General features: G+C 39.2%; 1 protein-coding gene across 1 annotated transcript; it reads right to left on the reverse strand.

Moving 5' to 3' along the window:
- Positions 1-67,103: 67,103 nt before the first annotated feature.
- Positions 67,104-72,997, reverse strand: irx4a (iroquois homeobox 4a). Its single transcript, XM_062064281.1, is given in 6 exon segments — positions 67,104-68,306; positions 68,309-68,505; positions 69,544-69,854; positions 71,037-71,143; positions 72,122-72,370; positions 72,720-72,997. Coding segments are annotated over 6 exon segments (1,401 nt in total). The 5' UTR covers positions 72,765-72,997; the 3' UTR covers positions 67,104-67,814.
- Positions 72,998-288,358: the final 215,361 nt, after the last annotated feature.

The raw sequence follows: 288,358 nt of genomic DNA on the forward strand, positions 1-288,358 counted from the left end.
CAACTGTATTTTGTAATTTGTGATTGCAGCTGTTCACATTCACTCACAATCACGCACGCACATATGTCCACACGGAAGTAATACAAATAAGGCTTTCCAAAACAAAAGCAGCACCGTTGTATTGCACACTCGACATAGATACTTTTATAAATGTATTTTGTAATTTATGATTGGCTTCACGCGGACCGGACAGGGACGCACAAAGGGCCGCAGAATGCCCAGGTCTGTCTTAAAGGATGCTAGAGGGTGACTGTGTAAATGTTTTTCCAATTACTCAAAATAATGTTCTTTGATGACGACGGATGTTTTTTTTTAATGCATTCAAACTCGTAAATAAACGTCTGCTTACAGCGGAGCCAATGGGAGGTACTCTAGTCTGCTTAAAAAACCCATTTAAAAAACATCCAGACATGTTGGCACACTTTGACAGCCAATTTAAACCCGGGAATGACAAGAATGAAACGAAAAGACGCTTGGTACCACCCTCCTTTTCTTCACAAGGATTGGGGGTCTTTTTTACATCTAAAATGGGAATATAAGAATATTCTAGCAGTTGGCATCCTAATGATAGCAGACATTGTACAGTAGGAGATGTGTTATTATGTTTGTGGGCTCTAATGAAGTCTGCAGTAAGTAACAATCAGTGAAGCAGTGAACAAAAAAAAAGAACGTCGTAATGCGTTTTTTTAATTACTGCGCCGCATATGCTTAAAATGATCAAAATATGTAAATATTGAATGTTATTATAAATGTGCCTGTTACTACATTGGATATATACTTACAGCATGTATATAAAACCTTAATGGAGGTGTGTGGATGTTTTTTGGGGGGCTTTTATAGGCAGAATAGAGCGACACTCATAAGCTCCATTGCAAGCGGACTTTTGATCGCATTTATTTAATATTCGGATTCAGGAGGAACAGTGTGGTTTTCGTCCTGGTCGTGGAACTGTGGACCAGCTCTATACTCTCGGCAGGATCCTTGAGGGTGCATGGGAGTTTGCCCAACCAGTCTACATGTGCTTTGTGGACTTGGAGAAGGCATTCGACCGTGTCCCTCTGGAGGTCCTGTGGGGAGTGCTCAGAGAGTATGGGGTATCGGACTGTCTGATTGTGGCGGTCCGCTCCCTGTACGATCAGTGTCAGAGCTTGGTCCGCATGGCCGGCAGTAAGTCGGACACGTTTCCAGTGAGGGTTGGACTCCGCCAAGGCTGCCCTTTGTCACCGATTCTGTTCATAACTTTTATGGACAGAATTTCTAGGCGCAGTCAAGGCGTTGAGGGGATCCGGTTTGGTGGCTGCAGGATTAGGTCTCTGCTTTTTGCGGATGATGTGGTCCTGATGCCTTCATCCGGCCAGGATCTTCAGCTCTCGCTGGATCGGTTCGCAGCCGAGTGTGAAGCGACTGGGATGAAAATCAGCACCTCCAAGTCCGAGTCCATGGTTCTCGCCCGGAAAAGGGTGGAGTGCCATCTCCGGGTTGGGGAGGAGACTCTGCCCCAAGTGGAGGAGTTCAAGTACCTAGGAGTCTTGTTCACGAGTGGGGGAAGAGTGGATCGGTGCGGCGTCTTCAGTAATGCGGACGCTGTATCGATCCGTTGTGGTGAAGAAGGAGCTGAGCCGGAAGGCAAAGCTCTCAATTTACCGGTCGATCTACGTTCTCATCCTCACCTATGGTCATGAGCTTTGGGTTATGACCGAAAGGACAAGATAACGGGTACAGGCGGCCGAAATGAGTTTCCTCCGCCGGGTGGCGGGGCTCTCCCTTAGAGATAGGGTGAGAAGCTCTGCCATCCGGGGGGAGCTCAAAGTAAAGCCGCTGCTCCTCCACATCGAGAGGAGCCAGATGAGGTGGTTCGGGCGTCTGGTCAGGATGCCACCCGAACGCCTCCTTCGGGAGGTGTTTAGGGCACGTCCAACCGGTAGGAGGCCACGGGGAAGACCCAGGACACATTGGGAAGACTATGTCTCCCGGCTGGCCTGGGAACGCCTCGGGATCCCCCGGGAGGAGCTGGACGAAGTGGCTGGGGAGAGGAAAGTCTGGGCTTCCCTGCTTAGGCTGCTGCCCCCGCGACCCGACCTCGGATAAGCGGAAAAAGATGGATGGATGGATATTTAATATTTAAAATGCATACAAACAAGAACAACATGTGTATTCTTGTCTTATATAATGATTATGAATGATAGGCAAAATCCCGAAGTGCAGTTCCCCTTTGGTGTAAAAGTACAGTGGTACCTCGACTTCTGCAGCACAACAACTTTGAGTGTTATGAGCCTCCCCACTGTTAATTGACGTAGCCATTGTCAGAGTGAACCCCATAAGATCCGCCCAAAACATCTAGTCTTACTTGTTAGCAATACAGATCGATATAATTTTCTTTTCCAACTGTGGGGACAAAGATAGTGAGTCTGGAGGACAATCCTGAAAAGAATGATATTGATTGAATTAAAGAAAGAAATCCTCAAAAACGTGTCGGACCGTGTGGACTACTTGGCCAAGCAGTTGGAGCGTATCACTGCTAGTCTGCACCATAATGAAGCAGGAGAAGTCATAACGGCAGTGACGATTAAAAAAAAAGAAAAATTTAAACAGCGGACCATAAAATATGGAGAAGCTGCTGATGTGCTGCTGTGTTTGACGGAGAAGCAGCTGGAAGGAGATAGAAGTCCACACTCCAAGGTAAATGCTGTACATTATTATTACATTACTTCATAAATCTACTGAAGTTGTTTGTATATTATTGTATTGTTTTCGACACAATATTTTTTATCTAAAAGTTTTTAGTTTTTTTTAAATATGCATGTTACATTTAAAAATGGTGGTGTTTTGGGGAAGCCAAATACGGATTAAATGGATTTCAATTCATTTTAATGGGCGACGTTGAGATACAAGTGTTTTGAGTTGCTCATTGATCCAATTAAAACAGTAAATTGAGGTACTAATGTGATGACTGGTCCTTGTTTGTTATCACTATTGTTAAGCTTAAACCTAATTGCAATAAATGTATTAAAAGCGAGTGAAAATATAGTTGATGTGAAATACATACTAGTTACGAAATTAGTTACGAAAATGAGTGTGAGTTATCCCCTCCTTTCCATTCAAATTCTGCCAGAGGTTTGCAATCCAGAGTGACCTCCTTTCTTTGGAAAATTGCCCTGTCTGCTCTCCCTATTTATTTTTTAAATTTTTTTTTACAACTAAGGACAGACAGTAAGCACAAAATTAGCACCTATGACCCATTGTCCAATTAGTCCACATGACTTTGCTGCGACTATGTGGTCTTGGCAATGTAGCCCGAATATACTGTTTTGTTTTAAATAAAGGTGATGAAAAAACAACTTTACTTACCCATTGGTTGTGTTTTTTGTGTGTTTGGGATCCCCATAAATCCCGAAAATGTTGAAATCAAACAACGGAGTCATGGCGGAGATATTCATAAAATATTCTTACCTTCTTCCAAACTTGCTCTAAATTTTAAACATATAATTAGGTTTTGATTGACACTGTATGAGAGGAAGACTGACAATCAGGGCCGGCCCGTGGCATAGGCCGTATAGGCAAATGCTAAGGGCGCCGTCCATCAGGGGGCGCCACACCAGTGCCACAAATGTTGGAGAAAAAAAAAAAAAAAAAGTTGGTACTATTATTTCTAGATACAAAAAATAATCCCACGTTAATTAAAATGCAAAGTAAAGTCTATTTAATAGAAATATTATTTGTTACAACATTACGCCCCCCCCCCCCCCATCCCCCCGCACGGTGCGCCCCCTCCCTTCCCGTATCATGATCTCTTACCACATCAAAAAATCAACACAAGATGTCAAAACGGCCAAAACTGTCAGGTGCCCAGGGAAGAAAAAAGAGATAAGAAGAGGAGGAGAAACGAGAAAAAGACAGAGGTAGCAGGTAGGTAACGTTAGCCTACATGAAATTATTTGTCTGTTACAGAATGTGATAGTAACCTGGCTTTAGCATTAAGCTAATGTTACATGATTCGGCAATTGCTAATCAATAAATAGCTAGTTCTGTTTTAACGTCGGGTTAATATTGTGGAGGGGGCTAAATTGTTATGGAAAATAATAATGTAACATTAGGTAATTACAGTACTCCCACCTTACATTCCTCAGGGACATTTGTATTAGATCTTTTAAGCAGGTGTTTTTGTTTACATTGTTATTGCCTTGTGGTTAGCTAATGTTTGCCCTGCAGGTAATAGTCACTTCTCCACCCCTTTATATATTAGGTATAGTTGTAAGCCTAATTGCTAAAGTGCACATCATTAATGTTAATTAAGCAATATCACATGAGAGGGAATGCTGTTTTTTAATTTGAGCACTGCTGTGATTCGGTTAAAGATAATCATAACATTCTCATATAATATGTTAATTTGCTTTCTTTAAGTAAAAAAAAAGGTAAAAGACAAAGCTATTCGGTTTCTTGTGAGTATATACACTTCACTGCCTGGGGCGCCAGATTGGTTAGGGCCAGGCCTGCTGACAATGGTATAACTTTAAATCAACATGTGCAAGCATGAGTTGTCCATTTTAATGATAAAACACTATCAACAAACGTTTCCCAAAGTACTGCACATTATAAAACAATTCAAACCATTTTAAAATAACAATTTGGTAACAGTAGAAGAGAAAGTCAAACACAAATACAAATAGACGAAATATAAATTCAAAGACTAAATGAAATCAAATTACTACAGTTGTAATGATTGATGGTAAAATTAGCTTGACATCTCATATAAAACATATATAACATAAGATGGCAAGAAATGCATCAATAATGAATAAAACAAAATATATACTGAACCAAAAATTCACTTCATATTATTTACTGCTCGCTAGGCAATCAATCAATCAAAGTTGACTTATATAGCGCTTAATCACAAATGTCTTTAAGGCATACTTGCCAACCTTGATACCTCCAAATTCTGGAGATTTGGGAGGGGGGGCGGGGCCAGGAAAATAATATGTGACAGTATTCGAGACAAGACTTAATGAACGCATGAATAATGATCTCAGCGTTGGTGGTGGACAAAATGGGACACATTTTAGCGAAATTACAGAGATGAAAGAAGGCTGTTTTAGTAACACTCTTAATGTGTGACTCAAATGAGATAGTTGGGTCGAAGATAATACCCAGATTCTTTACCGAGTCGCTTTGTGTAATTGTTTTCTTGTCAAATGTTAAGGTGGTTTCATTAAATAAGTGTCGGTGTCTAGCAGGACCGATATTCATCATTTCCGTTTTCTTAGCGTTAAGATGCAAAAAGTTGCTGAAGATCCAGTGTTTAATTTCATTTAGACACGCCTCCTGGTGACTACAATCCAGCGTGTTGGTCAGCTTTAGGGGCATGTAGAGTTGGGTGTCAGCATAACAGTGAAAGCTAACACCGTATTTGCGTATGATGTCACCTAGCGGCAGCATGTAGATGCTGAAGAGTGCGGGGCCAAGGATCTAACACTGTGGAACTCTGCACGTTACCTTAACATACTCCGAGGTCACATTGTTATGGGAGACGCACTGCATCCTGTCAGTAAGATAGGGGTTAAACCAAGAAAAGGCTAAGTCTGACATACCAAGATGTGTTTTGATAATGTCACCATATCAGAGTTATTGTGCAGAAGTATGGGGGAATAACTACAAAAGTGCACTTCAGTCACTAGCCGCGTTACAAAAAAGACCAATAATACATAATGTTGGATATAGAGAACACTAAAACTCTTTATTTATTAAATCAATAATATTGAAATTCAATGATATGGTGCATTTGCCAACAGTTACAATTATATAACTGACAAGCCAAGAATGTACAACAATTCTTCTCAACAAAAGAAGAGAATTTAACCTTGGAGTAAAAAGTAATTTAAAACATTTGTATGCACGTACAACACTCAACACCTTTAGTATATCTGTATGTGGAATTAAATTATGGAATGGATTAAGTAAAGAAATCAAACAGTGTAATCATGTGATCCAATTTAAAAAACTGATTAACTACAAGTGTTTACAAAGTACAAATAATAATAACCATGATAAACATTCTGAAGTTATTGATAATCTTATTTATCTCGCCATATGAACTACAACTCATTTCACTAATTATTTTTGTATTTATTTTTTAATATTATTAAATTAGCTAATTTAATTATATTAAATTAGGCCTGCTTCTTCCTCATCCTTGTTGAAAAGAAAAACTGAAAATTGTGATGTATCATGTTATAATTGTATGCATGTTCGAAATAAACTCAAACCATAAACCATAAAGTATAGATAAAATAATAGTGTTCCTATTTTGAGTGTATATAAATGAAGGTGTGTGTTGTTGAGCCCGACCTGGACATAATCTGGACTGGACCTGGTTTTAAGAACCCTTTAAAAAATCTAATTTCATTGACAACCTGGTCCAGTGAAGGTAATGTCCTTTTATTTAAAAAAAATAAAATAATTATTAAACAAAAAAATGAACTAAAATAAAATAAAAAACAGTTACAAAGAAACTTGTAATTAATGAAAATGAGTAAAATTAACTGTTAAAGGTTAGTACTATTAGTGGACCAGCAGCACGCACAATCCTGTGTGCTTCACAAACTGTATCCCTTGCAGACTGCATTGATATATATTGTAGGAACAAGAATATTAATAACAGAAGGAAACAACCCTTTTGTGTGAATGAGTGTAAATGGGGGAGGAGGGAGCGGGGGAAAGGTCTTTTTTGGGTTAGTGTACTAATTGTAAGTGTATTTTGTGTTGTTTATGTTGATTTGATAAAAAATAAAAATAAACTATAAATAACATAAATAAAAACACTACAATAAGTAAAAACAAATCAATAAAAAATCAATAAAATAACACAAAATGTAACAAAATAATAATGACATTAAAAACTTAAATGCTTTGTCCGCTATGACAAATGTATTGATACACCAAAAAAAAAAAAAATGAACATTTTCCAATACAATTATTTGTTCAATAATTTATTTTATAAATGCAAAATGACTAATTTAAAACATACATTTGCAAACCTTGGTAAGACAAATCCAACCTTGGATTGAACACAGTACAACTGCTTTAGTAGACCAGCACTAACTCAGCGATAGTGAGTGTTGATGGAAATGAGTTAACGTATTCTCATTGGTGACAGAGCAGGAAGGGGCTAGGAATATTTTTTGCAGTACTACTAACACAAAATGCTCCCCGCCCCCAATATTTGTTGCAGTATTCTGTTGTGGCAAGTATACTTTTTTACCCCCTGTCAAATCATGTTTCTTCCCCACAGCAGCAGTAATCATGCACAATTTATCCAGTTATACTGGAGATTCTGGAAATAATCATTCAATCCAGTGTGTCCACATTGAAGGATTTATCCCTCACAAGTCACACGGTTCCGCAGTACATGTGTCTACTCTCGCACGCTGACTGTTTCTCCTTATCGCAGGCTTTCTCACAAATAAGAGGACAACAAGCAGGAACATCTGCTGGACAGACACAAACAAGCCCGCGCACGCCTTCACCCGGGCGCCCCTGCTGCTGCATCTCTCCACCACAAACACGAGTCCGGCTGTTATCGCTGTCCGCCATGCTCGCTAAGTAAAGTTTAAGCTGATTCTGTGACAACTCAAAGCAAGCCACCCCAGCATTTCCTTACAGCAAGGCCTCCTAATCTGTCAGCCTGCGCGGTGTAGAGATGGAAACTGGTCTGCATCCTAATTCGACCGAGGAGTGAGACTTGAAACAGCACAATTAAAAAGATACAGTTGTGTTTACATACTGGCCTGTGTAAGTGCTGAATAAGAGACATAAACAGCTTAGCTGCAGCCAGTGTAAGTGGCCTGCTCCGCCTGCGGAATACCAGAAGTGTTACTGTTGCTTTGTAGCGCTGCCCACAATAAACCTTGTGTTCTTTGAAAAGCCGGCATTAAACAGCAACAACTGGCATTGGAGAAGTGAAATGATTTGATTTTGTCTAATCTGGCTGCGGGGGAAATAATCCCCTCCCTGTGTGCACTGTGATCGCATGTGTTCATGCAAGTTTGCGTGTATTTGTGGGATTCTGCATCAGGCAATTGTTTGCATCTGAGACAGAGGTTTTTTGGAAGCGTAATTCTACTCTTTTGGTCCTTTCTGTAAAATTGTTGATATGGCCATTTCCGCTGAGGTTCCCATAGGTGTTGCACACAATAACAGGAGACTGATTCGCAGTTGCAAATCCATCACAGTTTTGCACACGTCCTCGTGGACCCATCGAAGCTCCATTGTAAACGGCATTGGTTTTATCAGGAGCGCAGATGTAAATCCTCATATTCTCTGTGATATCTCTCTCGGCATCCTGTTGTCTCCATCTCTGATCGCCTATCTTCTGGGAAGTGTTGCAATGAGCCAGAAACAACGGACACATTAGCAATCCTTCTTGTATTGATACGAACACAAAGCTACAATGGACCCGTGTTAGGCCAATTGTTTCCCTGAGCGACTGTTGGGGAAGGCTTTGCAAAAAATAAACAATTTAAAAAAAACTTTGTTTCACATCATAGCATTGTAGTTTCTCTTTGATAGCAGGCTTGAAGTGAACTAATCCACACATGCTTTCACGTGTTACAACCCTCAATCATCAAAAGACAAGACTGTTGTTCATCCAGAACGCTTTGTTACTTGTCCATGCCAATATTCTTTTATTTTTTTATTTGTTGTTTTAATGAAAGCGCTCCTGTATGGTTGCAATAGAATGATGGGGAATCAGGTGATCCCACATTAGGGTCATTAACTGTATCTGGGCAATGATTGCAGGGCACTCTCACCCAGGGAGAGGTGACAATAAATAGCGGCTTACTATAATCTGTAGTGACACACACCATGGATGGCTAAAATGCTTATAAATATGTTGGGGTTTAGATTTCAATATGAGCAAATTCCATGGATTAAAGGATAACTGTGTGCATCTTTTTGACATGATGCACATTTTCATAACGAGTAACTACAACGCCATTGTAACATTTGTGGGTTTGTTTGTGTAATTGCATCTTTCTTTTAAACGGGTCATATATAGTTGTTTTTTTTTGCATATATTTTGTTTTACAGACCATATTCAAGCCGCTTTATGGCTGTATCTTCAGAATGCGCCGTTTTGTGGGCGGTCTTATTTACGTACAGAAGCCCTCCTCCAGGCAAAGCCTTCTACTATCCAAGTGAGAGGCATGATTTATGATCTAGAACAGGGGTGGGCAATTAATTTTTACCAGGGGCCGCATGAGCAACCCGAGCACTGCTGGAGCGCCACACCGACAATATTTCAATTATATATACTGTATATATCTTAAGATAAATAATAATAATAATAATATTTTCATTTAACATAACTTATCTTTATACAAAAGCAGATGGCTTTTGATGGTTTTATTTTTATCACTTTCTTACACAACACTTCCTGATGTATAATACAATGCAAAAATTTCAATTTCTGTCACTTTATCCTGCATCCTCTTTGTTGTGAACGTAGCACGCCTGCAAGGTGATTGGCGAAGAAGGAGGAAACGTTGCTGTTGCGGAAATGAGGAGTGAGGATAGACGTGCGTGTGGAAAGAACGAGAGAAGTTGAGCTGTGTTAATATAGGTTGCTCAATAAAAGTTTAAAAAGAGCATCAGACTTGGTGTGCACTTCTTCTGGACGCTACAATTGGTGTCAGAAGTGGGATGAAATGCCTCCCAGTCCGCCTTGCCATCAAACCTGGGAGTCTTCATTGAGGGCGGAATTCCCCCATGCCAAGCAGCGTGCGCTGCACCTGTAGGCGCTGCCTCTCTTCCTCCCTCTCTCTCTCTCTTTGCGACGAGCTCCTCACGTCCGGGATTCACACAGACATCTGCAGTCGCTGCCGGCACCTTAAGTCCCCACTCAATGTCCTTTCCCTCCCGTTCCATTTTGACAAAGTCGCCAGGAAACATCGTGGCACGTACCTCCGGATGACGTAGCAGGCTGAGCACATAAGCAGCGCAATATGCTCACACAAGCAGCGGCAGTATGCGCAAAGTTTTACTTCTGACACCAATTGTAGCGTCCAGAAGAAGTGCACACCAAGTCTGACGCTCTTTTTAAACTTTTATCGAGCAACCTATACTAACACAGGTCAACTTATCTCGATCCTTCCACACGCACGTCCATCCTCACTCCTCATTTCCGCAACTCAAGAACACAACATCAACTTCAGCAGGTCGTTACACTATATTCTTTAAACACAGCAACCTGTGTACCACAAATTAAGCACACGGCTTTACCTTTAATTTATGTAAAGAAATACTTGGCAGTCCATGTCTTGTTGAAAACACGCCTTTCGTCATCAACTTTTCTCTTTTTAGCGTCTCGGGGATAACCGGGCATCACTTGTCGCTGTGCACCTTCACTCACAGGTTACACCCGGACATACGCCCATAAATAACACTTTTCAAAATAAAAGCAGCACAGTTGTATTGCATGCACGACATAGATGTTTTTTTTAATTTATTTTGTAATTTGTGATTGCCGCTGTTCACATTCACTCACAATCGCGCACGAGCATACGTCCACACGGAAGTAATACAAATAACGCTTTTCAAAACAATAGCAGCACCGTTGTATTGCACACTCGAGATAGATACTTTTTTAAATTTATTTTGTAATTTATGATTGGCCTCACGCGGGCCGGACAGGGACGTACAAAGGGCCGGATGTGGCCCGCGGGCCGCAAAATGCCCAGGTCTGATCTAGAATAAAGTTTGACAAGCAAGGAAACGAGAAAGCAGCTTATCAGTCGATCATCTCAACATTTGCACACAAGCTTGTGATCATGGTGCCACTATAAATAGTTTCTCTACGTTAGTGCTTATTATCACAATATCACTAATACTTGGATACAATTCAAGTCACAAAATGTAAATGGAGAATTGTTGGCGATTTTTTGGATGGTTATTTATTGGGTTTTATGCGCGGATGAGAGAACCTCACATTGGCTTTGCTGTAAGCGGACTTTTATTCACATTTATTTACGAGTTAGAATGCATAAAAAAACAAACAAAAAAAAACACATTGGTCATCATGTCTTTCATAATGATTGTGAATTATCAAAAAAAGGGCAGTTCCCCTTTAATGTGCAATAACAATAAAGACCTATTCTATTCTATTGAGTCTACTGACAGATATAAGTTAGAACTATATTCTATTTTTTTTCTGAAATGGCAACCACAAAGGATTTTAGCATGCATGTACATGTACAAGCCAGTCTGCCGCACAACAAGATGATAGAGAAAAATAAGCAACTTATAGACTCCAACTTTGGACTACAACTGGATACCTTTTCAGGTAAACCTCTACCATATATGGAGATACTGTATCTGCTGACGTAACTAATCGTGATGTAACGATATCAACATCTCAAGGTACAATATCACTGTAGACCACGGTATGATATTGTTGTGGTATATGTCCAAAAAAAAAGAGGGCTTAAAAAGATTATAGTGTGTAAAATGGAGTGGCTGGAATGTTTAGGATAAACACACCAACTGTAAATGAACACAAACATAATGCTAAAATGTTCTAATCATATTTATTACCACAAACATGTATTTTTCAGTGCAAAGAATTGTGCGGATAACATCGCCTGTGCCTCTAAACTTTTACCTGTTTCCTGTAGAGTGGACATTTTTTCTAACTGTAATAACTGGCACACTTTATTACCTTTGCCACAGAGGTTATGTTTTCGCCATGCTTTGTTTGCTAGCATCATAACTCAAACAGTTGAAAAGAAACGATTCCTCTGATCAATTGTACTATATATATGAATACATATACATATATAGGGCTGTCAAAGTTAAAGTGATAATAATGCGTTAATTATGAATTCCAATAACAGCACACATTTTTTTAACGGCCGATTATCGCAAACACTTTCTTTTTGACACTGCGGCCATGCCGTAGCAGGGGGAACTTGGCTGCAGTTCACTTGCTACTGATGAACAACAAGCGAAAAGAAATGAACAAAAGAGAGTCTACCTTATGAAAATATCAAGTTCAAAGCCATGTTAAGTTGTTGTTCCGACAAGAAAGGACTATTTTTCGCCGTGAGAAAAGGTGACATCCCTGGGGCTTTTTTCTGGCTGGCTGAAATATTGTGTAAATTATTTTATAGCATGTTCTGGTCATGTCCTCAATTACAGAATGATTAGCAGGCTCAAAATTAAATTTCTATTATTTAATAGAGAAGTTTAAAACATTTTAATGCAGCAATATGAAGACCATTTACTTGTACAACATATAATGTACAGAATATCAGAAGCTTTTATTCAGGTAGAAATATCACAGGTTACTGGTGGGGTACCTCCCCCAACCCCTTTTCGGGGTGTTTAGGGTGTCTAGGGTACACTTATTAATGATGAAAACAATTATACCTATCTGCGATTAATCACAATTAATTTTCAGTTAACTATGAACAATGCGATTAATTGTGATTAAATATTTTAATCGTTTGACAGCCCTAATATATACTTGTGTATATATTTATATATACATATCTCAACTGAACAAATATGTAAACACAACATTTTTGTTTTTGCCCCCATTTTTCACGAGTTGGACTCAAATATCTAAAACTTGTACTATTTCCACAAAACACCTATTCCTCTCAAATATTGGTGACAAATCTGTCTGAATCTGTGTCAGTGAGCATTTCTTCTTTGCCAAGATAGTCCATCCCGCCTAACAGGTGTGGCATACCAAGATGCTGATGAAACAGCATGATTATTGCACAGGTGTGCTTTAGGCTGCCCTTGATAAAAGGCCACACTGAAATGTGCAGTTTTGCTTTATTGAGGGTATGGGGGGGTCAGATAAGCAGCCAGTATATGGTGTGACCACCATTTGCTTCATGCAGTGCAACACATCTCATTCACATTGAGTTGATCAGGTTGTTGGTCGTGGTCTGTGGAATGTTGCTCCACTCCTCTTCAATGGCTGCGCAAAGTTGCTGATTATTAATTGACAGGAACTGGAACAAGCTGTTGTACACACCAATCCACAGCATCCCAAACATGCTCAATGAGTGACATGTCTGGTGAGTATGCTGGTCAAGCAAGAACTGGTGTGTTTTCAGCTTCCACGAGTTGTGTACAGATATCTGCAACATGGGGCTGTGTATTGTCATGGTGCAACATGAGGTGATGGTCTCGGGCAAATTGCACAACAATGGGCTCCAGGATCTCGTCACGGTATCTCTGTGCATTTAAAATGCAATCAATAAAATGCATTTGTGTTTGTTGTCCATAACATGCACCTGCCCATACCATAACCTCACCCCCACCATGGGTCACTTGATTCACAATGTTGACATCAGCAAACCGCTTTGCCACACACGTTGTCTGCCATCTGCCCTGAACAGTGACAACCGGGATCAATCCGTGAAGAGAACACCTCTTCAACAGGCCAGACGCCATCGAATGTTGGCATTTCCTCACTCAAGTCAGTTACGACAACAAACTGCTTTCAGGTCGAGACCCTGATGAGGATGACGAGCATGCAGATGTACTTTCCTGAGACAATTTCTCTCAGAAATTATTCGGTTATGCAAACCAATTGTTGCAGCAGCTGTCCGAGTGGCTGCTGGATGTGGAGGTCCTGGGCTGGTGTGCTTATACAGGGTCTGCAGTTGTGAGGCCACTTTGATGTTCAGCCAAATTCTCTGAAACGTCTTTGGAGATGGCTTATGGTAGAGAAATGAACATTCAATTCACGGGCAACAGCTCTGGTAGACATTCCTGCAGTCAGCATGCCAACTGCACGCTACCTCAAAATTTGCAACGTCTGTGTCATTGTGCCGTTTGATAAAACTGCACATTTCAGAATGGCCTTCTATTGTGGGCAGCCTAAGGCGTTCGAAGCTAGCATATATATATGTGTGTATATATATATATATATATATATATATATATATATATATATATATATATATATATATATATATATATATATATATATATATATATATATATATATATATATATATATATATGTATATATATATATATATATATATATATATATATATATATATATATATATATATATATATATATATATATATATATATATGTATATATGTATGTATATATATATATACACACACATATATATATATATATATATATATATATATATATATATATATATATATATATATATATATATATATACACACACATATATATATATATATATATATATATATATGTGTGTGTATATATATATATATATATATATATATATATATATATATATATATATATATATATATATATATATATATATATATATATATATATATATATATATATATATATATATATATATATATATATGTGTACATTGACTCCTTTACTTTGTCATTTGATAAGAAGCTTGCATATTGAAAAAGTGTGGGCACCCCTGCTGTATAGAGTCTGAGTTTTTAAAAACGCTCTCTAAAATGTGTTGCTTTTATTTTGCTATTAATTCTAAATAACAACATAGTAAATTACTATCAAGCATTAATATATATTTTTAAATTTTGAGACTTTTAAAAACATCAAAATACATATTTGATGTGGATGGCATACAATTCTGAATAATGTTGTATTATATGTTGGTTGGTTAGGAGCAAATATGGGGCACTGTGGTGCCTCTAATGAAACTATGCACTATTAATTTAAATAACTGCACAATAATCATAAAGGCAGCCACATTCATGATGGGCTATTATTGCTTAAATCTACCATTTAATTTAAACTGCACTGAATAAGATTGCACACAATTATTGTTTACGTTACAACGACAATAAATAGTCAGATGCTAATTCATAATACGACAATTATATTGTGAATGCCCATTTAATTTACTAAGTTCACTTGTGTGTTAAAAGATCCCCAATAATTAAACAGATTGACAATAAAACACAGCGACAAAACAATGTGAAAGAGATGTACCTAAAAATGCAATGAGTCCTTCTATTTCTGATTAAGTAAACTTGTGGCGGCAGAATACAGACATACTGTAAACATCCAGCAGAAGGGATTGTACTCCTCTTAGAGTCAGTTCACTAGACAAACATTTGCATCAAACTAATATGAAGTCAAATAAGCAATCCAGATCAATTGTGACATTGTTGTACATAAATAAAAGCACAAGATGTTCCTGTCATGCGTGCATTGTCTCTCCCCCTACATTTTGACACACCACAGGTGGGGAGAAGTGTGTGTGACTTATTTACTTGTCCAGCCTCTCTCTGTGTGCACACTGTTGTCTACAAGATGTTAGCACTCAAAGGGGAAAATAACTGCAAATATAAACATGGCAAGGTACATTTTAAACTCTACAGAACCTCCATTCTCTGACAGTTTGACAGTCACTTGAGGGTGAAACAGATACCAAAATCACTATCCAACCGGTGCGGCCTCACATGTTTTCATTCCTGGCCTGATTCCAATAAATCCAAACAAACACGCACACAAACACACACATTCATGTGTACATTGCAGTCCGAGGAGGCTAAGAGACTATCTTTGGTCAGGAAGCTGTACGGTCAAGCAGAAATATTTGAAGGTTTCCCTTGCAGCAAATTGTGAGAGTTGGTAGTGACAGACAGATGGTCAGACTCTCTCCTTCACTCCCATGAAGATGATTGACGGATGAAGACTGTCACAATGCCATAGTAAATGTTGTATTGAAGTGTTCTACTTTACTTTGTCATGGTGCATTCACAGGGAAATGTCTGCTATCAACCATTAACAAACTTGCAAGAACAAATACAAACCAACACCATATTGTTGTATTCAATAGAGGGTATATTGTACCCAATTAAAGTAACTTTTGAGAATAATATGTACAGTATGTTTAATGCTTTGCCCAACATTTGTGCAATTATTCTCTAGTACCCTTTACAAACCATAGAGGTCACTGTTGCTTTACATACTGCAGTAAGTAGCCCGTTTCAGTGTCATCCTATCTTGAGCCACTTCCTCCCACGCACAGATAAAACACATGCTTTTTTTTACATTCTTATTAAATGCACCACACAATATTTTCATTGTTGTTTTCCTCCTTTAAACTATCGCTCAAGTTTAATTTGTCATTCTGGCATTGCAGTGACCAAAACAGTTTGAGCTGCCCTTGTGATTTATATATACATATATATATATATATATATATATATATATATATATATATATATATATATATATATATATATATATATATATATATATATATATATATATATATATATATATATATACATACATACATGCATACATACATACATATATATATATATATATGTATACATGTATTTTTTTTGCAAACAGCTTTAAGATTGTAGCAGTTAAGCGTTTGAATTTTAACAGCAGCATGAGAGTTTGATGTTGAAAAAAAAGTGTAACCTCAAACTAACCCCAAACACTTTGTAAAGCACTTTAAGTTTGAATTTTAAGTTTGTAAAGCACTTTAAGTTTGAATTTTAACAGCAGCATGAGAGTTTGATGTTGAAAAAAAAGTGTAACCTCAAACTAACCCCAAACACTTTGTAAAGCACTTTAAGTTCCCGCTACATGGCTCAGTGTGCTAAAATGGGCATAGGTCAAGCCTGAAGCCAACTTTATATGATACCACATGATACCACACAACATTAGTTTGAAAAAAATATTAAAGGTCTAAGGAATTAATGCACTTAAAGATGTGTCCAAATGCCTCGATTCTATTTGCATTTTAATAAAGTAGTAAACTTTATTTTGTTGAGAGTTTCCATACTGCTCCAAATTTGGTGACGTGTAAAAATGTCACTCGCAGATTTGTCTATTCTTCATTGTTTCTCTTTACAATAAGTGACAGCAATTGAATGGAACAATTTAATCAGATTTGTAAGACAATTTCTACAAGCAGGGGCATAGTACCACATTCTGGGCGTCGATAAATAATATTACTGAAGGGCCCCCCATCCAACCATAAACCCAACATCACCGGCCCATGCACACACACTGGGTTTGTTTACATGCACTGCAAAACTATTTATTGACTTAATTTGGTTGAAACCAGCTTTTAAACCACCATGTAAAAACTTTATTTAGGCTTTTGACTTTTAATGATGGGATTAACATCTCTCGAACATATCTAAATAAACCCCCTAAATTAGTGGTTCTCAAACTTGTTTCCACCAAGTACCACCTAAGAAAACACTTGGCTCTCCGAGTGCCACGATAATGACCAACAGTAGCATCGTAGTCCTTAGTATTCATTAAAAACAAGGCAGAGGTATCATTTAACAGATACATTTAATATTTTTGGGTAATGTAACATTAAACTCAATGCAAACACATCATCAACGATAATACTACATATACAGTACAGATTTACATACTTCTTTGGCGTACCACTAGTGGTACACGTACCACAGTTTGCCCTAGATAATTTTTTCAAAAAAGTGCTACCAAATTCAATATGAAGTGGCAAGAATATGAATTTAAGTGATCATATAACCTGTCATTATTCAAAAAATAAGTTTCACATCGGGGTTGCATGGTTTTACTGTGGTCGTTTCCCCAAGATAGAGAAGGACGTCCCGAAGCAGCGTGCAGGTAAGAAGGTGATTTATTCCAATAAGCATGACAACGAGTACAGGAACTCAGACACTAGTCAAGTGTGGAGCCAAAAAAACAAAATAATCACCAGAGCCGAACAGCGAGGAAGTCTTACACTAGGAAATACAAAAGCGTGGTGAAAACAGAAACCAACTAAATGTTGCGAAGATCAAGCAAGACTGCCAGGCAGAGTGTGGCGCGAGGCAGGAATAAATAGCTCTCTAATTAGTGACCAGGAGCAGGCGAGTGTCCACTAATCAGAGACAGGTGACAAAAATCAGCACCCATCATCTTCATCATCATCATTTCTTTTTATTCCTTTCATGAAAATGCATCTATACAAGCCATATACAGTTCACACTTTCATTGTTTTTTGTTTCTTATACATTTCCATGATCAGAAAGGAGCAGATTGAAGAATAATATTCTTATATTTATCTGTCCCCTTTTTTAACACACATTATTTTAGATTACTTTATCACTGTTCCCTCCACCAACACCCAAACTCCGACATACATTTTAATTTTTGTTTAAGCATTTTCACAATGACAATGACCCATGGCAACTAAGAACACAAACAAGGGTGCTGAAAGAGAACTAACCAACAACTAAGGAAATACTAAACAAAACAAAACATGACCCAGGCAACGGATCGTGACAATAAGTTCTCCTTGACTTCAAAGTATATACAATAAAGATTGGCTGATTCATGTAGGATTATCGACAGTGGACAATACCAATCATAATAAAACGTCATTATTGTTATGATTATATTACTATTTGTGCATGGCCTGGCGGTTATGCCTCCTTCTGTCTCAATTTTTCTAACTCTAATCGAGGGTTCTTGAATGCACCATGACACTTACAGTATGTGCTATGAGATGCAAAAGTCAGACTTCTATATAGCTTTCTCCTATGCTGCCACGGATAGATGTATTATATCTTTACATTTCGTCCGTCACCTCATCATTGTTCCAAAATTAGTTTGAATGCCTAAAAGGTGAGTTTTGATGACATTCAGACGTGTTTCAGTGAGGTGTTCGAAGCTAGCTTTGCCGCTATTCAAATGGAATGAACCATTTTGACATATTTGATAGGAGGGACTTAGACATTCTTAATTTGATTCAAGCAACCCTATTATTGAACTGTGATGTCACTTTTTATAGCATACATGTCTAAATGACAGAAAAAAATCTTTCAAATCTTGTGCTTGGGCCCTCGGTACAATATCCCCACTTTGACGCCATCGTGTACAAGAATGTCACCAAGGAGTTGTAAATTAATTTAGATTTAGGTTGGATGTACTTGCATTTTTTTCACTTCTATCACTGAGAAATACATGCAGAACAGTGATATGTTGTACATTGGTTTTTCTTTAACGTGTGTCACACAAATTAAAGTGGTGCAGTCCTTGCACGTTATAAACCTGATCGCTATTTAAGTCATTGTGGAATGTTTTAGGATTTGTTTAGTGGGAGATAGTTACTTTAACCCCCACAGCATCTTCCCAAAACACTAATCCACCTAAAAGTATCATACCTAACTTGATATGGAATTTTTGTCCCAGATACAGCTTTAGCTGAAGGCAAATATTTTTCTGGGGGCTCACAATTATTTCTGTCTCACCGATGACAGCTCCTGTCTAAAAAGTCAGAACAGTCTGTAAGAACATGTCAGTGTGTTCTGTTTTAGTTTGATTATAATATCTACACAACTTAGAAGGCAGTGTTTTTTTCCTGCTATACAACTTTTGTTGCATAGCTTTTGTTTACATCCAAAAAAGAGAAGAAAAAAAACAAGCCTGTGGGATCTGGGTTCCTACTTACATCCTAATAGCCTGCTTGCATCCAGTTGTACGTACAAATCCAAATTCTGTTTGTGTGTTCTATAACCTGACATGCTGTGTAAAAGTATACAAAGTGTGCACGTGTCCATGTGACATGCTAAGCAAGTTCAACACACCTCTACGCACACCGACAACCATGCACACATTTAACACTTGGACTGCGGATGCCAAATGTTCAAGGTCTGTTGGCCTGTTCTGGGGGTCTGGGCCCACGCCCACACATCACACACACTGTAGAACTCACAAGAGACTTTGCAGCTTGGCCTTTGGCCCATCAGCATTCCATTTTCTTTGTGCCCCTCTCCCCCTGAAGTCTAATTTCCATCAGCTGACAAACACAACATCCTCTCTATCCACTGAATCTTAACATAGAAATAAATCGCCTTGGAACCACAGATTGGTTAATTATCAGTTTAACTTAGTGTCATGATAACAGAGTTTACTTCCTGCCTCCAAACACACGGCCATACAAACTGAACGATGACAGAATCAAGTGAGACTGACAGAATGCCACAGCATCTTATGTTCTGAATCTATTTAATCCAACATAACGTCAAAGGTTTATGAAAGACTGTAATTGGTCTTTGCACTAAATGGCAGACTCCTTACTTACCTTGTTAAAAGTCCTTAAAGGTAAATTGTCATGTCAAGACCTTTGATGCCTTTCACCAAGAAGACGACTTTGGAGTGTAATTATCAAAGTAACACTTTGTGATATGTGACAAGGCGGAGATCAAGCGAGCTGCAAGTGAAGGAAGAGCGAGACAGCCTTCATCATAATTAGATGACTTTTTTTTAAAACTTTCATGTGACGGATTAAAGTTTTTCTCGTGGATCTGTGGTTTTTAATTTGATGTACCAGACAGACCTTATACCATATTAGACTTCAGACACATCTCCGCACCTGTCAAACATGCTGATATAATTAAATGTCAGATGAAAATGTAATAACGGCAAATATTCTCCAACACAAATAAATTAAATACAAGTGTGTGGGGAAACAAACATTTAGATTTGAATCAAAATTGTAATATTTCATTTATATTTTACTATAATGCAAACAATTTTGCATGGGCTGCCAATATACTTCCATTGAAATTTGAAGACAATTACCGGTATCTACCCAGGTGTTCAGACTTGGTCACACCACATTGTCAGAAATAGCATTACAATAGGGGTCAATATCTGTCCCTGAAAGTACAGTCAAAACTCCTGTACACCTTAGAGTGTTTTTGTAGGTCTTGCCCCCTTTAACTGCATATTCAGTAAGTGCTCTATTGCGGGGTTATTCAACTGGCTGCCCGGGAAGGATGCTGTCTACCAAGTTCAGTTCAAAACTTGAGAGACTAACATTTTTGCAGCAAATTCCTAAAAGCACAAGAACACTGTCATAGTAAAGAGAAGTGAAGTGAATTATATTCATATAGCGCTATTTCTCTAGTGACTCAAAGCGCTTTTACGTGGTGAAACCCATTATCTTCATCTTTAAGATACATTTAAACCATTGCTTTCGGTCTCCCCTATGGATGTCGAGTGGGCCTGACATAATCCATAGTCCAGTCCACAGTGGATCCAACACATCAGTGAGAGTCTAGTCCATAGTGGGGCCAGCAGGAAACCGTCCCGAGCGGAGACGGGTCAGCAGCGCAGAGATGTCCCCAACCGATGCACAGGCTAGTGGTCCACCCTGGGTCCCGACTCTGGACAGCCAGCACTTCATCCATATATATGAATATATATATATATATATATATATATATATATATATATATATATATATATATATATATATATATATATATATATATATATATATATATATATATATATATATATATATATATATATATATACATATATAAACACACATACAGTATATATATATATATATATATATCTACAGTATATATAAATATATATATATATATATATATATATATATATATATATATATATATATATATATATATATATATATATATACAGTATATATATGTATATGTATATCTACAGTATATATATATATATATATATATATATATATATATATATATATATATATATATATATATATATATATATATATATATATATATCTACAGTATATATATATATATATATATATATATATATATACATATATATATATATATATATATATATATATATATATATATATATATATATATATATATATATATATATACATATATATATATATATATATATATATATATATATACATATATATATATATATATATGTATATATATATATATATATATATATATATATATATATATATATATATATATATATATATATATATATATATATATATATATATATATATACAGTATATAAGTTAAGTTAAAGTACTAATGATTGTTACACACACACTAGGTGTGGTGAAATTTGTCCTCTGCATTCGACCCATCCCCTTGTTCACCCCCTGCGAGGTGAGGGGAGCAGTGGGCAGCAGGGGTGCCGCGCCCGGGAATCATTTTTGGTGATTTAACCCCCAATTCCAACCCTTGATGCTGAGTGCCAAGCAGGGAGGTAATGGGTCCCATTTTTATAGTCTTTGGTATGACTCGGCTGGGGTTTGAACTCACAACCTACCGATCTCAGGGCGGACACTCCAACCACAAGGCCACTATATATATGTATATCTATAATATATATATATATATATATATATATATATATATATATATATATATATATATATATATATATATATATATATATATATATATATATATATATATATATATATATATATATATATATATATATATATATATTTATATACAGAATTTATATATATATATATATATATATATTTATACAGAATTTATATGTATATATATGCATATATGTATATATATACAGTGTATATATATATATTAGGGGTGTGGGAAAACATCGATTTGAATTTGAATCGCGATTCTCACGTTGTGCGATTCAGAATCGATTCTCATTTTTTAAAAATATTTTTTTTTTTTTAATTAGGGACCGCAATGTCCCTTTGGGACAGAGGACCCTATTATATTTTATGCATTTTATTCTTTCTTTCTTCATTATTATACCGCCGCGTCTTTCAGCTGTTATTTGACCCCCTTAACATGCTTCAAAACTCACCATATTTGACACACACATCAGGACTGGCAAAAATTGCAATATAATAAACAAACCAAACCCCAAAACTCTAAATTGCGCTCTAGCACCCCCTAGGAAAAAACACAGACAAAACTGCTTGTAACTTCCGGTAGGAATGTTGTAGAGACATGAAACAAAAACCTCTATGTAGGTCTGACTTAGACCTACATTTCATACACTGACATCCTTCAGCAAAAATCAACAGGAAGTTGGCAATTCCCCCTTCAAAACAACAATTTAGTAAAAACAGTCACTTTTGCCTCTTTGATCTGTAATTTGACCCCCTTAACATGCTTCAAAACTCACCAAACTGGACACACACATCAGGACTGGCAAACATTGTGATCTAATAAAAAACCCAACCCCAAAACTCAAAATTGCGCTCTAACGCCCCCTAGGAAGAAAACACAGACAAAACTGCTCCTAGGAAGAAAACACAGACACAACTGCCTGTAACTTCCAGTAGGAATGTCGTAGAGACATGAAACAAAAACCTCTATGTAGGTCTCAGTTAGACCTACATTTCGTATTTGACTACCCCCAGCTAAAATCAACAGAAAGTTTGCAATTCCCCTTTCAAAACAAAAGTTTTGTAAAAACCGGTCACCTTTTTTCAAAAAATATCTCCTCTGAGCGCGTTTGTCGTGTCGGCTTCAAACTACCACAGAAGAGAGATTAAACCATTCTGATTAAAAGTTGACGAAATAGTTTTTATTACTGCTCCGGTTTTGATTTTATGAGCCTTCAAAGAACCGCTGCGCTGATGCTGCTGGCGTCTCAAGTTGGCCGCTTAAAAGCAGGAATCACCAGCGTGACCACACAATGCAGAGAAGGTAGGTACTGTACGGGTAAAGATATGTTGACTGGGTGAAAGAAGGAGCCACCAGTTTGACTCCAGGATACAGAGAAGGTAGGTAATGTGCAGGTACATATATGTTGCCTGGGTGATGGCAGGAAGCACCAGCGTGACCCGAGGATGCTGAGCAAGTAGGTAATGTGCGGGTGAAGATATGTTGAATGTGTAAAGGCAGGAAGCACCAGCGTGACCCCACTATGCAGAGAAGGTAGGTAATGTGCAGGTGAAAATAGGTTGCATGGGTACAGGCAGGAAGCACCAGTGTGACCTTACTATGCAGAGAAGGTAGGTAATGTGCAGGTAAAGATATGTTGTATGGGTGAAGGAAAGAAGCACCAGTGTGTCCCCAGGATGCAGGGAAGGTAGGTAATGTGCAGGTCAAGATATGTTGAATGTGTAAAGGCAGGAAAAACCATCTTGACTCCTGGATACAGAGAAGGTAGATAATGTGCAGGTAAATATATGTTGAATGGGTAAAGGCAGAAAGCACCAGCGTGACCCCACTGTGCAGAGAAGGTAGGTAATGTGCGGGTAAAGCTATGTTGTATGGGTGAAAGAAAGAAGCACCAATGTGACCCCAGTATGCAGGGAAGGTAGGTAATGTTCAGGTAAATATATGTTGAATGGGTAAAGGCGGGAAGCACCAGCAAAAGTCGATCCCGTCCATCGCTGCTTGCAGCTTTAATATGAATTATTTTTTTCCTTTTTTTATTTTTTAATTTTTTAATTGTTTTATTTTTTTAAAATTAATCAATCCAACAAAACAATACACAGCAATACCATAACAATGCAATCCAATTCCAAAATCAAACCCGACCCAGCAACACGCAGAACTGCATAAAACAGAGCAATTGAGCGGAGACACATACACGACACATAACAAACCAAAAGTAGTGAAACAAAAATGAATATTATCAACAACAGTATCAATATTAGTTACAATTTCAACAAAACAGTGATTAAAAATCCCTCATTGACATTATCATTAAACATTTATAAAAGAACAATAGTGTCACAACGCACTGTGTCCAATATTTTCACAAATAAGTCATATTTTTGGTTCATTTAATAGTTGAAACAAATGTACATTATTGCAATCAGTTGATAAAACATTGTCCTTTACAATTATAAAAGCTTTTTACAAAAATCTACTACTCTGCTTGCATGTCAGCAGACTGGGGTAGATCCTGCTGAAATCCTATGTATTGAATGAATAGAGAATTGTTTTGAATCGGGAAAAAATCGTTTTTGAATCGAGAATCGTGTTGAATTGAAAAAAAATCAATTTTGAATCAAATCGTGACCCCAAGAATCGATATTGAATCGAATCGTGGGACACCCAAAGATTCACAGCCCTAATATATATATATATATATATATATATATATATATATATATATATATATATATATATATATATATATATATATATATATATATATATATATATATATATATATGTATATATATATATATATATATATATATATATATATATACATATATATATATATATATATATATATATATATATATATATATATATATATATATATATATATATATATATATATATATGTATGTGTGGGGAAAAAATCACAAGACTATTTCATCTCTACAGGCCTGTTTCATGAGGGGTTTTCCTCAATCCTCAGGAGATTTTAATGGAAGCATTCACATACCATGGTTTGTATAGGGCACAGAGCGGGTGGGTACAGGCAGGCGTGGGGGCGTGGTGATTGACTCATGTGTTACCTAGGAGGTGTTTCCTTCTGTGACGGCATGCTGATACAATTTCGCTGCGCTTGTTGAGGGATGACAAGTCTGGACGGTATATGATAAACAGTTTCTCTTTTAAGCATAGGTTGCATCTTTTGTTACCACTGTTGTAAGGTGTGCTGGATGCAAGAATTTGCCATGTTATAGAGTATTCAACATTATTGTCTTTGAGATTCCAAATGTGTTTACTGAGTTCTGTAGTGTTCCGGAGTCTTTTGCATCTGAAAGAAGCCTTGTGATTGTTCCATCTGGTTTTGAATTCTCCCTCAGTTAATCCTACGTATATATATATATATATATATATATATATATATATATATATATATATATATATATATATATATATATATATATATATATATATATATATATATATATATATATATATATGTATATCTACAGTATATATATATGTATATCTACAGTATACACATATATATGTATATCTATATATATATATATATATATATATATATATATATATATATATATATATATATATATATATATATATATGTATATATATATATGTATATATATATATATATATATATATATATATATATATATATATATATATATATATATATATATATATATACATATATATATATATATATATATATATATATATATATATATATATATATATATATATATATATATATATATATATATATATTGTAGCCGAGATAGGCTCCAGCGCCCCCCGCGACCCCGAAGGGAATAAGCGGTAGAAAATGGATGGATGATAAATAAATAAATGATAAATGGGTTATACTTGTATAGCGCTTTTCTACCTTCAAGGTACTCAAAGCGCTTTGACAGTATTTCCACATTCACCCATTCACACACACATTCACACACTGATGGCGGGAGCTGCCATGCAAGGCGCTAACCAGCAGCCATCAGGAGCAAGGGTGAAGTGTCTTGCCCAAGGACACAACGGATGTGACTAGGATGGTAGAAGGTGGGGATTGAACCCCAGTAACCAGCAACCCTCCGATTACGAAGTTGGTAGGGTTTGCATGTATTTTGTTTTACAGACCATCTTTAATCCTGTTTTTTTGCTGTCTCGTTAGTAAGTGCCGTTTTGTGGCCGGTCATACAAACCCCGTTTCCATATGAGTTGGGAAATTGTGTTAGATGTAAAAGTAAACGGAATACAATGATTTGCAAATCCTTTTCAACCCATATTCAATTGAATGCACTACAAAGACAAGATATTTGATGTTCAAACTCATAAACTTTCATTTTTTTTTGCAAATAATAATAAACTTAGAATTTCATGCCTGCAAGACGTGCCAAAGTAGTTGGGAAAGGGCATGTTCACCACTGTGTTACCTTTCCTTTTAACAACACTCAGTAAACATTTGGGAACTGAGGAGACACATTTTTTAAGCTTCTCAGGTGGAATTCTTTCCCATTCTTGCTTGATGTACAGCTTAAGTTGTTCAACAGTCCGGGGGTCTCCGTTGTGGTATTTTAGGCTTCATAATGCGCCACACATTTTCAATGGGAGACAGGTCTGGACTACAGGCAGGCCAGTCTAGTACCCGCACTCTTTTACTATGAAGCCACGTTGATGTAACACGTAGCTTGGCATTGTCTTGCTGAAATAAGCAGGGGCGTCCATGGTAACGTTGCTTGGATGGCAACATATGTTGCTCCAAAACCTGTATGTACCTTTCAGCATTAATGGCGTCTTCACAGATGTGTAAGTTACCCATGTCTTGGGCACTAATATACCCCCATACCATCACAGATGCTGGCGTTTGAACTTTGCGCCTATAACAATCCGGATGGTTCTTTTCCTCTTTGGTCCTGAGGACACGACATCCACAGTTTCCAAAAACAATTTGAAATGTGGACTTGTCAGACCACATAACACTTTTCCACTTTGTAACAGTCCATCTAAGATGAGCTCAGGACCAGCGAAGCTGACTGCGTTTCTGGGTGTTGTTGATAAACGGTTTTCGCCTTTCATAGGAAAGTTTTAACTTGCACTTACAGATGTAGCGACCAACTGTAGTTACTGACAGTGGGTTTCTGAAGTGTTCCTGAGTCCATGTGGTGATATCCTTTACACACTGATGTCGCTTGTTGATGCAGTACAGCCTGAGGGATCAAAGGTCACAGGCTTAGCTGCTTACGTGCAGTGATTTCTCCAGATTCTCTGAACCCTTTGATGATATTACGGACCGTAGATGGTGAAATCCCTAAATTCCTTGCAATAGCTGGTTGAGAAAGGTTTTTCTTAAACTGTTCAACAATTTGCTCACGCATTTGTTGACAAAGTGGTGACCCTCGTTCCATCCTTGTTTGTGAATGACTGAGCATTTCATGGAATCTACCCAATATACCCAATCATGGCACCCACCTGTTCCCAATTTGCCTGTTCACTTGTGGGATGTTCCTAATAAGTATTTGATGAGCATTCCTCAACTTTATCAGTATTTATTGCCACCTTTCCCAACTTCTTTGTCACGTGTTGCTGCATGGCATCAAATTCTAAAATTAATGATTATTTGGAAAAACAAATTATTTATAAGTTTGGACATCAAATATGTTGTCTTTGTAGCATATTCAACGGAATATGGGTTGAAAATTATTTGCAAATCATTATATTCCGTTTATATTTACATCCAACACAATTTCATAACTCATATGGAAACGGGGTTTGTATTTGCGTGCCAGAACCCTCCTCCAGGCCAAGTCACCTTCAACTGCTTCTCCACCTCGTCAGCCATGTTGTAGTTTTTAGTGCTTCCATATCGAGTCTACTGACAGACATAACTTAGAACTATATGCTACTTTGTATTGTAAATAGCAACAGCGGAGACTTTTAACATGCATTTGCATGTACGAGACTACAATTGAATAAAAATGGCGGTGTCGCTCAAAGCTCTATATTTTCTATATTTTTTTAAAGAAGGCAATATTGTTTTATAAAAATATATCCGCCACGCTTCCATGCTTTAATTGTACATTTTGGGGACTTTTGGGGATCCAAAATACACAAAAACAGGTACCAACAGGTAAGAAATTGGTTTTGCATAACAGGATCAGTTCAATTGTAAACCATGCTAACAACAACAACAAGAACGGGTGGGTAATACTGGTGCTAACTTCACTGTGAAAAACTTAAAAACTTTTTAAAGGACTTCATCTTCAACTACATCCTCACCAATAACACATTTCCACAATACACACATAGCATCAGACTCAACGCAGCACTTGGTTTACAAGACTGAAATCAAATATCAGCTCTCAGCAGCTGTCTGGGTAAAGTGGGGATAAACTCTGTTGTTTCAATATCCACTTCATCTTGAGCAATATGGAATGGCAATGCAGGACATGCAATAATAACAACACGGAACGCTATCAACACAAATAATTATCGTAGTTGCGACTGTCAAGTTGACCACGTTTTTGCAAAAGACACACGCTGATGGTTTCAGCACATAGAAGGCCATTTCCTACTTAGACAAATTACCCAGAAGGTGACAAACTATTTCCACGTAGTGGCCGTGTTTTAGTGGCAGGATGACGACAATAGCAATGAAGCTTGTATATATATAAGAAATACTTGACTTTCAGTGAATTCTAGATGATGACTAAAGATAATGGCTTTCACTCTCCTAAAGCATGTGTTCAAAATAGGTTACAGAGAAGCGACACACAATTGGCAGTAAAGCTGTTTTTATAACAGGCTACTGTACATATATATATATATTTGTTTTATTATATATATATAAATAAAAGAAATACTTGAATTTCAGTGTTCATTTATTTACACATATACACACACATAACACTCATCTACTCGTTGTTGTACTTGAAAGTGCAATGCTTTGCAGCCAGAACACACAGTTATTCTACTAACTGTACTGTGCTTGCTGCTTACAAAAAAACAAAAACAACACTTACCTTTCACTATTTGAGTAGCCTTTGTTCTGCCATTTGCGTACTGGCGAGCGATCTCTGAATCCGGGAACATATCCTTCACGGATTTGTTGTAGACATCCGCAAATGAGAACGGGATGTTGCTTCCAGCTATCAGCATAGCCATCTTTGTCTCCGCATATGTTACACCATCGGGTCTACATTTAGCGAGGTGGCCCATAATACTGGGCTGGGGCCGGTGCTGCGCTGCCGACACCTTGTGCTTCGCTGACCGTTCATGAGTGAGTATATCCGTTCGGCCACCGTGTTCAATGGAGAAGTCTGTTCTACAAAATTTACAGGCAGCATACCCCTTCCCCCTCGAACTGTCCTGGATAAACTGAAATTCTTGTTTCCATTCGTTTTGGAACTTACAACCGTATTTCTACATCTTACTCGTCGTCGGCGTCACCATGGCTGTATCTTCCTCGTTCTTCTGCTTCGTCTCCTTGTTGTGTGCGCAGTTGTGCACTCTCTAAAAGCCGTAGATGTTATAACGTGATTGGGCCGGCACGCTGTTTATATCGTGGAAAAGCGGACGTGAAATCAGGCTGTCGTCACAAAGGCACGCCCCCTCCAGATCCGGCTGGAAATCGGGACCAATTCGGGAGAATATTTGTCCCGGGAGGTTTTCGGGAGAGGCGCTGAAATTCGGGAGTCTACCGGAAAATTCGGGAGGGTTAGCAAGTATGTCTCTTTTAGTCTGCAGTAGAACACAATCAAAGCTATTACATTGGGTGAAACAAGTGTAAATGTTCTATTTCATGTCTAGTGGGCTCTAAAATATGTAGTTTGTAAACAATGTTTTCACTATGAAATACAATATATGAAAATATATGAAAATAATCCTACTTTGCGGGAATTAGTTTATTATGTATGCCTGGTTCCAATTAACGGCACTAAATGAAGTGCGACTGTAATTTGCCCAACAGTAGCCACGTGTACATGGCCAACATTTGTTTAATCTGATCATCATTCAGATTAGAATGTCACTGTGTACATGGACCCTGAAAAAAAAAATCTGATTGACATGCATTTTCATGCATCACACCTTAAATCGGAATACTTAACTTTGACATGCACAGTACCTAACATAAAAGGAAAGGTGTGTTATTATTTGTGCTATGGCACCCTCTTTTGGACGAGTTTGCTCACTGCAGGTTCTGACTAAGCAGTGACTTCCACTCTAAACAAATAATGCTTTGTGCATTTCTGCTTGTTCAACGTTATCATGTTATTTATTTATCATGATTTCCTTCTGTTCACTTCTTTTGTTTTACCTCTCTTTTTGAAATGGAGCTGTTCTGTGCTTTTTTATGTTGTGATTATTTACGGGTTGCGACACATCTTTTTGTTACGACATCCTGTGTATGTGTTTGAGGCTAGCATTTAGCACTTGAATTAACTGTAAAGTCCTGAATAAAACATCTCGTTAAGACGACAACTGGATCCCTTCTTTTATTGTTAAATCGACACATGACACTCCAGGCCATACTTTTGTTTTTGCTAGTCTCATTTTAAAGGAACAAACTCAAAAGTATTTAACGCTACTTCTGTAAATGTTGAAAAGGAGGAGACAGCAGCAAGACAGTTGCTTCATTCCGAGACTATTACATTTAGTACCCGCTCCACCACTAAAGTATAGCTGACATCAAAAACATGCGCAGTAAGGATAATTCTAACCCGAATTTCGGAAGATGTGTTTTCATGTGCTAAAATTCGAATTACTTTCGGCATAAACCACTCATCTCGATCGGAATTAAATGTTGATCCGAACGTGTGATCGAGTCAGAATATTCCAAATGGCGTGTTTACAAGAAACATTTTTATCCCGGTTAGGCTTTTAATCCGAACAAATGTTTTGATGACAGACCTACATTTAAAGGAATTTTCTTCACAAACCCAATTGTCCATTAAAGCTGAGAAGTTATTTAGTTTAAAAACAAAGAGAATATTCTTGAATAGAAAGTGATTATCCCTATCTCAACCGAACAGAGTTTTTCATTTACTGAAGAGAAAATTGAGGTCAGAAACATCAAAAAAGTGAAAACCTGAACCGTTGACTTTAAATAATTTTACACCTTTGAAAAACAACATCACTTCATCCAAAAACATGAATGTCTGATAACTTTTACACTTGAATTAAAGTTGTGTTATTTGATTACATTTCCTTTGTAGTGGTGTACTTTTGGAACTTACTGGTTCTGTTTTTGTATTTGGATGTGTAGCTTTTTGGCGACATGGTCAACACTGGTCAACAACAACTGATAAACAGCCATTATTCAAACAATTGAGCCAATTAATGTAACTGCTGTAATATTAGCTAAATGTTGTGGTGACAAGATATGAAAGAGGTTTCTGCATGTTCTACCACAGAGCGAAGTCTTGTTGAACTGCTGCCATACTGAGGAAAAGGCAGAATGAGTGAACTCAGAGATGCCAGCCAAATCTGTTTTGTACATAAGCATGCCAATCCTGTTTAGAGGACGAGTAAATATGAGAGAAGGTAGTTCAAACATAGATTGCACACAGTGTGCAATAGTTCATTTGATGGGAAAAGGAGAGAAGATACAGTAGCTATATTATATTGGAGTGATACCCCGATTTACAAAGTTATCCTTGTATACATTTTTGGATTCACGAACCATAGACCAAATGAACATATGCTTTGTGGTACACGTCTTGTCTCAGTGTACGAACGTTTTATCCATCCATTTTGTTCTTGGCAGCACATCCATTGTTGGCGGACAGGTATATCTCCTTTGCTCATTCAATCAGCACAGCAGTGCTGTCATTAGCTGCAGTGCTATTCATAAATAAAGTTAGTATGGTATGGTATATGTGCTATTTTGTGTGTAATAGATTTGTTTAGCCTTTTTATAGCATTTTGATCAATATGAGTCCATAGAATGCAATGGCAACACGGTGGAACAGGGGTTAGTCAAGTGCCTCACAATACGAAGGTCCTGGGTTCCACCCTGGGCTTGGGATCTTTTTGTGTGGAGTTTGCATGTTCTCCCCGTGACTGCGTGGGTTCCCTCCGAGTACTCCGTCTTTCTCCCACCTCCAAAGACATGCACCTGGGAATAGGTTGATTGGCAACACTAAATTGACCCTAGTGTGTGAATGTGAGTGTGAATGTTGTCTGTCTGTCTGTGTTGGCCCTGCGATGAGGTGGCGACTTGTCCAGGGTGTACCCCGCCTACCTCCCTTGTGCAGCTAGGATAGGCTCCAGCACCCCCCGCGACCCCGTAAGGGACAAGCGGTAGAAAATGGATGAATGGAAAGCAATGGACAAGCAATATGTGGCTTGACACATTTAGGAAGTATCCACAGTGTGACACTGGCTCATCCCTTCCTCCCCTCCTTTCAGCTGCATGCCAGGAAGAGGTAAAGTGGGTTCTATTTTTTATTCCTAGTCTATCAAGCGACCTGGCTGTTAAAGATATGGAGTTTTGCGATTTCAAACTAGCTGCACCACAGGGCTAAAGACAGTGTAGATACTTGTCGGCCGGCTGCAATTTCATCTATAGTTGTTGTTGTTTTGACTTTGTTATTGAATAGAACGTTTACCCATCACCCCCGTGTTACGTTTTTTGATATTCATTATTGTATGATGCTTTAAATTGTGTTCAAAGTGAGCAAACTTTACTAAACAATGGACTTTTGTCGATGCTGGAACCCATTATTCATGTTTACATTGTTACTTTTGGAGACATTTGCTTCATTATACAAACATTTCTATTTGTAAGCCTTGTCTAAGAACCGATGGAGCTCATACAACAATGTTCCGGTGTAGTTACGTTGTAATAGTGATTATACAGCATATTTGGCAGATAACACCAATGATGACAGACATTTTAAATCCCAGGTATCATTGAGTAATACATTCTTTCAATTTTATAGTTATCTTTTTTTTTTTTTTACTGTTTTCATTGTAAATCCTCTGTTCTGTTCTCAATCAATGTTTATTTTATGTTTATTTAATTCTAAGGAAAACAGTCGTTCAATGTCAGGATTTATTTAGAATTAAATACAACAAAAACATTTGTGGAGACATTCTTTAACAATGCAGGAGAAATGCCAGGCCGTGGAGAACACAATAGATTACACACTCTGAGGGAGACATGCCAGGGGACAAACACTTTCGACTTTTTTTTTCCTTATCCAAGTCATATTTATTTTATTAGGTGTATTCTCCAAAGGCTTCATGGTGGCAGGATAGCCATGCGTTCAGACACTCCCTCACATACACACATATGCACAAACGTGACAGGACCCCAGATCTCCACTGGTGCATGTAGTGATTCTGTTTTTTGTCTCTTGTGGAGTTTTCATTTTTTCCCCCTTTCAACCACAGAGGAGTGCAAACACCAGCAGCCAGACATAATTAGTATTGGAGAAGGCACAAAGAATGGTTCCTAATTACCACAAACATCTTGGTGGTTTGGTGCAGACTTTTGTGTGTGTAATTCGAAAGGGGGTAAAGATCAATAGCATTCAATGAAAACTAATTGTGAAGGGCGCATGCGGGCAGCTGTGAGGCATCTATTAGGAGAGGCAACGGCAAAACACGAGGATGATTCTTCAGTCAGTTAGAAAAGCCCTCTGAGCGAAAAAATTGTGTGAAACTGTGCGTGAAAAATGGCTGGATAAAATACCCATAATTCTTTTATTATTTAGTAACTTTCAAGCAACATGGAGTGATGGGAAGCAGATGGGAAATGAGGGTAAGAGAAGAGCATTGTCCCATGGAATGAGTGCAGTTGCCAAACTACTTTACTAACAAGATGCAGTAGATACATTAGAAGGAGAAGGATCACGAAACATTGAGGTATTGATAAAGTAAATGGCAGATCTCTAAACCTTCAAAAACTGAGTAGGCCTATAGTTTTTTCATTACATGTTTCTCTATACTATCTGCCAGATTCAAACTATACAGACTATTATGTTATGTACGGGGGGAGTAGACTGTACAGACAACAGGGGACATAGTTTGGCTCTATGAGTTATTATATATATACAGGGGCGTCACTAGATTTTAAGAACAGGGGGGGCTTAGCCCCCAGGAGATGCACAGGATGCGAGCGAACGTAGCGCACGAGCACAAAACTTCACAAACGGCTAACAAAGACTTAGAAATTAATAATTGTTATTATTATTATTATTTCAGTCGGTTTATTTTCAATCTGTGTTCAGTACAACAACAAACATGGTTTTGCACAGTGACATTTTGTTTACAGCATCAACAAGAAACAATTACTTGCATGATCCTTCAAGATACACTGAAACACAATGAAAGTCATGGCATTAGCCTCTATGTTATTAATTCACAACATAGAGGCTAATGCCACCACTTTAGCTCACAATACAATAATTGTTTGTTCCCAAATATTTTGAAGTTGCACATATTACATTTTGGGCACATATGTGACTAAAATGGTTGTAAATTCAAGCCCTGGAAATATTACTTAATTACTTGAATTAAAGTAATATCTGGATCGGGATAATTTGGCTTATATATGATATATTTATATATATATATTATGGCAAGCCGTTAAGGAAATTAAATATATATGGAAGTCTGAATAGAAATGAGAAACGTTTATATATACTGTAAATAAGAAAGACTTAGAGTCCATCTGCTGATCTGAAAAAGAGCCAAAGCTGTTAAAGAGCTGAGGGACCATCTTCAAAGTGCAATGCTGAAACAAATAATGCAAACAATAAAATGTAACTTCCAGGGCTTGAGATTAATGTAGTCCCGTCGTCCCGGGGACGGTAAAAAAAATGCACGGGACAAAATTAAATGCTCCCCGGGACGATGGCTTTTAACCATTTGTTTTCCTTTTCTTTTTATGTATTTATTCATTTTACATTTTATATTAAATGTCTTGGTTTTTCCACCCTCTGAAAATCCTATGAAATGTTTAACAAGCCATCCTATAATAATACAACAGCTATTAATGTAACAATACAATAAAACAACTATATTTAATGATGTTTTTTTCATTCTTTTAACAATAGGCTAATGTATATAACTTTATATAGATTCTACCAGAAACACAAAACTTAAAAAATAAATTATTTACAATTGCAGACACAAGGTTCTTGTTCTGCAGTGCTGTGTGCTAATGTGCTTCGTACACCTGCAGGACCACAAGCAAGGTCGCAGAGAAAATGCGGACTGGATTTAGAGTGATGTGGGCATTTTGTATATGAACAAGTACAAGGACTGCAAGCAAGGTCGCAAAAAAAATGCGAACAGGATTTTGAATGATGTGGGCATTTTCTATATGAACAAGTGGAATGGATTGGATACCGACGCACTAAAGGGGCTCTCTACCTTACGCTATGAAGTGAGGGGAAACTGAGTGAATAATGACATGATATGATTATTTATTTAAACTCATATTCGGGCCACTTTATAATGAATATGTCGGCATGTATTTGTAAAAAAAAAATATATATATACTGTATATATATATATATATATATATATATATATATATATATATATATATATATATATATATATATATATATATATATATATATATATATATATTTGTTTAACACCAAATTATTTAAGGGGGCTTAAGAACATTTTAGGGGGGCTTGAGCCCCCCTAAAATAGGCCTAACAGCGCCAATGTATATATATACTATATATATATATATATAATAACAAACAATACTAATATAAACTACAGAATGTGGTGTGACAAAAAATCCAAGAGTGTGCATGGTGTGTGAAGTGTGGGAATTAATTGTTGAGTGTTACCGTAATGTTGAGCGAGAGGCAAGTACAAAAGAGGCAGGACAGGCTCATAGATCTGTGAGAAGCATGAGTCAGGGGCTATAGACAGGTGTCGAAGGTCCTTATCCAAACGGGTGGGCGAGATCCAGGAGGCATTCAGGGAAGCAGAAGGGACGCGGGGGAAGACGAGACGCACAATTCGTCACGAGGAATGAAGGCATACTGCAGGAAGGACGACAAGGAAGACACGAGACCAATAAAACACGACAGTGGAGAGCACACAGAGAGCAAAGAGCAAGATTGCATAGAGCACGATGATCGCTTACGGTACTCCAACAGATGATTACGTTCTGGCGCTGGATAGCAGGTTGAGCAGGCTTATGAAGGCAGGACCTCTCATTACTGCGAGTTGCGTTAAGTGCTGATAGAAAGCAGCTGCTCGCTGCCGCCGGAGTGACATGTGCAGGAGATGAGTGGCCGTGGGCATGTTCCGAGGTGCGCTCCGCGGGGCTCATTTAAGAATGCGCATTGGCATGCGCTCGGGCCGCGACAATTTCTGAGGAAAATAATTAATCACCTGGCTCATTTTCAGTTATAATATCTCCCATTTATGAAGAATCCTTTTATGAAGTCCTGAATCCAGATGGTGATCCGGATCACCCCCAAAATGTAATAACTTGTCTCTTAGCCCATTTCTGACATTTCCTGAAAGTTTAATCAAAATCTGCCCTTAACTTTTTGAGCTACATTGCTAACTAACAAATAGACAGTGGAGACATAACCTCCTAGCGGAAGTAATACATGTCATATGTTAATATGTTATATATCTGTATTTATAGATGTTATTAGGCTGCTTTATTTCACTTGCTCAAAATCAAAATGTTTTTAAACCAAAGATTACAAGTTTACCGGCGAGCATATGTTACCAATAGTATTTATTTACCTTCTTCTTTTTTATTAGGTTTTGATTCAATGTATTTATTTTTTATGAAAATGATGATTATTATCATTATGATTGTTTTCTTCCTTTCAGTGAACAGATTGCATAACAACAATTATGTATTCCTCAATTACGAATCAAAAATGTCATCCATTCGGAATATGATGACTGAAGATAATGGTTTTCACTCTCCTAAAGCATGTGTTTATACACAAAATAGGTTACAGAGAAGTGACACACAATTGGCAGTAAAGCTGTTGTCATAACAGGCTACTGTTCATTCAATGTTGGCTAGTAATTAGTTGAAAACAAACATAACGAAGGCATGTCTGTGTTTTTTTCTGTGCATTGTTGTTTACGTGTTCTGAACATGAAGAGGGCGGGATATTATGCTTTCGGCATTTAAAAGTTAGCACCCTCTATGCAGCTGTGTAACCATTGCAAACAGCTCCCTTCTATCATTAAAAAGATTATCATCTAATTATTTTATACATCACATTATTATAGTTTTATTTTTGCTCTTGGGACATATCAAAGATAAACACTGATTTTGATTAAATGCTATTTGCAACTATTAAAGAGCTACTTTGTTTCTTCTTCCTTAGTCATATCAATGGAATGTTGCGTGACCCAAAAGTAGACAGAATAAGTCAAAATATGAATACAAAAAGCAGGCAAACGCTGACCTATAAATCCTGCAAAGTGCTATGCATTTGCTGAAGTGATTATTCCTATGCAGACTGAATAAACAGGATAATGATGGAGGAAAGTTCAAACACTCCAACAACCAGAACACTGACTGCAGATATCTGCCAAGCTCAAAGGGGTGCATATTTACACTGGGGTTATAAACAATGCAAGTACATTAAAAGACATGGATGCCTTAAAAAAAAACAAAAAAAACATTTTTTGCATTAGCTGACAATGTTATTTCTGTATTTCTGGTTATTTTTTCCTGGATTTCCTACAGTGCTGTTGTTTTATCACTCACAATCCTAAGCACACTTGCACAGGGGCACTGATACAAACCCAATCACAGAGAGGCCACCGACCAACAATCAAAGCCAATACACACATCCCTACGCTCAAATGTCAGCTGGCTGTGATCATTGGCAGTGACCTTGGTTTAATCTCTATCTAATTATATACACAGCCAGGTTTACTGTTTCGTTGTGGAGACCTGAGAAAATACGACCTGCTAATCTTATTTGCACACATCGCATAACCTGTTGGTTAACCTATCAAGTAAATATAGGTGAATGACAGCACATTGCTCTAAAATCATAGATATGTATCCCTTCCTACTACTTAAGTACTTTGTTTTTAGCCTGTTATACATTTGCAGCGAGTCAGATAATGGACACAAAAGTAATTTGAGGCAGGTTTATGCAAAAACCATCATCAAGGACTCCATCCCTCCATTTTCTACCGCTTGTCCCTTTCAGGGTCGCGGGGGGTGCTGGAGCCTATCTCAGCTGCATTTGGGCGGTAGGCGGGGTACGCCCTTGACCAGTGTTTTTGAACCTTTTTTGAGGCAAAGCACATTTTTTTCATTAAGAAATACGGAGGCACACCACCAGCAGAAAACTTTAAAAAATTAAACTCCACCAGGTCATCTTGCCTTATTTTGAGTTTGTTTGTGTTTTCCTGTGTGCAGTGCTTTAGTTCTTGTCTTGCGCTGTTATTTTGGTGGCCCTTCTTGTTTTGTTGGTGTTTTACTGTAGCAGTTTCATGTCTTCCTGTGAGCGCTATTCCCCGCACCTGCTTTGTGTTAGCAAGCAAGACTATTTAAGATGTTGCTATTCTTCTTTGTGTGGACATTGTTGGTTGTCATGTCATGTACGAATGTACTTTGTGGACGCCGTAAGTTTTTGCTGACGTCCAGCATTTTGTTTCTGTTTACTTTGTAGCCAGTTCAGTTTTTATTTTTGTTTTGCATACCCATTGCCTTTTCCTTTCCTTTTCCCTTTTGTTCATTTTTGGTTTAAGCATTAGATACCTTTTTACCTTCACATTGCCTCCCACTGTGGTCTGCATATTGGGATCACAACAAATCATCCTCGTCTCACCCGACACATTTCGACTTTTACAAAGCAATTAACTATCTGCTGCTACCTACTGACATGGAGTATTACGTGGTTACCCTACTGAGTTTTACAAAGCACAGACACTAAGCAACGGCACATTATTTGCAGATTATAATTATTGATTTGCAACAAATATTTTTTGGACCAATTAGGTGAAGTTGCATAATTTCCCACGGCATACCAGACAATATCTCACGGCACACTAGTGTGCCACGGCACAGTGGTTGAAAAACACTGCCCTAGACAAGTCGCCACCTCATCGCAGGGCCATCAAGGACTCATATTTCCCAACTGTACCTTAATAGTAGTACTAACCCAAAATGTTATGCTTGTAGCTTTTTGTTTATAAATGTACCTGCCATTGTTTTGGAGCCGTGGAGCTCAAACTCCTATGCATGACACTCATAGAAATTCAAAATTAGCAATATTTATATACAGTAAGTACACTGTATTGCTACTGTATTTCCTCATATAGTGGTAAGGTGTGTTTATTTACTCAGAGCAGGAGACATTTACTTGAATAGAAGAATATCAAAACATTAGCTCTGTGAATAAAATGCATTGCACGATGCAGTATGTTGAAATAAATGAGAACTTAAACAATATGAAAAGTAACTATTAGAGTATATCCAAAATGATGGAATAATGCAGATAAACTTTCAGAACAGAGGCGCCTCAAGTTATTTGTCTTCACATAAGCAATGGACAAGTTAAATCCCTGCCTAACGTGCACATTTTTGGAATGTGGGAGGAAGAAAGTCAATGAATGCACAAAAAGAACATGCAAACTCTACACAGAAATGCCCAAGCTGAGACCCTCGATCCTCTATAGTAAACCACAAGGCAACCGTCCTGTTTTACCCAATATTTTTAATCCATTAGGGAAACTGTTTACATGTTGTATTGTCTGGATTTCAAATGGGCTCTACAGTTAACATTTGAATGTCTGTGTGTGAACACTGATATCAATGAACTGAAATACATACAGGTATACATTTTTATTTTTATTTTAATCCCGAAGGGGAACTGTCATGTCTGTGTTCATGTTTTTGTTTGGCCATGTGCTGTTTTGTTTTTTGGACACTTCCTTAGTTCCTTGTTTCACTTCCTGGTTTTGTTTGTCACCATAGCAACCATTAGTTTCACCTGTTCCACGTTTGGACTCACACACACCTGTCTCACGTTTTCACAGTCATGTCACGCACCTGTTCACAGTTAGTCACGCACCTGTTTTCACTTATCATGTCACTATATAGGCTTTTCTGTTTCTGTTGTTCGTCCTGGCGACATCACCCATTCATGCCATGTCCACAGTTCCTTGTCACGTTAGTTCTTGTTTCATCTCTTGTCACGTAAGTTTTTGTTTGTTTAATGTTCATAGTTCTCCGCCATTGTGCGCGCCTTTTGTTTTCCTAGTCAAGTTTTTTACCTCCGCTGTGAGCGCCTTTTGTTTGTACCCTTTTGTTTGTACTTTGTAGTTTATAGTTATAATTAAACTATGTCTTTACCTGCACGCCACGTCCGTTCCAATTCTTTTGCACCACGGGAGAGCAAACCACGCCACAGACCTAGTTTTGACAGATGTCGCCAGCATAAGAGCTCTCCCGCAAAAAATTTGGACCATTTTGACGAGGCAACGTGGGAGGTCCTCCGCGCGATGGAGGAAGAGACACTCCGCCATTCCCCCATGGAGCGCAGGGATCTCATGTGGGGTCCGACCGGCAAACTGGTGCCGATCAGCTCCCTTTGGCCCGGGGACGTTGGCACGTCATCCCTGTCCCGGAAGCGGCGCTCCAGACCGAGGATGTCAGGGAAGGTGAGCGGACAGCACGCTGCGCTCCTGCAGGCTCCTCCCCCTTCGGGCGGAAATGGAAATCAGCCAGCCTGGCAGCTCAAGGAGCACTCCACAGACCTGGAGATTGTTTTCCCAAATTCTTTACCGGTTCAATCCAAGCCACCCAAATTCCATGCCCCGCCCCCCAGGACTCATGCCACGCCCAAGTCAGAATTTTTTTTTTCACCCACAAAAGCCCAGGTGGGGGGGAAAGAAAGACATTTTGGACAATTTAGAGGGGAGGATTCTGCCCTCCTCCTGAACCCCCTCCGCCCACCCCAAAAGACGGTTCCAGACCGCGGGGAGCGCGTCTGGTATCCGCTCCTTGAGGGGGGGGCTAGGGCTGGGAATTGTTCAGGTGGGGTGGCTCAGCATCGTCACGCCAAGCCACAGCCTCCAGCACGACCACCACCACCTGTCTTTCGACCTGCCAAGCCACAGCCACCAGCACGACCCCCACCACCAGTCTTTCGTCACGCCAAGCCACAGCCTCCAGCACGACCACAACCACCTGTCTTTCGACCTGCCAAGCCACAGCCACCAGCACGACCCCCACCACCAGTCTTTCGTCACGCCAAGCCACAGCCTCCAGCACGACCCCCACCACCTGTCTTTCGACCTGCCAAGCCACAGCCACCAGCACGGCCGCCACCACCAGTTTTTCGACCATGCCAAGATCCACCTGCTCCACGCCCAGCTCCACGCCAAGCGCCACCAGTACCTGCTCCACGCCAAGCGCCACCAGTACCTGCTCCACGCCAAGCGCCGCCAGTACCTGCTCCACGCCAAGCGCCGCCAGTACCTGCTCCACGCCAAGCGCCGCCAGTACCTGCTCCACGCCAAGCGCCGCCAGTACCTGCTCCACGCCAAGCGCCGCCAGTGGCTGCCCCACGACGCCAAGCGCCGCCAGTGGCTGCCCCACGACGCCAAGCGCCGCCCGTGGCTGCCCCACGCCGCCAAGCGCCGCCCGTGGCTGCCCCACGCCAAGACCAAAGCCAAGACCAAGAACCGCCAAGTGACCAAGAACCGCCAAGTGACCAAGAACCGCCAAGTGACCAAGACCAAGACCCGCCAAGTGACCAAGACCAAGAACCGCCAAGTGACCAAGACCCACCAAGTGACCAAGACCAAGAACCGCCAAGTGACCAAGACCCGCCAAGTGACCAAGACCAAGACCCGCCAAGTGACCAAGACCAAGACCCGCCAAGTGACCAAGACCAAGACCAAGTCCAAGCACCGCCACGCCAAGTCCAAGACCAAGACCAACCACACCAAGACCAACCACGCCAAGTCCAAGACCAACCATGTCAACACCAAGACCAAGTCCAAGACCAACCATGCCAAGACCAAGACCCAGACCCTCGCCAAGACCAAGACCCTCGCCAAAACCAAGACCCTCGCCAAGACCAAGACCCTCGCCAAGACCAAGACCCTCGCCAAGACCAAGACCCACGCCAAGACCAAGACCCACGCCAAGACCAAGACCCGCCGCGCCAAGCTTCGCCGCCTGACGCGCCACGCCAAGCTTCGCCGCCTGACGCGCCACGCCAAACTTCGCCGCCTGCCATGATGACGACGCGCCTGCCTCCTCGGCTGCCACGAAGGTGGCCACAGCCTGGTCGTCCGCCACGCCAAGTGCGCCCACCTCATCGGCCATGGATATGGCCATTCCCGGGTCGCCCACCTCGTCAGGTACAGCGGCGATCTACGCGTCGCCGCCACCTGATCCTGCCCCGGTGGATTCGGGGACACCTGGTCTGGCGACCCACCGCCATGTCCCCCTCCCCCCCTCCCATGACTCTTGATCCTGTTTTTTGTTTTTGGACATCTGGGATCTGTCCGTAAGGGGGGGGTTCTGTCATGTCTGTGTTCATGTTTTTGTTTGGCCATGTGCTGTTTTGTTTTTTGGACACTTCCTTAGTTCCTTGTTTCACTTCCTGGTTTTGTTTGTCACCATAGCAACCATTAGTTTCACCTGTTCCACGTTTGGACTCACACACACCTGTCTCACGTTTTCACAGTCATGTCACGCACCTGTTCACAGTTAGTCACGCACCTGTTTTCACTTATCATGTCACTATATAGGCTTTTCTGTTTCTGTTGTTCGTCCTGGCGACATCACCCATTCATGCCATGTCCACAGTTCCTTGTCACGTTAGTTCTTGTTTCATCTCTTGTCACGTAAGTTTTTGTTTGTTTAATGTTCATAGTTCTCCGCCATTGTGCGCGCCTTTGTTTTCCTAGTCAAGTTTTTTACCTCCTCTGTGAGCGCCTTTTGTTTGAGTTTATAGTAATAATTAAACTATGTCTTTACCTGCACGCCACGTCCGTTCCAATTCTTTTGCACCACGGGAGAGCAAACCACGCCACAGACCTAGTTTTGACAGGAACATATTAGACGTTATTTGAGGAAGTCATGATTTGACTTAAGTGGTTGAGGCATTTGGTAATTAAATAAAATACGGCATTCATTAGAGGGATAACCTCTCGTTGAGGAAATATGGTAGCTGCTATTAGGTGCTTGTGAGAATATGTTAGGTGTGCAAGCTATTGCATTTAGTGTATCCTTTATCGTGATGCAATTTCGGCAATAAATATATCTATAGTGTAACTTATTTTTTCCTTTCATAGTTTTATGGAGGTCAATTTTCAGTTGAGCTTCTGTGTGTGTGTGTGTATGTGTGTGCGAAACAAGGACGTCCTTGTTTCCACATGAACGATAGCGATAGAATATATTCCCTCTCGATAGGAGGTGTGATACAGGGTGTCTCTCTCTCTCTCTCTGTCCCTCTCTCTCTCTCACACACACGCACGCACACAAACACACACTCTTTTTATGTAAATAATGTATGTTTCTTAAAGGGTTTCACCCCGCCAGCGATAGCCGTCTTCAATTAGAATGTGTTGCACTTAGCATGTTTCTCCTTTATTCGCATATGCCCTTCGTCTTGTTTGCCTTGCTCTCCACTTTGTGTTGTTTGTGTCTCGTTCAGTGGACATTCCAATTTAAGTGTGGATGTAGATGTAGACAGATTTTGATGCAAAACTTTTGAAATCCCTGGTACAAACGAGATATTCTCAATGTCCTAAAGGGGCTGTTTGCAACTTGCACACAGTTACATTTTTCAAAGCAACATATATAATAAGTACACCATTGTCTCGGGCAACCTAGTATGGACAGAAAAGGAGTGGCAAGAACATTCTTGTTGAGACAGGAAGGCGTGGTGACAGCGGAAGGAAAAGCCTGCAGCATGACCCACGATACAGAGGCAGTAGGCGATGTGCAGGTTAACAATATATTTTAAAGACGAAAAAGCAGGTTGTGCCAGCCAGGACACAGTGGACCACAGGTGAGTAAAAAAAAAAAAAAAATCTTGTTAAAGCACATATGCAAAAAGCATGACAGAAAACACGGGCATACGCCAACTATCACAAAGGAGAGTTTAGAATACAAAACAGAACAAGTAAATATAAAAAATGATAGGCAACCAGGGACAGGTGTGTCTCTTGACAGGTAAGGGGCCAGCACTCAGACCAGGGTAAAGCGGAAAACACAACCAAAATCACAGGAATCAGGACTATAAAATAAGAGCACTGGCCAAGAACTGAATAGCAAAACCGAGGCTAACACACAAAAAATCCCAATCTGTCATGTGGAACAGGACAATATTCTTCCATTTTTGTAATATTACACAATAGTGGCAATTTACTAATCAGTATTATGTATCGTGTCTAGCTTGGGATGTGTTGTCATTAACAGAGCAATTTTTCCGTGAAATTTTGCTCAATCAAATTCCTATTAAATAAGTGATGTTTTATTATCCATACAACCATGTAGAAGGGTTAGGGTTCGTAGTAGTACTTAGTAGTTTGGGCTGTACATGCATGGATTTCACTACTGTGTAGCAACCAGCAAAGAGCAAGAATAACAAGAACTCGAGCAATTGTACTGACCCCTGATGCCGTGTCTTCTAGAAATTAAAACAATTATCAAAGTCGGTTAAAACTTTTATAATAAATCATATTATTCTGTTTTAAAGCCTACTGGAGCACTTGGTCCACCATAAATCCATACATTTTCTACTGCTTATCTTGTTATCCCAGCCACTGGGAGCCGGAGTCGAGCAGGAGTCTGGGGCGGCGTGGCTCGGTTGGTAGAGAGGTCATACCAGTAGCTTGAGGGTTCCAGGTTGGATCTCCACTTCCGCCATCCTAGTCACTGCTGTTGTGTCCTTCGGCAAGATACGTTGCCCACATGCTCCCAGTGCCACCCACACTGGTTTAAATGTAACTTAGATGATGGGTTTCACTAGGTAAAGCGCTTTGAGTCACTCGAGAAAAGCGCTATATTAATATAATTCACTTCATCCAGTCTAATTTTATGGGGAATACTAACTATGCATTGGATTGGTGTTCTGATGAGAACACTGTAAATATGTGTAATGAAGAATACGGAACAAATGGACGGTTAACCGTCAATACATCGTTTTTTAAAATGTTTTAACCCTTGAGCCGTGCATCCTTTTTGAAGCAATCCCTCACATAAGTAGAATCTTTACAGTAAAATAGATTACTGTATAATACGGTGCTCACAGACAGCATACTCTGGGTGGAACGTAATCCGCACAGAATGTCCACTGTCATTAGAGATTCCAAAGACACACATATAATTATTTAGCACGCATAATGTGATTTATCAAGGCTGAAACTTCTCCATTTTGCATCTGTATTTTGCACGTCTGAACAATATGTGCAAACTGATGGTAACATACATTGCTGTAAGAAAGCAGCGGAACCTGCTGCAAAGACATACGATGGGCAGAGAATCCTCCGTCCTTTGGGTGTGTGTCAACTGTCAACAAGAAAAATATCAGACATCTATTCAGCAATATCATTTTTTTTTTATTGCTACCTGATGACATAAGGGGCTGATTAAAACGAAAGCAGTTGATGTGTTTGGGTTTCTATTTGTGTTTTTTTTTTATGATGTTCGTTAGATAAATTATTAACATATCTCCTACATAAAAAAAAACAAAAAACTTCTTGCAACATGTATTTCTTTCACCTGTAAAATTCCAGGGCACACTCGCAGTTAGTGCCAGCATCTTCCATTCGCGCACCTTAAGCACCATAAAAAAGTGGGTTCCATTGCAGACGCACAACAGGACTGCTTCAAAATGCCCCCAAAAAGTGGTACAAAATGGTCTACTGCATGTTTCAAAACATAGCAAAACACCACTTGTAGAAGTATAATAACATGAATGTTCAATAGATGAGTGTGTCCATGGAGAAATACGCATAGTTGCAAAAACCTAATTTAAATAGGGCTGTCTGCACCAGTTATCAATTGCACACGCAGTAGATCACATGCAACACGCTCACTAATAGTACATGCAATTTCATAGTTTGCACATGCTGTTTAGCATTGGGTTTTTGGCTCTTAGTAGATTAAGCCCTAAATGTACAATGTATTAGGTGGTGTCAAAAATAAACATATAGTGTTATCTACTTAGACATGTGTTAGATATCTGCATCCACACTTAGTCACAAGACACATACGTGTACAAACAATTACACCTTCATTATGTGGGAACTGAACCCTGCTTGCCTGCGTGGAATCAGTGGACTGAACCGCTTAGTTTGACTGGTTGGTTTCCCATTGTGTCATGTTTTAATTAAAAAAAACAAAAAACACACACATTTAAACGCTCTATTCTCTTCGTGGTGGATTTGGTGGCATTAGTAGCTGCACCTTTGAGAGGCTCTCTCTAACCTAGATCACATGATATGTATACAGTGGTAATTTATATTTTCCATGCAGTCAGCTTCAAACTTCTTTGTTACTTTACATTTTACTTCTGCCTGTTTCTCCCGATCTGAGTGACCTTGTCAAGACTTTTTATATTTCTACTCACAATAAGTGGAGGCCTTGGTCGAGTCTACACTACCCCCAAACATATATAATGACACATATGCCAAGCATTTCTCATCCATCACATTATCTTCCAGAGATGAGGTATTAGCGCTCTTTGTCCCGTCAGCCAATTACCTGCTGCCTTCTGCTTGAATCACCTGCATTTGCAAATGTGACCTTTACTTAGAGGGCTGATTGCATATTTTCCAGAGTGCATGAGAGAACGCACCTTTTTAAAGTCAGTGTGTGTGCTTCTCGGAGAGAATGTGATCTCCAAAACGTGAGGAGCTTTGAGAATAGGACATCATTTCAGGGAGCCTGGTACTGCTTATGTAGTTAAATTGGTTTACAAAGTATTTGTGTGTGTTTGGTATTTTTTTTAATTGTGTGTGCATGTGGGCAACTAGTTGTGTGTGTGTGTGTGTGTGTGTGTGTGTGTGTGTGCATGTGTGTGTGACTGGGCCAGTGAACATGCCCTGTGACCCCGCCCCCCAGCCTCCTCAGGTGATGGGCTGTCGTGAATGTTAATGTTCTGTGATGGCTGTGGAGCAAATAAGTGTTTCTGACACTGTACAGGCTCCCATTACAGAAGCAGACCAAATGGGCTCGCTAGTGCCTTAATGAGGAGGCAGGTCAGTCAGCCGCAGCCACTGTACCAGTCACACACTCTGCTCAAGAACGGACCAACCTGAACACCTTCAACCACGTATGGGAGGGGGTATTAAAGCAAAGTAGTGCTGTAGATGTTTTCAAACCTTACTTTGACTTTACTGAATTCTTGGATACTGGATTCACACACTCCATGCAAAAGATATAGACTGAATTTAACATCTCAATGCAGCTGTAAAAGTTTGGGCAAACAAAGCACATAATTTTTTTTAATGACCTACAAATGCATCTTTAAATTTAAAATTTACATTTTATTCAAAGTATGTTTTTTAACTGAATTTGAAAATAATACATTTTTGTAAACTGTACGTTTGGTGTCAAATGTCTAAAAAAGGCTAAATATTCTTGACCATCATGTAGGTCAGTGAAATCATATGCAATTGTAGCAGCTCTGGTTTGTGTATCGTTCTTCCTAACCCACGTCGCCCCATTGAGAGGTAAGTGTGCTAGCCAGTAGGCCAAAACCTCAAGCTGCTAAACCAGTGGCTAGCAGTCTTTGAAGTTGTCAGAGAGTGAGGTTTACCAACGTACACCGGCTGGCCCCCTGCTTGTGTGGCACTAACTGAGAATTGAACATCAGCCCCTTTAGGTGCAGAGTACTTTCTGCTTCACCTTATGACTTTAATCTGCAGTTTATTGTCGTCAGCAAAAATATCCATGTCACACACCTACATTGAAGACATTATAGAAGATGTAGAACGTCAAAGGGCCCGATCTACTAAATGATTGCATGAATTAAAACATGTGCACATTTGATAGCCCATGCAAAGATTGTGTACGAAGCTCGTGCAACAAGGATTGGGTCTCTTAAAAGAGCAACATAGAGAGTGCAATCTATTTAGTGTATCTGTGTTCATGTGTATGCAGAACATGTTCTGATTACAAAGCTGGGAAAAGGATATACGAATATAATCATTTAGCGTTTGCAATGTTATTTGTCAAGACAGAAACCGTTCTGTGGCCACTGTTTCGCATATACATTTAGCACATCTAGAAAAGTGTGTGCAAACTGGCACAAATATGCACAAAGGGATGGAAGAAAAGAGACAATCAGGCTGCAAAGACAAACACTGGAGAGACAAACCCCCATCTATGTTTGTGTCAACATATTTGGACAGAAATTTTAAAAAAAAACAGACAAAGTCTACGCAGCAATATTATTTCAGAGCTGCTGAATTACTTAAGGGGCTGATTAAAATGAATTCAAGTGATTCAATTTGGTGTCTGCTTGCGTTTTCATTACTGGTGTTTTTTTTGTATCATATAGATAGAAGATATATTGTAAATACACTGAATAAAAATAAAAATACAACACTTTTGTATTTGCTCTCATTTTTCATTAGTTCAACTCAAAGATCTAACACTTTTACTATAAACACAAAATACCTATTCCTCTAAAATATTGTTCACAGATCTGTCTAAATGTGTGTCAGTGAGCATTTCTTTGCCACGATAATCCATCCCACCTCACAGTTGTGGCATATCAAGATGCTGATGAAACAGCATGATTATTGTACAGGTGTGCCTTTGGCTGCCCATGATAAAAGGCCACTCTGAAATGTGCAGTTTTGCATTGTTGAGGGTAATGGGGGGAGTGGGGGATGGGGGGTTAGGGGGCAGAAAAGCAGTCAGTACATGGCATGACCACCACTTGCCTGACACAGTGCAACACATCACCTTCGCATTGAGTTGCTCAGGTTGTTGGTCGTGGCCTGTGAAATGTTGGTCAACCCTTCTTCAATAACTGTGCAAAGTTGGTGATTATTGACAGGAACTGGAACACACTGTCGTATATGCAGATCCACAGCATCCCAAACATGCTCAATGGGTGAGAACTGGGATGTTTTCAGCTTCCAGGAATTGTGTACAGATCCTTGCAACATGGGGCCGTGCATTGTCATGCTGCAACATGAGGTGATGGTCTCGGGTGAATGGCCCAACAATGGGCCTCAGAATCTCATTATGGTACCTCTGTGGATTCAAAATGCAATCAATAAAATGTATTTGCGTTTGTTGTCCATAACATGCACCTGCCCATACCATAAACCCACCGCCACCATGGCCACTCCATTTACAGCGTTGACATCAGCAAACCGCTCTCCCACACGACACCACACACGTTGTCTGCCGTCTTCACTAAACAGTGAAAACCGGGATTCATCCATCGTGCCAGATGCCATTGAACGTGGGCAAGGGCCCGCTCAAGTTGGTTACAACGACAAACTGCAGTCAGGTCGAGACCCCAATGAGAACGACGAGCATGCAGATGAGCTTCCCTGAGACGGTTTCTCACAGTTTGTCCAGATACCCTTTGGTTATGCAAACCAATTGTTGCAGCAGCTGTCCGGGTGGCTGGTCTCAGATGATCATGAAGCTGCATCTGCTGGATGTGGAGGTCCTCGGCTGGTGTGGTAACACGTGGTCTGCGGTTGTGAGACCAGTTGGATGTACTGCCAAATACTCTGAGACACCTTTAGAGAAGGATTATGGTAGATAAATTAACATTCAATTCACGGGCAACAGCTATGGTGGACATTCCTGCAGTCAGCATGCCGACTGCATGCTCCCTCAAAACATGCAACACCAGTGCCGGCCCAAGCCTCCATGGGGCCCTAAGCAAAATTTGATTTTGGGGCCCTCTATTTCTGCCAATAATATTGATTGTTGATCATTCACACACCTACTATAAACTCATTGCGGCTCTGGCAGTGTTGTTTACATTATCCTATTGTCAGCCTGGCTTGTCTTTACAAATGACATGTCATTTATAAAGATATGGGGGTGGCCCAGTTAAGAACATAAATAATACCAATGAGGATGAGGATGTGGACTGGCTCTGGGCTGATTCTGTGCCTCCAAAGTATTTTAACAATGCTCCTGGGGAAGTTTCACATAACTTATGAGTTGATGTAAAAAATAATGTTTATTTTACTCACATAAATTACCGTGCTCTGCTGCAAATAATTTGTGCAAACAACATATCTCACTAGTAACCTGATGCTAAAAACATATTGCTAGCACCGCGCTAGCTAGCTAACGTCACCTAGCTAAAGCTAATTACAGCTACAAATCTCTTTGATAAACTTTTTATTACCAAGTCATGCAAACATACCTTTATCATGGCATTTTTTCTCCTCTTCCACTTTCTTCTGCTTCCTTTTTTCTGCACCTGAAGGATATGTCCTTTTTTGTGACATTGTTTTGCCTCTATCTGCGCCTTTGATGCCCAGTGCGCACTGGCATTGCACGGCAGGCGGCAAACGTCACAGGTGCAGCAGAGGCAGTTTTACATTTAAAGAGAGGCAGGAAGAATCACTAGGCCTAGATCAGCAGCAGCACTCTGTTGACCTAAAATTGTGTTTTTGTACAATAATATATCTTTGATCATTAAGAAATCATGCAAAAAATAAAAAAACATAATTGTTTGTTAATTGCTTTTGGGGGCCCCCTGGTGGCGGCGGGGCCCTAAGCAAGGGCTTCGTACGCTTATGCCTTGGGCCGGCTCTGTGCAACACCTGTGGCATTGTGCTGTGTGATAAAACTGCACATTTCAGCATGGCCTCACCTGTAAGGTGGGATGGATTATCTTGGCAAAGGAGAAATTCTCACTAATACAGATTAAGACAGATTTGTGAACAATATTTGAGAGGAATAGCTATTTTGTGTAAATAGTAAAAGTTTTATATCTTTGAGTTCAACTCATGTGTTACCATTAGTGACTTAACAGCACTCATTTGTTGTACAATTGTCTATATTTTTCACTATTACTAAGCTTATACAAATCATTTACTGGCCCGGAAAAGATAATGTTTTTTATGCAGGCATTCACCCGGTCTCGTCCACAAATACACACAGGGAGCATGTGCACACACATAAAAACAGTTCGAGAGAAGCAATAAACAATTTGCAGTCATGTTGTTGTTATGATAGTATAACACAAAATATACATTCAATGACAGGTAACACTGTCTATCCAAATCTTTATCATTGGTTAACAACAACCAAACCTAATGTGCGTGCATTCATTACGTTTGTACACACATAGCTACGTCATTACGTCCCAGAAGCCGTAAGAGGTCGGGATATACTGTGTAAAATACATTGGACAGTTAGCGCCCTTTAAGCATCTGTATAAATATTGCAACCAGCCCTTTTAAGAAACTTAAAATTATTGGAACTGTACAGAAAATATTTTTATAAACAGATCTGTGGACAAATATTCCCATGTGTTTTGCATTAATTTATTGTTATATTTTTTATGTATCTATGATAACCTACCCTGACAGCATATAGTAAGAGTCACATTATGTAACTGTACTTTTATCAATAATGTATTGTTGTGGCAGCACAATGCCACAGTGGTTAGTGCTTGTGCCTCACAGCAAGAGGGTCTCAAGGCCTTTCTGTGTGGGGTTTGCCTGTTCTCTCCGGGAACCCCAGCTTCCTCCTACTTCCAAAGACATGCACTTGGGGATAGGCTGATTGGCAACCCTAAAATTGGCCCTTATGTCTGAATGTGAGTGTGAATGTTGTCTGTCTATCTGTGTTGGCCCTGCGATGAACTGGCGACATGTCCAGGGTGTACCCGGCTTACAGATCAAGTGCAGCTGGGATGGTCTCCAGCCCCCACACGAACCCAAAAGCAACAAGCGGTAACAAATGGACGGATGGACGGATGCATTGTTGTGTTTATGTATACTATATACCGGTACTTGTATTGACACTTGACATACAACTGCTGTTTGAAACAGTTTAAAACTATTTATCTGGATTGGAAAAAAATACCTTCATAATAACAAAAACCAGAACTAATGAAATTGGCACATTGTGTAAATTGTAAATACAAACAGAATACAATGATTTGCAAATCCTTTTCAACCTATAATCAATTGAACAGACTGCAAAGACACAATACTTAACCCTCCAACTGGTAAACATTGTTATTTTTTTGCAAATATTAGTTCATTTGGAATTTGATGCCTGCAACATGTTTCACAAAAACTGGCACAAGTGGCAAAAAAGACTGAGAAACTTGAGGAATGCTCATCAAACACTTATTTGGAACATTCCACATGTGAACAGGCTAATTTGGAAGAGGTAGTATAAAAGCAGATTCCATGAAATGCTCAGTCATTCAAAAACAAGGATGGGGGAAGGGTCACCACTTTGTGAACAAATGCGTGAGCAAATCGTCGAACAGTTTAAGAACAACATTTCTCAACGAGCTATTTCAAGGAATTTAGGGATTTCACCATCTACGGTCTATAATAATTAAAAGGTTCAGAAAATCTGGTGAAATCACTGCACGTAAGCGGCAAAGACGAAAACCAACATTGAATGCCCATGACCTTCGATCCCTCAGGCAGTAGTGCATCAAAAACCGACATAAGTGTGTAAATGATATCACCACATGGGCTCAGGAACACTTCAGAAAACCACTGTCAGTAACTACAATTTGTCGCTACATCTGTAAGTGCAAGTTAAAACTCTACTATGCACAGCAAAAGTCATTTATCAACAAACGCTGCCGGCTTTGCTGCTCATATAAGATGGACTGATGCAAAGTGGAAAAGTGTTCTGTGGTCTGACAAGTCCACATTTCAAATTGTTTTTAGAAACTTTGGACGTCGTGTTCTCCGGACCAAAGAGGAAAATAACCATCCGGACTGTTATAGGCGCAAGGTTCAAAAGCCAGCATATGTGATGGTATGGGGGTGTATTAGTGCCCAAGGCATGACACTTATACATCTGTGAAGGCGCCATTAATGCTGAAAGGTACATACTGGTTTTTGGGAAACATATGTTGCCATCCAAACAACGTTATCATGGACGCCCGTGCTTATTTTATCAAGACAATGCCAAGCCACGCGTTACAACAGTGTGGCTTCATAGTAAAAGAGTGTGGATACTAGACTGGCCTGCCTGTAGTCCAGACCTGTCTCCCATTGAAAATGTGTGGCGCAATATGAAGCCTAAAATACGACAACGGAGACCCCGGATTGTTGAACAACTTAAGCTGTACATCAAGCAAGAATGGTAAAGAATTCCACCTGAACAACTTCAAAATTTGGTCTCCTCAGTTCCCAAACGTTTACTGAGCGTTGTTAAAAGGAAAGGCGATGTAACACAGTGGTAAATTTCCCCTGGGCCAACTTTTTTGCAATGTGTTGCTGCCATTAAATTCTAAGTTAATGATTATTTTCCAAAAAAATAGAGTTTCTTAGTTTGAACATTAAATATCCTGTTTTTGCTGTCTATTCAATTGAATATAAGTTGAAAAGGATTTGCAAATCGATTGTATTCTGTTTTTATTTATGGTTTGTACAATTTCCCTGGTTTTGGGTTTTTTAGTTCATGCCATTTGTGTTCATTTAATTTAGTTGGGTATATTTTGGTATTCTGTGTGAAATTATGTCAAATACTGAACATTTCTTGGTGAACAACTAATCAAGACCCCTTGCCAATAGGAAGTCCCAGTGAGCCTGGCAGCCTGTGGACACAGTTACCTAAACCACCACCAGTCCAGTGCAGGTACAAGCCTGTGAACAAAGACGGTGTCTCTCTCTCTCTCCCTCTGGATTATCAAGAACATGTACAGTTTAGCTGTGTCGACCATTTATTCCTAAAACAGGTGGAAATCACATCGCTTGGCTGACTCATCACAATCTGAACACCTTGAAGGGAAAATTAAACCCTCTGTTTTTTTTTAACTCTGCACTGAGCGTATAAAGTTGATAGTAAGTGAAGCCAAGAAGCAGACATTAAGCTTGATTGAGATGCATGGCAGGCGGTGAATCACCTAACTGTGAGCACATCCTCACACTTGGCCGAGCTGTCTCTCAAAATGCCCAAAGTAGTCTACAGCGGACCTGTTGGAGTTACTGAGTCGTCACACTACATGTTGTAGCCCAGGAGCGATGGGCCCACAAAGGTGTCTCGCTGCCTCTCTCTGCGGGACTTGTTAGAGAAACTATTTTGGAACCTCGATCTGGCTGCTATACTGAGCAACTTCAGCTGCAGAGTTGCTTTAATGTATTTCTGCTTCTGAAGCTTGCTGAAGACAACTATTGATTTTAAAGATACCATAGTTTTAATACAATACGTACATACAAAAAGCATAGTTACCCAGATTTGTGTTATTTATTTAAAAAGAGCAAACTTTTGTTCATGTCTAAATATAAACAAGAAGTCAAAATTGATAATGACTGGAATAAGCGGTAGAAAATGGATGGATGGATGGATGTTTCTCATTTGAGCTACAGAGTATTACGACTTAGCAGAGATGCAGAGACAGGAGGCAAATTCATATTGAGCAGCAAAAGCTGGTACATCAAGAATATGCACACACTTGTGCCGAAGCAATGAAAAACGATTATTGATCAGAGGCAGGTGAGGTGTCCAAAAAAGAGCAGGAAGAAGAAGCTTTTAATGTCCCAGCCCAATTAACACTCAAACATAATAATCTGATTTATGTGTTAAAGAGGTTCATTTAGCCTACTAATGTGTATTTATAAATAGTTGATTTATATAGGCTAGTAAGGTAAAGTTTTGTACCTGACAAGTTTCGGCTATCTTGCTTCTGCAGCCTTCCTCAGAGGTGTCACGTGATGTTAGTGTGACGTCATCTGTGACGTGTTATATGCCACCGCTCCCGAAGGATGTAGACTGTCCCTCTGGAGGCGCTATGTGGACGACATCCTGGAGAAAATTAAGACCGGCCACACACAAAGACTCACAGACCACTTAAACACCATAGATGAGACGGGAAACATAAAGTTTACTCATGAAGAGGAAGAGCACAGATCCATCGCGTTCCTGGACATGAAAATCAAGCACACTGAGGATGGAAGCATCAAGATAACAATATACAGAAAACCCACACACACAGATCAATATTTACTATGGACATCAGAGCACCCCACAGCACACAAATTGTCAGTAGTCCGCACCCTATATGATCGCACCAAGGTGATCACAGACAACCATGACAGAGAAAAGGAGGAGGACCATATAAAACAGGCGCTCAAAGCCTGCAACTACCCAAACTGGGCCATAAACAAAGGCAAACGAGAGGTCCAAAGGAACAACAAGGAGGAAAAAAAGAAGAAAGGTTCTAGGCCTGAGAACCTGGGCATGGTCACCCTCCCATACGTCAGGGGTGTCACAGAACGCATACAGCGAGCGATGAGGAAACACCACATCAGCACACCAGTGAAGCCGCACATCAAGCTTCGCCAAATCCTAGTACACCCTAAGGATGAGATCCCCCCTGAGAAAAAGTGTGATGTGATATATGAGATCCCTTGCCTAACATGCAATAAAACATACATAGGAGAGACAGGTCGACAGTTCAGCACACGAAAAAAGGAACACCAGAAAGAATGTGAAAAGGAAACATCTGGAACGCTCACCCGTGCAACGAGAATGAAAGCAACGCAGGAAAATCTGAAATCAGCCATTTCAGACCACTGCAAGAGGGAAAACCATCTAATGAACTGGGAGGCAGCCAAGGTAATTAGAATGGAAAGCAACAAATTCCATCGGTGGATCAAAGAGGCGGTTGAAATCAGGAAGCGGGCCCCAAAGACTGTCAACAGGGACGAGGGAGCCTACCAACTATCCCACACCTGGGACACAGTCCTGCAGGGCCGCCCCCGGCCGTTTGGTGGACATCCGGACGACAGGGGGCGCCCCGCCCTACCCCCGACGCACACCAGGGGACACCGCCATCCCACCACCTCAGGTGGGATGGAACAATCCATATAACACGTCACAGATGACGTCACACTAACATCACGTGACACCTCTGAGGAAGGCTGCAGAAGCAAGATAGCCGAAACTTGTCAGGTACAAAACTTTACCTTACTAGCCTATATAAATCAACTATTTATAAATCTGATTTATGGTCAACAATACAATACTAAATCACCTGATACATAACAAGATTCAGTATAATAATATAAGGTACATACAGTATATATAGAATTACATCTACATATAATCACAATAATTAAATTACCTTTGAGAGCTTTTTACTGATTCCACCTATATTAAATGAGGTTTTTTTTGTTTCCCCTTGCATTGCAACTTTGTAGGAGGCCAGCAAAGTTGTTTAGTTTACTGATGCAGCGCTTACAAAATGGCCTATCTGTTGGAAATACTCATAGGGTTTTCAATGAAAAAAAAGCCAGTGGCTTATTGATAAAAGTGCATTGTTAGGTCTACACATTTCGTATTATTATTATTATTATTTTAGTTTCATGTTGTCCGCTTTTTAGGCATAAAACACATTGGTCTTTTGTCATTTTCTACTGTAGTTATGGTGACTCTAAAGGCTATACTGTATATGAATTTCTCCTCTTTTTTTCTTTGTATTACTCTCACAAACTTCTTCATTTGTTCATTTGTTCCTGTACACTTACTACCTCTACTGAGTAGAACAGATAACTTGTTGATTGGATTGAGCACTACTATCACTATAGCTGCAGGCTTGCGTATTGTTCTAACATGAATACCAGATTTTGGAAAAAAATAGTCAAAATCTCCCATGCTGTTTGTGAAGCCCCTGACAGTTCAGTGCTACCCCCGAGGTGGTACAGACCCACTATTTGAGAAACACTGCATTAATGTATCACATTACGCACGGCAGCTTTGCTTGGACGTCTGTGTCGAGCTTGCATGTTAGTGTTTGTATGTCAAATTCAGTTCAGTTTGCTTAAAAAAACCATGCTGAACGCACAATCACAACATTTATGAGTCAAATAACTTCAACACAATATATTCAGTCAGCAATACATAAAATATAGTGTATAGTGTATTTACTGTTTTTTTTAACTTACAAATGCATTTTAAAACCCCCTCTAAATATTTTTAAACAAATAGTCATGTCAGGGGAAACCTAAGGATCTAATTTGTTTGTTTTTGGACCTTCTGAACACAATATAAAAAAAGGCTGGAAAGGTCAGCTCTAAGTCTCTTATGCCTTTTGTTCTTTAAACAGTATTTCATTGACCTGTATTGAATGATCAACACAAGAATGTTGGTAAAACACAGTCTCTTTTGACCTTTAGCAATTACTCCTCTGTGTTTTTTTTTGTTTTTCGTTTTTTTTTGTTCAGCACCAGCGCTGGAACTGGGGGAATCAATATAAGTCTGCAATAATGTAAATACTGATATCAAGATTAAAGCAATACCTTCCGTTGCTTTTGAGCTTTTCATTCTCAAAACCATCCAGATTTATTTTGTTGACGTGTGATAATGAATTCCTTGTCTTGCTCTACCCTTTCCGTGTGAGATTGCTCCGGACTGTCGAACTCGTTAGGAGTGCGTCGGCAGGCAGTGGAAACTGACACATAGGACCCCCAGGCCAAATTGGGGCCCAAAACAAAATTGTATTTGGAGCCCCCCCATTAAAGTTAAAGTGAAAGTACCAATGATTGTCACACGCACACTAGGTGTGGTGAAATTAACCTCTGCATTTGACCCATCCCCTTGTTCACCCCCTGGTAGGTGAGGGGAGCAGTGAACAGCAGAGGTGGCCACGCCCGGGAATCATTCTGGTGATTTAACCCCCAATTCCAACCCCTGATGCGGAGTGCCAAGCATTTTTATAGTCTTTGGTATGACTCGGCCGGCGTTTGAACCCACGACCTACCAATCTCAGGGCAAACACTCTAACCACTAGTCCACTGAGCAGGTGGCCTTACATCACCATTTTTTTTCATTTATGTGAAACGATATTTATACTTTTTTCAATTAAACTGGAATTTAATTTGATGCATGCTCTGTACTAAAACTAACTGGTTAAAAATGTGTATTTTTGGTGCAAAACAACAATTTTGCCATCATTAAAACATAAATCTTCCCATCTGACTTGTGACCGGTATTCAAACAAAGAATCACTGCCTTTTACGACAAGCACTAACGCCATGCACTAAAGGAGCCGATGGGACCATGTGGAGAAATTTGCCATTGTATTCCTGTCAGTGACGGAGCAGGAAGCGCCTAGGAAAAAGTTTGCGATTAATTTTTTTATGAAATGCCCTGTCATTCATTAATTGACATTTTACGTGTGCCTATTCACACAAACGCAGGGTCTGCGCACAGCGCGTGATTTGTCTATAGGGAGGGGCGCCCTGTATGCTGACACATTGACGAGAATGGAAATATGGCAGAGAAAAGCAGTGTCCAGTGGAAATCTGGAGTAATCCATTTGGGATAGCTTGATATTCAAACAAATATTTTCCCTATATTTCCTAGAAGGTTACAATATATGTTCCACATTTGTTGTTGTTTTACCTTCCACACTGTTGCCTGATTGACATTCACCAAGCAAACCACCTCCACACAAGGCTTAATAATGGACTACAAAGCATTCAAGCATAACATAACGTGAGTTTTTGCACCGAACAAATACTTCTTGCACACCAGCACTTAACAAAGACGTCATGATGTTATCAAACCATATCGTTTTGCAATCACACAGAGCATTCAAATTTGGGAACAAAGATGAAGTAAAAGATAACAGGTAAAATACAATACTATCTGATGACTATTGTGAAAGTGTTTTGAGAATAGAGTACAAGTCACACTGCTGCCTCTCAACAGATCATAATTCTTGACGACAAATGTTATCAGGAAAACATAAGACATGTAAACATTGTGGGCTTTCTTACAACAATGATGGACATTTTAGCTGATATATTACAAAATGATGCCATGAGTTAGGTCAAAATGTTTTTCGCCCTAAAAATAGCCAGACTGGGAACAACTCTGAGGTGGGCTTTAGAGAATCTCTGTTATCTGCCGGTGAGCTTTACCGAGTTTAAGTTGTCAGACAGAGATGAAGTGTGTTCTGATGCCCCGTGATCACACCCTCTTGACCTTTAAGAGGGTAAGTAAAAAAACAGTCCCACAGACTAAAACTGCTGACGAAGTCTAATTTTAGACGTATGATCAGCTGTCATTGTTGAAGGTATTTTATACTGTGTTAATCTCCTCAGGTAGCACATGCATGTTCAAATATATGAGCATACAGTCATGATATTCAGCAAGTAAACACGCACAAAAATATGTAGCTATTTGTGTGTTAAGTATCATTTTATGTGTTATATAGTTAAACCTTCTACTGGATACAAGTGTTGGCAGATGTACAACAATTTCCAAATAGTTTACAGTAACAAAATTCAAGATCCTTGTATGTATAGTAATTTGACCCCTTTAATACATAGCTGTTAATAAACATAAACAGGATACACAGCAGATGATGCTGACCTACGTCTATGTGGTTATGTACAAAAATCTCCCTCAAAATACTAGATTGTTAAGATTCTAGTAAAATAATGTGTCATTTCGTATCTAGCAACACTTTTTTGGATTACATTTCCTGTGCAAAAAGCAAGTAGGAATTATTGTTAGCCATGTGCTAAATAAAACCAAGGTGTAAGCGAGTCATATGCTATGTCTCAAATAAAATACTATACACTATAACAAGTATGTGTTCAGAGTGCAGACATATTGACACTATAGTGCTTTCACAAATCAATTAATGTTGTTACGCACATACCCGGAAGTGGCGATAACAATATCCATCCATCCATCCATTTACTACCGCTTATTCCTTTCGGGCGGGGGCGCTTGAGCCTATCTCAGCTCAGCATTTTTTCCGTACTTCTCGATATTTTATTGATCTTAATTAGAGGTGTCCTGACCTGATATTATCAGCAAAAAGACATGTATCCTATGATATCAGCTTGCATTGAAAATCTCAGATTTAAGCTCTGATATAAGCAGTGCTGCAGCGCATTTACTTGTGCAAATTTGGACAGCCAGTTAACATATAAATATCCTCCAATAAGCACACAAGTTTGGTCTTTCCTTGTATTTTAGTCAAGTCATTTATAAAAGAGAAACATGATAGGCTGTAGGTTACTCGGCGTTAGCAGCTACACAACAGCTAAGCATACAACAGCACACACGTACGACATATGTAATAGTCCTTAATACTATACATAATATTTGTCCTTAAACCCAAACTTTTTGACTCGGGGGCCGCATTGGGTTAAAACAATTTGTGGGGGGGCCGGGCTGTATATATATATCTATCTATATATATATATATAAATATATATATATATATAGATAGATATATATATATTAGATATATATAGCGCACTTTCCGCGCGTGCGATGATGTCACGTTATCGATGAGAAAATGCATTTTTAGACAATATAATTTGCCTGTGCGGCTAGGACACACCGTGAGTAGCAAGCGATACAAAGTGGATAAGAAAAGACAGAACTTTTTATTTTTATTTATTTTATTTTTTTATACTTGGGACTTCCCGCGGGCCTGATTTTGGACGCTGGCGGGCCGTAGTTTGGGGACCCCTGCCTTAAATTAACAATATTACAGTCTAAAACACAACATTTGTCAATATAAACAAGTATCAAATCATTTTAGTTGCATATTACTTACAAACACAAAGTTTCCAAAGCAGAAGCATATTAGAAAGTATCTAGTAAAAATCGTGTCTGGATTATTCAATTTACTGCATCGATACTCATGTGCCTAACTTAATCAATTATTATTACCAATCAGTGTCGCCAAAACACAAATTACCAGTCCACTTTAAATTTTAAGACGGCATAAATACTCCCAATACTCAAAGCTCCAATATTGGCATTGTATCGGAAGTGAAAAAGTTGTATCGGGACAACAATGTTTAGTTTTTTTTAAACCTTTTCAAATTTGCATTTTTTTCTAATAATATCCACACAACTAACATCGTTGCACACAAGTTGCAACTCAGACGTCAATATTTTAACAATAAAATAATTATTTTATTGTATTCATTTAGTAATAATATAAAAGCTTTAGAGTCTGCTTGAACCTGTTGGCATGTATACCATCACTTGTTGCATGGTGGCGTTCATTAATGGTTCAGTCATCTGGACTTTGAAGAAGCAGTTAAGATAGTGAAGAGCAAAGCCCCTTCGGCTAAAACCTCTTGACCTGTGGAATGACTGCAGGGAGGTGATGGCACATCCTCGACACGTTCTTTTGGCAGACAGACACCTGCATACACAGACACACAGTAAGCTGTAGAGGAGGACTATGCTCTCAAAACCATCAAGTGACGGGGGTAAGTTTTAAGTCTGCACCTCACCTACCCTGGTGTCTGCTGACTGATGACAAGGACATTCCACTATTTACATTTATTAAACACCCAAATGCAAATTTAAATTAAAACGCAACTTAGTTGAGCACTTGCTTATACCAGTGGTGCACAGGCCTAATTTGGTTAATTTGCAAATACATAATAATATATATATATATATATACTCCCCTATATCAAATAATAAAAGTGTAAAAAGAAACAAACAATGTATAAATATGACTCCACCACCGATTGCCTAAATAGTCACGATTAATTTCTATTCACCAAGTGTTTTAGTTTAATCTTACCACAAACAAAGTGGTCTGCTTCTCTGGTTTGGCCTTCTTTTCCAGACTTAACTCTGCAGTGTGTTATGGCAATACTATGATAATTTGCAACGGGCGGTCATAGCATGAACTCACGTAATCTGACATTTAGATGTCATTTAATCTAAAAACAAATATGGGAGTTTGACATTATAAATCTGCAGGCTGTTTTGTTTATTGTGATTTAGGAATCTGTATATTGTTTCTTAATTGCCATAAAATGCCATTCCACTGATTCTTACAAAGGGTCATAAAGGCCACATAGCAGTATTGTTTATATGCTCCTTTGCTCAGTCATGCTTCATCTTCCAAACCATTTATTGCTATTCTAATCTTAATAATATTTGTCAGCAAATAGATTAAACATTCAATTAAACCTCATGAGCCTTTTAAATGAATCATGTGAGGTGTGTGTGTGTGTGTGTGTGTGTGTGTGTGTGTGTGTGTGTGTGTGTGTGTGTGTGTGTGTGTGTGTGTGTGTGTGTGTGTGTGTGTGTGTGTGTGTGTGTGTGTGTGTGGGTGGGTGGGTGGGTGGGTGGGTGTGTGTGTGTGAAAGAGAGAGAGCCTGTATGTTGATATGTAATGGTGTGTAAATATATTTATGGTTAAGGGTCACAGTGGCATTAACCTGACCCAAACTGTGTCCCTCATGGGAAGCTTCAGGCCACTGATTGTTCTGTGTTGCAGTCAGCTTTTGTGGACCCACCCCAAGTGTTTGCTGGCGCTTGTTTTTAAAAGGATACCGTGGGAAACCAAATGGGTAGATTCAATACTTCTAATATACACTGCATGGCCATAAATATCAACTATGTAAATATGTAAGAGCGTGCCATTGCCTGAAGGTTCATAATACAGTTGACAACAAATTGTTTAACCCTAACCGACACATTAAATAACCCCTTATTTGTTAACCGTAGACATATGCTTCAGAAGGGTCAAATTATCGGCATACATCAAGTATGAGAAACCATCTAAGGCAAAGAGGGGCCCGCAACCCAAATTTGCAGTGGTTTCGTTTGGCCCGTCAAAGAGTGGCTTTCCAAATATAATACATACCTGAATTTAAGAGCTTATTTAGTTATGTGACAGAACTTTTAAATAAACAAACTTGGATCTCAAATCAATGCCTCCCATTGAAATTAATTGGAATGCATTAAATTGATGCTTGCTCTCCCCAAAAAACAGCACCATTTTATCATGTAACACACTTAGATAAGAAATATTGTATAAAAACTAGGACTGTCAAGTGATTCTTTTTTTTTTTTACATCCAACTAAAGCCCATTTCCTTGCATTGACAGTGAGGTTAAAGGTTATTTTTGATCACTTAATTGCATGTTGTTGTCACCCCATGGTCCATGATTACTTCAAAACTGATATGGTTAACAACATGAGCAAAAAGAAAGATAAACATGATAATATACATACACTAGAGCCTGTGTTTCCTGATTTTCTGAAGAATATCTTTAATACTTTTATTTATTTTTATTTTTTTCATTACAAACCCCTGAGTGTTCCCACCCTTGTAAAGCTGCTGGAAATGTGAACGTATCTTATTATTATTGATTTATAGTCTTTCAGCATTTTATCAAGCACAATTCCACTCAACTCAAGGTAAAATTCAGACAATTAATCATCAGTAGAAGAGGACGCAAAACAGAAAACGAGCAGTATATTATCTTTTTCTGTGCACTTTGAGCGCCGGTATCCGCAGCAGAGCTAGTGTCCCCTTCATTTTTACAACAATGGAAAACAGTCTTTCTGTGGCAGCATCGGAGAAAGTTATACATGTAAACCAGGGGTGCCCACACTTTTTCAGCAGGCGTGCTACTTATCAAATTACCAAGTTGATGTGATCTACCTCATACACACACACACACACACACACACACACACACACACACACACACACACACACACACACACACACACACACACACACACACACACACACACACACACACACACACACACACACACACACACACACACACACATGTTGGTGTATTACCTTATTCTGATGACTTGCATTGCTTGTAATCAGACAGGATTCACAGTAGTTGCTGATAAAGTCCATAACTTCGAATTTACAATGTGGAGGGGAGAAAAGTCCTGATCTCTTTCCAACACTACATGAAAGTGGTTGTTTTTAGCTTTTTATTTGTCCAACTTCCATACTCATTTTTTATACCATTTATAAGACACATGCTGCTATAGTTTCAATGCGATCATTTGAGACTTTTATTTTGTTAGCACAGACAGGATGGAGCAGCACTTTTATTTGGAAAGACAGGAACTGTGTGGTTGGTCTTTACACTTTTGACAGCCGGTACAGAATTAGTAGGAAAAAACAGCGCTCGCCAAGTACTCTCATTAGTAAAGCATGAGCACAAACATATTAAACAGTGGACTTTCTAACAATTGGGAAGGTTTGTGTCATGTTTGAAACCATATTAAAAATAAATAAATAAATAAATCCCCAATCTTTTTCCATTTTTATACATTTTTGAAAAAGCTCCAGGTAGCCACTAAGGTCGCGCTGAAGGGCTCTAGAGCTGCGGGTTGTCGACCCCTGTCTTAAGCGTTCCGTAGTCTACATTGCACACAGTCGGTGGCTAGTATTTGCCGTTACAGCATTTATACAGTTGTAATTGTATTATAATTAACTATGAATTACAACTGAAGTTACAGCACTTACTTTATTGTAAGTAACTGTAGAATCACAGTTCTGCAGTTATAGCAAATTGCTGTAAATGTGTTTTACTGTAATTTGTTACGGTTTGTACAGAGGAAGAAGACTGCACAGACAACAGTGACGTCATTAAACTCGGTATTTATTAATATACAATAATATGAAGTATGAACCAACCCAAATAGGTGTATGGTGTGCGATTATGTGTGGGAATTCAATGTTGAGTGTTACCAGTAGTGTTGAGCGAGAGGCGGAAGTCCAAAGAGGGGCAAGGCTGGCTCGGGGGTCCGTGAGCAGGCAGGAAGTCAGGGGCAAAGGAGAGGCGTCAAAATCTGTGTCCAGGCGGGAGGTCGAGATCCCAAAGGTGCAGCCAGAGAACCCGAGGGGAACACAGGGAGACGAGACACACAGCTCGTAACACAGGAACGGAGGTAGACTGCTGGAAGACGACAAGGGGGACACAAGACCAATCAACTAGGAGGGGGAGAAACACAGAAAGAGAGTATGCATAAACCGAGTAGAATTTTGGCTTACTGTACAGGAACAGGTAGCTATGTTCTGGCCCAGGATGCCGGTTCACACTGGCTTAAGAAGGCAAGTCTTCTCATCAACGACAGGTGCGTTGATTGCAGATGATTGAATGCAGCCGCTTGCTGCAGCCGGAGTGGAGCGCGCCTGGCCCAGCGCAGCGAATGCGCACTGGTGTGCGCCCGGGCCGTGACATACTTTACTGTAAATGCTACTGCCAGTAATTTTCTGTAAATTTACAACGAGCCTTATTACGGCGTGGATGCTTAAAAATGCTGAAATTCTAGAAAACAAGCCTAAAATAACTCCTGTGTTTAAAAGGGAGAGTTTCACCAGACATAATTTTTAGGTGCAGAACAGTGCCAATGTTGTCAGCAATAGAGGGGGACCTTTAAAGCTTGGTATTAATGTCTTTACTGCACATTTGCAAGCTTTTAACAAGTACAAATATTCTCTTAAATGTCCCATCAGTCAGCCATATATGCCAAAGGCCTACATCTTATTCAAGTTTTAAACCCCTAATTGGTAACGTTCAAAAGGCATTTAAGAGTGCCCTTTCTTCTACACTTTTCTCAATTCCCTTTTAATGTGTTGTGTCAAAGTCTATTACCTCACTTGGACGTTTTTGTCCCTTAAAAGAGAGAGAGGGGGGAGAGAGAGAGAGAGAGGAGAGAGAGAGAGAGGGGAGAGAGAGAGAGAGGTAGTGGGGTGCCGTTTGCCGGGGTAAAAAAAAAGCCATCAGCTGAGGTTTGCCAGGTCGATAAAGCTTTTAGATTTGGAGATGTTTCTGGGGAGCCCATTTCCTGCGGCTAAGAGTTGTTAATGGAGCTTAAGGAATTATCCTATGACTCTCTGTTTCACTTTATTTGGACGCCCCTCGCCTCCGCTGCTGAATATGCTGCTGTCAAAGCCGCTTAATGAAAAGTAACGCGTCGCTGATTACAGTTTTATATGGTCTCTATGTAAAAAAAAAAAAAAAAAAAAAAGCACCCTGTTCATTTACCACCGCGCTCCCTGCGTGTGTTCATATTTGACACAGCTGAATGATTTACGTCCACACTCCCTCTTTTCTCTCCTACTCGCGTATCTATCTCACTAATATAAAAAATACCTTCACGCTAAATTAATTAAACATCACGACAGGGATGTCTTATCAGGTCTCTATAATAATCCATTAAGCACCAATTAACCCTACATGTATCTGTCAGATTATGTCATAAATCAACTCTCAAAATGATGTTTTGTTTTGTTTCTAATTAAAGGCAAATAAAAACAATAATGCTGACTCTAATATAAAGTAAATCCCCTTTGACCACCACATTTTTTTTTAGCAGAGAAGGGGGCTCAGTCGTTTTTTTCCCATTAAAATTCCTCTCTGCAGGCCCTCCTCCCTCCTCTGGCTTCTCCTGCAGGACAGAGTCCCGTGGGAGCTCCACTTTCGCCATTACTGTCAAGTACCCTTGACTCTTTTTCCCCCCTTTTTGCCCTTTTATCTGCAACAACTAATTCCACTTCCTTTGCCCTTTTCACTTCTCGACGACGTGAGTGGCTACCTTTCACTTTTTCCAGGGGAGATTTTTTTTTTCTGCTGTGGATGTTGTCTCAGCGAGGGAAAAGTGTCAAAATGATGCTTTCCTCCAGCTAATGAATGCATGGTGAATAAGTGAGCAGTTTGACAGCTGCATCATGGACCAGGTTGAGTTGTTTGGGTAAAAAGGGGCAATCGATGAGGGTGGCTGTGAAATATGTCCAGCAACATCCCAATTACAGCCTGTGTAGATAGCATGGATGCATATCTGACATGACGGGCTGTCCTGTGTGCTTTAAACTGATACACAAGAAATAAATGCTTCATTTAATGCATTATTTTTATTTATAATAATAGCAATATTTTCTTAAAAATCGAAAAGGATGCGAATACTAGTGCAACTCAATAAATTCGAATTTCAGGAGTTTAATTCATACTTATATCAGGCTGAGGAAAATGTTTAAGGTATTACATTTTATAAATTCACAGTAAATTACTGACAGATAATTGACGTTAAATGATTTAAGAAATAAGGTGATTTGTTGGAAAGTTACAGTACATTTAAATACAATATTATGCTCTGAAAATACTGTTCAATGATATCAAATCAGTTAATTTTTACAGTTTAGGATATTGAATACAGTGTTCCAAATCAACAATATTTCTTTTAAATGTTTTTTTTTTATATTTAAGTTTCTATTGAACTACTAAAATAAAATATTTTTTTCCACGAAACCATTTATTGAGATGCACTGTCAAAATCATATCAGTTTCCAGCACCTTGGACAGCAACGCTGAAGGAACGCCACCATTTCTCCCCCCAAAAATGCATTTAGTTTTATTTTCAGTGAACAATGTTGAAGCTGTGCTTCTGTGATACCCATTTTCTTTTTTTCTTCTTCTTTTTTTTCATAGTGATTTCCAAATTATTTTAGGTATTTATGCATGCTAATACGAAATAAAGTCAAATAAATAAATACTCTAAACCTCGGGGATTTGTTTCCCCAATATGTAAACATATTGTTATTATACAATTGTGTGCGTGCGTTGATAACAAAAAAAGCATGTGAACGAAATGTCAGTTCAATTATGTTACAGGATGTAACAAACAACAAGATGAATCCGTCCTTTCAAAATAAAGCGTCCAACTTGGTGTTGTTACGAGCAGAAGAGTTTGTTCATATTTTTGGGGAAAGTCATTGCACTGTCTTTGGACCCCTCCTGGTTCTGCTGGAGCCCCCCAGGGCTGCTCTTCTCTGCATCCAGGAGGGGTCCTTTGGGGGTGTTGCTGCTCCAGGAGACGGTGGTGTGGGTCAGTGCCTGGCTCAAAGTGCTGTGCCTAAACAAAGGGTCGTGGAAGACCCCGTCCACCCAGTTCCTCAGTGTGGTGACGGGCGAGTCCTGCCTGTGGTCCAAACCGGCGGCCGGCGAGGTAGCAGCGGGTGGCGGGCTGAGTGAGGAGGGGGGCGGGGGTTGGCACCGCAACATACATGACGGATACTCAGTCTGGACCAAGGACGTCGCAGTCTGCGCCAAAGACCAGATCCGGGGTTTCCCGTCTAATATGTGATGCTGCGGCTGTTGGCTGTAACACGACTTGGGCTCCTCCTGGTTCGTTTTGAGGCAACTTTTGCTCAAGTCCTTCTCCCCGCAGCGAGGGAAACGGGACCGGAGATTTTCATAGACACGTCCTTGATGAGGTGCTCCGCGGGGCAGTCGCCGGTGGTCGTCATGTGAGGGTTCATGTGGTATCTGTGCTTTAATTCACACTCCGAACTCTCGGACTCCAGGGTGTCGAAATCTTCCAGGTCGCTCAGCTGGAGATCTTTACTGGATCGACCTCGACTGTCTGCAAGGGGGGTGGAAAAATCAGAGCATATCATTTCCACTCAAACTTAATCCACTTTGTTTTATGAAGCACACGTGCAGTGAGTGCATAATCAATATTAACGAACGCCAACTAATCTTTAACATTATGGCTGCAGAAATCAGGGACGTGCACAGACATTTGGGGGGGGGGGGGGGGGGGGGGGGGCAGGTGCTAGGGCCTGGAAAAAAAAATGGGCACCAATGGGGAAAATCAGTTCTAAAATTAATAACATGATAAAAATCACAGCCAAAACATTTTCAATGAATATTATAACCAATACATCAAATCAAATTGATTAAAAAAATATAATTTTGTGAGCACTGTTGAGTAGTTTGGCCGAGAATTCTCACAACTCAAATACAAAACATTACAATGACCTATAGTCATTTGTTTACTTGAATTCATGAAAACAATTTGGGCCCCAGCAGAAAGGAGCACTTTTCCTATGCAGGGCAAAACGGGCAGCGACTCGAGCACCATTGGGTTAGCTGTTTGTGCATGGGCTTGGATGTGCATATTATGTGGAAGTGAAACAAAATATCAACATATTTTTATTGCATAGCAAATGTTTTGAGAAAATACTACATATTTATTAATCCACTTATTCATACATGTTAATAGTCAACACAAAACTGCATGAATACATGTGAGCAACAATTCTGCATGTGGAAAGGTTCTTATTTGTGTGTTCTGATAAAGCATACAAATTGTATTATTTTAATGCATAAATAATTGTTTTAATACTATATTGCATTCTAAATTAGTTGTGTCAAAATTAAATCAAATAAAAACACACTTATACATGTTAATTTTAGTTTTTGTAGGATTCATTATGATACATTTGCAAAAAATAGCTAAATAAAAGGCAACATTCCAAAAAGAAAACGTCATTGTTAAAACTAAACACTTGATCAGACATGGCATACATCTTTGTGAAACAAAACCAGAACCATTCGATAGGTTTTGCTAAACTGTTTCGAATAAAAGCCAAACCACTCCTATTGCGGAGACACTGACCATTTTCATTACTTTCGCTTTTTATCTGCTCCTCTTGAGAGCCGTCATCGTCATCGTCGTATCGCTTCTCCTCTGAACCCTTATTCCTGGGCGGCCATGTCATCTTGTTCTCCTTCTTCAACCTCCTCCTGGCGTTGGCGAACCAAGTGGACACCTGTGTTAGAGTCATCTTGGTGATGATGGCCAGCATGATCTTCTCGCCTTTGGTGGGGTAAGGGTTCTTCCTGTGCTCCTGTAGCCAGGCCTTCAGGGTGCTGGTTGTCTCACGTGTGGCGTTCTTCCGCCTTGGTCCTCCATCCATGGAACCATATCTGCTCGTGAGAAGAACACATAATGAGATCATTTCATAATGAAATGCATACACATGCATAACCAAGGTGTGATTTGGCTATTTACAACTTTAGACAATTATATAAATGCACCCAGTACTTTTGTCAGTGGTGACAGGCGATATTAAATGTTTTATATGGTTGCGGTTCGTTGAACTAATCTAAGGGGAAGACATAAACATCTGTTCTTGAACTATATTCCACTTCCTTGATTTCCCAGCACGTTATGATTGCCTATAAACAGAGCAGTTACGGCTTGCACTTTGGTGTCCTCAAAACCATCCTACAACCCTGAGTGCGGTAATGACAATGGCAAATACTGAACATTTTTCATTCATAACTTTATAGAATGTGAAATAATCCAATTTATAAAGGAGCAGTGTACAGTCTAGACAATTTCAAAGTGCACTCCCACATACGATCCCTCCATTTAAAATGCACAGTGTATGTAGTCGGTCAGCAGAGAGCTGTAAAAGTCCTCTCTTGGGAGGCTTTTATATGAGGCCTTATTGCTCTGCATAGCTTAGTGCAGGTCAAGCACTGCTCAGGGAATCAAAAGAAGCGAGCTGCACCTCTTCTCTCATCCCATTTGGTTCTCCATCAAATAAAATAGACTGTAAAATTGCTCTGTGAAGTGTAATGGTAAAAAGACAGACAGATAAAGGGAAAGTGCTGTAGGCCTCCTTGTTCTTTTGCAGTACTACATGAGCCGCAGAAACCTTGCCCCAGAACAAGAACTTTTAAGTGAGTTTCAAATATACACACATTATATGCGATAATCAATTTTAGTTTTTTATGTTTTCATTTGTAAAACATACAATAACACCAGGCATCTTTCACCAATTGGAAACCTCTTGAGAAAGTATGCACAAGGAAAAGCAAAAAAGTGGCACTTTTTCTTTTTAAATATTACACTTAAGCATCTTTTGAAATCTAAAGTAAAGGGCTACGTTTTTTGTTTTTTTTTTACAAAATGCCTCGTGTACATACTACCACACTTGGTTCAAGTACATGTTTTTTATTTCTAAAGTTTTCAAACAGGGTGACATTTTGCTACAGAATAACATAACTTTTGTAATTACACACATTTTATATCAAATACTTAATTGCACTATCATGCTTTTTTTTACGATTTCAGGGAACAAAAACAAACAATGTTGTTACCTGTCATATTGATACTGTCCCAAGGTTGGATCATAGGGATAGTAGGCTGCCGCTTGGGTTATTCCTGCATGTGCAGAGGCGGTGGCATCTTTTGTGTCAAATGTCCCCTGAAAATGAACAAAATTAGTTGGTTAAAAATGTTGAGACTTTGTTAATGAAAATTGGTGCACACTAAGTACTGTTAACATTTGCATAGGGTCACAACTGGAGCTGATGGAACCATGTGATGGAGGATTGTAAAATATCAACACAATAGTACAGTATATTTAGTACATGCAGAATGTCTTAAACAGAGTTGGATGTAAAAGAGGAGGACACCTGGAGGTTTTCTGACAATACACGCGGTGTAAAAAAAACCACATGAATTATATGTGTACCATCTGAATAGCAAAAGTAACTAAAGTGCAGTATATTTCACACCTGTTATAGAAGCAATACATTACAATATTTCACATGTCTTTACTGTGTATATAATTGAACAGTGTTTATGTTGTGTACAAGGTGTATTGATAATATGTTGTGTAAAGGAAATGTCATATTTTTAGGAAGCTCATTTTGTATTTGACATTGGTTAGGCACAATAAGTGTTCAACTTCAGCCAAAACCCTTTCGGTCTGCAACATTGTCAATTTATGAAAGTACAACTGTTTGTTTATTATGTTGACCACTGACTGAATACATAATAAACTAAACTGAACTATAATTCATTCAGATGCCACATACTGTATGTCTGTCACTGATTTACCCCTCATATTTTTTCCATTTTAAATATTATTCAAATATAGGATATATCAATCTGTTTCTTCCTACTCCTTTTCGGATAGTGAGAAACTAACAAATATGTGATGTACTACATTGTAACTGTATGCGTGTTTGAAATAAACTATAACCATAACCAATATCCTTATTGATGCATGAAAGTAAGCAAAGCATTTCACACAAATTCACATTCTGCTTGCATGAATACATTGAATGGATGAATTTGCCAACTTATGGGAAGTGATAAGGACGTGCAGCATGCAGCAGCCTTGTTAAGCAGCATGCTCCATCCATCAATGCCAAAAAAAAAGAGCAAGACTTCTCACCAGTGAGTAAAAAGCAGAGGCGTCTGTTCCATAAGTAACGTAGTTGCCGTATCCTTGAGCGCCGGTGTAGGGGCTCCCGTACACCCCCAGAGCGGCCGAGCTGAGCTCATGCCTGGCGGTGGCCAGCAACCGGCTCTCGTACACCGGGCAGTAGACGGGCGTCTGGCCGGACGCGGCCACTCCGGAGTCGGCGATGGATCTGCCAGTGGACTCGCAGCAAGTGGTCAGAGAGTTGCTTGTCATTAGGAACTGCAGGGAGAGAAAAGTTCAACACTCGATTTGACAAAAACAAGTGTTACATTTTATGCACATGCAAACTTAATAATAAACTGATACATGCATTATAGGCTGCGTCTGATGGCTCGGAGCCAAAACACTCACAAACATCACATGTGCACAACGGGTTGTCATGTGATCAGTGTCCTTTATATTCAATGCACAAGACATTTCTTAGTATAATTACTACTCCTGTGTTGTACCTTTGCAGGTGCAAAAAGAGAGTAAAAGAAACACGTGCAAAAAAAAAAGTGCGTGCAAAAACAAGTCAAATCGATAAGATCAAGCATTTGAAAGTCTACACGGGCATGCATGGACTTACTTGTGGAGCAGACGAATATGGATATCCTAATTGTGGATATGACATTGTAGAGAGGTCCCCCTATATCCAGAAATGAAGCCAGACTGAGGGTCTCCACTGTGACGCCGCTGCTGCTGCCTGCCTGCTGCTGCTTGACTGTACCAATTGATTGGGAAGCGCAGCTCCTTGGATGCTTATAGGGCGAAGCACAGAAGCATGTTTAATTTGTCTAAAATTCCCCGCCACTTCAAAAACAATAAAAAATAAAAAATACAAATTGTACTCGGGAAATGTATATAAACATGCAACGCGACTTATAAAAAACACATATCTGACGGATACATACAAAAAAGGCTCATAATTTTTTTTTTTGTCGGTTACATATTTTTGCTTTGTAAAAAAAAGTAGTATCAAAAGAAGTCGGCAGCAGATGCGGGTTGTTTTAAAAGGCTGTGGCTCTGACGTCACGCACTGCTCAGTGTAAAAAAAAAAAAAATGATCAGACTGTAACTTTAATGTGTTTTTTTTTCCCCAAGGGGTGACAACAATTGATACGTAAGTGCATTGTTTTACAGGGGAAGTTACTCAGGAAGTTGATTAATTGAAAAAACCTCAGTCCAATAATTGCGTATGAATATGCAAATATATGTAAAGTGGCACCTTGGTTTTCATTAGCAGTCCATTCCAAAAAGGTTCAAGTGTACAAAAACCAAGTCAATGAGAAAAAAAATGCAAACCCAATTAATCTGTTTCAGACACTTACACAAATGAACACAATGCACATTTTTAGAGAATCATTTTTAACAGAACACAATGTGGAATATTTATATATACATGTATGACAAATAAAATGGATAAATGAACATTAAACATCATCTTACCTTTATTGGCAAAGACAGCGACAAGGGGAGGGGAGAGCCAAGACACATCCTTCATACTTTGTGACGACTTCTCTCTTGAAATAAATAATGTTTGTCAGGCTCTTCATCAAAGTGATGTCACTCACAACTTTATTTGGCCCCATTGTAGGCTATTGTGCAGCCTGACTAAAGTAAAAAAAAAAGCTGTTATACAGCTTTCAATAGCAATCAGTTGCAAAAGGTCAGACAAAGACAGAATTGTACGAAAGCCATATATATATATATATATATATATATATATATATATATATATATATATATATATATATATATATATATATGTATTTTTTTTTCCATAAGAAATAAAGAAAATCCAATTCATCTGTTCCAGATACCTCACATATATTAACACATAACACATTTGATGGTTAATAATCATATTTTTACAAGCTTAAAAACATGCACACATGAAAAAGTATGGCCCGGGTGTCATTTACGGCCCGCAATACATTTTTTAACAGCCCACAGCACGTTGTAAAAATACTAATACCAAAACATTTTAAAAAGATAAAAGTGGAATGAAAGATCAAACAGGTGAATCAAAAGGAGAACAGGTTGAAATGTTGATGCTATTAAGATCACAACGCTGGCGTGCAGGCATGTAAAGATAAAAAAAATGACACATTGTACTGGATATGAAAGTAAAAAATATGAAGATGGTCAGCTACCCTTTAATTTTCCAACCCGCAGCCACTAGTGCAAAAACTTTGGACACCCCAAGGATGAATGAACATAAAACATGGAATCTTTATTGGCAAAGACAGCGATTAGTGGCGAGGGAGAAGACGACGGGAAAGTCACATGGACGCATACATTGAATAATATTTTTCACGCTGTATCAGAGAGTGCTGGCACTCACAATTTTACTTGGCCCCATGGTAGGCCTTTTTTACAGCTGCATACTAAAAAAAAGCTAAATCTATCTATATCGATCTGTCTATACATGTAGAGTATATATTAATTTATAAATGTGTGTGTTTTGGCAATCTCCAAACTGGTTAGCACCCAAAAAAGTCAGGCTTTCTGACCCATGCAGTTTATACTCAGTGCTTGCTTATGAGTCCCCAGTTGAGACATGTGAAAGGCCCTGAGGGTCACTCCTCAAATTAATGATGATGTACTCCCCCCTCCTCCACTCCTCCTCTCGCTTCTCCTCATCCACCACCACCTCTTCTTCTCTCCTTTCCCTGCAGTGCACTCCAGCTGGATCTCTGCCTACCGGTGACAGCTCGATTGAGGGTGATTGATGACTATCTAGGGGACCGGGGCCAACATAATAATATGATACCGGCACCTTGCAATAATTGCTCGCTTTCATTTACAGATGAAAGAGGTTAAAAAAGGGCTTGAGACGGAGGAGGCCGGTGTTTGACTTGAGTAACTACTGTTTTTCTTTATTTTTAGGATCCCTTTGACAGAAAGGTTTGAAGTGTGAGAGTGTATGAAACGTCTGGCACTCATTTATTTGGACAAATTGAATTATAGGGGGTTAGTACCTCAGAGCAAATGGTCGCATTAAGGCTGTGAACAGCGAGGGCGGGAGGGTCAAATGGGATCAGGCGGTGCTTTTTAATTTACATTAAGCCACCTTGCCCTTATAACAACCACAAACTGCTCAACCATGGACACACACACATTTGCTTTCTTTGCAAGCTTCCATTGTCAACACGTTGCTTTTTGGTAAATTGTGAGAGCGCACACACTATAGCATGATATCCCAATGTGATGGATACATACAGAATTAATCAGCAGACAGGAAATATGGCAGACAAACTTTACAGCATGCGGTCTACCCTTGGATTATCCATCGCCTTAGCCAGTGTTATCGGGCGCCTGTGATGAAATATTTAGGCGCACGAGTATATGCTCTTAGACAGAAAATGAAGGCGACAGCAGGAGTTCAAGCTTGTTTAGCGTTTAAAGATTAAAAGAGTTGCTTTTATTTTTTTCTTTGACAGATGTGGGGAAGGAGGGATGTTTGGACAGAGTGCAGGCATAATGAGATTCCATTAGAGAGGGGCAAACGTGATTGCATTTCTTTTTTTAATTCATATTGAGCCTTTAGAGAAGACTAAAGTAAACAATCCATATGCAACACATAAATAATTACTTTTTTTTTTTTAACATTTTTTACTTCAGCAAGTAATTTTTTAATAATTGGCATGGTATGGTAAGGAGGCAGATAACACGTCACAGGGTTTAGTCACCAGTTGAGGCCACTGCACATATACCTTGAAATAAAGGGTCAAGACCTACTTACACATACATAAATCCTCTTAGTCCTTGTCACGACTTGGTCCTTGGCGTGGATTGCTTTTCCGTGGTGCAAAGCAACTTAACTGGACATGACGTGCAGGTGAGGACATGTTTTAATATTTAAACTCAAAAGGCTCAAAAGGGTATAAACAAAAGGCGCTCACCGCGGAGGTAAAAAACTTGACTAGGAAAACAAAAGGCGCGCACAATGGCGGAGAACTATGAACATTAAACAAAAACTTACGTGACAAGGAACTGTGAACATGGCATGAAGAAGCGTGATCATAAAGGGTGCAGAGCATAAATGTGGAGCATGAATGTGATGTTGCCAGGATGAACAACAGAAACAGAAAAGCTTATATAGTGACATGATCAGTGAAAACAGGTGTGTGACTCTAACCGTGAACAGGTGCGTGACATGACAATGTGAACCAGGTGAAACTAATGGTTGCTAGGGTGACAAATAAAAGTGCACAAAAAGTCCAAAACCAAATCCGAACATGACTAAAACAAAATGTAATCACAGACATGACAGTCCTTGCACATGTTCCATCAATAGTTGGCTATAAGTCAACATTGCCAGTCATTTGTTCTGTTGCATCTTTCTAGAACAGTGGTTCTTAACCCCACTGGTTTCATATGCGCATTCAGCGAATCCTTCTTTAGTGAAACATAAAATGTTTTTTTTTTAAAATTCAAGACAAAGTTGTATGTTTTTTTACTGGTGCACAAAATGAACCGTGCATGAACATCATCTTGTTCAAAGAACAAAACCAACACAGTGCATGAACTCACAACAAATTACACACCTGTAAACCAGTGTGACTTCTGCTGTTGCCTTCTAGAGACCAGTTCAGATATGCGTGGCTTCACCTTGGCAAGTGCCACTCTCAAGTCATTTTCACAGCAAAGTCTGTTCCTTTTCTTCGTTTTCCACCCAGCTATACAATACTAGTACACAGCTCATGAAAAACCAATATGTTTTGTTATTGTCATTGTTGGTGCCAAAACACTTGTATTAGAAAATAATCTCATGGAAATGACTGCTGTCATTTGATTACAATAATAAATCATTTCACTTGTTATTTAGTCAGGTTTGGGACAGGTCTGCTGCTGGTGTGGCCCATACTTGCCAACCCTCCCGAATTTTCCGGGAGACTCCCGAAATTCAGCGCCTCTCCCGAAAACCTCCCGGGACAAATATTCTCCCGAAAATCTCCCGATTTTCAGCCGTAGCTAAAAGCCACGCCCCCTCCAGCTCCATGCAGACCTGAGTGAGGACAGCCTGTTTTCACGTCCGCTTTCCCACGACATAAACAGCGTGCCTGCCCAATCATGTTATAACATCTACGGCTTTTAGAGAGTGCACAACTGCGCACACAACAAGGAGACGAAGCAGAAGAACAAGGAAGATACAGCCATGGCGACTCCGACGACGAGTAATATGAAGAAATACTCTTGTAAGTTCCAAAACGAATGGAAAGAAGAATTTCAGTTTATCCAAGACAGTTCAAAGGGGAAGGGGTATGCTGCCTGTAAATTTTGTAGAACATACTTTTCCATTGAACATGGTGGCCGAACGGATATACTCACTCATGAACGGTCAGCGAAGCACAAAGCGGCGGCAGCGCAGCACCGGTCCCAGCCCAGTATTATGGGCCATCTCGCTAAATGGAGACCCGATGGTGTAACATATGCCGAGACAAAGATGGCTATGCTGATAGCTGGAAGCAACATCCCATTCGCATTTGCGGATGTCTACAACAAATCCGTGAAGGATATGTTCCCGGATTCAGAGATCGCTCGCCGGTACGCCAATGGCAGAACAAAGGCTACTCAAATAGTGAAAGGTAAGTGTTGTTTATTTTTTTAGGAAGCAACAAACACAGTACGGTTAGTAGAACAACTGTGTTTTCATTACTGTGTATTTGATCAATTCTTTCAAGTACAACAATGAGTAGATGAGTGTTATGTGTGTGTATATGTGTAAATACATGAACACTGAAATTCAAGTATTTATTTTATTTATATATATACTGTATATATATATAATATAAAAAAAAAAAAATGTATATATATATATATATATATATATATATATATATATATATATATATATATATATATATATATATATATATATATATATATATAGCTGGAATTCACTGAAAGTCAAGTATTTCTTATATATATATATATATATATATATATATATACAGTATATATATATATGAAATTCTTGACTTGGTGAATTCTAGCTGTAATTATACTCCCCTCTTAACCATGCCCCCAACCACGACCCCGTCCCACCCCCGACCACGCCCCCCACTCCCCGAAATCGGAGGACTCAAGGTTGGCAAGTTTGTTGTGGCCACAGTGCATGTGCACGTCTGATGTTGCTCACATGTGCTCCACTGAATGCTCAATGAGTTTTTGAGTTTGCTCATGCACATGGAAAATTAGAGGGAACATTGTTTGGGGGTATCCATAATACGCCGATAGGGAAAAGTTTTTAATTACACGATGAGTTGGGTGTGTCTTGACCCCCGTGGCAGAGGCTCCGCCGAACCCCTGAGGCCGACTCACCGAACCCCTAGGGTTCGATCGAACCCAGGTTAAGAACCACTGGTCTAGAAACTGTGCAGCAGACCAATATCGTTGTTACTTCTTGCTGTCTGCTGATTTGACCATGAGCTCAAAACGTTGTTTCGCACAGTTCCCCAATATTTTAGTATGTCTAATCATCCATCCTGTGTACATATTGCTATAATATCCGCTATTGTGATTAGATTTTTTTTTCTACATGAAAACACTTCCTTGCGGACTACATGCAGTGTGGTGATCTGGTCAGAATTTTGGATATATTTTGTTTTACAGACCATCTTCAAGCCACTTTCTGAATGTACTGTTTTGTCATGTTGTAGTTTTTAACACTTCCATATTGAGTCTACTGACCAATATAAGTTAGAACTATGCGCTATTTTTTATTAGTAATGGCAACAGCGGAGAATTTTAGCTTTCATGTGCATGTACAAATCAGTCTGCCCCGCAACAAGAGGATATAGAAATGACTACAACTTTGGATTACAACTGAATAAAAATTGCGGACTCGTGCGACAGTCTTCGGGTACACCTCTACCATGTGTACATATCCACTAACGTAACTAAGGCAAAATACGTCACTAAAGTCTCATATTCCAAACGGCTCAATTGGAGCAAGTTTGGAAGAGGACCTTATTGTTTAATAAACATCTCCACCGTGCCTCTATGGTTTGATTTAAAATTTTCGGGACTTATTGGATCCCAGAAACACAAAAACAGGTACCACCAACAGGTAAGAAAATATGGTTTTGCTTACTAGGTTGCCTTTAAATCAAACACAAACCATGAGGTTGTCATCATAAAACCTTTATACAAAAGCATGTTTTGTAACCTTTCAAAATTTTTTACAACCTTACAAGAGTGACACCTGGAAAAAAGTTAACCACTGTATATTCACTTTAATAAGGAAGAAGTGCAGAAGTGTAAAAAGAAGTTGACCACACGTGTATTGTACAGTGATAAAATAATAATAACTAAAAGTACCCATGGTGAAAGCAGCATACATCTATTGAACATTGTGGATATGTTAAGAATGCTGTCAGTGGAAGAGTCTGCTTCACCTTTCATTAGCACCATAATACATCAACTGTAATTTAGATGGGAACAAATGCTCTATTCACTCAGTGTGCAACAATGCGAGCTCTAAGTTGTTGACATGTTATCTATTTTGTTACACATTCAAGTTCAATTTCTTCAATTTGACACAACCCCTCCTCCCCAGTACTGTAACCTGAATAATAACCAGCCTTGCACTTTCAAGTAAACCTGCTAATTTGCATCTCTTTTACAACTAAACTCATATTAAAGAAAGTTTCCCAGCTACGCTGTAATCACAAAGCTGTCACTTTCATGATAATCTGGCGTTGATTAATGAGTCACCACGAGCAGGAGGAGAGCGCATGATTGCGTCTATGTGCGCGTACACATAGGCCTGTACCGGAGGATGGGGGGGTGTAAGTGAGTGAGAAGTGAGAGAGATTCAAGAGTGAGGTAAAACTTTCCAAATTGTATTCAGCACTTTTTAAGGTTCTTTGAGGACAACCCCACTATAGTACTGTACATACGGTATTAGAGCAGAAAAGCATGTTAATCAGAATCAGAATCAGCTTTATTGGAAAAGTATGTTTAACACACAAGGAATTTGACTTGGAAGACTGTGCTCTCTTGTTCAATGTAAAAAATAAATGTGAATAATTATCGAAAAATATAAATAAGTACTTAAATAACTAATATGTGTAAGGTTGATGAATAATATTGCAGTGGCGAATAGAGCAAAGCGAAAAGATGATGACATGAACATGAGTTCGTACATTCACAGTGACAGATTAGCTCCATAGTTGTTTCACAGCATTCATCAGATTGGTAGCCTGAGGGAAGAAACTGTTCTTATGGCGGGTTGTTTTGGCGTACTGTGATTTGTAATACTTGGACAATGCACTTCATCTCACGTTACAACAATGTAGTTTCAACTTTAATGCCATGTGGATGAACGATACAATGTACACGTGTAACCAGGGCTATTTTAACACAGAGGTATGTATTCCTAAACTCCTTCCCCCGAGCGACATGGACCAATGGAACAAACATAATACAACATTCCAACACTGCAGTTCACAAACACATATTGCAGGTTAAAGATAAAATCCATTGCAAAAATGATCAATTTAAGGCCCATTTGGGCAATCCAAATTCCCACAGAAGTTGCAGAGTACAACTCTTGTATGTCTCTACAAAATACAAGTTTATTTATAGAGCACAATTTGTACACAAGGCAAAAAAAAAAAAAAAGATTAACAGATGCACAAAAACACAAGAGAGGGTAACAATCTACTAAACATCTATACAAATTTTATTGTCATAAAAATAATCATGAATTGAGTAAAATAGGTTACATATTTACCAGATTCATTATAAACTTTGCTGACACAGAAGAATCAAAAGATGGTGCACGGTATGCAATGTGATGGTTGATTTTCAGTTTACCTTAAGCTTTAAAATTGTAATTGGCACCTTACTGTACTAGTCCAAATACTGTACCACAAACATGAAACCAAGAAAGCAAGTTAAAGGGGTCATATTACATTTTTTTGTTTGTACATTCCAAACACTTCCTCATGGTCTACATAACATGTAATGGTGGTGCTTTGGTCAAAATTGTGCGTAGATTTTGTTTTCAGACCATCTTTATACTTTCTGACTCTCTTCAGATGCGTAGTTTTATGGGTGGTCTTACTTACATGACGAAGCTTTCTGCAGGCCAAGTCCCCTTCAACTGAGCCTTCTCCTCGTCAATCATGTTGGTTTATAGTTTTTAGCGCTTCCGTGTCGAGTCTACTAACATGTATACGTTTTTATCAGAAATGGCAACAGCCAGGCATGCATGTGCATGTATGAGCCAGCCACCCCACAACAAGAGTATAGAGAAAAATAATGAATTTATGTATTACAAATGAATGAAAACGTTGGACTTGCGCAAAGCTCTTCCAGTAAACCTCTACCATATACAAAACCCCAAACCAGTGAAGTTGGCATGTTGTGTAATTCATAAATAAAAACAGAACACAATGATTTGCAAATCCTTTTCAACTTATATTCGAATTGAATAGATTGCAAAGACAAGAGATTTAATGTTCGAACAGAGAAACAAATTTGTTTGGCAAATAATCATTAACTTAGAATTTAATGTCAGCAACACATTGCAAAAAAGTTGGCACAGAGGCATTTTTACCACTGTGTTACATGGCCTTTCCTTTTAACAACACTCAGTAAACGTTTGGGAACTGAGGAGACCAAATTTTGAAGCTTTTCGGGTAGATTTATTTCCCATTCTTGCTTGATGTACAGCTTAAGTTGTTCAACAGTCTGGGGTCTCCGCTGTGGTATTTTAGGCTTCATATTGCGCCACACATTGGAGACAGGTCTGGACTACTGGCAGGCCAGTTTAGTACTCACACTCTTTTACTATGAAGCCACACTGTTGTAACACGTGACTTGGCATTGTCTTGCTGAAATAAGCAGGGGCGTCCATGATAACGTTGTTTGGATGGCAACATATGCGGTTTCAAAACCTGTATGTACCTTTCAGCATTAATGGTGCCTTCACAGATGTGTAAGTTACCCATGCCTTGTGCACTAATACACCCCTATACCATCACAGATGCTGGCTTTTGAACGTTGTGCCTATAACAATCTGGATTGTTCTTTTCTTCTTTGTTCCGGAGGACACGACGTCCACAGTTTCCAAAAACAATTTGAAATGTGGACTCGTCAGACCACAGAACACTTTTCCACTTTGCATCAGTCCATCTTAGATGAGTTCGGGCCCAGCGAAGCCGGCGGCGTTTCTGGGTGTTGTTGATAAATGGCTTTTGCTTTGCATAGTCAAATTTTAACTTGCACTTACAGATGTAGCGACAAACTGTAGTTACTGACAGTGGTTTTCTGAAGTGTTCCTGAGCCCATGTGGTGATGTCCTTTACACACTGATGTCGCTTTTTGATGCAGTACTACCTGAGGGATCAAAGGTCCGTATTATCATCGCTTACGTGCAGTGATTTCTCCCGATTCTCTTAACCTTTTAATGATATTACGGACCGCAGATGGTGAAATCTCTAACTTCCTTGCAATAGCTCGTTGAGAATTGTTGTTCTTAAACTGTTTGACGATGTGCTCACGCATTTGTTCACAAAGTGGTGACCCTCGCCCCAACCTTGTTTGTGAATGACTGAGAATTTCAGGGAAGCTGCTTTTATACCCAATTATGGCACCCACCTGTTCCCAATTAGCCTGTTCACCTGTGGGATGTTCCAACTAAGTGTTTGATGAGCATTCCTCAATTTTTTCTCAGTCTTTTTTGTCACTTGTGCCAGCTTCTTTGAAACATGTTGCAGGCATCAAATTCCAAATGAGCTAATATTTGCAAAAAATAAGAACATTTTCCAGTTCGAACGTTAAGTATCTTGTCTTTGCAGTGTATTCAATTGAATATAGGTTGGAAAGGATTTGCAAATCATTGTATTCCGTTTTTATTTACGATTTACACAACGTGCTTACTTCACTGGTTTTGGGTTTTGTATTAACCATATATATAAACTCAAATTCCAAACGGCTCGTTTGGAGCAAGTTTGGAAGAAGGCAAGATTGTTTTATTAATATCTCTGCCATGCCTCCAAATACCTAAAAACAGGTACTAACAGCTAAGAAAAGTTAGTTTTACATAATAGGAACCTTTTAATAATAACAATGGCAATGTTGTAATTGAAGGTGATAAAATATAAGAATAATCAAAGGAACAATTGTTAAAATAATTAGTAACATATTTTGTACGGAAATAATTGACTGCATTGAACATGTGATTTACTAAAATATGGAAAATAATTGGAAATAGACAATATAAACATATGATCTTTTGTCTTGACATCAGCCTATATAATAAAAGTAAAAGTTTTATCAATTAACAAGAATTCTCTAGATTCTGGTTGGTTTTGTGGTAACGCTGAAGGCCATTTGGTCTCAGTTTTGTTCTATTGTATTTCATTTTAATGCTCCAGCGCACTAATGTCTTATGGTCCACTCTTCTAGGTGCTGTTTTAGCATCGACAATATGGAAAACCAAGCTGGCCTCAATAGATATGGACAGCTGCACAAACTGACTCAGTCTGTGACAAGAAGCCCCATGCTGCTCCGAGGCTTTCCAATAGTGACCATGTTCTTCCTTGCGCAGCAATAGAAATACGGTGCCAACATTACCTTACTCACACTCACTGAAACACACACACGCACACACGCACACACACTTAGCTTATCCTGCAAAACATTAGGCTATCTACTGTCCTGTCTACTCATGGAGTCCAAATGGAATATTGATCTCCGACAATCCTCTCAATGTATTTCTTATTTCTTCCCTTGAACAACACAATGATTTTTTCCCATTTCTCTTAGTTGGGCCCTAAAGCCCTAATGGTTTTTGCATGAGCAGAATAGGGTTCCAACATCCTCCAGGCAGTCTCTATAGAATGGTGACTCTTTTTTTTCTTTTTGCTGAAGATCTCTGAAATGCTTCTATAGGCTGATCAATATTTTCAGTTGGTAAATTGTGTAAACTAGTCAACATTTTATTAGTTTTTCTCGCTGAGGTGGCTTTATAAGCAGTGTCCTTTTAATGTGTTCTCTATGAGCTCATCTTGGGTAATTTGTTAACAATTGAGACAATCCAGTTGTGTATGTTTGTTTGATGGTGCTGAACAAACCCAATTGTTTACCAGTTCTCTTGTAACTCACGTATACTAGTAACTCATTCCTATGGATCTCTCTGCCGCTTTTGACCATAACATTCTCCAGCATCGGCTTCACACCACAGTTGGACTATCTTTAACCATCCTCAGTCGTATCTCACTGGCAGAGCTGGGTACATAACTCTGGAAGAGGCAAAGTCATCCCCCCACACGGCCTTTTGTGGGGTCCCTCACGGGTCTGTTTTTGGACCACTCCTTTTCATAATCTACATGCTCTGTTTTGATTCTTCATGACTACTTTATCGTTGTATGTTATTTCCCATGTGTGTTGTGTTAGTTTCACTGTGAGCGGTTTTTCCACCCAGTTTCTGTTAAGTCTGAGACGGGGGAAGGAGACGGCACAACAGCGGAAGTACAAACTCAATGTATTTATTGAGTGATTTATGAGTATGTAGGGTGTGTATGCTACTATGTGTTGAATGTAAACTATGTGTTGGAATTAACATATGAAGATATCGTAACGAGTGTTGTCATGCGTGTTGAATGGTGGCGTCCAAATCCAGGGGGGAGAGGCAAGGAAGTCCGGGGTCCAAGCGGGTTCGTGGTGCAAGAGAGGGCTTCCAAAGTCCAGGCAGTGTATTGGTGGATCAGGAGGGCAATCAGGGTTCAGGGGAAATGGCAGCAGAAGCTGAGTCATGGGACTGTGGGAGAAATGAGAGACAAAGAAGATCAGAACGAGATGCGAGGAAACAAGCACGGGCGAAACACTGGTGGGAAGTCAGAGACGTGAAGCTTACTGCGAACAGGGCTACGTTCCGACGGAGAGTAGTCAGCGGCGAGGCTCTTTATCCTGTTGACTGTAATCACTGCCAGGTGTGTTGATTGAAGATTGCCTCCGGCTGCGGTGGTGCGTGGGTGCGGTCTGCGCAGCGTGCGCGGGGGCGTGTCTGGAGGCGCTCACAGTGGAGCAACTGAGTGCTCCCGCAGAAGAGGGAGAAACGGACTGCGCGTGTGCCGTAACAGTTTCCCTGCCTTGTCACAATCAACGTGGAGGGCTGATTGGCACAACTGCCTCCATTTGCTGATTAAGACATTCGCCTGTGGACATTCACCATGTGAGGGCTTTAAATGTCAGTTTCATGTCCTAGTGCATTACTGAGTGCACACCTCACTTCATGTATGATATGAGAGATGCTATTTATTATCATTGTACAAGCACAAGCACAACCATCCATCCATCCATTTCTACCGCTTATTCCCTTTGGGGTCGCGGGGGCGTTGGAGCCTATCTCAGCAACAATCGGGCGGAAGGCGGGGTACACCCTGGACAAGTCGCCACCTCATCGCAGGGCCAACCAAATTTAAAATTCACCACAAACCCATTCAAGATTAGACAAACATTGTAACGAAGACAGAACAGTAAAGGTCATGGATCCTCACTGAACGGCACCCCGTAAAAAGGTGGAAAAAGTTTATCTTAGACTGGGCTTCTCTGGGGGGAAGGGGCACAGACTGGGCCAGAGAAAAAAAACTTGATAGCCGATAAGCACACAAATATTTTACACAGAAACCACACAACTTACAACAGGAGGGGAAGGGGCAGGAATCCGGCCCGAAGCTGCCACCCACCCAGGCACTGCTCTGTTGTCATTCATACCACATGTACGGTGAAGTGGTGGCAGAGGAGTGGGGTGGGGTGGGGGTATGTGTGTATATGTAGCCATGGTCCATGGTGTGTGTGATAAGTCTTTATAGGCCTTGGGTCGTTCTGCAAGTGGTTTCAATGGAACAGAGTTAATCTTTCCAGGTGTTGTTGACAGGAAGGAGTTGGTCTTTGCTGCAGTCTTCGAGGGGAATCTTGAAGCAACGACTTTTCCAAGTCGTAGCCAGGGAAAACAATCAAGATTAGAATGGTTATGTTTGAGAGCGAAAACAAATGTAAATCTTTTTGACTCTTAAATGTATATTTCTCGTCCTTCAATTCATCCTGCAGGGCCGACAGTCTGATGTGAGTGTCCACAGTTCTGACCGCATCCTCCAATCATTTGTTTGCGTTTGAGTTAGAGTTTGAGTTTATTTCGAGCATGCAAGCATACAACATGATACATCACAATTTCCAGTTTCTTTTCAACATGTTCGAAAAGGAGTAGGAAGAAGCAGAGCTTATTTAATCCTACCCCTTTTCTTTACATAACAGTTGCAAAACTTTTTGTTCACTTCCTGTTCACAATTTTTTCACAATAAACTCCATAAGTAATCACAATAAAAATAAATAAATAAATAATAGTAAGAATTTAATAATAATAATTGATGAAGTAAGTCATATTTCATATGATGAGATAAATAACATTACTTTAAGAATGAATGAATGGATGGATGAAATAAATTGAGAATGTTTGTCATGGTTCTTCTTCTTTGTACTTTGTAAACACTTTAAGTTTGAAGAGTTTCTTGAAGTGTATCATATTAGTACATTGTTTGATTGCTTTGCTTAATCCATTCCATAATTTAATTCCACATACTGATATACTGAAGGTCTTAAGTGTTGTACGTGCAAACAAATGTTTTAAATTACGTTTTTCTCTAAGATTATATTTCTCCTCTTTTTTTGAGAAGAATTGTTGTATATTCTTGGGTAGCAGGTTATAGTTTGCTTTGTGCATAATTTTAGCTGTTTGCAAATTCACTATGTCGTGGAATTTCAGTATTTTTGATTCAATAAATAAAGGGTTTGTATGTTCTCTATATCCAACATTATGTATTATTCTAACTGATCTTTTTTGTAACAACGTTAATGAATGAAGTGTACTTTTGTAATTATTTCCCCATATTTCTACACAGTAGCTCAGATATGGTAACACTAGTGAGCAGTAGAGAATATGAAGGGATTTTTTGGTCTAGAACATGTTTTGCTTTATTCATTATTGACGTGTTTCTTGCAACTTTATGTTGTATATTTTTTACGTGAGATTTCCAGTTCAATTTATCATCAATCATTATACCTAGAAATTTGGTTTTGTTTACTCTTTCAATTTCTATTCCGTCTATTTGTATTTGTGTTTGACTTTCTCTTCTACTGTTACCAAATAGCATTATTTTAGTTTTACTAAGATTCAACGATAGTCTGTTTTTGTCAAACCATCTTTTTAATTTGTTAATTTCTTCTGTTATTATTTGTATTATCTCCTGTGTGTTCTCTCCTGAACAAAACGCTGTTGTATCATCCGCAAATAATACTAACTTTAAATCTTTTGTAACTTTACAAATGTCATTTATATAGAGATTGAATAATTTAGGTCCTAGTATTGATCCCTGAGGTACACCACAGGATATATTTAGCGTTGTAGACGTGTGTTCGCCTAGCTTCACGTATTGTTTCCTGTTCGTTAGATAACTTCTTATCCAGTTTAAGACTAACCCTCTGATGCCATATCGTTCTAGTTTTTTGATTAAAATATTGTGATTAATTGTGTCAAATGCTTTAGTTAGATCCATAAAAACCGCTGCCGCACATTTTTTTACTATCTATTGCATTGGTAATTTCTTCTGTAATTTCAATTAAAGCCATTGAAGTTGAAACATTAGCTCTATATCCATATTGGTTCTCTTCGAGTATTCTATTTTTATTTATGAAACTTTCTAATCTGTTATTGAACAGTTTTTCAATGATTTTAGAAAATTGTGGAAGTAGAGAAACAGGTCTATAATTTGTAAATTGCCAAGAGCCAACAGAGAAACTTTGTAGCAGCATTGAGGTACCTTGAATGGCTGCCAGCATCTTCCAATTTGTCAATACAGGGGGACGCTTACTCCAATCAGCAGATGTCCTGTTATCATGATTACGAATAGGTAGATATTGTCAGCATCCTTGACTGAAAGGGTCACCAGGCACTGCTCTTCCCCCACAAATTGTTCCGACAGGACAGACAGGTTCCCCTAAACCTAAGATCTGGTCAATTTTGTTGAGAGGTAAATTGACCAATCCCATAGTTTAGATTTGGAGAGCAGTGCATTAATAAGCAACAAAAAAAGTGAAGACAAGACAAAACAAATATTAAGCAGGGCAGACACGAAGAGAGGAGGGAGTGCGACCGTCTTTGCCAAGAGCCAACAGAGAAACTTTGTATAACTTTGTGTCCCCTGCTAACTGTTGTCCTTCTGCATGTCCACCCGTGATTGATGCTCTTTCTTTTGTTTTGCAATATTTCCTGGTACCTAATAAAGGGACCTTCCCTTCTCTCATCTCTGCATTCTGGAATCACGCCAATAATCAAAACAGATCCCAACTTTACCTCAACCACACCATCTCCTCTTGCTGCATGTCTGGAGGAGACAAAGGCATGATTGTCAGATAAATTCCTTGAGGTAAATAGTCGGAAGCCATTCTCATCGATACCACACATCATCTCTAGTCATTAGTAATATATATGTCAACGGTCACAGAATCCCTCACAAAACTAGGTATCATATTGACCCGCATTTATCATTTGAAAATCACATTTGCCACCTCTCTAAAATCTCAGTTTTAAAAATATCACTAAACTCCAACGCTCCCTCCGTCAACCTGACATTGAAAAACTGTTCCATGTCTTTGTCTCCTCTTGGCAGGATTAGTGTAATTCCCCTCTTGTGCCGATCTCTGTTCGGACACTGCCTAAACTTCAGCAAATCCAGAACTGTGCTGCCAAGCTCTGGACGAGAAGGTGCACATATAACCAAATCACAACTGTTCTCCAAACACTTCAATGGTTACCAGTCCAATACACAATTCAATATACACTCATTCTACTAACTTAGCAGTGCTTCCATGTAAATGCTCCAGTCTACCTCAAAGTTCCCCAACCCCACACAATTGCTTGAATTCCATCATGTGACTTCATCCCAGAAGTAAAAATCAATGATGGTCAACCAAGCCAAGATGTTTGTTGTGCAGCAAGCAGCGCACAAACTCTCAGAGTACGCAAGGGGCCTAGATCTTCCTACAAAAAACCAATATGAGCAAAACAATCTAACTTTGCAATGCAATGGATCCATGCTTTATCAAAAAAAGATTTGCAGAGTGATTTTTATTAATATTATTATTATCATTAATATTATTGTTAGCCGTCAGTGGAGTTCCCAGACATATTGAACTATCTTGTGCTTCAGACCTCATTCTACATAACAAAACAGATTAAAACTTGGAAAGTCATGGAGGCCTACAACTTCTTTGCATGTGGCAGGGTCAAGGAAATTGATATCAAGACTCTCCTCTGTAATTCTTGCATCGTTTACGCTCGGGTAAGGTTGTATTTCATGATTTAACTTTGCGTCTTGCGAGGACTCTTCCATGTAAACCGAGACAACTAGCACCGGACAGCTGACACCCGTGTTGCATATCCATTAAACAAGCTAACAATTACTGAATCATCATCATATTTTATTTTTGTCTTGTTATCATATGTACTCTGACACATTTGATACAAAATAAACAAGAGGGGAGATGTAGAAGTATATTTACTTACAAAGTATCATTGACCCTGACTTTCTGGTTTCCATCCATCCATTTTCTACAGCTTATTCCCTTCGGGGTCGCGGGGGGCGCTGGAGCCTATCTCAGCTACTTATTTTTGTTAAATATTAAATTACAAATTATATAAAGTATTACTTAAATGAGAAATACTAAACCTTAAACATCTTTAAAACAAACTTTTAATGAAGTGATCACTGCAAACTTGTGGGTTCTTCGACTCTGCTTCCTTAGACTGGAGTGTGTGCCACTTTTCTCGTTGTCTTTCATAAAATCTTGTACACTTACGCCCTTCTTGATTACCTCTCGAGGAACTCTGAAGAAATGTTTAAGCTTTTCATGATAGAACGGTTCGTACAGCTGAAAACAATGCAAGAATAGAGCATTTTTCTTTGAGAAAGACACAATGGTGCCAAGTACCCATTAAGAACAGATGTTGGCTTGACGACCACACATTTAATGAGCCGGATGCGAGCTGGATGTGACGTAATGTAAATCCCAGCAATACCCCAAGACTTCTGTGTTTGTTCCCCTAGCCACAATATTGTCTCCCAGAAACTCTGAAGGGACCTCAAAAAAGTTAACGTTTTTATTCAATAAGGCCTTTTTTCTAGCATTTGTTGTTTTTCATTTTGTTGTTTTCTCTTTTAAGGAATCTTATGTAAGCCAACTCTTAAATGATCTAGCACTTTGATATGTATTTGAAATACAAAGTGCTTTAAAAAAATTCAAAGTATTATTATTATTATGATTTTATTTTGTCATTATGATTCATGTATAAATCAAGTGTATGTGCATGTGTGTGCACCAAAAGACTTCCCTGTCCCATCAATGTTTTGTGAAAACCAAATGCATATTTGTTGTATAATACTACTTCAAACTAGCACATTGCAATTAACTTGCTTTGTAGGTAAAAGGTGTTCACTCATTCATCCATCCATTCATTGTCATCTGCTTACTCAGTTCGCCTTTGGTAAAGACATTGGTTGCCAGTCATTCCCAGGGCACATAATAGACAATCATTCACACAATTTAACACCTATTGTCAATATATAGTCTTTAATTAAATCAACCTCATGTTTTTTTTTTAAACTGTGGTACCTTGAACTAAACCCAAACAAATTCCACAAAGGTCTAAGCTGGGATTCAAAGCAAGAACCTTCAAGCTTTGAGGTAGCCTTACGGAGCCCTTCACTGAGCTACCTGTAATTACAATATTTCTGCAAAATATTAAATACGCTATTCATTTTGGTATCCAACTGCCTTAAGCTCATCGTACGGTGTTTATACCCAGAATGGGAATCACCCCAAGCAAAGTTATGTTTTTGCTTTCAAGTTAACCTATTTTTTTTATTTTTTTTAACCATACTCTGAATGTCTTTCTGATGAAAACCCACCCATGTGTTTTTTTTGTCTATCTTCAGGCGCCTCTTATTCTTACTGTTCTGCTTCTTCCTCCACTCTAAGAGGTTTAACATGTCCAAGTTCTCTCACTCATCCATAATTGATCAACACAACGGGAGCATCTCCGCTGCACTTAGTTAACTAGCTATCTTCAGGTGTTCCCCTAGCAACTGGCCATTTCATAAAACACAGTGGAACTGTATGCAGCCCAAAAGTGTGGAACTGATGTATTGTAAATCTTAGTCTTGGGTCCTTGTTCACTGGTTGTATTCTTAAATTGCGGATGTAGATGCCTAACCAATACATGATACATGACACAGGTGGCAACAATCAAATGTCATGTAACACAAGTGTGACAAAAAGGCACTTCATGCTGTCAAATTTTGCATATGTGGCTTTTTATTGGTTTAATGTTTTGTCATTTTAGTTACTTTGCAGTTCTGGCAGTGACATATACATATATTCTAGGTTGGTGCTTCAAGGAAGGAGTAGTAGGACACATTACATGGGACCTTTTTTAAACGTTTTGTAGCTACTATTAGTCTAGAAGTGGATGTTGTTAGAACGGGTTACTGTGCGAGGTACAGCCGGGACTTGTTGCCAGTCAATCAGAGGTCCCAAATACATTATTGAAATTCCATTAAATTAGCATGCATTTCACAAACCTACAATCGAAAAACATTTTTCCAGCCCTACATGACAACAGATGGCTGTCTCAAGAATAACAATGCTACTTACAATATGATTTGTTCATGTAAATTGGAGAAAATGAAAAACTGCAGTAAATCCCTGAAAAAAAAACAAATATATATATCACAAGAAAAACATAAATCACTGTGAAAGGAGAACCATTGGAAAGTAAAAGTGGTATCCGATCATACCTCTAAAATTGAAAAAAATCCATTCTATAACGCTGGTTGACCCGTTTTCTGTTTTTTGTTTGTTTTGACTGTCGTATCGATATGAGAAGAAATTAATCTCTTTTAAGCCTCACAAAAAATACATGTTTGTAAAATATGTATAATAATTGTGTTTTTCTTGGCAAACTACTCTTGGTATTTTATGCAAGCAATTTAGTTTGCTATATGCTTTGAATGTATTTACATGATGGTTTGTTGAATACATCTGTGTATTTAATTAATGTATACATTACTTTACAGGGGACATATTAGGATGTTTTTTTTTTAACATTTAAAATACTTTGGTCTACATAGCATGTGGTGGTTTTGTCAAAATTGTGCATTGATTATGTTTTACATATCATCTTCAAGCCGTTTTCAGATCGTCTTATCAGGATGCACCATTATTTACGTGCCTCCACTTCGACTGCGTCTTCTCCCCGTCAGCCATGTTGTAGAATTTAGCACTTCCATATTGAGCCGACTGACAGATATGAGTCAGAATTATACGCTATTTTGTATTATAAATTGCTAAAGCGGATGATGCATGTGCATGTACGAGCCATCCTGCCCCACAACAAGAGGATAGAGAAAAAGAAGGAGCTTATACATCATCAGGCTACAATGACAGACTCGTACAAAGCTCTTCGGGCAAAACTCCATCAGCAGATGTCACACTTGAGAAAAGCGTAAGAAATTGGGCAAACATCATTAAGCTAGTTTGGAGGAAGTATGAAGAAAGGGAAACTTGTTGTATAAATACAGTATGTACACCATTTATTTAACAATTTTGGGACAAAAATACAAAAACAGGTACCAATAATTAAGAAAAGTTGGTTTTGCATAATACCTACCCTTTATAGCCCATGTTCTACTGAGCAGCCAGACATTCCTTTGGTGAAGGGAGTTATTTTTCTGTGGTTATCATTGAATCCAATTGTTGATACCCTTTAGTGACAAAGACACAGACAAGCTAAAATAAAAAATCTAAACTTTTTTTGTAGTTAAGATTTTGATTTCGCCCTGAGATTGTCAGGCTTGGACAAATGAAGGGACTCAGATGCAGAGATGGGATTCTAAATAAAGCTTTTATTTTGAAAACTATTTAACCTCCAGAGCAGAGTATTCAAATACTATGGGTCACAAAAAACAGACAGCAAAAAAAAGTTCCAAAAAGGGAAAAACCGAAAATCACTCCAAAAGGAGGAAATACAAAAATAAAGACACATTATAATTAGCACCGTATCTGCTATCAAAAACTTTAACAAAAAACGCTCCAACAGGAGGAAGAAAAATAATGACTGTAAAAATGACTACTCTAATCTTATTCTAATAAAGGTAAACCAAAAATCACTCAAAAACTTTGAGGAAGGAAGATCATTAGGAAAAAGTCATAACTCACCACTGCGGTTGAAAAAAGGCTAGATAACAAAAGTCGCTCTGAGGGAGGAGAAAAAGTTAACTCAAAATTACAGCGTGGGAATTTCTGGATACAAGGAAGTAGACGTGGGACGAGGCAAGGCATGGACATGAACATGAACATGGATGCTAGACAGGCACGAAAGCTCGAGACAATATGGCACAGAACAAGGGGAGGCATGGGCTTATATGGAATATGAGGATAATGGGAAACAGGTGGAAACAATCAAGGGTCAGGGATGACGTCAGACTGGTGACACAAGAAGAAGGACCCGTGATCTGAAACAAGAGGAGTTGCTTTTCAAAATAAAACATGCAAATCACAAGACAGAAAAAACCAAGACAAGACTTCCCTCACCGCGGTGTGACAGAGATGAGGTGGCGACTTGTCCAGGGTGTACCCCGCCTTCCGCCCGGATGCAGCTGAGATAGGCTCCAGCACCCCCCGAGACCCCAAAAAGGACAAGTGGTAGAAAATGGATGGATGGATTGATTCTGATTTCCATGTAGTTGAAAACACATGAGACATCATGTGTGATATAAGTCTGAACTCCAAGTTTGCTTGAATTTGGTTGTTTGAACGCCTAATTGTTCGACTTTTAGGGGTTTGGAATTTCTCTTTACAAGTATTTTGAGATTTTAGCGGTCTCTTGGCTTTTTGGTATGCTTTAAGTTATGAGCATAATGTGAGTTATGAGCATCCCGTCACTAGCTGGCGTAACAAATGCCGCAGTGAACCCCGTAAGAGCCGCCCAAAAACATACAGTCTTACTTGCTGGCATTAGCTTATAGCTAGAGATCGAAAAAACTTGCACATCCATCCCGCCGCAGTTGGCGACGTCCTCCTCCTGTTGAGGCTCAGCCTCCACATTACTTGGATGTTGGCAAATAGCCACAACTTGGAATATCTTCTTTTTCAATGCCACCGCTTGCTGCTATCCGTGAGTCAAAGTTATTGACATTAACACTCTGATCTGTTGGGTCTAATGAGACAGCAAGACGCCAGAATCAGAACATATCAAAAAGTACAGATGTGACCCTTGAACTTAGTGACATGGAAGGTAAGTTTTCTTTGCTTATACATAAACAGTTCCTCCAAATTCCACAAATTTGATTTTAAAGCAAATGCTAAATTTGAACCTCCCAGTGTCTTGATTCATTTATTGGATATTAAACTCCAGCAGGTTGCAGCTAGTGGAAGTTATTTTACCTTCAGGACAAGTTTCCCAACCAGACTCTCACATTTTTACTTTGTTCATCCCAGGAATTGTGTGAAAAAATACTGCAGCTGTCATGGACCGTTAGTATATTTGGCTCAAAACTGAACAACAACAATTGGCCTACTTGCAGCATCTTGCAAAGCATTAAAGTTAGTTACCCATCAATATTTAGCACTGAATTAAAATGTGTGGTGAGGGAAGAAGTGCACTTGAAAAAACGAAACCATTAACAACTATTATTCCATTTTATTTTCCATGTGTGCTCTCGGACAAAAGAAGAACTTGCCAATCATCTTTCTGCCTGAATGTGTTCTACCTAGTGTGTATGTGTGCACATGTCACAGGCTCAGAACCATCATGTCTGACACTGCAATGACACTGATCATGGTGTGATGCGCTCACACTCGGGGGGCCAGGTGGCTGCCTTCTCTGTCATGACCAACCTCGGACTCCCTTGACATTTGCGACCAGCACCAGTGCAGCCAAAGAAACTGCAGCCATGCGTAGCCACCAGTGATTGAATTGCTTTTGCATTTGAAATTTGCAACACACACCATACAAGTGATTACATGTTCTTTCTACTTCCAGCACATTTTGTAGTTCTTTAGAACAAGCCCCAAAGTTAAAATGAAAACGATCTGTGTTGCCAAATGTATGACAGCTTCATGTCTTTACACCTACAGAAGCTGAAAATACATGACAATTGATTCCACTTTTTTGGGAAAGCTTTGTGATAGATTTTGTTGTGTCTTTGGAAATGTCTATCCATTTAGCCAGAATAATGTTTTTAGGTCCAGCGGTCACTGGTGTTCTTCCACAACAAGCTACATAATACCTTATGGACCTTGCATTATGCACTGGGGTACAGTCACACTGTAACATAAATGGACCTCAGCAAAAGTGCTCACATAGTTGAAAACCAAAGAAATCAAACAAAGCACCAATATGATTCAGTTTAAGAGACTGTTCAAACTGCAGGTGTTCACAAAGTACACAGAACAAGAATTATGATGAATATATTGAACCCTTTTTTATTTTTATTTTTTAAATTTTTTTTTATTGAGACAAAGATTATTTATGTATTTAATATATTTTGCTTAATATGGTACATTATTTATTTTACATATTCATTTGTTCACTGTTCTGTTACAAAAAACAAGAAAATTGGATACAATTGCTATGGTATGAAAAGGGGTAGGATTAAATACGCTCTTCTATGCTTCTTCCTACTCCTTTTTGGACGTGCTGTAATGAAACAACTGGAAATGTGTGATGCATTACATTGTATCGTATGCATGTTCCAAATAAACTGAAACTGAACTGAACTGAACAGAATTGTCCTAAATGACATAGGTGAGACACATTATTGGGTTTCAGGGAGAACTACTGTATATAGCAGACAATCCCGACCTTTGATTGGTTAATTATTTAATTAAAATCTGAAGTACAAACATTAAGAGAGGTTTAATTTTTAGGTTGATTTGTCCCTTTTCTCATGGCCTTAATTTGCCTGTTTTACAAAAGGAAGTGCTAAGTGTGATGCAATTTGCATTGTCTTCCTCTATCTGTACGTTTTTTTTCTTATGGATATTATAAAGTAATGATCCCCTTTCAATATTCACCTACATAATATAGCTAACACATCAGGCAGAGCCGTTTTACTGGGTAGAGAATGCGTTATAAGCTGTGATTATCTTCCTGAGGATGCAGCAGCCCAGGCAGGCACTCACAATTACTAATTCATAATGCATCCACTGAAACACAAATGCACTTTATTGTCTCATTCTGCATCTTATTTTACCCATAAACCAGAAAATGGGTTGGTTTTCTAATGAAAGAGCCATGTTAATATCAAGGCGGATAAGGGCTGGCATGTGCAGATGGGAGCACTATGTGGAAACCCAATCACAAGTTCCTTCAATCACTCCAAACGTGAACAAGAGGGAGTGGGTGCATTTGAATATTTTCTTCTACCTGAACGTATTAAAACTATACAAATTTAATAGCTATTTAACATGTAGTTGCTTTTTGTGCCTCTTACTTTTGCAGTTCTGCATAAAAAGCCGGGAGGTAATGCGGGAGTGACTTTGGCAGGTATGGACATGACACGGTTTTTCAACCAGGCATGTCTGCAAGATTGCCTGAGTTTAATCGTTGCTTGAACTGCTTTCACCCTGCAATCTGAAGATCCTTTTTTTTACTTTCTCCTATTGTTTTCACTCTACCCTAAATTACAGGTAGTTTTCAGGTTCTTTCAACACTTTACTTTTTTGTCGCATCTGAATATGTTGAATTTGTAAAAAGTTAATGTCAGTGTGTATTTAACCAATGATGCCATTGCCATACTCTCAAATGATTTGCATGATTAATAAATCACATCATTTTTGCAAGGATTTTTTTAATTTGCTTTTGCTTCCTTTTATTAAAGTATGGGTATAATACAAATACTGACTTGACTTTATAAGCTTAACTGAGTTTCATTGCATCCAATAAACCACATCCAATTGTATTTAGCATCCTCAAAGTATGTGAAAATACTGTTTAAACATCACAAAATGCCACAAATTCAGTCGGCCATTGTTAATACTCGACTCCGAACATCTTTGGCAATTTCCGTAGATTCGGGGTCGAATGACGTCACTGGAGGAATGCGTCTGCACTCTGATCATATCATCAGATCAGTCATACTGGAAATACGTAAAAAATGGAATGCAATGTGTTGTTTATCATTCACAATACTTATGTAAGACAAGAACACACATTCTTGGCTTTTTTCATGCATTCAAAATCATTAATAAATAGCTTAAAATTGATTCAACAAATGAAGGATCCTCTATTGCGCCCATAAAACCCTATAAACAACATCCATAAACCGCCAACAATACTTCATTTACATGTCGTGACCTGAAAATTAACCAAATATGAATGATATTGTTATTATAAGGCTTAACGTGGATGGCCTATTTTAGTGGCACATCGATAGCAGTGAGATAATGCTAGCTTAAGCTGCTATTGTTGACACACTAAGCCAAGGGCTGCTTTTGCTTCTTTTTAAACTTGCTATAAGTTAATTTTAGATTATAATTCATGCATCTCTCACCTGGTAGTAGACAAATGTGGCTATGGACTGAGGGACTGGTTGACTTTGACATCCCCCGAGATGGCAAAAAAGAAACAAAAAGGTTCTAATTGCTTAAACTTTTTCTTGACCCTTTGTGATGATTGTGATTGATTCTTCATCTAAACGAGAGTATGTGAGCATCTCGTCGGTCAGCATCCCAGCGAGAGTGGAAATATTGTAGTAAATGTTTTATTATGGTTTATTATGGTTAGTTTGTAAGTTTAGCACCTAGCAATGCTGCTGATGCTATAGTGTATCAATCATCTGTTTAGCACACTTGGGGTGGTATAGCTCGGTTGATAGAGCGGCCGTGCCAGCAACTTGAGGGTTGCAGGTTCGATCCCCGCTTCTGCCATCCTAGTTACTGCCGTTGTGTCCTTGGGCAAGACACTTTACCCACCTGCTCCCAGTGCCACCCACACTGGTTTAAATGTAACTTAGATATTGGGTTTCACTATGTAAAGCGCTTTGAGTCACTAGAGAAAAGCGCTATATAAATATAATTCACTTCAATTCACTTCACTCAGCTTTTAAGAGTTATTGCTCATCCTCCTTGTGTTCAGGCTCAAAATTATAAGGTTCTGGATCATAATTTTCCCCAAAGTAATCGAAGTTGGCTCTGACAAAGTCTGCATGATTTTCATTGTTGTTGGTGGGTTCCCTCTTCTACGTCATGGATCACTAGTCTGGCTTGCTCATTAACTCTAAAAAGGGCTCTGGAATCACCGTGAGATTGATACTATTTTGATCAAATCTATTTACTCGCAAATGTTGTAAGTATTTCCATGTCATAAATCAGATGTATATGTTAATAGCTTCAATATACAGGCAAATTGTTTTTCCATTATACTGGTACTTTAATACATCTTTTCAATCCCCCGTAACAGATAGACCAAAGCGATATATGGAATTGCTCCAATCTATTAGCGAAAAACACATTATCTTTATCAGTGAGCATCAATAAATAAAATGGCTCTACAATGTGTAACAATCACACTGCAAATTATTTGCCACTTGCCAAGATTTAAATTTGTATTCCCAGAAATGTCTCATGTTTTAAAAGCTGTGATATTGACTTTAGTTATTGACTTCACATCATTGTCTTAATTGTAGCATGATTAATCATATTTTGTCTATTCTTTTTTGAAAATGTTAAAATTTAAAAAAATAACAATTCAAATAAGATATATTTGCTTTCCCCACATTGAAAATTGTGTTTAAAGACTCAACAATGGTGCTTAATTTAAGAACTGCAAGTTAAATAATGATTGTTGGTTTCAGAATAAAATATTTTTTTCCATCTTGAAAGTCCCGCTAATTTCTATATACACACATTTTAATTTTGATGTATATGATTTCTCCATCCATCTATTTTCTACCGCTTGTCTCTTTTGGGGTCATGGAGGCTGGGGCTTATCCCAGCTGCACTCGAGCGGAAACAAGGGTACACCGTGGACAAGTCGCCACCTTGTTGCAGGGCCAACACAGATAGACAGACAACATTCACACTCACATTCATACACTAGGGCCAATTTAGTGTTGCCAATCAACCTATCCCCAGGTTCATGTCTTTGGAGGTGGGAGGAAGCCAGAGTACCCGGAGGGAACCCACATGCAAACTCCACACAGACAGACCCCAAGCCTGGGAATCAAACCCTGGACCTTCTCGCTGTGAGGCACGACCGCAAACCGCTGCCCAATTTCTATGTCTTATCAAGTAAAAATAACTAGATGCATGGACAGATAATTTCACTAGATTTTAGTATTTTCCTAATATCTAGTCTTTTTAACTAAAATGTTTTCAGCATTTTTTTTGTAGCACATGATACAGTACAGAGCATTCAACAGTTATGTTGACTGACACCTCCTCATTTACCTGTAAGTTGAAATATTATAGTAAATCCTACTATGTATCCACAAAACTTTTAAAGGCAACTATACAACAAGTTATCTGTGCTTTGGACCATTTCCTGTTTCCAACAGTAGCAACATGAGCATTCCTTGGTATACACAAGCTTCATTGATGTTCTTATTAAACGGACAGATGCATAGCAACTAGGGCTGTCAAAGTTAAAGGGAACATATGATCCTTTTAGTTTACATTTAAAACATTACCTTGTGGTCTAAATAATGTGTATTGGGTATGCTTTGGTGTTAATTTTATGTACATTTTGCTCAAAAGTTACTTTTATAACCCATGTTTTGAGTCTGTCTGCAAGATGTTCCTTTGTGCAGGCGTTCCCAGATTTCAAATGAAACAAAGCACCACCCTTTCCAATTGGAATGTATCTTTTGAAAATGTACAATGTGTAAATATATATCTTGAAGTCATCACTGTTACTTTTTTCCGGACAAAGTCAGAAAAAAAAATACATAAACTACATTAACATTATACAGATTCATCATTAGGTACACCTTCACAATCTCTGATGGATTCAGGGCTGTATGAAAAAGCTGCTTTTACCAGAATTAATGTCACTGCATGTAGCATGTTGGTGTTATTTTATGCATGCCAAGATTAGATTGAAAAAATACTTTATCTTTCCTTTTTTCTGTTTCTTCATAGCCTGAGGCAGAGGGGGAGGATCTCATTTGGTTCTGACTAAGCGCTTTACTAAATGTTTAAATACTTATGTTCAATTCGCTGTGATGTCACTACGTAGCCAGACTGCAGATTTCGGCAAACAGAGGCACAATGTCATTAAAAATCATGTTCAAGCTGACGCCAAAATGCATGACACTTTGGCATTTTTAAAGTGAGTATCCAACATTGTAACATTGTACATCAGAAAGCAGGAAAATCATGGGTCCCTTCAAACACTTTACCTCATGCGATTAATCACAAAAGAATATTGCATTAATCATGTATATATGCAGATAAATCACGTAATTTTTTGGGCGACGCAAACTCCTTTACATAACCGTGGATGATTACCTGAAAGCATTGTTATATGATCAGTGATCAGTTCAATGCATACATCAATGCAAAACTGAGGGAGGACACTCCAACTGGTGTGCTTGGTGGAATTTGTTTGCTTATGAATAAACCCAGACAAGACTTTAAATAAAACTGTTACCAAGTTTTGAGCAAATAAAAGATTCAAGTAAACCATTTTTTTATTTTCCTGTGTGACATTCTGACCAAAAATTGCATTTGTGTGCAAATATGTGTGTTACGAAAAAGATTAATTAGAATAATACATAATGTTGGATATAGAGAACATACAAACCCTTTATTTAATAAATATAAAACACCTAAAATTATGTATACAGCACACTATAACCTGCTGCCCACGAATGTACAACAATTATTCTCAACAAAAGAGGAGAAATATAACCTAAGAGGAAAATCTAATTTAAAACACTTGTATGCTCGTACGACACTTAAAACATTTAGTATATCTGTATGTGGAATTAAATTATGGAATGTATTAACCAAATACATCAAACAAAGCACCAATATGATTCAGTTTAAGAGACTGTTCAAACTACAAGTGTTCACAAAGTACACAGAAAAAGAATTATGATGAATATTTTGAACCCTTTTTTTTCCCTTTTTTTATTGAGACAAAGATTATTTATGTATTTAATATTTGTTTGCTTAGTATGGTATATTATGTATTTATTATTTATTTGTTCACTGTTCTGTTACAGAGAACAAGGACATTGGATAAAATTGTTATGGTATGAAAAGGGGTAGGATTAAATAAACTCTGCTTCTTCCTACTCCTTTTCGGACCTGCTGTAATGAAACAACTGGAAATGTGTGATGCATTCAATTGTATCGTATGCATGTTTGAAATAAACTGAAACTGAAGTGAACTGAACTGAAACATTGGGTTCTTTTTTAAGTTAATTTAAATTCTTCAAGTAAGTAATATACTGATATTAATCACAACTGATCACAATTGGCTGATCACGATTTGACTCTGATTTGGGGCTCTTTCCAGCGAGCTCCAAGACCTTTCTGCAATTGGAAAATCAGAACTAAACCTCAGTGGTGTTAACTCAGCATTAGGATCAATCTGAGGGCGCCACACGAGCATAAGGGGATACATGAACCAAGACTGAATACACCAAATAACGAATAGAAATAAATTGATCCACCCTTTGCACATACAACATTGTGGCATTAACCGGCAGATAAAGATGAACTGTAAGTGGTTACATTTAATTTTCCTCTGTTCAAATCACAAAACTGTTACCCGAGTGATAGGGTCAGAAAGTAGAAAGCAAAAGAAGGGGAACCAAGTGTCTGTACTAATATTATAAAGGAGTACGGATAAGAGGAAGTCATTCCGCCCATCTGCATTCCTTTATTTTCCATTTCAGTGCTCACATTTGAATATTTTCAAAGGAGTGCCTCTGTTTGCCTTATCATGCATTATTCGGAGACATTACCTGGGCCTTAACAGTGCAATAAAGATGCCTCGGAAAGTCTATCTCCCTTTCTCACACAGATGCACAACAGTAATAATATTCATACACAGCCAAAAGTGGTCTCTGTCTGCATGTTAGTAAGGTAGATTTATCAAGTTTGAATGACACTGAGTCAGTACAAGAGTAACTTTTTGAGGCAGGGAAGAAGACTGATATCAGTCAGTACGTGCATAGTCAATGCGATAGGAAAACCCTATTACTGTACAATGAATAGTAAATAAACAACGGAGAATAAAATCTTGGTTCATTCTGGATCCGGCGTAAAGTTCAACAAAATGTTCCCTTTTTTAAATCAATATCACAACCTATAATGAGTGACAATGCAATAGTAGACGAGTACAAGTCACATTGTATCTTTACATGAATGAATTTGCTCTGCAAAAACTAGGCCAACCCTATGTTTCAAAATTACATAACAGTTTGAGATAATTTAATGTTAAGTGTCACCTTATTCCCTAATGAAAAAAAAAACATTTCATTACTACAAAGCTCCTGGTGTGTTTTTGCTAAAAAATTATAAAAGAGAACATTAGTCATATCAAAGTCCTGCCAACACAAACCTGTGAACATGACAAATTAAATGCAGTATTTAATCGTCGTGCCTCATAGATTCTCACTAAACCTGTAACGCCCCAGTGAGCTCTGCTCTGTCATCCAGAGGTTTAACATAACCCAATTAAGTATTTCAATATGTGTGTGGTTCTAATCTAAGTTACATTGAGCTAATTGTGTGTACACTCATTATGGAAGTATCCATTTTGTTATCCTTTGTAAGGAGCTTTTGTTCTGCCAAAAGTTCCTGTGCAAAAAACTATTCTAGTTAGAGTGACATTTTATTTTGTGAATGTATATATTTTAGCTGGAAATGAGACAAGAAAGTGTCAAATCTTTTGAGATATTAATACAAACTAACAAATATATATATTAACTTTTTCAACCATGCAATTAATTCTGCAAAATCTCTCAAAAATTATGTGCAATTCTGTAATGGGAATACTGAACTCTTGAGACAACAATCCATGCAATATGGTAAAGTGCTTCTTTTTTTTTTAAATCGTGAACATGTGTGCGTGTGTGTGTGTGTGTGTGTGTGTGTGTGTGTGTGTGTGTGTGTGTGTGTGTGTGTGTGTGTGTGTGTGTGTGTGTGTGTGTGGGTGTGTGAATAAAGCTTTGTTTCCTTTAAAGACATGGAAAGCGGTATCCATCCATCCATTCATTTTCTACCGGATTGGCATAATAAAAAAGGGCATTCTGTCCCGTCTTGTAATATTACATAAACAATAAATTCTTATATATGCGATTTGATAGATTTGAAGTCCAACATTGCCTTTGTTATACTCTTTTGACCTAATGAAACAGTACATTATGGGGAAAATACACTTAGCACAACAGAACCCCCACCCCAAAAAAAAGATATATATTTTTTTAAAGCAAGGTATTTTTATTCGGTTTGTATTTCAGAAATTAAATAAACACAACCTATTTAGATTGATATTAATCAAAAAGGGCTGGTTCCAACCACACACAGAGAAAGCAGAACCTCATTTGAAAAAAATAAAGACAAGTGACTAAATTGTGTCAATTGAGCTGTTTGTCTCTTTGTGTTTGCTGGAAGCCGTGATGCTTTCTGCATTGCCGCCGGAGTAATTTTCCTCTCTTTTCTTTCTCCCTCCCTGAAGTTTTGTCACTCTAGTTGCATCTCTTTCCCCCATCCGCGTCACCGCTCTCCCGCTACCTCTCTTTCCACTTCTCTTTCGCGAAGGCCACGGATTCTTACAGCCCCTCTGAGAGGAGTGTGTGAAAATGGACAATGCAGATCCCCCGGTGTGCCCACCCCCGGCACAGAGTGTGAGAAGAGGGCCTTGCATTTGATGCCTGAGTGACCAAATCTTCTGCCGGATAGCTGGGCCTTTTTATTCCCAGTGGCGCAGTGAGAGCAGGGCCAGAAGTGGTGCGGAAGGAGAGGGGAAGGCACAGTAATTGTATGAAGGTCTGTAGAGATTCCCCATGCACCCGCCTACCCCGGAGCACCCCTCCCTCCCCGCTTAAACCGCCCCTCAACTGCTCCTCAGTTAAAAGGAAAAGGGTCCCTGGGTAGCAAGAGGCAACTTCTTTCCAGAATCACCAAAAAACAGTGTGCACTCATATATGAATAACATTCAATTTATCACATGAAAGCCCATATTGAATACAACACCTTGCACTGTCCCCAATTCCATCTTTTTTTTTTCTTAACACTGTTGATGTAAAACAAAATACAAGAAATAAGCATGAGAGTTTTAGTTCCCAAATTACTTCAGATTGTATTCTGTCACGGAAACCACATTCTGTGAACTTACATTGTTTATGTCACAAAATTGCCACTACAAAAGTGCTGCGAGGAGCAATATTTATGCTTCTTGCACTGAAACTACTACCGTAATTATTTAACATTGTGTTAAAAATTCAGGCCAGGAAAAAACTGACATCAGTTGACTTAAACAAATGTGTTATTATCCCACACTTTGTCATTGTTTTCCTGTGCTTTGTGTTTTTTTTTTCTGTTGCAGTGCCCCTTCCCTTGTTATCCAACTTCTGTCGAAGCGCCGATGAGACACATGTCCCTTTTGGCAATCAGGACACACCTGTCTCTAGTTGCCAGCCTGGACATGGCTGAAACATTTTTGCATTGTTGGCGTGCATGTTTTATATGTTCCTGGTGTACCTTTTTAGGTTGCATTGCTTTCTTCCTTTGCTACTCATCCCATGCTAGTGCTCCTTGTTTTTGCTAAATAAACCACCACTTTACCTGCATGTTGCCTCCTGTCTCTGCATCTTGGGGTCACGCCAACAGCCTACACGGGCTCCCCAACAGCAGCAATACCCAGGATCTGGATATGAACTGCTGCTGCTGCTGCTGCTGATACATTGGTCCCGCACTCACCGTCTTCCCTCTTGTGCTCCACTCGCAGCTGCCACCTGACTGATGCCCACTGGAACTGGACGTCCATCCAGCCGTTAATGGCCAGGGCGTGGTTTAGCTACCCTCTACCAAGTCTACCCTTCCTTGGTTTTCAACTTTTGCTAACGTCTGGTATCCGTCATGGGAGGAGGATCCAAAATATTGTGATACCACATGGCAGTTTCAATCTTTGTCACTGCTTTCCTATGTTTTTTTTTTTCAGTGCTACTTCCATTATTGTTTTCCACTTCCTTTTGGAGCAATGATTATACACACCAGTCCCCTGGCTGCCAATCAGAATGCTTCACATGCCAGCCCTGTCTCCTGGACGGGACTGGATCATTGTTCCTGATGTGCCTTTTTGTGTTTTGTTTTGCCAAAGTTGTTGTTCACTCGTGAATGACTGCTCGCACCACACTGGTGCTCTTTGCTTTTGCTAATTAAACTACCTTTTTACCTGCAAGTCGCCTCCCATCTCTGCATCCTCGGCTCACTTTAACCGCTGACATAAGGCCCTGTGACAGCATTTTTCAACTTAAACCAATTAAGTTCAGGATATAGCATTGTTGTCTAAATGACAAATCCTGTTCTTGCAGTTCTTCAATATTTTTATTTAGGTGATCTGGTTGGTATCAACAGAATTTTGTTCTGAATTACTTAAGGTTTTAAATAAACTGTTCCTAGCTCGGTAAACATATTCTGATCGTATTCCTTGGGAAAAACCTTAAGGAAAGGGCTAATCTCTTCAGTCTCACATGCTTATTAAAGTAAAATATACAAAGGAGGGCTGATTGTGTTTTCCTTCCTTACAGATTATATACACATTGGATGCAGAATTAAGGACCATAAGCCATGAATGTTCCTATTAAGTTAACATAATTGGCCGTCAACATTTTCTGCCGATGACCCTACCTTGGCTTTCTTTGGGGGGTAGACAATGGGTGTTTCGACTGCATGTACTACCGTTTGTTCTCTGGTTTGAAGTGGGGAAACAGTCACCTTGGGTGAGGAAACGTTCAAGAAAACTGCCTGGTTCTGCTTCATAGACTGACAAATTCTTGCCTACAACATGACCAGTCTGGTGTTCTTTTGATCAGGTTTTAAGTTCCTTATGCAGAATGTTCTGAACTTGTATCTCATTAACAGTTAAAGTTAGTCAATCGTCATCATGTGGTGAACACGGAAAAAAGAGCAAGACACATTTTATAAATGTCTAATGATAATGTCAATGAGGGATTTTTAATCACTGCTATGTTGAAATTGTAACTAATATTGATACTGTTGTTGATAATATTCATTTTTGTTTCACTACTTTTGGTTTGTTCTGTGTCGTGTTTGTGTTCCTCTCAATTGCTCTGTTTATTGCAGTTCTGAGTGTTGCTGGGTCGGGTTTGGTTTTGGAATTGGATTGGATTGTTTTGGTATTGTTGTGTATTGTTTTGTTGGATTGATTAATTAAAAATAAATAAAAAAATAAAATGAAAAAATAAAAATAAAAATAAAAATAAATAAATAAGATAAAATCGATTTTTTAAAAATGAGAATCGATTCTGAATCGCACAACGCGATAATCGCGATTCAAATGCGAATTGATTTTTTCCCACACCCCTAGTAGCAGTAATGTCATACAGTATTCAACTAAAAGTGAAGACGAAAACATTTATTGTTTTTGTTTTTTTAACAATGAATTAGCAGTGAAAAATAATAGATTATTATTTTTTAAATTACAAGGCCACAATCTTGTCTTTCTTGTGCTTCCGGATGGCACCTTGTAATGCCATCTTGAGATACAATTTGCAAAAACTTGCAAAAACCAAAAAATAATGCAGCAGGAACGTGCACAAAAAGCATATGGAAAACACTATGCAGCAAGGAAGTACACAGCACCGTAACACCCAGATGACAGGGCTGGCATAAAAAGCATCCTAATCGGCAACCAGGAACAGGTGTGTCCTGATTGCCAATCAGGGACAGGTGAGGGAGCCAGTGCTCAGACTGAAGGAGTGACAAAAGTGAGGCACACAAGAAATTGAACGTACATAAAAATGCTGGACAGGAAATAAAACAAAATACCAGAAACTAATACTGATTGTCATGAGAGATCATGACAAAAAGCCTGACGTGCCCTTAACAATATGAATCGATCAGCAGTTTTTTTGCAATCCGCTTAATAGCAATTTGCCAGAAGGAGGCTTATTGAGACCTTGGTGTTCCAGAAGGTTTTGCCAAAGTACAGTACTTTCAGAGGAATCCCCAACTAATGTATGCATTGAAGTGCTCCTGCGAAACAAAAAATCCCTTCCTGCACAGTGTGCTACTAATTTATGTCGGTTGACTGTTTTTTTTTTGGTAAACTCAGATTGTTTATGTTTGGGTTGGATGAACACTGTAAACTCAGATTGTTTAACAAGAGAACCAATGTTGTTTAAGATTGTCTGTCTTTGTGAAGCGTAAAATATCATCGGGGCACCAAACATAATCTTTGTGAGGCACTCAGCATCAAAGGTTAGAATTGGGGGTTAAATCACCAAAATGATTCCCGAGCGCCCCACCGCTGCTGCTCACTGCTCCCCTCACCTCCCAGGGGGTGGAACAAGGAGATGGGTCAAATGCAGAGGGTAATTTCACCACACCTAGTGTGTGTGTGACAATCAGTGGTACTTTAACTTTAACTTTGAATTCATTTTCTGAAGTATTTTGTTCGTGTCACAGAAACTGGTAGTTAAGATCTCTGTGACACTTTGATGAATTGTGACCTCTCCTATTTAATTGTTTATGCGTTATGTGTTCGAGCTTTGTTTTGTTTTTCTTGCACTGTTGTCTAGCTATGGCTTATGTGAGGGGTATTATTATTAGTTTGATTGATTGAATATTACTGCTTGCCAATTTTCAATTGACATGTTTTTGTAGCTTGTCCAATAGAAACTAAAACACACAGCCACTTTTAAAACAGCTTCTAATAAACGTTTGCTATGTGAAAACTTGCCAGCATGCGTTCCTCAGTTATAGATATCGTACAGAAAGTAGAGTTCCATCCATGTGCCTGCAAATATATTGTTGAGATGAAGGCAGGGGAATTTTGGATAATTTAAGCCGACTCTGAAAGTGCAGTATTGTTTCTTGTTGACGGAAAACAGTTGAATGGTTTGTTCCACATCATCAGATATGTAAACAATTAGATGAAAATATTTGGTGGTCTTAAAAGATTAAAAGACAAAATAAGCTAACTGTGAAACAGGTGGCTGTGGTAATGCTTAGTCTGACTAAAACATTCACGTAAGTGAACGATATAAACATCCAATATGAGTCAACTGAACAACATAATCAGCTGGGGGATACTCATCTGTGGTGCGTGAAGATGCTTCAGTGGCTATTTGAGCAGGATTTTATGAGAACTCCCTGTACATTTCAAAGGGCCGTGCTCAGCGCTGCACATTTTCGACATCCCTTCCAATTCATTACCCCCCCCCCCCCCCCCACATGTATTATTCTGCCTGCTACACATCCCCTCTCGTCTCTGGAGGCCGATTTATTGGTAGAAGCATTTTGACTCAGTTTACCTTTTAAAAGCTGGCATTTAAAGGTCAATATTATGTCTCAACTTCATTCCTCAATATGTTGAAGTCTCCCTGCTGCTTTGATGGGCAGAGAAACTTAAGTATTATTGATAATAATTTAGAACCTATTTGTGTGTTTAAGTTGAGTTATATACAGAGCCATGTCTATGAAAATCCCAATTCAAACTATCAGAATGATTTATGGAATATCAATACAAATTAAATCAATTAAACATCATTTTTGTAGACAAAAATTATTTGATTGCTGACAGGGCCAGTTTTATGATTACATTGGTGTACTAAAATGGCTGCAGTAGCATGCAGATTGTGTTTTGGCACATTAATTTGTGTTATCATAACATAAGTAGAGGCTACATGGTGGCCTAGTGTTTAGCACAGCCTTACAGTCTGGTGTTTTGATTTGCCATTGGAACTTCGCTGTATACATTTAAATATTTTCTCTGGTTACTCCAGCTTCCTGTGACTTATATGTGGATATAAGTTGTTCAGCAAGAATCTACCGAGCACACCGTAAACCAGGGGTGCCCACACTTTTTCTGCAGGCGAGCTACTTTTCAATTGACCAAGTCGAGGGGATCTACCTCATTCATATATATAATTTATATTGATTTATTTATGAAAGAGACATTTTTGTTAACAAGTTAAAGGTGTTTAATGATAATACAAGCATGTTTAACACTTATAGATTCCTTTCTTTCATGAAGACAAGAATATAAGTTGGTGTATTACCTGATCCTTATGACTTGCATCGATTGGAATCAGACAGTAGTGCTGATAACGTCCACATTTTCAAATGGAGGAGAAATAAAGTCCTCCTTTCTGTCCAATACCACATGAAAGTGGTTGGTTTTTGGCATCTTATTTGTCCAGCTTCCATACTCGTTTTTATACACTTTACAAGAAATACATTGACGGCAAACTCCGTAGCTTATAGCTTGTATGCGCTCTGGCTTCCTGAAACTCTTATTTTGTTAGCGCAGGCTCCTGCTGCTTCATCCTTGAAGCAGCACTTTTATTGTGAAGACAGGAACTTTGCAGTCGGCCTTTAGGGTTTTGACAGCAGGTACGGCGCAAGAGTCTATTGAAATAAAAAGTGTTTTTCACCCTCTTCTCTGTCATTTTGTTCTTAATAATGATCTCGCTGCAATCAGTGTCATCTCACAAGACCCTCAGGTGCCGTGAATGTCAAACAAGTGACGGAAGTGACGTCATAGTGAAGATTGATGATCGCTCATTTTTAGGTCTGTTTTTTTAATGCCTGGCTGGCGATCGACTGACACCCTCTACGATCGACCAGTAGCTCGCGATCGACCAGTAGCTCGCGATCGACGTAATGGGCACCCCTGCCGTAAACCATCCATTCATCCATCTATCCATTCGGGGCGCCACTAGGGTTTTTGGGCCCCATGAAAATAATCTTTACAGGGCCCCCTGTATTATAATTTCATCATCATTAGGGGCCTCTCTGGGCCCCCCTCCATCATGGGCCCCTAGAATCCGTCTCCTTTACCCCCCCTTTTCGGCGCCCCTGTATCCATTATCTATACCGCTTGTCCTCTCTGGGTTGTGGGGGGGCTGGCGCCTATCCCAGCTGCACTCGGGCAGAAGGCAGGGTACACCCTGGACAACTCACCGCTTCATCGCAAACCGTACAATGTATAATATCTTATCAATCTAACTATGTATCTATTTTACGTGCTGGTCTTGGCCCACAGAGGATGACCGTGTTCTTGTTCATCCACTCTGGCTTATATAGACTATCAAATTAGTGATATATGAGTCTAAATTAAATTGTGATGTTATTTATATAGGGCATGGCTCTGCACTCCCCATGCCCCTTGTATGCATATCCCAGATGGATTTATGTAAGAGTGCATCATATTTATGACGACTGCATATTATCATTAAAATGCCACAGAGTCTCCGAGAAGGCGTTGATTCTAAGTGTTTTTGGCGTTTTGCGCCGACCGAAATAATCATCAGTGTTTCCTCTTCAAATTGAACTGTATAACAACAATTCACTTTGCAAATGATCACAGTGAAATTATGTTTAAATGGTTTTATTGATTGTCAAGCAAGGTATCATGAGACTGCTGTAAGTGCTACAGCACACTTAAACATTATTTCACACCAGACACCACAGTGGTTCCTAGCTAAGACAGCAACATCAATCTTAATGGACTAAAGACAGGTGTGGGAATCCAGGGACACATTTAAAGCCCTTTGATTAATTCTATAGTTGTCTTAGTACAGTAACAATAGCTCAGTGCTGTTAACGCCACATATATCTCAAACCCTCATCAAGTGTACTATACTGTATATGGCACCTGCATTTAGTTTTAAGCAACTTTTAGTTAATCTATGTTGGGGATATATTGTTGTCTTCAGGTCCTTGGCGCTGTCACAAGTGTTACAGCTTGCACTTCTGCTGAAGTACACAAGCAGTTTGTTTTTGCAACCATGCCGTTTGGTTGAATGGTGTTTGAAGTACAAATAACCACTGACCCTCAGAGTTCTGACAAGAAAAGTACGAAAAAAGATGACTTTTGACCTAGTTATAGCTTGACCATTTTAGAATAATATTTCATTTAATCTATAATGGTTCCTCAGGTTTTGTTAGTAGTCAGTTCCCAAAGGTTGGGTCAGACCTGGGCATGATACGGCCAAAAAAACACTTTAATCTGGCATACCAGAGGTTTTCTATTTAATTTTTTAAACCTTTGACATTGAAACTGTGGCCGGCAAAAGAATATACAGCAATGTTTTCAAATCACCCTAAGTGTTGAACTATAGAAAGTATTCCAATGGTTGCAATCTGCACTTTTGAGTGATGTATGGGTTATCACGGTAATAAAACCGTTCTGCAAAAAGTTATATTAAATAATGTTATTCATGTTTTGCCGTGTTTGTTGCATGTGTGTTGCGTTTTTCTTGATTGTAAACGATGGCGGTCTGAGAAGTGATGGAGGAGCAACATCCATACGTACTTAATATTCAGTGTTTTATTGTTTATAGTTAATAATGTAAATCCCACATTCTTTATTTTCATATACAATCTGGATGTATTATTCAAAATAATTGCCTATGTTTGGGTTGGATGAATCATACGAAAACCGAAGGAATTTTTCCCATAAGAAATAATGCATATCCAAACAATCCCGATATCCAAAAATATCAACATAAAACACATTGTATAGAAAATAATTAGAGTTTTGCATGCAGAAAACAATCCACGATACATATGAATGCAAAATTTAACGGATGGGTTGATAACATCACTTTTACATGTATTGAACATTCTTGTTGGCCAAGATGGTGTTGAGCTGTGGGGAAGAGTTGAAGAAGCAAGTCTTGAATTAATTTGTTTCTCACCTTTTTTTTCCAGGTGCTGAAACTCGTGTTGTATCAAAGCACGCACGTAACATTCACACAACTTTATTTACATACATTTATGCAATTGTATGCATGTGCGAGACAGCACTTCATGATTCAGAAACCGCACATGAGCTTTTATTTTTCTGTCACTCATGTAGCAGACAGAGTCAACAGTGTGCGAATGCTTTGTTTGGGCACTTGATTTTGCGGAATGATATGTAGACGGACATACTAGCTTGTTGTTGGCCATACGATAACCAAGACGGTAAATGAAAACAAGGGAAAATATTTGTCAAAAAACGAATCATACGAAAAGTGGGCTGTCTGAGGGACTGTGGTACAACTCATTATGACTGGTATTATCACATAAAAAAAACTATTATCTGGGGGCACAGTCACGATGGTTGGGCGTTGGAATTGTAGATGTGTCTAAATTGTCTTGCCATACCACTGGTTGACTAATCCATAGATTGATTGACTCAAGGCAGAGCAATCAATACCATTGCTCTGCCACCGAGAAATGTACTGGAGTTAAAGAAACTAAATATCCATGAATGTTGGTCTGCATCTGATGATCCAACTAAGGTGTTCAGGGGAACATTCTTGCACAATGAACTGGTGGAGTTGTGTCAGGCAGCAATACCCAGCAGGTAGACCAACAGCCTATATCTTCATAAATAGATTAAGAGAAACTTTTTCCTGAATTGTCTATCATGAAACTCTATAAAATGATTGACAAGTAGGAATGTTGGTGTGCTCCGCAGCATTTGTCCAAGCAGGCCCTGGTTGCATCAGTCACACCTGGTGATCGCCTTGGGCTTACCAGCCTGTAATTTCATGGCTGAAAAGTACAATCTCTCATTCTGTCAACATGCACTCCTGATGGAAGTACGCTCATTTATACTTGTGTGCCTCTTACTATTTTTCAACATTTTGATATGTCAGCAAAGTACACTGAACTCCTTCCTCCCCCAAGAAAGTGCCTTAATTCTGCAGACTTTTTGTGAAAGAAAGCAAGCAGAGGCAGATAAAAATGTATTTGATGAAAGAGATAAGAGTGAGATTTACTGCACTTGTGAGTGATCACTTTTCAAAGATGGTGGTCCTCCGCACCCTACAGTACAACTAATGCTACTGTTTGTTAAAGAGAACCTATGATTGTTTTCCTCTTTTCTGACTTGCAAATGTATATACAATGTTGCCAACGCATCAAATCATAACATTCATGTCTTTGGAGGTGAGCTTGCAGGCAGTATTAGATGCCTCTTTCCGCGGGGTTTTTACAGTTTGGCTACGTTGCGACGTCCCAAGGAGGTGGACGTAATTATTCGGACATCAAGCTAGTAGTGAGAGTAGCTTTGTATGAGGCCGGCTTAGTTTGAGGAAACTCAAGATAAGGTATAGGATAAAGTATTATTTTCAACTAATCTTGGCATGCGCATAACTACACTGAGGTGCGACATGCAGCGGCCCTAAATGCTGCTTTATTTTATACAGCTCTGGATTGATTGGAGAGTGGGCAGTTGTACCTCATGTTGTGACCGGGTGAAGCTAGATATTGTTTATAAAGTTTATTATCAAATGTGTCTGGAAAAAAAATAGCGGTGAGGTTCGTCTTTGAGATTTATATAGAAGCAGTGAAAAACCGTCGAAAGATGTATTGATACTTTTGGAGACAGTGAAGTGTGGTTTCATTTGCAAACTCAGAATGCTTCCACAAATAAACACCTTGCAGACAGACTCAAAAGGCGATTTATATGTGTGACTGTGGAGCATAATTTAGCAAATCTAATACAGTGGAACCTCAGTTTACAAACTTATTTGGTTCTTGAGCAGTGTTCGTAAATCTAAAAGTTTGTATAGTGTAGCAAATTTCTTCATAAGAAACAATGTAAACATGAATAATGGGTTCCAGGCCCAACAGAAGTCCCTATTTAAGTTGACGTTTGTATACTTTCAACGCAATACAAAGTGCTAAACTGTACTGTATATCAAAAAAACAATGAATAAGCTATGTCTTTATTAACAATCTTAAACAACAACAACAACCTGAACTGTGCTGTTTGCTCCTCCCTTTGGTGCCCTCACAAATGTTTTGCACAAATTTAACAACCATATTGCTACAATGATAAACATATTAAAAAACAAATTCCACTTACAGTAAATTAACATCGGCAATGAGCAGCTCACGGGAAGAGAGCCAGGAGTAGACAGAGTGCGGGAGGGAGGGGGCGGTGGAAAGGGGCCGTGTGTGTGTGCTTTTGAAAGAGGCGCTGCTGAACAAGAGGTAGTCTTCTTCTCCGCTGTGAAATAAATCCGCTTTAACATCTTTTGCCAGAAAAGTCTGTTCTCATCGCAATTAAAAACTTGCTGTGGTCCCCTTAAAGAATGACCCTCCACCAACCTATGTTTATTGAAAATATTGGCAGCTCAACGGCATAGACTCTTCATAGACTTTCTCATCTCCATTGTTTCTACTGCCTGCATCACTCATTCAATTTGAAAAGCATTCACGTGATCTAGACTGCATAAATATCACACAATATACAAACCAAGTGTAAATGGCTTTCAGATGATCATTATGCATTTTAGACCTACACCTAAATCATCCAATAAAAAAGTGAAACTGTATCCTAGATATTTCAATATGGTAACTAAATACACAATATGATACAGCCCAGGGCTACACCATATTGTAGTTATTGTTTATAAATGTATGACAATGTAAAGATTGTTTGGAAAAGTAACGATTATTGGGTTGCATTTGATTGTGCAAGTGTACCTAACCTTTTTTTTTTCTTCATTATCAATACAGAAATTATTATCATGCAGTAAGGCTACTTCCTTACTTACTCATTTTGTTGGAGGAAAGGCAGAATAACCTTTACATCCATATTCAAAGCGTGCCTCTGGATGTCACATTGAACTCCAGCACCAGTCAGTGCCATTGAGCCAGGGGCAAATGTGGCCAAAGTTCAAAGGTTACGCAAAGTGCGATGTTTTATTATAGGGGGAAAAGTAATTTTCTATCCATCGATTTCGAATGATCATAAGCCTTCGGGGAGGCATCAATGATTTAATACAGTTTCATTCAAAGCAATTTAAAAATCGTCATAAGGAAATAAACCTGCTTAAATTTTTTTGAATCTGATCGAATTTATGTCTTTAAATTGCAAAAAAGAGGTGCAAAAGGCGATCTTTCATATGACCAAATAGTGCTTATTTACACTAATAATATCTGTAATATGTACATATATTTTTCAATAAACACTGTGCAAGGATAGAAGGAAAGAAAAAACATATATGCATGCATTTGTGTGCAGCTCGTTCATGAATATGTGCATCGAGTCTGACAATGGTGCCCTCTTTAGATTTGCAGCTGATGGCGTGTCACGCTCAAATAGATCCCCCTCAGCACTGACACCCCAAGTCAGACTCCTTGATGGTTCCCAACTTGGGTCGCCTCCCTGTGATTGACAGTTGGTAGATTGCCTGCCGACCAAACACAAGCGTGAGGGGGACATAGTCTAGTCAATACCCTCCCCAACCCTAAGTGATGTGTTTTAATGCCTGCACTTGCATTAAAAAAGATGGACACAGTGATATGAAAGATGACTTTTTTCATGTTTTGTAGGCAGGAATAAATGTTACATTTACACAAAGTGGATGCATACATGCAAGACAGGAAAACAGTGGAGGAAGGCTCAAAAGAAAAACGAACCAAGTCGCAATACAAAATTGTAAATTTACAACAAAACAGACAATATCGTAATTAATCTATGAGTTTTTTTTATGTTGTACTTACAATAACACACACATTTTATATTTCAATAGAGCCTGACCATTACTTATATGCAGAGGCCCCTGGTATAAACACTGTATGTGGTTGTTTAAGGCCATAACAACTGAATGGTTGCAATCGTACTCTCTGCTGCTAAACTATTATACAGTGGTGAGTCAACATGTCCTTTCTCATATCGTAGTTTTAATTCAGTTTAGCAGCATCATGGTTAATTCAAAACCCCATAGAGATAATTGTTCAAATAGCATCGCTCGAATGCTGTCATCATGACAGATTTGTGGCCATATTAAAAATAAAAAAAAAAGACCGTACTATTTAAGTTTATATTGTAGCCAAACCTTTTCCCCAAATATATCACGTCTACAAATCATGTGTTTTTGTCATAGTTTATGCCTATTGTTTGTGTTTTCTTTACTTTTTCATGACATGTCAAAGTGGCATAGCAGTTTTGAACTGATTTCACGGCGGTAGGAGATATCGGACACTTGTATTTCCATTTGAACGTTTCAACCTATTTTGTTTACCTTCTCATATAAACTTTGGACATTATCTGGAATAAACACATGACCATAGAACATATAAGATTTAAGTTAATTGTAGTTGTCAATGTAGTCTTTATAATCATTGTTCATACATGATTATAAACAAATATTTACATGACGTAAGGGTGACACTTTAGTATGGGGAACACATATTCACCATTAATTAGTTGCTTATTAACATGCAAATTAGTAAGATATTGGCTCTTAATTAGTCATTATTAAGTACTTATTAATGCCTTATTCTGCATGGCCTTATTATACAACCAGTAAGCCATTAACTAAGAGTCTCCCCTCAATAACCTCATAATTATTGCTTATTAGTAACCCTAACCCTAACCCTAATCTTTATATGTTCCCCTAGAGTCCAAATAACTCTAAATTAAGTCTTTGTTACTTTAATAAGCAACTAATTAATGGTGAATATGTTCCCCATACTAAAGTGTTACCAATATTAGTAGTGTAATTTTTAATATCTAATTATAAACTATTTGAATTACATTATATATATATATATATATATATATTTTTATGCACACAGACAGGCTTCCATAGCCAAATCCAAACCTTTGTTTATCACTGTTACTTGGTTGCAGGCCGTGCCCTGGTAAATGAGTTTCCATGCATGGACTAGGAACTATTTATTTTAAATATCATTTTTTCATAGCTTTACAACTAATATTAAAGACCTAAATGGGGGCAAAGCCAAAATCTTGTTAGGGACACAAAAAGCCTAGGGTCGGCCCTGCTTATGTGTAATCTGGTCTGTTTGACATTTTTCACACGGAATGCATTTCCTTAGTGGTGCGGGCTTGGACGCACACGCACACACACACACACACACACACACACACACACACACACACGCACACACACATAGTACAAACAGTTCCAAAAGCAAGTGAACTTTGGCCATCATCAAATCACTGTGAGCGCATTGTTACATTGGAACAGGAAAGGCACCGGGCTGGAAAGACCTAGTGTTCGTCTGAGAGGGTAAGAAAAGCACTCTGCGGCCTGACGTGTGTGTGCATGCGTATGTGTTGTGGCTGAAAGTAGAGGATAGGGAGCAGGGGGAATGGTGGATGGAGGGAAGTATAGTGAACAACCTATACAGGAAGAGACCGTAAAAGCCACTTCTTACAAAAAAACAGGGACATATTTAGACAATAAGCAGACTTTTAAGATAAGTGAAAAGAGTAAAAAAGTAATAATAATATTAAGAAGAAGAACTTGAAACAAAAAGGAAGGAGGGGAAGGGGCGAGTGTTGGAAGGGCAAGAAGGTACTCAGGGGAAGGTGGAGGAAAATGCTTGCAAAGGTGGGAGGAGAGAAGTGTGTAAAAGAGCGGGTGAAGTCAAGGGGGGATAACTCCTGTTGCCCATCTCTATCTATATGATGTCTTCCTGCTTTGCTTTCAGCATGCACGTCCTCCATCTTTACCTTTCTGTGTTTCTTTCAAGAGGATTATCCTCAATTCCTGTAACGCTTTGAGGGGCTCTGCGGCAGGGGAAACACAACAGTGTATATATTCATCTAAAGATGGATTGTCATTGCTTAAATCACAAGAGGGAGAATGAGCGCAAGGTCCGCGGATAGAATGAAAAGGTCATTGTGTCGCGAGTGACCAGAGGGGGTATTTTGTGCAGGGAAATTGCACTGTATTGCTTTTGTGACAGAGGAAATGTAAACTGGCTGTGTGACCTCTCACATAGAAATATGGGAGACTAAATGGCCACAAAACACCCCCTGGGAGACTTCTCAATGTAAGTACAACAGCTTTATAGGCACAGCAATGGCTGATTGTTCCTTGATGTGACCACATGTTTTTTTCAGATGAACAAAAACAAACAAAATAAACAACAGGGCGTTTGAAAGTCAAGGCTACTTTGGAGAATATTGTGATGAAATTTGGAATAATCCCCAAAATGAAATTATATACACCATTGTTATAATATATATATATATATATATATATATATATATATATATATATATATATATATATATATATATATATATATATATATATATATATATATATATATATGTATGTATATATATATATATATATATATATATATATATATATATATATATATATATATATATATATATATATATATATATATATATATATATGTATATATATATATATATATATATATATATATATATATATATATATATATATATATATATATATATATATATATATATATATATGTATTGTTATAAAATATATACTCATAGTATATGCATATAATCCCTAAGATCCTCTTCATCCATCCATCTCACCGTCCCTTTATTTAAACTGTCCACCATGGTGCCCGAGCTTTCAGCCACTCTGCCCCACATCTTTGGAACTCTTTACCACCAGACCTTCGCAACTTAGATTCAATATCCCTCTTCAAATCAAGACTCAAAACACACCTATTCCTGACTGCTTATTCATTGTAATCATGTTTTCTTTTCTCTTTGTTGTTATTGTTGTTGTTTTTTTTTATCCAATTTGATTTTATTGTTGTCCTTGAGTGCCCAGAAAGGCACCTTATAAATAAAATGTATTATTATTATTATTATTATAATTGTTCAGACTGGAATTATACACCCTACAACTAGACAGAATATTAAAAAATAAAGCAAAAATATTATATGCATTAAAAAAAACAAAATAACTCCTAACTTTTACAAGGAAAAATAACATCCACCTCTCTGGACCACTGTTGGCGTTCAAGTCCCCTTCATTCAGTGTGGGAACTTTAAAGAGTATAAAAGCTGCCACCTCCTGGTTTCTTGAAGTATTGCAACCATTGCGCTCAAATAGAAACTGCATCAAAATAATTGTGGACACACACATCAGAGAGTGGATGATATTATAATTTTTTTAAACTTCAAATTGTTGAAAAATATGTTTTAAAATGCAGCAAATAATTATAATTCTAATCATTTTAAATTGAGTGTTAGACATAACATTTACCATTTTATGTAAAGGATGAGATATTTAATTTGTATTCCATTACTCAAACATAAACTTAAATATACACATTGTTAGTTCCAACATTGAGTCATGTAAATGTAACATTCTCATGCACAGCAGTCCATCAATGCAGAACTAAACACTCTATAATGTGACATCAAAATCTTAATGGATGACTGGGCCTAGTCACACCGTGTTAATGCCGCAGCATTTCAACACTGGTGCGGTCATCACATCTGCTCCATGCAAAATGAAATGTGATTTAATACCCCTTTACCATATCTGATGCATTACACATACATTGCATGCACGGGTGCACACAGTCGTTTAAATAAATCCATGTGCACACAATAATGCTTAATGGTATATTATAGACAGGAGATAATTATATACAGAGTTTATAGCATGATGGAAACAATATCAAAGACAATTCTTAATATAACATTTACATACATACAATCAGAGAAAGAGAGAGGTACTTAGTTCAAAATTCATGGGGTGAATTTAAATGAAACCACAAATACAAAACCATGACACAACATGCAGTTGTAGACACGTAGCAGTGGTGGGTGCCCTGTGTTTTGTGCAGAAGTAACACACGCACACACACTCTATCGAAGTGTGAACAGTGCCAATCAAAATGTGCTTAGTCCCTCGTGTATCAATTACCCAAATCAGTTTGAGCAATTGTGGCAACTGAAAAACTGTACCAGAGAAAATGAGTTACTAATACATTTGAAGCTATAGTAGTCAAAACACGTGCATGAAATAACATCTGTCTGGAGAAAACAATATCTGAGATTTTGTGGAAGGGCGGGAAAAAAAGCAACTGACGGACAGATATTAGGTTTGGCAGCTTTTAATGGGCCAACAGAAACTTAAACTGCTTGGTTGACATCTGGTGCCACGTGTGGTGTCAGATCCAGATCGATAATGGTTGGAACAGAGTGCTCTGTTACCCCTTCTCCTCTGTCTCCTCCTTCCTTTTATTTATGTTCTGTCACGACACTGTCTATTATTTAAAATTCCTGACTATGAAAGTGAAGAAACGAGGAAAAAAAATGTGGTGTTAGAAAAATAGGTCTCACTTTGTCACTAGAATTATGATGTTGGTGGCTATAGTGTAAAATGTTCATAATAAACTGAAAGCTGTTTCAGAAGTGGATTCATAGTTTGAATGATGTCTTGTTATTAGCGTAGAGTAGAAAATGCTTATTTTTTAGAGCAAGGGTGTCCAAACTTTTTGACTTGGTGGCAACATTAGGCTAAAAAAATGTGTCCGGTTGCCGAAAGCCGACTGCATTTAAGGTAATAATATACTGTATACACACAAAATATATACCATATCTATATATATACATGTATACATACATATATACATACATATACATATATATATATATATATATCTATATATATATATATATATATATATATATATATATATATATATATATATATATATATATATATATATATATATAGATATATATATATATATATATACATACATACATATATACATACATACACATACTGTACATGTATACATATGTACACACATGCATACATATACACATACGTACATACAATGTATACAGTTGTAAAGTTAGTGTAGCTATACAGATATTAAATATATGTGTAATGTAAATAAATAAGCATCTAAATAAATATGATATCGAAATCACTACACTAACTTCTGTTGTTTTATTATTTATTCCAACTCGGTGACAGCAATGCTTTAAGCCTGCCTTATAATTTCATACCACATTGAAGAGGGACATTTGCTAAACATGTAAGAATACAGTACAAACCCCTAATGAAGCCATATTTTCCTGGGCAATCGCCAATACGCTGTTATGTGGAGACAGACATCTAAACATCATCAAAGCTCAACTTTAAGCATTCAAACGCAGCACCAGCATTTTGTAACAATGATGAGGCAATAGAAAAAAGGTAAACATATAATTGTGTTATCTGTAGCAGCATAAGAGAGTTAAGCACATGTTTCACTTTTGCATGTCATCACACATAACTGTGGTGCATTCAAGGAACCTTGTTTAAAGTTACAAACGGAGGTGTCACTAGTTTTTAAAGACCGGGGAAGGCTTAACCCGTAGTAGATTCACTAATAATAATATAGTTATAATAATTATGTATTATTATGATTCACATTACCTGTCATGTCTGTGATCATGTTTTGTTTAAAGGCCTACTAAAATGCAATTTTCTTATTCAAACGGGGATAGCAGGTCCATTCTGTGTCATACTTGATCATTTCGCGATATTGCCATATTTTTGCTGCAAGGATTTAGTAGAGAACATCGACGATAAAGTTCGCAACTTTTGGTCGCTGATAAAAAAAGCCTTGCCTGTACCAGAAGTAGCGTGACGTCACAGGTTGTGGAGCTCCTCACATCTGCACATTGTTTACAATCATGGCCACCAGCAGCGAGAGCGATTCGGACCGAGAAAGCGACGATTTCCCCATTAATTTGAGCGAGGATGAAAGATTTGTGGATGAGGAAAGTGAGAGTGAAGGACTAGAGGGCAGTGGAAGCGATTCAGATAGGGAAGATGCTGTGAGAGGCAGGTGGGACCTGATATTCAGCTGGGAATGACTAAAACAGTAAATAAACACAAGACATATATATACTCTATTAGTCACCACACAACCAGGCTTATATTTAATATGCCACAAATTAATCCCGCATAACAAACACCTCCCCCCTCCCAACCGTATAAACCGCCAATACAAATCAAACACCCGCACAACACACTCAATCCCACAGTCCAAAGTACCGTTCACCTCCGCAAAGTTCATACAGCACATATATTTCCCCAAAGTCCACAAAGTTACGTATGTGACATGCACATAGCGGCACGCACGTACGGGCAAGCGATCAAATGTTTGGAAGCCGCAGCTGCGTACTCACGGTAGCGCGTATCCAACTTAAAGTCCTCCTGGTAAGAGACTCTGTTGTCCCAGTTCTCCACAGGCCAATGGTAAAGCTTGACTGTCATCTTTCGGGAATGTAAACAATGAAACACCGGCTACGTGTTTGTGTTGCTGCAGCTGGCCGCTAATACACCGCTTCCCACCTACAGCTTTCTTCTTTGCTGTCTCCATTGTTCATAAAACAATTTGCAAAAGATTCACCAACACAGATGTCCAGAATACTGTGGGATTTTGTGATGAAAACAGACGACTTAATAGCTGGCCACAATGCTGTCCCAAAATGTCCGCTACAATCCGTGACGTCACGCGCAGACGTCATCATACCGAGACGTTTTCAGCAGGATATTTCACGGGAAATTTAAAATTGCACTTTACTAATCTAACACGGCCGTATTGGCATGTGTTTCAATGTTAAGATTTCATCATTGATATATAAACTATCAGACTGCGTGGTCGGTAGTTGTGGGTTTCAGTAGGCCTTTAAGTTATGTCCTGTTTGGTTTTTGGACTCTTTTTGGTTCCTCTTTTCACTCCATTGTTTTGTCACCATAGCAACCATTAGTTTCACCTGGTTCACATTTTCACTCACGCACCTGGTGTCAATCATGTCTTTGTTATTTAAGCCGACAGTTGCCAGGAAGTCAGCCTGGCGACAATACCGCTGTTACCCTTGACACCCATGCTATCTGCTATTACCATAGCTCATGCTTCATGCCACGCCACAGTAAGTCCTTTTGTTTTATGTCCATAGCTTTTGCCCAAGTGCTAGTTTTTGCTTTCATTAGCCAAGTTTGTACCTCCGCCTTGTGCGCACTTTTTGTTCACTCCTTTTGTTAGAATAAATCATGTCCTTACCTTCACGTCTTGTCCGCTCCAGTTTCTCTTGCATCTCGGGAAAACTAACCCCCCATAGTCCACGTTGTGACATTACCCACTAATGATTAAACTATATTTATGTTTACATTCTGAAGTAAAAGGAAAACTTGACCGATTTATAATTACTGTATATTTAAGTCAATAATCTCAGGTTATATTATTATTTAAATTCATTTTGTGGTCACTTTATATTGCATTTTCTGGCACGTTTTTGTAAAAGAACAAAACATATATATTTTGGGGGGTTATCTAGATATGTTTTAGTCTAGTTATGTTAATCCTATCTTAAGGTCTAAAACCTAACTAATCTTTTTAGATGGGGTTTAAAAAGCTGGTGTTCTACCAAATCCACCCCAAAAATGGTTTTATTTCATGTGACAATACCATATTTTAAAATCAGAACACACTTGCATGGAGGAGATTGTTTTAGTAGTCAGTGCATGTCATACATCTCACACACAAAAAAACTCATGTTCTCTCATTAAATAAGGTAAAAACCTAAAACATGATAATGCTGCACTTTGTTGTACATGTACAAGAAAGGAACACAGATCAAAGCCAACGTTTCCTTTGTGGGAAATGTTTTACAAAGTTTCACATCTAATTGTGACAAATATAGATACATATGTTCTCTTAAACCTCTATTGGTAACATATGCTAGCACTGTAATTGATATTTTAATAATTTTATATTATCTGAAGCGGAGGAAAAGCAACATGCTCAACATTCAATATGTATTGCTTAGAAAACTTCTTACTGTTTGTTTATTGTGTTTACTTCAGAACGTTATTTGGAGCTGATGTTTTATTTTAGTAAATAAATCAGACTGCATCTTTTCAAATTTGTTTGAAAAAAATAAATGACTTAATAGAAATACATATTGGTTTTTATATCTATCATTTGTGATAAAGTACAACCCTTAAGGTAGAGTGGCCGTGCCAACAATCGGAGGGTTGCTGGTTACTGGGGTTCAATCCCCACCCTCTACCATCCTAGTCACGTCCGTTGTGTCCTTGGGCAAGACACTTCACCCTTGCTCCTGATGGGTGCTGGTTAGCGCCTTGCATGGCAGCTCCCGCCATCAGTGTGTGAATGTATGTGTGAATGGGTGAATGTGGAAATAGTGTCAAAGCGCTTTGAGTACCTTGAAGGTAGAAAAGCGCTATACAAGTATAACCCATTTATCATTTATTATTTAAGACCTTAGCATATCAGTATGTGAAATTAAATTATGGAATGGTTTAAGCAAAGATACCAAACAAAGCACTACGATGATTAGGTTTAAGAGACTGTTTACACTAGCAGTGTTCACAAAGGACAAAGAAAACATTTAGCATACATATCTTCAACATCCTTTTCTTTATAATGACAGGACTGACATAGTAACCGGTGTTACTATGTGGGTGAATATTAACAAAATAACATAACACTAAAAATGTAATTTTGACGGTACAAACTAGCACACATTTTTGTAACAGGGGTTAGTGCATGTGCCTCACAATACAAAGGTCCTGGGTTCGATCCCCGGACTCGGGGTCTTTCTGTGTGGAGTTTACATGTTCTCCCCGTGAATGCGTGGGTTCCCTCCGGGTACTACGGCTTCCTCCCACCTCCAAAGACATGCACCTGGAAATAGGTTGATTGGCAACACTAAATAGGCCCTAGTGTGTGAATGTGAGTGTGAATGTTGTCTATCTATCTGTGTTGGCCCTGCGATGAGATGGACACTTGTCCTGGGTGTACCCTGCCTTTCGCTCGAATGCAGCAGGGATAGGCTCCAGTACCCACCGCGACCCCGAGAGGGACAAGCGGTAGAAAATGGATGGATGGATGGAATATTTATTCATTCACTTTTCTGTTACAGAGAACAAAGAAATTAGATACAATTGTTATGATATGAAAAGGGGTATGATTAAATATGCTTTCCTTTTTCCTACTCCTTTTTGGACATGCTGTGATAAAACAACTGGAAATATGCGATGCATTACATTGTAATTGTATTTTATGCATGTTTGAAATAAACTGAACTGAAAGTAATGCATTTGAAAAGGAAACACCTTAAACTGAGGGCTAACCGCAGCATTTGTAGGTGGGATTATAAAGAAAATTTAGGTTTAGTTAATTACAGCTCATAATGATTTAATCGCCCTTTTTAGTCGCTTGACAGCACTCGTTAGGTATTCAGTGTTGGTATGCAAAAGTGTGTCACCACCAGAACAATGACAGACCTCTTCACTGTGTGTCTAATGTACATGCACTTAAACAGATCAAGTAATGAACCCAACCAAAGCAAACACATGTATTCAAAAGACATATAAGAATAGGGAGGAAAAGTTACAGGTATTTCACAAAAATTGCACGACAGGCTTTTTTGCAGGAAATGCATTTATCATCAATCGCCAATGTATTTTTTTCCTCCAGAGGTCCTTTACTTTTGAGGCCACCACACAAAAACAGCCCTTCCCCTCACCAATCTACTTAAGTTTTGTCCCTCTCTGACCACCCACAACAACATGTGATCTCGCAGTATCCCAGTCCAATGACTTATTACACAGTTACACTACTTGGCTCTCTTACATCATCTCCCCTCTAAAATACCCCCACTCAGTTTCTCCATGCACTTTACCCGTCTCCCCTTTTAACCCTGTCCCCTTGTCAGCGAGACCTCCCACACCAGTAGCAGATTGCCACGCTCCCAGCAGCACTCCCTCCTTTACTCTCCAATCCCCTGGTCAGTCTTTCGGTTTCAAACTCCATTTGGCTGAGCCATTGGCCTCCCGTTGTCAAACGATTCCAAAGTGATTTGGACAGTTGAGGACAGCTTGTTGGAAAGCCAGCTGCCATGTATATCACTTATTTATTCATCTTTACATTGATTAATGGATGAAGGGGTCACGGGTCAACCTTTTATTGTACGAGAAGCTTGACCTGAAAACAAATAAATACGTCTGCTTTGTCTGCCCCTCATTTAGTCTGATATCTGACACTCTAGTTGTGGTTGGGCGGTCAATGGGAGAAAGGCCAACCTTGTTTAGTGGCAGTTGGTTGAACCATAACATCAGACAGCAATTGTGAAGAATTTAGTATTGCATTTATTGTTCAGAATTTAAGGTATGCCAAGTAACATTGTTGTCATTGAGCAGTGACCCACTCCAAAAAACACACTGGATGTTATGCAAAAATGCCTATGTTATATTTACTATTTGGTGAGAGGGTTATATTATATATATTATACAAATAAATATTAATTCACAATGTTATTTCAAGATACCTAAACAATTAGTAGGTTTTAATCACCCGGTAGTACTTTAGTTCATTGAATCGTACAAAAAATTAACACATTTTTCTCAAAAGAAATCATATACACTGGAACCTCGATTCACAAACACCTAATGGTACAGACTTTTTGATTTACAAACCACAGACTGTTGAAAAAATACGCTTTTGTTGTATGAACCTTGCAACATACAAATGTCTAATGTATCCATTGTGTACCTCGCAGCAGAGCCATTTTGTGCCCGGCAGCACATCCACTGTTGGCTTATTGATCTCAGTGCTGTGTCAGCTCAGTAGTGCAGCTGTTCGCTGCTGAGCGTGGTTTTTACATGTTTTTACAACATTTATGTAGTTTTGCTCGATCAATATAACATTAACATATTGAAATAAATAACTTGTTTTTGACAAAGTTGCATTAGGATTTAAGTTGTTTACCTAGTATGTCTGCTGAAACAAAAATAATCCTACTCAAGCCATTACATCACCAGAAATCGCAAACACTACAGCTGCAATTTGTATTCTTATTCCCATGGCGCAGGTCTTAGTCCCCTTCATAGCTACCTTTGAGTGGAGCACTAAACTCCTCTTGTTTGGATTTGTTATTTGTCTTACTTGTTCATGATTCCTATTGCCGTATGGAAGCGAACTAGCTCTTATCTCGCATTTGACCACTGATTAGTCAGCTGCTGCATGCTGTCAGTCATTGTCACATTGGCAAGAACGCAGCCCTCGAAAGCCAATTGTGGGATGGCCAAAGGGACAAGCATAGCCCCGTGCATCCGTATAATTTATTTACGCCTGGTGCTGGTGTTTGACTATTAAATAGAGATTCAATACCGTATCATTACCATATTTTCTCGACTATAAATCCCTACTTTTTTCCTAAGCTTTGAACCCTGCGGCGAATACAAAGGTGCGGCTAATCTCTGGATTTGTCTTTGCTAACAGCCTTAATGTTTTGCATACAGCAAACTTACATAGTGCTATCACAGAAACAAAAAAAGTGTGTTATTTTGCTATGGTGCCATCTTTTGGACATGTTTTCCCATTGCAGGTGCTGCAGCATGAAAGTCTGCAGTATTTCCTTCTGTTGAACTGGAAGTACAAGTGCTGTTTCATCTAGTTGTACTTGTATGGTTTCTTCAATCATCACTCCAAGCAACGTTTGTAAGTTTTAGTAAAAAAATAAAACAATTCAATACTTACTAAACCGTCACATGTTTGATAGTTGTGTTTTCATGCATATTTGTGCATGCTATCGCAATGTAATCAAGCTAACGTCCTTAGCATTAGCTAATATGCTAACGCAGTTACAGGTGAATTCACCAAGACATCAACGTGGAGTTATTGACTCTGTTTAGCTGATCAGAGCGCTAGCTTCCGCAGCTAGTGGGTCTATGACACTGACTTTTCTGTTTTATTTGATCAGCTGTTTGACTGCCGTATTAAAGGCACCATTTGGAAAACAACTAAAGTATGTAAATAAACATTTACAAAATATTTATGCGTAAATATCATTTCACAATGTATATACAATACCGTTCAAAAGTTTGGGGTCACCCAAACAATTTTGTGGAATAGCCTTCATTTCTAAGAACAAGAATAGACTGTCGAGTTTCAGATGAAAGTTCTCTTTTTCTGGCCATTTTGAGCGTTTAATTGACCCCACAAATGTGATGCTCCAATAACTCAATCTGCTCAAAGGAAGGTCAGTTTTGTAGCTTCTGTAACGAGCTAAACTGTTTTCAGATGTGTGAACATGATTGCACAAGGGTTTTTTAATCATCAATTAGCCTTCTGAGCCAATGAGCAAACACATTGTACCATTAGAACACTGGAGTGATAGTTGCTGGAAATGGGCCTCTATACACCTATGTAGATATTGCACCAAAAACCAGACATTTGCAGCTAGAATAGTCATTTACCACATTAGCAATGTATAGAGTGTATTTCTTTAAAGTTAAGACTAGTTTAAAGTTATCTTCATTGAAAAGTACAGTGCTTTTCCTTCAAAAATAAGGACATTTCAATGTGACCCCAAACTTTTGAACGGTAGTGTATATATATATATATATATATATATATATATATATATATATATATATATATATATATATATATATATATATATATATATATATATATATATATATATATATATATGTGTAGCTTATAGTCCGGTGTGGCTAATATAAATAAAAATAGTGTTTTCTTTTTAAAATTTAGTAGGTGTGGCTTATATACAGATGCACTATATAGTACGGGAAAAACATATTTTGGGATGTTAAAACGTGCAGAGTACAAAACCTGCTTTTTCAAAAAGTGCAAGGGACATGTCCCCCTCCAAATTACAGCCGTGCATCCATCCATTTTCTTTAGATTACATCCTGTTCAGTTTACGAGCAGCTGAAGTTTGGGGATGCCGTGGTTTGGCTGGTGAAGCGGCCGTGCCAGCAACTTGAGGGTTCTAGGTTTGATCCCAGCTTACGCCATCCTAGTCACTTCCGTTGTGTCCTTGGGCAAGACACTTCCCCCTTGCTCAGTGTGTGAATGTGTGTGTGAATGGGTGAATGTGGAAGTAGTGTCAAAGCGCTTTGAGTACCTAGAAGGTAGAAAAGCGCTTTACAAGTATAACCCATTTAAATCAATGCTGACTCTGAGGCCATGTCTACACTAAGTCGTTTAACCCCTTAAACGAATAATTATTTGGCCTAAGCCCCGTTTCAGCCACACTAAACCAGCTCTTAAGGTTCCCCTCCTCGGACGCATTTTTACATGGCTAAGTGCGCCGTGTATTTCTTGAATCTCCGGCACTTAGCTTTGTATGGACTCATTGATCGTTTACAAAGTAAATTCGGAGAGGAAGTGACGCCAGAAAGACTGCGCTGACACAGGAAGTGACAGCAGAAAGAACGCATCGGTTTCATAGCTCGGAGCTAAGCACTGGAAATATGAAGGCGAGTCATCCAGTTCATGCCCGTGTTTCTCCTTCTTCTACATGTACAGACGCTTGTGGAAATCACACATGAATACCTTAAGAGAAAGCGATTGCAGCTATTTGGGATACAACATTTCTCAGACAGCAAGAGAACTTTCGAATGTCAGCTGGGATTGTACTTAGCGAAAAAACTTTGTCCATTTGTCGAAGGAGAGATAACGAGAATGCGAGCTCCCGTGGATGTGATAAAAAAAAAAGGTAGTGTGTGCTTTGTATTACCTGGCCGTCGAGGGAACACTAGGGAAAACTACGGAAAACAGTGAATGCATTTGGACTGGCAAAGCAGATTGTATCAGTTATTGTCCGCCATATATGTTGCGGACTCAACGTCTAGGTCCAGAGTATATAAAACGAATGGAAAATGAAGGTGAAGGCAAAAGAGTGAGGAGTGTTCTGTCCACATATCTAGATCCCTAGTTTGACACATTGTTTACGTGTCTAATAAAGATTTGATTAATTTATGATGTCTCAGGTGTGATTCACTACAATAGGGCCCCACAGCAAACTGGATTCCAGTTAATTGAAATACCACAACACTGGACATTGTTCAGATAAGTTAAATTTAAGAACTTGCGCACAAAGCAACACTGGAGATGACTATAACGTGTGCATTTTCCACGCATGCACACTAGGTTGCATTGCGCAAGCGGACGGAGGGGGCCGGGGTCTTAAACGGTGGCATTGTTGTGTGTGGACAAGGATACGGTTAGGTGTGATTTACCTTGGATAACCCTATTCGGCTTAGTGTAAACGGGGCCTGAGTGAAAGGCAGTTCACACTTTTAACTGGTAGGCATAGGGGCATAAAGGAATTGATTATGTCACACCAGCTAAATGACTGTCAGTTATAGGAATAAAATGTAACTGCAAGAAGTGTTATCATTATTTCTCAAAAGTTTAGCATTTTTGGTTAATCAATGTGTCAAGCCAGATATTATCAGTGTGTATGAGCAATATTTGAATGATCACAATCTGTGGGATAACAGCACGCTGCAATGTACATTCTTTCTAAGCACTTGTATTCCGGTTTACATTGCTCACCCTGTCAACATTGATGCAAAGACTGCACAACCCTGGTGACCCGATGCTCGGCATCTCACTCTGCTGATTGGCAGTAATGTTATTTAATCAAATGTCAAACAGCACAGGTTTATCGTACACAAGCCAACCTTTCAATCGCAGCTTCAGGTGAATAGCATGTGTGTGTGTGTGTGTGTGTGTGTGTGCGTGTGTGTGTGTGTGTGTTTGTGTGTGCGCACTATGAGCAAACAACATTGGTGAATGTATTACTGAGCAGTCAGTTCTGAGTCAATCTATATCTGTCTATTATGTGTGTGTATGTGTAGGATAAAAAAAATGAGAGGGGGCGGGGGAAAGTCGTCTGTTCAATGTCTTGTTTATGTGCTTGTCATTTATTCCCTGTCAGTGGTTGGATATGAAAGGCAAAACTCTCACATTTTAAAAACTCCCCTGCCATTTCAGAAATAATTGGCCAGTTCATTGTGCTGAACTGACTCCACGTCCAGCATATTTTTTATTTTTTATTTCCCACACACAATGAAGCTGCCAAGTGCTCTTTCTTGCTTTCTTTTCTTGCTGACAATATGTCAACACGGAGATGTCAGCAACAACTGCAATACAATGTTTTCTGTGAATGATTGAGATCTCACTTTGGTCCCATACTCATTCATTACTGTACACGAGGGTACAGAAGGCAATCTATCATGAAGGGCTCACAGTGTGAATTGGGTGAAATAGCAAACAAATATTTTAGTTTTCACCTGAATAGTTTCATTCCCCTGTCACTTTCAAACATGTTGCTATTTCGGCAGTAAAAAAAAAAAAGTATTATTCGAGCTGCACAATACATCCATTTCCATGCCGCAGTGAGGAAGTGTTCTTATTACAGAGTCAAATTCACGCTCTTCGTGTTGAATCATGAAAATCTCACAAGCTAAGAATTGCTGCTACTTTGTTGAGACCCGCTCCCCAGGCTCACTTCTTTCATTATCTCTTCTTTAGATTGTGTAAACTGTCATGGATCACAGTACCACCTATTTTGAATAAATGCTTAAAATAATACTTCAAATGCAACACTTAGACATAACCATTTTTACACTTTTGTACGATTGTTCTGACGCTCATGCATGATACAGTAAATGTGATATATCCTCATACTGTTTATATGAAGCCCTATGATCAGAGAGCATGCATATACTATATACCAGGGGTGGGCAATTAATTTTTACCGGGGGCCGCATGAGCAACCCGAGCACGGCTGGAGGGCCACACCGACAATATTTCAATTAAATTTTGCTTAAATTATTTTTGATATACCGTAAGATAGATAATAATAATAATACTAATATTTTCATTTAACCTAACTTATCTTTATTCAAAAGCAGATGGCTTTTGATGGTTTTATTTTTAACACTTTCTTACACAACACTTCCTGATGTGTAATACCATGCAAAAATGTCAATTTCTGTCACTTTATCCTGCATCCTCTTTGTTGTGAACGTAGCACGCCTGTAAGGTGATTGGTGAAGAAGGAGGAAGCGTTGCTGTTGCGGAAATGAGGAGTGAGGATAGCTGTGCGTGTGGAAAGAACGAGATAAGTTGAGCTGTGTTAGTATAGGTTGCTTAATAAAAGTTTAAAAAGAGCGTCAGACTTGGTGTGCACTTCTTCTGGACGCTACAATTGATGTCAGAAGTGGGATGAAATGCCTCCCAGTTCGCCTTGCCATCAAACCTGGGAGTCTTCATTGAGGGCGGAATTCCCCCATGGCACCTGTAGACACTGCCCCTCTCTCTGTCTCTCTCTCTCTCTCTCTCTCTCTCTCTCTCTCTCTCTCTCTCTCTCTCTCATCTCTCTCTCTCTCTCTCTCTCTCTCTCTCTCTCTCTCTCTCTCTCTCTCTCTATCTCTCTCTCTCTCTCTCTGCGGTGAGCTCCTCACGTGGCGCATACCTCTCGATGACGTAGCAGGCTGCGCACACAATTAAGCAGCGCAGTATGCGCAAAGTTTTACTTCTGCCACCAATTGTAGCGTCCAGAAGAAGTGCACACCAAGTCTGACGCTCTTTTTAAACTTTTATTGAGCAAGCTATACTAACACAGCTCTACATATCTCGTTCCTTCCACACGCACATATCCTCACTCCTCATTTACGCAACTCAAGAAGACAACAACTTCAGCAGGTCGTTACGCTATATTCTTTAAACACAGCAACATCCATCCATCCACACGGCTTTACCTTTACTTGGCAGTCCATGTCTTGTTGAAAACACGCCATTCGTCATCACCTTTTCTTTTTTTAGCGTCTCGGGGATAACCGGGCATCACTAGTCGCTGTGCGCCTTCACTAACAGGACATACACGCCCATAAATGACACTTTTCAAAATAAAAGCAGCGCAGTTGTATTGCACGCACGACATAGATGTTTTTTTAATTTATTTTGTAATTTGTGATTGCCGCTGCGTGCACGAGCATACGTCCACACGGAAGTCATACAAATAACGCTTTTCAAAACAAAAGCAGCACCGTTGTATTGCACACTCGAAATAGATACTTTTTAAAATTGATTTTGTAATTTATGATTGGCCTCACGCGGGCCGGACAGGGACGTACAAAGGGCCGGATGCGGCCCGCGGCCCGCAGAATGCCCAGGTCTGCTATATACTGTAAGTACATCTTGGGTGTGCACAATATGGAGAATCATATCATGATCCGGTCACTTGTCATATTGTACAACCCTGCGAAAAGAGAATCTAATCATTTAAAAAAGACGACTACAAGATATACCCGTTCCTTGGTTTCCATTAGTAATCTGCTCCAAAAAGACTGAAAAAGAAACTGAATTGAATTAGAACCAAAGCAAAGTTTCCCATAACAAATGATTAAAAAAAATCATTGTATGCATTCTACACCAAAAATTTTAACTTAGAAGACATTTTATTAAAAAAATAATTATAGTTTTACATAGAGAAAAAAATGACAAATAAAATGGATGGATCAATGTTTGACTTTCAGGTGACAAAAGCTGACATTTTTTGTAGTTTCAGTAATTGTTTGCTGTACTTCGGCCATATTTTTGATATGGTTATCCAATATAGATTATTGTTATATTATTATGTTCATCTAAAACGTTCCAATGGCCAATTATTTCGCAGGTGTTCGATACACTGGTATTTATTCAACAATACCCCAAAGCCAAACCGGATGTAATAGTCCTTCATTTTTAGAGAGAGAGAGAGAGAGAGAGAGAGAGACAGAGAGAGAGAGAGAGAGAGAGAGACAGAGAGAGAGAGAGAGAGAGAGAGAGAGAGAGAGAGAGAGAGAGAGAGAGCAAGAGAGTGAGAGAGAGAGAGAGAGAGAGAGAGAGAGAGAGAGAGAGAGAGAGAGAGAGAGAGAGAGAGAGAGAAAGCCATATGGACACCACCTTCTTCTATGAATTCTTATCTTTCTCACCTTCTTTATCAAATTGCTGTTTACTGCATGTGTACATTTTTAATGATGGCTTGGCTCCCATTGACTCCACCATAACTTGAACCCTTATTGTGAATGTTTTCCTACCTCCAGCACAGCCCAACAAAAGTGAATTGATTACATTGATATTGGTTGGAGCTCAAAGTAAAGCCGCTGCTCCTCCACATCGAGAGGAACCAGACCAGGTGGTTCGGGCATCTGGTCAGGATGCCACCCGAACGCCTCCCTAGGGAGGTGTTTCGGGCACGTCCGACCGGTAGGAGACCGAGGGCATGTTGGGAAGACTATCTCTCCCGGCTGGCCTGGGAACGCCTTGGGATCCCCCGGGAGGAGCTGGACAAAGTGGCTGGGGAGAGGGAAGTCTGGGCTTCCCTGCTTAGGCTGCTGCCCCCACGACCCGACCTCGGATAAGCGGAAGAAGATGGATGGATGAATGGATGGATGGATGGATGGAGGGGTATTGGTTTCCTTAAAATTACAAAAAACTACACAAACAATACTTTTGTCTACAGTTAAAACTATTTGAAAAGGTCTACTAAGCTGCATCATATTTGAAACTGTATGAGCAGCTTTGGATTTAACTTCTCCAAATGATAAATGATAAAAGGGACGGCGTGGCGAAGTTGGTAGAGTGGCCGTGCCAGCAATCGGAGGGTTGCTGGTTACTGGGGTTCAATCCCCACCTTCTACCATCCTAGTCACGTCCGTTGTGTCCTTGGGCAAGACACTTTACCCTTGCTCCTGATGGCTGCTGGTTAGCGCCTTGCATGGCAGCTCCCTCCATCAGTGTGTGAATGTGTGTGTGAATGGGTGAATGTGGAAATAATGTCAAAGCGCTTTGAGTACCTTGAAGGTAGAAAAGCGCTATACAAGTATAACCCATTTATCATTTAACTTCTCTAAAATGCATATATTATGAACAGTTTAGTAAGAACAGTAACATATTTCAAACAATGTAAAGAAAGGTGTTGAAAACAAACATACCATCATTTCAAACAATTTGTAGGACTGTGGGTATAATATTATGAAGTAAAAATATTAAACAGTGTAAATAAATAACCAATACATGCATAGTTGCAAGTGTTCTGTTTCAACCATTCACAGTCCATCTGACTGAATACATAATTCCTTCTGGTAGATCCCTAGGTATGTACGCTCGTTTTATACACACACACATTCGCGCACCCACGCACACATGCACACACACACCTTATCTACCTCCATCATGACTAAAAGTGAAAACATGTCGAAAACAGCTGTGTCAGTGTTCCACAAGAAGCTGTAATAAAATATCTCCACTGTGCATTTTGATCAATGGAGGAGAGAAGAGATGCAAGCTGGCGGGGTTAATGGGCCCCTCTCCATTTAAATGCCATCTGATGGACTCTAGGGTAACATAAATGGAAAGAGAAAGAGGGGGAAATGAAAAGTATTAAGTGAGCAAGGCTTATATATATATATATATATATATATATATATATATATATATATATATATATATATATATATATATATATATATATATATATATATATATATATATATATACACATAAGGCTATTTCATGGAACTATGCATATTATAGCATTTTCTATTAAAGATGAAGTCAATAAAGAGACACATAGACACTAATGTAGTAATTATGGTTGTTTAAATAAACCTGTAACATAGAACACAACATACAAAGAATGCTGTCAGCATTATAAATATATGTTTTAAAATGCCATATGTTATTAAACCAGTCACCAGATTCATGTTATTTCAGGTTCTTATCTGCTTGTAGGAATATTTCAGTCACAAAAAAAGCACTTGTTCATTTCAGGTCTATACTGTGACTTGTTAGATTGTCTAATCTATTATCCCAGTTGAAACAATTATTTTTGCTCAACATTTTGTTTGTCTTCATTCACAACTTTAACTTCCTTCTTGTGTTTTCAATGCTGGACTCTAGAAAGAAGTTCCGCAGCCTCCGTAGCAGAACCTCCATGTTCTGTAACAGCTTCTTCCCTCAGGCCATAAGACCCTTATACGCATCATAATAATCCTCTCATTTCCCCCCCAAAAACAGATTAACTCGCTGGAATATAAAGACAATATAACATACATCCATAAACGTGGATGCATATGCAAAAGTGTAATATATTTATCTGTACAGTAATCTATGTATTTATATCTGCATTTTATTGCTATTTCATCCTGCACTACAACGAGCTAATGCAACAACATTTTGTTCTTATATGTACTGTAAAGTTCAAATTTGAATGACAATAAAAGAAAGTCTTAGTCTGAGTCTAAGTGTGCATTATTGTGCCATCAACTGACCAATAGAGAGTGTGGCTTGGAATGACACATACCTATGCTTGGGATTAACCACACCATTAGGCATATAAGGCACAAGACATACAAAGACACCAATTGATCAAAATCAAATCAATCAAACTATGAAATTGAAAGCTCTCCTCATGTCAATTAAAATGCATGTTGAAAAGAAGCACAAGCTATTAGAAAAAAAGTGTGTCAAGTCCTAGAATGAACAAGTGGGCGGGGGAAAAAAATGACAGATGCAAAAACATTGTCATTCCATATGTATCAGGTCTATATGAAACATTTAACACTTTTTCACCAACGTCAAACCAGGCAGTACCCTTTGGTAATGGCTAGTGCACCCCAAAGACCAGACCCTCACACCCAGAAAAACAATCTGGTGTATGCTGTCCAATGTAGTGACACATTTTATATAGAGAACACCGCTAGGGATAGGAATTGATAACATTTTTCCGGTTGCGGTTCCACTTTTGATTTTATTTAACGAGTCGGTTCTTTATGACCTACTGCCTTCGGTAATGGCACCATTCCCAAATTATGTGGGCTCTATTGATAACCTCACTAACAACTTTAACGACACCCTGCGCAACACCATTGATAGTGTAGCACCGCTAAAGCTAAAAAGGGCCCCTAAAAGGCGTACCCCATGGTTTACAGAAGAAACTAAAGCCCAGAAATTATCATGTAGAAAGCTGGAACGCAAATGGCATGCGACTAAACTTGAGGTTTTCCATCAAGCATGGAGTGATAGTTTAATAACTTATAAACGCATGCTTACCTCAGCTAAAGCTAAATATTACTCACATCTCATCCACCTCAACAAAAATGATCCTACATTTTTGTTTAGTACAGTATCATCGCTAACCAAACAAGGGACTCCTCCCAGTAGCTCCACCCACTCAGCAGATGACTTTATGAATTTCTTTAATAAGAAAATTGAAGTCATTAGAAAAGAGATTAGAGACAATGCATCTCAGCTACAACTGGGTTCTATTAACACAAATACGACTGTATATACGACGGACACTGCCCTCCAAAATAGTTTCTCTCTCTTTGATGAAATAACATTGTAGGAATTGTTAAAATGTGTAAATGGGACAAAACAAACAACATGTTTACTTGACCCAATTCCTGGGAAACTTATCAAGGAGCTTTTTGTATTATTAGGTCCATCAGTGTTAAATATTATAAACTTATCACTTTCCTCTGGCACTGTTCCCCTAGCATTCAAAAAAGCGGTTATTCATCCTCTACTCAAAAGACCTAACCTCGATGCTGACCTCATGGAAAACTAATGTCCCACCTTCCGTTTATCTCGAAAATCCTCGAAAAAATTGTCGCACAGCAGCTAAATGAACACTTAGCGTCTAACAATCTCTGTGAACCTTTTCAATTCGGTTTCAGGGCAAATCACTCTACGGAGACAGCCCTCGCAAAAATGACTAATGATCTATTGCTAACGATGGATTCTGATGCGTCATCTATGTTGCTGCTTCTTGATCTTAGCGCCGCTTTCGATACTGTTGATCATAATATTTTATTAGAGCGCATCAAAACGCGTATTGGTATGTCAGACTTAGCCTTGTCTTGGTTTAACTCTTATCTTACTGACAGGATGCAGTGTGTCTCCCATAACAATGTGACCTCGGACTATGTTAAGGTAACGTGCGGAGTTCCCCAGGGTTCGGTTCTTGGCCCTGCACTCTTTAGTATTTACATGCTGCCGCTAGGTGACATCATACGCAAATACGGTGTTAGCTTTCACTGTTATGCTGATGACACTCAACTCCACATGCCCCTAAAGCTGACCAACACGCCGGATTGTAGTCAGCTGGAGGCGTGTCTTAATGAAATTAAACAATGGATGTCCGCTAACTTTTTGCAACTCAACGCTAAGAAAACGGAAATGCTGATTATCAGTCCTGCTCAACACCGACATCTATTTAATAATACCACCTTAACATTTGACAACCAAACAATTAAACAAGGCGACTCGGTAAAGAATCTGGGTATTATCTTCGACCCAACTCTCTCGTTTGAGTCACACATTAAGAGTGTTACTAAAACGGCCTTCTTTCATCTCCGTAATATCGCTAAAATTCGTTCCATTTTGTCCACAAGCGATGGTGAGATCATTATCCATGCGTTCGTTACATCTCGTCTCGTTTACTGTAACGTTTTATTTTCGGGCCTCCCTATGTTTAGCATTAAAAGATTACAGTTGGTACAAAATGCGGCTGCTAGACTTTTGACAAAAACAAGAAAGTTTGATCATATTACGCCTATACTGGCTCACTTGCACTGGCTTCCTGTGCACCTAAGATGCGACTTTAAGGTTTTACTACTTACGTATAAAATACTACACGGTCAAGCTCCTGCCTATCTTGACGATTGTATTGTACCATATGTCCCGGCAAGAAATCTGCGTTCAAAGAACTCCGGCTTATTAGTGATTCCCAGAGCCCAAAAAAAGTCTGCGGGCTATAGAGCGTTTTCTATTCGGGCTCCAATACTATGGAATGCCCTCCCGGTAAAAGTTAGAGATGCTACCTCAGTAGAAGCATTTAAGTCTCATCTTAAAACTCATTTGTATACTCTAGCCTTTAAATAGACTCCCTTTTTAGACCAGTTGATCTGCCGTTTCTTTTCTTTTCTTTTCTACTCTGCTCCCAACCCGGGGTGGTACGCTAGCCTGTGAATCGGATGGGGACATCTCTACGCTGCTGACCACCGCTCGGGATGGTTCCTGCTGGCCCCACTATGGACTGGACTTTCGCTGATGTGTTGGACTTTCACAATATTATGTCAGACCCACTCGACATCCATTGCTTTCGGGGGTTACCCGCATATGCGGTCCTCTCCAAGGTTTCTCATAGTCATTCACATTGACGTCCCACTGGGGTGAGTTTTCCTTGCCCGTATGTGGGCTCTGTACCGAGGATGTCGTTGTGGCTTGTACAGCCCTTTGAGACACTTGTGATTTAGGGCTATATAAATAAACATTGATTGATTGATTGATTTATCGGTTCTCCAATCGATTCTTATTTGGGAAAAAAAGAGAACAACAAGGTGGATTAACATACATTGTGTTTAGTTTAGAGTTAACATGACCTCATAATGCCTACATTGAGGTCTTAAGAGGCACATACATACAATAGAAAAAAGATAACTTTTTTTGAAAATAAATATAGGAAATTAATATTTTTCTGTATAATTTAACAAATTAAAACTTGTGTGAAAATTACACAAGAATGTAACATTTAGTGATAACGTGCTATTAACTAATTACATGCAAAGTGAGAGCAATGTCATGATCTAGCAGCTCTGTCGGCTTTTTGTTGCAAATGTTGGTATCGGTTGGTAGAGTGGCCGTGCCAGCAACCTCAGGTTCCTGGTTTGATCCCTGACTTTCGCCATCCTAGTCACATCCCTTGTGTCCTAGCCCCTGATGGGTCATGGTTAGGGCTTTGCATGGCAGCTCCCGCCATCAGTGTGTGAATGTGTGTGTGAATGGGTGAATGTGGAAATAGTGTCAAAGAATACCTTGAAGGTAGAAAAGCGCTATCCAAGTATAAGACTGCAATAACTGAAATCTAAGGAAGATTAAATATCTCAAATAAGGGTGATATTTGCTTATTTTCTGTCTGATAAGATCATTCTTTTCACTAAACAGATTTTATGTTAGTGTTTTACTTGTTTTAAGGGTTTTGGTTCTAAATGATCTCAGTAAGATTTTACAGCTTGTTGCTGAGATTTTATGACCTATATTGAGTAAAACATGCTTGAAACTAGAATATCAAATGTTGCAAAGCTGTGTCATCAACACTCACAAGTATAAAACTACTTTTTAAAGTAATAATTTCTTACTTCAAGCATGAAAAAAAAAATCATGATGCCGAGCGCATATCATTATGTCAAGATAATGGCACTAGCATATACTTAATTTAAGAATATTTTTCAACATATTGAGCAAAAAGGTCTCATTTGTTTTTCTACCAAGAAAAGTGCACTTGTTATTAGTGACAATATACTTATTTTAAGGTATTTTTGGGTTCATTGAGGTTAGCTAATTTTACTTGTTTTGGAAAGCTTTGACAAGCCGAATTTTCTTGTTCTTTTGGCAGATAATTTTGCTTAGTTCAAATAAAATACCCCTAATTTTTTTTATTTTATTTCCTTGTTTTTGAACTCTGACTTTTTGCAGTGAATCCATTTAAGTAATTTCAGGGTCAGTATTGCAGATATCAATATTTTTTAGTTGAAAATGCCGGATCATTAAATGATTTTGTACTTTAGCCTTTAATTAATTGATTATATTTATGGTAGAAATAAAACACAGATTTAAGCGAAATAAGAACAATTTATTTCTTAACCAAAGTTGCAAACATGAACACAAAACTGGAGAATTGAGAAATGTAAATGATTATATATTTTTTTGTTTTGTTTAAGTAAAACAATGAAGATGTATTTCATCTGACTGAATATCTAATACTAGTTTAATATTTCTGACAAATTATATCTCTGACCACAAATTACACTTTAAATACAACATGAATTAATGCTGGAAATAACTTTCACATCTAAAAATTGCTACCTGGATCTGGTTGAGGTTTTTAAAAGCCCTCTGTGCCGTTTGTCTCTCTGCCAGGGGTCTGGTAGGGGTTTGGGGAGCTTCCTCCTCCTCCCTGCTTTGCAGCTCAGCATTTGCGTTTGGGTGTACAGCTTTTAAGTGCTTGTACATGTTTGTAGTGTTACAACAGGATCGTATAGCTTTACTGCATATGACACAGCTCGCAGTTTCTCTGTCTGACACTGTAAAAAAAGCTCCACACAGCACTCCTCTTCCTCTTCGCCATCACACCAGTCTGTTCCTGCTCTGATTGGCGGGCAGCGGGGGTGGAGGAATAAGAGGAGAGGGGCCTAGTGGATCTGAGTGAGCGGACTGAGAGGTGGAGAGGAGTGCTGCGCTCACACATACTCTGTAAAGAAATCTGAGTGATTTGTTGAACTTATAGAAGATAAACTACAACAGAAATATCAATCTCATTATGCTAGTATCGATCCGATACCAATACTTACCTTTGTATCGATACTATCAACATTTGGATCAATCTGCCCAACCTTAGTGCCTGGTTTCTGGGTCCTGGGGTGGAGCCACATGCGCGCACATCAGATAGTCATTTTCTCCTGACTACTTAAGCTTTCCAGTCCATCCACTTGGCTCCAGTAGATTCCTGATGGTTCACCCTTCCAGTTGTGTTCATCTTCACTCAGGGGCTTTCAAGCTTTTAAGGACAGGGGGGGGGGGGGGGGGGGGCTTAGCCCCCAGGAGATGCACAGGATGCAAGCGAACGTAGAGCACGAGCACAAAACTTCACAAACGGCTAACGAAGACTTAGAAATTATTCATTGTTATTATTATTATTACAGTCGGTTTATTTTCAATCTGTGTTCAGTACAACAACAAACATGGGTTTGCACAGTGACATTTTGTTTACAGCACCAACAAGAAACAATGACTTGCATGATCCTTCAAGATACACTGAAACACAATGAAAGTCATGGCATTAGCCTCTATGTTATTCATTCACAACATAGAGGCTAATGCCACCACTTTCGCTCACAATACAATAATTGTTTGTTCCCAAATATTTTGAAGTTGCACAGATTACATTTTGGGCACATATGTGACTAAAATGGTTGTAAATTCAAGCCCTGGAAATATTACTTAATTATTTCAATTAAAGTAATATCTGGATCGGGATAATTTGGCTTGTATATAATATATTTATATATATATATATTAAGGCAAGCCGTTAAGGAAATTAAATATATATGGAAGTCTGAATAGAAATGAGAAACATGTATATATACTGTAAATAAGAAAGACTTAGTCTGCTGATCTGAAAAAGAGCCAAAGTTGTCAAAGAGCTGAGGGACCATCTTCAAAGTGCAATGCTGAAACAAATAATGCAAACAATAAAATGTAACTTCCAGGGTTTGAGATTAACGTAGTCCCGTCGTCCCGGGGACGGTAAAAAAAATGCACGGGACGAAATGAAATGCTCCCCGGGATGATGGTTTTTAACCATTTTTTTTCTTTTTCTTTTTCTGTATTTATTCATTTTACATTTTGTATTAAATGTCTTGGTTTTTCCACCCTCTGAAAATCCTATGAAATGTTTAACAAGCCATCCTATAATAATACAACAGCTATTAATGTAACAATACAATAAAAACAAATATATTTAATGATGTTGTTTTCATTATTTTAACAATAGGCTAATGTATATTACTTTATATAGATTCTACAAGAAACACAAAACTTGAAAACTAAATTATTTACAATTGCAGACACAAGGTTCTTGTTCTGCAGTGCTGTGTGCTAATGTGCTTCGTACACCTGCAGGACCGCAAGCAAGGTCGCAGAGGAAATGCGGACTGGATTTTGAGTGATGTGGGCATTTTCTATATGAACAAGTGGAATGGATTGGATACCGACGCACTAAAGGGGCTCTCTACCTTACACTATGAAGTGAGGGGAAACTGAGTGAATAATGACAGGTTATATGATTATTTATTTAACCTCATATTCGGGCCACTTTATAATGAATATGTCGGCATGTATTTGTAAAAAAAAAAAATAAAAAAAAAATTATTATTATTATTTTTTTTTTAACATCAAATTATTTAGGGGGGCTTAAGAACATTTTAGGGGGGCTTGAGCCCCCCTAAAATAGGCCTAACAACGCCAATGTCTTCACTCACGCTTCTCATTTTCCTGAGGCTCTGCGCCGATTCTGCCGTGTAGTGTTAAGGAAGCCTTAATTTATTATAATTTTGATAATCAGGCGAATACAGCTGAGATAGGCTCCCGCACCCCCTGCGACCCCGAAAGGGACAAGCGGTAGGAAATGGATGGATGGATGGATGGGCTTTACAGTTTATGAAAACCTTGAACTGAAAATCTCGGAAAATGCGAGGTTTCAAAAACTCAACATTATAATAAATAAAGAGTTAATATTACATATTAGTTTCAAATTTGAAGTTAAATTGCTAACATGAATGGACTTTTAAACAGTATTCTATTTTTTTTAGTTTTCCCTGTATAATGGTAATAACTGAAAATCTGGTGAAAGGAAAACATGCAACTTTCTTTGACTGAAATTGAACATTCACCTACCGAAAAGGCTGGAATCTTTTGACCACAAATGTATTTACCGCTCAGCAGCAGACGTGAACTGGAGACAGTACTGCCCACCTTGGAGCCTGTCAGAATATGTCTCTCGTCATGCTTTTCTAAATAAGTCTGTAGCGCTTTAAGGACATAATTCACCACACTGTTTACTTGACTATGTCGTCATTATTCACTGCCATTGTTCTTGTTCACCATTCTTTTTCTTGTTTACCATTCATATATGCAGTTAAGAGTGAGTAATTCGGTGCGGCCCCTTTAAATTTTACCCAAAGGTGGGGGTTTGTTGTCACCGCCATTTTGAGTGGCTTTATGTAAAAAACACACTTCTGCTCTTTGTGTGAAAAAACGGCGCACACGTTTGTGTGTCAAAGCTATTTCAAGTTGTGTTTCTTTCGCATTACAAGCGCAAAACTGGTGCCCACAACGCTTCACTGAATGCATTCAGTGAATATTATCGACCACGACGGCGAAAGCGGTTTCAATGAAACTGTTTGAGTTCTGGGAATCTTCCGCGACTGCATGGTTTGCCCAGGCTGAAGCACAGTCCGCGCTGTGTGGTATCACTGAGGACGACACCAAGTGTTATTATGTAATTTCCTCCCTCGGGAGTGCAACGGCGACCAGAGTGGTTAGCGTCCTTAGGCGTCCACTGGAAGGGAGCATGTATCTCACGTTGAAGGCTCACCTCTTAAAAACATTCAAACTTTGCGATTAGCCGCCTTTTTTTCGGTGCAGGAGCTTGGCGATTGCAAGCCCTCAGAACTTACGGACAAAATGCTAGACCTCTTAAGTGAGCACAGGCCTGGTTTCCTATTCCTGCAGCTTTTCCTGGGACTCCTGCCTTCTCAGGTGCAGGCTGCTTTAGCCAACGCTGCCAGTACGACACATTCCATCAGGTTTTCCAGCGTGCTACCCACCACATACATCTTTCTTAGCCTCCTTGCTGAGTTCCCCACCCTGGCACATCCCACGTTCTCGTCAGCTACCGCCAAGCATGGTGTGGAACACCACATTTCCACCACGGGCCCCACTGTGCACGCATGAGCCCGGCACTTGGACCTTGCAAAGCTCTCCATTGCTAGAGCTGAATTCGGTACCATCTTTTCATCCCCCGGGCAGCTGACCTCATGCGGCCGCTGTATGATGCTCTTAAAGGGGCTGCGCCCAAGCACGAGGTGGTCTGCTTCGACGCGCGGCACAGTGCTTTTGTGGGGGTTAAGTCTGTTCTAGCTAACGCTACCCTGCTGGCGGACCCGTTACCTGATGCTCCGATTGCAATCCCAAAGGGCGCTTCAGACTATGCTGTAGGTGCAGTGCATGAGCAGTGGATGGGTGGCACTTGGCAACCTTTGGCTTTCTTTAGCAGACAGTTGCACCCCTGCGAGCGGAAATATAGCACGTTTGACTGTGAGCTCCTCAGCCTCTATCTGGCCATACGTCATTTCCGTTCACTGCTTGAAGGAAGGCATTTCACAGCTTTTCTGGACCACAAACCCCTCACTTTTGTGATGGTCAAGACGGCCAAACCGTGGTTGGCTTGGCAACAGAGGCACCTCTCCTACGTCTCAGAGTTTACGACAGACATATAGCATCTTGATGGTAAGAACAATGTCGTTGCTGAGTGCCTCTCCCAAGCGCTGTCCATGTGGGGCTTGATTTTGCACAGATGGCAGTTGACCAAGCCAACGACCCGGACATCCGAGCTCTGAAGGCTGCAGCCACAGGGCTACAGTTTCTGAGGTTTCATTTGAGGACACAGGTGTTAGGCTCCTTTGTGACATTGCTACGGGTCGCCCACGGCCCGTTGTGCCCGTTGTTTGGAGGCGACTTAATCCACAGTCTTTCCCAACTTTCCCAGCGGCTGGTATTTGCAAAATTCGGACGTTATAGGCTGGGCTGCCACACGCGTGCCATGCGAGTGCTCGAAAGTGCACTGCCACACCAGGGCTCCACTGGCACTGTTTACGGTTCCGGAACGCCGTTTTGACCATGTCAATGTAGACCTGGTCGGGCCTCTCCCATCTTCGCCCAGCTGCACATACCTCCTCACGATGGTCGACAAGACCACCTGCTGGCCAAAGGCAGTACCTCTGACGTCAGCCACCTCCACAGAGGTAGCACGCGTCTATTGGCACTTGGGTTGCCTGTTTCGGTACCCCATCAGACATCTCATCCGACCGGGGCTCCGAGTTCACTTCTGAGCTCTGGCCTGCTGTGGCGGAGAGCTTGGGAGTGAAACTCCACCACATGATGGTGTATTACCCACAGGTCAATGGTATGTGTGAGCGGTTTCACCGGTCCATGAAGGCTGCGCTCAGGGCATCCCTAAAAGAAAGCGGTTGTGTAGACAAAGCAGTAATGAAGTCACAGAAAGACAAACGCTGGACAGGAAGAAACACCTAACACAGGAAAAATAACACAAAACTCCAAAACAGTCATGATGGAACATGACACATGTGACCATACTAACAAACAATACACTTACACAGACCCGTGTTCCCTTCTGAATCTGCATGTCTGCACGGGTCAGACCTGCTGCAACTGTGAGCATTGAATGATACTAGTATTGATCCAATCTGGCCTGTTGGTAATGAACTTCAGTAACAACTCATTTACTGCTGCTGGCACACTGATTTGTGTGTGGGGTTTGCATAAAAGATTAGATGCTCAAACACACACACGCACACACAATTGACACATCACCCACTCATTTATCATGGAACATGAATGCAGGGATGACAAATGTACTCACTTGTTACCACTCATTGCATCAATGATCATATAGTACAGGCAGAGATTTGCTGTCTACAAAAACAACACTAAAGTACACAATAGTTGAGATTCTCCTCAACAAATTTAAGCTACATATTGATTTCATTTAACACTTTTTTCTCTTACATATTGTCCATATTGCAGCACTATGCGAAGTATAGAGGCATTGTAGGCACACTGAGGATGGATCAGTGTGTGTAACAAACTCGCAAAGGTCTCCCGTTCTGTGTGAACTCAAGTTCAATGAGGGATATGTGTATATGTCCCTTCTTCTTCTGCGGACACCACTCGGAACTACTGTTGCAGGGTGGGTAAATCTACAAGGCAAATTAAATCAATGAGCTTCCCACTGGCAGATGGCTCACTTTAACACTCAGTTAGCCTTTAGATAATTGAGGCATTGACTCGGCGGCAGTTGTAGAAAAAAAAAAAAAAATGGATGGCCTGTTTATACATTTTGTTGAAACAGATCAGCAGGGGTTAAATAAATGAAATCCCATTTGTCAGGAAGAGGAACCCCAGTAATAATAAATGCCCACCCCCTTTACACCCCCTTCTGCAAACACCTCGGCTATTTGGCCTCATAAATAGAGCAGGAGAGGGTGGATGTTTCCCACTCTCCCCATCCGTACAGCTTGGCCACAGCGCCTTTCTGCCATTGATAGGGGAGCCCTGCTTAATGACACGGTTCTTCCTCTCCTCCTTCCTCTTTTCTCTGCTTGTTTTCTGTCCCTCCTCCCTCCTGTATGCAGTGTGATAAGTAGCGAACCAGCGAAGCCTGTAATTACAATCTTACCGAGGAACCCTGGCCCAATCTGTGTATAAATCTCACCATCCAATTACAAGATGTAATAATTTTGCAGTCAAGCTGGTAATGAGGTCTAATACTCATGCATGTGATAATCCTCCCCCCCGGATGCTGACTCTATCAGATGTTAGCTTTGTAATTATACTGGCAGAAAATCATTATTTCATGTTCAGCAGAAAAATGGGTTTGGTGGGGGGAAGTTAATTTTCTCTATGCTCTGTGAAGCATGGACTAAATTTTAATGATGTAATCATTACCCCCGACTATCCCCGGCTGCAATTGACCCATGTTACTTGTGTGAAGCAACATTTTGCTCGTTTAAGAGGCCCTGATATGCAATAAAGGTTTGCCAGGTAGGAGTCGTTTTATTTAGCAATTATAGGACAATAAAACTATCATGCTAATGATATGGAAATCGATATTGTTGGGGCAGCCGTGTCATTTAACAGCTGCTCGGATCATAAATCACATTTTTAATTGTAAGCTGTTAACATTTCCACATTATTGCTTTGAGGGCGTTCTCCATTAGAGCTTGTGTCTGGGTGTTTTTTTTTGTTTGCGTCAAAAGAGTTGCCAATCTTGAGCAAAAAGGTCAAACTCTGGCATCCACATGTAAACATCTCTGTTTAATTCTTACTTGTGCTTTCTTTTTTTAATGTGTATTGATGTAAAGCTCAACAATATGTCAGACAGGATTCTGACCAAACCATTGTGAGGATATCAATCAATATATGGCAGCACTAAATGACATACAGAAATTGTGCAAATGAATCTCTGAAGCAAACAGTTCCTCTTTGTGTATCTCAAATCATAAATTACTTATCTTTGCTGTAGCGCGTAATGCAGCATAAACTTCTTCTTTGCTGCTGATTTACAAGAACCGTGTCACATGGTTGCAGTCTTGACACCTTATTGGCTGGTTCTGAGACTTGATCGATTGCTTTCGTCTAAATATACCGAAAGTGACCCCAAAAGTGACAAGCGGTAGAAAATGGATGGATGTATGGATGGATACCAAAAGTGGGTCTTGGATTTTGAAGCAACAAATATTTCTGCACTGCATTTTACTGTACTGAATATTTATAAATTTTATTTTAAAACACTGTATTGTGACAAAAATACATTTAAACACACCATTTTTGCTCATAAATCTTTATTCAATGAAATTTGCAGTACAATTTGATGCAAAACATTTTGTTCGTAAAATTCAAACTTCAGTGACATAAATTCAGTGTCAAAAACTTGAGAACTGTTTGTGAGCAAGCATTTGGCGATGGTGGCAAGGAAAAACAGAAGCTTTGTGAGATCGGTATCGGTCTTGACCAGCTAGGTTGCGATCGAGAAGGGGAGAAGTGTTCCATAGGGTAGATTAGACATCTTCCTATGTTTACAGTGCCTCCAGAAAGTATTCACTTATTTCACATTTTGTTATGTTTCAGCCCTATTCTAAAAGGGGCAAAACTGCCCAAAGATAGGTGTGCCAAGCTTGTGGCATCGTATTCAAAAATACTTGAGGCTGTAATTGCTGCCAAATATGCATAAACAATGTATTGAGCAAAGGTTGTGAATACTTATGTACATGTGATTATTCAGTTTTTTAGTTTTAATAAATGTGCACAAAAACATTTAAAAACTTTTCACAATGTTATTATGGGGTATTGTCTGTAGAATTTTAAGGCCACAAATGAATGTATTCCATTTTAGAATAGCGCTGTAACATAACACAATAGAGAAAAAGTTAAGCGCAGTGAATACTTTCTGGAAGCACTGTATATTTTTAGTTCATGTTCTTTTAAAAGCAACATATGACAAAAAGTACAAATATTAACATCAGGTTATGTGAATGGGCTGAATCGTTCAATGAAAATCTACATTTTTAACCAGTATCTCTGTGTGAAATTATAGATTCATTGGATTATTTTATTTTATTTTTATGGAGAGAAGTTTATATTTTGAATTTCGCAGTTGCAATACGTTTAAATGAATGTCCGAAAAAAATTATGTCATTCTAAGTGGATCACTAATTGGACAGACAGTATACAGATGACTGTTTAATGTCTGTCTCCCCATTCTCTACAGAGTTCAGTCACTAGAGATACCCCAGGTTGTATAGGGTTGCAAGGTGCCAAAAGGTGCAATTGCAGCTGCCTGATAAAATACTTACAAGACAACAGGATGCTCATAACACCACAGGAGCAGACAGGAGAAAGAGTTGTACTGTAACACAGGGGCGTCAGGGAAAGGAAAACGCTGCATGCATGCTGTGATAACATCTGAGCTCAGCTGTCTAGGGGTCATGGCTGGTGGAGCGCAAGATATGGCCGCTAATAGAGATGATTGATTATAGTGGAGTGACCCAACAGCATCTGTAACAGCCGGAATCATTAAAAAAAACATGCTTAGTGTCTTTCATTTAAAAAAACAAAGCTCACATGTTTTGGATAAGGTAGAGTAAAATGCAGTAAAATGCAGATGGCACGGATACAGGCCAAAGGTTACTCTTTGTGACACATCTTGGCCTAATGTGAATGTCAGTAAATGTCAAATATTACACTGCGGCTTTGTGTCCCAAGTAAAGTTCAGTGTTGATACATCGATGTATACTGTCGCGGTTGACGATTATTTTCTGTCACGCCGACGCCCCAAGACCTCCCAGGAGACAAAAGCATGTTCATGCCCCCCCTAACACCGATCATCACCCCACTTTTTGAGAAAAAATCGGCATATGCCAAAATTGACAGTTTTGTGTTGAGTTTATTTGATATTCTTTGTTGTTTTGTGCTTGGAAATACATTCCCAATCATCGCTAATTATTAAAGTATGTTTTACATATGAAATACAGAATAACGCAAGATATTTTTGTGTTTTAGCAAAGTGGCGTAAGCAGTAGCAAAAAGTTTAAATTAGGAGTGGTTTAAATCGTTGATGTATCCTTCATGCATAATAAAACATTCATGGTGGTTCATAGACACTTAAATAAAAATGCAAATGTGAATCTGTTTCAGAGTTAGCTTGTTTTCCTGACATTGTTATTGTTGTACAAGGGATACTTTAATAAACAATCTCTCAAAGAGTGAAACCAGCAGGCATTGTTCATTGGGGCATGTGTCACCTTTTTCTCAACATGATGGATGAGCAATGAGCATCCTATACTCCCAAAAGTGATAAGAATGATTATTTGATAATCAGCCATCCATTGTGAGACTTGAATTAATTAGTCCTCATAAATAAGATTGACTAAATCACTGGTTCCTTAAAAGGAGGTACTACCCTTTGGGGTACCCGATATTTAAAATATATAACATATATATTTATTCAGTGGTGGAAAGTAACATACTTGATTCAATGCTGATTTTGGTAAGTTGACCTCCTTTGAACAGTTGTTAAACATTTTGATCCCAAGAACTAAATACAAAAAGTACAAATGAGGCCACAAATTACCAAACTGGACAAGAACTTTAAGTGTGTTAATGCTGTTAATTGCATATGGAACACTGCAGGTAAGTATGTAAAGCTGGGTACACACCAGTGACGTGCACTCAAGTTCACACCAGAGCCCTCATGTAACAAGCTTGCTTACGCACAAAAACATGGCGTACGCTGTCTTTCACAGCAAAGATGAGAGGTAGCAAGACAGATGTTGAAGTGGAACTGTGCGCTGCCTCACGCTAAGTTCATGGCTAACCTACGCACATTTCTACAGTCTGTGGATACTTCAGCGACACACAGAATTGTCGCTGGGTAACAGTTCAGATAAGAAAGTGCTGTATTGGGAAATTTTCTAATCAAGTAGTCAAACAAACATTTATTTTCTTCGATTCATTTGAGAAGCTCGAGCATCTCAAAAGACACATATTCATAGCAGATATGAAAGGAAATGAGCGCAAAGTGAGAGATGTGTCATTCTTTTATACAATACAAGTGGAAGGGAGGGAGTAGGCTCAGTTTGGAAGGGGGAGCTGGTTTCAGTAAGAAGAAAGGCAAGCTTGGTGTATTGATGATGCCAATTAAATAGATTAGTACAGAAGACAGTATGCTTACAATTGTATGAACCTTTGACACTGAACAAATGACTAAGCAGATGTCGGGGACTTTGAACAACCTTCAAAGACGAAAGCATTGTACATTCATACATGATGTTCTGTCAAGGCTAAAGCATCATATGTTAGGTTTTAATTCAAAGACTAAAAGCAAAGTATGTTAGGGTTGTACCTGACTGATACGACGTCTAAATGTTAGGCGATGGCATATAAATGTCTTTGAATACAGTGCCAACATTCTTTTACTCCTCAGACTGATTGATGTATGTCCTATCTGATACATTTCCCCTAGAGGGGGGGGGTTACCCACATATGCGGTCATCTCCAAGGTTTCTCATAGTCATTCACCGACGTCCCACTGGGGTGAGTTTTTCCTTGCCCGTATGTGGGCTCTGTACCGAGGATGTCGTTGTGGCTTGTACAGCCCTTTGAGACACTTGTGATTTAGGGCTATATAAATAAACATTGATTGATTGATTGACATTTGACACACACACACACACACACACACACACACACACACACACACACACACACACACACACACACACACACACACACACACACACACACACACACACACACGCACACACACACACACACACACACACACACACACACACACTGTCCACATAACGTCACATTCTTATGAAAAAAAAACCTAAACAGGCTACTGTATCAACTCATTTTGTTAGAAATTACACAGATTAAATTGACCGTAAATTTCGGATTATAAACTGCTACTTTTTTTCTAAACTTTGGACCCTGTGACTTATAAGACGGAGCGGCTAATTAATGGATGTTTCTTTGCTAATGGCAATAATTAAAATTATTTTATACAAACAGAAACAAAAACAAGCAAAAACACTAAGACGCTGTTTTATTGTGTGTAGTATGGTGCCATCTTTTGGATGAATTTGCTGACTACAGGTGCTTCAGAGTAGTGCTTTTTTTTTTTTTTACACTAAAACTAAAAATTGTTATACTTACTAAACTGCCCCATGTGTGATGTCTGGAGGAGTGTGTTAATGCATATTTGTATGTGGTATTGTAATGTACTGACGCTAACATTGTTCGCATTAGTTAATATGCTAACACATTTATGAGTGTGTGTTAGTATTATTAACTTACAATGGCATTATTTTTGTATTGTTTCAATTTCACAAATTATTCAGTAAACTCACCATGACGTCACTGTGGAGTTATTGAGTCTGTTTGGCTAACTGGTGAGCTGGCTTCCGCAGCTAGTGGGTTCATGACAATGACTTCTGTTTTGTTTTTCATCAGCCATTTTACTGCCGTGTTACATACAGCTTTTGGAAACAATTAAGGCAAATAAATAAACATTTGCAGAATCTTTGTGTAAATATTTATATTCACAACGTATATATATATATATATATATATATATATATATATATATATATATATATATATATATATATATATATATATATGTAGCTTATAGTCCGGTACGACGAGTATATGGAAACATATTATATCCTGATGTGCGTTATAGTCCGGAAAATACGATATTTTAGGAGTAATCAGTCACCCAACTCTTCTAAAGTTTTACATAATTTTGTAGCGACTATCTTTCAAACGGGGTGCAGCACTACCACCACTAGTCATTTTTGCTCACGCACATTTATCTTTTTCTTCACTGACACGTCTTCCTGACACAACCATTTATTTAAAACAAAACTATTGTACAATTATAATATGTTTTTTTTCTGAATTTAAAACATTTGCTAGTGGTCTAGATCAGTGGTCCCTAACCTTTTTTGCACCACGGACCGGTTTAATGTAGGCATTATTTTCAGGGACCGGCTTTCCACCTGTGCCAGATAAAAATATAGCAAAAATAAGTGTATGAAAAATACAACTCACTATAACCCTGAATGAGTTGGAGCCCTGAGCTTGTTTCTTTGCAATGACATGCAGATGGAAATCAGCCTTTGGCTACAATCTGTCACATTTATATTTTGACAAGCGGTAGAAAATGGATGGATGGATTGATGTTCATTAATGTTCATTGTATCATGTCATAAAGCTATAACAAATATTAGAAATGACAACTTACTATGAGGAGTGTTATTGTATATCTATAAACAAGCTCATTGGTGTGTCTAGTGGGACAGGCAAAAGTTTATAAATGATGTAATGTTTCTCTGCGGCCTGGTAGCAAATGCGCCACGGACCGGTAGCAGTCCCCGGACCGGTAGTTGGGTACCACTGGTCTAGATAACATGTAGTGATTATGTTTTTACAGATCTTCAGGCGCTATTTGACGGTGTTTTCAGAATGTTTTGTCGGTGGTCTTATTTACGCGCCAAAGAACTCTTCCAGGCAAAGCTCGCTTCGACTTCATCTCCACCCCATCAGCCATGTTGTAGTTTTTAGCGCTTCCAAATTGACTCTACTGAAAGATATTAATTATACCCTACTTTCCATTACAAATGGCAACAGTGGAGGATTGTTGCATACATGTGCATGTAGGAACCGGTCCTCGGATAGAGAAAAATAAGGAACTTATTGACAACAACTTTGGACTACAACTGAATAAAAACATGTTGGACTCGTGTAAAGCTCTTCGGGTAAACCTGTACATTACCATATTAAGTATGGACGCATTCGCCAACATAACAATGGCAAAATATGTCACAATAATCTCAAATTTCAAACGGCTCGTTAGGAGCAAGTTTGGAAGAAGGCACCATTGTTTTATAAATATCTCCGCCATGACTCCATGGTTTGAATTAACATTTTCAGAAAAAAACAGGAACTCCAAATACACACAAACAGGTACCAATAGATAAGACAAGTTGGTTTTGAAAAATATTAAAAATTTTAAAGGAGTTAAAATACCACGACCTGGCTCAGCCTCATTCGTTTTATTTTTAATCGCCTTTTTATCACCCCATATTACATAAATTAGTCATATGCGTGCATAGTTTTATAGAAACCATTTAAATGTCCATCTCAGATTAACTTCATTTTAGATGTCATTTAAATGTTATCCAAGCATAATGTTTATCTGGCATCTCTGCCTTTAATGTTGATCACACATGAAAAGTTAACCAGATGGTGCTTCAACAAGTCAGTTATGGAACACACTCACACACACACACACACACACACACACACACACACACACACACACACACACACACACACACACACACACACACACACACACACACACACACACACACACACGGTTTTATAAACACACGTGCTAAGACAAACATAAACTTCCATCGAGAAGCTAGGAGCTAAGAGGAATGGCGCTCCGCCAGTCCTCCCCTTTCTCCTGATGTCGTTGTATGTTTTATCTTTATTTCGGTCCATCTCCGGACACGGACGCCTCTTGTTTCGTTATTTTAAACAGATCTAATCAGCACTGTGTTAAACAAGAGTGGATCTTTTATGCATTGGGTGTTAGGACAAGAAAATCACAGCTGTAGATCAAGCGAATAAACAACTCCACCCTGATTCAATTACAACGGCTCGGTCTGTGCTTTTATCTGGCGTGGACATCGTTTCAATCAAAATGTAAAATAATCCAATCCATAGATTTGATAGCTGAGATAGGAAGCAGACTGCTGACCTCGGTTGTTTTCTAAAACACAGGATAAATACAAAGCCTGCTGCCTGTTCGTTCTTTCTTTCTGACAGCTATCAAGAAGTTCCCATTTCAAAACTCCATTACAGTGTCTGATAGCATTCAAAATAGAATTGAGAAAGAGAAAGAAAGAGGGAGAGAGATTATTGCCATTTTTTATTTATTTATTATTACACAAAGCTGTTTTCAAAGACACAGCCCAGTGCACTTTTATTCATTTAATTATTGGTAGCATCCACGTTCACAGCTCCTTTCATGAGACCTTCTCAACAATTTTCCCCATATGCACAGCAATAATTATTGTATAAGATCATACTTAGCGGGAATTGAAAAGTCAGCGGAGTCAGTATTAATGGCACATTCATGTAAATGTTTTCTCTCCAAGCTATGGATTTGATGGCATTAGGATACAGGCCAATGCACTTTAGCTGGCTTTAATTAACTGAGCAGAGAGCACCATGACACACATTTAAAACAAGCTTGAGAAAAAAGAACACATAGGAAAAGAGCGCCCGGGTTCTATAAACAATCATGTTCAAGAAAATTGAATGTAAGGGAATGTACAGCAATGTTAGCATTACACCATGGTCTCATCTACCATAAGGTAATAATAGATAGATGATGGAAAGCAATTAATTTAGGACACAGGCCACTGCACGCTTTGCCAATTTAATTAACACATGGATATTTGCAATGAGTTAGAATATAATGCTTTTATAAGTATTACAGTCACTCCATGAGATACGGATAAACTAACTCGACAGAGGAATAACAGTATATTTTTTAGGGGGAGACTTATTGTAGTAATTTGTTTTACATGCAACACACCCTTAGACTTCAACTTATCATGTTTTCACACTCCATAAAACCCACACTTTTTCTTTTGAAGGCACTTTTTAATTGTTTTGATCATTGAGTCCACAATGAACGTTTGTTATAGGGGAACTGCACTTTGTTATTATTTCACCGTCATCTGCAATCTGTGTGTGAGACAAGAACTCATGGCTCTCTTTTTTGTGTGTTCTTTTTTAAAAATGTATTTTATATTATTTTTTATTAATCAATCCAACAAAACAATACACAACAATACCATAATAATGCAATTCCAATTCCAAAACCAAACCTGACCCAGCAACATTCAGAATAGCAATAAACAGAGCTATAGAGAAGACACACAAACATGACACAAAACAATCCGAAAGCAGTCAAACAAAAATGAATATTGTCAACAACAGTATCAATATTAATAACAATTCCAACATAGCAGTGATTAGAACATAGCAGACATTATCATTAAAGCCATTTATAAAAAAATAAATAAAAACATTTAAAAAAATGAACAATAGTGTCACAGTGGCTTACACTTGCATCACATCTCATAAGCTTGACAACACATCGTGTCCAATATTTTCCAAAAAGATAAAATAAGTCATATTTTTGGTTCATTTAATAGTTAAAACAAATGCAAATAATGGATCCCATATTCCAATATATGACTCATTATTATCTAAACTAAATGCAGTTTTTTCTACTGATATCATCTCCATAGCTCATGTATATCAGTCAGTATGAGTTGGACTATCAACATCTATCAATTTTTTTAATATTACCCTTTTTGTTATGATCCATATTGATAGAAATGCATTTTTACTCTTTGATGACATGTTACTAAATTGATGCAGATCACCAAGAATACAAGTTTGCAGTTTCATTGGGATGTGTATATTAAAGAATGTGATTGCTTCTTTTGTTGTTTTCAACCATAACTCTTTTATTCTCTGACATTCCCACAATAAATGAACTAGAGTTCCCTCAATTGCCCGACTCTTCATACATAACTTGCTATCTACTACACCAATTTTAAACAGCTGAGGAGATGTAAAATACAATCTATTCAAGATCTTAAATTGACTCAGCTTGTCTTTAATGCTTCTAAAGGGCTTATTGGCATTTTTCCAAATATCATTCCATGATATGTCTCTTTCATCTGAAATATTTAAATCGATCATCCATTTCCGAACACATGCATCATTTGCATTTCTAGTATGATGTTCATTTATTATTCTATAAAATAGTTTAATTAATTTCTTAATTGTATCTTGATTAAAAAGTGCATCATCCAGTTCATGGCTATTTAAATACATACTTTCAGAGGATATGCATTTATTTACAGCGTGTTTTAAAGAGATGCAATTAAAAAGATTATTTCCTACTTTGTATTGATCAACTAAATCATTGAACGGTTTAAAGGAGTTCCATCCATCCATCCATTTTCTACCGCTTATTCCCTCCGGGGTCGCGGGGGGCGCTGGAGCCTATCTCAGCTACAATCGGGCGGAGGGCGAGGTACACCCTGGACAAGTCGCCACCTCATCGCAGGGCCAACACAGGTGCATGTCTTTGGAGGTGGGAGGAAGCCGGAGTACCCGGAGGGAATGGTTTAAAGGAGTTGCTATCAATAATATGAAGAGGTTTATTAAGTGGTAATATTTCACATTTGTCCCAATTTACTTTATACCCTTATAAACAGCCATATTCAGTGATGACATTATTGATATAGTGAAGAGAGGAGTCAATATGTGACAGGTAGAGAATGATGTCCTCACAATACATCAATAGCTTATTATACTGTGAGCCAATTTTTATACCATGAATATTATTTTCACTTCTTATTTTTGCAGCTAAGGATTCAATAACCAAATTAAATAATAAACCAGATGCAGAACATCCCTGTTTTACTCCTCGTGTTAATGAAAAAGGTTCTGAAATATGATAATTGGTTTTGATTGATATCATGGGCCTTGTATAAAGCATCTTAATCAATTGTATAAAATTATCTCCAAATCCAAATTTACGTAGTGTGCAAAACATAAATGACCAATTTATGCGGTCGAATGCCTTCTCTGCATCAACAGTACATACTGCTGTGGAATAAGGGAGACTTCTCTCATAATAGATAACATTAAACAATTTCCTTGTATTGTCTGAAGATTGTCGACCTTCCATGAAGCCAGTTTGGTCAGTATGAATTGATTTTCCTATTACATTTGATAATCGTGTGGCTAAGATTTTTGCCAAGAGTTTATTGTCCATATTGGCTAGGGATAAAGGACGATAATTACTGCAAATCAATGGGTCTTTATCCTTTTTATGTATCAATGAGATATGAGAATAATTGAAGATTGAAGAAAACATGTCAGGACTTGGTCCTTGGGATTTGTTTTTCCAGAAGGCAACGGAAAGTTGGCGCGGGCAAGACGGGAATTTAGATACATGATTTAATATTAACACTCAAAAAAAGAATAAACAAAAGGTGCGCACAATGGCGGAAGTACAAAACTTGACTATGAAAACAAAAGACATGCAGAAAGGCAAACAACTGTGAACAATAACAAAACCTTACTTGGCATGGCATGAAGAATAAACTATAATAAACATTAATCTCGTGGGTAGCAGTAGCATGGATGGATAGATGAACCATGGTATGAAATGATAGAGGATGTCACCAGGACGAACAACAGAAACAGACAGGCTTAAATAGTGACATGATCAGTGAAAACAGGTGCGTGACATGACAGGTGAAAACTAATGGGTTACTATGGTGACAACACAAACAAAAGTGCACAAGGAGTCCAAAAACAAAACCGAACATGACTAAAACAAAACATGATCACACAGCCATCCAGGCCAGGAGATTTATTTTTTGCAAATGAATGTATGGATTTTTGAATTTCCATTAATTGTATAGGTTCATCCAGCGATTTTTTTGTCATGCTCTGATAATGATGGGAGTTGTATTGTGTTTAAATATGACTGTACAGCCCTTACCATTGGACTGATACCGAGGGCGACTGTGTTAGCCAGTTTGACGCGTGTAAATGATATAATGTCCAGTACTGTATAAATGTGTTTGGATATGACAATCCGTTTATTCCAAGCTATCTAAATTAAATCAAATGTAGGTTATATAACCTAAAGTATGCTGACCTTGAATGATACATTATCACAGCATTGTCACGACACCACACCACACCACACCACATGACACGACACGACACCACATGACACGACACGACACGACACCACATGACACGACACGGTCGAAAACTGTTTGTCCTCCAATCGCCCTGCCCGTGCTCACACCTGAACCCAATTTAAGGAGGCTACCATGGTAACCGCACCATAGCAACAGTCCCATCCCTGTCAACACTTCCTGGTTCTTAACAGGAAGTGGGCGGACCAATCTGCCGAAAAGGAAATTCAACATGAGATGAGGCCAGCAATCAATTAGACAAAATAGGAATCAATAAAGTACTATCCATCTAAAAATAAAATAAAAACAATATACACAAATAAGAATATTTGGCTCCAACAATGACTGCATAGCTTCTATGCTACAATATTTCTCAGGCTTATATAGATTTGTATAAAATGTTCTAAACGTTTCAATGATTTGCTTGGGATCAACAGGAATACTACCATCTGAAAGTTTAATAATAGATATATGATTTCTAGTCATCTGCTTCTTTAATCTTAACGCAAGGAGCTTTCCTGCTTGTTCGCCGTATCCACGAAATTTAAATTTTGCCCTACTCATTTTATATTCAATCTTCTGCTTTATTATATTATCATATTCCATTCTTTGTTTGCAAAGTTTGATCCATGTTTCCTGATTATATTGCTTGGACAATGCGTCCTGCAATTGTTTGATTCCATTCAAAAATTCATTTTCTTCAGCACGTTGTTTTTTATTCTTAAAGCTTGCAATCCTAATAAGTTCTACTCTTACACAGCACTTAAGTGCTTCCCATATTGTTGAGATGTCAGACAGAATCCTGATTATTTTAAATAAAATCTGAAATGAATGAATTCCTTCATTTGTAATCTAGTTTCCTCACTTTCTAATAAAGAACTATTCATTTTCCATTGTTTGAATTGGAAAGCGACTGGAGGAAAGTTTACATCGATTTGAATTGGACTATGATCAGAAATAATTATTGGGTGGATTTTAGCCTGCACGTTTTCTACGATTGCCTTAGGAACAAAGAACATATAAATTCTTGAAAATGACTGATGTCTGTTTGAATAAATGTTTTTTTATTTTTTTATTTAAGGTTTTCCAAATATCTATTAGGTTAAGAGTTTGCATTAATTTCAGAAGAGAAAACACTGATTTCTTGGGTTTAACAATCTTACCAGTTTTATAAATATTTGGATTTATTGTTACATTTAAATCTCCACCCATAATAATATTGTAATCAACATAATAACTGCCAATTTGAGCTCTGTGTCACCAAAGAAAGAAGGTTTATCATCATTAGGTGCATATATGTTTACCAGTGTGGTATTCTTATTATCTTTATGGCAATTAATAATCATATACCTACCCTCTGGATCTAAAAATATACTATTTATAATATATATATATATAGTGTGTTCTTAATAGTAAAAAATAACTGTCCGCAAGAAGAGGCTAAAAATACAGGTAATGGGGATTTATCTGTTTTGACTATAAATTCCTCTAAAAAAATATACATGTTGTAAGTAAATATGTAGTGTGGTAACAGACACATTCAAGATATGTAATAATTACAGTTTTTTGGTCAAGCATAACTTCATTCCTGGACACATTGATTTCATAACATAGCACCAAATACTACTTCCGTCAACGACAACATTGATTGCGTGTTCTGATGGCAGACTTTGTGAGAGACGACACCGACTACTTTCAGACAAATGAGCATCCATATAACTTTTTTGTTAGCTTGAATATAGGGAGGATGCAACGTATATAGAAGCTGAGCGTGCAAGGACAGAGAGTGAAATGCTGGAGCAGATAGACAGATAATATGGTTGTCTACTCATAGTAGTTCATATGATTGTTCTTATTTGTCAGTCAGTATAGAATGTTGTCCTATCACATTTATTGTGAGTGAGGAGCAAGGCAGTGTGTCACTACGGCAGAAAAGTGGTTCCTCTCTATTAGTTCTTACAAAAACAATGTCACTATATTTTGGTTAATAAGCAGTGAATGGAGCGTTGTTGATGTTTTTTGGATGTTTTGATAGATAGGAGGACTTTATAGGTGGAATATATTACCTGATCTTGGTACAGTAGCAATTTGTACTACATAGAATGCACAGAAAAGAGAAAGACACGTGTTCTTGTTTCACAAATTCCGAATAAATGTGCAGTTCACTTTAAAATTTCATACTTTTCATTCCAATTTTTTTCAGTCCTTCCCAGTTTTATTTTGCGTCATCCCCAAAATTGTAACAAGCTGAAATCTTTGCTTGCAAAGTGACCGCAGAATGCAGAGACTGAAGACGGCGTGCACATAATGATAATTTATTTAGCACCAAAAAAAAAGTACAGTTAGTGAGTGCACAAAAAGCAAACACCTGTCTTGGTAGCTTAGCCACAAAACAATGAAGCAAAGATAAATTGCAATCATAACAATGATCCAAACCTGTTCAAAGGACAGTGCTCAGTGGCGGACAGGTGTGAAACCAGCACTCAATGGCAGACAGGGAAGGCACAAAAAAGTAGAAACTATGGAAAATAATGAACAAGTCCAAAACTGTCATTGAGGGTCATGACAAAAAAGTTTTATAACCTCTCTAAAGCATAACGGCACAAGTGAGCTCGATGTCATTTGATTTTTGTTGGTTTGGTTACTTTGTTCGCAGGATAAGGCAAACATTGACTCCTGTTGATCGTATCCTGACGGGGTTGCAAAAGCTATAATTATCATTTGTACAATCAAAAATTCCCAAAATATCATGATTTACTTTTGTAGCAAACGACCCTGACCGACAACATTTTTCCTCAAAATATGATGATTTAATTACATTTTAATTTAATAATTTCAAGTTTCTGGTATGATAATTTGTGATTTCCCAACACAGAAACATCGAAAATCAATCTTTATGAATCAGGAAGTACAGTACTCTGTTATTTAAAAGATGAGCAAATATTACAATTTTATCTTATGGTTTTCTTTGCTTGTTTCCAAATCAGAATGGTATGATCTTGTCATTGAATTTAATCCGCCATGTAGGGAAGGAGGGGTTGGTTGTCACAAAGGCTGATCGTCACACTCATCATATCTCGCCATCAAAGAAGTCTCTGAATTTAAAAAGTACGACAATATATTTTTTCTATTAATCTTAACCAGAGCTCACCTACATAGTCTTCTCTGGAGTAAGACAACTTGATGTTAGAGGACTTTGATAGTTAATGAGCTATGTTGCAGTGAGTTAGAAAATGAGAGGGATACACATTCCAGGACTACACTTTGAGTAATTAAATTTAACATGGGAATGACTATTGGAAGATGTTTTGATGATGAACATTTCACACTGAAGTAAAAAGAGTGATAACCAACCCTGTTCACTCCTACCACATGGTAAGATTTATTAATATTGCACCAGGAGTTAACTGGCTGTTTGAAGGACATCCCTGTCCTTTGTGTGTGTATGTGGGTTCAGATAAAAGCTGTTCATTGCCATCTACTGCCTTGTTCTTGCCAGAGCGGATGCTACTGATTTCTAAAAATATGTATCAATATATTTCTCAGTTGTAATTAAAATCACTCTGGGTTTAAAAGTTCCTGTCACCATCTCCATTCACCTGTAACATTATGTTTACGACACAGTTCCAAGGCACACAATAAACAATTGCATCAGTAATGCTATGCACACAAAACTACCAATTTTATTTTAAATTAAAATGTACCCTCTCCTGCCCCCCTTGTTTTGTATACCAGCAAAGTAAAGGTTATTGAAGTAAGGCACATTGACACTTTTTGCAGGTCTCTTACATCCAAACAAGCATTTTATAATTCATCGCCGGGCCATGACAGATGAGTCCTGCCGCAGAATATTACGAAATGTCTCAAATCTCATATATATGCTAATGGTATGCTGAGATCGCTTGGAAAGTATGGCAGACTTTTTTTTTTTTTTTTAATATATTCTCGGTACTAGTAAGGACCGCTGTGTGAAACTGGAGGAGACAAGTCATTGCACTTCAACAATTTATGATCAAACAGCATTTGATTTCAGCAGCCGGACAGAGACCGAGAAAAAGAGAGATTACAGAGAGAGTAGAATAAAACTAAATATGGCAGGGCTTGTTCTTTTAATTTGGCAAATGTCTAATACGAAACCGCAGAAACTAAGGATGTTATACTATATTAGTCTTGTCAGTGCCGCTTAGTCACTGTGCTGCATTGGCATCTTATTCATTTTCATTTTGATTTATGGCATTTGTTGCCATGCGTGAATGTGTCGCTGAAAAAGCAAAGGACTCAATAGAGATATTATTGCGATAAACGTATGTATGTATGCAGAGCTGTTTTATTGAATAGTATATTTAAGACTACAAAGATGACTAAACATATTCAAAAAGTGGTGCGCAAAACTGCATTGCACTCATTGCCATAGTGTTTATATATTTGTAGAAAAATTAACTGAATAATGAATAACAGAGTCTGCAAATCAGGTGTCTTTCATTAACAACATCTGTTAACCGATTCAAATTAATCCCCCCAAAAAATACATTTTTAGGAGTTGTCTTTACCAGCCTATACCTTTACGCCTCTTTTTTTTTTTTAGTCCCCTCCTTTTGAGGCGGTGCACGTCTATGCAAATTTACATTAAACGGTAATGCAATCACTCAAAGCTCATGAGTCCTTGCTCTATTGGAGCTTGTGATGAGGCTCTGATAACAGTGAGGCGGGTGCTTTATTTTTCTGAAATTACATGTGTCAAAGATGAAAGTCTTTTGTTGAGGGCCCCATACGTTCAACCCCAGGACAATATATGATGACACCATTCGTCGGTTGTTTGTAACTTTACATGGAAATGTTTCATAGTCATCAACTATTTTTAAATGGAACAACTGCTATTTGTATAATCTGTACTGTTAAATTCAGGTGTTTGTATGCAGAGATGCAAGTGCAGAACATAAGCCATTTGTATTAGGGAAAACACAAAGAACAAACAGGTGTAAAGCATAAGGCAAAATGAGCTCTGGACAAGGCTGCTATAAGAAGCCTCTTGATTAATAATCGCCAGCATGTGAGTATCCAAATTACAAACTGGGGGGCAGGTGCTCAAGCCTGAAGTAAGGTGGCAGGAAAACAAAGGCAGACAGGAAGTGCAATGAAAAATACAGGCGCTGGTCAGTCAATAATACAAAACACAGGAGGCTAACAATAATGTCCAAACTGCCTTGTGGGATCATGACAAGTACTTTGACACTACTCCCAACATGTTCTCATTTGAATTGTACAGTAAATTGTGATCATAACTGAACAAGTGACCAGCAACTTGTAACTGCTTGCTTTTCACTTCGCTTTTCCAAGATAATCCTCAATTACCAACTGACAGCTAATGATTACACGTCATTACACCTCTTAAATCACAATTTACCCAGCATGAGCAAATTATTCTCAGGTGGTTGCCAGGTGTAATAAAAACTGTCTTCTCCACTTTACGTCCGGCTCCTCTCTTACTCTGTCAAAACCTGCACATTGTACGTCCCTACATCCTTTTCCTGATCCTTCACTTCCTTACCGTTTGCCTGACGCGCCCGCTTCTGTTTTCATAGCTAAATGACTCAAGTGTATTCCCTGCGGCTGTGCGGCTAAATTGGACATTACACCAATAACCAATGCACTGAGGCTTCCATTTGATTTGTTTCTTGATGGCGCACAAACAGTTCGATGTTGCAGTGCCCTAAGCAAATTTATTTTGAGGCCCCCATTACATTTTTTCACACTTCTTTTATTTATGTGAAACCTTCTTATACCTTTTTATATAAAATTGTAATTTATTTTAATGATTTTCTATTTGATTAAAACAAATTTTGTGGGGGGGAAAAAAAACACTGCAAAATAACTAAAGTTGCTTTTGTTCTTGGCAGATCTTTGGCCAGGATTTTGAAGCCAAACCAGTGCACCACAGCGGATAATGAGAATATTGTGAAGAAATCTGCTATTATATTCTTATCAATGACGGAGCAGGAATGGAGAAGGAATATGTTTGTGGTACAATTTCATATATTAAGTGCCCTGTCGTTCATTAACATTTTATGCGTGTGCTTATTTATGTGCTTATTCACGCAAAATGTGGCCCCCCAAAGAACGCGGGGCCCTATGCACAGTGCTAATCTGCATATAAGAAGGTAGGGGGCCCCTGGGATGTTGACTTGCTCGGTTTGGTTTCTCCCTATGATCACTGCCATTCTTGTCTTCTCTTAAAATATATACAGTGGAACTTACACATTTGAAAACCCAAAAAGCGTAACATTTTAAAACTGACCAGATTTGGAGGGAAAACAATGCTTCAAATGGAAAATGTGGATAGAGAATAACATAAAATAAATGATATATTTTTAAATGGGTTACCATACTTTAAATCAGTTGTAATGCTTCTGAATTAGACTACATGTCTAATTTAGCATGAAATAATGTGGGATGAGTAGGCTTGGCTGGTGTTAAGTATCCAACACATTTTCATTTCACAAGAGAGACAGATGAGAAGACGTGTTTAAAAAAAAAAAAAAAAAAAAAATAGGCAGCTAATGGAGGGTGAGAGATATTCCCCTTTGAGTTCCTAGCCTTTGCTTAACATCCAGTCCTCCCTTGCTGCCTGGTCCATTATGCCTCAGTGGGAGAATGATGATGAATCGCCTGGCCTCGAGGAAGCAAAATATATCAAGTCCGGGTGGGTTTGGGAATTGGTTAAGTACTTCTGCAGAGCCTTGACCTAATAATCGCTTTAAGCCTGCAAGGACCTCCTGATTTATAAAGTAGCCGTTGATTAATGCCCTTTAAAGTGGGCAAGGCGGGTCTAAGCTGAGGCCTGGCCACTCAAACAGCACTAAAAAGTGTGCATGTGTGTGCGTGCGTGTGTGCATGTGTGTGTGTGTGTGTGTGTGTGTGTGTGTGTGTGTGTGTGTGTGTGTGTGTGTGTGTGTGTGTGTGCATGTGCGTGAGTGTGAGATAGTATGAACCACTGGATGTGACTGCAGCCAATAAGCATGCAGCCTGTGAGTTTAGCAGTAAAGGTAATTGTGGCAACAGTAGCAGCCAGTCACATCTTCCTGGCTATAAATCATTGCTGTTTGGCCTCTCTTTGACACCAATTTCTGCTTGTCCCCAAAGCCTGGCTAACACCTCTGTAGGTCAGCGGCAAGCTCTTTAAACAGCTTTTGTCAGTCAGACTGACTCACTCATACTGCAGCACTGCAACAAGGGACAACAATACTATTACTTTAAACTGGAATATTTGTTTCCATATTTAGAACATAGATCACAACTAATAAAGTAATTCACCATCGATAATTAAATATAATAAAATTAAATGTTTTATATTTTCAAACCTTTAAAAACAGTCACTACCATGCTAATCATGGTTTGTGCATAATAATGCTGATGTGCAACGCTGTCAACACTCTTGGCACAGGCCTAATATGCATGCCAGGCCAATACTGTAGTAATGCACTGACTGAGTGTCCATCCATCCATTTTCTACCGTTTGTCCCTCTCAGGGTCGCGAGGGTGCTGGACAGAGGTGGGTAGTAACGCGCTACATTTACTCCGTTACATCTACTTGAGTAACTTTTGGGATAAATTGTACTTCTAAGAGTAGTTTTAATGCAACATACTTTTACTTTTACTTGAGTATATTTATAGAGAAGAAACGCTACTTTTACTCCGCTCCATTTATCTACATTCAGCTCGCTACTCGCTACTGATTTTTATCGATCTGTTAATGCACGCTTTGTTTGTTTTGGTCTGTCAGACAGACCTTCAAAGTAGGATCTACGCAGCCTGCGTTTCACCAATCAGATGCAGTCACTGGTGACGTTTGACTCCGTTTCACCAATCAAACAGAGCCAGGCAGTCACATGACCGTCACACGTGGACCCCTTAAACAAGTTGAACAACGTATTCGGGTGTTACCGTTTATTGGTCAATTGTACGGAATATGTACTGTACTGTGCAATATACTAATACAAGTTTCAATCAATCAATCAAAAGTGTGAATGAAAAAAGACACTTTTTTATTTCAACCGTACCTCTCTCAAAATCCTAAAGAGTTCCTGTCTTCACAATTAAAAGTGCAGCTCCATCGCGCCTGCGCTAACAAAAAAAGAGTCTCCGAAAGCCAGCGCAAACAAGCTCTAAAGCTACGGAGTTTGCCGCCAATGTATTTCTTGTAAAGTGTATAAAACGAATATGGAAGCTGGTCAAATAAGATGCCAAAAACCAACCACTTTCATGTGCTATTAGACAGAAAGGAGGAACTTTTTTTCTCCTCCATTTGAAAACGTGGACGTTATCAGCACTACTGTCTGATTCTAATCAATGCAAGTCATCAGAATCAGGTAATACACCAACTTATATTCTTGTCTTCATGAAAGAAAGGAATCTATATGTTAAACATGCATGTATTATCATCAAAACAACAAAACGGCTAAATAAATAAATATACATTATATACTGTATATATAAATGTATGTACATATATATATATATATATATATATATATATATATATATATATATATATATATATATATATATATATATATATATATATATATATATAAATATATATAAATATACATTATATATTGTATATATAAATGTATGTACATATATATGTGTATATATATATATATATATATATATATATATATATATATATATATATATATATATATATATATATATATATATATATATATATATATATATATATATATATATATATATATATATATATGATATGTGTGTGTATGTATATGTATATATGAGGTAGATCACCTCGACTTGGTCATTTATTAAGTAATTGATTGACGTTGAAAAACTTATTGGGGTGTTACCATTTAGTGGTCAATTGTACAGAATATGTACTGTACTGTGCAATCTACTAATACAAGTTTCAATCAATCAATGCCTACTGAGCCTATGGTGCTGTTAAGTTATTGTGGCTCAATTTGCCTTATTTTTTTTAATTTTAATGTATTATTATTTAATATATATTATTGTTTTAGTAGCTTAAGAGATATCCCTGGCTCTGAATTTGCTCATTGCTATTTTTATGTTTGTGTGCATTATTTGTTGCCGTCATCATTAAACGAACAGGTTACTCATCAGTTACTCAGTACTTGAGTAGTTTTTTCACAACATACTTTTTACTTTTACTCAAGTAAATATTTGGGTGACTACTCCTTTCTTTTACTTGATTAATAAATCTCTAGAGTAACAGTACTCTTACTTGAGTACAATTTCTGGCTACTCTACCCACCTCTGGTGCTGGAGTCTATTACAGCTGCACTCGGGCGGAAGGCGGGGTACACCCTGGTCAAGTCGCCACCTCTTCAAAGGGCCAACACAGATAGACAGACAACATTGCAATGTTTTTTAGTGCAGATCATGCTTTTTTTAAATTGGCAAAATGGTGTCAGTATTTATTCATCCCTTTTTATTTTTTTTTATTTTTTGCAAAACCAACAAAGACCACACTGAGCGAAAACCAATGATGTACGTTACTTGTATGGCGATGTGGTTGTAAACACATTGTATTAAGCAGGGATGTGGCCCTTTGAAATTCAGCTCCATAATGACATTCATGCCAACGTAAACGATAGTAACCAGACTGAAAAAAAAGGCCTTCCGTTGCCTCATTTTGGTGCTAAATGAATGCAGACTCAGCTGCCTGAAACAAGTGCCCCCAAGTTAATATGATGCAAGGGATGTCTTCTAAGTAAGGTAGAGCACCCTGACAAAAGCACACAGTCTGAAGTGCTTTTTAAGCTTTATTGGGGACCCATGTTGAATTGAGTCTTTTTTGACTAATGAATTTGGAATTTCCATGTCAAACAATCACCAAAGCATAACATCATATATTAAGGTCCATTCATTTGGTTATGTGCGTGCATACAGTTTTGGATGCCTTTGCTCATGGGGTTTTGCAGTTTAAATACTTTGTGCCATCATAGCGAGGTTGAATGAATGAGACCGATGCTGTCTTGAAGTCATGTGATCTATTCTACCTCTATTTATTGTTGCTGTGTACTTACGAACACACAATTAAAATGTTATTTTCACTCTATATTAATTCCATTGTGTGTATAAAAAGGTTTTAGTGTCAAAATACTGGTTGTTTAGGTTTCTGTTCACGGATTTCTGTCCATCAGCCTTGATATGCTGACGTCATGTTTCGTAATTAAAGTGTCTTCTTTACAAACATTCAGACACTTCTTAAACAAGTAGGTTTTTATTTTACCATCTACTTTGACAATATTGACCTATTTCAGCTTCTATATTTGTACTTGTGCGTGTTGGTGTAAACAGTCCCTCCCACCCTCGGCTTGTTCTTCTTTTCCTGCAAATAATGTGGCATGCCAGGCTATGGTGGATTGGCGAAATGGAGGCAAACCTCCCTTGTGCTTACGATGGATTGGTAAAACAGAGTCATGTGACAATGCCCGCTGAAATGGCTTGCTGATGAGCCAAATTAATACATCTTTGCATCGGTAATCAATAGATTATAAATAATTCTGATACAAATACATGTAAAGATCAAAATCAAACTCAGTGTAGTGGAGTAAAAGTAGAGTTTCCTCTTCACAAAAATACTCAAGGAAAAGTAAAGAGTATGTTGCATTAAAACTACTCTGACAAGTACAACTTATCCAAAAGGCTACTTAATGCATTCCAATCCACCTCTGCTAATTATGGTATGTGCATAATAACACTGATGTGCAACATCGGTCTAGCTCGGTTGGTAGAGTGGCCGTGCCAGCAACTGGAGGGTTCCAGGTTCGATGCCCGCTTCCGCCATCCTAGTCACTGCCGTTGTGTCCTTGGGCAAGACAATTTACCCACCTGCTCCCAGTGCCACCCACACTGGTTTAAATGTAACTTATATATTGGGTTTCACTATGTAAAGCACTTTGAGTCAATAATAATGGATTAGATTTTAAATCACGCTTTGCTATTATTAGATACTGAAAGCGCTCACAGAGAAGTGGTAACCCATCATTCATTCACACCTGGTGGTGGTAAGCTACATTTGTAGCCACAGCTGCCCTGGGGTAGACTGACGGAAGCGAGTCTGCCAGTTTGCGCCTACGGCCCCTCCGACCACTACCTATCATTCATTCATCATTCATTCACCAGTGTGAGCAGCACCGAGGGCAAGGGTGAAGTGTCCTGCCCAAGGACACAACGGCAGCGATTTGGATGTCAAGAGGCGGGGAGCAAACCTGCAACCCTCAGGTTTCTGGCACGGCCGCTCTACCCACTACGCCATACCGCCCCTAGTCACTAGAGAAAAGCTCTATATAAATATAGTTCACTTCACTTCAACATAAATGTTGCTAAAAGCAGCTTGTTTTATGCACAATTGTATCGATCTCAGAGAGTGCGGGTGTACCTAAATGTACTTAAGTTGTTATCGGGTGAATCTATATAATGTACTGAATTTAAAAAAAAATAGTGACAACTACAAGATATATGTTTGTACGGTTTACATTTTCAGAATTCATATTTTTGGTGAAGATGGGGGGTGGCTTCATTTGCAATCCACAAACAAACATCTTGCAGACAGACTCACAAAGCGGGTTGTAAATTTGACTGTGGAGAACAATTCAGCGTTTAATACATTATATATTGGCCGGTGTTTCTTAGCCATAAGGTCAGGGTCCATTTTGGGGCTGCAAACGGCCCCCAACGGGCCGCCAAAAAATATCTGATTCACAGCTGTGGTCCGTATGGGTCCCAGCGGTACTCAGTTGTAATACACCTTTGCACCATTTGTGTCAGTAATTACAATATCAAACAAACAGAAGAAGTCTGGAGCTAAAGTCATAGAGAAGTTTCTTAAGTGCAAAAACTATAACTAAAGTGATGAAGCTGTATTTTTATTTGCACTTAATTACATTGACAGTTTAGTTAAAAAGCATTAATTATTGATTTACTTTATTCATTTGAGCACCACATAATTGTATGTAAATTCATATTTTGTGACATATTAATGAATCCCTTCTTATGCATTATATTTGGTTATTATTTATTTTACTAATCAGCCTGACCTAATCCTAAAGATTGTGTGTTAAATACATAACAATCTTTGTGATTAACACATGCTTTCATATGATTTAACAAGGTTGTAAACTGTAAATAGAGTACATTTACTTATCGAATATGATTAAAATCAAGAGTAAGATTACTAATTTAATTAAATGTAATAATTTAAGTAACACCCTGATCTAGACCACAAATTATGTGTATAATAAAATCACAGGTCCCCTTTTGACATGCCAATAGCGGTCTTCAGTTCCAACACCGTACACACATTTAACAATACCACAACCCTTCCACCTTATGCAACAATCTGGGTCATGACAAGCAGGCGTTTTTTTGCACATTCTCTATGTTCTGTGTTGCTGTTGGTTTTGCTACAATAATTATGAACGTTTATTGTGGATTGTATTGCATATTGTTGAATTGATTAATGTTGTATATTGTATCTATAATATCTAAGTATGCAAATGACTAATCGGTTTAACTTGCCCGTCACAAATTTACATAACAATATAAGATGCATAGTTTTTTTAACAAAATGTGTATAGTTTCCTATTCTAAAGCACAGTTTCAAACAGTGCATACAGTATTTTGTACCAGTATTGGTTCAAATGTAAACAAAATCCATCCCTTCATATAAGACAAATGTACTGTATATCGTAGCTGACTCCATCCAGTAAGTTCATAGAATGGGTCTAATAATAACATTAAAATGTCACTGAGTCAAACAAGTGCCTATTTCACTACAAGTTCCAGGACAAAGACACCTTCTAATCTCATTAGTTTAGCCTAATTAGACAGTGTCACTTTCCATTTAAGGGACATTATCTCAGCTGGTAATTCTCTTCTGGTCTTTTTGTGCACTGCCAGAGACTAGAGACTGTCAGTGTTGTAATTGAATGAAGGACAGATTAATTTGTGAGGCGTTAATTGTCAAAAATGATCGTGGGGAGTAACGCAGGAAGAAGCTGTCCTTCAGAGGAGGCTGATGGATGGCCTTGTGTATTAAAATGACTTTATTTTCTACTGAATTTACAAAACCCAAAACCACGTTGTGTATTTTGTAAATAAAAACAGAATACAATGATTTGCAAATCCTTTTCAACTTATATCAATTCAATAGACTGCAAATACAATATATTTAATGTTCGTACTGAGAACTTATTTTTGTTTGCAAATAATCATTAACTTAAAATTTAATGGCAGCAACACATTGCAAAAAAGTTGGCACAGGGGCATTTTTACCACTTTGTTACATGGCCTTTCCTTTTAACAACACTCAGTTAACGTTTGGGGAACTGAGGAGACTAATTTTTGAAGCTTTTCAGGAGGTATTATTTCCCATTCTTGCTTGTTTTACAGCTTAAGTTGTTCAACAGTCCGGGGTCTCCGTTGTGGTATTTTACTCTTCATATTGTGCCACACATTTTCAATGGGAGACAGTTCTGGACTACAGGCAGGCCAGTCTAGTACCCACACTCTTTTACTATGAAGCCACACTGTTGTAACACATGCAGAATGTGGCTTGGCATTGTCTTGCTGAAATAAGCAGGGGCGTCCATGATAACGTTGCTTGGATGGCAACATATGTTGCTCCAAAACTTGTATGTACCTTTCAGCATTAATGGTGTCTTCACAGATGTGTAAGTTACCCATGCCTTGGGCACTAAACAATCCGGATGGTTCTTTTCCTCTTTGTTCCGGAGGACACAACGTCCACAGTTTCCAAAAACAATTTGAAATGTGGACTCGTCGGACCACAGAACACTTTTTCACTGTATATCAGTCCATCTTAGATGAGCTCAGGCCCAGCGAAGCTGGCGGCATTTCTGAGGGTTGTTGATAAATGGCTTTTGCTTTGCATAGTAGTTTTAACTTGCATTTACAGATGTAGCGACAAACTGTAGTTACTGACAGTGGTTTTCTGAAGTATTCCTGAGCCCACGTGGTGATATCCTTTACACACTGATGTCGGTTTTTGATGCAGTACCACCTGAAGGATCGAAGGTCCGAAATATCATCGCTTAGGTGCAGTGATTTCTCCAGATTCTCTGAATCTTTTGATGATATTACAGACCGTAGATGGTGAAATCCCTAAATTCCTTGCAGTAGCTCGTTGAGAAATGTTGTTCTTAAACTGTTAGACAATTTTCTCACGCATTTGTTCACAAAGTTTGTTTTTGAATGACTGAACATTTTATGGAAGCTGCTTTTATACCCAATCATGGAACCCACTTGTTCCCAATTAGCCTGTTCACCTGTGGGATGTTCCGAGTAAGTGTTTGATTCGAATTCCTCAACTTTCTCAGTCTTTTTTGCCACTTGTGCCAGCTTTTTTGAAACATGTTGCAGGCATCAAATTCCAAATGAGCTAATATTTGCAAAAAAATAACAACGTTTTCCAGTTCGAGCGTTAAGTATCTTGTTTTTGCAGTCCATTCAATTGAATATAGGTTGAAAATGATTTGCAAATCATTGTATTCTGTTTTTATTTACAATTTACACAACGCGCCAACTTTTGTTTGCATGATGGAAATGTTGGATTTTAAAACTAAAAACCTAATTGCTATTGTTGGTACAAAAGAGCATTCTGGGATGTTGTTTAAGCAATCCGAAGCTGACAATAGGATGCACAAAGTTAATCACATTACTCTTCACCAATATAGACCACTGCAGAGATGAGGTTATACTTTTAAAATGTGTTTCTCTCAGGGCAAAAACTTTCCATTACTCATCTTTTTCACAGCACTGTGCTTTGAGATTGACAGCCTGCTCTCAGGAGGAGGTTTGCAAAGAATATATGCTGCATTCTGTCCTCCCGTCTTCACCTGCGGAGAAGGAAATGGTCGAGCGTGTGGGAGTAACGCAGCGACGGGAGACGAGACTTCGGCATGCGGTGGAAATGGCAGTGTCAATTAAATATCACTTTCAATTTCCTTGTTTTATGATCCCCGGGCTACTAAGCACCAATAATCCACTCCCACACCCCCTTGGCAGGCCCTCCTACCTTGTCCTGAAGAAGATTGATTACACTTGTCGTCTCCTATGAAAAAGACATTTACATGAAAATAAGAAAACAAGTTCTTTGTTTGCATGGAAGTGAATCAAGGAAAAAAAAAAGCAATTCCCAATTTGATTTTCATACAAAGGCACGGCAAGATAACAATCTCACAGCGTCTCGTCTGAGTGAGTTTTAGAGGTAGCGCAAAAGGGATGTGGGGGCTAGATGTATGTAGATTGAATAAAGCTGGCAAATTATTTTCATGCAACATTGATGGATGTTGTCTTCACCCACACAATGAAGATGTCTCTGATTCTGCAGCACAGATTGCCTTTGACACGTGTGTTACATACGGTGTGATCTATTTTTATCAGTCCTCACATTGGAGATACAAAATAAAGACGAAAAAGTTAACTGAAAATAGTGTTGTCAACCTTTTACATGTGCATGTATTATAAATTCAATTTATTAATTTAGTTTTTTGTTGTAGGTATGATTTTATTTTGTGCATGCTCACTTTATCACATAGTCTCTCTTGATGTTGTTGCAATTCAGTGACACACACATTTTGGGTTGTACGAGACACTGGTACTAATTAAGTACTATGGTACTAATGAATCATAAATGGTACTATACTGCCTCAAAAAAAATACCGGTTCCTTCTTTTTTTTTTCTTTTTTTTTGTAACGGGCATGAACGTTTTTTGTTGTCACGTTGTGACGTTGCTGGTTTTACGAGCAGAGGAGCATGTTCGGCAACGCACACATACAGAGTACTTAAAAGCAGACAACAGTGTGTAGACAGAAAAGGGAGACTGGATGCATTTTGGCTTAAAAACTAATGATATAGTTGAAGCTATAACACTGAAACATCGCTCAGCAAGAGGTAGTTTCAGAATCAGAATCAGAATAGATTTATTGCCATTGTTTGAGAACGGGTTCACAAACTAGGAATTTTTCTTGGTGCAATAGTGCAACATAAAACACATATAACACATATTTGGAAATAACAACAGCTGTAACTGAGCTATCAGATCTTGTTATAGACTTAGAAGGAATTCAAGGAGCTACTGTTAGGAGTTATTGTTCATGTGCCTGATGGCCGAGGGGAAACAACGGTTCAGGTTGCGGGAGGTGTGGGTCTGGATGGACCATAGTCTACTGCCTGAGGGGGGAGGGGAGAATAGTTTGTGTCCAGGGTGAGAAGAGTCAGCTGTGATCCGACCCACGCGCCTCCTGGTCCTGGAGGAGAACAAGTCCTGGAGGGAAGGGAGCTTGCAGCCAATCACCTTCTCAGCAGCATGTACGATGCGCTGCAGTCGATGCTTATCCTGGACTGTGGCGCCGGGGAATGTCCATCTGCGGTCGGCAGTGTTTTAGCTACTTCTAAATCATTAATCTTTGCCTCAATGGCGACAAAGTATCAGACAAGTATAATTCCTGCAGGACAAGGACTAGCTAAACATGCTTCACTACACACCGTAGGAGGATACAATGGCTCACCGCTAACAAAAGCCAGTGCTCCTCAATGTAAACACATGCCAGGGATGGATCTACACTTGACATCTACTGTAATGATACCAAGCACAACAGCGTATCTAGTTGGTACTACTATGGTACATCTATATTTTTATCATCACAAAAGCTGTTTACCTTTTTAAAAAATATATATTATGTTTATTAACTCAGGAAATATGTCCATGGACACATGAGGACTTAAAATATGACCAATGCATGATCCTGTAATTACTTTGTTATCGACTCTCCCAAATTTGTGGTATCATCCAAAACTAATGTAAAGCCTCCAAACAACAGAATAATGTGTGTTTTATACATTTTAACAGAAGTGTAGATAGAACATGTTAAAAAAGAAAATGACCAGATATTAACAGTAAATGAACAAGTAGATTAATAACCTATTTTTACAGGTTGTCCTTTATAATTTTGACAAAATAATATAATTGGAATTGACACAATATGTTACAGCGTATGTCAGCAGCCAAATTATTATCCTTTGTTTGCTTACTTATAACTAAAAGAGAAGTTGTCTGGTATGTTCACTATTTCATTTAAGGACAAAATTGTTCTACGATTGCAATAAGAAATGTATTTTTTAATGTACCGTAAGATTTTTTGTCAAAATGAAGCCAATAATGCCATTTTTGTTGTTCCCCTTTATTTAGAAAAGTATTAAAAAGTATCGTAAAATATCGAAATACATTTTGGTACCGGTTCCGTTACAAAAATATTGGTAACGGAACAACTATGATTTTATGGGCGTAATAGAGGACCTTCCTTTGGTTCCACTGTAAGCAGACTTTTATTTACGTTTATCTACGAGTTAGAATGCATTTTAAAAAATCCATCCGTCATCATGTCTTTTAAAATAATTCAAACATTTTAAAAGGGAACTGCTTTTTTGGAATTTTGTCTATTGTTCACAATCAGGCTGCAGACGATCACTCATCAGTTAAGTACCAATGATTGTCACACACACACTAGGTGTGGTGAAATGTATCCTCTGCCTTTGACCCATCCCCTTGATCACCCCCTGGGAGGTGAGGGGAGCAGTGGGCAGCAGCAGTGCCGCGCCCGGGAATCATTTTTGGTGATTTAACCCCCAATTCCAACCCTTGATGCTGAGTGCCAAGCAGGGAGGTAATGGGTCCCATTTTTATAGTTTTTGGTATGACTCGGCCGGAGTTTGAACTCACAACCTACCGATCTCAGGGCGGATACTCTAACCACTAGGCCACTGAGTAGGTCAGCACACCTGCACATGACGAGAGGGAGCGGCATAAAAGACCAGCAAAGCCATGAGACCTTCGCCAGAACGTAGCCAATGTTCCCTGAGTAAGCATCACGTCTGGCACCCCTCCCTTGTTCCTTGCTCGCCTTCTTGTGCTCTCCCTCGATTCCCAACTGCTTGCCTCCCTGCTGACTGCCTCTTCGCCTTCCCCCTTGGATTCGACGAAAGATACATCCAACACGCACCGACAACACCCTCTGGTAAATTCCACATTGTTAATTCCACACATCGTCCACATTCATTCACTAGAGGTAGCATACACACCCCACACATTCATCAAAGGTTTTAATAAACCTTTTAAATCGCAGTTCTGCCCTGGTGTTGCCTCCTTCCCTTTGCCTAGTACACAACAGTATGTTCTGGCCAAAAACATGGCAGAACCAGGCGACACCAGAGAGGCCCAGTCCCAATCGCCCTGGACTTCTGACTTGTCCATTCTGGGTGCTGTTGTTAACTAGCACCAAGAGCGTTTTTCCGCTCTTGAGGGAAATTTGGAGAGAGCTTTTTCCAGGCTTCACTCTAGGCTGGACTGCCTTATGCCTAGAGTGACCCCCGCTGCTGCAGCCCCGCAGCTTACCTCCCCAGTCCGAAGACCGGAACATTGCCGTCTGGAACGAGAGCCCAAGATAGCTAGTCCTCGACCCTTTGAGGGAGATTTCGACCTGTGCAGGGGTTTTCTTGTACAGTGCGATCTGATTTTTCAACACCAGCCCTCACGCTATTCCTCTAATGGGGCTAAGATCGCTTTCGTTTTTTCCCTGCTTACTGGACCTGCCCTCAAGTGTGCTACGGCTGCCGTGGACAGGACTGTATGATTAAGCACTGACTACGCCGCCTTCCGGGTCGAATTTCGGGCCGTATTTGACCACCCCAAGGATGGGGGGGGGACGCCGCGGGACGCCTCCACTCTATCCAGCAGGGACTTCGCTCAGTGGCGGCCTACACCCTGGAATTCCGGACTCTGGCAGCTAACAGCGGTTGGGACGATTGTGCACTTCTCAGTGCGTTCCGTCGAGGACTTTCGGAAGAGATTAAGGACTGGCTACTGAGGGACAGACCCACATCCTGCAGAGACCTCATCGAACTTGCACTCTTGTTCGATCAGAGACTGTTGGAACGTGCGGCTGAGCGAGCCCAGGGAGCTTCAAGGATCTGTACCCGTCCTCAACTGCAATCCATCTTTGAGACTCCAGCTTCTCCACTTCTTGCTCCACCCACCATGCTTACTACTCCTGAGCCCATGCAGTTGGGAAGGACCAGGCTGACCCTTGAAGAAAGAGAGAGACGGTACAGACAACACCTCTGTCTTTACTGTGGCCTATCCGGACATATCCTTCGTTACTGTCTTGGCTAAACCAAAAGACCAGGCTCACCAGCTGAGGGAATCCTGGTGAGCCATACGTCTTTCCCCAAAAGAGAAGAGAACCCCGGCATCAGAGTACCCGCCACCCTAGCGTGGGGTTCTAGAACAGTCTAAGTGGAGGCTTATTTGGACTCTGGAGCCGATGAGAGTCTCATGGACTACGAGTTTGCCTGACAGATGGGCATTCCCCTGGTCCACCTGGACAAGACTCTTCCGGCTCAAGCCCTGGACGGGCGTCCGTTGGGACTCATCAGGTTTCGTACTGAACCCATTTCAATGACCATTTCGGGAAACCGCAGCGAGACCATCAGCCTTTGGGTTCTGGATGCACCCGTCGCCCCGCTGGTACTGGGTAGGTCTTGGCTCCAGCAACATGACCCCCACGTCTCTTGGACGACTGGCAGGATTTTGGCGTGGAGCACACCCTCTCACGCTAACTGCCTCAAAGCTGCTTCCTTTTCGGTCCACCGCCCCAGTACCAGTGCCCCTCAGACGGATCTATCCCTTGTACCAGTCTGCTACCATGACCTAGCTGAGGTGTTCAACAAGGAGCAAGCACAGGGTCTACCCCCACATAGACCTTACGACTGTGCCATTGAGCTCCTTCCGGAGGCTAAACTACCTGCTAGCCGTTTCTATAACCTGTCACTCCCAGAAAAAGAGGCCATGAAGACCTACATTACTGAGGGCCTAGCTTCTGGGATCATCACCCCGTCCAAATCTCCACTGGCAGCTGGATTCTTCTTCGTCTCCAAGAAAGACGGCTCACTCAGACCTTGCATTGACTACCGTCATCTCAACAATATAACAATAAAGAACAATTACCCCCTACCGCTGCTTAACTCTTCATTCGAACCGTTGGCCCCTGCAACTATCTTCTCTAAACTGGATCTCCGAAACGCCTATCATCTTGTGCGGATTAAGGAAGGGGACGAGTGGAAGACGGCGTTCAACACCCATCTTGGGCACTTTGAATACAGGGTCATGCCCTTTGGACTCACAAACTCTCCAGCCGTGTTTCAGACCCTCGTCAATTATATTCTTCGTGATATGCTTGAGCAATTCGTTGTTGTGTATCTGGATGATATCTTGATTTTTTCCCGTAGTTTGGCTGAACACCAGGAACATGTGCGACTCGTGCTTCAGAGACTGTTGGAGAACCGACTGTTTGTCAAGGGCGAGAAATGCAGCTTCCACACCTCTTCTGTGGAGTTCCTCGGTTTTGTGGTGGAAAAAGGGCACATCAGAGCTGATCCCAAGAAGGTGGATGCCGTGGTGGATTGGCCTCAGCCATCTTCCAGAACAGAGTTACGGAGGTTTCTCGGCTTCGCGGGATTTTACCGTCGCTTCATCCAGGACTTCAGTCCGATTGCCGCACCACTCCATGCTCTCACCTCTCCTAAAAGCTCTTTTGTATGGTCGCATGCTGCCAACAAAGCCTTTGAAGAACTGAAGAGGAGCTTCATCTCCGCCCCTGTCCTCGTCCACCCTGACTTGGATGTACCTTTTCTCGTGGAGGTGGACGCCTCCGACTCCGGGATTGGTGCCATACTTTCCCAACGCTCTAAGGTTGACAATTTGATTCACCCAGTTGCATTCTTTTCCAGACGCCTATCCCTGGCAGAGCGGAACTTCGACACTGGGAACAGAGAGCTGTTGGCGGTCCACGAAGCTCTCGCCGAATGGAGAAATTGGTTGGAGGGGGCTCGTCACCAGTTCCAGATCCTGACCGACCACAGCAATCTCCTCCACATCCGCTCTGCCAGGAGGCTGAATAATCGACAGGCAAGATGCAAAACAATTCTTCTCCCGATTCGACTACTTGCTATCTTTCAGACCCGGATCTAAGAACGCTAAGGCGGACGCTCTCTCCAGAGTGTTTATGGAGGAACCTTCAAAGCGCTCAGTAGATGTTCCCATTCTGCCTCCCTCTCGCATCGTGGGGATGGTCTCCTGGAAAGTGGAGGAACTCGTCAAGACTGCGCTGCGCTCCAATCCAGGACCTGCGGGTGGACCACCCAACAAGCTTTTTGTCCATCAGGAACTGCGATCCAGAGTCCTGGATTGGGGTCACTCTAGCCTGTTCTTGTGCCATCCTGGATTCCAACGAACCCTATCACTGCTTCGTAGACGCTTCTGGTGGCCATCCATGGCCAGAGACACGCGTGAGTTTATCGCAGCTTGTTCTTCTTGTGCTCGCAGCAAGGCCTCTCATAGACCTCCAGCTGGCCTTCTTCACCCGCTTCCCATCCCTGCCCACCCTTGGTCACACATTGCCTTGGACTTCATCACAGGATTCCCGGCCTCCAGAGGTAACACCACTATATTAACCATTGTGGACCGTTTTTCCAAGGCAGCACACTTCATTCCGCTGAGCAAATTACCTTCTGCTTCGGAGACGGCCGACCTCCTCACCCTCTACGTCATCAAGCTTCATGGTATCCCGGTAGACATTGTCTCTGACCGGGGCCCCCAGTTTTCTTCAGAAGTCTGGAGAGCCTTCTGTAAGGGGATTGGGGCCTCGGTCAGTCTCACTTCGGGATACCACCCCCAGAGCAACGGGCAGGCAAAAAGGGCTAACCAAAGCGTCGAAACCGTGCTCCGCTGCGTCGCCAGCAAGAAGCCCACAACCTGGTGCAAGTTCCTTCCTTGGGTAGAATACTTTTACAACTCCTTGAAGAGCTCCGCTACCGGTATGTCACCTTTTGAATGCTCATTAGGCTATCAACCCCCCTTGTTTACCCAGGAAGAACTGGAGATAGCGGTGCCCTCTACTAAGGCCCATATATTGAAGTTTCAAAGGGTGTGGAGAGCCGCTCGTGCAGCCTTAGAGAAGGCTTCTGCTAAGATGTGCCGTAACGCCAACCGCCATCGCATCCCTGCTCCATCCTATCGGCCAGGACAGCAAGTGTTGTTACTGGCGAAGGACCTAAATCTTCAGGTATCTTCTAAGAAATTAGCACCACGGTATATGGGTCCTTTTCCCATCACCTCGATCATCAACCTCGTATCTGTCAAGCTAGCTCTTCCACCCTCGGTCAAGAGACACTCGGTAGTCCATGTATCACAGATAAAACCGGTAGTGGAGAGCGCTTTGTCTCCTCCTGTCCCTGCCCCCCCTCCCGCTAGGTTCCTAGAAAATGGAGATCAGGTTTGGACGGTTAAAGAGATCCTCAGGGTCCGTCGACAGGGTAGGGGGCTCGTATATCTGGTCGACTGGGAGGGATATGGGCCAGAAGACAGATCTTGGGTGCCAGCCTCCTATCTTGCCGATCCCTCACTTCTAGAGGATTTCTACCGTGCCAATCCTGATGCTCCCCGGCGCTCGTCGGGTGCCTCGCCTAAGGGGCGGGGGTACTGTCACAACGCGGACTCAAACCCGTGTTGCTCCGGCAACTGAGTGTCAAGATTCCTCCTCTGGCTGCTTGCCCGGACATGCCCCTGCTCGTGCTGGGAGCAGCACGCCTACACAGCGACAAGGCTGCAGACGATCACTCATCAGCACACCTGCACATGACGAGAGGTAGCGGCATAAAAGGCCAGCAAAGCCAGGAGACCTTCGCCAAAACGTAGCCGTAGCCAATCTTCCCTGAGTAAGCATTACGTCTGGCACCCCTCCCTTGTTCCTTGCTCGCCTTCTTGTGCTCTCCCTCGATTCTGATTTGATGTCTTTTGTGTTTTCCACAGTGTCTTCTGTGATCGTGTCTTGCCTCACGACCTCCTCCCGGATCTTTGCTTGCCTTCCCCGATCCTCGACCACTGCTTGGACCCTGACATCGTTGCCTCTCTCCAGCCCGCGACTGCTTGCTTCCCTGCTGACTGCCTCTTCGCCTTCCCCCTTGGATTCGACGAAAGATACATCCAACACGCACCGACAACACCCTCTGGTAAATTCCACATTGTTAATTCCACACATCGTCTGCATTCATTCACTAGTGGTAGCATACACACCCCACACATTCATCAAAGGTTTTAATAAACCTTTTAAATTGCAGTTCTGCCCTGGTGTTGCCTCCTTCCCTTTGCCTAGTACACAACAATTTCGCCCATAAAATCCCATAAATAACTATTTAAAATGTGCCAACAATACTCCATTTACAATTTGTGACTTGAATATTAAGCAAGTATGAGTGATATTGTTAATATAAGCACTAACACAGATTAACTATTTATACCGGCGACGTAATCACTTCCGTGTCCCCCTATGTTTACATCATCGAGTGGTCTGCTGTTTCCCCCCTTCCCTTCTCACTATTAGTTTATTCTGGATCATAAATCATGTATCTCACCTGGATATGAGACGTCTGAGTAGGTATTCCGACAAGTTGGGACACTTTGAAAGCCAATTCTGGACCTTAAACTGGCGAGGACGACACGAAAAGTTCTTGTGGAGCCGGAGTAAGAAGTAAGAAGAGCAGCAGACCAGCAGTTGATATGCTCATGCATATATGGAATAAGTGTGCTGAGAGTTTAGTTTGAAACAAATATCTCCAGTACACCTTTAATTCTTTGGTCAGTGCCATGGAGGCAGTGCAGCGCCACTGTGTGTGTGTGCTTGGCATGTTTACACAGAGCACAAGGGCATCCGTGTCCTATAATTTGTGTCTCACATGGTCTTTCACGGTTTAAACAAGGTCAGAGCAGCAATGTGAACAAGTGAGCTACCACACACACACACGTGCGCGCACACACACACACACACACACACACACACACACACACACACACACACACACACACACACACACACACACACACACACACACACACACACACACACATACAAAAGCCTAGATATATCTGGGCTTTGAACAGTGTCGTATTGTATCTCTCTGTGTGTGTGCAGAGATAAGCCAGGATGCTAATGCCATCCGTAAAACACTAATAAACAAACAGTGTTTAAATTGGTCTGAAAGGAGTCGGTGATGCGTAGGAAGAACCCCCAGCGCTTCAATGGCTTAATCTGCCTCTTTCTCACTCTGCTTTTTCACTTTCTCACAACAGATTATGTTGTAAATGAACACAGAAGAGGGGATTGGGATCTCCTTGACACTACAACTTTCCACCCTAACGTGATTTTGTGCTTTATATTAGATCAGCCTACGGTGTTTGTACAGGTTCAAATGTTTGTTTGTGTCTGCCTTGGCAACACTGTGGAATATTATCTAGAGTCTGACCACACTGTGACACATTCAGACTGAATTTTAAGATGGGACGATCATAACAGATCATTCAAACATTGTTGTAATATCATAATACACAGTGTTTCCCCAGTTTTTTGTTAGTAATTGGTTCAAAAAGTCAGACGAAAAGTGAAGCAAATTTTCCCATTAGAAATAATGTAAATCCAGTTATTCCCTACTAGATACCCAAAAATACCATACAACACATTTTATATATAAACAATAGTTTTACATGGAGAAAAAAATGCAAAATCATAATACATCACAAACAAACTCAATAAATGAACATTTAACATTCCTTTTTACTTATATTGAAGACTTGTGGGAAAACATGGCAATGAGCAGGAAGAGAGAAGTTATGTTTTATTGTGTTTCTCACCTTCTTTATCAAAGTACTGGCATGCACTCACAACTTTCTTTGGCCTTATGGTGACTTATTTTGCAGTCATACTCAGTAAAAAAAGATGAGTCACCAACACATGGGCATATTTGTGCGGACACTCAAATCTGTGGAATGTTATGCAGGCAAACGGACTAGTTTGTTATGGGAAATGTTTGGCACGACACAGTGTACGAAGGGCAGGTCAAACCGTTGAAGAACATTGTTGTTAAAATTTGAATCATACAAAAAGTGTTACCTACCAAAACCAGGTACCACAGTATGATCATTTATTTTAAACAGTTAATTCCAATGTGATAGCACATCTTCGTGTGAATCATAGAGAAATACAATTTGTTTAAGATACATTCCAGTATGAACAACAGGGGTGTAGAACCAAATTATGGGTGTGTTTACATGCACTAAAACTGATTATTGCAAGGATTTGGTTCAAGCCAGCATTTTAAAACATATGTAAAAAACACAATTACGTTTTTTATTTTTTTAAAGATAGGATTAACACATCTAGATTAGAATATAGCTTGATTAACCCTTTAAAATAATGTTGGATTTGTTAAAAAAATATATAAACTCTTTTTTTTTCAAAAGTGCACACCAATTCAATATAAAGTGATCATATAACCTGTGATTGTTGAAGTAAGTATGAATATACGTAAATATGTCAAGTTTACCTTTACTTCATAGTGTAAAGCTGTATCATTATGATAATAATAAATTGTTATTATAAATACATCCCCTGTGTGCTAAGTATCCTCCTGCCTTTAAAAACTAGTGAGGCATTTGTTTCGAACTTTTATTAATGGTCTTTGAAAGCACCACACTTTTGTGTGATGAGATGCAAAAGTAAAACTTGTACATGTTTACCCTTCCTATATTACATATTCCTTATTCCAAAAAGTTAGTGCCGTGTGTGAATACTTAAAGGTGAACTTTGATGACATTATGACATCTGTGTTGAGTGAACAGTACGTGTTCCATGCGAGGTTTGCTGCTGGGTGGAACAAACCATTGTTGATAGCGTGGTGTAAGACTTTACAACATTATTATTAAACTTTTATGGCTATATTTAGTTTTTATTAACATTTATGATGTTGTTGTTTTTTTATAACTTACATAAATAACAGAAAAAAAGAAAAACAAAAAAATTCAAACTTTACAATCTCAGGGCATTCAATCGATCGCAACTGTGGGTTGGCTTTGACAGTGGCATTGCTCCTTTGCATCAAGACAGTTTTTTTTTCTCACTACGATAGGGGGAAGCCATCCTTGCCCAGGCACACACTCCTGGTTTTGGAGTATACATATTTGGAGTTTTGGCACCAGCCGCTAGACTGGATCTGACAAATATAAGATGAGATCTGACCAATCTAAATCTATGAGCATTAACTGATGAAGCCTCCTCGGATGGAGGCAAAACGTCTTATAAGACAAAACCAAACAGTCCAGTTGCGATCAATTGAATGCCCTGAGATTACAATGACCTGGATGAATGAGAACATCCATAGACATTCAAACTTTACAAAAGCCCAGGGCTTGTGGCCCTGGTACAACATCCCCACTTACCCCTCCACTGATGGATAAACCAAAATTTAATGAATGAAAAAATGGAAAACAAATGGAATATACTGTACATTCTGAAACTGGATGTCTTATTCATTTATTATTATTCGCATTATGTACACGTGTACAAATTTACGCTCTGAGATGAAGGACAATCACACATACGCCAACATTGAGACCTCCAAATTCGGGAGATTTGGTGGGGGGGTTGAGGTTGGGGGGTGAGGGGGGGGTATATTTATAGCTAGAGTTAGCCAACCAAAAAGTAACCACAGAACACTAGTGTTCTGTGGTTACTTTTTGGTTGGCCAAGCGGACGTGACGACATGCTATCCTCATTCAGGTCCGCACGGACCTGGAGGGGGCGTGCCTTAAGTCCGGCTGGAAATCGGGAGAAATTCGGGAAAATTATTGTCCCGGGAGATTTTCCGGAGAGGCACTGAAATTCGTGAGTCTCTCTGAAAATTCGTGAGGGTTGGCAAGTATGCAATCACATGAATTGATTAACATGGACCCCGACTTAAACAAGTTGTAAAATGTTTTCGGGTGTTACCATTTTGTGGTCAATTGTACGGAATATGTTCTGTACTGTGCAATCTTCTAATAAAACGTTTCAATCAATCAATCAATCAGCCTAACTACAGCAAGAAGGCATAAATGACTATTACTACATAGGGGCCATGCACATTGACTTCATGAGTGTGCAAGTGGGTGCAAAAAAATACTTGCTTAAATAATAACTTTAATTTTACTACTTCAAAACTTATGTTGTTTTCTTTTAAATTACACATAAACACAAACAATATTCACAATATTGTAATGTGATTTAATCTTTTTTAAACAGCTACAGAAAAATATATTGTTGTATTGGGACACATGGGGATGCCCATGCTCTACTATGTTGCCCTATGACAGACGTCATATGCCCTGTTGTAATAACAAGAGTGGGTTTAAATACTCATTGTGCAATAGGAGACTGTGCAGGGGGGAAAAACCTGCAGCTCTTCCGGAGTACGATTCATCAGGTTTTTCCCAGAGCCCTCCCAGGTCAAGTTTTTTATGGTGCCTGTTTGGTTTCCAAATGCTCTTTTTTCTCACCCCCTCTCAGCCACGCCAGTGTCCAAACTTGTCTACATTTGCCTCTCGTGTTTTTGTGCATGCTAGATGTCCTTTTAAAAAGATTAATCTCAAATAAGTCTTTATTCTTGTTTTGTTGGCCCATATTCACTGTTTTCATGAACTCTGGCCTCAACCATGGCAACAGCTCCAACAATGTTAACATTGATTGACAGGATTAAAAAAGGCCCCCTTCCCCGTTACGCATTTCAAACACTTTGTGAACAATAGTGCTTGGTGTGATTGAATTAATGAGGTATCGCCGACTGTCAAAAGAGCATACATACTTTACATAAACCTGATTATCTTTGCATGGCAGAAAGAGAAGAAAAGGGTAAGCGGGGGGAACTGAAGGAGGAGGATGGATGGAACAAGAAAGTGACGAGAGGGGGAGAGAGATTTGGATTTTAGTGGCTATCTCCCCTTAAAAAAAGAGGGAGGCATCAAAGTGTGTGTACTCGTTAGTGAGGGGGCGCTCCCAAAGTAGTGATGTTTTGGTTCGGGCCTGTCTTGGCCTTATCCCTCATGCCTCTTCTCTGTTTAGCAAAAAGCGACCATGGCGGCTTTAACAAATCTTTTCAAGAGGCAAGGGGCCCAAGAACAACATTTTTCACAAGCCACCCTCCCCACTCCAAGCAAGACGTGATTTCGCAGGGCAGCCATTGTTGAACCACAGGGACATCGACCTCGGAACAGAAAAATATGGAGCGATTCCCCCTAAATGTCACCTGGAGTGCCTGCCAAGAGTGCCACTAATTCCACCAATCCATTAAAACGGTAAAATAGAGTCGAGGAGGAGTGATAGAAAGAGGTTCTCTGACTTAAATGCTCACCAGATCAGCAAAGTGAGCTCTCTTAAACGTGAACTAAGTCTTTATTTAATCCGTTTAAATGTTTCTTCCCTTCTCTTTATGCTGCTGAAGTCCTTATTCAACACCCTCCCTCCTGCCTTCTCTCTTGCTGCTACTCCCTGGCCTTCCCAAGATCTTACTTGTAGTACCTGAAAAGGTGTCATCAAAAGTTCCTGTTCAGCAGCAGCAGATAACGAGACAGGACTTCCAGCTGAAGTATGTTTGGGCATCGTGAAGAGGGTAAGCTGCTTCTTTCCCTCTATGTTACCGCCCCTTTTTGACATGAACAGCTGCGGTTTGATTCCTTGAGTTGTCAAAAGTCATCTTTGTCAGTGCTCTCTTCCAATGAATGGCGGAGGATTAGGAAAAGAGGTGCGTTTGCACGTCGAGCTGTAGGTGGGCTTTGCCTTGAGTGCTTTCCATAAAGAAAAATATGGGGTCGGGGGGGGGGATCACACACCATTACTCCAGGGGCCTCTGAAAGGAAAAAAAAAAATCACACATTACTCCGGAGGCCCCCCATTGTCTTACCAACTAAACCCCAGCATATCAGATTCCTACAGACCCCAACGCCCCCTTACTTCGAAAGCTATCGCTGAGAGCCTGCATAGAAAGATACACATTTGTTTCCGTGCCGTGATATTGCTGGAACATATTGAGAGAAGAGGCATTGTTGTCAGGGAGTAATATACGTCGCATTATTCATAAAGAAGAGGAGATTAAGAGGTGTTAAAAAATGTACTTGGCTGTGGAGTTGACACAGGAGCTACATATGGCCTAATTTGTATGTTTTATCTTCTTCAATTGTTATGGATTCATATCCCGAGGCTACTTCACTGCGCTCACATGGACAAATAACTCAAATTAGACTCATTTGTTTTGTAACCTATTGTATACTGCTTTTTAGCTTTCTTCCTTTTTTTTTGTTGTTAAGATCCTTTCATGGGGCCAGATAATGATTTACTATATTTACGTAAAACACTTCCTTGCGGTGTACACCAGTGTTTCTTAACCATTGATGGGATGTGAGTCCCCCTTAAAGGGCCGGCAAAAAAAAAAATCAGGTTCTCAGCTCTGGTCCGTATGGGCCAGTGGTACTCAGTTATAATACAGTTTTTCACCACTTGTGGCGGTAATGACAATGTGAAACATACAGAAGAAGTCTAGCGGTAAAGTCATACAAAAGTTTCTTGTTTCTATGCAGGTAAACTTCGACCATATATGGAGAAGATTACATCACTAAAGTCTCAAATTACAATTGGCTTGTTTGGAGCAAGTTTGGAAAAAGAGAAGATTGTTTTATAAGATGGTTTAAATAAAACAATTCAAAAATCATGGGGATCCCAAATGCACAAAACAGGTACCTAAAGGTTTAAAAAAGTCTGTTTTGTATACCCCTTTAAAAAAAAGTTTACATTTCCATCTATTTTGCCTAAATTAAGAAAAAAAACACATGCTATGTTAAATTATTATGATTCTTTTTTATTAAAGAGGAACTAAAATGATTTCAATCTACATTTAAAACACTTACTTGTGGTCTAGATAATGCGTACATTGCGCTCCACTGTCACTTTTATAACCTGCTTTTTTGAGTCTGTTTTTCAGATGTCTGTGTGGAGGCGTTCCTAAATTGCAAATAAAACCAGGCCACGCCCACTCTAAAAATATCCTAATTCATCTTTATAAAAAGTACACTGTTTAAATACACTATATTGCCAAAAGTATTTGGCCACCTTCCTTTACTCACATATGAACTTGAGGTGCCATCCTATGGATTTGTCCAAAATGTTTTGGTAACCTGGGGCATTCAATGTTCCTTTCACTGAAACTAAGGGGCCAATCCCAACTCTTGAAAAAAACCCTACACCATAATTCCACCTCCACCAAATTTCACACTCGGCACAATGCAGTATGAAGTGTAGCGTTCTCCTGGCAACCTCCAAACCCAGACTGGTCCATCAGATTGCCAGATGGAAAAGTGTGATTCATAAGTCCAGAGAAGGCGTCTCCACTGCTCTAGAGTCCAGTCGTGACATGCTTCACACCACTGCATCCCAAGCTTAGCATTGGACTTGGTGATGTATGGCTTAGATTCAGCTGCTCGGCCATGGAAACCCATTCCATGAAGCTCTCTGCGTACTGTACGTGGGCTACTTGGAAGGTCACATGAAGTTTGGAGCTCTGTAGCAACTGACTGTGCAGAAAGTCTTTGTACTATGTGCTTCAGCATCCGCTGACCCCTCTCTGTCAGTTTGCATGGCCTACCACTTGGTGGCTGACTTGCTATTGTTCCCAAACTCTTCACTTTTTTTATAATAAAGTTGACTTTGGAATATTTAGGAGCGAGGAAATTTCACGACTGGATTTGTTGCAGAGGTAGCATCCTATGACAGTTCCACGCTGGAAATCACTGAGAGCGGCCCATTCTTTCACAACAGTTTGTAGAAACAGTCTCCATGTCTGAGGGCTTGATTTTATACACCGGGCCAAGTGATTAGGACACCTGATTCTGATCATTTGGATGGGTGGCCAAATACTTTTGGCATTATAGTGTATATATCTTAAAGATGAACATCACTGCTATTTTTTATTTCAGTCACGGTCGAGAATAAACTCTATAAACATGAATTCACCCCGTCACAACATTAGGGTGCACCTGCCTACTCCATTCGATAGGCACTGCATGCTGCACGTCAGCGTTATTATGCGCATGCTTCGATGGAAATAATACTTTATCCTACCTTTTCTGTGTTTCCTCAAACAAATCGTAATGTCATAATGGCGCCTCTTTTTCCGTGGTATATGAGCGGCTAATCCTGTTTTGTAACGGCCCAAATGTTGTGGACGAATAAACACAGAAGCATTTATTTTATAGAGTTTATTTAATAGACAGAGCTGGCAGGAGGGCATCAAACGAGACACAAATATACGGAAGTTCCAGCAGGTCGTCCCAGCAGAGGTGTGGGGGAGGGGGAGTCTTGCTGAAACAATAAGTCCAGGAATGACCACATACTGTAAGTACATCAGTCAATGTGTGACATCACAGATTCCCTTCTGCTAAAAAAAATACACCAAAACCCTGCCAAAAGAGGCATTCAAAACGGTGTGCATTCTTGCACGCTCACGGCCAATTTCCCGAACCTTATGATTTGAGACTTTAGCGTTGTTTAGCTGTCCAACAAGTAAAGTATCCAACATTGTAACAACATTTAAACACAATTCATCATAGGTCCCTTATAATGACTTAAAACTTCTGTGATAAAAGCTGTGCAGTCAAACAGTTTAGCTTGGCCTAAAACCCCTCTTCCGTGCAAATGTGCTGAAATTATGGTTTCCAGCGCAGTCGGTTAGTTCCCTGAAAGCGGCGACACTCAGAAAGGTTTTGAAAGGCTAATCTTGTTTCTGGCACCTCTCATCTCCACTTTTCAAGCTTCTGTGTGAGCTTTCTTTAAGCCCTCTGGAATAGAATAATAGAGAAAGCACAATTGAGGCTTTGGGAGGGGTTAGTTTAACAAACATCCATACATTCATTTTCTACCGCTTGTCCCTCTCGGGGAGCCTATCCCAGCTGCATTCGGGCGAAAGGCGGGGTACACCCTGGACAAGTCGCCACCTCATCGCAGGGTTTAACAAACATGTATTAGTAAAGCTATTTTACACTGGTTTTGACGATACCGATATTTGAGCCTAGGGTATTTGATGATACATATATGACATACATTTATTATTTTGTAGTATGGAATGTTAGAAAATGCTTTATCGAGTGAAATTAATCAAACAAAGAACAATGGTGGGTATGAAAAACACAAACCTATTTTTAACCAACTGGAATGGACCTATGCTGTTTTTAAGTTGAAGTGGAGTGGTAATTGTTTTTGGTGTGATGCAGTGGCCACGGTATTTATTTAAATCAGGCTCATGATTTAGTAGGTTGAATGATGCGAACACGTTTGTTACTGGATACCTTCATAATATGTTTCTGCCTTGAAGACTTGTATATGTAAATACTGTAAATTCCGGATTGTAAGCCGCTACTTTTTTTACGCTTTGAACCCTGTGGAAAGGCTAATTTATGGATTTTTCTTCCCTGGTGGCAAGAGGAAAAAATTGTTTTCCAAAAAAATAAAACAAGCAAAAACACTGAGAATGTGTTGTATTGTTTCTGCTATGGCGCCATCTTTTGGAAAAATTCACATACTGCATGTTCTGCAGTGTCCTTCAATTTATCGGTAGTGCTTTCAACTAGAAGGGTAGTGCCGTTCAGTCTTCTAGCTGTCTATATAGTGTTCTATTCGTATGGATTCTTCTTTTTTAACTCCTAACAAAGTTTGTAAGTCTTACAGTAAAACTAAAACTGGTCATACTCACTAAACTGTCCCAAGTGTGATGTCTGTAGGTGTGTTTCCATGCATATTTTTACATCCAATCGTAATGTAATGACGGTAGCGTCATTAGCATTAGCTTAATATGCTAACATGTTTACGAGGTTCTGTGTTAGTATCATAAACTTACAACAGCTGATGTTGTGTTTTATCGGCCGTTTTACTGCCGTGTTACAGACACATTTTGGAAACAATTGTGGTATGTAAATAAACATTTACAAAATATTTATGTTAAAATAAAAATACGGTAATATGCACCAATAATTATTTGACACTTGTTTTTAGTTGACAAATGTGGTATTTTAGACTGCAATATTGTTCAATTAAAGACACGTATTATGTATATATATTTGGTGTGCTTAGCTGTTGCAAAGTTTCTAACTCCTAATAGCCTATAGCCTTCCATGCTTTTGTAAATTATTTCACTAAAATAAAAGGAAAATACCAAACGTGTGCATAATTGAAAAGCATTTAGCTGTCAACTTTTATTGAATATTTTAGATGCAAGCTGTGTCACGAGGGGGGTCGCAGCTCACTGTGGGGTCGTTCTCCCGGGATGCAGAACGGACAACTCCAGACAAAGCGTGAAGGTAGGAGTATGATTTATTATCATAAATCATAGCTTAAACCAAAAACAGGAAACAAGCAAAAGGAAAGTGTGCCGTTCGCACTAGAAGCTAAAGAACCACAACTTAGCACTGGAATCATGAACTACGGAACTTACTAGCTGTGGCATGAACAAACAAGACTTACGTGGACCAGGCATGAAGCCAACAATGACGCCAGGCCGACTGACTGGCAAAGGCAGGCTTAAAAAATGCCTCTGATTAGAGACAGGTGAGCGTCCCGAACACCAGAGGCAGGTGAAAACAATAAGCAGCCAAATCAGATGTCACAAACAGGAACTGAAGGAGTCCAAAACTAACAGAAAATACAAAAACATGATCCGGACCACGGATCATGACAAGCTGATATATTTCGATACTTGTTTTTTTACTGATATTGGGCCGATTTATCAATATCAGTTTGGGGGAGCCCTAATTCAAACAACAATCAGCCGACCACCTAACAGGCATTATATTAAAAAGTTAAGCACTCTTATAAGGGGAACTTTCAAGCCCTCACCCAATCAACATCTTTTTTTAGGCTGTCATAGCAGTCAGTTGTAAATTAAGCGGAGGGCTCACCACCAACCCCTTGACTTTTATTGAGGCATGTAGGGTCAAATTATAATTCACCGGACCAGACCTTTTGTGTCACTTAAGTGCTTCATTTGCACTTTGCAGTTGGTATGAACCCCGCAGACATTACTCCGTCCTCTCCTCCATTCATTACAATGCTATTAGTCCTTGTGAATTGATCAATATATCATGTATAGGACATCTTGAATGTCGACGTCTGTCTCCTTTGTGAGCCCTGAGATAATGGTTTTGCCTATTCAAGCTGGCTTGTAGGAACATGGAGATAAAGCAAAGCGGGGAAGAGTTATGCCGCTTGCAGCTATGGATAGAAACCTATCTATAAGTGGGTGAACTCAAAACGCATAAAACGAGAGCGTTTATTGTGTGGGGGCGAGCAGCGCTGGGTGAGGGTGTAAAGATCTGAAGGACCCAAACAGGCACCTTTTATTGTCCTCTGGCATCCAGGAGGGAATGAATCAGCCCTCCATTCTTCCTCAGTTGAGTCTGATAAAGACGTACACACTGGGATGTACATGGAGGAAACGTAATATTGGTTACATCAGCTGACATATTGTCAAGTGCGTAATGACATAGGTCAATACACAGTCATATCCAGAGGTGTGTAGAGTACCCAAAAATTGTACTCAAGTAAGATTACTGTTACTAAGAACAGTGGTTCTAAAACTTATTTCACCAAGTACCATCTCAGAAAAAAATGTGGCTCTCCATGTATCACGATAATGACCAACATTAAAATACAGTAACATATTAGGCCTAAGTATTCATAAAATCAAGGCAGATGTTTTATTTAACAAGTATATTTACTTTATTTGGCCACTGTGTGTAACACTGTTTGAATAGTAACACTGTGTTTGAATTGAGGAAAATAAAACACCATACTTTAATCAACTGATTATTTCGCGTATCACAGGATGGAGCCCACATACCACTAGTTAACCCTTGTGTGGTGTTCATATTGTTGTTACTCAGCCAGTGTTTGTGGGTCTGATGGACCCATTGCATTTTGTGGCTTTTAATGCCTCACAATCAAACACTTTTATGTTAAAATACTGACTTATCCCAAAAAACATCTGTAATGAAGTGCTTCGAGAGGCTGGTAAAGGAATACATTGTCTCCAGACTTCCCCCCACATTCGACCCACACCAGTTTGCTTATCGCCCTAACCGCTCCACAGAGGACACCATCTCCTCTGCACTCCACCTGAGCTTAGCACATCTGGAAGGAAAGGACACACACGTGCGGATGTTGTTTCTGGACTTCAGCTCGGCATTCAACACCATCATCCCGCAACACTTGGTGAGCAAACTGGCCCCCCTTGGATTCAGTACCCCCTTTGCAACTGGCTGCTTGACTTCCTCACAGACAGACCCCAATCTGTGAGAGTGGGCAACAACACCTCCAGTGCCATCTCCCTGAGCACCGACTCCCCCCAGGGTTGCATCCTGAGTCCGCTGCTGTTCACGTTGATGACCCATGACTGCTGCGCCAGGTCCACTACTAACCACATTGTGAAGTATGCAGACGACACAATAGTAGTGGGACTCATCCGTGACAACGACATGGACTACAGGGAGGAGGTGAAGCATCTGGTTGACTGGTGCAGAACCAACAACCTGGTCCTGAACGTCGACAAGACCAAGGAGATCATTGTCGACTTCAGGAAGCACCAGTCCAGCCACGCTCCACTCTTCATCAACGGCACAGCGGTGGAGATGTTAAGCAGCACCAAGTTCCTGGGGGTGCAGATAACTGACAATATAACCTGGTCCCTACACACCGGAGCTCTTGTAAAAAGAGCTCAGCAGCGCATGCACTTTTTGCGTCGGATGAAAAGAGCACAGCTCCCTCCCCCCGTTCTCACCACATTCTACAGAGGCACTATAGAGAGCCTGCTGACCAACTGCATCTCTGTCTGGACTGGAGCCTGCAGTGCCTCAGACTGGAAGTCTCTCCAGAGAGTGGTGAGGACGGCGGAAAAGATCATCAGGACTCCTCGTCCTCCTATCCAGGAGATTGCAAAAAGCCGCTGCCTGACCATGGCTCAGAAAATCCGCAGAGACTCCTCCCACCCCCACCAAGGACTGTTTTCACTGCTGGACTCTAAAAATAGGTCTGCAGCCTCCGCAGCAGAACCTCCAGGTTCTGTAACAGCTTCTTCCCTCAGGCCGTAAGACTCTTGAACGCATCATAATTATCCCCTCAATTCCCCCCAAAAATGGATGAACCCGCTGGAATATAAAGACAATATAACATACATCCATAAACGTAGATGCATATGCAAAAGTGCAATATATTTATCTTTACAGTACTCTATTTATTTATATCTGCACCTTATTGCTCTTTTATCCTGCACTGCCAACCAGCTAATGCAACGAAATTTCGTTCTTATCTGTACTGTAAAGTTCAAATTTGAACGACAATAAAAAGGAAGTCTAAGTCTAAGACCCACAAACACTGGCTGAGTAACAACAATATGAACGTTGCATGGAAATTTCTCTGCCAGTTTCTGCATCCCACAAGGATTCTTTTTTTTGTGTTTCTGCACCTGCGCTTACTACACAATGGTTGCAACATTGTTTGTCAACACTGTTTGCACTCATTTTGTCGCACATTTGACCCTCTGATGTTCTGTGTACCTACACTATGTCCTCCCCGTCTAGGCCTGCTGTGTGTGTGTGTGTGTGTGTGTGTGTGTGTGTGTGTGTGTGTGTGTGTGTGTGTGTGTGTGTGTGTGTGTGTGTGGTACACAGAACATCAATTTCCACATTTCTATTAGCCCCGGGTCCAGTGGACCCCGGACATCTTATATGTAATAGAAATGTGTAGGGGGGTGTATGGTGTGTGTTCATTAAATATGTATTCTGATATATGTTCTTCACAGAAAATGAGCCAAAGCCAGTGAGTCTCAGTTTGAAAAATTAATTAATTGTATCATTTTTATTTTAATAAAAATTGAAAACGGGTCCCACAGACCCGAACACCACACAAGGGTTAAGTTAAGTTAAATACCAATGATTGTCACACACACACACTAGGTGTGGTGAAATTATTCCCTGCATTTGACCCATCACCCTTGGTCACCCCCTGGGAGGTGAGGGAAGCAGTGGGCAGCAGTGGTGGCCGCGCCCGGGAATCATTTTTGGTGATTTAACCACCAATTCCAACCTTTGATGCTGAGTGCCAAGCAGGGAGGTAATGGGTCCCATTTTTATATGGTGTATACATTTGGTATGACTCGGGTTTGAATGATACACATACCACAGTTTGAGAATAATGCTGCTTTAAAGGCCTACTGAAACCCACTACTACCGACCACGCAGTCTGATAGTTTATACATCATTGATGAAATCTTAACATTATAACACATGCCAATACGGCCGGGTTAACTTATAAAGTGACATTTTAAATTTGCCGCTAAACTTCCGGTTCGAAGCGCCTCTGAGGATGACGTATGCGCGTGACGTAGCCCGGGGAACACGGGTATGCCTTCCACATTGAAGCCAATACGAAAAAGCTCTGTTTTCATTTCATAATTCCACAGTATTCTGGACATCTGTGTTCGTGAATCTGTTGCAATTATGTTCATTGCATTATGGAGAAAGAAGCTGAGCAAGCAAAGAAGAAAGTTGTCGGTGCGAAACGGACGTATTTTTCGAACGAAGTCAGCAACAACAGTACACAGCCGGCGCTTCTTTGTTTACATTCCCGAAAGATGCAGTCAAGATGGAAGAACTCGGATAACAGAGACTCTAACCAGGAGGACTTTTGACTTCGATACACAGACGCCTGTAGAGAACTGGGACAACACAGACTCTTACCAGGATTACTTTGATTTGGATGACAAAGACGCAGACGTGCTACCGTGAGTATGCAGCTTTGGCTTCTAAACATTTGATCGCTTGACCGTATGTGCGCAACTTTTTTTTTGCGTATGTACGTAACTTTTTTAAAATATATAAGCTTTATGAACCTTGGGTTAGGTGAACGGTCTTTTGGGATGAGTGATTGTGTGTGTTGATCAGGTGTTTGAATTGTATTGGCGTGTTCTATGGAGCTAGGAGCTAGCAGAGGAGCTAGGAGCTAGCATAACAAACACGTAGGTGTTTTTATGCAGGATTAATTTGTGGCATATTAAATATAAGCTTGGTTGTGTTGTGGCTAATAGAGTATATATATGTCTTGTGTTTATATACTGTTGTAGTCATTCCCAGCTGAATATCTGGTACCGTGAGTATGCAGCCTTGGCTGCTAAACATTTGATAGCTTGACCGTATGTGCGCGTCACGTACGTAACTTTTTAAAAATATATAAGCTTTATGAACCTTGGGTTAGGTGAACGGTCTTTTGGGCTGAGTGATTGTGTGTGTTGATCAGGTGTTTGAATTGTATTGGCGTGTTCTATGGAGCTAGGAGTTAGCAGAGGAGCTAGGAGCTAGTATAACAAACACATAGGTGTTTTTATGCAGGATTAATTTGTGGCATATTAAATATAAGCCTGGTTGTGTTGTGGCTAATAGAGTATATATATGTCTTGTGTTTATTTACTGTTGTAGTCATTCCCAGCTGAATATCAGGTCACCCCCGGCTCTCACAGCATCTTCCCTATCTGAATAGCTTCAACTCCCCACTAGTCCTTCACTTGCACTTTACTCATCCACAAATCTTTCATCCTCGCTCAAATTAATGGGGAAATTGTCGCTTTCTCGGTCCGAATCTCTCTCACTTCATGCGGCCATCATTGTAAACAATAGGGAACTTTGCGTATATGTTCAACTGACTACGTCACGCTACTTCCGGTAGGGGCAAGCCTTTTTTTATCAGATACCAAAAGTTGCGATCTTTATCGTCGTTGTTCTATACTAAATCCTTTCAGCAAAAATATGGCAATATCGCGAAATGATCAAGTATGACACATAGAATAGATCTGCTATCCCCGTTTAAATAAAAAAAATTCATTTCAGTAGGCCTTTAAAATAATATCACTCGAGTAAAAGTAAAAAGTAGTGATCAAAATATTTGCTTGAGTAAGATTACATTAGTATTCCATGAAAAAAACTACTCAAGTATTGAGTAACTTGTGAGTAACTTCTGATTTATTTACTAGCTATTTTTAATGGTTCTTGGACTACAATTCCAGTTGGTGTGAGCGTCTTGTATAAAACAGAAAAAGCATATTCAACTTACTGCAGCATGTTTTCTCTAGTTGGAAGTGGAATTCTTGTTGGCTGAAATGCGAACATTTCTGCCGACACAGATAACAGCTCATGATATAAATGTTATTTTTGCTAGTTTGAAAGTAATAATTGAAGATTTGTGCTGTGTTGTCTGACGTCATGTAACTTTATACAATCAGTACGTTTCTATGCACTAAATTGTGTGTGTGTGCAGAAAACATCGCACAGGGCGATGTGATGCGTCTAGTGCAGTAGCCTTGGAGTAGTAGTACCTGTAGTTAGTGCATGCTGCATGCCGCTTTTGCTTGCTATGCTGCATGCTGCTTCTGCCTGATACTCATTGCTTTCAGCTAGTGCCGCCGGCTAGCCCTCTGTCTCAGAGGGCGAAAAGAGGAGCCGAGTGCATAAGCCTCCTCAGCCGGTACATAGCCTCTCCATTGTCAAGACTCGTACATGCCTCCTCGTGGCCACACACGGTAACTGGAACCTCGCGGTTCCAGGCTAAGTTGTACGGGATCTCGGAGCAGCAGGGGGCCCCAGAGACGGGGCATGCAGGCCCACCGGTGTGTGGACATGCCCTGGTGCCCAGTCAACCCCTGTCCCAGCTATGGGTAAATAACCCCAGCTATGGGCGAATAGTGAAAACCGCCTCAACGGTGGACCAGGCGGAAGATGGCGGCAGCGGAATGCACCACAACGGCTGGGAAGGCGGATGAAGGCTGCAGCAAAGACGGGTCCCCAGTCGTCTTGGTCTCCATGCCACTGGACCCTGGCCCGCTCAATGCCAAGGACTGTGTGGTGGCTGACCGTGCACCAGTCTCCCCACATTAAAAGATTCCACGCACAGGGGTCCTCCCTACGGAGGACAGTCATACTCGTTTCGAGTGACCGCCGACGACGACGACGATGCACTAAATTAGTCTGATTGATCAAATAATTCAGTTACTTCTCTGTAGTGTTTAAATGACATTTGTGGTTATTATGATCGTCAAAGACATACAAAAATATCGCTATTTTAGTTACTGTTTTAAGAGGTTTCTGCTTACCACTTCTCTCAAACAGCTAGGATGGCCTGGTGCCATGTCATGTAATTATAGTATCTTCTTTGGGAACATTCTGACACTTATTAAACAATATAATCGGCACCGGCATATAAACTGCACGCACTAAATTTTAAAAGAAAAACATATGTTTTCATATATTAGCCACACCGGACTATAAGCCGCAAATGTATATACTTGTATGTTGTGAAATTAGATAGTTACATAGAACATTTTTGTAAACGTTTAGTTGCATACCATAGTTGTTTCCAAACGGTGCCTGTAGCACAGCAGTACAACTTCTGATCAAATAAAGCAGAAAAGTTGTTGATGTCTTTATTCATCCTTTGTGAGATGAATAATATTTTATGTTTAAGATGTTCATCAAGATTATTTGTCTTTATATTTTGAGTACACTTTGAGTTTGAACAGTTTCTTATAGTGGATAATTTTAGTACATTGTTTGATTTTTTTTCCTAATCCATTCCATAATTGTGCCATTAGCGAAGAAAAATCCATTCATTAGTTGCATCTTTGTATTAAACGCAGGGTTCAAAACTTAGGAAAAAAGTACCAGTTTATGGTCTGGAAAATATGGTAATTTAATTGTTTTAAATTAAATGTAACTAAGCTAAATGAATAAGCTGGTGGAAAAAACGGTTTTGTTGAAACAAACCTCGGTGAAAAAACAAGACACTGTGATGTGCATGCTGGGCCAGTACCACTTGAATACTGACTAATTATGTCATATAATTCTTTGAAATTTAACAGTTTTTTTCATTAAAAACGCTTTATGATGTTAATGATAAAACTACCTGAGTGACCAAATGCTCAAATCTGATTTAATTAGTGATGTTCACAGTATTTTTTCAAATGGAAGTTTCAGAGTCCTGTATGAACACACTCCAGCCCTAAAGTGATCTCCATGCACAAAAATGTCTCATATTTATAACATTGCATGAATCCCATGGAGTTGTTGAAGTAACTATATTTTTTAGTAATAAATAAGATCTCTGAGAAAGCACAGTGGAGTTTGACTCCGTAACAGGAAACAAAGAGGTTGGATGAAATGTGACACGGTTAAAGGGGAACTGCACTTTTTGGGGAATTTTGCCTATCGTTCACAATCATTATGAGAGACATGACGACGGATGTAAAACACTACTCCATTTACATTTCGTGACTTGAATATTACCCAAGTATTAGTGATATTGTTATCATAAGCACTAATGCAGAAAAACTATTGATAGTGGTGCCGTGATCACGAGCTAGCATGCCAATGTTGACATGATTGACTGACGCGCTGCTTCCTCGCTTCCTTGCTTATCTAACTTTTTTTTTTTTTTTTTATAATGTCCTGCCCAGCTTCTCAGGCAAATCATATAGCAGATGTAGATGCCCATATCGGCTGTTCAGATTTACTTTACAAAAGAGAAGTGTAGGATACTTCTCTTGTTGCCTTACTTGTATTTTGACTTTATTAAATGTATTTATATTTGCTTATCTAACTTTATTCTACATCATAAATCATGCCTCTCACCTGGATAGTAGAAGAACATGGGCGTATTCCGACAAGTTGGTACACTTTGACAGCCAATTTAGATATGGCGAGAACGACAAATAAAGACGTTTGGTTCCAACCCTCTTCTTCACGAGATTATGAGTCATTCTTGATCTAAATGGGAATCTATGAACACCCCTAATGACAGCAGACCTTGTAAGAAATGTTTTATTCATTGTGTTGGCTCTCATAACGTCTGCAGTGAGTAGAAATTAGTGATGTTTGCTTTTTAAGAAGCAAACATTGTAATGCATTTTTGAAATTAATGCACTGTATATGCTTAAAATTATCAAATTAAATATTAAATGTTATTAGGAATGTGCTTGTTACTACATTACAAATATACTTACATCATGTATATTCAACCTTAATAGATAAGTTTGGATGTTTTTTTTTATAAGGGCTTTATGGGCAGAAAAGAGCAGCTCCCATCATTTTAAAAGGACTTTTGATTGCATGTATTGACTATTTAGAATGCATTCAATTAAAAAAATACATATGTCGTCATGTTTTTCATAATTCATTAAAAAAAATTTGTAATTATATTTCCTCTTTAATACTGGTCATACTGCAATACAGTAGTTTTTTTTTCCGATTAAGTATACATTACACCGTTTAGACTGCCTTGTAAAAGGGGTGTTACATACAGGTATTGTGGGAAAAAAAATAACGATTGGGACACTTCTGCCTGCAGTGTAAAAGTCCACAGATTTCAACCCCTGTCAAATTAAGTCTTGCCTCGCTAAATTGTGCTTCGAAGTTTGCAAATTTGTAGATATTAATTTACCAAAGTCAGTCCCAAAACCAATTAATAACAATAAAAAGGTGTTCTGAAATTCCAATGATATAACTATTTCAACATGTTTTTATTAATTGCTCCAAATTAATCCTCCCTCTTGTATGTCAAAATAAAAATAATGTTTGTGTAAGGGCAACAGTCACAATTGGGGGGAACTAGTACAATCTATTTTCCAAGACAGACACAATACAAAAAATGTCAAATCATTGCCATTTGCTGTATATAGGGAACCCACTTAGTCCAACACTTTGGTGAAATGGGCCTGCTACTGTATTGGTGGTCAAATGGATCACCTCCCGTCCATGTAATAGATATGAAGGGTTGCTCATTTTAGAGTCTAGTTCCCTCAGCATCCTCATCTCTGTCACCTGTTGTATGCTGTGTTCTAGTTCTAGTTCTGAAGTTGTTGATTCCATTTAATCCCACATTGCTCCCTCTCTCCTCCCAGCATGTCCAGCCAAAGAACAGTGACTGGGTACAGGAGTCTGATAAAATGTGCACATAAGAGCTGATGTTGGAGGAGCTTAGCCATCTGAAGAAACACAGTTCGCCTCTTGCTTCCATTGAACGTTTTAACATGGCACAACCATCTCCTCCACTTCTGTAATGTTGTGCTGTATAGTTGGGGTTGTGTCTATAAATCAATGATCACAATCATGATTGCTTGACCGGCACCGTGGAACGTCTGACATTGGTGTTTCCACTGTATTTCAATATAGAGTTGGGAAATGTCCACTCCTTTCGCCATTTGACTTAAACTCAGGCAGATGGGGAACCAACCCTTTGGTAGTCTTACACACGCGCACACACACACACACACAAACACACACACACACACACACACACACACACACACTTTCGCACACACATTCTTATATTTGTTACCTTTTTGAGACCCCCGAAAAATGCCCACCTCTTTAGGACCACCCTTTCTACATATATAAAGAGTTGTATTTACAACATTAATAATATACCAAAGACTATACAAATGGGACCCATTACCTCCCTGCTTGGCACTCAGCATCTAGGGTTGGAATTGGGGGTTAAATCACCAAAAATGATTCCCGGGCGCGGCCACCACTGCTGCTCACTGCTCTGCTCCCCTTACCTCTCAGGGGGTGAACAAGGGTGATGGGTCAAATGCAGAGAATAATTTTGCCACACCTAGTGTGTGTGTGTGACAATCATTGGTACTTTAACTTTAATATACACACTATGCAAATATAAAAAAGGTAAGCATTTAGGTTCGTTTTTTTTTTGTTTGTTTTTAATTGTTTTTTAATCTTCATTATTTACTTCAAGTTTTTACAGTAAGTCTCTATATACACACTTGGCCAAAGGGGACACATTTCAATTTCTTACACCCACTTGTTATTTTATATGTTGACCAGAGAAAGAGCACTTCAAATGTCTTACACACACTTGGTATCTTAAAATTTGACCAGAGGAGGGGGGGGGGGGGGGGGGGGGGCACTTACATTTTTTTTTTTTACACACACTTGTTATTTCAAATGTTGACCAGAGTGGGAGCACTTCTAAAACTGACACACAGTCAATTTGAAAAATCCCTTCTTTTTGGGACCAACCTAATTTTTGATATATTTCACCACCAGGGGAGTCATTTTCTATTAGATGCAATGGTTTTCGGTATTGGGACCATGATTTCGGTCCTAACTTGTTCACTGGTCCTCATATGAAAGGTACTTTTCCTTGTTGATGTCTCAAGAAGGGTAGAAATACAAGAAAACACACACACACACAGACACACGCACACACACACACGCCTTGCGCACACACACACACATATCAAAGAGCCATGGTAACTGGGTTTAAATTCAGTCAGCAGACGACCGTTTAAATGAGCTTTAATTTCACATCCTGCTGGCTCAATTGGGATTGTAATGGAACACATTACACCTTGTCCGGCAACAGAAGCCTCTCATGGTCTCTCTCCGGTTCCTTAGATAATTGATTCAGTCCAAATGCAGGGGACAAATCAAAGAACATAATTATTTGGTTACACAGAGAAATGGAGGACATGGCATTGTAATCAATTTTAAAATTAACTTTCCATTACTCAGCAAGGTTTTCAGGTTGATTATGTAATGAGTGAGAGTTTTCACTATGTAAACCATGTCTGTTTGATGATTGTATATTAGCACAACGAGGACCATTGAGCAAGTACTGTAGTACTTAAACGTATGAGCTTAATTAGTTCTGTGACAAAGTTTATACTTATATCTCAACTCAACCTCTCCCATTGAAAATAGTTTAAATAATTTTAATTGGAGCTTGGTCCCCACAAAACAGAAATATTTTAATTACTTTTTGAAAAGAAAAACTAACTTTAAGATAATAAATATTGTTTGAAAATTAACAGAATGTAATAATTATTATTACTATTAATAATAAATATTGTAATTGGAATGTAAGCTTTTAAATATCCAAGTAACATGAAACCAACAAATAACAATACATTATACTTTGTCTTTCTGTAAAATGTAAGCAATAAAATATGTTAGGAGGCCTCAAATATACACAAGTAAAACAATTGTTACAATGGCTAAATAAAGTATTGCCAAACAAAGTTGCACTACAATATTGAACATGTCGGCAGAGGTAAAGTTGTACATTACTGACAATCAAGTTAGGACTGTTTTAAACAAAAGTGCAGAGTAACAATATAAACGCTACAGTATAAGCAGATGTAGTAACAAGTGCTATGGAAAAAAAAAAATTCAGAGCGAAGAAACACCAAAATTACATGACACCATGACAAATGTATGTCAAAGGTTTGAAGCACTTTTAGAAATGCTAGTTTTTCAACAGTATTAAAGGGCAGCATGTCTTTGGTGATGTAGAGGTGATTTAAACCAACATTTCTGTGAGCGCACACTATTGTTTTGTTTACACCGACCTAGCTTGTTCACCAAAGGCCTCAGTGTGTGTAGCCTGTTGGGTGGTTGTGTTTCAAGTGGGCGTGCAGGTGTGTCGTGTTTATCTATGGTCATGTTCGAGTGCATTCGGCAAACTGGCTCCTTAGTGTCGAAAGGCTAATCTTGTTTCAAAGGTTAAAACTGAAATACAAAACCCAAAACCAGTGAAGTTGGCACGTTATGTAATTCATAAATAAAAACAGAATACAATGATTTGCAAATCCTTTTCAACTTATATTCAATTAAATAGACTGCAAAGACAATATATTTAATGTTCAAACTGGTAAAAAAAAAAATGTTTTTGGCAAATAATCATTAACTTAGAATTTAATGGCAGCAACACATTGCAAAAAAGTTGGCACAGGGGCATTTTTACCACTGTGTTACATGGCCTTTCCTTTTAACAACACTCAGTAAATGTTTGGGAACTGAGGAGACACATTTTTGAAGCTTTTCAGGTGGAATTATTTCCCATTCTTGCTTGATGTACAGCTTAAGTTGTTCAACAGTCCGGGGTCTCTGTTTTGGTATTTTAGGCTTCATATTGCGCCACACATTTTCAATGGGAGAAAAGTCTGTACTACAGGCAGGCCAGTCTAGTATCCGCACTCTTTTACTATGAAGCCACGTTGTTGTAACACGTGACTAGGCATTGCCTTGCTGAAATAAGCCGGGGCGTCCATGATAATGTTGCTTGGATGGCAACATATGTTGCTCCAAAACCTGTATGTACCTTTCAGCATTAATGGTGCCTTCACAGATGTGTAAGTTACCTATGCCTTAGGCACTAATACACCCTCATACCATTGTAGATGCTGGCGTTTGAATTTCGGATGGTTATTTTCCTCTTTGTTCCGGAGAACACGACGTCCACAGTTTCCAAAAACAATTTGAAATGTGGACTCATCAGACCACAGAACACTTTTTCATTTTGCATCAGTCCACCTTAGATGAGTTTGGGCCCAGCGAAGCCGGCAGCGTTTCTGGGTGTTGTTGATAAATGGCTTTCGCTTTGCATAGTAGAGTTGTAAGTTGCACTTACAGATGTAGCGACAAACTGTAGTTACTTACAGTGGTTTTCTGAAGTGTTCCTGAGCCTGTGTAGTGATATCCTTTACACACTAATGTCGCTTTATGATGCAGTACCGTTGAAGGTCCGTAATATCATCGCTTATGTGTAGTGATTTCTCCAGATTCTCTGAACCTTTTGATGATATTACGGACCGGAGATGCAGTAGCTCGTTGAGAAATGTTGTTCTTAAACTGTTGGACAAGTTGCTCACGCATTTGTACACAAAGTGTTGACCCTTTTCTCCCTTCTTGTTTATGAATGACTGAGCATTTCATGGAAGCTGCTTTTATACCCAATCATGGCACCCGCTTGTTCCCAATTAGCCTATTCACCTGTGGGATATTCCAAATAAATGTTTGACAAGCATTCCTCAACTTTGTCAGTCTTTTTTGCCACTTGTGCCAGCTTTTTTGAAACGTGTTGCAGGCATCAAATTCCAAATTAGCTGATATTTGCAAAAAATAACAAAGTTTTCCAGTTCGAACGTTGAGTATCTTTGTAGTGTATTCAATTGAATATAGGTTGAAAAGGATTTGCAAATCATTGTATTCTGTTTTTATTTACGCTTTACACAACGTGCCAACTTGACTGGTTTTGGGTTTTGTATTTCCACACTGGTGAGGTGGTATTTGATTTTGTGATCATTTTATCCATGTTAGCCACTACATGCTAACTAGTTGCACTGTGTGTTACTAGCGGGCCAGCGGCCCTTCCTCGCCACACAAAGAGTCACAGACACCTAATGAATGACAAAATGATTTACCCCCTTCTTTTCAATTTACTTTGGCACAAATGTGCGCAGCAGCTGAAACTGACGAAAAGCGTGAATGCTCGTGGCGATTTACCCCATAGCAAAGCAAAATTGAAGATGAGATCTCATGTATGTCTTATATACAACTCATTCTCTTTCTATGCCACATCAATGTGGAATGCGCTCCCAACAGGTATAAAAGAAAGGGCATCTCTATCCTCCTTCAAAACCGCAATAAAAGTTCACCTCCAGGCAGCTACAACCCTAAACTAACACCCTCCCCGGATTGCTAATAATCAAATGTAAACAATCAAATGCAGATACTTTTTCTTTTTCTTATGCCTTCTGATCTCTCTCTCTCTCTCTCTCTCTCTCTCTCTCTCTCTCTCTCTCTCTCTCTCTCTCTCTCTCTCTCTCTCTCTCTCTCTCTCTCTCTCTCTATGTCCACTACTTGATGTCCATACCCCCCCCCCCCCTCCACACCCCTGATTGTAAATAATGTAAATAATTCAATGTGATTATCTTGTGTGACGACTGTATTATGATGATAGTTTATATGATAGTATATATCTGTATCATGAATCAATTTAAGTGGACCCCGACTTAAACAAGTTGAAAAACTTATTCGGGTGTTACCATTTAGAGGTCAATTGTACGGAATATGTACTTTACTGTGCAACCTACTAATAAAAGTCTCAATCAATCAATCAAAACATCTCCTAGACATAAAAGAGCACTAATCGAGACCAAAGTAGTTTTCTCATTCTTCTCAGATGTATCTCCTGAGAAATAAGGCTCACAGTGAGCACTGTGAGAGATCTCAAAGTTGTCTAACAGTTATCTCTTTTCCCGATTTCAACTAAGACCAAAATGAGAGATGAATGAGCTGGTCTCCAATATGTCTCAATTATGTCTCAGTGAGAGATATACATGGTTTTGTTTCTCACTACTCACTGTTTGAGTTCTCAGATGTCTCTTTTCTATTTCAGCAAAAAGAAAATTGATGAGTATTGGTTTCAATATGTCTCAATGATGTCTCAGTGAGAGATATACTTGTTTTTGTCTCTCACTGCTCACCATTTGAGTTGTCAGATATGCCTCTTTTCTATCTTAGGAAAAATAAATTTAAAATACATTTTAATTGGCACAATTTAATTATACCTCAATCATACTCCAGTTTATCTCATGCCAACATTTGGAGAAAATAATTAATTCAGGCAATATGGATATATGGTCTGAAATCTATATGGTTTATTTGCATAATGTTAATAATAATAATGATTTCTTATACACACGCCATGTACAGTAACTCAGTGACTACAATTGTGAGATTTAAAACTGAACCCAAACAATACTGTTATGATCACAATACCCTTTTTAAGACCTTTTAACATTAGTGAACTTTCTAGAGCAGTGGTTCTCAAACTCTTTTCACAAAGTACCACTTCAGAAAGCATTTGGCTCTCCAACCACCATGATAAGGACTAATATTAAAATACAGTAGCGTAGTAGGCCTAAATATTCATTAAAAAAGACAGTGGTTTTATTTAACAAGTACATTTTAATATATTGGCCACTGAAATATTATAGACAATGCAAAAACTTAATCAACAATGATACTCCATATACAGTACATATTTACAGACTTTTACAGCATCCACCGCAACATCACAACGGTGTGTATTTTCAGAGCATTTATAACAATGATCAAAATATTTGAATTGTGGCTTCTTAGGCCAGTTCAGTTCTTAATTAGTTAAAACTGTTCAAGTGTGTTTGGGAAATGAACTGCAAACACAATGCCAGGCATAGATGTGAAGTCAAGGAAAACAACTTTACCCAATATGTCTTTCAAGCATACTACTGTACTGGCAGAGGTTTACAATAGGGGAATAACATGACTGCATGTACCATTTGTTACACTGTCTTGCAGCAAAGAAAAACCTGCATGTTTAAATTCACGAACGAGGGCCCATTTGGCACATGATTGTGCTATGGTAAAGAAGAAATCAATATGTCCATACTTTGTTTGTTTGTCATTTGAAAAAAAAACTGTAAAATTGTTTCTTCTATTACCTTTACCATAGTGTTTTGATGTGAAATAATTTCTCTTAACTTGTGCCCTGTGAAAGATGCTTACGGTTCCAGAATTGATGCAGTGACCAGCATGTATTTGCAATGCAGAGAGGTGAACTGTGTCCAATAGAAGTCCACTAGATGCTCCATATAGTTTAATCCTAGACAAATATTTGTTTTCCTGACAGAAACTATCATCTTTAGTCATATGTCTGTAAAATTCAGCTATGACATTCCCTGGTTTAATAGTTTGTGAAATAACAGGAATAGACTGCACAAGTTTGACTACATTTACCATCTGCATAGGTATATTTTGAGTACCATGTATGAGCCTTAACAAATATCCATTTTTGTCTTCATCTGTGTTCCAAGTAACTGATATGTTTTTAGGGTCACTAAGAGGACCACCCCTATCGACAAGCTGTTTGTAAACTTCTGCATCATATATATCTTCAATGTTGTTAGCATCTGCCTTCTTTCTGCTTAATCTAAAGTTAAGCTTCTCCTTGAAAACCTGGCTTGAGGAACAATGACCTTATTTGAGCCTTAATTGGAACCTCTATAAAGGATGAGGATCTTTCTTCTGACACACTGGTCCCCCAAGACAGGCATTTTATTTGTTTACTTTCTAATGGCCCAAAACAATTACTGCAGTATTTATGTAATAAAATAGGTGATGATGCAGAGCGGGATAAAAAAATGTTTTTGAACTTCTGTACACTGTTTAAGCAGTCTGCATTCAGACTATCGGGACAAAGCAACTTGAACATTTTCAGCAAATCGCTTAGGGCCTTATCAGTGACTTTATGACAGTTTACATAACACATGATGATCAGAAGGCACTCTGCCATGGTTACTGATACATTGTCATATATTGGTTCGTCTGTTGTGTCCTTGATATTTGACTCTTCTGCACACTCCTCACTCAAACTATCTTAAAATCCTTCATTACACATATGTCTGTCATTGTACATCCAATCCCCCATATCAGGGAGAGATTCCTCAAATGATTGAGATGGATCATACTCAGCATCGACATGTAGTTCAGTTGTTAGGCCATCAGGAGGATCTATGAGGGCTGATCTGGAAAATGGTTTTCCATTGTCTTTGATAGAGTCAAAAGTAGAAATATTTTCATGTGCTGAAATCAAAATAGAATAAAAATCATTAAATGTTTTTTATAACATTTTGTCACAAGGCAAAACGTACAACATCTCAGCATATCGCTCACATTCTTACACTCAAAAGTTTGTCATATTTTAGCAGGATATGCTTTGTGACAAAATTCACAACAAAACATTAGTCAGACACAGAAGACGGTGGGTGTACCTGGCAAGTAGGGAGAGGCTTGATGTTCCAGAGTGGTACATCCTGCATGGACACCTGGAGGTTGGATGTGTTCCATTTGAAGAGCAGTGTTTTGGGCTCCTTCAGGAGGCACTGCCTCCTGCAGTGTTCCCCTGCTGCTACCTCCTGACACAAAGAAGAGGAACCAAACAACTCTAAAGATTAAAATAATTAAAAGAAAAGAAGAAAACTTGCAAAACAAGAAACAAGTTGACATAAATTGAACACATTATACAAATCCAGCTAATGGAATGCATTTACTTTTTTCCCACATCTTGATCGCATTGTAGTTCACGTTTACATATCTTCTTTGTATGTGGTAACACATAATCCACAGTATTAAATGTAACTCATCACAATACAACACGCACTATAAAAAGAAAGTGTGGATCTTCGGTGATAAACAATGCCAATGATTAGTACATACACAGCAGCAAACCAAACCTATGAGAAAGGATCTTGACGAGGGATGCAAATTATTGTAAATATTGTGTTATTTTGGTTTCAAAATTCTCACAATAATGCAGTGATGTGTGACGCTATCAAACGAGAACTCCCGTCAGTGTGTTTTTTTCTGACAATATTAAGTGGGCTGATCTGAGAAGTAAACTCGATCTCCCATGATAACCCGCGCAGTGTGGGACAACAAAGTTCAAACAGGGGACATTATATAGGGGCGAAAAAGAGGAAGTGTGCAGGAGTGACGGGAACGTTTGTGCTTCGTAGATTGGAGGAATTGTTGCTGTGAAATATTTCTGTGCCTATAACTGCCGTGTTAGATTAAACTAAAACAAAGTCTGCATACTGCAAGGTAAAGCATGCCACATTCATCCCGACCATTTCCAAGTCGACCCAGAGCCGTTGCAGCTCACCAGAGGAAATGCGCCGGTAGGAACGCGGACATGCACAAAATAAGAAATTTGCCCACACTACACACCACAATGTCTACAATAAGTGAGTAATATATTAGAATGAGTTATATGTTAGAACCGTTAACTGGAAAATATCGTTGATGTGAAACCAAGACGCCAGAAGGTAAAATATCCATTTGTGAGGTATTTACATGATTAAAAGTCAAATTATTAGTTAACTCTTAAGAATCAGTATTTTATAAACTAATATAAAAATGTCCACTGCAAAGGACAGTTTCTTGGGAAGTTAAAAGTTTAAAGACACTAAACAGCAGTGATGTAACAATATCAAAATGTCATATCACCGTTACTGTGACCAAAATGATCACTGTTTGCATTATCATCGCAGTATTGTTGAATGTGCTCAAAAAGTAATCATACCCACACTCATACCAAGTTGTATTAAAAAAAAAACGTACCAGACACACAATATAGTTTCTTGGCAGAATAAACATTGTTGTTTTACATTTGTTACACTGGATGTTTACTGTTTATGTCAGTTTAAAGACACTTATTTGAAAGTTTTGGTTTGTCATTGTGTGTTACTTGAAATTCTGGATGATTCTGCACCATTCCTTTGCACTTAAAATACCTGTTTATAATAATAAATAGGACTACAACATATGAACATTATGTTTGTGTTCAATTACAGTATACTGTAAGTGTGTTTATCCTAAACATTCCTGCCACTTCATTTAACACACTTTGACATTTTTGTAACAATATCTTACCATGGCTTTAACACTGTGATGATATAATACCGTGACATTTTGATATTGTTACATCCCTAATAATGACCTGATGTTACTTACCAGCCTTAACTTGAAGATGAAAGGTTCAAAGAAGATTAATTACACATGCTGAGATAACTCATATTTCAAGTTTCATTCTTCATACGTAATGCTACTGTAATCAGGGTAATGCTTGTTCCTGACAAACTGTGGACAGCTTTTTATCCATCTATCTGGTCTGTAAATCTCAATCAGAACTAATTCACATAAACAAAGAACACGCATATACATATAACTTACTTAGACATTGCTCATCAGTCTCCACATTCACATGGTGGCTGCAGACGGAATGACTGCAGGAAGAAAAATAAAGTATCACATATTATATCTGCTGCCAGTTTAATGCACCACCACTATGCCAGTCTACTCACCAATTGTACAGTCCTTTTTCATCGTTTATTTGAGTCGACTTCTTTACCAGTTCTTCTCCATCGTTTTCCAGGTTTCGTTTTGTCATTTGGACACTCCAATACTATGTAAATACAGACAAAGGTTGCTAGAATATACAGTGGGACTTCTTAAATGTAAAACTCTATATTATATTGAAGCAGTGTTTGTTCAGTAATTTATATTGTTCCACTTCCAATGTTCTCTGTACATTTATTTCTATCATTGTTATTTCACAATGGGATGTATAAAGTGTATCTTCTATCTCACCTCGGTGGAGGTAAGTGTTGTAGCGGCTGGCTACGGTGTGTTAGCCAATGAATTTGGCTGGGGGGGCGGGACTTCCGGGGGGGATAGGGAAGTGACGTTGTTAATAGTGTTGGTTCGAGTTTTGCCGGGAAAAGGGTTAGACACACATTGGAGCTGTTGTGTGGTTGAATTACATCTTGTGCAATAAAGACAAGACAAACAAAGAAGTCGTATGAGCGTACATTTCTGGGATTATTACAGTATCATAGGTTATAGCATGGTGGTTGCGCCGTTGAATGCGGCATTTATAGCTCTATTTTCGTAACACAGTGACGTTACAGTAGTTCAATAAATACTAACTTGTGTGTTAAAGTAATTTAAATACCAAAACAAAAACAATAAATGGTATTACTTACTTTCAGTCGTTATTCCTTCGATGCTGAATTGTTTCTTTCAAACGAAATCAAGTCACATCCGCCCACTAAATGCGCATGCATGTTTTCCATCCATCCATCCATCCATCCATCTTCTTCCGCTTATCCGAGGTCGGGTTGCGGGGGCAGCAGCTTAAGCAGGGAAGCCCAGACTTCCCTCTCCCCAGCCACTTCGTCCAGCTCCTCCCGGGGGATCCCGAGGCGTTCCCAGGCCAGCCGGGAGACATAGTCTTCCCAACGTGTCCTGGGTCTTCCCCGTGGCCTCCTACCGGTCGGACGTGCCGTAAACACCTCCCTAGGGAGGCGTTCGGGTGGCATCCTGACCAGATGCCCGAACCACCTCATCTGGCTCCTCTCGATGTGGAGGAGCAGCGGCTTTACTTTGAGCTCCCCCCGGATGGCAGAGCTTCTCACCCTATCTCTAAGGGAGAGCCCCGCCACCCGGCGGAGGAAACTCATTTCGGCCGCTTGTACCCGTGATCTTGTCCTTTCGGTCATAACCCAAAGCTCATGACCATAGGTGAGGATGGGAACGTAGATCGACCGGTAAATTGAGAGCTTTGCCTTCCGGCTCAGCTCCTTCTTCACCACAACGGATCGATACAGCGTCCGCGTTACTGAAGACGCCGCACCGATCCGCCTGTCGATCTCACGATCCACTCTTCCCTCACTCGTGAACAAGACTCCGAGGTACTTGAACTCCTCCACTTGGGGCAGGGTCTCCTCCGCAACCCGGAGATGGCACTCCACCCTTTTCCGGGCGAGAACCATGGATTCGGACTTGGAGGTGCTGATCCTCATCCCAGTCGCTTCACACTCAGCTGCGAACCGATCCAGCGAGAGCTGAAGATCCTGGTGTTGATAGTGCACTGCTTCCCCTTCCTGAGGCGGCGGATGGTGGTCCAGAATCGCTTCGAAGCCGTCCGGAAGTCGTTTTCCATGGCTTCCCCGAACTCCTCCCATGTCCGAGTTTTTGCCTCCGCGACCGCCGAAGCCGCACACCGCTTGGCCTGTCGGTACCTGTCCGCTGCCTCAGGAGTCCTATGAGCCAAAAGAACCCGATAGGACTCCTTCTTCAGCTTGACGACATCCCTCACCGGCGGTGTCCACCAACGGGTTCTAGGATTACCGCCACGACAGGCACCAACTACCTTGCGGCCACAGCTCCAATCAGCCGCCTCGACAATAGAGGTGCGGAACATGGTCCATTCGGACTCAATGTCCAGCACCTCCCTCGTGACATGTTCAAAGTTCTTCCGGAGGTGGGAATTGAAACTCTCTCTGACAGGAGACTCTGCCAGACGTTCCCAGCAAACCCTCACAATGCGTTTGGGCCTGCCAGGTCTGTCCGGCATCCTCCCCCACCATCGCAGCCAACTCACCACCAGGTGGTGATCGGTAGAAAGCTCCGCCCCTCTCTTCACCCGAGTGTCCAGAACATGAGGCCGCAAATCCGACGACACAACTACAAAGTCGATCATGGAACTGCGGCCTAGGGTGTCCTGGTGCCAAGTGCACATATGGACACCCTTATGTTTGAACATGGTGTTTGTTATGGACAATCTGTGACGGGCACAAAAGTCCAATAACAAAACACCGCTCGGGTTCAGATCCGGGCAGCCATTCTTCCCAATCACGCCTCTCCAGGTTTCACTGTCGCTGCCAACATGAGCATTGAAGTCCCCCAGTAGAACGAGGGAATCACCCGGGGGAGCACTCTCAAGTACTCCCTCGAGTGAATCCAAAAAGGGTGGGTACTCTGAGCTGCGGTTTGGCGCGTAAGCGCAAACCACAGTCAGGACCCGTTCCCCCACCCGAAGGCGGAGGGAAGCTACCCTCTCGTCCACCGGGTTGAACTCCAACATGCAGGCTCTGAGCCGGGGGGCAACAAGAATTGCCACCCCAGCCCGTCGCCTCTCACTGCCGGCAACGCCAGAGTAGAAGAGAGTCCAGCCCCTCTCGAGAGAACTGGTTCCAGAGCCCTTGCTGTGCGTCGAAGTGAGTCCGACTATGTCTAGTCGGAACTTCTCCACCTCGCGCACTAGCTCAGGCTCCTTCCCCCCCAGCGAGGTGACGTTCCACGTCCCAAGAGCTAGCTTCTGTAGCCGAGGATCGGACCGCCAAGTGCTGCGTGTTTTCCAGTAAGAGCAAATATGATTGGACTCATGGGGCGCCGTGCCAAATCTCGCGAGAATGTTGTTGAGACAGCTCCACATCTCAGAATTTAGATAAAGTTGATTTTCTCCTTATTTGTCCATCTGAAAATAGCCATTTTTGGCTATGTGTAACTTTCAAAGGAAGACAATTCAGAAAATTCACGCTTTGTATCAGACAGCAGCGGACATCACGCGTTATTTGCCATCAGTTAACGTCAGAAGAAGAAGAAGCGGGAAAACAGTAGGTGGCGTAACATTTTAACGTTGTCTGCGCCAACCTTAAACTAAAACGAAGAAGAAAAAGAAAGAGAAGAAGAAAGAGAAGAAGAAAGAGAAGAAGAAAGAAAAGAAGAAGCGGGAAAGTTTTTGGAAACGACGACCGCAACGCCTGCGACCTGAGCCTTGGAGAGGTAAGTATCCTAATATTGTTTAGTTGTTCAACCATGTAATGTTGTGAAGTAAAAATATTTAACTGTTGTGACAACGGCGTGGTCCTTCGGGAGGTTGCGGTAACGCTAATGGCGTCTGCCCATCAAGTAATGTTAGTATAATGACCTTCACAATTACATTCGACAGTGCATATTAATTTGGGGGGCTTGACTTAAAAATGTTTTATAATACTGTTGTAGGTAAAGTAACAATCGACAAAGAAGGTCAGGGCTGCATTTTATTGGTATGGCTGGCTAGTTGTAATAAATAAGAGATGACATCCAAAAGTGTTCAATGATTAACCAATTTGCCCCGCCATTTTGAAAGCAGCAGTACATTTGCTTACTAGCTGGCAGTGGCCAGTATGTTTTGTATCATAGTACTGATTATAGTAACTGCATATATATTGGAAAATAAAGTAGTTAAGTGTGTACAATTTTAAACATGCATTCATTTTAATGAAACCAGTATTATCAGACAGGTCTTGTTAAGACTAGTTATGTGATATAAGAATCATTTTGCTGTGATACATGTTTAAAAAGTTATGATTGTTTTAACCTGGTCAAAATGCACTACTTTATGGTCAACCTCTTCAATACAAAGTCATTGGGGCTCAAGATTTTATTTATGACCTTTTTTGTTAAAAATGCCATAACTTTCTTAATATGTACCCTATTTTAAAAATGTGCCATCAAGCCCCCCGCATGCCAAAATAGATACGAATTAAAATAAGAATTAAACTGTCTGGGTTGAGATTTTTTTACTATAGCCAGAACGATCATAAACAATAATTTTGTTTACTTGTTTTTGACAGAAGTTAAATATGATTCACCCAAAAAGTTAACATCCATATGGAGTGACTCCATATATGTAAATACTTTCCATTTATATTATAGTTCCATCCATCCATCTATTTTCTACTGCTTTTCCCTTCCGTGTCGTGGGGGGTGCTGGAGCCTATACCAGCTGCGCTCGGGCGGAAGGCGGGGTACACCCTGGACAAGTCAACACAGATCGACAGACAACATTCACACACTCGCGTCAATTTAGTGTTGCCAATCAACCTATCCCCAGTTTGTGATCCAAAATTTGTTTTTTCATTAACAGGATGGACAAAAAGACAACAAAAAAGAGGTTAAGAGTTCCCACAAAGAAAATGAAGGACCTGCATAATTCTCCTCCCCCAAATGAGCAATCTGGTAAGTCTCTATGTATGTGTGGCAAAGCGGACTACGGATAAACCAAATTGCAGTGTTACATGTAGCTAACAAACTGGAAAAATGACTTTATTAGTTTGTTTAGTACTTAAAGAACAGCTGAGAATGCCACCTTGGGAAAGTCGCCCCAAGGAAGTTAGGTAACAGTACCCTAATTGTAATGAGGCCACACACCTCTAAGACAGCAATGGGCAAGCTCATCCTACTGCATATGCTTTAAAATGCAAATAGGGATGGGGAGAGGGAATAATCATAACATTGTCGTCCAAATGAGGTGACAAATACCAGTCCAAATTTGTATACTCAAATAAAACATTTTAAACACTTTCTCTTTTGCACTCTCTCTTTCAGGGTGTTTGGCATTCGTCAGACGGGAGGACGGTTATACCGGCAAAATCTTTACAGGAGCAGACATTTTGTCAATATATGAAGCTCCTGTGCAGATCTTAGATCTTAGAACAGGAGATTCTGTTTTAGCAAAGTGGTCAGATGGTAAATTTTATAGGGCAACTGTTGAATATATTTCAGGAAAAGATCAGACTCAGTCACCAAAAGGCTGCCAAACTCCACAGGAGTCATTTTTAAATATGTTGGAAGCCAATGAGCCATCACACTCAACATCAGGGTCTGACACCATTACAGTAGATCAGAACCCACTGTCTGAACATGATAGTATCACAGCGCTGAATCTACCAAGTGATGGGGAACTTGTAACAGGCAGCAACACTGTTGGACCACCACCACCCTACGGGTAAGCTTGACATTTATTACCTCATGCCTATGGGGCTACAAGTTCAAAACTTGTAATCTTTATAAAATCAAATTTGGTGAATTTCCAAACCAAAAAAACAGCATTAACTGAAATATTATTTTATCTGCCATCAAATAATTGTTTCAGTAAATAGTATGTGAATGACAAATACAAATATTTAATGTATTTCATTGCCCAAAACCCAACATCTGTATCCACTTTGATTTCAGGATTAAAAGTTCTGAACTTGTGGACCCTGAAAACAATTATTTGCCATCATTTTATTACTTTTTAACCATGGTCAAAATGTTCATAGAGTGTAAATATCCACTCTACAATCTCATGTGTCAAAACTAGGGAGTAACAAAATGAACATTTCATGTCATGGTTACAATTGTTATCACAGTATTGATGAATGTGCTCAAGAAGTACTTGAACACACACTGAAATCTTATAAACAAGTTTTATTGAGAAAAAAAAATTGTTACACAATATATACTTTCTTAATAGAAGAAATCTAAGTTTTTAAACATTCAGTTTCACGTCAAAATATAAATTCCGCATTTTTTCAAATTAAATAAAAATATATAGAAATATAAATAAAAGTAGTGTAAGGATGGGAGTTGAAGGATGAGTGTCAAAAAACAGAGCTAACTTTGCTTTCTTATCAGCAATCGAGCATTAATGAAACACCCTTGGGTTCTCAGAGCAACACACAACACCGGAAATGTGTCCCGTGAAACCTGTCCGACCGGAGCTTTCAACAATAACAAAAGTTCCATGGATGAATTAAGTAAACAATATCAAAAAATAGGATCCAAACAAAATTTGTGGAACGCTCGCCTCAGCTGCAGGTACTTGCTGTTGCTCCGCACTGATTTTCAGGACAGGGAAACCAAAACAAGCTTGCTATTTAGCATAATTAGCATCATCAAGCTAGCTTACTTGTTGTTGATACTGTTACGTGATTGGCTGTTGCTGTGTCCCTTCCATTGCTGAGTAAATACTGTTAACTGATTGTCTTGTTATAGTATGTCCCTGCCATTGCTCAGTGACACTTCCTGTTTTCTGTTTGCTAGGTTCCCAAAGCACGAATGACCTAATGCAGCGAATCTTGCTTGCTCGTATATTTTATCAAACGCATTCAATATTGATATGATTATGTGTCTATCGCGATATATATTTATTGTTTTATTGCCCCAGTGCTATGTAGTATTGATTATTTAAAAAAAAATGGGGGCTTGCATGGGAGCACTACGTGCGGATAGAAATGTTACTCTTTTTTTGTGAATTTTTCTCTTCTTTTGTCAAAGGTTGCTCACATGCCTGTACTTCCTCCGTGAAAGAAAGGAGGTAGGGCGGAAATCTCAATAAGCAATAGTTTAAAAAACATATTTAAACCAAACATAAGTACTGGTTTGACAGTTTATACTTAATTGTACATTTCATAAATAATCCTGAGATATATAAAGTACCGGTAATAACTTTTTGGTGATAGTCAATGTTATGTATAACTTAATATTAAAACATCTGTCATAACCTGTTAGTTGGTATTGTTGACCTAAGAGAGTTGTCTATTTCCTTGCAGTCAAGATGATTTCATCTTCAGTATTGGTCCAGTTCCTTTGTGTTTGATGTGAAATGTTTCTGTTTAGGAGTACTGTACAGAACGATTATAGATATGGTCAATTTTGGTCATGGTACATTTGTTTTCATTATTGGTATCGTGCATCATAGAGTAAGGAGAACAAATAATTTATACACTGCTGATTTTGTAGTTCGAGGTCTGTTACTTATATTAGTATTATTATTATTATTATTAATGATAATATCATTATAGGCACACTTCAATTGTAAGTGATAGAATCCAAAACAAAAATCCGTACAATCACATTGTATTAATTTAAAAAAAAGTAATTGATGTGCATCTTATTGCATGAAATCCATATTTTATACTTCAGAGAAGTAGAGGTAAAAAAGAGGAAAAAAATGCAAATTACCTGAAAATCATACAATGTCATTTTTTGTTTTGTTTTATATTTTACAGAATCACCAGTCTATTAAATACTTGTTTTCCTTTGGCCGCTGGAAGTTAAAATGCGGGTCAATTCAGTCATTTTTTGTAGTTCAGTATTTCTCATCTCTTTTGATATTGCATATATATATGGATGGACAAGTTGGGTTTATAGAATGGTAATCTATGGTTTAATGAAATTTCATGATATGTTTACCAAAGAGGGAACCATCGGTCCATCAGCCTACAGCGGCAATACAGCCATACCATCACCGAATGGCCTCCACATCAATTGTCAATTTCCCTATGGGGGCCATACATCTAGCCTACCACCGTATGGCCTCAACATCAAAGGTCCATCTCCCTACGAAGACCATGCATCCTGCCCATCACTGCATGACTTCAACACCGCTGGCCCATCACCAAATGTCTACAACACCTCTGGTCCTTCACCCGGCGTACACAATCCACCTGACAATAAAAACCCAGCTTTCCTGGCACCGGACAGGAGAGATGCAGGCAACCCATCTGTCGAGGACACTATCTCATATCGACCGCAGGCAGAAAAATCATGGACGCCATGTGATGGATGTAGGAAGGAGTTTGAAAAAATCCTGCGAGGAAAGCAACGAATCAAAGAAGTCCTCTTGAAAATAGGCAAGTAATTCATGCTAATTTGTTCATGATGTAATTGTTTTGTTTACTTAAATTTGTGATTGGGCCTTAACACATTCTTTTCTCATTCTGGTATTGTTTGTGCTATTTTTTCCCTTTCAGATCCGGGCCAAGTCAGAGTATACCAAACTCTCTGCGACCTGGAGACAAATACAGCGATGGCCCTCCTCAACAATCGGGCCAGCAGGTGCTCTTTCCTGAGAGCGGCGTATTCATATCACCGTTCCGCCTTGCTGCCGTGAGTCATGCTTCAAAGCCCAATTGTATGCGTTTATTCCACGCACTTTTTAACCACTTTTTTACAGTTGAGGAGTGTCAAAATGCTGTCCCTTTTGGTCGCCCTGGAAACAAACCTGCAGGAACAGGAAAGCGCATCCTTGACCGGAAAAAAGTTGAAGGAATCCTAAGTAAGTTTTCCCGAACTGAGGGTGTTTTCAGGCCAAAATTGTGTAACAATAATTAAATAGAAGTTCAATATGAGAAAGTTGATCCCTTATTGATTACAGCACACTAGAAGCATAACTGAATGTTACATAATTACAGTTTGTGATTGGCTATAAAACTAGCTTTGTGACAAGCAATATAGTGTTATGTCCATCAACTTGAAGTGTGGTTGTGTGTATTAATGTACTGTATGTTCAGGGTTTCCGCAAGGCATTAAATGGATTTTGCGTAAATTAAGGCCTTAAACGGCAATAAAAAGCATTAAATGCGTTGTCCAGAGGCATTTAAAAAATGTAATACAATTGTAGGACATGGCCGATAGTCAATATGTTAAACGGTGAAAGAAAATTAACTTAAGAACGTTACGGTCATCGAAATTGCTACGTCTGTCTTTTTTTTTAGCTGTAGCTGTTAAACTGCATACAAGAGGTATTGTAAGGTGGGGACACGACAAAAGCACTTCCTCAATACGGCAAAATCAAACTGCACTGGGGGCCTAAACTTTTCCATTCTTTGGTCACTGTAGGCGTGTAGTCCTTAACTGTGACACCATGTCAGGATAATGGGAAGCTGAACTTTTTTCATACACGACTCGTTTATTTCAATCACCTCCACTTCATATGAGCTAACTTGGCTAACATTAGCAACTGTCGTGACGCAGGCGCCTCAAGTGATCTACGCTGGCCTAAGATGGACAAAAAAGGCAATTTTCACAGCAGACCACAACTCTTTTATTCTCTGACGTTCCCACAATAAATGAATACAAGACATGACACTCGATACATAACTTGCTATTTACTGTAAACATTTTAAACATCAGAGAGGGTGTAAACTACAATATATTCAATATGTTTAATTGACATACCTTTTTTTTATGCATCTTATTGGCATTTTTCCAAATATCGTTCTGTATTTTTCTAAAATGTCTACGGCCATGCACAGTCAAAACACCAGATGCTACTCCAGAAAAATAAATAAATACAAATATATTCTCTAATTAAACAGCTTTGTAAGCCAATTCTAATACACTAGATAGTAACAGTTAATGTAAACTTTTCAACTAATTAACTTGTCTAATGCTTACAACTGTGTATACAGATAATTGTAAGCTTTTGACTATATATAATAACTATATGCAGTTGCACATGGGCATTACATTTTTTTAAGTACCAAAAAAATGGGATTAAAAAGCATTACATTAGATTTGCATTATTATTATTATTATTGAGGGGACGGCGTGGCGAAGTTGGTAGAGTGGCTGTACCAGCAATCGTAGGGTTACTGGGGTTCAATCCCCACCTTCTACCATCCTAGTCACGTCCGTTGTGTCATTGGGCAAGACACTTCACCTTTGCTCCTGATGGGTGCTGGTAGCGCCTTGCATGGCAGCTCCCTCCATCAGTGTGTGAATGTGTGTGTGAATGGGTGAATGTGGAAATACTGTCAAAGCGCTTTGAGTACCTTGAAGGTAGAAAAGCGCTATACAAGTATAACCCATTTATCATTTATTTATCATTGCATTGCATAGATGTGATACCTGTAAAACTCGGATGTGGCAAAATTACGAATGCCTGATTATTATGTTCTTGCCTTACAGCGTATGTCCTGAGATGCGGTACCCTTCCTGATTGGGACAATATTGAGGAGGCCAAGCTCAAGAAAGCTTTGGTAAACAAATGTCGGGCCAGAGCAGGTTTTAAGTAGGCCCTTGTACCTGCCAAGTTCATTCTGGGGTAGGATGTTTCCTTTGTAAACATGTTAATATTTTGGTCTGGGGTTTCACAGTATATATAGTATAAAATTGCCATATGATGTAGCTTTTAGTACCACGTTATACCGTGACAATGCATATTGAGCTGTGCTGTGTCTCGCAAATTTGGCACCGATGCAACCTCACTAACAAGCTAGCGGCTAACATCCCTTCACAGTGCAAAGCTGTTTCCAAATAAAAAAATAATACAACTGGAAATGACGCAGTATGTTACTGCTTACATAATCAGGTATATTAGTAGTAATAGTAATTCAGTGTTTGTATTTGAGTGGGTCCCAGACCCCTCTGTAGTGAAAAAGTTGGTCGGGCCCCGAGGTAAAAAATGTTAAGTATCCCTGGTTTTCAATGTGTGATTATTTTTTGTATGTAGACCAGTTCTAAACAGCCCGGTTACAATTTTTTAAATGTATTTCAGTTTTTGCTTGGAATATTTAAAAAATGGAAAATGTTGTCATTTACTCACCCTCTTACTGAGATGAAGTCAAGTGGGTTTTTTTTAACTACGGTACATGGTTTGCGCAACAAGGAGTTAAAAAAACTACACCTGGCCGTGTCAGCAACTTGAGGGTTTCAGGTTCAATTCCCGCTTCCGCCATTCTAGTCACTTCCGTTGTGTCCTTGGGCAAGACACTTTACCCACCAGCTCCCAGTGCCACCCACACTGGTTTAAATGTAACTTAGATATTGGGTTTCACTATGTAAAGCGATTTGAGTCATTAGAGAAAAGCGCTATATAAATATAATTCACTTCACAACAACAAAGTGAGTACTTGGGGTTAAATTAATTTATATTTGTATTTGTTTTATTTTTTGTATATTGCTTTCTATGTTGTTTTAATTATTGTGAATGTCAATATGTACATTATGTTTGTAATAATTAACTACATTTAAATTGTTGTATTTAATCTATTTTTATATCTTATGTTTTGTATTTTTGTATAGCCAAATAAAGTTATACACCTTTCAATATTTGAGTATTTTTTTTACTGTTATTTTTAATTAAGTCAGATAATTGAACTCTCAATTTGTTCTCATTATTCTCAAATTTGAGATATGATGGCTTTGTTAAGACATTTAAGAGAATTAATCAAGACATGAAAGAGACATACATAAGATCTATTTTATTGCTCATACATCTAATTTATTTCTCTTTAATTCTACTTCAAAATAAATGAGACATAATTGAGATCAGTGTCATACATATATGAGCTCTCCTCAGTGTATCCCACTTCTCAAATATTGCTCAAATGGTTGTCTCAACTCAACCTCCTTTGTCTCAGTGATGTCTTGTCTCTTTTTAGCTTATTTATTGCTCCTAAGGGTCCCTTAGGAGCAATAAAAGAGAAACAATTGATCACAGAATTAGACAGATATGAGAAGCTCAAAATGTTCTCAAGATACGAGATCAAGCAACAGATGAGCAAGCACATTTTTGCTATGGGACCAACATAATTTTAATTTATTTTCGGTTAATTGATATCTAATATCGGCCCAGGCCTACTAAAAGGAATGGCATGAAACAGCACAACAGGCAAAATAATTGAGATAAGTAGTCTATCTTTTATTTCGCAAATAAGTGTTGGTTTGGCTCTAGTGTTCTCTTCACAACGAAAACAACTCACCTTGACGGCCCCTGCAGCCTCCCTCTTCTAAGTGGATGATTAAAAAGAGATATAGGGGTCGATATGTGTGGCATTCCAAGCTAGCCAAGTGGAGCAAGCTACAGCTGTCCTCCAAACAAACCTACCATCCTTTATTTATTTCTGCTAAAATATTGATACGTGTTATGAAAGGTTTAAAATAATGTGTCTGCCTTTTTCTGTTGCCCTAGCACACTGTTTTCCAATGCATAAATAATTCTTGCCATGGACCCTGTGCGGACACTGGGTCTGGCACATTAGGTGGGATGTATCCGCTGTATCACATTCTTTCTGCCTGAGAGAAAATACCCATCCCAAGTAATTTCCTACACTTATACAATCGGGGTTGATAGTAAATAATTAATGTATACATTTAAGGGCTAAAACTCCAACACAATATGACTTCATGTCAAGGGTAAGTCCCTGAAGATTTGAAGGCAAATCATCTTGCAAAATGGATTCTTCCACTCTGCAAGATGGTTATTTCCTCTCTTGCGTTCAACCATCCATTATGAGTTCCTGCCGTCCATGTATCTACCTTCTCTCTTTGTTCTCATCTGGTATCCTTATATAAAGCATGATGAGACCTCAGTCTAGTAGCCCTATTATGAGGTCATGTATTGCCAGACAGATGGTAACTGAGTGATTCAGCTCTTTAATCGATCCATCCATTTCCTACCGCTTGTCCCTTTTGGGGTATCGGGGGGTGCTGGAGCCAATCTCAGCTGTGTTGTTTGAATCACAGATAAGTTCTTCATCCCAACATTAACCTATTTTGGATTAAGTTTGAGAAGAAATAGGAGCAGGGCAGTGTACAGCCAACCCCCTCTAACTTATCAATATATGTGTTGGGATGTACAATTTTGTCTCCATACTTGCTTGGTAGATCAATTTGGGGGATAAGAGAGCAGACGGCGAATATGAAAACTGAATGTGGTACTAGTAATGTCCCTCTTGATGCTTCAATTAACACGTGGGACTGCATTTGGCAACCAGCAGTTTTAATACAGCTCTTGTGGGAAAAAAATGGGAAGCTACAAGTGTCAAGCAATAAAGTAGAGCTATAATTTATGATCAGAAGACATCTTGCGTGTTCTCAAACAATCAGTCGGATATTTTAAAGTGGTGCTTAAACTTACGAGCTAATTGGGTTTAGTGATTGAGCTCGTAACTCAAAACACTTTAATCTAAAATTAGTGCCACATATTAAAATTAATTGAAAACAATTTAATATGTGCTTGCTCCCCCCAAAAACACACATAACACGCATTTTAAAAAGAAAAACAAACTTTTAGATAATAAATATTGCTTGAAAATCAATGCAATAGAATATACTACAAATAACTACATTAGTTTTATGAAATAATGTAATACATATTGTAAAGCATTGACCTTGGGGAGCTGACTAATGTGGTGTCTCCTCTGGGCTACTTCTCTGAATTATGTAATCATTGGTTGTGTTGCAGACAGAATCTTGACTTAGAGTAATTGACCGGAGAGGTCAGAGTTGACCGCAACTGACAGGTGTGTTTGCAGTTTGTATAGTCAGGGGAAAAGAACACACTTAAATACCTTGGGCAGACCATTTGGCAGCTTCATAAATTAATGTCCGCTGTGTAAATTTTGTTTAGGCGCGGAAGCTAAATTGTACTTCAAAGTGGTGCAGACTGATGGTGCTGCTGTCAATTCTGCTACATGGATGGATATATTTTTATTGGTTTGCTTTTCTAATATGGTGGTGTTGTCCTTCTCTCTAATGCTCTTAGTTTTGGTGGTTGGAAGATAGGACTGTGTCAATCTCTGGCTGTGTTCTGTCGACAATTACTACCAGCAGCGGCTTGCAACTTAAGTCATAACAAAAAGCAGAGACACCGCTCGATCTTGAAATAATCGTAAGTTAAGGATACCACTGTATATTAAAATTATGCAATTTGTCTTCTCAATTGAGCAGAGGCAATTTGGGATTATTACCACAGAAATGCAAACAATTAGTGCACACCAGCATACATTGTATACTTGAAAAAAACTGTGAAACTATCAAAGTGTGTTCAAAATAATTTGAGGCTGAAGTATTCACTTCAGAATCACGTTTTAACCACATGACTACTCTTTTCATCTGTTTCGACCAGCAGCAAATCGTCAGCTATAGTAGGCCTCAAGTCATACAACATGTAAAACTAAATGTACAAAATGTATATTTGAATCCTGTTGAGTTACCCAGGAGACACTTTTGCTATCTTAAAGGAAGTTGGATTTAGTGTTGCCCATTGTGTGTTTATTGGGCTGTAATTGTTGTTTTTGCACAGTTATTGGAGATAGTGTCGAGTGGGATGCAACATTTTCATAATCTAGAGTATTAACTTGTAATAATTAAGTGCAGGCCACAATTACACTAAACTATGAAATTCAGTAGAGGAACTTAAAACATGGACCTGGTGGCCGCAAATTGCAGAAAGTGTGAGACCCCTGATTTACATCCATCCATTTTCTACCGCTTGTCCCTTACAGGGGCACAGGGGGTGCTGCAACCTGTCTCAGCTGAATTAGAAGGCGGGGTACACCCTGGACAAGTCGCCACCTCATCGCAGGGCCAACACAGATAGACAGACAACATTCACACTCACATTCACACACTAGGGCCAATTTAGTGTTGCCAATCAATCTATCCCCAGGTGCATGTCTTTGGAGGTGGGAGGAAGCCGGAGTACCCGGAGGGAACCCACGCAATCACGGGGAGAACATGCAAACTCCATACATAAAGAACCCAGGATCGAACCCAGGACCTTCGTATTGTGAGGCACACGTACTAACCCCTGTGTCACCGTGCTGCCGACCCCTGATTTAAATTTTTTTTTTTTTTTAAGTATATTGCCATCTTGTAAGATTGAGTTTAGTCCACAAAAAAAATGATTCAAACTTTCCTTAAAAGAGGAAAATAGTGCAAATATTGCTTGACTCGTAATTAGTGTTACTGTACCATTTATGGAAAAGGCTTTTTTTCCTTCTCTGATGTGATAAAATAACTCAAAAATAAAGGGTTACAGCACCACCTGTAGTCCTGGCATGCACATCAGACACGCAAGTTAAGTGTGGGGAAGAGGCGTGACTGTTATGTACAGGGGGAGTAGACGGCACGGACAACAGGGACGTAGTATAGACTTAAACTTAGACTTAGACTTCCTTTTATTGTCATTCAAATTTGAACTTTACAGTACAGATAAGAACAAAATGTTGTTGCATTAGCTCATGGTAGTGCAGGATAAAAGAGCAATAAGGTGCTGATATAAATAAATAGATTACTGTACAGGTAAATATATTGCACTTTTGCATATGCATCCACGTTTATGGATGTATGTTATATTGTCTTTATATTCCAGCGAGTTAATCCATGTTTGGGGGGAATTGAGGGAATTATTTTGATGCGTTCAAGAGTCTTACGGCCGAAGGGAAAAAGCTGTTACAGAACCTAAAGGTTCTGCTATGAAGGAAGAGGAAGCTCTTTCTAGAGTCCAGCAGTGAAAACAGTCCTTGGTGGGGGTGGGAAGAGTCTACAGATTTTCTGAGCCCTGGTCAGGCAGCGGCTTTTGCGATCTCCTGGATAGGAGAAAGAGGAGTCCTGATGATCTTAGCTCTATGTTTTATTATATATATTTACAATATATATAATAGCAAATAATAATATTAATAAACTAAAAAATGGAGTGTGACTAAATCCAAAAGTCTATGGTGTGTGACTATGTTTTGGAATTAACTGTTGAGTGTTACCATGAATGTTGAGCGAGAGGCAAGTTGAAAAGGGGCAAAGCAGGCTCATAGATCCGTGAGACAAGCAGGAAGTCGGGGGCTATAGCGGGGCGTAGAAGGTCCCTGTCCAGGTGGAAGGTCGAGATCCAAGAGGTAGTCAGGGTAGCAGAAGGAACGCGGGGGAGACGAGACACACAGCTCGTAACGTGGAACGAAGGCAGACTGCAGGAAGGACGACAAGGAAGACACAATACCAATCAAACACAACGGTGGAGAACCCACAGAGAGAGCAAGAATGCATAGAGCTAAACGATCGCTTACGGTACCAGTTGCGGCGATCTGTGGGGGAGGTTTGCCTGTGAGTCTGTGCTGATGACATCAGCCTCACCTCTCCACAGTGGAGCGCACATGTGAGTACAATCCTAAAATCCTGAGTCTGGTCAAATCCTTCCCTTTTCAAGTGTGGGAAAACCATTGCAGTTGAAGATACACTTAACATTACCTGAACAGATGACTACGTTCTGGCCCGGAACGCAGGTCTGTACTGGCTTAAGAAGCCCAGGGACCTCATCAGCGACAGGTGTGCAGATTGCAGATTGATTGTGGCGCACGCAGGTGCGCTCTTGGAGGAGCAATCATCAGAGCGCACAGATGAGTGCGTATTGGCATGAGCCCGGCCCGTGACGGTTACTTTTTATTTTTATTTTTAATAACAAAAAGCTGTGGATTAAGATAAATAACATAACAATTCAAAGAGTAGAGCCTAGTACCAAATGACATACTGTCCACATTCACTTCAAAAACGATAATGTTTCAACTGTCAGTCAACACAGCTCATAGGTTATCCTTCAAATATTTTTGGTAAAATACGCAATGACACCCTTCAAGACCTGCTCTGACCTCCTTTCAACCCACTGGGTCAACAGCATTGCTCTTCGCACAATCTCTGCTAACCCTCTTTGGAGTTGTATGATGCACGTGTATGTGTGTGTGTGTGTGTGTGTGTGTGTGTGTGTGTATCCCGACCCTCCAGCATACCCTTGATCACCTTGCACTGCACTGTAGTCACTAAACACAGCTGACACCTGCATCTCTCTCTTTATCCCTCTCTCGCTCGCCCAGCTCCTCTTACATTATAACAGCTATGATCCCAACAGTGGACTCTAATGTCTCTGGCCATGATTAATGCGATAAATAATAAATATATCAATCTTGTCCCGTGACAAGGACTAATTCTAAACAGCGGGAAGGCACAAGCCCCTTTTAACTGCTGCCTGTAGCTGCTAAATGAATTATTTAATGGTTAATTATTTGGGAAATTGGAACGTTTTGATTAATACTGTCCCGGCATCTATCTTCGCTTGTTTGATGTACGTCACAAAATTTGATCCCGATAGTCGACCCGTCTGCACTCACACAGAAAAGGCTCGCTATCATGCATGCTCAAGCACACAGACACCCAAACACACGCTGAGGTTAGAGCAAAGACGTTTTAGCTCTTATGAACGAAGCCAGAGGCTACTGTCACCAAGATCAGCTGCTGAATATCTCACAATAAATTACATCTGGATCTCAAAGGCTCTCATCCTTGAACCTTGAAACACGTGTGAGTGCGTGTGTGTGCGTGCGTGCGTGCGTGCGTGTGTGTGTGTGTGCGTGTGTGTGTGCGTGTGTGTGTGTGTGTGTGTTTGAGTGAGTTTTCGACCCTATTTACTAATGGAAGCCTCCAAGGCCCCTGAGTCGCTCTAAATTTTTAATGATGTCAAATTGTCATTTCTCTCCGCTGTTTGCGGTTGAAAGGAAAAGGAACTTTGGATCAAATAGAAATGCAATAAAGCGTTAGTCGACACGGTAAAGGACAAACTAACAGGCTGTCAAACATGAGATTGTTTAAATCCTAGGTATCATGGAGAAAAACACATGCCCGATTCAAACATCCATTTTGCTCAGTGAAATAAATAAGGTAAGCTAAAAAAATATATAAAAATAAATAACAAATAACAAAAAAGTAGCATTTTACCCATTGAATTAGGTGCCCCTCACCCTCATATCAGTTACATTGATCAGAATCATGATACGCATGCTGATTTATCTTATTGACAGAGTTATATCCTGATCATTTCAGGGGCTTTCAAAGTAATGTTGGATCCTTGTTGGGAACTATAGGTTTAATTTAAGTTTATTTCATAATTTTAACAAAGTACTCTATAAGCATAAGTTTGTGTATGTAATAAATATTTACTTTTCTCATTCTGGCCAACATACAAGGATTCTGTAGCCTCCTCCCTGACCACACCTACTTTGGTGTGATCGGTTGGAGGTTCAGGGTCAGACCCACTTTCGAGCAGCCATTTTCAACAAAAAGCGACGAGCGATAATAAACAGCAGTCACCGGCAAGTCGCTGTACAAGGACTTCCTTAAATCCAAGAAGCAATAAGTGAAACTAGGCGAACGGACATGTACAGCTCTAAATATATACTTTGCAGCATACTCCAAAGATCAATACTGTGACAAATTGTTCAACTTTACATGAACAACATTTGTAAAGTTACAAATTACTTAAAGGGGAACTACACTTTTTTTGGAATTTTGCCTATTATTCACAATCCTTTGTTTTATTTTTTTTATTCCAACTCGTATATAAATGTAAATAAAAGTCCCCTTACAATGGAACCAATGTGAGCCATTACGTTATTGTGTTCATTCTGACCATAAAACCCCATATATAACCATCCAAAAAGCGCCAACAATACTCCATTTACATTTCGTGACCTGAATATTAACAAAGTAATAGCAATATTGTTATTATAAGCGCTAACATTAAGGACCTACATTTAGTCGTGAATTGATCAGAGAGAGGTAACTTTCTTATGCTGCTGTATTGACATCATCAGCTGTCAGAGCTCATGAAACTTTATTCTAGATTATAAATAAAGTCTCTCACCTTCATCTATCCATCCATATTCTACCGCTTGTCCCTTTTAGGGTTGCGGGGGGGGTCGCTGGAGCCTATCTCTGCTGCATTCGTGCGGTAGGCGGGGTACACCCTGGACAAGTCGCCACCTCATCGCAGGGCCAACACAGATAGACAGACAACATTAAATCATTTTACATTCATGGAGAAGTTGATACACTTTGACACAATTTAGGCCCGGGAAATTGCAAAAAATACCCTTTTTTTCTTTGCAAGGATTATGAGTCATTCTACATTGAAACAGGAATATATCAACATCTTAAAAGTCTGCATCCCAGTGAGAGCAGACATTGTACAGTGAGTGATGGTTCATTGTGTTTGTTGGCTCTCATGATGTCTGCAGTTGCCATGTCATGATGTCAGCATGTTGTCGAAGGAAAAAGCAAACGTTGTGAAGCATTTTTTTTAATTAACGCCCCACCGCAAAATATGTAAATATTACATGTTATTATAAGTGTACCTGTTACTACATTACATATATACCTACAGCGTGTATAAGAAACGTTGATAGAAAAGGTTGGATGTTTTTTTAAATGCTTTACAGGCAGAATAGAGCGACTGCCTTTGACTCCATTTTAAGCTGACATTTGCTTGTATTTATTTACTAATTACAATGCATAAAAAAAAAGAAAAATCAGTCTTACATAAGGATTGTGAATGATTGGCAAAATTCCCAAAAAAGTGCAGTTTCCTGTCCCCGATTTGTTCAGGAGCAAACACACAGAAGCTAATACAATCAATCAATCAAAGTTTACTTACCGTATTTTCCGCACCATAAGCCGCCCCGTGTTGTAAGCCGCACCTTCAATGAATGGCATATTTCAAAACGTTGTTTACTTATTAGCCGCCCCGTGTTATTAGCCGCACCTACGCTACGCTAAAGGGAATGTCAAAAAAACAGTCAGATAGGTCAGTCAAACTTTAATAATATATTACAAACCAGCGTTCTAACAACTCTGTTCACTCCCAAAATGTAATGTGCAAATGTGCAATCACAAAAATAGTAACACTCAAAATAGTGCAGAGCAATAGCAACATCAATAACTCAACGTTGCTCATACGTTAGTGTCACACAACACACAACATAAATATTTAAAGCTCACTTTCTGAAGTTATTACTCATCCACAAATCCCTCGAATTCTTCTTCTTCGGTGTGCTTCACTTGTTTTTTGACACCATCTGTGATGTGGACGCGCATGCAGTCATAGATCAACAGGGACGGCGCTGCGTGAAAAAAGTCACCCGGTCTCTTCGCTCATTTTTTCTTCATCCATCCATCCCTTCGAGTTAGCTTTTATGATGACGCCGGCTGGAAAGTTCTCTTTTGGCAAGGTCTTCCTTTTGAATATCACCGTGGGTGGAAGTTTCTGGCCGTTAGCATGGCAAGCTAGAACCACAGTGAAGGACAACTTCTCATTCCCTGTGGTGCGAATATTCACCGTACGTGTTCCCGTTGTATCCACAGTGTGGTTCACATGAATATCAAAAGTCAGTGGAACCTTGTACGCGTGTCTCTTAGTAGGAGACATTTTGTGGTCTTTACAGAAACACACAAATGAAATACAACGTAATATCCGCACGCTTCTTCTTCTACGGGGGCGGGTGCTCACCTTGGTGGTTGCTTACAGTAGAAGAAGAAGCGCTTCCTCTTCTATGGGGGCGGTTGCTTACCGTAGAAGAAGAAGCGCTTCCTCTTCTACGGGGAAAAAAGATGGCGGCTGTTTACCGTAGTTGCGAGACCTAAACTTTATGAAAATAAATATTAATATTAATCCATATATAAGGCGCGCCGGGTTATTAGCCGCACTGTCAGATTTTGAGAAAAATTGTGGTTTTTAGGTGCGGCTTATGGTGCGGAAAATACGGTAATCACAAATGTCTCAAAGGGCTGCACAAGCCACAACGACATCCTCGGCTCAGATCCAATGTCAGGTCAGGAAAAAAACTCAACCCAATGGGAACAACGTGAAACCCTGGAACGGACCGCAGATGTGCGGACCCCCATTTTGGTGACCGGTGCAATGTATGTGAGTGGATACAGTTAACAATGTGAGAGTCCAGTCCATAGCGGAGTTAAAGAGATGGTTTGACAAAAGCAGGTTATCTTAAAGAAATACAACTAAAATAATGCTGTTCGTAAACACTAGGAAAGACAGTCAAACACAAATACTAAACATTGACTGGGTAAAACAAATCAATTTGCTAGGCGTAATAATAGATGAGAAAATGAACAGTTGGACACTTGTGACCTGTGATGCAGCCGACAAAATGGAGGGAGTATGAACACTTGTTGGCCATTATTAAAACATTGACAGATTGAAGTAAAACAGAACATCACTTTTTAGGTCAACAAAAACTTAGTTTCTTAAATTGTACTAAAAAAAAATACTGTTAAGACAAAAGACCTTTCCTTTAATGCGACCAAAACACAATAACATTTTTCTGTTGCTTTTACTATAAAAAAGCATGCGCGAATATAATATAATCACACACAAGCACTTAAATGAATGTTCTCAGTGAAAATAAAAACAAAAAAAGTGAGCAACTCCCTGTTAGATTGACAGACTGCATTGTCCAAATGAGCATTTGTGGTTGTAACAAGCGTCAGGACATTAGAGCAAACAAAAGACGTATTGGGAGAGTCATCAATCAATTGCCTGACAGTTGACTTCAGTTTGTTTGTCCCACACTCTGCATAATAAGTGATTGAATCTCAGCTAATTAGATATTGGGTCATCAATCATTGCCAACAAGGCACGCCGCTAGCCAAGGGGACTCTCCCTTTGCGTGTGCCCATTGTCATGAGCCAAATTAAAATAAAAATTATTTAGTACCATCCAAAAGGTAATTCCCAACAGTGAACTGTCCAACCATTGCTTTTAATGCAAAATCGACACTTACGGGAAGGGGTGGGGGAGTGGAGTCTTATGTCCAAACCAATTACTGAAATATTCAGTTGAGGAATTTACATAATAAATGACTAAATGAAATATTGATCAATTTGCTTGGAATGATGTTTCCCAGCAATAACATGCGCTCACTAGTACATCTACGTTATGCACATGTCATATGCATATTACAGAAATGTTCACCAAGGTTCGAATAATGCTCATTCAATTATATGTTTAGATTATATATTCAGTATTAACACACTGGTGCATACATTTTTATAAATAGGTTGATAAATTGATCAGTATTAATTAACACTTCTTAAGCCTTGACGGACAAATACTGAGCCCACAGCTTTGACTGGCAACTTAATATTATTATCATTACATTAAAAGTTTACTAACATTCCTATTATAAGTTTCTCATATTCAAAATGGCAGCAATTTGTAGCAAATCGACTACAGAATAATAGATCTACCAGAATAGCTGCAGACAAATTGTCAGTAGCAGCTGACATAATACATTTGAAACATCCTGTGACAGGAGATATAATGTCTGTTCACAAATGGCAAACAAGGCAGCGCTATGAATCATGTTAGCACGTCTGCCAGGTGATAAATTGCTGATCTGTTTCATAAATGAACGTGAATGATTGTTTATCTACTACAGTATCTTCCTGAGAACCAGAATCCTCTATCCTTCCAATATTTTTCAAAACTTTAAAACTCAGACAAAAGACATAGTCCAAAAGAAAATATCCAACACAGAAGACAGTGGTTCTGGGATTGACTTGTAATTAGTCTAGGGTGTACCCATCTTCTCCCCCTCAGATTGATTAGGCTTGGATCACCTGTCACTCTGAACGGGATTTACAGTGGAAATGTATATATATATATATATATATATATATATATATATATATATATATATATATATATATATATATATATATATATATATATATATATATATATATATATGTATATATATATATATATATATATATATATATATATATATATATATAAATTCTTCTAAACCTACCAATTAAAGCCGCATTTTTTTCATTTAAAAAAATTATTAAAAAAGTAGCAGTTTTTCCAACCCTAGATTTACTCTTTGTGCTGTCAAAATGTATCTTTTCTCTCACAATCTAAGATAATACTATTTTTTACCTTAAGGTAGCTGCTCTGCAATTCACAATATGTGTCTCCCCTAACACCAGCAATAAACAAAATGCACTGTTGGAGAAAAAAAAATCACAAGACATGAAGAGAGATTGAAACAGTAGAGGGAAAACGGAGTACAAGTATGAGAAGAGGAGTTTAGGCAAAGAGACACATGAGTGACAGAGAGCAAGAACACTGCTTGTGGTGGAAGAAACATGTATTTATTTATTTAACTTTGCACAAATCCAGCATGTAAGTAAGTACAGCAGCCAGCTGGGCCTCAGTCTCTCAGCAGTGTGTCACAACCTGTCACAGCCACTGCCGCCGAGACAGCTACAAGTTTACAACAGCTGCTGACTAATGTTTGATCAGTGATAAAATATGCCAGGGTGACAACACCAGGCTGTCCATGCATTTCTGGGGGCCTTGCACATTAAATATTCAGTGGTTGGCAAGTATAGTGGGCTCGATGGTCCCAGCACCGCTAAGGCTCCCAAACCGCTCCCTCGCCTCCCTGACAGTATAACCCAGGGATCGAGACAACAAAGTCTTACAACATCGATGTTGATATTGACAATCAAGTTTTATCTTTTAACTCACACTGCTCTGCCATTCTTGATGAAATCGCTCCTTTGAAGCCTCGTAAAATTGCAGCTGTGAATCCCACTCTCTGGTTAAACGACAATATTTGTTGCCTTCTTCGCAAATGTCAGAGAGTCAAGCGTTTGTGGAAGTCAAAAAAACTTTTTGAGCATCGTCTCCATATAAAATATATGTTAGTTGAATTCAGTTCTATGCTTAAGGTGGCCAGAGTCACTTATTTTTGAAATCTTATTACCGCCAATACAATCAATCCAAGGTTAATTTTCGACACCATAAATTACATTATTTGTTGCACAACCACCAGTTCCACCTGTTTCTTCTGAGTGATGTTTTGATGTTTTTTGTCAGCAAAGTTGCCCGTTTTGGCCAATATTATACCACCATCCATATTTTCCCTACCCGCTCCACCCTAACAACATATTTTGATAAGTTCTCAACTTTTTCCTTCAAAGACTTGGCAGATCTTGTGCATTCAATAAGAAGTTCTTTGAGTCCGTTAGACATCCTGCCCACAACTGTGTTAAATAGGTTTTTAGCAATATTGGTCTATCCTTGCTTTCCATAATCAATTGTTCACTGGTTAAAGTTAAAGTTAAAGTTAAAGGCCTACTGAAATGATTTTTTTTATTTAAACGGGAATAGCAGATCCATTCTATGTGTCATACTTGATCATTTTGCGATATTGCCATATTTTTGCTGAAAGGATTTAGTATAGAACAACGACGATAAAGTTTGCAACTTTTGGTCTCTGATTAAAAAAAGCCTTGCCCCTACCGGAAGTAGCGTGACGTCATCGGAGGAAGGGCTGCTCACATTTCCCGAATGTTTACACCAGCAGCGAGAGCGATTCGGACCGAGAAAGCGACGATTACCCCATTAATTTGAGCGAGGATGAAATATTTGTGGATGAGGAACGTAAAAGTGAAGGACTAGCGTGCAGTGCAGGACATATCTTTTTTTGCTCTGACTGTAACTAAGGTACAGGGGTTCATTGGATTCCACACTCTCTCCTTTTTCTATCGTGGATCACGGATTTGTGTTTTAAACCACCTCGGATACTATATCCTCTTGAAAATGAGAGTCGAGAACGCAAAATGGACATTCACAGTGACTTTTATCTCCACGACAATACATCGGTGAAGCACTTTAGCTAACGTGATAGCATCGGGCTTAACTGCATATAGAAACAAAACAAATATGCCCCTGACTGGAAGGATAGACAGAAGATCAACAATACTACCAAACTCTGGACATGTAACTACACGGTTAATGCTTCCCAGCTTGGCGAAGCTTAGCAATGCTGTTGCTAACGACGCCATTGAAGCTAACTTAGCTACGGAACCTCGACAGAGCGATGCTAAAAACATTAGCTCTGCACCTACGCCAGCTCTCATCTGCTAATCACGACCCGTGCTCACCTGCGTTCCAGCGATCGACGGTACGATGAAGGACTTCACCCGATCACCGATGCGGTCGGCGGCCCAGAGACGGAGGAAGTCAAGGTGAGGTCGTTCGGCTAGCGCGTCTGCTATCCTCAAAGTCCTCCTGGTCGTGTTGCTGTATTCCGCCGCTAATACACCGATCCCACCTACAACCTTCTTCTTTGCAGTCTCCATTGTTCATTAAACAAATTGCAAAAGATTCACCAACACAGATGTCCAGAATACTGTGGAATTTTGCGATGAAAACAGAGCTTTTTGTATTGGATTCAATGGGCTCCGAATTCTTCCGCTTCAACAGTTGACGTCACGAGCATACGTCATCATATCGAAACGTTTTCAGCCGGAAGTTTGCCCGGAAATTTAAAATTTCTCTTTATAAGTTAACCCGGCCGTATTGGCATGTGTTGCAATGTTAAGATTTCATCATTGATATATAGACTATCAGACTGCGTGGTCGGTAGTAGTGGGTTTCAGTAGGCCTTTTATGTCCCACTGATAGTCACACACACACTAGGTGTGGTGAAATTACTCTCTGCATTCGACCCATTCCCTTGTTCCACCCCCTGGGAGGTGAGGGGAGCAGTGAGCAGCAGCGGTGGCTGCTCTCGGGAATCAGTTTCTGGTTGTGTTCCATCCCAATCCAAGCAGGCAGTTGTCTAGCCTTTTCTTAAAAAGCCAAACTTTGACCCTTCCGTTCTTAGCAACTATCAACCCATCTCCAAGCTGTCCAAGATGTTTGAAAAAATTCTGGCAAACCAGTTAGTCTCAACTTTAAATACACACAATAATTCAGTCCGGTTATTGTCAGTTATTTTCTACAGAAACTGCTCTACTCAGGGTCTCCAATGACATCATGATGGCCTCTGATGCTGGTAAATGTACAATTCTGGTTTTGCTCCATCTCAGTGCTTCCTTTGACACTGTCAACCATCAAATCCTTGTAGACTGGCTGAGGGACTTGGTGGGCTTTTCAGGGACAGCCCTCCAATGGTTTAAATCACATTTGGCAGATAGATCTTTCTCTGTGGCTGTTGGCCCTCATAAGTCAGAGTCTGTTCCCCTCTTGTGCTGGGTGCCCTGTGATTCAGTTTTGGGGCCTATCCTCGTTATCCTTGCTTCCACTCAAGGAAGTCATCAGGCATTCTGAAAGTATCTCATACCACATGTACGCAGATGAGCTTCAGTTGTATTTCTCATTTAATCCTGATAGGAAACATGACATTCATTTGCTAAATAATTGTTGGACTGAGGTTAAAGACTGGATGGTGGAAGTGCTAAGTATTGCCCCTGACACAGAAACTTCTAAAGTAGCCAACTGCTTAGGGTCCCTTGGTGCAAATGTGCGCCCCAGCCTGAGAAATCTTGGTGTTGCATTTTACCACACCATGCTTTTTGAGCAAAAGTATTACCCGCTCCTGCTTTTTCCACCACAGGAACATCTCTAAACTCAGATCCATATTATCTCATTTTGAACTAGAATTCATCATTCATGCTCTTGTTTCCTTATGTCTTTATTAATGCAACTCACTCTTCACCTTTCTCAACAAAACATCTGTAGCTGGCCTGCAATTAGTACATAATTCTGGCAATTATGCAGTACTTATTAATTTTCCTCCGACACGCTGTGTTCAAAGACCATGGGAAATATGACCACCATAACACACTACATACACATTAACACCAGCCATACGCACAGGGTTGTCTGGAGCGGAGGCAGCGTGTCCGTGCTGTGTTTATACTTTAATATATTCAAGATATACCCACGGACAGCGATCTTCACAATTTAGGATGACACTGGCGGCTTTTAATGAGAGAAAGGCTCCTAACAACGCACAGCAAGTGTGACGTCAGGCTCCTTGCGGCTTGTTTTTCGACACAGACATGGCGCGAGCGAATCCAAACAGAGTCTCTAAACATTAGTACAGCCTACAAAAACACAGAAAATAGATGCTAGATTTGTTGCCAATCATTTTTATTACAGAAAAAGTGACTAAAAGGACTGGAGAAATCTCTAAAATAAACAACAAAGTACATTGTCCAATAAGCAGCAACAATTTAAAAACAGAACAAAACAAGTTTATGTAAGAAAAATATATATGTTAATACAATATTCAATAATAACTGATTTGTTTTATATGTAAAATCACATCCCTTTTTATTTTTAAATGTTTCTGGCTGGCTGAAATATTGTGTAAAGTCTTTTATAACATGTTGTAGTCGAGTCGTCAATCGTAGAATTATTAGCAGGCTCAATATTACATCTCATAAATAAATAGAGAAGGTTAAAACGTTGTCATGCAGCAATATGAAGCCACCCCCCTGAAAATGATCTTGTTGCCCCCCCGGCCTGTACGTTAGAGTTTAACCCAGTAGACGAGAGGATAGCTTCCTTCTCACTCCAGGTGGGGGGTCGGGTCCTGACTGTTGTTTGTGCTCACGCAAGTTCAGAGTACTGAAGAGTGCCCCCTCGGGTGATTCCCTTTTTCTGCTAGGTGACTTCAACACAAAATTGGCAACGACAATGAAACCTGGAGAGGCGTGATTGGGAGAAACGGCCGTCCGGATCTGAACGCGAGTGGTGTTTTGTTATTGGACTTTTGTGCTCGTCACAGATTGTCAATAACAAACACCGTGTTCAAAAATGGTACTATAAGTCTGTTTGAAAAGTACCAGTTCCCCATTGATTGATTTTTTTTACGGGCATGGTGGTGCGTCGTCACGCCATGACTTTGCTGGTTTTACGAGCAGAGGAGCATGTTCGGCAGCGCACAATCACTGCATACTCAAAAGCAGACACAGTGTGTAGACAGAAAAGTGAGAATGGACGCATTTTGGCTTAACAACTAAAGATAAAGGTGAAGTCATAACACTGAAACGCCCTCAGGAAGAGGTGCTTTAAGACATGACTAGCTAGCTAGCAGCTAACTTCTAAATCACAAATACTCGCCTCCATGGCGACAAATAAAGTATGTTTCATACAAGTATCATCCCTGCAGGATGAGGAATAGCTAAACGTGCTTACACATCGTAGCTAAATTCAACTCAACAAAAAAAAATAGTGTGGCGGCCGTAAATTCGCACCTGACTCACCCCTTAATCTTGAGGACCAATTGGGCGGGGTTTAAGGAGTTGGTGAAGCAGTGCGCAGGGGTGTGTTCACGACCGCTAGGGAAACGGAGTATCTGCGCTGTTCTCAGTGGTGACGCAAGGTCATCCGACACTGCCAAGTGGGAGGGGGAACCGGCGGGGGGTTCGCGGGAAGCCCCCCTGGCTCCCCAGTGGCACCCCATGGAAGATTTCCCACTTGAGCAGTCTCGTGATGATACTCTACGCTCAGCCTGGGACCAAGTGATATCAATTGATGGTCAGTTGGTGTGCCCAGGAATAGCGCGGGTATTCCCTCACTTTGCATTAATCAGGGACAGATTATACAGAGTGAGTCATGACACTCAAACAGGGGAAGAAATCACCCAGTTGCTGGTGCCAAAAAGCCGCCGGGAAATGGTTTTCCAGGCGGCTCACTATAAAACACTCAACCGGGTAATGGTCCGGTTCTATTGGCCAGGCATCCGGGCAAACGTGTGCCGCTGGTGTGCGGCCTGCCCGTACTGCCAGCTAGTCAATCCAGCGGCCACCCCCAGGGCGCCTTTGCGCCCATTACCACTCATGGAGGGCCTGTTTGAGCGGATTGGCATGGACCTCGTCGGACCATTTCACCCGAGCACACGGGGATATCGTTTTGTGCTAGTCCTGGTGGATTACGCAACTCGATATCCCGAAGCAGTGCCGCTGCGGTCCATCTCTGCAAAGAGTGTGGCGCAAGCGCTGTTTCAGGTAATCTTCCGAGTCGGAATCCCCAAAGAGATTCTGACTGACCAGGGCACGTCCTTTATGTGACGCACGGTAAAGAGCTGTACAGAATGTTGGGGATCAAATCTCTCCTCTGTGATGACCAACTCATGCCATCCCAGAGAGCAGATGTTGCCACCTTGCAGCAGAGTTTTGCTGATGTGTTCTCCCCCCGGCCAGGCCACACGAACCTCATTCAGCATCACATAGAGACCAGCCCGGGCGTGACGGTGCGGTTACGGCCCTATAGGCTACCCCAACACAAGCGCAAAGTGGTTCGGGAGGAATTAAAAACTTTGCTGGAATTATGAGTAATTGAGGAGTCACACAGTGCTTGGTGCAGCCCCATAGTTCTGGTAAGGAAGAAAAATGGGTCAGTGCGGTTCTGTGTGGATTACTGCAAGGTAAATGAAGTAGGGGCGGCCGGACGGCTTCCCGGCGGAATGGGGTGTGTAAGGACCGGCCTTGAAGCACAGCTGGCAGGTGATTGGATTAACCAGCTGGGACTGATCATCCAATCACCTGCCATGCTTATCAGCAGCGGTCGGGGCCGAGACACAGGAGTTGAGTTGGAGTTGGAGCAAGACGCAGACACGCACGAGACCACGGCGAGAGAAAGAGAGAGAGAGCCAGAAAAGACTGAAAAGTCGCACAGCCGAGTGCTGTCCTGGAGCGTGTGTGCAAAATATCAATCAATAAATCAATGTTTATTTATATAGCTCTAAATCACAAAAGTCTCAAAGGGCTGCACAAGCCACAACGACATCCTCGGCACAGAGCCCACACAAGGGACGTCAATGTGAATGACTATGAGAAACCTTGGGGAGGATCGCATATGTGGGTAACCCCCCTCTAAGTACAGTCCCTAGTGGATCCAACATAACAGTGAGAGTCCAATCCATAGTGGGGCCAGCAGGAGACCATCCCGAGCGGAGACAGGTCAGTAGCGCAGAGACGTCCCCAACCGATGCACAGGCGAGCGGTCCACCCCGGGTCCCAACTCTGGACCAGCACCTCATCCATGGTCACCGGAACCGGAATAACCCGGAATAAAAATAAATAAAACATAAATAAAAACATTGTTGACACCAGACTACCGGGCTCCCGTGAAGGTCTGTCATAATCAAGAGAATCCAGCAGAGGGAAACCACCACAATATTCTTCGGTGATCCTGTAATTTTTCATCGTATGAATTTAATTGAACTCAGAATTATGATAAAATATTTTGTAGTGTTCTTTTTAAGTAAAGTATTTTCAAAAAAACTGAATACAATATTGTTTATGTATTGTATTGTTAATTAAAAATCAGATTATTAAGTTACTTTGTTACTGTGGACTGTTATCTTTTAGATGGACATACAGAAAATGACAATATAAATTAAGTAGCAGAATGCTTTAATAAGTACTTTGTAATTATTGGAACCAATCGAGAGCAAATCATTTCAAAACCTAGGTAATTTAAGTACTTAAATGACAGAATAGATAGAAACCCCAACTCCATGTTCCTCAAAACGTGACAAAAGGGGAAATAATATGAATCGTAAATAAATCTAAATCTAAGACTTTAACTGACTGCCACGGAAGAGTTATGAAAGCGATAAAAATAGTTATCGAAGGAATTTCAGAACCTTTAGCGTATAATAGTAACCAACCATTTCAAACAGGCACATTCCCAGACAAAAATAAAACTGCAAAAGTTGTACCGATTTATAAAACTGGAGGCAAAAAACACTTTATGAATTATAGATTAGTTCTTAAATTTCACAATTTTCAAAAATCAGCAAAAATAACTCATTAACAGACAGGACCAATTTATGAACAAAAGTGGATCAATCGCAGAGAATCGATACGGATACAGAGCTAGCATTTCAACATCAATGGCATTAATCGAAATAATAGAATAGATCACCAATACAATGGATGGCAAACAGTGGGCAGCAGCAGTATTTGTGGATCTAACAAAAGCATTTGATACAATTTATCATAATATCTTAATTAATTAATTAGAACAGTATGGAATCAGAGGGCAGGTCTTGAACTGGGTTAGAAGCTACTTAACCAACAGGACGCAATACGTGAAGCTAGGCAAACACACGTCTACGTAGCTGAATACAAACTGGTGGCGTACCTTAAGGATCAATACTGGGACAAAAATTGTATATTATATTATATATATAAACAACATTTGTAAAGTTACAAAGGACTTAAAGTTAGTGCTATTTGCTAATGACACAACCACCTTTTGTTCAGGAGAGAACACACAGCTGCTACTACAAAAAAAACAGGAACATCTAATTTAAAACATTTGTAAACGTGTATATAGAACCTTAAGTATATCAGTATGTGTAATTAAATTATGGAATGGATTAAGCAAATATGTCAAACAATGTACTAATATGATTCAATTTAAGAAACTGTTCAAACTACAAATGTCTACAAAGTACAAGGAAGAATTATGAAAAACGTATTTAACTTATTGAAAATTATATTGTTCATCTCATTATGTGAATCATAACTCACTTAACTATTTATGTAAATAACTATTGTATTCAGAATATATTGATGTAAATTATGTACAAGTGAAGAACAGGAAGTGAACACGTGATGGCGGCGCTTCAAGGCAGCAGCTTCTTGCGAGCGCTCCTGGAAGTGTAGACCGATTTGGCAAAAACACCCGTCAATTCAGTCAATTGTATGGCTGGCTCACAGCGTGTTCACTCCGTGATCACTTACGACCGACTTACGATTCTGGATGTGGAGAGATCGGGCCATTTTGGGCTGAAAGATGCGTGTACGGTGGACCTACTCGCTAGCTTGGGAATTCTTCGCGAGCTACATCCAGCAGTGGCCTTTGAAGCAGCGGCGTCGACTACCAGCGGAGACCGTCAACGAAAGAGACGTAAGCGATGCGCTCGGAAGCAGAAGCGGGGGTGTCGGGCGGGGCTAACAACAAAGCTAAATGCGTTGTTGTTAGCGGGGCTAACGAAAAAGCTAAATGCTAATCCACAAAGAAGCGCTAATAAGGAGTCTGTTAAGATAGAACTAGCCAGCGCCAGGCTGGATAATCCCTGCACACATAGCAATTCTTTTAGAATAATATACAACTCACATAATGTTTTTTCTGCGTCAGAGGTGGACATGCATTTTACTGAGGTGGCAAACATTCTAAAAATTCCTTTCATATCAATTCCTAGATATGGTCGAAATTATTTAAAGTGCACTACGCATAATAAACGTAACATTATTAATATTGCTACTACGGATACTTTCAACAAAAACTCCTCAAAACAGCCCACTACCTATAATATGGGCTTTTTAAACATGAGGTCATTGTCTTCCAAAACGTTATTAGATAATGAAGTCATTAGAGACAATAATCTTGATGTCGTTGGTCTAGCCGAGACCTGGCTCAAACCAGACGATTTTTTTGCGCTGGGTGAGGCGTCTCCTCCTGGCTATACGGGAACGCATATTGCCCGTCCCATTAAAAGGGGTGGGGGTGTTGCACTATTATACAACAAAAACTTTAGCCTTACTTCGGACCTAAATATTAAATATAACTCGTTTGAGGTGCTTACTGTGAGGTTTGTCACACCGCTGCCTCTGCACCTGGCTGTCATCTACCGCCCCCCAGGGCCCTATTCGGACTTTATCAATGAATGTTCAGAGTTCGTTGCTGATCTAGTGACGCACGCCGACAATATAATCCTAATGGGAGACTTTAACATCCATATGAATACCCCATCGGACCCTCCATGCGTGGCGGTCCAGACTATAATTGATAGCTGTGGTCTTACACAAATAATAAATGAACCCACGCATCACAACGGTAATACGATAGATCTAGTGCTTGTCAGGGGTGTCACCACCTCTAAAGTTACGATACTCCCGTACACTAAAGTAATGTCCGATCATTATCTTATAAAATTCGAAGTTCTGACTCATTGTCAACAAACTAATAATAATAATAATAACTACTATAGCAGCCGCAACATTAATGCTGCCACAACGACGACTCTTACTGACCTACTGCCATCAGTAATGGCACCATTCCCAAATTATGTGGGCTCTATTGATAACCTCACTAACAACTTTAATGACGCCCTGCGCGACACCATTGATAGTGTAGCACCGCTAAAGCTAAAACGGGCCCCTAAAAGGCGTACCCCATGGTTTACAGAAGAAACTAAAGCCCAGAAATTATCATGTAGAAAGCTGGAACGCAAATGGCGTGCAACTAAAATTGAGGTTTTCCATCAAGCATGGAGTGATAGTTTAATAACTTATAAACGCATGCTTACCTCAGTTAAAGCTAAATATTACTAAAATCTCATCCACCTCAACAAAAATGATCCTAAATTTGTGTTTAGTACAGTAGCATCGCTAACCCAACAAGGGACTCCTCCCAGTAGCTCCACCCACTCAGCAGATGACTTTATGAATTTATTTAATAAGAAAATTGAAGTCATTAGAAAATAGATTAAAGACAATGCATCTCAGCTACAGCAGGGTTCTATTAACACAGATACGACTGTATATACGACGGACATTGCCCTCCAAAATAGTTTCTCCCTCTTTGATGAAATAGCATTGGAGGAATTGTTAAAATGTGTAAATGGGACTAAACAAACAACATGTTTACTTGACCCAATTCCTGGGAAACTTATCAAGGAGCTTTTTGTATTATTAGGTCCATCAGTGTTAAATATTATAAACTTATCACTTTCCTCTGGTACTGTTCCCCAAGCATTCAAAAAAGCGGTTATTCATCCTCTACTCAAAAGACCTAACCTCGATCCTGACCTCATGGTGAACTACCGGCCGGTGTCCCACCTTCCGTTTATCTCGAAAATTCTCAAAAAAATTGTCGCACAGCAGCTAAATGAACACTTAGCATCCAACAATCTCTGTGAACCTTTTCAATCCGGTTTCAGGGCAAATCACTCTACGGAGACAGCCCTCGCAAAAATGACTAATGATCTATTGCTAACGATGGATTCTGATGCGTCATCTATGTTGCTGCTTCTTGATCTTAGCGCCGCTTTCGATACTGTTGATCATAATATTTTATTAGAGCGTATCAAAACGCGTATTGGGATGTCAGACTTAGCCTTGTCTTGGTTTAACTCTTATCTTACTGACAGGATGCAGTGTGTCTCCCATAACAATGTGACCTCGGACTATGTTAAGGTAACGTGCGGAGTTCCCCAGGGTTCGGTTCTTGGCCCTGCACTCTTTAGTATTTACATGCTGCCGCTAGGTGACATCATACGCAAATACGGTGTTAGCTTTCACTGTTATGCTGATGACACCCAACTCTACATGCCCCTAAAGCTGACCAACACGCCGGATTATAGTCAGCTGGAGGCGTGTCTTAATGAAATTAAACAATGGATGTCCGCTAACTTTTTGCAACTCAACGCTAAGAAAACGGAAATGCTGATTATCGGTCCTGCTCAACACCGACATCTATTTAATAATACCACCTTAACATTTGACAACCAAACAATTAAACAAGGCGACTCGGTAAAGAATCTGGGTATTATCTTCGACCCAACTCTCTCGTTTGAGTCACACATTAAGAGTGTTACTAAAACAGCCTTCTTTCATCTCCGTAATATCGCTAAAATTCGTTCCATTTTGTCCACAAGCGATGCTGAGATCATTATCCATGCGTTCGTTACATCTCGTCTCGATTACTGTAACGTTTTGTTTTCGGGCCTCCCTATGTCTAGCATTAAAAGATTACAGATGGTACAAAATGCGGCTGCTAGACTTTTGACAAAAACAAGAAAGTTTGATCATATTACGCCTATACTGGCTCACTTGCACTGGCTTCCTGTGCACCTAAGATGAGACTTTAAGGTTTTACTACTTAAGTATAAAATACTACACGGTCAAGCTCCTGCCTATCTTGCCGATTGTATTGTACCATATGTCCCGGCAAGAAATCTGCGTTCAAAGAACTCCGGCTTATTAGTGATTCCCAGAGCCCAAAAAAAGTCTGCGGGCTATAGAGCGTTTTCTATTCGGGCTCCAATATTATGGAATGCCCTCCCGGTAAAAGTTAGAGATGCTATCTCAGTAGAAGCATTTAAGTCTCATCTTAAAACTCATTTGTATACTCTAGCCTTTAAATAGACTCCCTTTTTAGACCAGTTGATCTGCCGTTTCTTTTCTTTTCTTTTCTACTCTGCTCCCAACCCGGGGTGGACCGCTAGCCTGTTCATCGGATGGGGACATCTCTACGCTGCTGACCCGTCTCCGCTCGGGATGGTTCCTGCTGGCCCCACCATGGACTGGACTTTCGCTGATGTGTTGGACTTTCACAATATTATGTCAGACCCACTCGACATCCATTGCTTTCGGTCTCCCCTAGAGGGGGAGGGTTACCTACATATGCGGTCCTCTCCGAGGTTTCTCATAGTCATTCACATTGACGTCCCACTGGGGTGAGTTTTCCTTGCCCGTATGTGGGCTCTGTACCAAGGATGTCGTTGTGGCTTGTACAGCCCTTTGAGACACTTGTAATTTAGGGCTATATAAATAAACATTGATTGATTGATTGATTGATAGTACTGGAATTGCTATGAGGTAGAAAAGGGGTAGGATTAAATAAGCTCTGCTTCTTCTTATTTCTTTTCGGACATGTTGTAAAGACAAATTATCATATGTGATGTATCATACTGAAATTGTATGCATGTTTGAAATAAACTTCAACCAACCAAACAATTATAACTTAAGTGATGGGACAAGACATTATAAATGTTTCTTTGCCCTCCTTCTTTTTGGACACATACCATTTTCCTTTTTTTTTTTTCTTTTTTTTCTTTTTTTTATTCCTATGACAATATTGTACCAAAGACGGTATTTTGTATGAATTGAGTATTTCTGCTTTTATTTTTTTTTATTTTTAAAAAAAAATTAATTAAATTAAATTATTTCCAAAATGTATTCAATTATGCAATTTTAAATTATGTATTGTTTTATATATACTGTTTTATAATATATTTATATTTCAGAGCAAAAAAACCCAACAACAACTATATATTGTACATTTGAACTATTTTTGTTATGTGACTCCGGCAGTGCTCATCATAACACTCTGGACATTCGTGGCTTTTTTTGTCCCCCCTTGTTCAGTCGTCGCTTCTTGCCCATCTAAATAATTCAGTCCAAGTGAGACGCAGCCTATCACAAAGCATCCCCAACATGTCAAAAAGAGCAGCAGACAAGGAAAAAGAGGCTGGGCTTCTATTACATCTTTTGTACCTGACAATAGGACAACAAATTTGGTTTGTCACAATGGCCTCCTTTTTGTGAGCCATCAATTTTGTACCAATGCCTACCTCAGCTCACTAATGCTGTTGATGTCTGTACTCACTCCCTTTCATCATTACACCATGAACACAACGTATCAAGTGATGCTATGCACATCTGTTGTGTATACGTGTGTGCTCATATCCATGGGCTTTGGGTTACTTTGGATCAAGTGACAACGGAGCCTCGTAAAGCATAGGCTATTGTTCATTGTCCCTGCGATACCGCTAGCTAATTGGATGAGATGTAAGTCGAGCCAACCGGTCTTAGACTTTGTTGTGCCCAGAGACAAAACGTGCACGTCACTGTACAAACCTCTTGTCCACACCTCTAACTGCTCAGTCATGCACGTACAAAGACACACAAATGCCATGTAAATAGGAAGCAATCCACTTTGTTTATGTTCATGTTCATTCTGTTTATGTTGGTTCATTAATTTTTGAACTGCTTCTTTGGTTTCCTTATGTTAAGGTTAAGGTTTCCATTGCTTCTAACCGCTGATCCTGTTTTTGGTGCAAACAGTACCAGAAGCTGCTTGCCAGTAGATGGTCAGCCACTCCTCAGGTTTAGCTTTTTTGGTTAGAATATGTACTATCATTGTTTATTTTTACTTGCCCTAAGTTTATGGAATTGGTAGTAATTATACTAATATCTAAAATGTAAGTGTCCACAATGTTGGGCAAGCTACACCGAAAATGTAGTGAGCTACATTATGCTACATAAATTTAGCTTCAATACATTGAATCTGCTTACCGTATTTTTCGGATTATAAGTCGCAGTTTTCATAGTTTGGCCGTGCGTGCGACATATACTCCGGAGCGACTTATGTGTGAAATGATTAACACATTACCGTAAAATATCAAATAATATTATTCATCTAATTCACAGAGGAGACGAAGCAAATGTCAGCAATTGTCACACACACGTCAGCAATCGTCACACACAAGTCAACCAATAAGAATACTGCGGGGTAGGGTCATGGCAGAAGTGCATTGTGGGTCATGGGATGCTAACTGCTTTATGCTATATGCTACTGCCGTAGCTATTAAAATGGATCATTTGAACGTTGGCGGTAACTTATAAAAACTGAGAAGGGCTAAACGAAAATGGCACCGAAAAGAAAATCATATACTGCAGATTACAAGCTGGACGTAGTGAAATAAATATGCAGCAGAAAACGGCAATCGAGCAGCAGAAAGAAAGGATGCTATTGGCGCATCAAAACGTCTAGGTATGATGACGTTTGCACGTGACGTCAATGGTTGAAGTGGAAGTATTCGGACACCATTGTATCCCAATACAAACAGCTCTGTTTTCATCGCAAAATTCCACAGTATTCTGGACATCTGTGTTGGTGAATATTTTGCAATTTGTTTAATGAACAATGGAGACTGCAAAGAAGAAAGCTGTAGGTGGGATCGGTGTATTAGCGGCTGGCTGCAGCAACACAACCAGGAGGACTTTGACTTGGATAGCAGACGCGCTATCCGACGCTAGCCGCCGACCGCATTGATGATCGGGTAAAGTCCTTCGTCGCGCCGTCGATTGCTGGAACGCAGGTGAGCACGGGTGTTGATGAGCAGATGAGGGCTGGCGTAGGTGGAGTGCTAATGTTTTTAGTATAGCTCTATCGAGGTCCCGTAGCTAAGTTAGCATCAATGGCGTCGTTAGCAACAGCATTGCTAGGCTTCGCCAGGCGGTACAGCATTAACCGTGTAGTTACAGGTCCAGAGTTTGGTAGTATTGTTGATCTTCTGTCTATCCTTCCAGTCAGGGGCTTATTTATTTTGTTTCTATCTGCATTTAAGCACGATGCTATCACGTTAGCTCCGTAGCTAAAGTGCTTCGCCGATGTATTGTCGTGGAGATAAAAGTCACTGTGAATGTCCATTTCGCGTTCTCGACTCTCATTTTCAAGACGATATAGTATCCGAGGTGGTTTAAAATACAAATCCGTGATCCACAATAGAAAAAGGAGAAAGTGTGGAATCCAATGAGCCCTTGTCCTAAGTTACGGTCAGAGCGAAAAAAGATACATCCAGCACTGCACTCTAGTCCTTTACTCTCACGTTCCTCATCCATGAATCTTTCGTCCTCGCTCAAATTAATGGGGTAATCGTCGCTTTCTCGGTCCGAATCACTCTCGCTGCATTGAAAACAATGGGGAAATGTGAGGATCCCTTCAACCTGCGACGTCACGCTACTTCCGGTAGGGGCAAGGCTTTTTTTATCAGCGACCAAAAGTTGCGAACTTTATCGTCGATGTTCTCTACTAAATCCTTTCAGCAAAAATATGGCAATATCGCGAAATGATCAAGTATGACACATAGAATGGATCTGCTATCCCCGTTTAAATAAGAACATTTCATTTCAATAGGCCTTTAAACTATCACAGGGCCTGCCAAATGTAGCCTGATTATGAAATGAACACAACACAGTCCCAAATCTTCAATTGTCTGTGCTTTCGCTGTGTTTTCAAATGGAAAAATCACATGGTGGCTATTGTGTGTAGACCGTTATGTCACACATTGTTCAAATAATCCCTTTAAAATGTGTGAAATAATTTAGTTTCCATAATCCTTAAAATCCCCAGTAAGAACAGGACACAAAACAGATGGAAAAGTATTGTTCGCACAAAGGGAAAAAAAAGGATAATATATTTTATTGAAAGGATAATTTGACACAAAATAAAGTGTTTAAATGGTTAACATGCATTGTTTAAAGCATATCTTGCTCTGGCAGGGAACTTTAGTGCAATCACTGGAGTGGGTGTGCAACTGAAAGACGTTTTAGATTCACAGTGCTGTTTATTAGCTTGAAGCATCTGGGTTTGGATCTTGTGATTAATTGGGGTGAGGCCCCCCCATAGAACAAGGTCAGCCCTTGCCAAGCCTTTGCCACGTTTTCCTTTTACATCAATTAAAACTAAGAGGCAGTGCTTTTGCCTCGTGTCCACACACACACACACACACACACACACACACACACACACACACACACAAACACACACACACACACACAAACACAGACACACTTTAGAGGGCAGACATTGTGTTATATTGAGCAAAAAAATATGAGTGAAGTATTTGATATACATTTGCAGATAAACTCTGACATCTCAGCAGCAAGTTTTAATTAATTGAATGCAAATGAGACTTTTTGCTACTGTGTCTCCCAGCCGACATTGCCATTTTGCTGTTGTACAATATCAGCCAATTAGAGAGCGGACATGTCACTGGAAGAGGAAAAAGTGGAAGGAAACAATTCATAATGATCAATTAGAAGTAATCAACGTGATTTTGCATGGAAATGAGCAGTTTTGTTTGACTTGCTGTCATCATGTGTCACATTTTAAAGGCCTACTGAAATGAATTTGTTTTATTTAAACGGGGATAGCAGATCTATTCTATGTGTCATACTTGATCATTTTGCGATATTGCCATATTTTTGCTGAAAGGATTTAGTATAGAACAACGACGATAAAAATTGCAACTTTTGGTATCTGATAAAAAAAAGGCTTGCCCCTACCGGAAGTAGCGTGACGTAGTCAGTTGAACATATACGCAAAGTTCCCTATTGTTTACAATGATGGCCGCATGAAGTGAGAGAGATTCGGACCGAGAAAGCGACAATTTCCCCATTAATTTGAGCGAGGATGAAAGATTTGTGGATGAGTAAAGTGCAAGTGAAGGACTAGTGGGGAGTTGAAGCTATTCAGATAGGGAAGATGCTGTGATAGCCGGGGGTGACCTGATATTCAGCTGGGAATGACTACAACAGTAAATAAACACAAGACATATATATACTCTATTAGCCACAACACAACCAGGCTTATATTTAATATGCCACAAATTAATCCTGCATAAAAACACCTGCGTGTTTGTTACGCTAGCTCCTAGCTCCTCTGCTAGCTCCTAGCTCCATAGAACACGCCAATACAATTCAAACACCTGATCAACACACACAATCACTCAGCCCAAAAGACCGTTCACCTAACCCAAGGTTCATAAAGCTTATATATTTTTAAAAAGTTACGTACATACGCAAAAAAAAGTTGCGCACATACGGTCAAGCGATCAAATGTTTAGAAGCCAAAGCTGCATACTCACAGTAGCACGTCTGCGTCTTTGTCATCCAAATCAAAGTAATCCTGGTAAGAGTCTGTGTTGTCCCAGTTCTCTACAGGCGTCTGTGTATCGAAGTCAAAAGTCCTCCTGGTTAGAGTCTCTGTTATCCGAGTTCTTCCATCTTGACTGCATCTTTCGGGAATGTAAACAAAGAAGCGCCGGCTGTGTACTGTTGTTGCTGACTACGTTCGAAAAATACGTCCATTTCGCACCGACAACTTTCTTCTTTGCTTGCTCAGCTTCCTTCTCCATAATGCAATGAACATGATTGCAACAGATTCACGAACACAGATGTCCAGAATACTGTGGAATTATGAAATGAAAACAGAGCTTTTTCGTATTGGCTTCAATGTGGAAGGCATACCCGTGTTCGCCGGGCCACGTCACGCGCATACGTCATCCTCAGAGGCGTTTCGAACCGGAAGTTTAGCGGCAAATTTAAAATGTCACTTTATAAGTTAACCCGGCCGTATTGGCATGTGTTATAATGTTAAGATTTCATCATTGATATATAAACTATCAGACTGCGTGGTCGGTAGTAGTGGGTTTCAGTAGGCCTTTAAGATGGTTCTCATGTTCTCTTGTTAATTTGCATGGTTTTGTTTTAATTGTTTAATGTATTCTTATGGTGCTTCAAATTATATTCCAATAGTTTATGCACTCGTCCGGTTTTCTGTGTCAGTGGCAGTAAGGAATAGTGTGTGAGTGTGATGCATGCATCATGTGCAACAGAGGGAGTTTACTATGACTTCAGACAGAGGGCGGCCTTGAGTCAGCTACCTATCTCTGAGAGTGCAAGTCATTTTCTCTCCTTGTTGAAATACACTTCATTAGGTACAGCAGCACAAGCAGGTAGGAAGAAACAGAAGATGGTTGACACAAGAGCTGTGCCTAAAGACTTAACAGGTGATGACTGATTCGCTTTCTATGCAAAGATTTTTTTTTCTTTTTTCATATTCTGAGAAATGTGATTAAGATGTAGGAAGTGCAGTCTGGATGCAATTGGAAGTCAGAGTATCAATATGGCGCATTTGTGCGTAATTTTGGATTTAACAGCAACGTATAATATTGGTTCACTGGTCACTGTCAAAGCATTTGAGAATAGATGTAAGATTAGACAATATCTCCACTTTGGTAATATTAAATTCTGGTCATAAAGAGTGTGTTTAAAAAAAAAAAAAAGAAAACCAAGAAAAAGGAAAGGCAGACCACAACACTATTTTCAGTATCAGATAAGGAAACAATACACGGATGAACACATGTTTTCGCCTGTAGATTATGACGGAGCACTGTTATTTCCTGTATGAATACACTTTCAATTTCCGGCCCGCCACTTTAGTTTTATTACACTGATAACACGATACCATCGGCCGTAGCTAGTGAAGGAAACCAACGGTTGCTACAATACGGATAAATTATGTGAGAGGAAAATAAAATAAAATGTATTTGACAAAAGTGAGAATGCTCTAATCCTGATGGAAATGTGCCTGCAGCCATCAAGACAAACCTAATCACTGATACTGGTGTCAAGTGACAACACAACATTTCTAATAAGAAACCTCACTTTTTCCCATTGCTATTCCCTCACATACTGGATTTATTAATACTAGATGTGATATGAGATTAGCAGATGTCACTGGGTGATATATCACAGCTGCTTTTGAGGCTTGAACAGTAGCCTACAGTCGCGATCAAAAGTTTACATACACTTTTAAAGAACATAATGTCATGGCTGTCTTGAGTTTCCAATACTTTCTACAACTCTTATTTTTTTGTGATAGAGTGATTGGAGCACATACTTGTTTGTCACAAAAACATTCATGAAGTTTGGTTCTTTCATGAATTTATTATGGGTCTACTGAAAATGTGACCAAATCTGCTGGGTCAAAAGTATACATACAGCAATGTTAATATTTAGTTACATGTCCCTTCGCGGCCCTGCGATGAGGTGGCGACTTGTCCAGGGTGAACCCCGCCTTCCGCCCGATTGTAGCTGAGATAGGCTCCAGCGCCCCCCGCGACCCCGAAGGGAATAAGCGGTAGAAAATGGATGGATGGATGGATGTCGCTTCGCAAGTTTCACTGCAATAAGGCACTTTTGGTAGCCATCCACAAGCTTCAGGCAAGCTTCTGGTTGAATTTTTGACCACTCCTCCTGACAAAATTGGTGCAGTTCAGCTAAATTTGTTGGTTTTCTGACATTGACTTGTTTCTTCAGCATTGTCCACACGTTTAAGTCAGGGCTTTGGAAAGGCTATTCTAAAATCTTTATTCTAGACTGATTTAGCCATTCCTTTACTACTTTTGATGTGTGTTTGGGGTCATTGTCCTGTTGGAACACCCAACTGTGCCCAAGACCCAACCTCCAGGCTGATGATTGTAGGTTGTCCTGAAGAATTTGGAGGTAATCCTCCTTTTTCATTGTCCCATTTAAAGCACCAGTTTCATTGGCAGCAAAACAGGCCCAGAGCATAATACTACCACCACCATGCTTGACGGTAGACATGGTGCTCCTGGGATTAAAGGCCTCACCTTTTCTCCTCCAAACATGTTGCTGGGTATTTTGGCCAAACAGCTAAATTTTTGTTTCATCTGACCACAGAACTTTCCTCCAGAAGTTCTTATCTTTGTCCATGTGTTGTCAGATGAAACAAAAATTAAGCTGTTTGGCGACAATACCCAGCAATATGTTTGGAGGAGAAAAGGTGAGGCCTTTAATCCCAGGAACACCATGCCCTCCGTCAAGGATGCTGGTGGTAGTATTATGCTCTGGGCCTGTTTTGCTGCCAATGGAACTGGTGCTTTAAATGGAGAATGAAAAAGGAGGATTACCTCCAAATTCTTCAGGACAACCTAAAATCTTCAGCCTGGAGGTTGGGTCTCGGGCGCAGTTGAGTGTTCCAACAGGACAATGACCCCAAACACACGTCAAATTGTAGAAATTATTGGAAACTCAAGACAGCCATTACATTATGTTCTTTACAAGTGTATGTAAACTTTTGATTGTGACTGTATATGGATTGACATCACCACAATGTGATTAAAATGATGATCGTGCTGTTAAGTTCGATAAAGAATAATCAATCAAAACATAGATTTTGCAAAAGATGAAGACAAAACATTGTTGTACACATTTTGTTAGTGTGAATTATTATTTCCAGAACTAAGGGTCAGGTATTGTTTTTTAATTTTGCTGCCGACTAGGGACACCAAACCAAATTATGGGCCCCCATACACAAGACTTCAAAATGCACTCGATCCACCCTAAAGCCACCATCGCCGCCCCATGCACACACACTTGCTATATACATGCACTAACAAAACCAATTATTGTATGGATTTGTTTGAAACTAGCTTTTTAAACATATGTAAAAACCTGATTAGGCATTTTTAAGTTTAAAGCGGCGAATAATATATGTATAACATAACGAGATAACACCTCCTTAAAAATTTAGTTTTGTTTAAAAAAAAATGTTTTGGTTTGCTTTGCTTTTTTACAAAAAGATGCCAACAAATTCAATATAAAGTGGCCAGAATATGAATCAGATATGAGTATAAATATGAGTATACATATTCAAGTTTTCTAATGTCAAGTAAAGATAACACACAGGGTTATCATCAGTGGATAATACGAATCATAATAATACATAATTTGTATAATTATATTATTATTAATGCATCTTCTGGGAGTTAAGTCTCCCCCTGTTTTCAAAAACGAGTGACACCTCTGTTTCCAACTTTATTCAAGGGTCTTTGAACGCATGACATGTATGTGCAATGCGATGCAAAAGTGAAATTTATACATAACTATCTCCTATCTGCCACAGAGGACGTATTATATTTTTACATTTCTTCTATCACCTCATCCTTGTTCCAAAGTGTTGGTGCAGAGTTTGAATACTTTAAAGGTGAACTTTGATGATATTATGATGTCTGTGTTGAATGAACAGTGATGTGTTCCATGCGAGGTTTGCTGCTATCCAGGTGAAACAAACCATTTTGCATTTTTGATAACGGGGTGTCAGACATTACAACATTGAACTTTTATGGCTATATTAATTATAATATTAACATTTATGACATCTTTATATAACTTACATGTTCAAATGGCAGAAAAAAAATAAGACATTTACAAAAGCCCAGTGGCCCCCCTGTGCTTTGGTCCCAAGTACAACATTATCCCTTACCACCCTGTTGACGATTGTCAGAATAAACTGTCTATTGATCATCAAGCATCTTGGCACATTTCTACTGATCATTTAACAATTGCATCCATTTGTTTTCTTTTTCTAAGGAAACAGTGTACAGTACAGTATATAAAGGTTTGCACAGAGATACAAATACATGTGAGTTTATGTCCTCGCTTTGCTTGTCCTGGTATCCCCTCGAGGTGTCTGTTGATGACACATAGGTCCACAAACCGATTTCCGAGCGGCACTGCACATTTCCAGCCAGGTCTTGATCCCCACTTAGACCAATTGGAGTCAATTTGTTATTGCAAACATAAATGTGGTAACTTGTAATATCCAGTCAGCCAGGCATGGGAGGGCACTGGCAAAGGCCACTGCTATTTTCACTTCTGACCCCTCATTGAGCCGATCCTTTGTTGACTTGGGCATTCAGCTGCCAATCACAGGAAGGTTTTTCCATTAAATTTTCTTGAGAAACTCCCCAGGTCCCAATGAAGCAGCCATGACAAGAATCCAAGGGATGGGGGAGAGAATTCTGGAAATAGCTAAGGAGGCAATGCAAACCCTGTTCTCATTGCTACATTCAAACATGCCCACATGCACAGTGTGGGGATGAGGAATATACTTGACCAACTACTATACTCTCCAAATACAGTGGTTAACATTAAATAAGGTTCAGAAGTCAGTGAGTTTATTTTTTGTATTTTTATTTTTTTAACATAGATGAATTTAAGGAGTTCAGAGGAAATTTACTGAATACATATTTAGCTGTAAAAATAAAAATATTATTAAATGACTGTATGTGGTGTTGCATAATTTATCATGAAAACTCAAAGGTTATACTGTAGTTCCCAACAAGGTTCCGGACAAAAGTGGACACAAGAGGTCAGGTGACTAGCTTGACTCTTTGACCTGGGGCAACACACAAATAAAAACCCACACTAACACAGGCCAGTTTGATTACCCCTAAAGCAGTAGACATTTCCCCTCAGAAGGATAATTGAGGACGAACATGTGTGTGGCAATTCAACATGACTCTTGCCTTTAAAAGCACTTTCATATTATCAAGCTGAAGGTGGCTGAAAAATAGTATTTTTGCATTTACAAAATTCAGTGCTATGTGGGTCTAGGCCCAACATAATGGTTAGTGCCTGGCTTTAGACCTGATGATAGGCTATTTTTGATATTGTGCTGTAAAGGAAACAAGCCTATTTTTACAATAGCAGAGTTGATGTCAGGAGATAAACTGACCTTTTTAAGCCATTGCTGATCAACAACAACACACATGTAAGCAGGGGAACTGATATTGTGTTTATGTGTAAGTGTTTGTGTTTAAAGTGCGTGCGTGCAAGACTTTGAGGTAATGACATGAAGCAGCTCAGGTTAATGGCTTGACTGTTACCTGTTGTTGAGGCTTACCATTGACCCAGACACAAGGGGAATCCTTTCACGGCCTCTATGCTTCAGCTGAAAGGCTAAATTATCAGAGTTGTCACATATTTGTTTTAGAAATTCTAAAAGGCACAGTCAAGGATACAAGGTTAAGTAACACTTTCAGGCAGTGACTGTGCCTCTGTCTGGAGATAGAGCTTTAAAATTGTGATTTGCTGTTATAAAGGGCAAAACTACAATTAGCACAGGGACATGCGCTTAGGGTAGCCAGGTAGTGCTGAGCCAAACTTGTTTCGATTAAAAATGTTAAAAACGAGTAATTGATAAAATGGATAGGAATATGTGTTTATAAAACTGTCTTACAAATGTATTTTATGAATGAATAAAAACAATTTTTTAAACTAAAAATCGCAAAAATAGCACGTTTTCCGATTATATATACAATGCAGGAAAGTGATTTGATAGGCACACATAGATGTTACTATTTGCTTAGAGTGTATGCGTACCTACCAGAGTGTATGCAGTGCGCTACGTCCTAAGTGCCCTGAGTGGATACATCATAGAAAGCAGATGAGGCAAGTTTCTATTTGTTTTCTTATTTAGTGCATAAGCGTGTTATTTAGACCACAAGTTAAAGTTAAATTACCACTGATAGTCCATACTTGCCAACCTTGAGACCTCTGATATCGCGAGGTGGGGGGTGGGGGCGGGGCGTGGTCGGGGGGCGTGGTTGGGGCGGGGGCGTGGTTAAGAGGGGAATATATTTAAGCTAGAATTCACCAACTCAAGTATTTCATATATATACAGTATATATATATATATATATATATATATATATATATATATATATATATATATATATATATATATATATATATATATATATATATATATATATATCAATCAATCAATCAATCAATGTTTATTTATATAGCCCTAAATCACAAGTGTCTCAAAGGGCTGTACAAGCCACAACGACATCCTCGGTACAGAGCCCACATACGGGCAAGGAAAACTCACCCCAGTGGGATGTCAATGTGAATGACTATGAGAAACCTTGGAGAGGACCGCATATGTGGGTAACCCCCCCCCCCCCTCTAGGGGAGACCGAAAGCAATGGATGTCGAGTGGGTCTGACATAATATTGTGAAAGTCCAACACATCAGCGAAAGTCCAGTCCATAGTGGGGCCAGCAGGAACCATCCCGAGTGGAGACGGGTCAGCAGCGTAGAGATGTCCCCATCTGATGGACAGGCTAGCGGTCCACCCCGGGTTGAGAGCAGAGTAGAAAAGAAAAGAAAAGAAACGGCAGATCAACTGGTCTAAAAAGGGAGTCTATTTAAAGACTAGAGTATACAAATGAGTTTTAAGATGAGACTTAAATGCTTCTACTGAGGTAGCATCTCTAACTTTTACCGGGAGGGCATTCCATAGTATTGGAGCCCGAATAGAAAACGCTCTATAGCCCGCAGACTTTTTTGGGCTCTGGGAATCACTAATAAGCCGGAGTTCTTTGAACGCAGATTTCTTGCCGGGACATATGGTACAATACAATCGGCAAGATAGGCAGGAGCTTGACCGTGTAGTATTTTATACGTAAGTTGTAAAACCTTAAAGTCGCATCTTAGGTGCACAGGAAGCCAGTGCAGGTGAGCCAGTATAGGCGTAATATGATCAAACTTTCTTGTTTTTGTCAAAAGTCTAGCAGCCGCATTTTGTACCATCTGTAATCTTTTAATGCTAGACATAGGGAGGCCCGAAAACAAAACGTTACAGTAATCGAGACGAGATGTAACGAACGCATGGATAATGATCTCAGCATCGCTTGTGGACAAAATGGAACGAATTTTAGCGATATTACGGAGATGAAAGAAGGCCGTTTTAGTAACACTCTTAATGTGTGACTCAAACGAGAGACTTGGGTCGAAGATAATACCCAGATTCTTTACCGAGTCGCCTTGTTTAATTGTTTGGTTGTCAAATGTTAAGGTGGTATTATTAAATAGATGTCGGTGTTGAGCAGGACCGATAATCAGCATTTCCGTTTTCTTAGCGTTGAGTTGCAAAAAGTTAGCGGACATCCATTGTTTAATTTCATTAAGACACGCCTCCAGCTGACTACAATCTGGCATGTTGGTCAGCTTTAGGGGCATGTAGAGTTGGGTGTCATCAGCATAACAGTGAAAGCTAACACCGTATTTGCGTATGATGTCACCTAGCAGCAGCATGTAAATACTAAAGAGTGCAGGGCCAAGAACCGAACCCTGGGGAACTCCGCACGTTACCTTAACATAGTCCGAGGTCACATTGTTATGGGAGACACACTGCATCCCGTCAGTAAGATAAGAGTTAAACCAAGACAAGGCTAAGTTTGTCATCCCAATACGCGCTTTGATACGCTCTAATAAAATATTATGATCAACAGTATCGAAAGCGGCGCGAAGATCAAGAAGCAGCAACATAGGTGAAGCATCAGAATCCATAGTTAGCAATAGATCATTAGTCATTTTTGCGAGGGCTGTCTCCGTAGAGTGATTTGCCCTGAAACCGGATTGAAAAGGTTCACAGAGATTGTTAGACGCTAAGTGTTCATTTAGCTGCTGTGCGACAATTTTTTCGAGGATTTTCGAGATAAACGGAAGGTGGGACACCGGCCGGTAGTTTACCAGGAGATCAGGATCGAGGTTAGGTCTTTTGAGTAGAGGATGAATAACCGCTTTTTTGAATGCTAGGGGAACAGTGCCAGAGGAAAGTGATAAGTTTATAATATTTAACACTGATGGACCTAATAATACAAAAAGCTCCTTGATAAGTTTCCCAGGAATTGGGTCAAGTAAACATGTTGTTTGTTTTGTCCCATTTACACATTTTGTCAATTCCTCCAATGTTATTTCATCAAAGAGAGAGAAACTATTTTGGAGGGCGGTATCCGTCGTATATACAGTCCTATTTGTGTTAATAGAACCCAGTTGTAGCTGAGATGCATTGTCTTTAATCTCTTTTCTAATGACTTCAATTTTCTTATTAAAGAAATTCATAAAGTCATCTGCTGAGTGGGTGGAGCTACTGGGAGGAGTCCCTTGTTGGGTTAGCGATGCTACTGTACTAAACAGAAATTTAGGATCATTTTTGTTGAGGTGGATGAGATTTGAGTAATATTTAGCTTTAGCTGAGGTAAGCATGCGTTTATAAGTTATTAAACTATCACACCATGCTTGATGGAAAACCTCAAGTTTAGTCGCACGCCATTTGCGTTCCAGCTTTCTACATGATCATTTTTCGGCTTTAGTTTCTTCTGTAAACCATGGGGTACGCCTTTTAGGGGCCCTTTTTGCTTTAGCGGTGCTACACTATCAATGGTGTCGCGCAGGGCGTCATTAAAGTTGTTAGTGAGGTTATCAATAGAGCCCACATAATATGGGAATGGTGCCATTACCGAAGGCAGTAGGTCAGTAAGAGTCGTCGTTGTGGCAGCATTAATGTTGCGGCTGCTATAGTAGTTATTATTATTATTATTAGTTTGTTGACAATGAGTCAGACGGCGTGGCGAAGTTGGTAGAGTGGCCGTGTCAGCAATCGGAGTGTTGCTGGTTACTGGGGTTCAATCCCCACCTTCTACCATCCTAGTCACATCCGTTGTGTCCTTGGGCAAGACACTTCACCCTTGCTCCTGATGGCTGCTGGTTAGCGCCTTGCATGGCAGCTCCCGCCATCAGTGTGTGAATGTGTGTGTGAATGGGTGAATGTGGAAATACTGTCAAAGCGCTTTGAGTACCTTGAAGGTAGAAAAGCGCTATACAAGTATAACCCATTTATCATTCATTTATCATAACTTCAAATTTTATAAGGTAATGATCGGACATTACTTTAGTGTACGGGAGTATCGTAACTTTAGAGATGGTGACACCCCTGACAAGCACTAGATCTATCAAATTACCGTTGCGATGCGTGGGTTCATTTATTAGCTCGGTTGGTAGAGCGGCCGTGCCAGCAACTTGAGGGTTGCAGGTTCGATCCCCGCTTCCGCCATCCTAGTCACTGCCGTTGTGTCCTTGGGCAAGACACTTTACCCACCTGCTCCCAGTGCCACCCACACTGGTTTAAATGTAACTTAGATATTGGGTTTCACAATGTAAAGCGCTTTGAGTCACTTGAGAAAAAGCGCTATATAAATGTAATTCACTTCACTTCATTATTTGTGTAAGACCACAGCTATCAATTATAGTCTGGAGCGCCACGCATGGAGGGTCCGATGGGGTATTCATATGGATATTAAAGTCCCCCATTATGATTATATTGTCGGCGTGCGTCACTAGATCAGCAACAAACTCTGAGAATTCACTGATGAAGTCCGAATAGGGCCCAGGGGGGCGGTAGATAACAGCCAGGTGGAGAGGCAGCGGTGTGACAAACCTCAAAGTGAGCACCTCAAACGAGTTATATTTATTATTTAGGTTAGGTGTAAGATTATGGTTTTCATTGTATATTAGTGCGACACCCCCTCCCCTTTTAAGAGGTCGGGCAACATGTGTATTGGTATAGTTAGGAGGAGATGCCTCATTTAGCGCAAAAAAATCGTCTTGTTTGAGCCAGGTCTCGGCGAGACCAACGACGTCAAGTTTGTAGTCTCTAATGACTTCATTAACTAATAACGTTTTGGAAGATAATGATATTATGTTTAAAAAGCCCATATTATAGGTAGTGGGCTGTTTTGAGAATTGTTTGTTGAAATTATCCGAAGTAGCAATATTAATAATGTTGCGTTTATTATGCGTAGTGCACTTTAAATAGTTTCGACCATATCTAGGAATTGATACGACGGGGATATTCAGATTGTTTGCTTGATGTTGCGATAAACTGAACGCATCATAGTTAGCTACCTCAGTACAATGTATGTCTGCCTCTGACACGGTCACAAAAGAAAAAACATTATGTGAGTTGTGTTTTATTCTAAGAGAATTGCTATGTGTGCAGGGATTATCCAGCCTGACGCCGGCTAGTTCTAGTTTAAATGGCTTCTTACCCGGAGACTCCACACATCTTTGGTTAGCTTTTCTCTTTGTTGTTAGCCCCGCTCGGCATGCCCGCTTCTGCTTCTGCTCGCACCGCTTACGTCGTCTCCATTGGCGGTCACCGCTAGCACTTGACTCCGCTGCTACAAAGGCCGCTCGATGTAGCCCGCGAAGTATTCCCATGCTAGCGAGGAGGTCCACCGTACATGCATCTTTCAGTCTATAACGACCCGATCCATCCACATCCAGAATTGTCTGTCGGTCGTATGTGATCACAGAGTGTTCACGCTTTGAGCCAGCCATGAAATCGACAGAAATGACGGGTGTTTTTTGCCAAATCGCTCTACACTCCCAAGAGCGTTAGCATAGCCGCAGCATAGCCGCAGCATAGCCATGCGCTGCCATATATATATATATATATATATATATATATATATATATATATATATATATATATATATATATATATATATATATATATATATATATATATATATATATATATATATATATACATATATATATATACATATATATATACACATATATATATACATATATATATATATACATATATATATACACATATATATATATACATATATATATACACATATATATATATACATATATATATACATATATATATGTATATATATATATACATATATATATGTATATATATATGTATGAAATACTTGACTTTCAGTGAATTCTAGCTATATATATATATATATATATATATATATATATATATATATATATATATATATATATATATATATATATATATATATATATATATATATATATATTTTTATTTTTAATTTTTTTTTTTTATTTTATTTTATTATACATGTAAATAAAATAAATACTTGAATTTCAGTGTTCTGGAGGCTATCCAGCAGATGGCAGTATTGTCCTGTTTAAGAGTGTCACAACATTGCTGTTTACGGCAGACAAACTGCTTTACGGTAGACTAAACGTGACTGCTGTTGTTGTGTGTTGTTACCGCGCTGGGAAGACGTTACTGTAATGAAGCCGCCTAACAATAAACCCACATAAGAAACCAAGAACTAGCCCTCGATCATTCTACAGTTATGACGTCATTGGGCAGGCAAGCTGTTTATATTGTGGGAAAGCGGATGTGAGAACAGGCTGTCCTCACTCAGGTCCACAAATTTCTGCCGGGAGGTTATCGGGAGAGGCGCTGAATACCGGGAGTCTCCCGGTAAAAACGGGAGGGTTGGCAAGTATGTGATAGTCACACTAGGTGTGATGAAATTCCTCTCTGCATTTGACCCATTCCCTTGTTCCACCCCCTGGGAGGTGAGGGGAGCAGTGAGCAGCATCGGTGGCCGCGCTCGGGAATCATTTTTGGTAATTTAACTCCCAATTCCAACCTTTAATGCTGAGTGCTAAGCAGGGAGGTAACAGGTCCCATTTTTATAGTCTTTGGTATGACTCGGCTGGGGTTTGAACTCACGACCTACCGATTTCAGGGCGGACACTCTAACCACAAGGCCACTGAGCAGGTCAAAATGCATGTTCAATGAGTTCAATGTTGATTACAATTGAATTACAGTGACGCTGTGGTCAAAGATGGAATTGCCACAAAACACATTTTGAGATATTCAACACTCTACTGCCGACTGTAGGCTAAAGTGGACAGTGCACCCCCCAATTTGTCACGTTTCATGGGTCAGGTAAACTGCAACAAATGGGGCCATATAAATCGCCTTCCAACTGAATATTGAACAAATAAAAGTCAAACTAATAAAGCAAATTGTTGCTTACATGCAATGCACCAGGACCCATTATGCACCAGGACTCATTATGCACCAGGACTCATTATGCACCAGGACTCATTATGCGGATCTTCCAACATGTGAGCATTTTTCATATGTGACCCTTGAATACGCTTTTATGCTTTGCTGTTCTACAGGTACGTGTTTTGAGGCATTTTGCCGGTTTCAGTTTCGAGTTAATGCAGTCTCTGAAACCTGAATGATGCTTTTACGACCAGGCACCAGGGTACGCCACACCAACCCGCACCTATCTCTTCAAAGTTGCTTCACTTCCAAAAAATATCAAATATTGCAATGTGGAAACACAGACCATAAGGACTGTGATTAGTCGGTTTGGAGAACATTATTTAATGTGTGCTTACAAGTCATTCACAGCACGTACATCCCACCTCCGCAAAGGCTTTTTTGTTCAATTTCTGATCAACATTTGCAATAAAAATGACTGTTTGATTTGTTCCAGCTGCAATAACACTGCCCTTCTCCCTCTAAGTACCATTGCTCGTGGCAAAGGAAGTTCTCAAGCTAAATAGTCACAGAATTGATGGCACGTCACAGGCTCAACTCTGACAAAGAGCTATAAAAGCAAGATTGTCCAAAGTGCAGACCAGGAGTCAGTTGTGGCCTGTGGCTTATTTTTTTGTTGGTCAACAGGACATTGTAAAAAACAAAAACAAAAACAATGAAACAAAAAACATAAAAAATAGTATAAATATAGCAAAATTCATAAAAACAAAACATATTGTTCACTATCTGTAGTCAATGTTCACATCACCAACAGAGCCTCATGCATTAACTTCTTCTCTATTTTTACATGTTGTTACTATTTCTCTTCATCAGAGCAGCCAAGCACACAAATTGGCACCAGCTCCCTCCGACCTAAAGGCCTTTAACTGATTAATGAGATGATTAGTGATGGGTACTCTTTATTAAAACGTAATAACAATTTTAGTTGGCACCCTTCACATGGGAAGGAATGTCATGAATCACAGGATATTGGCTGTCTGTATTTGATGAATGCATCATTTACCAGCTGAGGAGTTATTTGGTGGCAGCTATTAATTTAAACCACATTCATCTCGCTAAGCTCTAAGGTAACGAAAACCCAACCCATGCAGTTGAAAGCAAACAGGAAGCAAACAATTGCAGCTCACACGGCTTCCATAAAGGTGTTGTATCAATGTAATTGTATTCAGTAGACATACATGCTTAACAATTATTTTGGAGATGGACTTGTGATATCTTTAAAAAGATGCTCAAACAAGCAGAATTGAATAATGACATTTGAGCAATGAATAACTGTCAAACTCACTTGAATGCACAGTCATGTTAAACCAATACATATTTTTGAATATACATAATACAGTACTGATGAACGACATCCCATTTTGATAGACATAGTAAACTCAATGTGAACATACACCTATAGTATAGTACATTAAATTATATATATATATATATATATATATATATATATATATATATATATATATATATATATATATATATATATATATATATATACCTTTCCAATTATCTTTTTTTACATGTTTGTATCACCATTTTCTCATATCTAACAAAAAGGAGGAACAATAATTTTCATGAATCACTGTGTCTGAGTTTAGATGTATTAAAAAAGATGTTGTGATTACGTTTGTAGTCAGGGTGTACAATTAGGTATCAAAACAAAACAAGGATTGTTTGGCCTTGGTGGATGTTTGTGCTTGCCTTGGTGCGATACCATTTTATTTTGAACAGGAGTGACTGTTGTTGCAATGTTATACTTACTGGTGGTATGTCTAAACAACTGAAACCACTTTTATAGTCATGCTAAATTAATAAATAATCTACTGTATTTTGTTTTATCATCAGTGCAAAAACAAATATATTATGTTATTCCTACTACTAATTACATTATTTTTAAATATAGCACAACTAATCAAACTTTGATATGCTAAATAATATATTATTATTGAGGCCAAGTCATCTTTCTATATTTGACATCCCTCAACCCAGCGACCATGTCACAAAATGTTGGTGGTCTCTCATTTCCTTGTTACTGTAACAGGGCTTTAAGGCTATCCAAACATAAAAGGGGGTGCTCACATAAACACCAAACAGCCTTAACCAGACATTAAATCAATCATTTAGCACAATAACAGTGTTTCAAGAGGGAATCAGTTGTCCTTTGCTAAACATTTGCAATTGTAAAGTGGACACTTAAATAGAAGCTATTTCAACCTCCAAAATCTTAAAATCCTTAGTTTTAATTATGTGTTTTGATGAACCAAATGACTTGAGCACAGACTGACTTGTAGGCATAGCAAGTATTTGCTGACCGAATAATTAGTTCATTGTCCTGGTTTGTGGGAAATAATTTGGAGGTAGCTGACATTTACACCTCTGATAATAAGGAAATTGATGTGTGGTTGTTAAACTCTAATGAAGTTGACTTTTAGTAATAATAACTTCTGGATGACCTCAAGGTTCAGGACCACAACCCAAATTAACCAGCTCACCATGAAACAGCCTTATTTAATATTTACCGTAAGCCTAGGCTTAAACATAATTAAATAGGCAGATAGGAGCATTTGGAATAGAGATGTGTGCACCTCCAGGCTGAGCTTAAACTTGGATATGTTTGCCTAACCTTGCTGTGGACTCTAAAGGTGCATCTGGTAATTGAAACATAACAGAATTACGTTACAAATGTTAAACAGAGCAATGTGTGTACAGTAGAAACACATACACCATCCGACGTAGCACATGTTTTCATTTAATTAGTTTCTCATTTGGCCCTGGATTTCTTGTGTCAATAGAGGTAAACACAGTGGTGTAAAGGATTTTCTGTGTCCATGAGTCATATTATAGCTAAATGTTCATTTTGGATTTATTGTGGATTTAAGTGTTGTGTTAGTGTACACACACACACCTACATATATATATATATATATATATATATATATATATATATATATATATATATATATATATATATATATATATATATATATATATATATATATATATATATATATATATATATATATATATATATATATATATATATATATATATATATATATATATATATATATATATATATATATATATATATATATATATATATATATATATTAAGGGTGTGCATCCCTACCTTAAATGGTGATCCAATATGAATCTCGATACATGGGTTGCAATAGGATTCACTAACAATATTTTTTTTTAGGGCAGCACGGTGGCAGAGGGGTTAGTGCGTCTGCCTCACAATACGAAGGTCCTGAGTAGTCGTGAGTTCAATCCCGGCCTCGGGATCTTTCTGTGCGGAGTTTGCATGTTCTCCCCGTGACTGCGTGGGTTCCCTCCGGGTACTCCGAATTCCTCCCACCTCCAAAGACATGCACCTGGGGATAGGTTGATTGGCAACACTAAATTGGCCCTAGTGTGTGAATGTGAATGTTGTCTGTCTGTCTGTGTTGGCCCTGCGATGAGGTGGCGACTTGTCCAGGGTGTACCCCGCCTTCCGCCCGATTGTAGCTGAGATAGGCTCCAGCGCCCCCCGCGACCCCGAAGGGAATAAGCGGTAGAAAATGGATGGATGGATAACAATATTTTAAAGCATTTCGATTCGATACGATTCAATGCAATTCACTGTTGAAAATAAAATGTAATATATCATGTCAGAACAATGTCATGGGTTTATTTTTTAAATAGACACATACAAAACAGACAGTGCCTGTATTAATTATGAGCAAATAGTAGAAGTATCAACTTCAAGGCATTGCAATCCATTAACTTAAAGAAAAGAAAACGTAAACAAAACACTTTTGGAAAAGCTACACGGTATTTACTGTTGCTTGCTCAGGTAGCAACAATTAAACACAGAGAAAGAAAGCAAGAAAGCTGTGCATCAAGTAGAGGTGTTATAACACCGCAGTAACACAAGTGCAGTATACAAGTAAGTGCCAGTTATCGGTTTGTCCCGATTATTTTGTACACCTCTAATATATATATATATATATATATATATATATATATATATATATATATATATATATATATATATATATATATACTACCGCTCAAAAGTTTGGGGTCACATTGAAATGTCCTTATTTTTGAAGGAAAAGCACTGTACTTTTCAATGAAGATAACTTTAAACTAGTCTTAACTTTAAAGAAATACACTCTATACATTGCTAATGTGGTAAATGATTATTCTAGCTGCAAATGTCTGGTTTTTGGTGCAATATCTACATAGGTGTATAGAGGCCCATTTCCAGCAACAATCACTCCAGTGTTCTAATGGTACAATGTCTTTGCTCATTGGATCAGAAGGCTAATTGATGATTTGAAAACCCTTGTGCAATCATGTTCACACATCTGAAAACAGTTGAGCTCGTTACAGAAGCTACAAAGCTGACCTTCCTTTGAGCAGATTGAGTTTCTGGAGCATCACATTTGTGGGTTCAATTAAACGCTCAAAATGGCCAGAAAAAGAGAACTTTCATCTGAAACTCGACAGTCTATTCTTTTTCTTAGAAATGAAGGCTATTCCACAAAATTGTTTGGGTGACCCCAAACTTTTGAACGGTAGTGTATATATATACACATCATACACGCCCACACAGGCATTTCCACACATACATAAGTACATACATACGCAAATACAGTACATATATCCACACGCACATTCAGTGTACAAACATACATATACCCACACTGTACATACATAATCACATATGCATTTCATCAAACATAAATTAATGTTGTACCCCCAGTGGAAACTGGCTAAAAAAGCTTAACCTATTTAAATATAACAATCTACAAGACTAATATAGTTAACGTCTCTTTCTTCCTCTCCATGTATCTGCTTTCTTTTGAAATTCAGTTTTTCATTATATATATATATATAAATAAATAAATAAATATATATATATATATATATATATATATATATATATATATATATATATATATATATATATATATATATATATATATATATATATATATATACATATTGTTGCATTTGAAACAATTGTATTGTTGCTAATAGAGGTAATTAAAATTATTATTCATTATCAATAGTGCTATTTCTATTTTTATTTGTATTGCTCCATTTGTAGTGCAATAATGTTCATTGTCATTTCCATGTTGTATTTGATTCACTAATTGCTTCTTTGCTAAACATTTTCCATCCTATTTGTACATATCGTATTTGCTGATTGTTGTTCTGTTGTGTCTCTGTCTTATCCCCTTTTTGTCCATGCAATTTCCCCCACTGACTTCCTTTTTAAAATAATTTCTATCCCAAACTGCTCCGGCTACGCCAAACATTAAATAAATCAATTGAATAAAGTCAAATATACAGAAAATAAGGCAACAAGAGAAGTATCCCACACTTCTATTTTGTTAAGAACATCTGTACAGCAGTTATGGGCATCTACATCAACAATAATATTTGCCTGAGAGGCTGGACAGGACAAAAAAAAAAATTGAACATGTACAAAAATACATAAATTAAAAAAACACATGTACTTACGTATTCACAGCCTCTGCTCAATACTTTGTTAATGCACCTTTGGTAACAATACAGCCTAAAGTATTTTTGAATATGAGGCCATATGAGAAACTACCTTTGGGCAGTTTTGCCCATTCTTCTTTGGCCATTCCTCTTTGCAGCACCTCTCAAGCTCCATCAGATTCAATGGGAAGCTATAGTTATTATCCAGGTTGTCTCTGTACATTGCTGCATTCATATTTCCCTCAATCCTGACTTGTCTCTCAGTTACTGCCACTGAAAAACATCCCACAGCATGATGCTGTTACCACCATGCTTCACTGTAGGGATGGTATTGGCCTGGTGATGAGCGGTGCCTAGTTTCCTCCAAACATGATGCCTGGCAATCACGCCGAAGAGTTCAATCTTTGTCTCATCGGACCAGAGAATTGTGTTCCTCGTGCAAACGTTTTACTAAGGAATGGCTTCCGTCTGGCTACTATATCATACAGGCCTGATTGGTGGACTGCTGGTTCTTCTTTCTCCACAGAGGAATGCTGTAGCTCTGACAGAGTGATCATAGGGTTCTTTGTCACCTCCCTGACTAGACTAAGATGAATGCAGCAATGTACAGAGACATCCTGGATGAAAACCAACACTTCCCATCCAATCTGACAGAGCTTGAAAGGTGCTGCAAAGAGGAATGGGCATAAAGGTGCATCAACAAAGTAATGAGCAAAGGCTGTGAATACTGATGTGCATGTGATTTTTTTATTTTATTTGAGTACAATTGCAACATCTAAAAACAAAAAAAAAAAAAACTTTTCACAATGTCATTATGGGGTATTGTCTGTAAAACTTTGAGGACATACATGAACTTGTTCCATTTTAGAATAAGGCAGTAACATTACAAACTGTGGAAAAAGTGAAGCGCTGTGAATACTTTCCGGATGCACTGTATATTATTGCCTTAATTGGAATTCAATCATTTTCAACCCCTTAACGTACTCAGGTTGAGTCAGTGTGTCACAGCTGAAAGGTAAAACTTGACAGCACTCAAGTTGAAACAGTAATGGCTTTCCCAAGTCAACATATTTGCTATGAATATTCACTGCACACACCCTTTCATTACATGAAAAAGTTTACACAGGGCTGTCTCGACCGACACAAGATCCATTGGGGAGCGCTATCTTGCGTAAAGGGCTCATTCTCTGCAAAGGCGTAAGGGATGCGCGTCGCTGCCGAGAGGCAAAGACAGAGCAACACGTAAGAACATAAGGAGAAAGTTAAATCTGACGCCCAGAGCCGTGACCTGAATGATTGACAGCACGCATACTTTGCAAGAAAAAGCACAGGTGCACACAAACACAAATTGTTAAAATAATAATTTGAGTTACCTAATTATTATCATTAATAATACATTTATTATTTTAAATTTTACCAATTGGGTGTGTTGGCCTAATCAAATGTTGCAGTATTTATCCCCACCTTACTTATAGGGTGCTGAATGTAAACATCTAATCGCACTCTTCTCGCTGATCTATTTTGAATATTTACTGTCACTCCCTATTTTGTGACATTTAGCTAATTTTCTTTGAATTTGAGGTAGAAATTAAATAGTGAATCTAAATGTTAATTATACATGTTAAATACTGTATATATCTAAAGGTAATTTTAATCCAAATGTTAAATGCTATATGTATATGTTGAAACTAAACAAATCTAAATGTTGAATCTAAATCTAAATGTTAAATGCTGAATATACATTTTTGAATCGAAATATGCATGTTTAACGCTGCATCTAAATGTAAATGTTAAATATAAAATTAAATGTTAAAAATAAATATCACATTTAAATAAAAACGTTAAATATATTGTTAAATGCTAAATCTAAATGTCTTGCCGATGAAGTTCAAAACTACATACAGGTATTTAGAAAATTTGCTAATATTCTACTTTCGCATTCACGGCACGGGCTGTCAGCGGTGTATGCGTGTCTGTGCGCGCTAAAAGGCATGGGAACAGTGGGATTATTACATATTTTAAAATGTTTTAGCTTTACACTTAGCAAGACATTTGTATTTAATCTTTATATCTAAAAATTTGATTTATATTCAACATATGTATTTATAGATTATTATAGATTTAACAATTATAGTCACCATTCAATTACTTCCTCAAATTTGAAGAAAATTAGCTAAATGTGAGAAAAGTGAGCTTCATGTAAATGTAAAAAAAACATTTTGACTACCCTATATTAGCATGGATGTGTGAGTTTATAATTTGAAGTATTTAATTAATGTGACGCAGTAGCAATATAGTAAATTAATACCATATTCTGGTATTAGTTATACTGTTGCTAAATTTAGTTATGCCCAGATTGAACTACTAACACACGTGCATTATGTCCCATTCATGAACAGCTTAAAAAAAATGAAAACTTCTACAGTATTGTCTTAGAGAAAATCGATCAGAGATGTTAGACAACACAGTTTCAAATGTATATGCATAAGTCACCTTGTTTTAACTTTTGAAAAGTTAACTTCTTGTTTGTTCGATGTGTATCACTTTCTTCACTTGACTGTCACCAAACCATGATTAATGTAAAAGCAGAATTCCAGGTCTCATGTCCCTCCTGGGTGCCCATGTGATAATCAGCCCGCTGGAGGCAAATTTCAAGCAGCAGGGGGGCCTATATGGGGGCCCTCCTGTCTCAGGTGAAGAGCCCCAGGGGCTGGGGTGTAGTGCCTGGAGGCAGCCCAGGTGTTCATACTTATTGCTAACTGTCTGTCTCAGTTGGAGCAAGATCAGCCCAAATATTGGAGAATGTAACATTTGCGTTTGTTGACAGAATTACCTGCCAGAGTTGTTTGACTGTCTCTTCTAATGTCTTTCTGTTTCGCCACTTGCAATCTTTGTCATGCATGCGCACAGGCACTTTGTTTTGAGGTGTGACATGACATCTTTATAACTACCGGAGATAATTGCAGCCCAAATTACTCTTCACTTTCTTGAAGCCACAAACAACCGGCCTTTGTAGCCCAGAACCATTTCTGTTCTGGGAATACTAACTATCCTGAAGCATGAACTGAGCCTTAAATTGTAACTGAATACAGTGCAACTAAAATTGCAAAGCCGGCAAGAAGGGAGCATAAAACATTCTAGGGCACAAATCAGACACTAGATGGCTGCAGATAATGTGGAAAAGAGGCTAATAACAAACACACAGAGTCGGCAGGAAGACAGAGGGAGGGGAATGGGGCGGAAATGATGCGAACTACGAGACTCGTGTAAATACAGTTGAGGGAGTCTGGAGCGATAAAAGATAAATATAGTGTCACTGGTGTGGTCAGAGTGTCCTTAAAAGGTACAGTATATAGCCCAACAAACCAATTAAAGGCACAGTTTGACACATCATGAAAGACATTGGGCCTTCTGTCGTAAACGTAATACCATTTTTGCCTGATGTTCAATTACCTTGTAATATAATAAACATAATTGTTTTTGTAAACCAAAAATGGCAATTAGTGAATAGTCAACTTAATAATGCAGTTGTGGCGTGAAAGTAAATGTTTACCAGGACAGATTTTCTGTGCAACAATCTGGTTTAATCCTTCTGTTTAAATTTTATTGCAGTTGTATTTTTAAAGAAAAGAAAGCAATAAAACAACGATTGAGATTGGATATGAAGAGTGATGGCGGGTGGAGTAAAGTACTTTGCTTTCACTGTTTGTTTTAAAAAAAAGTAATCGGTCGTTTATTGTCCAATATCAGCAAACAAAAAAAAGCTATTACATAATATTGGCTTGCATCTAAAATCTCTGATACAAGCAGTCCTGCAGCATGTTTACTTTGCTTAGTTGAACAGCCAGTGAGCATATAAATGTCCTCCAATAAGCCCACAAATTTGATATTTCCTTGTATTACAGTGAAGTCGTTTGTAAAAGGTGAACATGATAGGCTATAGGCTAATCGGAGCTTGCAGCTAAGCAATAGCTAAGCACACAATAGCACACAAGCTAGACATATGTAGTAAGTGACCTTAAAGGCCTACTGAAATGAAATTTTCTTATTTAAACGGGGATAGCTATACTTGATCATTTTGCGATATTGCCATATTTTTGCTGAAAGTATTTAGTAGAGAACATCGACGATAAAGTCCGCAACTTTTGGTCGCTGATAAAAAAAAAGCCTTGCCTGTGAAGTAGCGTGACGTCGCAGGTTGAAGGGCTCCTCACATTTCCCCATTGTTTACACCAGCAGCGAGAGCGATTCGGACCGAGAAAGCGACGATTACCCCATTAATTTGAGCGAGGATTTGAAAGATTTGTGGATGAGGTACGTGAGAGTGAAGGACTAGAGTGCAGTGCAGGACGTATCTTTTTTTGCTCTGACCGTAACTTAGGTACAAGGGCTCATTGGATTCCACACTTTCTCCTTTTTCTATTGTGGATCACGTATTTGTATTTTAAACCACCTCGAATACTATATCCTCTTGAAAATGAGAGTCGAGAACGCGAAATGGACATTCACAGTGACTTTTATCCCCACGACAATACATCGGCAAAGCACTTCAGCTACGGAGCTAACGTGATAGCATCGTGCTTAAATGCAGATAGAAATAAAATAAATAAGCCCTTGACTGGAAGGATAGACAGAAGATCAACAATACTACCAAACTTTGGACCTGTAACCACACGGTTAATGCTGTACCGCCTGACGAAGCCTAGCAATGGTGTTGCTAACGACGGCATTGAAGCTAACTTAGCTACGGACCTCGACAGAGCTATGCTAAAAACATTAGCTATCCACCTACGCCAGCCCTCATCTGCTCATCAACACCCGTGCTCACCTGCGTTCCAGCGAACGACGGCGCGACGAAGGACTTCACCCGATCATCGATGCGGTCGGCGGCTAGCGTCGGATAGCGCGTCTGCTATCCAACTCAAAGTCCTCCGGGTTGTGTTGCTGCAGCCAGCCGCCAATACACCGATCCCACCTACAGCTTTCTTCTTTGCAGTCTCCATTGTTCATTAAACAAATTGCAAAAGATTCACCAACACAGATGTCCAGAATACTGTGGAATTTTGCGATGAAAACAGAGCTGTTTGTATTGTGATACAATGTGTCCCAATACTTCTACTTCAACCATTGACGTCACGCGCAAACGTCATCATACCTAGACGTTTTCAACCGGAAGTTTCCCGGGAAATTTAAAGTTGCACTTTATAAGTTAACCCGGCCGTATTGGCATGTGTTGCAATGTTAAGATTTCATCATTGATATATAAACTATCAGACTGAGTTGTCGGTAGTAGTGGGTTTCAGTAGGCCTTTAATTCAACAATATTGCAGTCTTAAGTACATTATTTGTCAAAATAATTAGGTGGCAAATAATAGTAATTGCGCAGTACTTACAGATACAAAGTCTCCAAGCTAGAAGCGTATTAGAAAGTATCCAAAAACAAACGTGTCGAGATCATTCATTCCACTTCAAAAGCATGAATCCGTCATAATGTTAGTGTTTTTCATACTTAACATTGTTATCTGTGTAATTGTACTTGTTGAAGCTTTTTCCTAAATTTCCACACCACAAAATAATAAAAGTATTTGTGATTACTATTATTTGTTCTGATATAGGATTAGTATCAGTATCAGCCAACACTTAAGGCACCAATAACGGTATTGTATCAAACATTTTAAAAGTTGTAACAGGACACCCCTAATTTATATGCAAATTAAAATGTGCATTTGTTAATGTAGGCTATATATTGTCATATTTTTTCTTTAAATCTGTGTAGTACTGAACATATTGCAGGCCACACTAACAAAATGGAGAGGAATGCATACCTATGTGCTGCAAAATATGTCAAATGGAAATATATATGTACAATGCCTTTTCCCAAGAAAGATTAAGCTATTTTACAATCTAAAGAGTAGTCAGAATATATCTTATTGGGGGGCATTACACTGCAAATGAATTGTAGAGCTCGCTAAAAGCCAATTGCATAGGTGATGGAATATATCTTGCCGTCTGTTTGACAATTGGTTATATTTCCAGAACATGTAGATTAATGGTACTCACAGCGTGCTTCATCTTGAAGCTTTCATTAAATACACACACACACACATGCTTGCACTTCACTTTTGCCCCATTCAACACGCATAGAGAGTTGTAGCGAGAGGGATAACAAGAGTCATTGATTATCTCTAAAAGGCGAGCGCAGGATCATAATCTCACAAGTGGGGGAAACCTTGAATGTGGTTTAAATATGTTCACAGCGCTGCTGAAATATTTATCACTTTAGAAATGCAATCAGAGCATTTGCTTGGAGTTTATAACATTTTCCTTTACTGCCACTGAGGGAATTAATGGGATAAGCGGAGAATATAAAGGATGAGTCTTTATCTGGACTGGCTCAGACAGGCTTGTTAGGAGCCACTATATTATGTACAGTTGTATGCACTCTTGTCTATAGCGCCGATCTCAGCATGAGCATTAGCTGAGAGGTAGGGGGTTTAGCCCTATAATACATTTCCCTGACTTTCGGCTTCCGTTTTATTTATGCTTTGTGATTTCAGTGGGCCCATCTCAATTATTGAGATAAAGAAGCTGTTTAAAGTACAAGCTTGAACTATTTCTCTTCCTTTCACACATTTGTTAGAAATGAAATAAGAGTAGACAAACATAGACCAACACAAGTCATTGTGAATGATTATTTATGTTGTATAGTTAGTCTATCTGAAAGCTTAACTGGTTAAATAGCTGAATTAATATTCAATTTAAAGTACCAATGATTGTCACAGGTGACAGGTGATTCTATTTATTTTTGGTGATTTAACCCATAATTCCAACCCTTGATGCTTAGTGCCAAGCAGGGAGGTAATGGGTTCCATTTTTATAGTCTTTGGTATGACTCGGCCGGGGTTTGAACTCACGACCTACCGATCTCATTGCACATAGTAGCACTATTATACAGATCATTGATGATTCTCAACACTAATACAGTGGTACCTCAATTTGCAGGCACAATGTGTTCCACGACCAAGCTCGTAACTCAAAACACTTGCATCTCAAATCAACGTCTCCCATTGAAATGAATTGAAAACAATTGGTGCTTGGCCCCCAGAAACACCACCATTTTAACTTGTAACATGCCTTTTGAAATTAAAAAAAACAAAAACTTTTAGATTAGAAATATTGTTTGAAAAACATTACAATAGCATGTACTACATGTACTGCAGTAGTTGTATGTAATACTATTGTTCAGCTTTTACCTTGAGGACGTGACTAATGTGTCATCTCTTTTGGCTGCTTCTTCCTCCAGAGTTGCCAAGTCCGCTTATTACAAACCACTTTTTTATAGAGCTGTTTGCATGTTGTTTTTTTTTTACATTTGACTACACGTTCTCCATGTAGGAACTACATTGCTAGTAATGTTTCTCACAAATGTATTTGAATGACAGACATTTGGTTGACAACAAGTGGCATGTATGTCTGTGTACCGTCTAGTTTATTGAGTCAGGACTAGGCAGAACAAATTGAAACACATCGGCTCCTTTTCAGTGTGTATATGGATACATGCTCATTGTGTGTGGTTTTGCAGCTACTGGACATGGACATGACCTATTTTGTTACATCATTAGCATTTTTAGTCATTTGTACAAGTTCTTTTAAATGGGATACATTTTGTCTGTATGTTAAACCTTCAAAAACACAGTGGAACACCTTAGCCTCTGTAAATATTTCAAGAACGGTGATGGATTGTCAGGGAATCATTTGAAATAACTGTTGTTTTAGTTTTTGCACATGCAATATCAAACTGGGTGACAGACAAGTTACTCTAAATAGCTTGTGTGTGAAATTGAAATATCTGAGATTGGGAATAATTTTTTTCTGTTTCATCAGAACTTCAAAGGCATGTTCATGACATCTGCAACACTCAACAGTCTGCAAACAGCATTTGTGGATATTGAGATGCAAATACATAAAACAAGAATACATTGATCTTGCTTTTATATTGGAAAGCACAAAAGGGCTTCCAATGGGACATTGATCTCACTCATCTGTTCAACTGTGTTCAGCCATTGTTAAATTTCAAGGCAACTTGCCTTTTTTTTAAGCGTTTTTTTGCAGCTGATCACAAGAGTTGAATACCACATTGCCTTTATCAAGACATAATTCAAATTGCATCCATGTTTTAGTAGAGTATGAAAACACAAAAATATATATTCAATACATCTTACAGCTGGAAAATATTTGGGTATATGGTCTGTACTTGTTAAAAATGGTCAAAACATATTTTACAATAGAGAAATACCAATCAAATAGGACAAACTAAACTGGTCAGTCCACTTTGCAGGAAGACGCCGGATCATTTCTTCAGCATTTCCCTGCATGGTGTCCTTCGCAACAAATAAAGCTGCTCTTTTCTCTCAATGCTTATTTTTGCTGATGCTCACCATGACCACATGTTTTTGTTCACCTCCTGTAAATGCTTCTGTAAGTTCAGAATACAAAATTTTGAGGCGTCTTCTTGCCAGAGCCTGGCCTTTGTTTTTTTACTTAACTGATACCTACCAATCACCATAAGTGCCTCATAAATGACTGTAATTATGGAACATCAAACCCCTACTAAAACCACAGACCATAAGGTAAAATATGTTTTTTCAATAACTGTAAAATGAGCAGTACATTGCATCGGTGAGGTGACTTCATTAACACACCTTGATGCTTAATTTAGTAATAATAGAATAACAAACTGACATCAGTAGGTTTGTTTTATCAATGGTACAAAATGTGTTTCCTTTGTATTCAAGCAGAACAAATCCGACAGGAAATAATGTATTTATGTGGTGATGTTGAAGTGGGGCGCCTTTAGGGTTGGCCTGGGGCTTGAGAACAAGACAACTGGACTGGGCAGTCCCATGTTGCCTCCCTGGTGGGATATTCAGGGGGAAACATGACACAGTGGACCAGCTACTTGTAAATGTCACAGAACTTTGTGTTTGTGACCTTCTCATTTGGAGGACAATAAGTTGGTGAGATAGTTACAAATCTAGAAACCTTATAAAGTAGAGTTTAAATTTAATCCTTATTTTATTAGTTGTGATGGTCCAAGTGACACGTACAGGCATACCCACACTGTACTTTTTATACGTCACACTTGGATGTACCGTATAGGGAGAGTTCCTCATCAAGAGAGCGCTGATTATGCCCTGCAGCAAAACAGTACATTATGCATATTACCTATAGACTGGTAATTAATGATGCAGTATTAATATAAACATGCATTAGTTAAAGTAAACGGGGATCAAAGTTAATTGAATTAAGTGCATGGCTTCACGTCCTTATTCGTTTGAATTTGAATTTTCATGACCCATTGTTTAATACCAAATATGCAGTTATTTTTTAAAATTTTATATCAAGGTCATTATCGTTCTTGAGAGAAAAACACAACGTCAAGAGACCACTATTTTGTCAACCAACATACCACCTGCAATAACTCTAATAAGCACAGTGTTAAAAGGTAACCATATTATTAGTAATATTATGCAACAATCCATCTTTATAGGTATGCAAAATTAAAATTAAAACTGAGCAGACATTAAAAGCTTTATTAAAAAAAAAGGTACCTACATATTCATATTGAGTATAAACGTCCATTCCATTTTGTGGTTACAAACAACACTGCCGTAAATGATTTATGATTAGTTCCATGCACACAGCAAAATAATATGAACATGGAGTAATATATAGTCGCGCTTGCAATACTGAAAATGTTAAACATTATATGTAGTACTATATACTGGTCACTAGGTGTCAGTAACGACACATGGATGTAGAAAACAATGCCAAAAGACCAGTTTTTCCCAACCAACATATCACCTACAATAGTAATTTTAATACTGTGTGTGAAAGGTAACCAAGTTATTAGTATTATTATATAACAATCAATCTATGTATTGATGTCAATTTTAGATTTATAAAAAAAATGTACCTACATGTTCATACTGTATACCAACTAAGTTGTTCCATTGTGTGGTTACGAATGGACCCTGATAAAAGTATTTATACTGTGCAAAGAGAAAACTAGTTCCATGTACGCTGCCAAAAAACGTAAAGATGGAGTAATACGTAGTCACGCTTGCTCTTCTAAGGTATAATTAGGCTGGTGTGGCTCGGTTGATAGAGCGGCCGTATCAGCAACTTGAGGGTTCTAGGTTCGATCCCCGCTTCCACCAATCCTAGTCATTGTCATTGTTTCCTTGGGCAAGATACTTTACCCACCTGCTCCTAGTGCCACCCACACTGGTTTATATGTAACTTAGATAATTGTTTTCACTATGTAAAGTGCTTTGAATCACTAGAGAAAAGCGCTATATACATATAATTCACTTCACTTCATTTTACCTTTTAATATTATATGTAGTACTATACACTGGTTACTAGGTGTCAGTAACGACACATATGTACATAAAGCTGCTAAAGAAGGAGGCTATATGACACCTAGAAAATTGAGAGGATTAAAAGAAACATAAAATGAATACTCTATAATTGAAGAGAACAAACATTTTCCACTGCAAAGAAAAAGGCTAAAACACAAATAGACAAATATAGTAAAGATTGGATGGCTAAGTGAGGTCCTCAGCTCTGCCATAGTGCCAAAAAAACAATCAAACTTCACATGCTGGTTTAGGTGTATACAACGAAATATCTATTGAGTTCAGATACAGAACATTTTCTCATGTGAAGATTGGTGAACGGGCAAGCCCCATCTCTCTCAAAAAACATGTGTGGTAAATATTGTTCTATGTTACACTTTGGACATCCTCATGTGGAATAGTTTAACTCACATTCAATTGGTCAGTGTATGTTTTGATCTAATCAACCAGTACTGTAAAGTCTACATAGAATCGCTTTGTCAAAACTTAAAATACTTAAACAAATATTTTATTATAATGTAGGTCCAGGTCCCTATAAGACGTCCTTAGAGACCCTCGATCAAGAGGAAGTAAAATCATACCTTGAACACAACTATAAACACAACATTTGTGTTTTTGCTCCCATTTTTCATGAGTTGAACTCAAAGATCTAAAACTTTTACTATTTACACTAAAGACGTATTCCTCTCACAAATATGTCTAAAGCTGTGTTAGTGAGCATTTCTTCTTTGCCAAGACAATCCATCCTACCTCACAGGTGTAGCTTATCAAGATGCTGATTAAACAGCACAATTATTGCACAGGTGTGCCTTAGGCTGCCCACAATAAAACACACTCTGAAATGTGCCGTTTTATCACACAGCACAATGCCACAAATATCGCAAGTTTTGAGGGAGCATGCAGTTGTCATGCTGACTGCAGGAATGTCCACCAGAGCTGTTGCCCTTAAATTGAATGTTAATTTTTCGACCATAAGCCGTCTCAAAAGGCGTTTTAGATAATTTGGCAGTAAATACAACCGGCCTCACAACTGCAGACCATGTATAACCACACCAGCCCAGTAACTCCACATCCAGCAGGTGCACCTCAGTGATCGTCTGAGACCAGTTTCTGCCAATATCCAGCAACTTCGCACAGCTATTAAAGAGGTGTGGATCAACAATTCCACAGGCCACAATCAACCTGATCAACTCTATGCGAATGCGATGTGCTGCACTGCGTTAGGCAAATGGTGGTCACTCCAGCCAGTGACGGCTTTTCTGACTCCCACAGACCCTCAATAAAGCAAACTATCATATTTCAGAATGGTCTTTTATTGTGGGAAGCCTAAGGCACGCCTGTGCAATAATCATGCTGTTTAATCAGCATATTGATATGCCACACCTGCGAGGTGGGATGGAGTACAGTATCTTAGCAAATAAGTGCTCACTAACAGATTTAGACATATTTGTCAACAGCATTTGAGAGAATTAGGTATTTTGTGTATACAGTAAAAGTTTCACATCTTTGAGTTAAGCTTGTGAAAAATGGGAGCAAAAACAAAAGTGTTGCTTTTATATTTTTGGGCTTGGGATATTTCTGTGTAGAGTTTGCATGTTCTCTGCGTGGGATCCCTCCAGGCACTCCGGGCTTCCTCCCACCTGCAAAGACATGCACCTGAGGATAGGTTGATTGGCAACACTAAATTGGCCCTAGGGTGTGAATGGGAGTGTGAATGTTGTCTGTCTATCTGTGTCTGCTCTGTGATGAGGTGGCGACTTGTCCAGGGTGTACCCCGCCTTCCGCCTGAATGCAGCTGATATAGGCTCCAGCATCCCCTCGACCCCGAATATGGACAAGTGGTAAAAAATGGATGGATATATACAAACCCCGTTTCCATATGAGTTGGGAAATTGTGTTAGATGTAAATATAAACAGAATACAATGATTTGCAAACATTTTCAACCATATTCAGTTGAATATGCTACAAAGACAACATATTGGATGTTCAAACTGATAAACATTTTTTTTTTGCAAATAATCATTAACTTTAGAATTTGATGCCAGCCACACGTGACAAAGAAGTTGGGAAAGGTGGCAATAAATACTGATAAAGTTAAGGAATGTTCATCAAACACTTATTTGGAACATCCCACAGGTGAACAGGCAAATTGGGGACAGGTGAGTGCCATGATTGGGTATAAAAGTAGATTCCATGAAATGCTCAGTCATTCACAAACAAGGATGTGGCGAGGGTCACCACTTTGTCAACAAATGCGTGAACAAATTGTTGAACAGTTTAAGAAAAACATTTCTCAACCAGCTATTGCAAGGAATTTAGGAATTTCACCATCTACGGTCCGTAATATCATCAAAGGGTTCAGAGAATCTGGAGAAATCACTGCACGTAAGCAGCTAAGCCCGTGACCTTCGACCTTCGATATATATATATATATATATATGTATATATATATATATATATATATTTATATATATATTTTTTTTGTAAGTCAACCTGTCCAAGAATAATTGCAGTTGCCAGTTAGGAATAGTGAGGAAGGCCTCAACTGGGAAAAGTTACACCTCTGGGCCGAGGCAGTGCGAGTCCCAGCGCGTACCATGTCAAATTTTCCAGGGGCCCAACATTCCCCATTTCCGGTGCCTTATCTACTTCTAAATCGAATTGACTAATCGACGGGTCTAAGAAAAACATAGAAATTAGACATTGTGGACAAGTGGAGTAATCAACATTGGCCAAGCTGTTCAAACGGCACATCCATCATTAAGGAGGAAGACGGTATCTTTTTAACATGTGTAATGATCTTCTGCTATAAAACGGACAATGATAGCATGGTAAAAGGTCTCATTATTGAGACTACCTCTTCCCAATACACTTGTCCCTGCCTCGCTTGCAGCGCCCTTTCCAGTGTGCAAGCCAACCACGAGTATAAAAGAAAGTTGTTAGAACTTCTTGGATTTGATCTTTTTTACTTATTGACATGATCAAACTTGTCTGTAACCCGAGGACCATTTACTGTATGTAGTTAAGTCTTTTTCCTAAGACATTTTGTACAATTAACAGCATTCTTGTGACCAAATGCACGTTTAATATGAAACTACTTCTTTGAAACCAATTCTGCCTCTAATGAAGCTATGATATCAAACTACTTACACAGTCAGAGCATGTATCCCCACCTAATCTGCACACCCTGTGATGGAAACAAAAGTGGGACTGGGGTTTACAACTGTCTTATGGCAGGTTGAGCTCAATTGTAGCACTTGGTGGTCAGAGGAGTTTATTTGGGTTTGCAATGAAAGGTTACTACATCAATTACCCTTTAAGCCAGGTAAGGAGAGGGAACAACAACCACAGTGATATTCAGAGACAGGTTTTAGTTTCAATACCATCTCAGGTTTTCTTTGCGTCATGTTATCGCTGCCATTTGATATACCTGTCAAAGTTAACTTATTCATTACCAAAAACTAGTGCAGCTTCTAACACCTCCACCAATGATCCAGACAGAGATAACGGAGCAGGGAAATACACAAGATGTCTTGTTGTCTAAACATTGTCATAACATTTAAAAAACAAAGTAGTATGACTGTTGAGCACAGCTACCGTTATAGTTGTCAGCCATCTTAATATATTAATTTTGGTAGGTATCAAGTCACAAATTAAACATGAAATTAGAGTGTGTGACAGTTTCTATAAATACATTAATCTAGAGAAAAATAAGAGTTACATTTTTTGAGAAAATAAGAATTTAAAAGAGGGAAAACTTACCTTAGGTACATCAAAGTCAACTTATATTTCAGGAAGAAGGAATATAAATAACTAGAACTACATTCATTACAGTAGTAAACCTCAACAGTCACAATAATAATATTGATATTAAGGTCAGTACGAATCTATCGACTATATGCCCAAATGCCATTGGATTCATGCTTTACTGAACATACATTTTGGAAAACTGCCTTGAGATGATAAAAACAACAAATTGAGGATCTGAAAAAATATTTACATTTTATTTCCTCTGTATAGGATGACAATACACAATTTGTGCGCAGTCAATGGATGTTCATTTCTTCATGAAGGCAAATTTGGACATCAGTACGGTTGCTTTAATGTTTATATTTGTTAATTTAACGTCTACACTACACTACAGTATACACTACCAACACAAAATAAACTAAGAAGCAAGACAATGGCTCAGGCTTGTCGAAATGGGATATTATCGCAGCATATTTTCTCTTCCAACGTGAAAACTGCATTTGTGCATATCTATCCACGGTTGGTCAGCCACATAGATGCTCATCTGCGTCTTTCATCAACTTGACAGCTTTTTTTTTCTCCTAAAGATAGCATTTATTATAAGTGTAAGCAATACATATTGTCGCAGAGTATGTTTGTGGCACATCCCCGTAGCTCGTAATCACAGCTGTCCACAGTTAAGTATCGTCAATGATCTATTGACTCCATTTTTATTCTCTGGATCTACCTCGCCAGGCGCTAGAAGTCCGTTAAGAGCAGAATGCAGAACAGCCATAATTCATAAGGCACGAGGGAATTAAATGAAATATCTGAAGGTATGCAGTGATAAATCATATTTAGTAACTTTATATATGGATGTTCTATACATCCCCCTCCCCGGCTACAACATTGGGAACACAGTCTCATACAATTCAATCCTAGACCTGTATTGGTAACACTGCCTATACAAAATGTATTTAATGTTTTGACTGACATTATATATATATATATATATATATATATATATATATATATATATATATATATATATACATACAGTATATATATATACACACACACACACACACACACACAAAAAAGCATCGTACACTCCATTCCAAGGGAACAGAGTCGAATGCATGAGTTTTCTGTTATCACTTTGTTAAAAAAAAGTTTTTAAATATATTTTAACGGTTATTATTTCCCAATTAAGGACGATCTTGATATTATTTGTATTTCTTAAGCAGATGTTTGCTACGAGTGTTTCAAAAAGCACCCACTTAAGTCTAAAAAACCCCAAATGTGAGCAAAACTTAAAATAGTTAAGCTCTTACCCAAGGCAACAATCATAAATGCAGCCTTCAGCACATCCACAATGTTGACATCATAATTATATTTTGATAAAGATGGGGAAAAACATGCTTCTTGTAAACGGCGCGTGTAACAGCAACAAACATGGCTTTTTAAGACGCAAAGTTAAATCATGAAATGCAAACTTACCGTAGCAAAACCTATGTACATTTATCCGGGAGAGTCTCGATACCAATTTCCTTGACCGAGCTACTCACAAAGACGTTGTAGACCACCGTGCTTTTCCAAGTTTCCATCTGTTTTGTCATGTAGAATGGCTTCTGTAGCACAATGGTTCGATATGTCTGGGAAGGCGACCCACATATAATCCTTGATATCACTCAATAAATATTTTTTGACAAAGTATTGGGATTTATTCCATTGCATAGTTGGATTTTTTTGCTCGTATTTGCTTTTTGCAGAGAGATTTAACCCTTTTTTGTACTCTGATAGTTCACGCGCTGCTTGCTGTACAACAGCCATCTTGGCTTGGTTGACCACCACTGCTTTTTACTGCTGGGAAGAAGTCAAGAGACGAAATACAAGCAATATGAAAAACAGTTATTTCAATATGCATTTTCTTGTGGTTGGATCATTTCAGTGCGTACCTTCAGCGTGCTAAAAATTGTTTGTGTTGTCCAGATCACACTTCTATATCACCCAGAAAAACTGGTTCATATTATGTGTGTGCTGCATAGTCCACAATATAACAAAACAGCACAGGTTGGCACGTTGGAGCATAAGATGTCATGAAGGTGGAGTGTCTCCATGTTCACAGCCAGTATAGTACAAACAAAAACCTCATTTAAATAGGCCAGTCTGCACCACTTTTGCACTTGTTATCAATTTAACATTGAGTTTTAGTAGATCATCCGCAAGACGGCCAATAATAGTACTCCACAATTATTTTTACTTTGCATACACTATTTAGTAGGGATTTCCGATAATATCGGACTGCCGATATAATCGGCCAATAAATGCTTTAAAATGTAATATCGGAAACTATCGGTATTGGTTTCAAAAAGTTAAATGTATGACTTTTTAAAACGCTGCTGTGTACAGAGCGCCAATAAACCTTAAAGTCACTGCCTTTGGGTGCCGGCCCAATCACATAATATCTATGGCTCTTCACACACACAAGTGAATGCAAAGCATACTTGGTCACACTGAGGGTAGCCGTATAAACAACTTTAACACTGTTACAAGTATGCGCCACACTGTGAACCCACACCAAACAAGAATGACAAACACATTTCGGGAGAACATCCGCACCGTAGCACAACATAAACACAACAGAACAAATACCCAGAACCCCTTGCAACACTAACTCTTCCGGGACGCTACAATATACACCCCCCGCTACCCCCACACCTCAACCCTGCCCCCCAAACCCCGCCCACCTCAACATCCTCATGCTCTCTCAGGGAGAGCATGTCCCAAATTCCAAGCTGCTGTTTTGAGGCATGTTAAAACAAATAATGCACTTTGTGACTTCAATAATAAATATGGCAGTGCCATGTTGGCATTTTTTTCCAAAACTTGAGTTGATTAATTTTGGAAAACCTTTTTACATTGTTTAATGTATCCAGCGGGGCATCACAACAAAATTAGGCATAATAATGTGTTAATTCCACGACTGTATATATCGGTAACGGTTGATATCAGAATCGGTAATTAAGAGTTGGACAATATCGGAATATCGGATATCGGCAAAAAAGCCATTATTGGACACCTCTACTATTTAGCAACTGTTATTTGGATCTGAGTAGATCAGGCCTTGTACTGTATTGTAGAATTAATACCTCTCTGACATTGTAAATAAAATGGATGAGTATGTGTAAATCTGATTTGTACATCAAGAAGTGTAATGTAAGTAAAGGTCACATAAGTAATACAAGTTATTTGAATGAGTAATTATAGCATTTATAATAACTACTTACTTTAATTACTTGCAGTATATTTACAAGGCTATGACCATAGAAAATGTGCACTTCAAATTAATAGGTTCTAGATTATTTTAAGTATAAATTTATTTCAAATATATGCCATTATTGTCAGTAGTCACTGATCAAGAGGGCACATTCACAATCAAGTAATTGCTCCTTTGTATTTCTGAGATATGTAAATAGGTTCATGAAATAATTGAACCCCAGTGTAGAGAAAAACAAAGAAATGGTATTCACCCGGAAATTAATGTTTTATTAATTACGTTTAAGATAATATACAATAAGAGTGATTTTACCCTTTTTCATAAAGTAAATACATGGTAATGACATCTCATGAGAGTATAGCCCCGTTTTTTAATTCATTGTGAAATTAGCTTTTCTGCGCAAACTGCTGCTTCACCATGGGATTTTACATTGTGTTATGATCTGTTTTCATACTGTAATCTCTCCATGGGATAAGGCACTCTTCCATTATGCTAATATTTGTTTTGTTTTTTATTACACTTGTGTTTACAGAGAATATGTTGGGGTCAAATGAGAGTCACTATTACAAATGGGATCATGTTTAATATTACTATTTTCCTCTTTATTTTTACAATAAATTACATATATATATATTTTTTTAAATCATGTGAATCTTCGTGATATTATTTATTTCAGAGATATTTCTGCAGGACTGAAATACAATTAAAACTAAATCCTATAAGGAATGACATATATAAATATATATATATATATATGTATACACCTCTCATTTGTGTCTCTCTTAATTGTCTCTCAAAAAGGCAAACATGGTAATTTCTCAATGTCAGTCAGTTTCTCCAAACAATGCCTAATTGTCATTTGGGTATTCATAACATTTCTTTGGATGGCAAGGGAAGAGTTGCCAGGTTTGCCAAGCCAGCATGCCATATGGCTTGTGCTGCTACGAGTCTCTCAAGTGCCCCCTTGTTGCATCTCGGCCTAGTGACTTTCGATTACCTCGCTGTGGCAGCTCCTTTCCCAAGCTGCCACTACTTCTGGCAGTTTATAATAAAGATGCCTCGTTCACAGTGTGAACTCCTCTTCTATGGCCAGAAACACACGCACACACAGAGGGTGTTATGCACACACTTAATACGCTCAACTCATGCAAAATACACACCAGCATCGCACGGCATTAAAAGCAGAGCTAGGCTTTGTGGTGACTGACTGAATGAAATGTGAGGTTTAATGGATATTTATATTTCATTATGTTTTCATACCGACCACAGAATAATGTATAACTCTCCGGGAGATACTGAAACATATGTCATCTCCTATCCACTTACGGATGTAGTTCTATTTAAGTTAAGTTAAAGTTAAAGTACCAATGATTGTCACACACACACTAAGTGTGGTGAAATTTGTCCTCTGCATTTGACCCATCCCCTTGAGCATCCCCTGGGAGGTGAGGGGTGCAGTGGGCAGCAGCGTAGCCGCGCCCGGG

This window comes from Entelurus aequoreus, linkage group LG11 (genome assembly GCF_033978785.1).
Source record: "Entelurus aequoreus isolate RoL-2023_Sb linkage group LG11, RoL_Eaeq_v1.1, whole genome shotgun sequence".
Classification (NCBI taxonomy): Eukaryota; Metazoa; Chordata; class Actinopteri; order Syngnathiformes; family Syngnathidae; genus Entelurus; species Entelurus aequoreus.